Genomic DNA, 288,358 nt, shown 5'->3' on the forward strand with positions numbered 1-288,358 from the left:
CTACCTTAAGCCGCTCTGATGTATAGCCCCCTTGGGCACTAGGGGGGGAGGTCTCTTTTATTAGGGCACCTCACCCCTACCAGCCTAGCTACTGCATGCTCAGACCACAGGGAATGGAGATTACTCCATCCACCTCCAAGCTCCACCAAGCGGAGACCCAGCCAATTGACCAGAAGCTGTGTGCCTAGAACTCCTCCTTGATCCCCACCGACCCTGCACTGCGAAGTGACAGCGGAGTGGAAGTGTGTTCTTGTTTTACGTATTCATAGGCTGAATGAGCTTGTTTCTGTATATATATGCGTAACCCCGTTTGACAGCTATACTGTGAACTGTGCCTCTGTGAATACTGTATGCCTGCATTATTATTGATTGCATGTTGACTATGGCCTACTGATGGTGTATACTATGCCTGCTGATTCCTACTGGTCGCTCATTGCTTATTAACCACTATAATTGATTACTGCTTATTGGTTACTACCTTCGATTATTAATGTAATACTGAATATTAAGGTTTAGCCCTCCTCAGCTGGAGCCCCACCGCTACGGGAATATCCAATCTGACCATGCACCCAATTGTTGTTATGTTGATCTTCCAGGTCTTGGTGCTCTCCGTCCATCCCTTGCGTGTTTTATTACCATTGTTGTTATGAACCATGATAGTTGTGTGTACATTTATGCGCATGGACTGAACCGGTCCCATGGACACTTTGCCTGCCGGACACCGCCCTGAGGCCCTCTTGTGGACTAGGGGGGGGGAGCGTTCCTCTCTACCTCTCGACCCACGATCTGCCTCCAGACGGCCACCTGTGGCTCCACCTCCATGAGGACTAGAAACTGTGTGCCTGACGCCTTGTCTACCAGCCCACGCTCCAGCACTGCAGTTCAACGCAGACGTCTAGGGGAGTGCACAGACACATGGACTAAGTTTGCTTGTCTCTTGTATATATGCAACCCAGTCTCATAGCTGTGCTGTGGACTGCGCCATCTGTGATCTTTTACCTCCCCCGGTACCTATGGACTTATTCCAACGACTTGCCTTCTAGGAAGTGTAGTCCTATGAATTTAGTTCCCCAAGTTGTATGCCTTATGAACTGTTCCCTCAATTCTGTTTTCCTCAACTATAGTGCTTTTAAGGTATTATTGTCATTATCCTTGTGTTTGTTTGTACTGTGAACCACATTATGTTTTGAGTCTATGCATATTTTATCTCGGTATAAAATGTCCTCAGCTCAGCCGATGGCCATACCACCAGTACTCATGTCTCTACTTTGCTTTTGATTTTGGCCATATATGAAATAACCATGGTTCTTATGTATGCATCTGTACCACCGTAAGCCACCTCTGAGTCTAGCCACATGGGAATGATGTCTGTTCATGAATTGTGATGCGATGTCTAGCCTTGTATAATTACTTCCACCCTCTATGAGTGGATAGGTCTATGAATGAATTGTTTTGTGTTTATGAATTGCTCTTTTATGAATTGCTCTGTACCCATGAATTACTATGCATTCATGAATTGCTTTACACCTGTGTCTGGGCTTATGAGTTGCTATGTACCCCTCACCCGGAAATGAGAGATGAATTGTTTCAAACCATGTATGTGCTGCTTCCCGCTTTTACCTGAATGAATTACCTTGTGGTTGTACAGTCACTGATCATTCTGTGAAGTATCTCTGCCCTTAAGTATGTGCATATGAGTTATCTTGCATATTATGAAATTGTGTATTCCTGCTTGTGCTAACGGTTGCATCTTGGATATATGTGTGTATATGTATATATATATATACGAGTATTTATACATACATATATAGGTAGTTTTCCTGAGCTGGACACAGAGATGTGCAGCCCATTGGCTGATCTAAATTTTGTAATCTGGATGTGTGGTTCTCCATACCAAATTTGCAAATGACACCTCCCCTTCCTCCCCCTTCCCTCTCCCACCCCCTGGATGCTCGACCACCAGAGGTGCCACTCTTGCTCAACGGTGAAGACATGTTCGGGGACCGACCCTCCTGGGTCGGGTGGTCCCCGAGGGGGGGAATTGTTACCGAGCAGCCCCCCTCCCTCCAGAGGCCAGCCATGAACTGGGTCTGAGCTCTACACCAAAAGACTGCCGTGCCTGTGTTCCTCTAATACACGTGTCAGTTTCACATCTGATGCTGCAACAGACTGACAGTTCCTGGACAATTGCTCTCAGAACTCTTACATGGCACTGCCCTGCTCAAGCTTATATCTGGACTCTCCTGTGTGATACTGCCCTGTTGCCAACCATGGACTGTGTCTTAAACGCTGCTCCCTTGCCTGCCATGAGAGCTTGCCTCACTCTGGGCTCCAGCTACGCTGCCAGCAGCCAGATGCCAGCCAGGGGAAACCTTCTGCGAGGGTGGCCAGGCGCTCCCTGGCCAGCTCCTGCCGGGAGCCTCCCATGGGCTGATTGTCCTCACTGCCAGACAATCTGCTGGTAAGCCCTAGCCAACAGCCAAGAAGCCGAGGGGAACAGCCTGCTTTGGGAAGCCATTGCGAAGGAGCGAGCGGACCACGTACGCAGCAAGAGAATCCCACTCTCCTTTGCATTTCTTAACACCTATCCTGAATGGAGATTGATCATCAGTCAGCCAGGGCAATCAACAAGCGCACATCAAAGCAACCTTTGCACTCCGGACTTGAAGGCACCAGGATGGGCGCTGGGAACGAGCAAACGTCCCGGTTCCCCTTCCTCCTCCCCTCCCCTCTCCTTAAAGGTGTCATTTATAAATTAATCAGACTTCAAACATGGTCCAATCAAGGCTGTCCCGATGGGCTCAAACCCTTTGATTTAAGTCGTGAGAACCACTGACAGGGGCGCCAGCCCCTGGGTGCTTTGAAAGTATATAAGCTAGCCCCTCAAACCTGAGGGTGCGCGCGCGCCAGCCCCATCCCACTTCCTTGCTGTCTCTCCGTGATTCCAGTGCGGGCGCTGGATCATGTCACCTCTGACATGCCTACTGCTTGTGAGTATGCCCTTGTCATCGTGGGGTTCCTGCTCAGGTCTCTAATTTTCATACTCTGTATTTCTTAGATCTTGTATGTAACCTTGGATGTGTGTGTAATTTCAGGCATATGCCACACAATTAGAAAATACATGTTATTGATTGAACATCTGTAGTCTGCCTCTTTGTCACGGGGATTTCTGAAAATGGACCTTGGTATAGCTGGCTAGATCCGCGCTGTTTTAGTTCTGGACTGCTAAGCTAACTCCCCATCCTATTAATAGAGCAGTTCCAGTAACACCATTAGAGCACAAAAACATTGGAACAAGATGGAGCCACCCTGCCTATTATTTAAACAACTCCCAGATTCACACAAAAAATCTTTTATAAATGAAAAGATGGAAAGGAGACAAAGCAAATAATTTTATTACCCTAAACAATATAGATTAGAAACAATTAGAAGAATAATCCAGGCAATGGGCAATAATAACACAAAATCAATAAACAAGCAAATTTACCTAATCCTTGTGTGTAGTTGTGCTGGATAAGATAGTATGCTATTCTGACAGACCTGAGTTCAGTTGGACTTCAATGGCAAAGCCTGACCACTTTGTATAATAGGATCAAATTTGGCACTTGTGACCCTATTAGACTAGATGAACATTGGGGGTGCTCACTGCTGCACTCTGATTGATGAAAGTGAAGACCTGAGACTTTTTGGTAAGGGTGTCCGGATCCAAGCTGTGAGTGGCTGACTGGGCTGACCTATGAGTGAAAGGGTGCATATTTATGAGAAGACTACCTGGGGCAAGTATTAAGTTTTGACTTAATAGGTTGAAAATTGTTCTACCTGGATTTGCAAATGGTTTTGATTATTTCATCTTACAAGCCTAGGTCATTGTATGAGCCAAAAGATGTGAGGCGCTCCAGGGCCTTTCAGAGGAACCTGTGCTGATGTCTTCCTGTGCCTTCAAAGTGTCAAACAATCTTTCCAATCAGAGATCTTGTTTATCAACTGGTATTTGTGATCTTCAAGATGTTTTTCTCTTCACCTCTTGTGTCAATTGACCATAAGTTATGGGCTGCATCCTGCCTTTTTCTGCATTCCTGCCATCTCTTCAAGTCAAAAGTTCCAGGGCTGAGGCAATGCCAGAGTCTCTTTGAAAGAACAATATTCTCTAGAATGTTTCCCCCCATTCTTGTCTCCATATAGAGGCATACACACATTCCTCATATTTTGCCTTGTTGTATCTTGTTCTTTTCAGTGGTAGCAGCTTTTCCCTGATGGAGGGGATGAAAAAGCTGCAAGGTAGGGTGCTGTACTCTAGTTAACACTTCTAACTTGCTGCCAAGCAAGAGAGCCAGTATAGGCACAAGGAGGCTTCATTACATGTGTTCCATCATTAACAGGATAAAGTGAATCAGCCTTAAGACTCAAATTGACAAAATATTCTGTTTGTTTTATACAGCTCTGATAACATGGCAGAGAAAAAAAACGGAAAGCAAAGGAACAGATAATAAGATATTCAAGAAAACCTATTGCTGGATACAGCAGCTTGCTCACCCCTGTCAACACCCAAACTGTTCTCCACAGGAGCTGTGGCCTCTGATTGTATCTCATCAGTCCTCCATCTCATCTCTGTTTTAAAAAAGGGAGCACTACTTCCAATTCTATCAAAAAAGTAAACACACACATTTCTGATCCGTTAAAACTCCATGCTTTGTTAAACTGGGACCCTTCAATAGTGGAAGAAAAGAAAACTATTTCATGGATAATAAAGCAAGACTGGCAGGGGGAGAAATCTTTGAGCCAAATAACTCACTGTGAAGAGAATCAATGTAGCGTTAACAGACCTCTCAGGCCTGCATTGATTCAGGCCCAAAATCTCTCACCAGCTCTCAGAGGAAATCATACTCCAGACCAGATTAAGAAAGGAGTTTTTTTCTTCCTGTTCTAGATTTTTGGAAGTCTATTTTCCTCTGTCAGATTTTGCTAACATAAACATGCCTAAGGGTTGCTGTGACGGGATAATTGGCAGGAGGAAAGTGTATGCAGGTAAAAGGCTCAGCCATTGTCACTGCAGTTCTATGAAAGATTTCGCTCCAAAATGGTCACGTTCCTCTCAAGGGAGTGATAATGGCTCAGATAGCAGAAGACACTGACCAACTGCTTCACATCCAAAAAGGTGGGATTGGATCCCATGATCCATCATCAGAAAGTACCAATAGTGTTTGATCTTTCCCACAACAGTGTTTTTAGGGTTGATTCTTGGGGTCAGACGACCTTTGTGGACTAATAGCTGCCACAGGGTAAGGAGGCTGCACTGAGGAAGAGGGCAAAAACACTCCTTCCCCTATGCTTTGCTGACACAAGAGGCATGAGGGTGATTTTTCCCTTTCCTCTTCTTAGTACTGATACTCGCTTAGTACTGCTCCTCTCTATATACTGAGGAGAGATCCATTAGGAAAATATGTTTGCTTTGAAACAAATGGAAACAAATATCAGAGTGATATAACAATTAGACTGATAACAGATAGATATAAGTTCTGGACCATAATTAATGGAGCTATTCACTCTGAGATCCCTTATATATCAGCCATTTCCCCCGATACATGGTTTCAGTATTTTCCGGACCTATTTTGTGAGGATCTCCCTAATAGAGATGGGCACGAACAGCAATATGAACTTTAAAAAGCCACGAACAGTCCAATCAGCTGTTCGTGAACAAGCTGTTCGTGATGCCCCATTCTAAACGAACAGGTGGCTGTTGCAAGCCTCGTTGCTGTTCATCAAGCCAGACAATCTGGCACCTGCAATCAATTCCCTTGGCAACCGGAGGCCGGAACTGCCTGAATTCTGTCTGAACTCCTGCTGTTGCCCTGGAAACCCAAATCTAAGCCCAATTTAGGTTGATAGGCAGGTCTTCCTTTCAACTGTGGAGCTCCAAATTTGTTACAAGGAAGCAGAGAGCAGGAGGGAGGGGGGCTCCCAGCTCTGGTTTTGCAGACAGTGAGGGAGAGACAGTTGCTGTTGGCATTTTGAGAGAGAGACAGGGAGAGTGCATTGGAGCTTGAATTTTCTTTGTGTGTGGTAGGACAGGGATCTACCTCTTCAAGTTCCAGGGCTGCTGCCAGGCTCTGGGCCAAGCTATTATTTATTACCGGTACCTTTCCTGCTGCCTGCTCAGGTAAGGTTTCTGGGAGTGGTGTGGTAGGAATCTACCCCTTTAGGTTCCAGGGTTGCTGCCAGGCTCTGGGGTCAAGCTATTATTTATTATTGGTACATTTCCTGCTGCCTGCTCAGGTAGGGTTTCTGGGAGTGGTGCGGTAGGGATCTTGATGGCTGGAGGAGAGCCTGCTGGCCCCCATGAACAATGAACAACGAACATGTTCGTGAACAGGTCATGTTCGTCAATGTTCATTGTTCGTCGATGGCAACGAACAACAAATACCATGTTCGGGGTTTTTTTTCTGTTCGTGCCCATGTCTACTCCCTAATGGAATGCAACTGGTTTATTCTCCCCTGGATGGTCTCCCAGAGTGGCCTCCTGTCACTCCAGAGGAAATAATAATTCTTATAGATCAACTAAAATCAGGTAAAGCTCCTAGTCCAGATGTGATAATCCCAGAGGTGCTGAAAGCTGATCCAGAGTGGTGGGCCCCTCTGCTTGCTTCTGTCTTCACTATGGTAAATAAGACTGGCCAGATGCCTGGACCAATGCGATAATTGTTCCCATTTATAAAAAGAGTTGTCGTCTTAACTCCTCTAACTTCAGACCGATCAGCCTTCTATCCATTATTGGGAAACTATACGCTAAATTCTTGCAAATTAAGCTCAGCACTTGGATGTCATCTAGAAAAATATTAGGTCCAGAACAGGTGGGGTTTTGTCAGGGGAAGTCAGCTTTGGATAATTGCTTAGTCCTCACTCATTTGATTATTAAATACATGAGAAGGAAAAGATCTAAACTGTACATTGCCTTTCTGGACCTTGAGGGAGCCTTTGATTCTGTCTCAAGGGAACTTCTCTGGGCAAAGCTCAAGGGGATGTCACTAGATAAGAGGTTATTATCTCTTATCAAAAGACTTTATACATCAACTGGGTTCTTCCCAGTTCCCGGAAACTTTGTAACTGGATTGTCAATGGTAATAGACTTGAACAAGTTAAGCATTTTAAATACCTGGGTGTCTATTTACAATCTAATGCTACTTGGACCTTCCACCGTAGGATGGCTATTAATGCAGCCAAAGTTAGTGCTGCAGCAATATCTCGCTTTTATTTTTCTGATTGAGGTAACCAATATGTGCCTGCTGCTCTTAAAGCTTTCAATGCTAAAATTGGAGCTCAGTTATTGTACAGGGCCCTGCTCTGGATTGATGCTATTGACAATTCAGTTGAACATGTTCACTCTAACTTTTAGTGTAAGATCATGAGGGTTCCCTATGTGTGTTCTATATGCTGCCTTATGCTTAGAGTGTGATCAGAATCTGTTGGCCACTAAGGCATGGCTTCACACTATCAAATATTGGTTGAGACTCCATTTTAATTTTGACCCCCCTAGTTATACGTATCATTTATTATCTGAATTTGTCAACTCTAGTTGGTCAGCCTGTATTGAAGCTAAAATAAGTTCCTTGAACTTATCTGTAGAATCTTTATCCCTGCTTTCTGAGTCTGAGGCCTTCTCAAAAATAAAATCCAGACTTTTGGGATTAGAGTTACAAACTCTCTATAGTTCTGCTAATAGAGATTGTTCTCCCCTAAACTTGGGGATTGTCCCTAATGTAAGTTTCCCAGAAGTATACCTTTATCAACTCCTGGCTCCCAATTTGAGTAGAGCTTTTTCTCTCACCAGATTTAATGATCTTCCTTCAGCCATTTTATCTGGTAGATTTCATGGGATTCCTTATTCTAGCAGATGTTGTCCTTGTTCGATGGACTGCATTGAAACTGTTTCCCATGTTCTTCTCCAGTTACAAACTGACCTTCTCAATGCCCAATACCCACCAAAGTTGCAGGGGAGATACTCCTCACTGTCCTCTGAAGACCCCCAAGTTTCACAGAAATTTCACCCTGGGAAAGGCATGATCCATGGGTACTTCCCTTTCCTGTCATTTTCTCTTCACAGTGGCAAAAACTGGACTGTCTGCTGGAAGCTACTTTGAGGGGTTACAAACTGACCTTCCCAATGTCCAATACCCACCAATGTTGCAGGGGACAGAGTCCTCACTGTCAGGCTATGGATGACAGGATACAGCAGATATATCTCTGGACCATTGCAACAAGACACAAGTTCTTGGTCAAAATGGCTTTTATTCAGAAATCAGATCATTTCCATATACAGGTCCATAGGACTACTTAGAAGCAAGGCATCTAAGCAGCATGAATAGAAGTTGATAGGAATGACATCATGTGAGAGAAACTTCTCTTTTAACATTCTAGTTTACTCCTTTCTCCTCCCTCCCAACCATAAACAATACTTTGGCGCTCTCTTGGTGTGAGAACGTTTCACATATTTGTGACATCATGTTGAGTTACTAGGAAGCAAGACACAGCACTGTCTGGGAATGAGCACAAGCTCATAAACACTGGAAGCTGTTACAGTCCAACAGATAAACAGCTGTGAAAGCCTGAGAAAGGAATAGTTATGACACTAGCAAAGTGATATTGAGCTATAGCAAGATACATTGTGTTCAGCAGAACAGAATCAAAATTGGCATGGATGGGGCTCAGACATGACATTCACTGTCCTCTGAAGACCCCCCCCCCCAAGTTTCAGAGAGATTGCACCCTGGGAAAGGCATGATCCATGGGTCTCCTCCTTTAATGTCACTTTCTCTTCACAGTGGCAAAAACTAGACTGTCTGCTGGAAGCTACTTTGAGGGGTTACAGACTGACCTTCCCAATGTCCAATACCCACCAATGTTGCAGGGGACATAGTCCTCACTGTCCTCTGAAGACCCACCCACCCCAAGTTTCAGAGAGATTGCACGCTGGGCAAGGCATGATCCATGGGTCCTTCCCTTTCCTGTCATTTTCTCTTCACAGTGGCAAAAACTGGACTGTTTGCTGGAATCTACTTTGAGAGGTTACAAGCCAGAAGGAAAGCCAGAAGAAGTTCAGACAGACCATGCCTATGTTGCCAGGGGAATTGATTGAAAGGTGCCAGACTGTCTGGCTTTACGAAGGGCTGATGAACGCCATGAAGAGAGTTTGGAATGAACACATGTTCACCAGGAACGGGACCTCACGGACAGCTTGCTCGCAAACAGCTGATTGGGGTGTTTGTGGCTTTTGTTTGTTCATATTGCTGTTCATGCCCTCCCCTACTCATGGCTTCCGATGTCTCTACACTAATGCACAGAGTATGGGAAACAAACAGGAGGAACTTGAAGTTCTACAGGAAGGGGACTATGACATAATAGGCATTACTGAAACTTGGTGGAATGACACTCACAATTGGAATACTAGGATTGAGAGATACAAGTTGTTCAAAAGGGATAGACAAATAAGGAAGGGGGAAGGAGTAGCATTATATGTAAAGGATGTATATACTTGTGAGGAAATACATGTAACTGAGCATGGAAATTCAGGTGAGAATCTCTGGGTAAAAATAAAAAGAATAAGAAATAATAGTGATACTATGAGCGAGGGGGTCTGCTATAGACTACCAAGCGAAGCAGAGGATTTGAATGAGAAACTCCTAGAACAAATTACAAAGTTCACAAAGAGATGGGACACAGTGGTCATGGGAGATTTCAATGACCTGTATATCTGCTGGAAGTCTAACTCTGTTAAAAATGAAAAGTAAAATAAATTCCTGACTTATCTTGCTGACAACTTCATTTTTCAAAAAGTAGAGAGGGAAACAATGGGTTCTGCTATCTTGGACTTGATTCTCACCAACGAGGAAGAACTGGTTGACGAGGTGAAAGCAGTGGGCACCCTGGGTAGCAGTTACCATGTAATTTTGGAATTTACAGTCTTGGGGAAGGGAAAAGCTATGTGCAGACATATAGGTTGGACTTCAGGAAAGCAAACTTTAACAAACTGAAAGCTATGCTGAGTAGAATCCCATGGTCAGAAATACTTAAGGAGAAGGGAGTTTCAAGAGAGGTGGATAGGAGTTTCTTAAAAGTGAAATATTGAAAGCACAATCACAAACAATTCCTATGAGAAGGAAAAATGGGAGGAGCTTAAAGAAGCCAAGGTGGCTTCATAAACAGCTTTCTAATTAACTGAGAAATAAGAGAGACTCATTTAGGAAATGGAAGGAGGGTTTTATAACCAAGGATGACTATAGACAAATAATCTATGCTTGTAGAGAGAGTGTTAAAAAAGCTAAAGCTCAGTATGAGCTTAGGCTAGCAAGAGATGCTAAAAACAACAAAAAAGGGTTCTTTGCTGATGTTCAAAGAAGGAAAAAAACAAGGACATGGTAGGCCCATTGTAGGGACAGGGAAGTGAAATAGTAACAGGTGATGAAGAGAGGGCAGAACTGCTCAATTTCTACTTTTCCTCAGACTTCTCCTGCAAGGGAGATGGTGCTCAACAGGGCAATAACGGAACACATGATGGGGAAAGGAAGTTACAGCCTAGGATCAGCATAGAGGTAGTACATAAACATCTAGTTTCTTTAAATGGAACTAAGTCTTCAGGGCCAGATGAATTGCACCCAAGGGTACTAAAAGAACTCACAGATGTAATTTCTGACCCTCTGTCCATTATTTTTGAGAATTCTTGGAGATCAGGCGAGGTACAAGAAGATTGGGGATGGGCGAATGTTGTCCCCATCTTCAAGAAGGGGGAAAAGGAGGATCCACGTAACTACTGACCTGTCAGCTTGACATCTATACCTGGAAAAGTTTTAGAACAAATCATCAGTCAGTCAGTCCCTGCGCATTTAGAAAGGAAGGCTGTGATTACTAAGAGCCAGCATGAGTTTCTCAAGAACAAGTCATGTCAAACTAACCTGATCTCTTTTTTTTAGAAAGTTACTACCTTGCTGGGTCAGGGGAATGCTGTAGACATAGTTTATCTCGATTTCAGTAAGACTTTTGATAAGGTTCCACATAATATCCTTGTCGACAAGTTGGTAAAATGTGGTTTGGATCCTATTACTGTTAGGTGGATCTGTAACTGGTTGACAGATCACACTGAAAGAGTGCTAGTTAATGGTTCCTCATCCTCTTGGAGAAGAGTGACAAGCAGAGTTCCTCAGGGATCAGTTCTGGGACCTGTTCTGTTCAACATTTTTATAAAGGATTTGGATGAAGGAACAGAGGGAATGCTTATTAAATTTGCAGATGATACTAAGTTGGGAGGGGTGGCAAATATAGTCAAAGACACAGTAAGGATACTGGATGATTTTTACAGGCTGGGAAACTGGGCTAAAACAAGTAAAATGAATTTCAACAGAGATAAATGCAAAGTTCTGCATTTAGGAAGGAAAAATCAAAAGCATAATTATAGGATGGGGTAAACTTGTCTTGGCAGTAGTATGTGCGAAAAGGATCTAGGGGTCTTAGTAGACCATATACTGAACATGAGTCAGCAGTGTAATGTGGTAGCTATAAAGGCAAATGTGTTTTGGGGCTGTAAAACAGAAGCATAGTGTCCAGATCATGAGAAGTGATGGTATTGCTCTACTCTGCTCTGGTTAGACTTCACCTGGAGTATTGTGTTCTATTTTGGGCACCACAATTTAAGAAGGATATAAACAAGCTGGAACATGTTCAGAGGAGGGCAATGAAGATGGTGAGGGGTCTGGAGACCAAGTCCGATGAGGAAAGATTGAAGGAGCTCAGACTGTTTAGCCTGGAGACAACTGAGAGGTGATATAACAAGTACTTGAAGGGCTGCAATATAGAGGATGGCACGGAGTTGTTTTCCACTGCCCCAGAAACTTGGATCAGAACCGATGGCTTAAAATTAAAAGAGCATTTGGTTAAACAGTAGGAAGAACTCCCTGACAGTTAGAGCGGTCCCTCAGTGGAACTGGCTTCCTTCGGAGGTGGTGGGCTTTCTTTGGAGGTTTTAAAGCAGAGGCTAGATGGCCATATGACAGCAATGTTGATTCTGTGAACCTGGGCAGAAGGGGTTGCATCAGTGCTTGGTTTTCGTGGCCCCTCTTACATGCTCAGGGTAATGCTGATCACCACCTTGGGGTTGGGTAGCAATTTTCCACAGGCTAGTTTGGCTAGGGATCCTGGAGGTGTTTTGCCATCTTAGCAGGCCAGAACTTACATTCATAGTGGTCTATTGGAAGAAATCTAGCAATTCTGAACAGTGACTCATATCCTCCTAAAAACAGACACCCTTGAGAAGTGCTCAGACACTGGCAGAGCTCATCTGGTTTCTCTCAGTAGATTTCAGTCAAATATCATGCCTGAAGCACCCTCTGCTGGCATACATCTCTACTACACCTTATCTTGTATGAAAGTCTGCTGAAGCCAGAGTTCCACGTTATGGGATGCCCTCAAGTAACAGTATTTCTTAATTCTCAGCATAATGCAGCAGCACAATACTCAGACCATGGTCTGAAAGTGATTATTAAATCCAAGCAGAAGTGAAATCTCAGTATTCACTCAGATGAAATGTTTTCTCAAGCTGAAAAACTGTAACACATTTGAAACAAAAAAGTGTAATGTTCCCATAAAGCTGCCCCTTCCAGAACATCACATTCTTATAAAGGATAGCCTTTATTTTACAGTATGACAACTCCTTAGAGAGAGCACATTTCCAGCACAATACAACTGTTAGAGAAGTGATCCTAAAAGTAAAAATTAAGAAAACCAATGCAGTGAGCCATCCAAGATTTATTTTCAAAAATGAAATAATTTGCCAGCAGTTTTTTGTTCAGAAATTCCAATTATACTGATACCACTACTGTTCAGATATCATTCAGATGTCATTTCCCCAAGTGATTAGTTAAAGAAGTAGGAAATCCAGAAAATGGTTGGGAAAGAGTATAGTCCGCAACTGGAGTGTGACTCACATCTGACCATTCCAGCACTGTGATCTTTGAAGACTTCAACTACTTATTCTTAACATTTTAGAAACACAAGCGATGTTGGGAGAAGCCTTTACACTGCAATCCTCTGAACATTTTTTCTTGAGATTAAGTCCTGTTGAACTCATTACTTTGAAGAAATTTTACACAGAATCAGGATACAAGATACTGAAGTCATGTTAACTGAAGACACATTGACTTGAAAATGTTGACTTTCCTTTGATCTCCAGAGATGTACCAAAATGAGGAAGAAGCTGTAGTTCCTAAACGTCTTCCTAGCATGATTTCCTGGCATGATCCTGTTTAATGGCGTGTTTTCTGACATCATTGCAACATTAAAGGGGATCATGCCAGGAAATCACGCTAGGAAGATGCTTCATGCCGTGAGGTTACGCATGTGTGTGAAAACCCAGGTTAGAATCCCGACTCTGCCACAGAAGCTTGCTGGGTGACATTGGGCCAGTCACACACACTCAGCCTAACTTACCTCATAGGATTGTTGTGAAGATAAAATGAAGGAGGGGAGAACAATGTTGTAAACTGATTTGGAACCCCATTGGGAAGAAAAGCCTTGTATATAAACTAAATAAATAAGTACTAATTGAATGAAAAAGTACCTTCCATTGGCTGACTTTAATCTATTGCCTGTCAACTTCATTAGGTGCATTGCTACATTGGCCATTTTATTTTCAGCCCCTTTCCTAATAATCCCCAGCATAGAGTTTGCCTTTTTCTTTTCCGCCAAACGTTGAGAGTTGACACTTTCCATTGTGCTATCCATTACTAAACCAAGATCCCTTTCCCTCTTATCCACCACCATTTCAGACCCCTTCAGAATATATTTGAAGTTAGAATTATTTTTGCACCATCCTACCCTTTACCTTCATTGAAGTTCATTTGCCATTGTCCACTGTTGTAGTTCTTCATTCACAATCTACCTTTTCCATCATCCTGAATAATTTGGTATCACCTGCAAACTTGGAACATTACACTTTTCACACACACACCATTCCACATTACTTCTGAACAACTTCAAAAATACATCAATAGCACTGGCTTTATTTCAGTAAAGCTTTTGATAAGGTCCCCCATGACATTCTGATGGACAAACTGGAAGACTGTGGAGTAGACTATAGGACAATTCGGTGGATAGGGAACTGGTTGGAGGACCGCACTCAAAGAGTGGTGGTCAATGGTGTTTCATCAGATTGGAGGGAGGTGTCCAGTGGGGTGCCGCAGGGCTCGGTTTTGGGCCCAGTACTTTTCAATATTTTTATCAATGATCTGGATGAAGGAGTGGAAGGGCTGCTCATTAAATTTGCTGATGATACCAAATTGGGAGGGGTAGCAAACACCCAAGAAGATAGAATTAAAATTCAACAAGACCTGAATACTCTGGAGAAGTGGGCAGCTGTGAATAGGATGCAATTCAACAAAGACAAGTGCATAGTATTACCTCTGGGCCACAAAAATGAGAAGCACAAATACTGGATGGGAGATACACTTCTGGGCAGTAGTATATGTGAAAGGGATCTTGGGGTAAGAGTGGACTGTAAACTGAATATGAGCAGTCAGTACGATGTGGTGCCAAAAAAGGCTAATTCAATCCTGGGTTGTATCAAAGGGGCCATAGCATCGAAATCGCAGGAGGTCATAGCCCCTCTCTATACTGCCTTGGTCAGGCCACACCTGGAGTATTGTGTGCAGTTCTGGAGGCCTCACTTCAAAAAGAATGTGGACAAAATCGAGAGGGTGCAGAGGAGAGCGACAAGAATGCTCAGGGGTCTGGAGACTGAGCCCTACGAGGAAAGGCTGAGGGCCTTGGGAATGTTTAGTTTGGAGAAGAGGAGGTTGAGGGGGGACATGATTGCTCTCTTTAAATATTTGAAAGGCTGTCATTTGGAGGAGGGCAAAGAGCTGAGGGTAGGAAGCGAAGCAATGGGCTAAAACTACATGCACAAAGGTACCGACTGGATATTAGGAAAAACTTTTTCACAGAGTAGTTCAAAAGTGGAATCAGCTGCCTAGGGACGTGGTGAGCTACCCTTCACTGGCAGTTTTCAAGAAGAGGCTGGATGAATACTTGTCAGAGATGCTTTAGGCTGATCCTGCACTGGGCAGGGGGTTGGACTAGATGGTCTGTATGGCCCCTTCCAACTCTATGATTGTATGATTCTATGGCTCCAGTCCTAAACCAATCCCTGTGGATACAGAATAGTGGAATAAAAGAGAATTATCAAGTTAAGAATATACACCATTATCTCTAGACATACAAGCAAAATGAAAATGGGGAACAAAATTAGGGTGCAGTCTTATATAAGAAAGCAATCTGAAGGAAAAAGTTTTGTTTAGTCTGTCCTATTACCTCAACAGCCATCCATAGCCCTGACCATCAGCACTGACCAAGAGATGACTTAGATGCTGATATATCTAGGTCTACCATTCTATGAAAAACCTACACTGGCAGCCAAAAGGGAAGACGTGGGGAATGGTGAGAGAATGGAAAGTGTAGATTTGCATGCTAACCTCAAAAGTTGAAAATTTCAGAACACTTCCTCCCCAAAAAATATTTTATAAAGCAGTAAGATGACAAGAACTATAAACCTTTCTCGGGAAATTTACAGCACTGTCCTTAGCAGAATTACAGCATTGTAAATCCTTTGAAGTCAATCAGCTTAGAAGAATGTAACTCAGGAATGCACTTCAAACTGAGCAAAACAGGACAAGGAAAGTTCACAGGCCTAGTCGCAAAGGCAACCAGGCTGAACACCATAGCAGTTGAAGGACCAGATGGGCTAGCAGCAGTAGGAACATATGGGCTGGCAGGGCTAAGCTTTGCCTTCATTTGCAGAGGAGAATGCATTGCACTTGCTCACAGCATAATACATTTGGCCCACAGCCTACTTCAGTGGCAGGCAATTGAGCAAGGAGGTCAGTTGTGAGAACGGAGTTTGCAAAGTATTTTATAGACAGCAGATGATGGCAATATTCAAAGGCAAGCACCAATTTGACAGTCAAAATTCCAAACAGAATTGTTGCCTGTAACGATCTGAGTCATGAGGCACTACTGACAAGAAACAAGCCTACCTTGCACATCGTGCTCTTCATAGTTGATTAAGGAAACACCCGCATGTCTTCAATACTTACACAGACATCCACTCATAATCCTCTAAGGCTGGTAATTGTAAATATGGAACTAGCAAAGCTACCATTTCAGCCTTTGTATTGTCATATATTATCTTCCTCATCAGCTCACCTGGCTACTCTTAGTTGAGTGAAGGGCATATGGAGGAAGTTATGCCATAGAGAACATTAAACATTGAGTTCAGAATAAAGAGGGCACACTGACTACAAAGATAAAAAGAGATTTTACTGTTTTCAGTGTTGTCCCTTCAGTGCCCTACCAATTCTCACTGTCTTTAACTGTGTCCAACTCCTTCAGCAAACATGAACCAAGGTCTGTATAGTGTGCTAGTCAAAAACTGTTGGATCAGTACAAACCCAGCAATCCTCACAATCATCAACCACATCAGTGTGGGAAATGTGTAGAGAAGATGTAGCAATAAATGGCTTTGGTTTAGTATTAAAAGCATTGAGTCTACAGGGAACTGCTGTGATGACATGCTTTATAGTAATAGTTTTCAAAGTTCTAGGGAGGTTCTTCAGAAGTTTATCAGGGATTCCTCAACAAGAAGCCTCAGTAAGAAAAATGAACCTTTATAAATGGAGAGTTCTCTAAAGAAAAACACTTGACTAATTTTCCACCCCACAATTTGGACCACTACAGATCTTTCCATGCAACTCACCGCAGCAGAGGAGTGCTGGTTGCAGAAACAGTCTGGCTAGTAACTCACATGAACTGCACATACATAGTAGAAGAACAAAAGATTCTGCAATACACTGGGGCTAACATGGACAAGCTTTTCAGTAAGCAAGTCAGAAATGGAGAGAATTCTCTAAAGATAATTTGGAAACTACTGGCTTATGGGAATCCAAAGTTAAAAGGAACTTCTCTTAAGATGACAAGCTCCCATGTTAAAAAAAAATTCCAATGCTGCATTAAAAATTTTCCCCATTAAGCTCAAACCTAAGTTATTGAAACTGTTCTTAAATAAAGAGAATGAATTTTGGGAGCTGCCTAGTTCAATTCAAATATCCTCCATTTTGATTTTGTTCCTTTCTTTTGAAAACACTGAGTCTATCTCATACCCTTTTTCCTCATGCTGAATTTTACCCATGAAAAATGTACATTTTTCAAAAAGGTATTTTGCATCATTTGCACACAAATGGCATGGGAACAGCAACAAAAATTAGGCAAACAAACTGGTAACAATGACAACATATGAAATCCAACGGAAACGAAAACAGCCTCTTCAGGTTCTTTGTTCTTATAAGATTTTGAAGATGCTTCTCTCTGTTTAATTTCACTTTTATGTACCAGTAATCATCATGCAAATAACCCTCCCAAACAGTCACCCATCTTTCCAGGAAGGAAGTTTACAAAAGAATACTCCATATGAAAGATTCTTCCTTTTCTAATTTAATAGAAATAACCAAAACAAAGTGGTTTTCAAACAATGTTTTTTAAAATTGTTCTAGTACAACTGCTACACCACATTCCAGAGCATTTAACAAGAAATATTTACAGGCTGCTAAACGTATTAAATAATCACGTAAAAGGGAAAAAATGCCTTTATTACACACCAGCCAAAAACACAGGAACTGAACAATTTTGAACGTTAACTTGTTAAAAAAATTAAATATTATTCAGAGAATACAATACCACAAAAACAGCACTTTTTCTGAAGAATCAGTAAAGTCAACTATGTGCAAAAAGTACCAGTTTTAATTACCAGAAAGAAATTAAGAATGCTGGGAGTTGAACCCTTTGATTTGTATGTTTACATATAAAATTAAAACAGGTTTTTCAATTGCACAAATCTTTATAGACCTGTTATATACATGTTTAATGGCATTTTGAACTGAAGAAATGCCCACATCTGCAGACCTTTAACAAACATGCATCATCTTCCATTTCGAAATTCATGTTCACACTAAGGGGAATGCTGAAACAAATGAAAGACCTAAAAATTCTTTGCATTTCTTTATACAAAGTCACAAATCATGTTAAATGAAAGCAGCAGCTCCTCAACTGCAAAAAGCACTCCAATAAAAAAGGGGCATAAATTTTGTTATTGTAACTCAGCTACCAAAATTAAGAACCAAATTTACTACGTTTCAAAATTATTTCTATTCAGATACATTAAAAAAGGGAGGGGGGACAAGTAGGCGAACACAAACTGCGCTACGACAGATGGAGTTTCTGCGCATGCAATTTGGAAAAAGGAAAATGTGGTGGCCAGATCTGACATCACAAGTCTCATGCGTTAGTCTGAAATAGGTCTATGTAAATTGTGGCATATAAAGTTTTTAGAAAAGTACCTCCGTTATTTACTCAAACACCTACTTTTTAAAAAAATATGTTAACTTTCCCCAATTTTTAAAATAAAATGCCACACTATAACTGCACACTTTATTATTATTTTTTTTAAAAGCTAGACTTGGGTGATACACATAAAACTTTCCTATAAAACCACTATCCAAAAGAAAGGATTCCTGCCATGCTAATAGGCAACAGACAAAGCAGTTTTATTGCTTTTTCCAAGGAAGAGAAGGAAAAAGAAAAAAAGCCTACATCCAGCACATTACACACTCGACTTCAACATACTGTTGCCATTACCTACACTTAAATAGGGCTGGCTAATGAACTAGGTTATACAACAGAATGGCAAATTGGGGTGATTTGTCAAAAATATTCATAGGTTGCAGTGGCTTAACGGAATGTTTATAAAACATTCCATGTTATCTATCAAGTGCTGAATATGCTGTCACTCAATACCACCCCAAACAGTATTAATTGGAATCTTTTCACATGAAAAAAGCTATCTACATTTAACAGCATTTCTACTTAAAAGCTAGGGGGGAAATACCCTTTTTTGGATAGTAACTCAGCCTTAATAGTATATGATAGGACACTTAATTCCAGGGCACAGTTAATTAAGACCTGAACATACTTAGCTGGTTAAACTAACACTAATCACTAGTAATTACATGGCAGGGGACCTGCTGAGGTAATTGAGAAGTCCACAGTCAGCATGCTGCACACTTGTCCTTCCTGTTTCAAAGCGAACTGCCTTTTTCTTCTTTGGATTAACATAAACTTTAGAAACATACACAACTAAGAGATTGGAGGGGGTTTTTTTACAAGAACATTTAAGATCAGAGCTTAAGAGCAACTCAGTATCTTGGAAACATTTTATACATTTGAAGATACATTGTAATTATGCAGCACAGGTAAACCCATGTCACATGCCAGGGAAGCTCCACTTGTATCTACAATGAAGCTCTTCTCTAATATAAGACGTGTTATCAATCCCACTACTGCTGAATTATTGCACAAACATCCTGCTAAATTGGAGGCTGCTCCTGAGTCCTGACTGCGGACATTTTAAACAAAAATTGTGATGAGCTGCCATTGATGGTACAGGCTGGCAGAAGAATTACTTTGGCTGGCAGAATCATCTGTTCTGGGAAAATGCATAAAATCTAGATATACTTATTCATCTAGTTCAGACATGCTTCATGAATAGAATCTGGTAACTATATAGGATTTTCTGATTATCTACTGTCTTTCAAATACCAAATGGAAAAAGCAACAAAAAAACTAACTTGTTTGAGAAGGCTATTTATTTATTTTCTTGTACAAAATAGAAGTATCCTTACAATTTGAGAACACTATCATTTTCTCTTAGTACTAAACTCTGCAAGGTTGCACAAATCAAACCATGTCAAATGCCAAAAGTTGCTTGCAGGAGGGGGATACAGCGGATTTTAAAGTTTAATTAACTCCCCAGAAGAGTAAATCTTCTATTATATGTAGCATGGAGACATGGAATTAGCCTAACAGTACTGAGGATAGCTTAAAACTTGGACGATCAGATAGCAGCTTTCAGATAATATGGAAAACCAGCTTATAAAATATTTTTTAAAGTACAGAAGACAAAATCTCTAGGTGCCAAAGAAACTAGAAAATTTAAGTTTAATGGCACATATTCAAATACAAACTGAGTCACACCAGAAAATATGATGCACAATAGCATTAAACTCTCTCCCAGTGAAGCTATTATGCATTTTGTTCTAGTTTTCCTTACGGCCGATCAGCAATTTCCCAAAATGTCAATTTTAAGTGCACATACAAAACTTTCATAGGACCTGGCTGGAAAGCCAACACAGTAAGAGATCAAGTCTCAGGTCCACACTCATCTTCCCAGAAAAACACATGAAGGGAAACATTAAAACTGGATTGTGCTGAGTTTATTTGGCCATGGAAATTCCCCAACATCATGAACCCATACTTGGGGTGGGAGGGCAGGTGCTTTTCTGAGGTCAGGACAGCCCAGATGTATAATGTAGTCCAGGGTGAATATTGTTTTCTGTGTACTGAAAGGTATAAGGTAGGCATGAGCTGGAGATTCATTTCCATTATTACTATGTTGAATTTCTCTTAGGGAAAGTAATATATGTCTAGGCTATTAAATAGGGCAACTATTAACTACATTCTAATACAGACAATTTTAAATTACTTCATTTGCTAGACAAATGCCTTATGAGTATACTTTGTAAGTTCTAGAATTGTTTCAATTCAATTCTGCTTTAAATCAATTTTAAAGATGGTTAAAGGAACTGAATCAAAAGCCATGCACTTCCTTAAATATTTTCCACATCTTTACCACATACTGTGTTCCACTTTTACTTTGTCTGTATATGGAAAATTAAAACTGACATTTACATTAAAATTCTGCAACGCATAACAGAGTTAACATGTTGTGCAATAATAGCTAGTAATCTTTCCTGTATGGATTAATTAAATTTACATGTCATGATGAATTATGCTCATTACACATGTTAAAAATTTAGCCATTTGCTACCCCCCAAAAACCCAGCAAACTATATTTTGGTCACCTCAATACGGTCTTCATTCATTCAAACTGGCATAACAAAAACTTAAAACTGAATTCCCAGGTGCTGTCCAATCAGGACTAGGCCAAGCATATGTGGGATTTTACCTGTTCAGAGCTAAATTACAAAAATCCAAGGATATTTCTAACCTTAATGTTACCTTTGAGGAAGAACTGAAGAGCCTGCTTACATACACATTATCTCCCACTGGGGCAAGCCAATACCATCTAATCACAGATCACTTGTCTGAGGCACTATATATGCCAGTCTTCTGTTCTAAGTATAGACAAGTAACTGTTTCAGTGGGCTCATTTTCTTTTCCCTTAGATATTTCACTTAAGCTGCTTCTGAAGAAAACTCTGAGTAGCTCTAACAAAACAATATAGAACTTCAAACTATGAACACAGTTTTAGAAATAGACAACGTATTACAAATCTCTTCTTGATTAGGAACAATAGTAAGAATACATATTAGCTTAAAAACAGCACAGCAAATGTTGCTGTCCTGAAAAGATTTACAGTACCACTATTTACAAATAAGACAGAGTGAATACAAGAAATTTTACACATTTGGTAATTGACAAAGTTATTGTTTGCTGATAGTGATCTATCAGAAACTGGTATTAGGGAAGACTGGATAGTCACCAGTTATTAATATCATAGCCTAATTTTTAAAATACTAAAAACTATGTAACCAGTATCACAGCCAACATCCTGCATCTTATGGGGAGAAAAATAGGATTAAATTCCAAGAGGAAACTCACTTAAGTGTTGTGTGCATAGGACTTCCATTCAACACCATGAACCCTCTGAATCCTATTGAAAAACATTAATTTCAACCATACTTAATGTATATGAAGAACTCTCACTCCTGCATTCTCCAATTCAAAATGGTTTAATGATCAAGTTATGGTACTTCTACACAAGGCCAGTAAAGAAAAGCAGAACCTAGCTATTTGATCCAACAGGGAATATGGTATTTGCAATACCATTTAGCTGAGACGATGATTAAACACAATCCAGTTCACAATTAGGGATCGCATGAAGAGGATGTTCAGGAAGTATATTGCAGCTCAAGACTGCTGAACTGCATGAAAAGCGAAACATGACTGCCTTGGTCCAAGTCTTGCAGAAATTACTAAGCAGTGAAAGAGTTCACTTTTCATACAAATATCATATAAAATCTGCATTGTCTTCATCTCACACCTCTGTGTTTGAGAAATGACAGGGTATTCTCAGTGGAAAAGGAAATCCAAACACTAAAAAAAGCAAAAATGGAAAGCTTCCCCCCCTTTTTTGACAAGAACGTTTCTGCACAAATGCTTTTTTGTAATCTAATACTGTCTGAACACTATCAGCTTCATTAAGATGGCCACTGAAGGCATGATAATATTCCAGAAACACTTAAATATGTTTGTTTTTGCTTTTTACAACAGTTTAGGTCCATTTTAATCAGGTTACTTTATATGCACTGGTCTCTCATCTGATTTTAGACGTTTTCTACGTGGCTGTACAAAATCTTCATCAGAGTCATCTGTAATTTCAGCATCATCCTCTTCTTGCTCAAATTCAGGTAGTGGCTGGAAGGTCCTGTCTGGGTAGATCTCTGTAAGTTTATCTTCAAAGTATAATGCAACTGCCTTCCCTGCCTGTGCTACTTCTGAATCAGCCTGCAAAGTAAAAAAACAGTAATATTCATCCATTGGGTAATGCACATCCCTTCAGCAAGTGTGCACGGTCTGAAAAGCTTACCTTCAAATTAATCTCTTGTGTTTCTGCATAAACTTGAACAACTTTCATCATCTAAAAAGGATACCAGAGTCAAAAAAAAGGAAATTATAATCCCTTCTAAAGTTATGCGACTGCATAGGATTGGATGACTATAGTCAGCCATACCAATTTATTTCTAAAATTCAGTGATGTAGAGGTGACTCTCTCCATAAGACTCTGTTACTGAGCTTGCAGTATGCAACACTTAATGAAATTGGTGCAGCTGTGGATCCCGATCACGGGAGCCCAATATTGTTAAACTCACAGCAAACTGATTCAGGCGGCTGAGGTGAGAGTTCATTCATCGGTGCACAGCAGCCACTTGTTTCCTCAGGCTCCTATGTAAATTTCTACTAAAGAAAAGACTAACAACTGTGCTCCTGTTGGCTTTCCCCCCACCTTGATAGTGTTAAATGCAGCATGTTAAACAAATAAAGAGAAAACTGATTTGACAAATGTCTACAAATGCAAACATTCTACACTGTTCCTAGACTTAGCATTAGTGCCCTTAAGAACAACAGAAGTCCTTTCCTTCCACAGTGAATGCTTTTGCTGTTCTTTAATTAAGAAATGCAACTTTTCTATCTCATCAGTTAAGCTCAGTTAGAAAGATCGAGTTACAAATTATAAATGCACAGTCACTTATGGAGGGAAGGTTAAAGCTTTCATTTCTTTATCATCTCATAATAGGAACAGAAAATATAATGTGCAGATTTTAATATATTCTTTTAAATATATTCTTTCCCAAGTGAGTGCTGTCTGAAGTACTTCAAGAGAAAATAAAATTAAGAATACTCTCATGTTTCCTTTCATATTCACAAACAGTTCTAGATCATCTAGAGCAGACGGAAGAATAGATCTGATTTAATGCAAGTGTGAGAAAAGCAAACTTTCTGACATTCCTTCACCTGCTTCAGCCTGCTGTGAATCCCACCCCCCGTCCCAAAACTGTGCCTTTGGAGGGGTTAATGGATTACAGAAACAATAAGAGTAAACAGTGGGAGTCTACAGTTGGAAGGTGCTGTCAGCAGAAAAAGAAACCCTTTTCCACTAATAGATCCAGGACAACTTCTCAAATATTAAACGACTATTCTGTATCTACAATGTCTCAATATATGAACTCTTCTGTAACATTCATACTCACTTCCTCAATATTCATCTCTACTTTTCTTTCAATATTTTGTATTATCTATGCCGTTCATACTATTTCAGTTCACATGATATTTTTTACAGGATGAAAATGGGGAAGTCTGCATCTGAAAGCACACATTCAAAGTGTACATTTGAAGCATTCAGACCTCTTCACAGGGGGTTGGCCCCTGTAACTCTTTTGAACATAGTACTTGCCTGACACAATCATAGATGTTTGGTCTTATGTTAAGGGATCTATGTAAAATGGAGTAACAAGAAAGGCTTCTGAGCCTTGCAAACAGAAAGCTTACCATAGGATCACAACAAGAAACAAAATCCAGTAGGAATGCCTGATTTAATTATTTTCAGGCTATTTTGTGTATTCTTGTTTTAGATATCATGAAGGTTAATAAGCTCTACAGGATCTGACTGAAAATTCATCTAGTCCAGTATCTTGGTCCCAACAGTAGTTGGCCAGATACCCGCGAGAAGCTCAGATGCGGGGCATGAAGTCAGGATCGCTGGTCCTCTGATGTTTGGAAGTATACTAACTTTGAGTGTGAGAGTTAATAGATGTATATTCCATCCATAAATTTTGTCTAACTTTTTAAAAAAGTTATATTCCAATCTATCATTTCTCAGTTTTACAGTTCACTGAGGCATTTAAGCACAAACCTCATATAAGTAGAAAACAGATGCGTGATATACTTTAATCCACAAATAAGGTAACCTGACATTTAACGACTTCATATAGCCGCTCACAGGTTTTAACTGGTCACTCTCACACACCTTGAGTCATTCTGACAAAGAACTTGCTCAGACCACTTTTATCATTTGTCTGATCAGACAAATATCTGTCACATACACAAAAACCAAGCAAGCTTTATACCCAATCACTATTTGCTATATGTTTAGACAACATACACAGATTCTTCCCCAGGCACCAACATCCACAGTCTATCCAATATCATTAACATAAAATACAGGGTGTTTGAATAGAAAGAACCATAATGATTAGGTTTGTATTTGCTAATTGTCTATGGACTGGCATATGGACTGTTATCAGTGGATGCAGGGCTAATTGTTACATGCACCCTCCTTCATTGTGCCCAGCAATCTGAACTGGAACATGAACCTACAGATGCAAGAGGATGGGGGACAACAGATCATATTAGCAGGCATTTGTGTGAATAGGACCCCAGTCCATACTAAAAGTTCTACACTCAACAGAAGAAAGCTCAGTTCTGAGCTTACCACAAGGACAATCTAAATACTGGGACTTCACATAACTTTAAAATTTTTTTTAGCTATTTATACACACTTTTCTCCCCCAGAGGACTCAAAGCCACTTCCAGTATTATTCTCCCCTCTGCTTTTTTAATCTTCACTTCAGTTACCCAATGAGTTAGATTAGACCAGGAAAGCGTGAATGTCTCAAGGTCACCCAGGGAGCCTCTATCCCAGAGTGGAAATTTGAACTCAGGCCTCCCAGATCCTAGTCCAACACTCTAACCATTATACCACTCTGGTTGTCTTATAACCCAGCCATAAGACTGCCATACACGGAGAAAACTTAGAAACAGTCCCAACTAAGATCTCTGTGGAACAGGTACAATATGAAATTCCAGTATTAAACCAATGAATTCTGCTGGTTGGAAGTTAACATACTTCATTAAACCTTTCACAGTTCTTGAAGATCAGCCGCACATCTGCCACGAAGTCTTCAGGTGTCTGGTAGTGCTGGGAATGCTTCTTTTGTAGTTTCTTTTTTACTGTAGATAAATCCATTGGTTTCTTTATTATTTTATAGTAGTTTGGTATCTGTTGAGAAAACATGCACTGAGATCACAAGACAGCAAAATCACAGGGTTTATTATAAAATCTTATCACTCTCATGAAATAGTCACCTTCAAGAAACAAACTCAATTCTACTTTTCTTCTGAAGTTTCTAGAAAATATCACCCTCTGTTTTATTTGAAGACATTGGATTCCGCAGCTCACTTTGGTAGCAACGGCACCTTCCTCTGGCGCTAGAGACTCTCTTGCATCAGGAAAAGCACTCCCTAGTTCAACTGGCTACCCTTATTCAAAGGACACTGAATAGATGAAAGATGCAAAAATGTGGCCATTTTAGCTGTTAACAAGGGCAGCTGACAATTGCTGTTCACTCCAAATCAGAGCAATTGAAAATACAATCTTTATTTTATCATCTTTAAGATAACATGCAATAATTCACTCACCGAGGCTGGGACTGGCTCCTGGAATTCAATGCTTAGCTCATGACAATACAGGTAGAGGAGGAGGCGTTCACATTTCTTAGAGAGGGGGGAAAAACCAATGAATTTTTTTTATTACTGTGTGTGTGTGTGTTTAAGTTTCATACTACTATTGCAATTTTCATAGAAACAAGACTCAACACAGTCTTACTCAGGCCGAAACAAATAAGTTTCTTATTCTGCATAGGCCCTCAGGCTTCAACAAGACAACTTCCAAGTATTTCTATTTGAGGCTTACGGCCAGGATTCAAAGCAGTATGCAGCCTACTATTTGAGGCCAACAGAGATCTGGACTCATGTTTCTCAAAACAGAAGTCGTACATGCCACAGGCCAAACAACCCTTGGAATCAAGGGGAGTTTCAAAAGCAGTCTGAAACTCAGCATAAAGAATCCATTGTTCCAAGTTTTTTTAAAAAATCCCACTGAACTACAGCAAGACCTTGAGCTCACCAAAATAGCTCCTTGAATTCCAGCTGTTGACTTTAGAAGTCACTTTCAGAAAGTGGGTAACAAAGACTATGAACCTGAGCCAATGTCTGTGTGCATGTGTAAGGAGTTCCTTCTCTTATGATTTTAAATTGCTTGTATTTTAAATGCTGTTTCAATGTTTTAGCCGTCTTGGAGACCCTGAGGAGTGTGGAAAGGCAGCAGAGACATGTTTTAAATGAATAAAAGGATCCCTTTAGTGCACGTGGAACGTTTCCTTGCTCTTGAAGGAAACGTCCCTACAACACGGCAGTCAGAAATATAATACCTTTGAACAGGAAGGAACTCTTCCTATCTATCATGACAGACTTATTCTCTGCAATCTTTCTGACAAACTATACGTGTTAGTGGTCATAACATTCTATGGCAACAAATTGTACAAGTCGATATTGGTTGATATTCTTCATCAGTGAAACTGATTAACAAACTACACCATTAACTGTCAAAGCTTTTAGACAGCTAAAAAAAGTTGCTTGCTGGTCCATTCACATACATGCCACGTAACAAGCTAAAATAGTTGTAGAAGATCACTGATGTTAAAAACCCTCTAGAGATCAGCAATAGTCAAAGCTAGCAAAAAAAAATCTTTGGATAGTAAGCACAGTTTACATTCTGGCTGCTGAATGAAATCTCTTTCCCCAATTCATGGCTGGTTCAAGGGTGAACTTTCCACCCTCCAAACGAGAATGCTGTCAGACTTCCCTCATAATCAGGGTATTTTGATTATATGCGCCAAATATTTCATCCACTGGATAAGTAATCTGTTTGAACATTTATGCCAATTCAATCAGGCTATACGTCCCTAAATATAATTGTATTTTAAATACATTTTGGACATTTAGGAGTATTTCTAAAAGTATCTCAAAGCATGGAATATTTTGAACTTCATTAAAATGATAAGGATTAAAATCAACAAGAGTTTTAAACGGGTCACTCTCTAAGAATATTTCCTTTAATAGCCTTTTGCTACAACAGTCAATCTCACATTTATACAACAGGTGGAAATCAGAAGAAACTAAAGACATTTAGGGTGAAGATACTGTTCAAGGGACAAAAGAAAATAGAACTGATGATCACATCAACATGTGCAGGATGTGAAGGGCACAAGACAGAACGGAAATAGAAAACATCTTAAAACCAAGCAGTGCCAGAACAAATAACTGATCTAAGCACATATTAGAAACAAAAACAGAACTTAATATATGCAGTAGATGTATCTATCACATCATCTGCAATCTAGGAGCACTGATGGAATACTATATGGCGCCAGAGTATTTTAATATAAGTTTTTAAATCTGTTTTTAAAGTTGACTATTAATTTATTGTGTTTTAATGTTGATGTGAGCCGCCCTGAGTCCATTCGTAGGGAGGGCAGGATATAAGTCAAAATAAATAAATAAAATAGTTACTCATTTTTTGTAAGTTTTTTAAAAATTAAGAGACTGAGGAGATAGCAGAAGGAGAAACAAGAGAACATACGCTGTTGCTAGGAACTAGGCTTCAGTTGCATTATAGAAAACATACCCTTTGGTCCACAGGACTCAAACCTTGTGCAGTTTTCCCCTTCTTACTGTGCTGCAAATTGTCACAATCATACTCTACTTCAGGTTTCATTAGATCTCGGCAAAATGTACATATCCACTCTCCACTAAAAAGGAAAAAATTCAGATGAGTTCTTAGCATTATGAACTCTTTACAATCAATGCAGCCAGAACAATTAACCAAAACACTGAGATTCCCAGAAGGCTTGAAGGGTACAGATGTAAAATAGGACCTTATGGATGCAAATGAGTCTGGAATAAACAAGTTCCACTCCTTGTCTAATAACTATTTGATTAACCGTCTATTAACATACTGAGGCATTTCTACATCACTACGAGGTCTAGTGAATTTGCTCTTGTAACAATTATATTTGATATTTTTTAACTGCTACCCATTTCTGGAATCAAAGTCTTACTCAACATTATTTTAAGGTAGTCTCTCAGCAATGGCACAGTACTGACCTGAAAGGAGGACAACCCTCAGTGTAAGATTATCCCACACAAAAGAAATTACACAAAAGGGATTTTTTTTAAAAAATGCTGTATATGACTTAACTTGTACATGAATTTAAGATGGGCACCCTCTTTTTCTTGACAGCACAAGTGAAAACACCCAAGTTTTTCTTTCAGATAAATAGTGTAGCTCTTCTCCTTCAGACTTCTTTATATATTGTATGCAATACCTTCTTAATACTCCCCAATAACTAAAACAAACTAAAAATGTGGGGGGTGGGTGTTAAAACATAGAGTCTTTTCTGTTGGATTATAAATGTGGCCACTAAATTCCAGTTCCTATCATGCTACAAGGCAGTGCTTGTCAGTCTCAGCATACAAATAATTGCCTATTGCCCAGGAGCCCCTCTGATGTATCACATACACCCAAGGACACAGTTTACCAAATATACAGAAGGATCAAGATATGTTAGCTTGTTTTTGTGTACTATTTAATTTGGTGCTAGGGGCCTATTAAATCCACACTGAAAAATGTGGCCACTGGCCATCAGAAGAGCAAAATGTAACTGCTATAACATTAATTCTGTGCAGTTGTTTGTGGGCTAATAGAAAATGCTGCTTATAGCCTCATATTCTGAATAACCCCTGGCAAGCCCCTCTGTTGCATAAATAAACAGTTTTTTAAAAGTACCTTGGAAAGCTGAGGAGAGTAGGTACATGACATGTGAGGTGGAAAACTTTGGGGCACTTTTCACAACATAACAAATCTCCTCCATTTTGGCACACAGCACACCAGTCCTCATTGGGATCATCATCTTTGTTGTTGCCTTCTGCTCCAGTCCGAGCTGATCGGTGCATGAGGCTGCGCACTGGAGATTTGCCATTGACAAGACTGTGTCCAGATTGTTTGCAGCTTTCACTCAAGTCTGCTGGTTCAGTTTTAACATGGTTTTCAATACTTCCCAATGCTTCTAACTCGCTTTCAAGATGCAAGTTTGTGGAAAGAGGTGGAGTCAAGCTGCTCTCAGGACTGCTGAGCTGAAATAAAGGCACAAGATGAAAATCTGAGAAGGCTTCCACAGGGTTAGGAGTAGAGATGGGCACGAACAGCAATACGAACCAAAAAAAAAGCCACCAACAGCCCAATCTGCTGTTTGTGAGGCCCCATTCTAAACCAACAGGTGGTCGTTGCAAGCCTCGTTCGTTGCTGTTCTACAAGCCAGACAGTCTGGCACCTACAATCAATTCCCTTGGCAACTTAGGCAGGGATTGTCTGAACTCTTTCTGAACTCCTGCTGTTGCCCTGGAAACCCCAATCTAAGCCCAACTTAGCTTGATAGGCAGGTCTTCCTTTCAAGTGTGGAGATCCACATTTGTTGCAACAAGAGAGCAAAGACCAGGGGGGAGGGGGGCTCCCAGCTCTGACTTCACAGACAGTGGAGAGGGAGAGACAGTTGCTGTTGGCATTTTGAAAGAGAGAGTGCAGTGGAGCTTGAATTTTCTTTGTGTGTGGTGGGATAGGGATCTACCCCTTCAAGTTCCAGGGCTGCTGCCAGGCTCTGGGCCAAGCTATTATTCATTATTGGTACCTTTCCTGGTGCCTGCTCAGGTCAGGTTTCTGCGAGTGGTGCAGTAAGGATCTTGACCAAACTTGGATGATGGCTGGAGGAGAGCCTGCTGGCTCCCACGAACAGCCAACCATGAACATGTTCGTGAACAGGGCCATGTTCATGGTTGTTCGTGAGTCCCTGTTCATGAATGGCAACGAACAATGAACATCATGTTTGGGATTTTTTTCTGTTCGTGCCCATCCCTAGTTAGGAGTTGGATTGAGGCCTCTGACTACTCACTACCTGACTCTTGAACCCATCTTTGCTTTCAATTCCTGCTTCTCTGCTTACTATCTACTTTAACTACTTTACTTTAGCTAACCCGCCTTGAGGCTCCCCCTCCTTTTGTAGCCCTCTTCCCATTCAGTACTGTTTTTATCAAAAAATCAAATAGCTCTTGGTGGTTACTCAGCCATGTATACTCTCTTATCCCTCCCCCAAGTGGACAACTAACTGTTAACAAGGATCCTAGTATAAAATGATCACAGGACTGGACAGCGAGCATTAATTAAGTCTGACGTACTCGCATGCAAGTCAAGACATAGGCAGAAAGCTCCTTTTTCTCCCACCCTTCTTTCTAGGATGCAAGGCAATAAAGGCTTTGACAAAATCCTTCCTTAGACATTCTGCTGCTCACTGCTACATATCAGTGACTTAACTTGTGCACTGGAGTCAATAGCGAAGATGTCTAAGCCTTGGTTTTTATTCATGCTGGGGATGAGGGGTGGGTAGAGAGCCCTTGAAAGTTGGCTGTGGTGCGTGAGTGCAGATATGGATGGAAATCCTTGGAATATGTCATGGGCCAGACACAAAGCCCCTGGAAGCAGGACCAATCCCAGCTAACAACCTGGATATCCAGCTCCAAGCAGAAAGAAGCACAACAATAAATGGAATGCAACTTTACTGCACTGTTTAAGAGGTCATGTTTTAAGACATCTCATTAAGACCCAAAACAGATGAGACCCCTGACACATGGAGGACATGCTTCAGTTTCCTGCAAGGTTCCACGGGAAGTGTAGTGAGAAAGAACCTCTGCTGGGAAGAAGAGGGAGAGAATCCCTCCTCTCCCTGGCAGAGGTTCTTTTTCTAGGCATCTTGTCTAATCCACTCGTTCCCTCTCACCACCGCCGGCTCTCCTTGCTCCCCTAAAAGCACTCCATAGCCAATTGCGCCGGTGGTGGTCAGAGGGAGCTGGCAGCGGTGATAGACTCCTTGTCCCTCTTGCCCTCACCAGTGCACTCCCCTTGCTCCCCTAAATGCACTCGGCAGCCAGAGGGATTCTGTTTTGGCTCTGTGATTCTGTGCAAATCACACAGTGTAAGTCAATGTAATCAATAGGATGAGGTATCTAATAAACAATGGTTTGGTTGTTGTGGGTTTTCCGGGCTGTATTGCCGTGGTCTTGGCATTGTAGTTCCTGACGTTTTGCCAGCAGCTGTGGCTGGCATCTTCAGAGGTGTAGCACCAAAAGACAGAGATCTCTCAGTGTCACAGTGTGGAAAAGATGTTGGCAGGTCATTTGTATCTACTCAGGAGGGGTGGGGTTGAGCTGAGTCATCCTGTAAGAGTTTCCCAGGGTGTGGAATGCTAATGGCGGGAGGCTTCACTGTATCCTGAGGAGGTTCTTTTGGGTATACCCGACAATAGCCCTGCAGAGAAGATTAGCACATCAAGCACCAATCCATATGCAAAAGAACTTCCTCAGGATACAGTGAAGCCTCCCGCCATTAGCATTCCACACCCTGGGAAACTCTTACAGGATGACTCAGCTCAACCCCACCCCTCCTGAGTAGATACAAATGACCTGCCAACATCTTTTCCACACTGTGACACTGAGAGATCTCTGTCTTTTGGTGCTACACCTCTGAAGATGCCAGCCACAGCTGCTGGCGAAACGTCAGGAACTACAATGCCAAGACCACGGCAATACAGCCCGGAAAACCCACAACAACCATTGTTCTCCGGCCGTGAAAGCCTCCGACAATATATCAAACAATGCTTTGTTTCAGATTTCTGCAATCCTATTCCTATAAACATTGCTTATTAGATACCTCATCCTATTGATTACATTGACTTACACTGTGTGATTTGCACTGAGTCTCAATGAGAAAGGCAGGCTATAAATAACAGTAATCAACTCATTCCAGCACCACTAGTTGTGTGAGAGCAGGCTACTGATTCTCGGTAATATTCACCTTTAGACTTAGAAAGCATTCATATGTATTTCCAAGATGGTAGTCTTAATACAACACCTTTCCAGGTGTAAATTAAAGTTATGTGAAAATTTTCCAGGTGCTCCTCATGTGAAGACATGTTAAATGATAATATGCAAACTTGGCCTCCTCAGAAAAACGTACAGACTTGCATCCAGCCTAAATTTTCCTTGGAATGAAGGATTTCCATTCATGGCCCTACATCCCCGCCTCCTCCCTCCTGCTGTGACCCAACATACTACCCATGCTCCTCTTGGGAAATGACAAGCCCCAAGAATACCTTGGGAGAAGTCAGTCAGTGGGGTGGCAGACCTGGCAAACACTGTACCCCTTCCATCTGCAGAACTTTTAAGATGGGATCCAATTCTATAAGTACTCAATTTTTTCCTTATTACATCACATGGCACAACACACAGAACCAAAAATAAGACTTTTACCATGCAGGCACTCCTTCTGCCATCCTCTGATTTTTCTTGCTTTACTGGTCCTGAGAAACTGCATACCTCTTCTTCTGTGCCAGGCTCTTGCTTAACTTTCACATGGTCAGTCTTGAAACTAATATTATTCTTTTCAACTGTTCTGCCTGACGAACCACAGCTGGAGAAGTTAAACACATTTATTTGCAGTTCAAAATACCCAAATGTTAGAATTGTGAAAATTAAGAATTGCCTATAACAGCGATGGTGAACCTATGGCATGTGTGCCACAGCTGGCACGCAGAGCCCTCTCTGTGGGCACGCGAGCCAAGTTGCCGATCGCTAGGTCCAGGGCTCATTTAGAGGGGGAACGCCTGCAACAACGTTCCAGTAGCTCTGAGCAGAGATCACATGGGTTTTGGCCCTGCCCACGTGAATCCTTTTCCTCAAGGCTGCCTCCCTGCTGCCCATCTCTTTAGCAGCAGGAAGTGGAGGCAGCAGTGAGGCTGCTGGGGCTGGCTTTCTAAAGAAGAGTAAGCTGCTTTGATTTAACTTGCTTTACTTTCAGACGTGGCTCTTGATGAGCGAGAAAGAGAGAGAGACTGTGCGTGCTTGCGAGCAGGGCTGCTGGTCTAAAGAAGGGCAAACTACTTTGATTTAACTTGCTTTACTTTCATTCGTGGCTCCTGAGTGCGTGAGTGCATGAGTGAGTGCGTGAGTGAGTGAGAGAGATGTTAATTAGTTGGGACTACTGTATGAGTTGTTTTTCTTAACTAAAACCTCAGTATTCAGGTTTCATTGCAGTGCTGGCACTTTGAAATAAATAAGTTGGTTTTGTGTTGCAGTTTGGGCACTTGGGCTCAAAAAGGTTCGCCATCACTGGCCTATAACATGGGTGCAAAAACTTTCATTACTTCTGTAAATTTCTATTATGTTTCTTATATTTTTTTCAAACCATGAAGCCCCAAATGTCTACTTTTGTAGGAAAGGTACTTCAACCCCTTGATTATTATAGATACATATTTCCCCAGGTCTAGAATATCTGTTTGAAAATGGTTGAATAGAACCAGATTTATAAATTTGGACAAAGATCTTAACTCAGAGATCAGGATCTATTTTAGATGAATACATACAGGAAGATTGAGCTGGCTTTCTCCTAAATAGATGTATAGTACTTAATGTCTACCATTTAACTCATGTATTGAGTAAAATTCAAGGAATACTTTAATTTAATATTTTAAAGACTTGATCAGGTGGAATGTTTCCTCCTCACCTTTGGAGGAAATCTGGTAAATTGGATTCAGCCAATGTATAATTCAGCAAATTGTGTTCATTTATATGCATAGACTTGCTTTTGCTGGAGTTTGGTATATTCTAGAACAACAGGCAAGAATGCCTGATAACACCTGTTATTTGTATTATGGAACCACTGGCCACACCCATGAGAGATCATCTAAGGATCTCTGGGATAAAATCTAGCAAACTTTTACTTCTAACATGCGACTCTGTAAACCATCTTTCCTGCTTATGTAGCACAGAAGATAACACAGGAACCATAACCTTAGATTTACTGGAATGTTTCCGCAGGTGGATTTCTTCCCAGCACCCACTGCAACTCATATGCTGTTGCTAAGAACAGCATTTTAGAGGCATTTTGGGCTGCAGTGGGAGAAAAGAGATGAGGAAGTCACACTTCATGTGCAGAAATCCTTCCACTCAAGGAAATGCTCCAGTCAGCCCAAGCCGTTATTGACAATTTCTATATTCTATGCATGTGCCTAGGTGTTATACTGGATCCAGCGTTATTACTAGAAAAACAAGTTAAGGCAGCAGCAAAAAATGCTTCATAAGTCTCCCATCTAAGTTAACTAGGAGGCTCCAATTAGTGCAAAATGCTGCAGCTCGACTGTTATCAGGAGCGAGCAGGAACACAAACATCACTCCCATCCTACAGTCGTTCCATTGGCTACCCATCAGTTACCGTGCTCAGTTCAAGGTATTAGTTATTACATACAAAGTTCTTCATGGCTTTGGACCGGCATACCTACAGGACCGCCTCCCTCCCTATGTTCCTCCATGGCAGCTTTGCTTATCTGAACAGGGTCTCCCGCAGGTGCCAGGCTGCACACAGGTGAAGTCAGTAGCAGCCTGTACACGGGCTTTCTCTGTGGTGGCCGCTATCCTGTGGAATGACCTGCCTGAGGAAGTCAGAAGAGCCCCCACTCTCCTGGTTTTAAGTAAACAATGTAAAACCGAACTATTCAAAAAGGCTTTTTACTCAAATGGGAGGGCTGTATTGTAGGGAAGGGGTCTCAGATGCTTCGCTAATGAGTTAGGGACCATAGACTTCATCACTATATTGCCTTACATATTATCGGCTGATTTAAAGATGGCTGATTCTGCACACGTTGGATAATGCACTTTCAATGCACTTTATCAATCGTTTGAGGTGGATTTTTTGTTCCACACACACAAAAATCTGTTCCAAATGATCTATAAAGAGGATTGGAAGTGCATTATCCAACATGTGCGGAATCACTCATGTATTCCTACGTACCACCAGTGCTCCATGTTGTCTAATGTTAGTCCTAGAATTGATTATGTTCTGCTTCAGTATTTTTTCTACTCTGTATTGGATTGTTGTTGGGGGTTTTCCGGGCTGTATTGCCGTGGTCTTGGCATTGTAGTTCCTGACGTTTCGCCAGCAGCTGTGGCTGGCATCTTCAGAGGTGTAGCACCAAAAGACAGAGATCTCTCAGTGTCACAGTGTGGAAAAGATGTAGGTCATTTGTATCTACTCAGGAGGGGTGGGGTTGAGCTGAGTCATCCTGTAAGAGTTTCCCAGGGTGTGGAATGCTAATGGCGGGAGGCTTCACTGAATCCTGAGGAGGTTCTTTTGCATATGGATTGGTGCTTGATGTGCTAATCTTCTCTGCAGGGCTATTGTCGGGTGTGGAGTGTTTTGTTGGCCTGGTGTTTTTCAGAACTGGAGCCCATGCTCTGTTCATTCTTAAGGTTTCTTCTTTCCTGTTGAAGTTTTGCTTATGCTTGTGAATTTCAATGGCTTCCCTGTGCAGTCTGACAAAGTAGTTGGAAGTGTTGTCCAGTATTTTGGTGTCCTGGAATAAGATACTGTGCCCTGTTTGAGTTAGGCTATGTTCAGCCACTGCTGATTTTTCAGGCTGTCCAAGTCTGCAGTGTCTGCAGTGAAAGACACTGCAGACTTGGACAGCCTGAAAAATCAGCAGTGGCTGAACATAGCCTAACTCAAACAGGGCACAGTATCTTATTCCAGGACACCAAAATACTGGACAACACTTCCAACTACTTTGTCAGACTGCACAGGGAAGCCATTGAAATTCACAAGCATAAGCAAAACTTCAACAGGAAAGAAGAAACCTTAAGAATGAACAGAGCATGGGCTCCAGTTCTGAAAAACACCAGGCCAACAAAACACTCCACACCCGACAATAGCCCTGCAGAGAAGATTAGCACATCAAGCACCAATCCATATGCAAAAGAACCTCCTCAGGATTCAGTGAAGCCTCCCGCCATTAGCATTCCACACCCTGGGAAACTCTTACAGGATGACTCAGCTCAACCCCACCCCTCCTGAGTAGATACAAATGACCTACATCTTTTCCACACTGTGACACTGAGAGATCTCTGTCTTTTGGTGCTACACCTCTGAAGATGCCAGCCACAGCTGCTGGCGAAACGTCAGGAACTACAATGCCAAGACCACGGCAATACAGCCCGGAAAACCCCCAACAACCATCGTTCTCCAGCCGTGAAAGCCTTCGACAATACATCTGTATTGGATTCTTGCTAATACTATGTCTTTTAAACTTGTTTCTATTCACCCTATGGTATTGTTTATGAAATGTACTTGATACTGTATTGAAATGTACTTGATACTGATTGTACTAATCTTATACTGTGTAATCCACCTTGAGTCTCAGTGAGAAAGGCCGACTATAAATGACATAAACAAACAAACATAGCAAGACCTTAGCCATGTAACTCACCTGCCTCGACTGCCTGTACTGGAAGTACTGGGTGGCCTCACAGGGATGTGAGAATTTGATAAACCTAAAAGGAGGATGAAATTATGTTTATGCCAACTCATGACCAGCATATAACTGCTCATTTATAGCTATAGAGATGACATTCTACATGGTACCACTAAGGATTCCTACAAATCAATTACCTTCAGAAAAGCAAACAGTTTTTTTTCCCTTGCGAGCCATAGCAACTATTTCATTTAGTAGAAGCCAGAACTGGATGGCTACATAATTACTATTTTCTACATCAGTGCAACAATAACAATCATAATAACGTTCGATTAATATACCACCCTTCGGGACAATTTAACAACCACTCAGAGCGATTTACAAAGTATGTTATTATTATCCACACAACAATCACTCTGTGAGGTGGGTGGGGCTGAGAGAGCTCCGAGAAGCTGTGACTGACCCAAGGTCACCCAGCTGGCTTCAAGCGGAGGAGTGGGGAATCAAACCCGGTTCTCCAGATTAGCACAACACCAAACTGGCATGCATGACACATTTACTGACAAGAATAAAAATAAGATGAATAATGGGCAGGTGACATCAAAGTAGGACTGAAAGCTATTTTACAATTACTAGGAATAGTTTTTGAAAGGCACAATGGCAAGCTGAATTCACTGTGACTGTAGCAGTCTTGCTTCTCAAGATGTACATAGAAAGACCTATACACTGAAAGTTCCCTTCCCTTTATTTTTCAGTGTAAGACTGAATTTTTATGGTTTAATCATGGCTATCAAATCTTGGGAAGGTCTACTGTGGAAAGATTATTACATAGTTATAAACTGTATTTCATACAGTAGCACTAGGGTAGACCAGATGCCAAAATAAACATCAGCTCCATGCAAACTATAGTATTTGCACCCTTACCACAATGTGACTGCCACAAGGATTAGAGCCAGAAGTTAGGACTAGGGGTGTGCTAAAAATACTGAATTTTGCCTGATTCAGTAAAATTTGGTATTACCAAACTTAATTCTGTATTGCTAAACAACAACAACTACTGCACTTATATCTCTTCTAGATAGATTAGTGCCTTACTTAGAGTGGTGAACAAGTTAGTGTCATTATTATCCCCACAATTCAGCTGGGGAGCTGGGGCTGAGAGGGAGTGGCTTACCCAAGGCCACCTACTGAGCTCATGGCAGTAGTGGGATTTGAACCAGTAGAGTGCTAATTCGCAGCCAAACCACTTAACCACTGTGCTACAGCAACTCATTAATATTAAATTCAAGTTTACTGAATTTATTTGGTAAAAATGAGTAACAGTTGGACAAGTGACATTAAAGTGGGACTGAAAGCTATTTTATAAATTACAAGGAATAGTTTTTGAAAGAGACAATGGCAAGAATTTATTCGGGTACTTTGGAAATTGCAGCTGGGCTGTTCCTTCGTTAAGAAACAGCAAAGAAACACTGCTTCTCACCTTTTTGAACCAGATGGGAGGGGGGAAATAAAGGGAGAGTGAGGCAGAGGCAGAAGGGGGAAGGAGGTGGAATGTGAGTGGCCAATCCTTGCAGGAGCTCTCCTTGGCCCTTTTCACACTGCTTACCTTGACTCGCAACGACGCAGAACATCGCGTTAAAAACGTGGAAAATCGAGTTTTCTTGCGCAAGATTTGCGTGACATCGTGCAAATCTCACGCGAGAAAACGCGATCTTTCGCATTTTTAGCGCGATGTTCCGCGTCGTTGCGAGTCAAAGTAAGCAGTGTAAAAAGGGCCCTTCTCTAGCCAATGGGATTCTCAAGGAGAAGTGTGCTGGCTGTTGGCTCTCTCACTGTGTGGTCTGGGCTGGGACACTGGCTGCCCTGCTTTGGACTGTGACTGCCTGGATCCTGGAGTGGATTCCTGGAGTTGCCTACTGAGATCTGCACCTGGAGGACTGCTCCTGGAGGACTTCTGCTGCAGCCTGGTTTGAAAGTCATTAGATTCACTTGGTTTTTTTTCTCTTCGGGGTGGGGGGAGGGTGTCTGGGAGGGATAGGGTTGGAAGAGAAGAAACAAGGGTTTTTTTACTTTGCATTTTAAAACCTCCTTTTTTTGCTGCGTGTGTGGGTGCTTTGGTTGGGCTTTTATGTAGTGGGGGCTTTGGTTTCTGGCTTTGTTTACTGCTTGTTCTTCTAAAGGGATTGTTTTATCATCTTGTGGGCAATTCATTGTTTTGAGTTTTATACTTCCTGTTCATTTTATTAAATTCCAAGAGTGTGTGTGCTCATGAGAAGGCTGCAACAGGAGATTGCGTCCCAGCTAGAGATGGGCACGAACCAAAATATGAACCAAAGTTCATGACGAACCAGGCCGGTTTGTGGTTCGCGAATCGGCAGTTTGTCAGAGCCCATTTCTGACGAACTGCCATGAACTTCAGGCTGGTTCATTTAGTTCATTTTTTGGTTTGTCACTGCAGACAGCCTGGGGCTGATCAACCAGTTTCCTAGGCAACAGTGGACAGACTCCCTGCACACCTTCTGCTGACCCAGAAGTGACCTTCTTCTCACCCAGAAGTGACCTTCTGCTGACTCAAAAGTGACGATTTGCTGACTTGGAAGTGACTTTTTCATGAACCAAACCAGTTCGTGAACCGGGGCAGGTTCGTGAAAGTTCGTGGTTCGTGAAATGTGATGAACCATGAACTGCATGGTTCATTTTTTCCCAGTTCGTGCCCATCTCTAGTCCTGGCTGCAGCCTTTCACCAAGGAATCGTATGTGTTGGCAACCATGCACAACTTGTATCAAGGGCCAACCACCTCACCAGTGTGAAAGATGCCCTCTCTGCACGAGTGAGGCATAGGCAGACCAAGAGATGCCTCCTGCCAGCAGAGGGGATGGAGGAGGGGCCCAGCTCTGTTGGTACCCCTCCTACCCCTTCCCAGTAGGCTTCCCCCCACAGCTAACACCAGGATGTCCATGGAGATGCTCCAGCGTGCTCTCAGCCCCTCTGGGAATGTGAGATGCATGAGCCAGGATTCGGTGGAAGAAATAGCCAGGGACTACGTTGTAGAGCCTTGCAAGGGGATTTCCACTGATCTGCTGACCAATGGGTCAAGAAGGAGACGGTCTGGCCAGACCTCTATCTCAAGGCTCAGAAGCTCCTCTCATGCCCTCTGACGAGTGTGGAGAGCAAGTGCATCTTTTCCCATTCAGGTGACATTATCAACTCACATCACACTCGCCTGCTCCCCTGAAGAGTTGAGCAGCTGGTCTTCCTGAAGGTCAACATGCTGTGTTTCAATTTCCAAACCCTGGACTTCCAGAGTGAATGAGGTGAGCCCACCTTGTGGTCTGCATCCTCTGGGACTGACGTGAGGGAAAATGCTCTTCCAAAGACTTAAGTTAGGCAGAAAATCAGCAGGAGAAGGACAGCTGGCACAATAAATGCACACTGCAGTTTGGCTTTCCCCTCCCCTCAGACAGAAAAGAAACCTCCTAAAGATTTTTTTTTCATTTTTTAAGATAAGGAGTAGAAATAGGTTAGAGTCTTCAATAGTATTTCATATTCTTAAAGGTTACGAGTCAATTAGTTCCATTAACAAACATTGTTATTGTTAAAGGAGACGACAATTCTTTATTTATTTATTCAATTTTTAGCCCTCCCTCCCCATGAACAGGCTCAGGGCCGAGTACAATAAAATGCTCAATGAGCATTTAAAATATATATACATATATAAATAGATTTTAAAATGCAGGAAGGATAAATACATAAATACCTAAAACAGCATATCAGATTGCAGCCCCCTCCAGCTTCCACAATCCGAACATAAACAAACCAAGAGGAGGGGCAGGGGCCATAGTTTGATAATATTCTGGTGACAGTGCTTATAGGGGAGCAGACGACTTTTGTCACCCTCCTGGTGAGAGACCGGTAGAGAGGTTTCTAAGCAATCAGAAAGTCAAAGACTGGCCTCAACCATATGCCTGATGCAACAACTCCGTCTTACAGGCCTGCCAAAAGGACATAAGGTCTTGGCGGGCCCAGGTATCCTCTGACAGAGAGTTCCACCAGGTTGGGGCCAGGACTGAAAAAGCCCTGGCCCTGGTTGAGGCCAGTTGGGCCTCCCTGGGACCGGGGACCACCAGCAAGTTCTTATTTGCCAATCTTAATGCTCTCTGGGGTACATATGGGGAGAGATGGTCCTGTTGGTACGCTGGTCTCAGTCCATTTAGGGCTTTAAAGGTTAAAACCAAAACCTTGAACCTAATCCGGAACTCCATGGGGAGCCAGTGCAGCTGCTTCAAGATGGGAGTAATATGTGCCCTGTATGGTGTGCCCATCAGGACATGAGCAGCAGCGTTCTGGACCCACTGTAATTTCCAGGTTAAGCCCAAGGGAAGCCCTGCATACAGTGAGTTACAGTAGTCTATTCTGGAGGCGACCGTTGCATGAATAACTGTAGTTATGTCGTGGGTCGACAGATAGGGCGCAAGATGCCTGGCTTGTCGAAGATGGAAAAATGCAGACTGGACAACTGCCATGACCTGACCCTCCATCAATAAGGAGGAATCCAATATCACTCCAAGACTCCAGACCAATGAGACAGACACTAATGGCGCCCCATCAAAGGTCGGGAGCAGGATCCACAAATCTGTCAATCCCCGGCCCAAGTACAGGACCTCCATCTTTACCGGGTTCAACTTTAGCCGGCTCTGCTTTACCCAACCAGTCACATCCTCCAAAGCTCTCACTAGGACATCAGGGGCATAGTCAGGCTGGCCACCCATCAACAGATACAACTGGGTGTCATTTGCATATCAATGACAACCCAGTCTGAAACTTTGCACCAGCTGGGCAAGGGGACGCATATACAGGTTGAATAGCAAGGAGCAGAGTGTTGCCCCTTGCAAGATGCCACACACCAAAGGCTGGCATGTGGATAAGCTATCGCCAAGTGCCACCCTCAGTCCCCGACTGTGAAGAAAAGAGACAAACCACTGCAAGGCAGTCCCTCAGATCCCCACCTCAGCGAGGCAGTGGGTCAAGAGTTCATAGTCAACTGTGTCGAACGCTACTGGAAAAGATCCAACAAAATCAGCAGCGCCGACCAGCCTCGATCCACATGTCTGTGAAGCTCATCCATGAGGGTGACCAGTACCGTCTCCATCCTGTGTCCTGGAATGGGTCCAGGATGGAAGATTCCTTCAGGAAGACCTGCAGCTGTTCTGCCACCACCCGCTCAATCACCTTCCCCAGAAACAGGAGGTTCGAGACTGGTTGGTAATTGGACAGATTGGTGGGGTCCAAAGATGGTTTTTTTCAGGAGAGGTCTCACCACAGCTTCCTTCAGCGCTCCAGGGAAAACCCTGGAACTCAATGATCAATTAATAATAACCTCCAATTGAACTCCAAACCCGTCTGCACTGGCCTTCACCAGCCACGAAAGGCAAGGGTCTAGGGAGCATGTAGTGGGCTTCACTCACTGCAGGATCCTGTCAACTTCCTCCTGAGAAACCAGACTGATCTAAATAAGGGCCAGAAGACGGCAAAGGGGCCTCCAGTTCTCTTATTGTATGAACTGTAGCTGGCAGGTTGCGGCGGAGAGACAAAATTTTATCTGCAAAAAAAGCTCCCAAAAGACTCGCAGCTAATAGCTGAATTATTAATTGGCGGTCTCCCTGAGAGAGGGAGACCAAGGATCGAACTGCCTGAAACAATTTTACCAGGCGTGAGCTTGCAGACACTATGGAGGCAGCATAGAAATCCTTCTTTGCTGCCTTCACAGCCACCTCATAGGCTTTCATAAATGCTCTGTAAGATGATCTTGTCCATTCACCTTGATTCCGCTGCCACACTTGCTCAAGCCGTCTCAGCTCCCACTTCATCTGACGTAGCTCCTCCATATACCAGGGAGCCAGTCCAGCACGGAAACGGAGAGGGCAACCGGGGGGGGGGCAATTTCGTTGATGGCTTCAGAGCGACTGTCATACCAGTCCCACACCAGCTCATCCAATGAACCACCAGGGGGCATCAGATCTCACAGAGCATTCTGGAAACCGACTGGATCCATTAGTCTCCAATGGTTAGTTACATTAGTTACATTAACAAGCATTGTTATTATTAATAATTGTTGCTAAGAAAAGGAAAGGGTAAGATGGAGCAATAATGAAATAATTAGTTTTTTATTCTATTCTTATTTTTTAAATTACTAAAATAATAAGTAGAAATAGGTTTGAATTTTGTATGTGTTGTTTATTTGGAAAAATATACAATAAATAGATGTAATTATTATTCCAGTTACTATTCTAATATCTATAAAGGTTATGACTTTTGTACTCTGCATTTTAACAATCCTTGTAGCACACAGCTTTATATTTGTATTGCTTGTCCCCTTTTCCCCCCTTTCTTTTTTTGAATTCCCTTTTGTTTCAATAAAATATATTTTAAAAAGAGAGAGAGAGAGAGAGAGAGAAGAGGCCCAAGAAATATTGTCTTGCCACTGGTATGGGAAAAGTCAGAGAGATGTTAGGGAAAGCAGAGAACGACACACACCATGTGTCACAGAGAAAACCCACAGAAAACCCAAATGTAGCTAATGTTAACTAAACTTTCCTTTCCTTTAATCGGATTAAAGTTTGAGCAGTCAAAAAAACTTTCCTCATTGCATGGGTGAGAAGGATGGCTGATGATGAAGGCTACTGCAGAGAGAGAATTACTTGCATTTCCCAAGGGTACCTCCGACATCAGTTTCAACCTGAGGCCAGTGAGTGGGAATGGGATCCATCTTATGCAACTGTGCTTGCCACATGCCATTGTTTTGTGCTTGTGGCTGGGAACTGCTTGGTTCGGTTCTGTAGTGTTTCCCCACCGGCTGAACCCAGTGCCTGGCTGCTGTGAATGACATTGGTTCTGTCAGGCTAAGTTGTAAGAGCATCACTTGCTTCAGTTTGGTTTGGGTGATTCTCTGATGTGATACTGATCCTTATAAGGAACAATGGAGTGTGGCTGATCATCCTGCTCAGGGAGCATTGGGGTTTTGGGGGGGGCAGGCAGGTGTGTGTCAGTTTGCTTCTGTTGGGCTTCCCCAGGGATTAGCTTGTATTTGGGAGTGTGCCTTGGCTGTGGCATCCTTACCCTGTGCGTTTGTGCCTCTGGGAAAAAGCTTGTAAAAGTTCTCATCACTGGGGACAATGGTGAGTGGCTGGTCAGCCTGCTCAGGGGACACAGGGGTTGGAGGGGGGCATCAGCGGGGTTCTGTTGGACTGTCTGGTGTGGAGCTTGTATATGGGAGTGTACCTTGGTGTTGGCAGCCTTGGTCCATGTTTCTGCAATGGGAGTCAGTTTTGGCTTTTTTCTTACAATAGGAACAAATATAGTGGTTAGGGGCACCTTGTTCCTATTGTTCCCCTAGTGTGCTAGGGGCACCACAGAACTGGACCCCGGGTCCATTCTTCCTGAAACTTGGGGATTCTTTAGAGAACAGTCAGTAGTGGGTTTCCTGCAAATTTGGTGGATATTGCTTCCAAATGCCACTACCAAGCCCCTGGATAGCCCCCAGATAGTTTTCCCTATAGGGAATAATGAAGATTGGAGGTGGCTGAGGGCACTTGGGGGGGGGGCTAAAATGGCCCCCTGGGGTCCAATCTTTATGAAACTTGGGGGGGGGGGGTTAAAAGAACTGTTAGGAGTATGCCCCCTGCAAATTTGGTGGAATGTGGTCAAAATGCCCTCCTCTCCAGCTACCAAATTGAGTTTCTCATAGGAAATAATGGGAATTTGTTTGCTATGTATTACTGAACCGAAATGGAGAATGAATTCAATATTTGGGGAATTCCAATCCCCCCCCCCAATTCGGTATTACCAAACCCAAATTTGTTTCCTGTGCACACTCCCAGTTAGGAGGTAATGTTTATCTATACGGGACCAAAGTCAGGATGCTAGTTGGCTTTTTCTGAATGTTTCTGGGCAGGAAACACAGGACCATGATTTATGACACCTAAACACAAGTTTATAACTGAAACTCAGGAAGTAAGTAGTATCAGGAAGAATGACCTTACTTGATTTATTGTCATAGCACAAACAAGCCCACTCTTGGTATCAAGTCCTGTACTAAAATGATATGCTACTTACTGGTTATTTTCAGAAGGGGGAAATTTTTACCTATTCATGCATAAAAACTTTTTATTAAGTTTGACTAAATTCTGACCACGTAAAGCAAACATACACTAAAGTAAGAAAGCTTTATTATGGAAGTTAGTGCAAGTGTGTGTGAGAGAAAGAGATGCCATTGTCACAGCTGATTTATGGTGACAGGCAGGATTTTCAAGGAAAGAAACAGTTTGGCCGTTGCCTGACACTTCATAGAAACCCTGAACTTCCAGGTGGTCAACCATCCAAGCACTAATCAGGGCCGACCCCGGTTAGCGTCCAAGATCAGGCTAACCTGGGCCATCCAGATCAGGGCTTATTACAAGTTGGCGGATGAAATGTACTAACAGGGCTATTCATCTGGTTATAAAGCTGTCTGGAATTTTCTTAAATTCAGTTTTACACTGCAGCTTGAAACATTTATTCTAATTGCTGCTGGTTGTTTTAAACAGATGTTAAAAATACATATTGCCTCTTCCATCTTACCTGATGATCCTGGAGATAGAGCCGATGGCCCAGGGGAAGGATTCATGCTGCTTATAGGCTGGGGGGGCAAGTGGCTGCCTGCAATGTATCTGCTTAATAAAGTATCCAAGTTACTGGAACCGGCATCTTCCAGCTGAAATACAAGACAATCGCATAGTGATTGTGCTAGCTTTAAATGCAGCATGCTAGAAAAGACAAACTGAGACTAGTTTGTAAGTAGACACAGAGGAACAAATAGCTGGATGTTCAATTTGGCATTATTGCTACTGGATAAATTCTAACAACTAAGCAGGATGATCATAAACATTTATACTAGGGATGTGCATTTGGATTTTTTGGGTTCAAGTATTAGCTTGTCAGGTTGGTTTGGCTTGGATTCTCTGGTTTGATATTGCTTCTGTTAGGCTTTCCACATGGGTCTTGGCCTCTGCTTGGTTTCTGTGGTTTGACACTGCTTCTTATAGATCCAGTGGACATTGGCCTGGGGATCTGCAAGGATTGTCTGGTTTGATGTAGGTTCTGCTGGTTTTTTTGTTTCTGTTTGCATTGGAAGGCTTTTGGCTAGTGGTTGCTCTTGTGTGTTTAGCTATTGATTTCTTTGCCTTGGAGAAAGGATGGACCCTTCCCCACCCTGCCCACGGAAAACTGGACATAAATAGGGTGGCTGAGGGCACCTTGTTCAGGAGCCCATAGAACTGGACCCCTTGAAGCTTGGAGGGTCTTTAGTGGACTGGCTGAACTAGGTACCCTATCATTTTGGTTTCAGCTGCTTGAAAAACAGCCACTCCAGCCAGAGGGAAAAATGAATCTGAAAAATTGCAGAATTCCAAAAAAAAGAAAGCCTAAATCCAAATTCCAAAATGGTATTGGAGACCCAAATAATCTGGAATGCTGGTATGGATAACCATCCCAAAATCTGAAAATTCCAAATCTTTTTCAAGAGCACATCCCTAACCTATACTTGGAAGTAAATACCAGTGACTTCAATAGGACTTGGTAAGCATTCTTCGGACTACAGAAGTCCAAGAACTTGCATAGCTGTGATTAAATTGGAACAGAATACTGCAAAATCCTAAAACTCAATGAATTATTAGAAACAGCCAAATTGCAAGCTCTCTCAGTAATAAATGCTGGTGTCTAAGTATGCATCAGAAAAAGATCTACACTCACCAATGTTGCTCGGCCCTGAGGTTCTCATTTTTTTGCCCCCCAGTCCATTACCCACTTAATTGCCCTGATCCATCTTTTGTCAGTTCCAACTTCCCTAACTACAGTGTAAGGAAAACAGGCAAATAGGAAGCAAGCATTTTCATTAATGTTAAAAAAGGGCAGAGGTTTGCCACCAAAAGAAAGCAAACGCTATGCCAACCCAATACATGATTGAAAGAAAAACTTTTTAGCACAGATCATGATGGTGGACAAACATAGTTTAGGCTTTAATCAAGGAGGTGCACATTTTTATGAAAATGCTTTAATTAGGACTGCCAGTATAAGAAAAATAACTGCTGAATTTAAAAGATTTGCTACCATTTTAGCTTCAGGACAGAGTAAGTTCAGAAAGAACATCAGAACAATGTGCTACAGATTCTATAAAGTCAAAGATTAAGAATATTGAAACTTTCATGATTCAGAATACTGAGATTTCCATCTAGTGAATTTTCCCACTTACTTTTTAACAGAAAAAACATTTAACTGTAACAAGCAGCATTTCTGTCTTTCAAGAATCATACAGATTTCTCTTAACTTGTTAGCACTTCAATTCACATGAACACAGAATATAAACATACAAAATAAAGTGCTGGCATCTCTTCCTTCATTGATATAGCCCTGAGTAGTGTGAACAGGATTGTCCCATTTTGTCATCATCATCATCATTATTATTATTATTATTATATTTCAATTTATATACCGCCCATCCCCAGGGGCTCTGGACAGTGAACAGTTAAAATGGATAAAAACAAGAACTAAAATCAATATACAAACAATAAAACAAATTAACAAAATACAGTGGTGGGGAGAACCCTCCCCCACCCCAAAGGTGGGAGGCCAACATGGCACCGCCCCCTTCAATCACCGAATGCCTGGCGGAACAGCTCTGTCTTACAGGCCCGGCGGAACGATAATATGTCCCACTGGGCCCAGGTTTCCATTGACAGAGCGTTCCACCAGGCTGGGGCCAGGACTGAAAAGGCCCTGGCCCTGGTTGAAGCGAGGCGGGCTTCCTTAGGGCCGGGGACCACAAGTAAATATTTATTCGGTGATCGAAGCGATCTCTGGGGAACGTACAGGGAGGGGCGGGTCCCGAAGATATGCCGGTCCCAACCCGCTCAGGGCTTTAAAGGTAAGAAACAACACTTTGAACCTGATTCGGAATTCAACCGGAAGCCAGTGCAGCTGGCGCAGGACAGGTGTGATGTGTGACTGGTAAGGTATACCAGTCAGGACCCGCGCCGCCGCATTCTGGACCAGTTGTAGTTTCCAGATCAGGCCCAGGGGTAGCCCAGTGTAGAATGAGTTACAGTAATCTATCCTGGAGGTGACCTCTGCATGGATCACTGTAGCCAGGTCCTGCAGCGTCAGGTAGGGGGCAAGTTGCCTGATCTGATGAAGATGGAAAAATGCAGACTTGGCAACCGCAGTGACCTGGGCCTCCATCGATAGGGAGGCATCCAGGAGCACACCCAGACTCTTTACCACTGGCAAAGTTGCCAGTGGTGTCCCATCCAGGGCAGGGAGCTGGATCCCAACATCTGGCAGCCCCTGTCCCAGCTGCAGGACCTCCGTCTTCACTGGGTTCAATTTCAGCCTTCTCTGTTTCAACCATGCCATCACAGCCTCTAAAGCTCTGGCCAGATTGTCTGGGGCCGTATCTGGCCAGCCGTCCATCAACAGAAAAAGCTGGGTGTGATCCGCATATTGATGACAACCCAGCCCAAACCTTCGCATCAACTGGTTGAGGGGGCGCATATAGATGTTAAATAACATCGGGGAGAGTATCGCCCCTTGGGGAACCCCGCACACCAAAGGGTGACGGGGCGATAGATCTCCCCCAAGTGCCACCCTCTGTCCCCGACCCTGGAGAAAGGAGATCAGCCACTGTAAGGCTGTCCCCCTAATCCCCACGTCGGCAAGGCGGCTGGCCAACAAATCATAGTCAACCGTGTCAAACGCTGCTGTGAGATCAAGTAACACAAGCAGCGCTGACCCGCCTCAATCCAGATGCCTGCGAAGGTCATCTGTGAGGGCAACCAAGGCTGTCTCCGTCCCATGGTCAGGATGGAAGCCGGACTGGAATGGGTCCAGGGCTAGAGCATCATTCAGGAATTCCTGCAGTTGTACCGCCACCGCCCGCTCAATCACCTTGCCCAGGAATGGGAGGTTCGACACTGGGCGGTAACTGGACGGGTCGGTGGGGTCCAAAGATGTTTTTTTCAGGAGGGGCCGCACTACCACCTCCTTTAACGCTCCTGGAAAAACCCCAGAGCTCAGGGAGATGTTAACAATGGCCTCCAAATGGTCCTGTAGCCCCTCCGAGCTGGCCTTCACCAGCCAGGATGGGCAGGGGTCCAGAGGACAGGTGGTTGGCCTCATCCCCTGCAGGATCCTGTCAACATCATCCTGAGAGAGCAGCCTGAAATGGTCTAATACGGACCCAGAAGACGGCCAAGGGGTCTCCAGTTCCCTTACTGTATCAACAGTGGGTGGCAGGCCACGGCGAAGGGACAAGATTTTGCCCGCAAAATAGCTCACAAAAGCCTCACAGCCAATAGTTGAATTAAGAATTTGGTGGTCTCCCTGAGAGAGGGAGACCAAGAACCAAACTGTTCGAAATAACTGAGCCGGGAGTGAGCTAGCAGACACAATGGAAGCAGCAAAGAAACCCCTCTTTGCTGCTTTCACTGCCACCTCATAGGCTTTCATAAATGTCCTATAAGATGTTCTTGCGTCTTCGTCGCACCCCCGCCTCCACACTCGCTCTAGTCGTCTCAGAGACTGCTTCATCTGGCGAAGCTCCTCGGTAAACCAAGGAGCTACCCGTTTGCGGGCTCGGAGAGGATGGCAGGGGGCAATAGCGTCGATGGCTTCGGAAAGTCGACCATGCCAATCATCCACCAGCTCATCTAACGTATTGCCAGGGGGCATCGGATCCCGAAGAGCCGCCTGGAAACCAATTGAATCCATAAGCCTCTGCAGGCGAGCGTAAATCCGCTCACCGCCCACCCAGGAAAGGAGCGGCATGATCAGACGAGCCTTCAGAACAAAGTGATTTGACCATGGCACTGCATCATAGGCATCCAGGACCACCATCATCTCTGCCCCCCAAATCAAATCCAGCGTGTGACCTGCTTGATGCGTGGGAGCCGAAACAAACTGGGAGAGTCCTAGGGCCGCCATGGAGGACACCAGGTCAATGGCCTGCATGGAGGCATCGTCGTCAGCATGGACATTGAAATCTCTGAGAACCAAACGTTTTGGGAATTCCAAGGCCCAGCTGGCCACCGCCTCCAAGAGACCAGACAGGGAAGATGCAGGTGCAGTAGGCGGTTGGTACACCACGCATATTGCCAACCTCTCCTCGGCGTCCAACGCTAGGCTCACACAATCAATGCCAGTAATTTTTACAACAAGCCAAAGAGGTAGATGAGTCTGGAGATACACATGGTGTTCACTGCACAACGCACTCAGTAGAGATTTGAATGCAATAGCTCCCATCAATCCAACACTCTGGAGGGAGGTATTTTTAAGAGAAGAAATAGGGTTGTAGTTGTAAATGGCATTGTATGAAGCAACAGCTTTGCTCATCTGAGTAGTTACCCAAGCACCCTCTATTATTGCTCCCACCTGGTGGAATGATTTGCCTGGTGAAGTAACGAAGTCTGTCATACTTCAATTGTTGCAATAAATGTACAAAAATGAATAGTTTAAAAGGGCATTTTTGTAACTGAAGAGGTTGTAGTTTTAAAGACTGGAAATTTTTAGTAAATTTTAATTTGATTGTTGAATGATTATCATATTTTCATTACATTGTTTCCTAATTTCATAATTCAGCTTCATTACATTGTTTATTTAAGTACTTTGTAAACTTCTCTGAGTGGGTGTTAAGTCATCCTGAAGGGTGGTATATAAATCAAATGTTATTATTATATTATAATATTATTTATTTCACTATTCTCCAAAGCTTGAATTCATTGAAGTTTTCCTGTGGGCTTTTTTTTGCTTTCTCTAATTTTGTAATCTACTTTCTATGTATTATATTGTATATAATACATCTTGTCCCCTACATCTACTTGAAGCTGCTGGGAGAGGTCAAGAGGTCAACCAGAGATTTATGCCTCCAATATATGGGTAACACTCAGCTCTGTCTTGGACATACAGCAAATCCTGGGAAGGCTGTGGAAACCATCAACAGGTGCCTGGAAGTAATTCTGGGAAGGATGAGACCTAACAAGCTGAAACTTAATCCTGACAAAACTGGTGCTACGGGTGGGGAGAAGGTGTGACCCAGGAATTGGGATGTCTCCTGTTCTGGATAGAGTTGCCCTCCTCCTAAAGAAGCAGGGTCATAGTTGGTGGTGCTGCAGGACCTGGCCTTCCTGCTTGATAAACAGGTTAGCAGTGACAGCCAGGAGTGATTTTCATTGATGGGTCAGCTGCAGCCCTTCTTGTGTAGGAAAGGTCTGGTCACTGTGATGCATGCCCTGGTAACATGTAGATTGGGCACACTACATCGGGCTGCCCCTGAAGACAGTTTGGAAACTACAGTCAGTACAGATTGCTGCAGCCAGAATGTTGACTGGAGTATATCTTAGGAACCTTATCACTACAATTTTGTTCCATCTACACTGGCTTCAAATTTGCTTCTGAGTCCAATTCAACCTTTAAAGCCTATACAGCTTAGGACCAGCATACCCCAGAATCACCTACTCCCATATCAACCTACCTCTGACCATTCCAGTCACTTTCAAAGATCCTGCTTTGGGTGACTCTGCCACCTGCAGCAAGAGGGGTCAGAACTCAAGAAAGGGCCATCTTGGTTGTGGCACCCAACGGAATTTAGTCTGTTTCCCTCTATCGCTGTCTTCCACCAGCAAAATGAAGACTTTTAAAATTTTGCTTGGCATTCCCTCACTAACTCTTTTTAGTCCTCTTACCTGTTTGTGTGTGTTCATATGTTTTTGTATTTATGTTTTATTTGTTTTAAATATTCTCTCTCTATATTTGCCACTTAAACACTGTTTTAATCTTTGCCGTTCTGGGGAACTTGAGTTGGGTGGAAAGGTGGCATATAAATGTTTTAAGTGAATAAATGCACAGTATATTGTGCATTGCATTGCTCTTTGCTAAGTTCCAGGGAGAATGGCAAAATATAAATGAAGTAAATTAATTATATAAAATTGACTCAGTGGTCAGGTATTAAAACCATAGAAGGCAAAACTGACCAACCACACTCAAAAGTGAGTCTGAGATTTTCAAACATATAATGGGAACTCAAAAAGGGAGCTTTGACTCTTGAAAGCTTGCTCCCTGAAAATCTTGTTGGTCTCTAAGGTGCCACTCGACTCCGATCCTGCTGTTCTACTGCATACTAACACAGCTACCTATCCGAAACAAACATGTAATGTTTGTAGAATTTTCAGTATATCAAAATGTCTTATATGAAAGGCAAGCAAGCCAGTGCAGTGCAGTAGGTTAGCATGTTGGACTAGATTCTGAGAGATCCAGGTTCTAATCCCAACTCTACCCCATATCCTTGCTGGGTGATCTTGGCTCCATTCTCTCAGCATAATCTACTTCACAGGGTTATTATGAGAATAAAATGGGACGAAAAAAGAACTATGGAAGCTGCTTTGAGTCCCCACTGGGGGGTAGTGGAGGAAGGGAAGAGGAACAGGTATAAATGAAGTAAATGAATACAAATATTACTGACTTAAATTCATACAGGCAGACTGCCACATTTGGTTTACATACTTCCCAGATATGTTATCAGCACTTAATTGCATTTATTCTGCTGTTATGCTACTATCACAAACAAGAATAAAATTTGTGTATGGTTTTGTTTCTATTAATAATAGTTTTGACACCTTTCAACGCAACAAATAAAGGTGGCAACTAAAGACAGGGCTTTTTCAGTAGTGGCATCAGCACCTTGAGACTCACCTGGTGCAACCTGATTATCCTTTAGGTGCCCAGTTGCCCTGACCTGGATAGCCCAGGCAAGCCTGATCTCATCAGATCTTGGAAGCTAAGCAGGGTCTGCCTCGGTTAGTAATTGGAAGGGAGACCTTCAATGAAGACCAGGGTGGCAGAGGCAAGCAACGGCAAACCACCTCTGTTAATCTCTTGCCATGAAAATCCCACCAGAGGTCACCATAAGTTAGCTATGACTTGACTGCACTCACCAACAACAACAACACTCAGGATTTTAAATGAAAGATTCCATCTTCAGCTGTTTTTACGGTCTCCTTCCAGTCTGAGGGTTGTTTTATGACAATCGTTTTAGGTTGCTTGATGTGTTTATATTAATAATTGTGGTTTTTATTATTTTATTGTGCTGTTTTTACTTTATAAGATGCTTCAAGAAGGTTTCTGGACAGCAGGATAGACAGATAGATAAATATATTATAAATAAATAGATCTGTCAGCATACAGACATACATGGCACTTGATCTTAGCCAAAAGGCCAAGAAGCATACAGGCACACACAGTTCTGAGTGGTAAGCTGCTATGGATCCACAATCATATCTTCTAGGTCAAATTTACAACAACATTTCTCAGGGAATAAAGCTAAAAGAACAGTCTGTTATAGCTGGAGCCAGCAGATGATGACTATGCAAGTGCTAACTGACTAGCTCCCATAACAATCACAAAGCTACTTCCACTTCCAGGCTCAGAGCAGCATTTCAAGGAAGGGAAAAGGAGGAACTAGCTTGGGGGGGGGGGATTGACAGTTCGAGAGAACACATGCATGCTCCTACAACTGGGCAGGTGAGTGAACTAGTCAGGCTTGTTTCTGGCAGCTGTACATGTCTGATGTTGACCAGGGAGTTCTATCTTGTATTTTTCTTTATTTCAAGAAGAATGCACATGGTTCTCCCCTCCTCTGTTTTATTCTAACAAGAAATCTGTAAGGTAAATTGCCATGAAAGCTAATGACTATTCTAAGATTTGCTTCATGGGTAAGTGGGGATTTGAACCCCAACTTCTAGTCCCTCAGCCTAACCATTACACTCCAGAGTCTAAGAATCCCTGAAAAATGTTTGTCAACAGAATGAGGTCCCACAATAGCACCCCTCAGTATCAATCCATTGAAAGAAATGCTTGATTTGCACACAAGGAAAATGTCTGATCTTGTAATTGCCCAGGCCACCTCACCTATTACTTCCACTCACTTTCTCCCTTCTTTTTCCATGCAAAACAGAGAGAATGAATAGGGCCCAAGAAAATAGATCACAACCACAAATCTGGGTCCCAAAAGCAAAAGGAAAAAGCAGGAAGGGGAAAAAAACATAGTAGAAAAGGTTAGAAAACCCTGGAAAGTCTTAGCTTTTTAACAAGGTTAAATTAAACGTAGCTAGCAAAGTTGACAATAAGGAAATTAAAAATGATCAAGATTTTATATTCTATGGCTCAATCATCAACCAAAAGGGAGACTGCAACGAAGAAATCAGAAGAAGTCTGAGACTTGGAAGAACAGCTGTGAGGGAACTAAAAATGATCCTTAAAGATAAGAATGTCTCTCTGGGGACCAAGATCAAAATAATCCAAACTATGGTATTCCCTGTTACTATGTATGGATGTTAAAGTTGGACAATAAGAAAAGATGACAGGAAGAAAATTGATTCATTTGAAATGTGTTGCTGGAGGAGAGTTCTACAGATACCATGGATGGCCAAAAAGACAAATAAGTGGGTACTAGCCTGAATGACGAAACTAAGGCTATCATACTTTGGTCACATCATGAGAAGACAAGACTCTCTAGAAAAGTCAATAATGCGAGGAAAAGTTTATGGCAATAAGACGAAGACCTAAAATAAGATGGCTGGACTCAACGAAAGAAGCCACATCCTCCAGTTTGCAGGATCTGAGCAAGTCTGTTAATGATAAGGACATTTGGGAGGTCTTTCATTCATAGGCTCACCATGAGTTGGAGGCAACTTGATGGCACATAACAACAACAGAAGTCAAGTAAATGACCCTGACATTAGCCACACTGTACCCAGTGAGCCACCTAAGGCTGTGGCACACATACAGCATTTGCAAAGGCATAGCATCTAGGCCTTTTGCAAAGTGAAGGCCCTACATCTGCAGAAGTAGAAGAATAAATTCAGCAAGGTTCTAAAAGGTATCTTACAGTTTTTTCCAAATGATTCACTAAGTTGTTTATTTCCAGTTTCACCTTTCCGTGCTTACATTACAAAATGATGAAACTATCTTATTGGTTAGTTTGGAGTAAAAGTAAACAAGCTTGCCTATTTAGTGTTCTTCTAGCATCAAGATGTTCCTTATTTTCTTCTGTCAGTGGATACTGCAGCTAATGTAAATTGATCATTTTGTATGAAAAGATTCTAGAACACCAAGAAAGCAAAAATCACAAAACAAATTATGGTACTTGGTGAACCTTGGAGAAACGCCTGGGATGTGGCGCTACAGTTTACCAACAACTGCAAGAGAGAATTTAAGGTCAAGAAGCAGTGTGTAAACAACAGAATATTAGATAAGACATTGTTTCTTGGAAAAAGGCCTGATATTCAGTACTGAAACTCAACAAATTGGACATCTGAACAATGGCAACTTTCTTGGGACATGAGTTGATATGACCTCATTCTTGAAGAATGAGGTCACAGGGACATGGCCCTATGACCTCATTCTTGAAGAATGTAGCAGCAGCAGGAGTCTGAAATGATTGATCACTGCTTGAGGTATCAAGAACTGTGAACAAAATGAATTTACAGAATGTTGTGCTGCACATCTGCAGATGGTCATCTGAAAGGAAAGAAATATCCAAACACTATGGTTTAATTGTTGATGCAACTCCAGACTCAACACATTATGAACCAACCATGCTCATTCTATGCTATGTCCACTTGATCAATGAGAAAACTGCTATGAAATTCAGGAAAGGTTCCTGGAATTTGTTGATTGCTACAAGACAACTGGTGAAGCAATTTCTGATTTGATCTGTAATCTCAACATTATCACTACTCAGTGCCAAGAAAAGGGTAATGACAATGGAAGCAACATGGACTTTGTATATATGGTGCTCAAATCCATATTTTAAATGCCAATGCATTAGGAAAGTTGCCACCATGTGCTGGTCATAGTCATCACTTACATGGGGTTCTGCAAAATATGGTAACTTACTTTTTCAAAAGGTGGAGAAAGCTACAAGGGGCTCGGCCATACTAGACTTGATATTAACCAACAGGGAAGAATTGGTAGATGAGATGAAGGTGGTGGGGACCTTAGGGGGAAGTGACCATGTCCTTCTTGAATTCCAGTTGCTGTGGGGAGCCAAGGAAGTTCATAGCCAGACTCGTAGGTTAGATTTTCGTAGGGCCAACTTTGATGAACTCAGAAGCTTGATGAGAGTCATTCCGTGGGGGAGTGTGCTGGAAGGGAAAGGAGCGAGTGAAGGGTGGGCCATTCTCAAACACGAGCTTTTGCAAGCTCAAGCCCTCACTATCCCAGCAAGATGGAAACATGGTAAGGGCTCCAAGAAACCGATGTGGATGCACAGAGAGCTCCAGAATAAGCTAAGGGAGAAAAAGGAAATGTTCAGGAAATGGAGAGAAGGACAGACCTCTAAAGAGGAGTATATGAGGGTTACTAGGTACTGCAGATCAGCCATCAGAGAGGCCAACGCTCAGTATGAGCTGGGTCTGGCCAGGAGGGCTCGCTACAATAAGAAAAACTTCTACAGATATGTGAGAAGCAAACGCAAGGTAAAAGAGGCAAATGGACCACTGTTGGGAGTAGATGGAGAAATTCTGATGCAGGACCGAGAAAAAGCAGACAGGCTTAATGACTTTTTTGCCTCTGTTTTCTCCCTGAAGAACTCAGGCACATCTAGAGATAGTAGAAAATGTGGCAGGACACCTGAGTGGCTAATTGACATTGACAGAGAGGTTGTGGAGAGGCATCTGGCTGCACTGGATGAATACAAATCCCCTGGGCCGGATGGGGTGCACCCAAGAGTGCTGAAAGAACTTTCCAGAGAACTTGCAGAACCCCTATCCATCATCTTCAAGGCCTCCTGGAGGACTGGGGATGTGCTACAAGATTGGAGAAGAGCGAATGTTATCCCAATCTTTAAGAAAGGGAGGAAGGATGACCCGGGAAACTACATGCCGGTCAGTCTGACTTCTGTTGCTGGGAAGATATTAGAACAGATTTTAAAGGGATCAATCTGTAAGCATCTGAAGGACCACTCAGTGATCCGGGGAAGTCAGCATGGTTTTGTTCCTAACAGATCTTGCCAGACCAACCTGGTTTCCTTCTTTGATCGAGTGACCAGCTTACTGGATCGGGGGAACTCTGTTGACGTGATTTATCTGGATTTCAGTAAAGCTTTTGATAAGGTCCCCCATGACATTCTGATGGGCAAACTGGAAGACTGTGGAGTAGACTATAGGACAGTTTGGTGGATAGGGAACTGGTTGGAGGACTGCACTCAAAGAGTGGTGGTCAATGGCATTTCATCAGATTGGAGGGAAGTGTCCAGTGGGGTGCCACAGGGCTCGGTTTTGGGCCCAGTACTTTTCAATATTTTTATCAATGATCTGGATGAAGGAGTGGAAGGGCTGCTCATTAAATTTGCTGATGATACCAAATTGGGAGGGGTAGCAAACACCCAAGAAGATAGAATTAAAATTCAACAAGACCTGAATACTCTGGAGAAGTGGGCAACTGTGAATAGGATGCAATTCAACAAAGACAAGTGCACAGTATTACATCTGGGCCACAAAAATGGGAAGCACAAATACTGGATGGGGGATACACTTCTGGGCAGTAGTATATGTGAAAGGGATCTTGGGGTAAGAGTGGACTGTAAACTGAATATGAGCAGTCAGTGTGATGCGGTGGCAAAAAAGGCTAATTCAATCCAGGGTTGTATCAAAGGGGCCATAGCATCGAAATCGCAGGAGGTCATAGCCCCTCTCTATACTGCCTTGGTCAGGCCACACCTGGAGTATTGTGTGCAGTTCTGGAGGCCTCACTTCAAAAAGAATGTGGACAAAATCGAGAGGGTGCAGAGGAGAGCGACAAGAATGCTCAGGGGTCTGGAGACTGAGCCCTACGAGGAAAGGCAGAGGGTCTTGGGAATGTTTAGTTTGGAGAAGAGGAGGTTGAGGGGGGACATGATTGCTCTCTTTAAATATTTGAAAGGCTGTCATTTGGAGGAGAGCAAAGAGCTGTTCCAGTTGGCAGCAGAGGATAGGACGCGAAGCAATGGGCTAAAACTACATGCACAAAGGTACCGGCTGGATATTAGGAAAAACTTTTTTACGGTCAGAGTAGTTCAAAAGTGGAATTAGCTGCCTAGGGAGGTGGTGAGCTCCCCTTCACTGGCAGTTTTCAAGAAGAGGCTGGATGAATACTTGTCAGAGATGCTTTAGGCTGATCCTGCACTGGGCAGGGGGTTGGACTAGATGGTCTATATGGCCCCTTCCAACTCTATGATTCTATGATTCTATGAAAATGCGATCCAGAACTGCATCATTTGGCACAGTTCAGAATCTGCACTATTTGTTCAGTGGCAGTACACAAAGATGGAAAATTATAAAAGACAGCATTTAAAGATTCTTTTATAGTATGTCTGATACACAACGGTCTGCTTGGTGCTGCCCACTACACCAGTTTGATGTAGTGGTAAAGAGCGGCAGAACTCTAATTTGGAGAACTGGGTTTGATTCCCCACTCCTTTGCTTGAAGCCAGCTGGGTGATCTTGGGTCACAGTCACAGCTCTTCCAGAGCTCTCTCAGCTCCACCCACCTCACAGCGTGATTGTTGTGGGGATAATAATGACATACTTCTTGAACTTGTCATCTGAAACCCAGCCACAACTGCATGTGCACTGTCATGGCCTCCATACAGCTTAAATTTCTGACTGCAATAGACTGTAGGCCAGAAATGCAACTCTGCATGTTGAAGTGAAAAAATCTGATAAATGTTCTAAAGTTGAGGGAAAGCTGGTATTCCAGTTTGGCTGAGCACAATGTTGTTGCAGAGATCTTAAATACTGAAAGAGTGTTTATATTGCCATAAAAAGGAAGAAAAAAGGTTTACAGATGAAACTTCCAAGTGTCAGTAAAGACCTACATGTATCTGACCCAGAGGAACATTTCAAGAGGAAGGTTTTTATATTCTTCTTGACTGTATAACATGAAAAGACATAATGAAACAACAAAAAAGTGGACATACCCAAATTCGGGAAACAATGAAATGTAAAACCTGACCAAAGCATTTTGTGCTGAATACTGCAGTGACATATGTTGGAAGAAATGAAACACCGGAAGGCTGTCCACTCTGCCATCCTCTACTGCCCCCTCTTCAACATTTAAATAAACTTCAGGAACTGCAAATTTACTATACTCTATCACTGTTGCCTGAACTGAACAATCTTTCATTAGTCTTGCATGTGTATTGTGCCAACGTTGTCTGTCAGCACTGGGAACCTTTGTGACAGAGGCAAAGCTTGCTCCAAAATTATTTTCAAACTATGTGCTGGCCAAATAGCTAACAAAGCACTATAAACTACATTTCTTCAACTGGTTGTTATTTGAAGTGGGTGGGATGTAGTTACACCATATCCTATTGCATTGGGCACCATGAAAATCATAAATTAAATAAAATCTGTTCTTTAATAATCCTGTATCTTTTCAATTAATATTTCTTAGCCAATGAACGATTATTATTCTAGTCATGGTAACAGCAAACCACGTGATTGTTTTGTTATGATATATAGTCTGAATCAGAGCAATATGAGGGAGCCCAGATGGACTTTTTGTCTGGGGGCCCAATGTGGCTCTTGGCAGCACTGCTTTCAGATCATATGGAAGGAATGCAGGTTTGGTCCAGATAAGCTATACAAGTTCTTTTCTCAGGAAAGATGAAACTAAGGGCATTGTTGCCAACTGGTAAGCATAACAAAAATAATTTCAGATAAATTTCACAAGAGGATAATTTTCTAAATATGCAAAATATAAGCTTGTTCATAAAATCCAATCTACACATGCTTTAACTACTCAGGGAAATGGCCTCTTTAAGCTGCCAAAATCATATTTTATCTTCCATGAACTTTTTAAAGCAGTCAAAAAAAGATTTGCGCTGAATGTTGAAATATATATGCATGATATTTTAAGGAGCAAATATATTACTTTTTTGTACCTTAGATTATTACTCTCTTTCTCCTGTCATTCCTCTCTAACATAGTGATTAATAAGGAGGTGTCATAGCTATGTGGAAGAGCATTTGCTTGGCATGCAGAAAGTTCAATCTCTGACATCTCCAATTAAAAGAGTCAGGGATTAGTTGATGTTAAAGAACTCTAACAAGGAATCCTGAAGAACTGCTCCTAGTCAGTAAGTAATACTGACTTGATGAATCAAAAGTTTGATTCAGTTTAAGGCAGCCTCAAGTGTGCATGTACCAACATGTGTAGGTAAAGGTGATTTTTATCATTACACTTACAGGATGTCACATGAATGCTTCAAAGTGGTGTACAAGTATCTTCTTCCTATGTCTGAAAGAAATGGCCAGGTGAAAACGGCCCAGATCCATGCACCCATATAAACACCCAAAATTTGCTGCATTATAGGCTTCAACAGGAATGGGGAAATTAGAGCCTATGGGCTACATCTGGCCTACTGTAAGTTTTTTTAATCCGGATCATTTGTTTTTGCAACAGCCCTCAAGCTGGCAGCATCAGGGAGATAAATGTGAACATGGGATAGCAGGAAACAATACAGGGCTGCCTGTTCTGCTAACAGAGAGAAGTGGTATCACGTCAACACAGAAATACACAGAGGAGGGAGGCAAGCCCTTTGTCCATCTTTCATAGCAGGTGAAGCAGATGCAATTGGCTCATACAAGATGCTCCACCACAGTACCAAAGGTGATTGTGTGCCTCACATCAACCCTAAAATCTTTGTCCTGTGTCCAGAATGGAAATATCTGTCCATATCCCAAAAATCCATAAGGCTTCTGCAGCTAACAGGAAGGCATAATGGCAAAACAGATTTATTTATGTATTTAATTTATACCCTGCCCTCCCCACGAATGGGCTCAGGGTGGCTCATAACATTCATAAAATACAATAAATTAATCATAAAAACTATAAAATCAGCAACAATCTTAAGCCAGTCATTAAAATATCCCAGGCGCCTTATCCATAGGCTACTTAAATAAATAGCTGGGAATCCTTATACAGGCCATACATATGGACATGACACATGGCCAAGGCCAGTCCCAGAAAAAGTGATTGTCATAGGTGGAAGAGGGGGGACACCTGCTGATCCTCAGCCAAAGGTCCGGCAGAACATCTCCGTTTTACAGGCCCTGCAAAACTGTAACAGGACCCGCACGGCTCGGATCTCCAGAAAGAGAGTGTTCCACCAGGCTGGGGCCAGAACAAAGAAAGCCCTGGTCAAGGCCAGACAGATGTCCTTCAGGCTGGGGACCACCAGGAGTTGTTTGTCTGCAGAACTCAATTCCCTCCAGGGGACGTTATGGGAGAGATGGTCCTGCACGTATGCAGGTCCCAGTCCGTGAAGGGCTTTAAACACCAAGGTTAACACCTTGAACTGGATCTGGAACTCCACTGGGAGCTAGTGCAGCTGGCACAGCACAGGCTGAATGTGCGCTCGAATCAGCGTTCCAGTAAGGACACATGCCGCTGCATTCTAGACCAGCTGTAACTTCGGGTTCAGGCCCAAGAGCAGCCCAGCGTACAGTGAGTTGCAGTAGTCTAGCTTGAAGGTGACCGTGCATGGATTACTGAAGCCAGGTCCTGGGGTGAAAGATAGGGCGCTAGGTGCCTGGCCTGTGGAAGATGAAAAAAAGGCAGACCTGGCAATAGTCATGACCTGGGCCTCCACTGAAAGCGCGGCATCCAAGATCACGCCCAGGCTCCTCACCGTCAACAAAGGTTTCAGTTGTACCCCGTCAAGCATTGGGAGCTGGGTCCCCAGCTTCATCACTCCAATACCCAGACATAGAAATTCTGTCTTCCAGGGATTCAATTTTAGGCGATTCTGATGTCCTTGGCCAAGGAATCTGGAGTGAGATCAGACTGGCTGTCCATCAACAGACAGAGCTGGGTGTCATCCACATACTGGTGACAACCCAGCCCAAACTTGCAAACTAACTGGGTGAGGGGGCGCATATAGATGTTAAATAGCATCGGGGAAAGAATCGTCCCGAGGGACGCTGCATACCTAAGAATGGCAAGCAGACATCTGTTCCCCGAGTGCCACCCTCTGTCCCCAATCGTGAAGGAAGTTCAGTCATTGTAGGGCTGTCCCATGAATCCCCACGTCAGTGAGGCACTGGGTCAAAAGATTGTGATCGACCATGTCAAACGCTGCTGTAAGTATCAGCAGGGCCAACCCACCCCAATCCAGGTGTTGCCACAGATCATCTGTGAGGGCAACCAGAGCTGTCTCTGTACCAGGGACAGGCCTGAAGCTGGACTGGAATGGATCCGGGACAGAGGCGTCATCCAGGTATGCCTGAAGCTGTTCCGCTACCGCCCTCTCAATTACCTTACCCAGGAAAGGAAGATTTGAAACTGGGCGGTAATTGGCTGGATCAACAGAATCCAGTGATGGTTTCTTTAATAAGAGCCGCACCACCGCCTCCTTCAACGAGTCTGGGAAAATTCCAGAACTCAAGAAAAGATTAAAAATGTCAGCTAATGTGGTTTGAATTCCAGCATCACGTTTTCACCAGCCATGATGGGTACGAGTCCAGTGGGCATGTAGTAGGTTTCACAGCACACAGGATCTTGTCTACCTCCTCCTGGGAGAGTGGCCTGAATTCATCTAATATCAATGCTGAGGACAACCAAGGAGCCTCCACATATTGCATCAACCATGGTGGACAGGTCCTGGAGGAGTGACAAGATCTTATCTGCAAAATAGTCTCCAAAAGCCTCACAGCTTATTACTGAATTTATGTTTTTATTTGTCCCATGTGTGAGGGACATTAAAGATCGAATCACTCTGGAAAGTTGTGCTTGGCGAGAACTAGCAGACTCAATGGAAGCTGCATAGTAGTCTCTCTCTGCAGCTTTCACTGCCAAACATCTATGTTGAAAATTGTGGGATTAGCTAGACCAAAATAACCTACTTGAAATGGAACAGGCCGGCTTCATACCTGGTCGCTCTACTCTTGATCACTGCCTGGTCCTAGACTATCTTATTTTCAAATATGTGAAACATTGGAAGAATCTACTGTATGCGGTCTTTGTGGACCTCAAGGCAGCCTTTAATGTGGTATTTAAGGGGAGGCTTTGGGCTAAATTGGCTGACATGGGTATTGATAGAAGGCTGTTACTTCTGTTAATTAATTTACATAAAAATAACAGCCTTCAGATAAGACTTACACAAAAAGGCAACTTATCAAAAAGAATTCCGGTTCAAAAAGGAGTCAGGCAAGGCTGCCTTTTAGCCTCTTTTTTATTTAACATCTATGTCAACCGCTTAATTACATGTCTTCACACAATTGATACTCACTCTCCAACACTTTCAAGCAGCAGAAAGTTCTCAATCTTAATGTACGCTGATGATGCTGTACTTTTATCCCAAACAAGGGTTGGTCTTAAGCAAGCTTGAGTAAAATTTAGCAAGCAATGTGACACCAAACTACTAACTAGCAATTCCGCTAAAACTAAAATTGTCCGTTTCAGTAATTCATTAGGAAGTACAACTGGAATATCAAAGGAAATGCCATAGAACAAGAACTTCCAATATTTAGGTATCACCTTTTTTTTATAATTCCAAATTTTCAACACATTTGTCTTCATCAGCTATTTTGGCAGAGAGAAGAGCAAATGCTATCCTTAGACTGTTTAGAAGGAAGGGTGCTGTCTTCCTCCGTATGGCCTTAAAAATCTATCAAGCAAAACCATTGGCCCAACTTCTATATGGCTCTCAGATCGATCCCTTTGTCAACTTAAAGTCCCTTGAAATCGTCCAATCTAAATGTCTTAGATCCCTATTTGGTGTACCTAAATGCACTTCCAATGTAATACTCAGGCAAGAGGCCAGTCTACCCAGAGTAGAAACAAAAGTCTGGGAACAAGCAATATCACTCTGGCTAAAAATTCACTACAAGCCGAAGGGCCTAATACCTTTCCTTCTGGCCTCGGACCCCTATCCTATTTGGTCTACACAAATTCTTAATATGATTAAACAGATTGGTTTAGTTCCACAAGATCTCTTTCATGGAAGCCTACAAATGGCAAGAACTTCCATTACACAGAAACTTCTTGATACTGAATTACAAAATGAAGACGCTCTGCTGCCCAAGAACTTCAAATGTTTAAAATCCAGCCCCAATTTTACTGCTGCTCCTTACCTTTCCAACATCACTCATGAGCCTTACAGATGGGCATTCTCCAGAGCCCAATTTGAGGCACTTCCTTCTGCCATATTGCAGGGTAAATTTGCTTGTGTGCCAATGCATGAATGCCTATAGCCATGCATGACCAACATGGTAGAATCGGTCACTCGTGTTCTCTTATTCTGCGAACTATATCAAGAGGAATGGGCTTGCTTTATACTGTCTCTCTTGTCTAAATTCAACCTCTTGCAGCCCTATCTCGACTTTAGACCAAAATTGTGTGCAATTTCCTTTTAGAAGACACTCAGAGTTCAGTGACTTATGCCATGGCCAGATTTTGTTCTTTAGTCATTAGGAAATGCAGACTCCTTTTAGCTGAAAATGTGGTATAATTTCTTTTGCAATTTTTAAAAATCTTTTATCCTCATTGTTTTTATTTTATTAATTTTCCTATCATTAATGTTCTGATCTTATTGTTATGCCCTGATGTAATAACTTATCTTTTATCTCAGATTTGTTTTGTTTTACTAGCTTTTGCTGTAATAATAAATGACTGATTGACATCTCAAAAGCCTTCATGAACATCCTATAAGATGTTCTTGTCACTGTCATGGAGTCGCTGTCACATTCACTCAGTATACCAAGGAGCTACTCTAGTTCAGGGGTGGAGAGGGTGATGGGGAGCAATCTCGTCGATAGCTTCAGAGAGACGGGCATTCCAGTCCTCTATTAGCTCATCCAACAAGCCACCAGGGGGCATCGGATCCTGCAGAGCATTCTGGAATCCAATTGGATCCATTTGACTCCATGGGCGAGCATAAATCAGCTCATCGCCCAAGTGCGCAAAGGGGGAGAGGGTCACGGTGCCCAGATGAGCCCTCAGGACGAGGTGGTCTGACCATGGCAGATGGGCCATCCAGTGCAGAACTGGATAGAAAAACAAATTAGACATGTCTGGGTAAACACATAGCCTTGGCCAGTTAGCAGAAGCAACTTGCAAAAAGTTCTATGACAGCACCTGCAGACTGGCCCCAAAAGACTCACTTGACACTAGGTGACTGGATGAACCTGCCAGTTTTCTACTGATACTACACCAATGGGATAAATGGGCTCTAGAACTCCAGCCACCTATAAAAAGGCCTACCTACCAACTGGCTCTTTGTTGTTCTTGTCTTTGCTGACACAGGAAGTCTGGAGCCTGGTGTTTATACTATTGGCCACAAGGCATTTAGATTATGCTATGGAACATGTTTCACTCATCTGATGTTTCTTTTTGCCTTTGTGTTTTGCCCAAGTCAACCAACTCCCTGATTAGGACTGTATTTATCACAATTCTGCCCATACTTTCCTATTTTTGTCTTTATCTGGAAGAAGTTACGTTTCTTTGAGCATTCATTCCTTAATCTACTCCGTATCTGTATCTCAGAAAAGGAAGGTGGTTTCATCTTTCCTTCAGAGGTTTTTCTCTCAGGGCTCCTCAGACCACAGGAGGCAATTTGTTACCAAAATCACAGTTGACCATCATAACAAGATGAAGAACAGCACCTTTCCCTAAGCTTCTGGTGCCAATGACAGTGAAAATCTCTCTTGTCCTACACTCCCCTAATACTCTGACTGGAGGCATTCACCTTAGGTCACCATAGGCCCACAAGAGTCCCAGCACAGCTACTATCCTGCTACAGCAGCCTTCCTATAGGATCGTGGCCAAGAAGCTGTTTTCCTTCTCTCTTCTACACACATCCCAATAGATGAGCTGGGATCAGCAAGAGGAAAGAACTCCTCAAGACAGTCTACTGAGGACAATGAAATTACATTTATTAATTTAAACCATTTCTTAGCTTTCTTTCTAGCTTTCTACTTAGAGGAACAATATAAATAAAATAATCATAAAATGAATAAAAACACAGTTTAAGGCTGCCAATAAAGTATAGGACTAAAATTAATTAAAAGCAGTCCTAAAAACACTAAAACTAAACTAAAATTAAACTAAACTAAAACACTAAAAACCCCATTATAGTATTGTCATCTTACAGTCAATGCAAGATACTGCCTTCTGTTAAAGAGTTATTGCTACTTGATGAAGGATTTATATGAAATAAAGATTACCTGGAAAACTACAGTAGGAGTATTTCTATGTTAACATACAAAATACTGTGTTGCATTAACTCAGTCATATAATTCAGTATATAGTACAATTATGGGTTTTTTTAACTTAAATATTTTTATTGATAAAAACAGGTAAGTTACAAGATAGTATAACTTTGCAAATAAGATGATAATATACACAACCAAGTATCAAATAACAATTACTATGTACAAATGTACAGTAACCAAGATGAGAATAAACTTTTAAGATCTACATTATAACCATTCAATAAGAGATTTATAAATCTTTGACACAGCCCAGATATTATTGTGTTCCAGATATTCGAAGAATGGAAACCATTTTTCTTGAAAATTAGTACTTTTAGGAAAGTGCTCAGCTTGGTATATTTTATCACTTAATTTCTCCATACTAAAGTGATCCCAAATCTTATTATGCCAATCAAGTATTGATGGAACACTGTTACTTTTCCAATGAGTTGCAATGGCACTCTTTGCAGCTGTTAATAGACTTGCTATAAGACCCTTTCTTATTTTGGGGATGGGAATGTCACCCCATTAATCTAAAAAGATTAATTCTGGCTTTAAAGGAATTGTATAATTAGTTATATCTTTAATCGAGCTAAGAATTTTCTTCCAAAAATTAACAACACGTTGGCATTCTCACCAGCAGTGAGAGAATGTACCAATCTCCCCACCACATTTCCAGCATTTTGGAGATAAAGAAGAGTAGATTTGTGAGAGTTTCTTAGGCATCAAATACCACCTTTTATGATCTTGAAGGTTTGCAATCTGGTAACAACTACAGAAGAATTAAAGGTATTTGATGACCATATTTTATGCCATTGTTCAAATGTCAGATTAGTTTTGCAATTTTGTGACCATTTAATTTGATAATTAACAGTCTTTTGTTTGCATGTATTTAATATAATACTGTAAATTTTGGATATTCGACCTTTACAAGATATTAGTTGTGAATCTAGGATTTCTTCAAAATCAGTTTTACGGGTATTCATTATTTGAATAATGTTGATTTTATCTGTTAAGCAACTCTAGGTTTTTATCCTGCCATAAAAATTTATTTAATATATTTTGCCATTGAGATAAGTATGTGTGTGGTATATAGATGGGCACTACTCTGAATATATATATCAATTTAGGAAGTATAAATGATTTAATAAGAAGAAATCTATCTAGCCATGAAAGATTTGTTCTGTTCCAGTTAGTTATATTGGTCTTAATTTGAGTTATGATCGCTTTATGATTTATTTGTATAATATTACTAATGTTAGCTGGGATATTAACACCTAAATATCTTAATTGGGATGTCAAATTAAATTTAAATAATATGGCTATTAATTTGTTTGTTTTTTCATTGATATTTAGCGACAAAAGATATGATTTACTTTGATTAACTTGCAGGCCAGATATTAGTTCAAAATCAGATAAAATTGGTTGTAGGTGTTGAAGTGACGCCAAAGGATCTGTTAAGTAAAGCAGCATATCATCTGCAAACATACTTATTTTAAAAGTGTTCGTATCTATGCAGATTCCCTTCACTGATTGTCTTTCTCTAATAGCAACTGCCAAAGGTTCTAAGGCAATGGCAAAGGTTCTAAGGCAATGGCAAATGGTATTGGCGAAAGTGGGCACCCTTGTCTAGTTCCTCTGCCTATATTTAACTTCTCCAATGTTTTACCATTAATTCTTATGTTGGCAACAGGATTAGAGTGTATCGATTTTATTGCTATGAGGAATTTGAAGCCAAATTTCATATGTTTTAGTATACTGAGTAGATAAGGAACCTCTAGGGAGTCGAAGGCCTTCTCAATATCTAAAGATAAAAATGCTGCCTCAGTATTACAATGCGTTATTAAATGCAGTGTTTTATGGATACTATCTGTTATGTTGCAAGTGGAGATAAAGCCTGTTTGATCAGAATGTATGTAATTGAAGATGAATGAATTTATACACTTAGCCAAGATGGCAGTAAAGATGTTATAATCCTGATTTAATAAGGACATTGGATGGTATAATGTTGCATTTAGAGGATCTTTATCTTGTTTAGGAATTACTATAATAGTTGCCATTTTCCAAGTAGGGGGTATTTGGCCAGTATCCATAATTAAATTGCAAGTTTCAGTTAGAGGTTTAGAGAGTAGAGTGGCATATTTTTTTATAAAATTCTGACGGATATTCATCCGGTCTGGCTGCTTTGCTGTTTTTTAGTTGTTTTATTGTTTCTATTACATCAGTATTTGTTATAGGATTGTCTAATACCTTGCTGCGATGACATTCCAATTTTTTAAGATCCTTAAGTGAATTAATAAAGAATGATACTTTGTTTGAGTCCGTTTTTTTTTAGGTATAAAGACCTTCATAAAAGTCTTTGAATATTTGAACAATATCTTTCGTTTTGGAGTATAGTATGTTATTCTTATCCCTAATATGAGTAATATAGTTAGTGGATTGCTTGACCCTAACTTGATAGCGAAGAGATTTGGGGCTGTTTTTGCTTTAAATACATAAGATTCTTTTTTATTTTATTAATTTCCAATGTTTCCAATAATTTATGTTGGGCTAGTAGTTTTTGATATTTTTTTTGTGTAGATCCTCAAGATTTTTAATATTTTTTAATATTTCTAACCTTTGAGCTTTCCTTTGCTTATTTATATGGGCTGATAAAGAGATAATATGTCCTCTTGCAACTGTTTTAATTGTATCCCATACAATATTTGCACTTGAGCTATCAGATGAGTTTTCCTTAATTGTCAGTTCTAGGATATTCTCGATTTCTTTAGCTGCATGGGGTGCTGTAAGTAATGTTTTAGGTAAATTCCAAAACTTGTTTTCTTGTATCTCTGTATTACCAGAAATTAATTAAGTTTACCCATGAAAGGTCTGACATTGTAATACTGCCAGTTTCTGATTGAATAGCCCTATTGATTAGGGCATTTGAAATTAGTATGAAATCAATTCTGGTATAAGTGTTGTGTCTGGCAGGAAAGTATGTATAATTCTTTTCATTTGTATGTAGATGCCTCCAAATGTCTATAATATGATTATTTCTTAGTATAGTTGCCAATCTAGTATCATGTTGTTTTTTCATAATATTGCTTTTATCGAAATGTGATTTGTCTAATTTATAATTAATTATGTTGTTGAGATCACCACCTATTATTAGTCCTCCTTCCTGAAAAGCAGAAAGTGTGGCTAGAGTTTCTTGAACAAATTCAAGTTGATTTTTGTTTGGAGCATAAATTGATGCTATTGTGTACATTTGGTTTTCTATCTGCCCTTTGATGAAAATAAATCTGTCTATAGGGTCTTTCAATGTACCATTGTGCTGAAATTGAGTATCCTTATTATAGTACAATTACGTTTGTAAACCACCTGTGCTTTATAAGCACCTGTGTTTTATAAGCACTCTTCATCTTCAGACCCTTTACTTTTGTTTTAATTTTGGAGTTCTGCTTCAACTCTTGTGCAAGAATGCACATAGCACTCTCAGGAGCTAAAATCTATGACGTGGGCTTTGTTGCTGGTGGATGAGCATTAGATGTGGGACTTCAGCTATAGCACTTAAATTTAAATTCCCCAAATTGGTTTACATGGTACCAGAAATATGCCAAGTCAGATAAAAGTTATTTCTCTTCTGCCAATCCTTTATTTATTTCTCTTCTGTCTTAAAGCATTTTCCCCTAAATTGCTGCATGGTCTTCCTTAAGTTTATATGTCTTTTTTACTGGCGTGTACATCTTCTATCAATTTTAAATTAACACTGCTGATGTGATCACATGTTTTCTAATACTGATTCAACATTATTATTGCTACTTAATTATTTTAATGCTGGCTTTAGAAGTTAACTGTTACTGCTTCTTTCAATTGTGCATATCCCTTATTTGCTACTTTTTGTTGAAAGCCATCTTGTAGGCTTATTGCAGACAGGTAAATATCGTAAACAACTGGGGGAAATGATCCAGTTGTTATCTATTATTCTACACACACAGACCCAAAATACCCCTTTCTCCATCCACAGCATCTAACTAAACAGGACTCAGACTCCAAAAATTAAGATAGTTGAGTCCCACCTTAAACTGATCATGCAAAACAGATCTTACCTAACAATTTTTTAACGTTTTATTATACAGTTAATAGTATAAGAAGTGGACTGGATCCTGTTGTAGAAGTTTATTACAGCACAACAATTTAGTGTTTGAAGATGATTTAAAAGCTGTCACCTGAAAAAATATCAGATTTCGGTATCATATGTGCACTGCCAACATTTTAAACCATTCCATGAAAAATCATGCTAAAGTGAAATTAAGCAGCACTACAATGTAAATCATGGACATCAGCAGATGATAGATTCGTTCAGGCTAAATACCAAACGTAAAGTGCCCTTTAAATACACTTTTAAATGGTAGTAAACAGTTAAAACAAGCTCCAAAAGATAATTTTTATATCATTTGAATCATTTTACTAACCTGAATGGGAGGAATATCCGGCAGAGAAGGAAGGTTTTCTGGGTTTGTTACAGAGGGAATAAGCTCTATTGTTGCTACAGATGGACTTGTTGGGCCACGGTTAGCATTGGCCATGGTGGCTGTAGTAGGGCTTGTTGGATTGATAGTATTATTGTGCACCGAAACAACTGGAAAAGGCCCTGCATGTCCTGGGTTTGAATGCTGCTGAGGTAAGAGTGGGGGAGGGGAGAAAGAACAGATGACAGTGACCAAAGGAACAAAGTACTTTTCCAGGTGTAAACTGTAGGCTTTCAAAAGGTATGCTTCTTGTTACTATCATTCAATTCTTTGTCTTTTGTAGCTTCCAGTTGTTCATCACTGTAGTAATAATTTAGCATTTTATTTGATAAGGTTCTGAAGACCTCAAAGGTCATAGTAATTTAAAAAAAAATTAAACTGAGCTTTCTATCCTAATTTGCTACATTCTGTAACCAGATATTGAAACAAATTATTCTCATATCAATGTGATAATGTGTCAACCAACATGAAGTTGCAAACAAATTTTAATTTTAATGTACCATGTAAAATTTCCCATTAACTTGAAACCTGCTGCACACAATACTTAAGATGCATTTTATCATACAGTTCCTTTAAAGAACAAGTGACACAGAAATAGGTATACAAGCTACTCTTTTAAAAAGACATTTCACAATTAAATATACTGATACAGGTCAAATCTCATCTCTAAATGGAAGGTGGGAAAACAAAGTGTGCACACAGCATATACTTGTCTTTGTAAATGTGGCTGCATCATGGAGTACTGGGGCCCGTTGTGCCGTGGTATCCCTGGGAGACGAGCTGCATTCTGAGCCATTCTCATCTGGTGGGCTTGGAAAGCACCGCAATTCATACCCCGCTGCATGGTCTGCATACTTATCAATCTAGGAGGCTACAAAAGATTATGTATTTTAAACTTCTTGTTCAGGATTGAGAAAAAAGTATTCCCTTTCCCCAAGAGAAATAAATGCCATTTTTATTGTACATGACAACCAGATAAGCTGCCTTCAATTTCTATTGACTCACTGCATTTCAAGGAAACAATTTCCTGTATAATCTTTAAATGTATTCAGTGTCTATGTCAGAGGTCCATCTTAGTGTCTATAATGAGTTGAAAACGAAGACAGTCTGAAAACTTGCCTGTTGCTGTAGCATCTGTGGGCCTGCCTGACGGGGAAGCTGCCCTGCTGGCTGCCCCATCCTCATCTGTTGTAACTGCTGGTGTTTTTGTGCGTACACCTGCTGTTGCATATGCTGAAGTCGAAGTTGTGCAAGATTAATTTGCCCTGGAGGTTTGCTGATGTGGTTTGTTCCTGGGGGAACTTGTCCCACTACTACGTTAGGAGTGTAACCTTGGGTTGGTTTATTTTCAATAACAAGATTACCTAAACAACAGGAAAGAGAACTGGTTAACTAAAAATCCTTTATTTTACCTCTGTGAAAATCAAGTTTTATGTTTTCTTTTTCCTGGTTTCACAAAACGCAAACGCATAAACTCCTAAAGGCACATATGCCTCGAAATTTATTTTAAATAAAACATTAAGAAACCTGTAGCGTAAGCTCAATTAGTCATTTTTAATATAGTTTTAAAGGTATTGGCTCTGATATGTCCATCCCTTGCAACAATTTCTGACAAAAAAATTCATTCATGTATTCTCATAATATACATGTAATTTTCTATGAATTGTAAAACTTAAGAAAAAAGTCTTTATCTTAATTTCCTGTGTACAGTTGAATAAACTGATATAATTTTATATTGTTACTTAATTTTAATCTTTCCAGATGTTTATGAAGTAGAACCTGTTTAATTCTGAAGTGAATGATTTTCTGTTTTCTTTCTCTCACTTAAATATAGTTTGTTAATCCTTACATTAAGATATCTATAACCATCATCGAATGGAGGATATTTTGAATTTACACTGCGGTACTTTTTAGCATTTTATAGTTCTATCTATAATCATTAATTGTCAGAAAATAAAATTTGTGTATTAAAACATCTGAACTCCCTTGACATTTTAAGAACATCTAGAATTTCATCAGATCTATCCATTATTGTTCTATCTTTCACTAGAAGTTTTGAAACTATTAATTGATACAGAACAATTTTTGCACAGACACATTTATCTGCTAAATGTGTATCTATTCTCTAAAATGGGTCTTTTTTTCTTTTACCTGGTTTGTATCACACTTTGCGATTTGTTGTTTTCTTGATATTCCATCCTTTACATTTTGAAATCTATTACTGTCAGTTATTTTAAATGGTTGAATGCAGATATTATACCTTGCTTCTTAGCTATTGTTTTCCAACATGGTAAAGATTTCTTGTAACATAATTTAATTTATACTTGTAGCAAGTTTAAAACAGATCCTTTATAAAGACTAGGCTTGGACCCAGAGAACCACAGACCTTTTTATCCTTCTGTTGTTGCTGCACTCCTCTATATCACTACTCCAAATGGCATAGGAAGCACACAGGAGTTGCATTGAAAAGAAAATATCTGCGGAAGTGCCTGATCATTCATGAACAAGCAAGTTTGGATTTATGCCTAGGTGTTATTATGAAACAGTAAAGAAACATTTTTATTGAATGAAAAATGTCTGGCATTCATTATTTCATTAATGAAATAATGGGGGGGGGGTATTTTAAGTGGCATTGGAGTCAAATCAGTACCTACAGTATCACCAGTTATCACAATGGGAAATGTATGGAATTTGACAGTGGCACTTATGGAGAAAGGTCCTTCACATTACAATTCACACAAGTATTTCAAACACTGGGAGTACACTCTGTTTATGAGTTGAAACCCAGCTGCAAACTCATTGCTGGTAGAGAGGAAGGTGAGAGGGGGAAATGAGCCATCAAGCCCCAAGCAGAGTGTACTTACGTATGTCAATGTATCTGGCCTAAGTAGGACAACGGTTTGCCATCTCACAAGAGGAGATTATGAATATCCAGTTCAAGACGCATGGGAAAAGTTCCCTTTTATTTTATGGCTTCTGACCACAGAGGCACGAGCCATGAAGGAATCAATTTTTACCTAGGGACTCAATCTTAACCTCATGGGCGAGGGTCAATGGGGAGACACCTCAATTCTGATAATGGGGGGGGGGGGGTTCTCCCCACCATTGCACTTTAATGTACTTGGTTAATTTATTTTATTATTGCTTATTGTATGTTGATTTTAGAATTATTGTTTTCTTGTTTTTATTGATTTTAACTGTTGTTCATCGCCCAGAACCCCTGAGGATGGGTGGTTTATAAATCGAAATAATAAATAAATAAAATAAAATAATGCTTACCTTTAAACTTTTGCAAATTCAAGAAATAATACCTTGTCCTAACTAAACATTGAGTATAGGTGAGAGACATGCATTTTTTCACATTTTATTTCTAGCCTTGCTTAGCCTAAGGCTTGAATAGACTGTGCATACACTCTTTATTTTTATTAAACTTATCTTCTGAATGCTTGAAGCCTGATCTCTGTAAACACTATACACCTATTCAGTCTTGCTATGTGAAATGTGGTAACGAGGAGGGGCAGCAGGTAAGTTTGCCATTCTTTGAACATAATCGCTAAAAACTGAGGAAGTCCTTATCAATTGTCCCCACACTAGCTTGTAGTAGAAAAGCAGGAGATGTGGTGTGACGGACTCAGCTTCAGATGCTGAGATTTCCAGTCAGTGAGCTGTGATTGACATGTTTCCCCCCTCCCCCAATGTGGCTAGCCTAAAATGGCAGTTGGGGATGGAATGTTGGGGATGCTGTGAGTTGGAGTTGGGGAGAAAAACAAGAAAGTGAAAGGGAGTTGGAGCCTGGCTTTAGACCAGAGAGGGTCAGCCAGAGAATCCTCTGTGAGAGGAAATAATGTTTGTGAAACACTTTTAGTCCTAGGACTAAAGTGGGGAAAACCAGCACTAACTCCTACTTAGACTCAACAGATCTGGGAATTATAGAGGGCCAAGGAAGTGGGTAGAGAGGGGTCTCCCCTTCAGTGCCAGGAACAGGGTTATAGCTCATAGCTATAACATCTGCCCAGTATCTAGTAAGGGTTTGTCTCAGTGGAGCACCCTTAAGTCTGGAGAGGACGGAAAGTTGTGCTGTATCTGTGCTTTAAAAGGGAAACATTTGTGAAGCAGTGTCAACCTCTGAAAGAAGCCAGCAACCTAGTGTTAAACTAAGTGTTTTGTGCCTCACACCAGTGAAGCTGCTGTATAAAAACCTTTCTGTTACTTAAGTTCAAACATCTCCCTACCTGCCTTCTGACATTACCTACTGTAAATAAACCTTCAGTTGCGTTTTGAATCTCCCCAAGCCTTGTGTGCCAGTTTCTGCTAAAGGGAAGCGTAAACCCCTGATCTGTCCCCTACTAAAATTTGGCTGTGTAACCATTTTTAATATTTTTAAGGGTGGGACAGGAAGGAAAGTTGAAGATTAACATCAACCACGCTGCCAGCCCAGTATACAGCTTCATAAGCTTAAATAGGAGAAGTTTTACCTCAGGGTAGGGGAAGGTCAGCCTAAGCCTGAGTTGGACGTGGGTTTGTGGCACAAAAATTTTCTAAATGGCAACACAGGTATAGAAATGTTGGATGTGCAAATCTACCTTGCAAGTGATACTCTCTGATTGGCTGGTGGTGGTTACTAACCAGTTTGATTTTATATATTTTATTTATTTATTAGTTCGACTTTTCGCCCACTTTTCCCACGAATGGGAAAGTGTAATCCCACTGTAATCTCTGAGTTAAGCCCAAGGGATATATATATATAAACACAAATACATGAAAGAGCATATAAGATGGCGGCCTCCTCCAATTTCCCCAATCATAGCATAAAACAAACCAAAGAGAGTGGGTGGGGGCCATAGTTTGATAACATTCTGGAGACTGCGCTTATGGGGGGCAGATGACTTTGTTGCCCCCTGTTGGGAGACCAGTAAGGAGGCTCCTAAAACAATCAGCAAATCAAAGACTGGCCTCAACCATATGCCTGGTGGAATAACTCCATCTTACAGGCCCAGTAAAAGGACATAAGGTCTTGGCGGGCCTGGGTGTCCTCTGACAAAGAGAGTTCCACCAGGTTAGGGCCAGGACTGAAAAGGCCCTGGCCCTGGTCGAGGCCAGCCAGGCCTCCCTGAGGCCGGGAACCACCAGCAAGTTCTTATTTGCTGATCTTAATAATCTCCGGGGTACATATGGGGAGAGACAGTCCCGTAGGTATGCTGGTCGCAGTCTGTTTAGGGCTTTAAAGGTTAAGACCAAAACCCTGAACCTAATCCAGAACTCCATGGGGAGCCAGTGCAGCTGCTTCAAGATGGGAGTAATATGTGCCCTGTATGGTGTGCCCATCAGGACACATGCAGCAGCATTCTGGACCCACTGTAATCTCTGAGTTAAGCCCAAGGGAAGTCCTGCATAGAGCGAGTTAAAGTAGTCTGTTCTGGAGGTGACCATTGCATGGATATCTGTAGTTAGGTCGTGGGTCGACAGATAGGGCGCAAGCTGCCTGGCCTGTCGAAGATGGAAAAATGCAGGCTGGACAACTGTCGTGATCTGGCCCTCCATCGATAAAGAGGAATCCAATATCACTCCAAGACTCCAGACCAATGAGACAGGCACTAATGGCGCGCCATCAAAGGTCGAGAGCCGGATTGCCAATCCCCGGTCCAAGTACAGGACCTCCGTCTTTACTGAGTTCAATTTCAGCCGGCTCTGCTTTACCCATCCAGCCACAGCCTCTAAAGCTCTAATTAGGACATCAGGGGCAGAGTCAGGCCAGCCACCCATCAACAGATACAACTGGGTGTCATCCACATATTGCTGACTTCCCAGTCTGAAACTTTGCACCGGCTGGGCAAGGGGGCACACATACAGATTGAATAGCAAAGGGGAGAGTATTGCCCCTTGCAGGATGCCACACAACAAAGGCTGGCCTGTGGATAAGCTCTCCCCAAGTGCCATCCTCTGTCCCCAACTGTGGAGAAAAGAGATAAACCAAGGCAAGGCAGTCCCTCAGATCCTGCCCTCGGCAAGGCGGTGGGTCAACAGTTCATAGTCAACCGTGTTGAATGCTGCTGAAAAAGATCCATCAAAATCAGCAGCGCTGACCAGCCTCGATCCAGATGTCTGTGAAGCTCGTCTGTGAGGACAACCAGTACCGTCTCCATCCCGTGTCCCAGGTGGAAGCTGGACTGGAATGGATCCAGGATGGAAGAATCCTTCAGGAAGACCAGCAGCTGATCCACCACTGCCTGCTCAATCACGTTCCCCAGAAACAGGAAGCTCGAGACTGGTTAGAAATTGGACTGATTGGTGGGGTCCAACGATTTTTTTTTTCAGGAGAGGCCTCAGCACAACTTCCTTCAGTACTTCAGGAGCTCAGTGATTGATTCATAATAACTTCCAACTGAGCTCCTAACCTGTCTGCACTGGCCTTCACCAGCCACAAAAAGCAGGGGTCTAGGGAGCACGTAGTGGGCCTCACCCGCCACAGGATCCTGTCAACTTCCTCCTGAGAGACCAGACTGAAGTGATCTAAATAAGGACTGCAAGACGGCCAAGGGGCCTCCAGTTCCCTTACTGTGTCAACTGTGGCTGGCAGACTGCAGCGGAGAGACTAAATTTTATCTGCAGAAAAGCTACCAAAAGCCTCGCAGCTAATAGCCGAATTATTAATTTGGCAGCCTCCCTGAGAGAGAGAGACCAAGGATCAAACCACTTGAAACAATTTTGCTGGGCATGAGCTTGCAGACGCTATGGAGGCAGCACAGAAATCCTTCTTTGCCACCTTCACAGCCACCTCATAGGCTTTCATAAACGCTCTATAAGATGATCTTGTCCTTTCACCTCGATTCCGCTGCCACACTCACTCAAGCCAACTCAGTTCCCGCTTCATCTGATGTAGCTCTTCCAAATACCTGGGGGTAAGTGAAAAGGTGGTGGTGGAGCAGACACTGGAGATGGCTATAAGGTTTTCCAACCTCCTGGCAACCTGAGGAAACAGAGGCTTGCAAATCGGCACTCCACTGTTTTCCAAGTTCCAAAGCTCTCCAGGAGTTCTAAAATCTTATTCTAATCATATGCATTTGTTGAAATCTGTCCTCATCACTATTAATTCTTCATAAATGAAAGATTCTTATGTTCTGTGTCCTCCTTTTGACATTTTCTCTCATCTCACATTTTATTTCCATTTCCATATTCAAACAAATTATACTCTATAATAAAATAAAAACTACATATATACATTTAAGTGGAACTTACTTAAACATACTCTTGATATTTCACTTCTATTTAAATATCTTATTCTATCTTTACCATCTGCCTTCATATCTAATAACATTTTATTATAAACATATTATCTAACTTTCCTTCCATCATTCTCTTTGTTAATTTAATTTTGTTCTTAACTTTCATCTATATAATCAAAAAAAGCTTTCATTTATCTTGAAATTCTAAAGTCAGTCTATTACGTGTGAGAGAAATTAATTTTGTCATTGTCACATACTCATTTAATTTAGTGTTCCATTCCTTGAATTCCAGGCATTTCACTGCTTTCCATTTTTATGCATATATTACTCTTGCTGCTGTCTCCATATACTTAAATGGTTCACTGTGTTTTTCAAATTTTACTTGGTAAAATATTTAATAGCATATTTTTGATCCATCAGAAACTTGAATTTTAATATCTTTTGTATTTCTTCATGTATCTTCATCCAACATTTTCTTGCTTCCTTCCATGTCCACCACATGTGATAAAATGTTGCACCTGTATTCTGACATTTCCAACACTTCTCATTATAGTCTTTGTTTTTGTTATAGCTTTATGGGTAATATACCATCTAAAAAACCTTTTGTACCAGTTCTCCCTTTATATTTGACATTCAGTAAACCTAATTTCTTTCATCCATAAAATTTCCCACTGACTTGTGTATATTTTTCCAATTTTGCATCCATTTTATCATACAAGTTTTTCATTTGTTCTGTTTCAGTGTCACATTGCAATAGCATTTTATAATTTTTTCTTAATAGGTTCCTTAAATTTCCAGTGATTATTTATTCAAAGGTGGTTTTCTTTCTTAGTTGTCCCTCCTTAACTACTTGTTCTTTCAGTTTAGAGACCATTTGATGATATAACAACCATGAAATATTTTTTCCTTCTTCTTGGACCACTTGCCAAGATTTTATTTTTCCTGATTTGTCCCTCATATACTCATAAGTAATATGGGCAAATTTCTTTCTTGTTCTATCGTCAGGGGATGTCAATGGTGAGGCTGGTGGAGTTATTCTATTTCTGCACTGAAACTATATTCTTAATAGGCCATCTCTTAATATGCCATCAGATATCAGATGAAGCGGGAACTGAGTCGGCTTGAGTGAGTGTGGCAGCGGAATCGAGGTGAAAGGACAAGATCATCTTATAGAGCGTTTATGAAAGCCTATGAGGTGGCTGTGAAGGCAGCAAAGAAGGATTTCTGTGCTGCCTCCATAGCGTCTGCAAGCTCATGCCCAGCAAAATTGTTTCAAGTGGTTTGATCCTTGGTCTCCCTCTCTCAGGGAGGCTGCCAAATTGATCCATTATATATCTCAGGGAAATATTTGGTTTTATTACAGATATAACATTATCCACGTAACTTTTCATCTTATATTCTTTACCTTCTTTTATTCCAAAAACCCTGTTATCTTGCCTAATCTTTATAGCCAATATTTCCATTGCCAAAATAAATAACAGTGATATTGGACAAAGGAAAGGAAAGTGATATTGGACAAGCCTGTTTCCATTTGCTATTTCAATGTTTTCCATTAAAGAGCCACTTATTAAGATTCTAGCTTGTTGGTTTATATGAACACTTTGTATGCAGTTTAAAAATTCTGTTCCACAATTCATATTTTGTAGAACTTTCACTAAAAACAACCAAGATACGTTGTCAAAAGCTTTCTCTGCATGCAAAAACATAAATGCTGTTTTTTCTCCTTGAAATTTGCAAATTTGCAAATTCAATTCAATTGAAATTCAATTGCATTTAACAAATATCTGATATTATCTTTCATATATCTTCTTGGAACAAATCTCATTTGATCTTCATGGATTATTTTATAGTTCACATTTAATAATGAAATTGACCTATAGGGTTGTGGTAATAGTGGGTCATTCCCTTCTTTATGTAGTACAATTATATTCACTTCTTGCCAAGTACGTGGTATATACTTTCTCTCTTGTATTTCATTCATTACTCTTTGCAATGGTATTACCAATGTTTCTTCAAAACGTTTATGATAAGCTGCTGTTATGCCCTCTGGTCCAGGTGATTTATCCTTCTATTTTTCATAGCATAATTAATTTCTTGTATTGTTATTGATTGATTCAAAATTTGTTATGCTCTGATGTAAATCTTTTAATTGGTACCTCTGATAGGTATTTCTCCATTCCTTCTTCTTTATAAAGATTCCAAAAAAAGTTATTTGTTCATGTAGTTCTTGCTCTGTGTAGACTACTTACTTTCCTTTCCTGATCCCAGGTATCCTTCTTTTTTCTCTTTCTTTTCTTAAACAATGTGCTAGATATATTCCAGGTTTGTTTGCACATTCAAAATGTCTTTGCTTTAAATATTTTAACATTTTCTGCATTTCTTCTACTTCTAACAAGTCCAACTGATTCTTTGTTTTAGTTCCTTCAGTTTCTTTTTGTTGTCAATAGTTTTATGATCTTGCTCTAATATATTCACTTTATCTGTTATTCTCTTTATAGAATCTTGTTTCTCTTTTTTCTCCTTTGCAGATATTGGCAACAGAGTTCATCTAATAAAAGCCTTACTAGCCTCCCATATTGTTGTCACAGCAGTTTCAATTGTATTGTTAATACTAAAGTATTCCATCAAGTCTCTCCTACATTTTTATATTACCTTTGCTTGTAATAATAATTTATCATTTAATCTCCAGTTTTCTTTCTTACTTCTATTCCTCCAGATTAGTTCTATTGGATTATGGTCTGCTAAGATCTTTGGCAAAATCTTTGCTTTCTCAACTTTTGTGATTAAAGTTTTTGATATCCAACACGTCTTGATTATGATTGATGCCTGTCAGAAAAATATGTAAAATATCTTTCATCTAGGTGAAACATTTGCCAAACATCTTTCAATTTAAAAATTCCCATATATCTAAATACATTTTGGGGGAGTTTTCCTTGAACGTTCTTAGATGTCTTTTTTAGAGTCCAAGACCCCATTCATATCTCCAAAAATTAAAATCTTTTCTTCTTGTAAGTCTAATAATGTTTGATAGTGTTGTTTGGAAAAACAGGTTTCACTTACCGTAACTGTTGTTCATCTAGGTCTTCCGTGCAGGCACACATGGGACTGCGCACGCACAGGCCTGCCGATACTGGAGATTTCTTTAGCTCAATAACACCAGGGGGTGCTCTCGCCTCCCAGCGAACATGCGCAACCGTTTTCCTGCCTAAACGGCCTATAGGAGGTGGAGCGCCCCACACATACCCTCAGTTCCCCTTTCGCCTCCGTAACCAAACCAACAACAACTTACAGCGGGGAAGGAGGGAGGGCATGTGTGCCTGCACGGAAGACCTAGATGAACAACAGTTATGGTAAGCGAAACCTGTTTTTCATCCACGGTCTTCCTGTGCAGTCCCACATGGGAAGATTACAAAGCTTAATACCTGGGTGGAGGCGCCACAGACATGTCACTCAAAGATAGAGTGTAACACTGCCGTGCCCACTTCTGTCTCCTTTCAATCTAGGACATCCTGCACATAATGCTTTATGAAGGTATCCGCTGAGGCCCACGTCACTGCTCTGCAGATGTCATGAAGAGGAACATTTCTCATAAAAGTCGCTGAAGACGCCAAGGACCTAGTGGAATGGGCATGCACCTCCAAAGGACAGGGTAAGTTAACAGAATCATAACATGCTAAAACAGTCTGGACCACCCATCTCGCAATGGTCTGAGATGTCGCCTTTCTACCCTTAAAACAAACAAACAAATTAGGATCTAGCCGAAAAGACTTGGTACAATCCAAATAAAACAGTACAGCCCTGCGGACATCCAGAGAGCGAAGGGCCCTCTCCACATCAGAAGACTGTATAGGGAAAAAAACAGGTAAAACAAGTTCCTGTGACAAATGAAACTGAGACACTACCTTAGGTAAAAACTCAATCTTGGTCCTCAAAACAACCTTATCTGCATGAATCTTTAAATAAGGGGGTTCTGAAGACAGTGCAGCCAACTCCCCCACCCTCCTAGCCGATGTAATAGCTATAAGGAAGGCCACTTTCAAAGAAAGGCAGCATAACGGACAAGTAGCCAAAGGCTCAAAAGGCCTGGACATCAGTCTAGTCAAAACTAAAGGCAAGGACCACTGAGGGACAATGGCACGGACCGGGGGATACAAATTATTTAACCCCCTCAAGAACAACTTAGAAGTATAGTGGGAAAAAACAGACTTTTTGTCTATAGGAGGGTGGAAAGCAGAAATTGCTGCCAAATAAACTTTGACCGAACTATTGGCCAGACCCCGTTGCTTAACCTCCCAGAGGAATTCAAGAATCTCAGACAAGGAGGAATAAAAAGGGTCTAGATTCCAGCATCGACACCACACAGAAAAACATTCCCACTTGACTGCATAGGATTGCCTAGTGGAAAAGCGTCTAGCGTTTAATAAGACATGAGTCACAGCATCAGAGAAACCCGTCCCGGCTTGATCAGCCAAGCTGTCAGTTTGAGTCGCTGAATGTCGTGGTGCAGAACTCCCCTCCAGGACAGAAGGTCTGGAGCCAGTGGAAACCTGATCGACTGTGTCTGTAACTGAAGGAGAGTGTGAAACCAAGGTTGTCTTGGCCAAAAAGGGGCTACCAATGTAACCACCGCCCCGTCCCTCTGAATCTTGCTGAGGACCCTGGCCAAGAGAGGGAATGGGGGAAATGCATAACACAGAAGACCTGACCACTCGACTTCAAATGCGTCCCCATATGACCCGAGGCCTACACCCCCTCTGGAGCAATAGTGATGCATCTTGCGATTGTCCTCCGAAGCAAAGAGGTCCAGATCTGGATACCCCCATGCCGAGAAGATTGGAAGCAGGTACTTGACTTGAAGGGACCACTCGTGAACATCCCCGTGTAGCCTGCTCAGCTGGTCCGCCTGGAGGTTCTCCACCCTGATGATATGCACCGCTCGCAGCCACACCGAGTGCTCTATGGCCCAAGTCCACAGCCTCATCGCCTTAGTACAAAGGGTCACAGACGCCATGCCACCCTGTCTGTTGACATAAAACATTGCAGTCGTGTTTTCCGTCAGAATTTGTACGGATTTGTTCCGCACGGTATCTGAAAAGATCAGCGCATTTGAAATGGCCCTTAATTCAAGAAGGTTAATGTGGTCTGAACACTCAGCATACGACCACGTCCCATGAGCATACGCACCCTCATAGTGAGCACCCCAGCCCAAAAGGGAAGCATCCGTAGTCACTGACAGTTGAGTTCGGCGATAGCCAAACTCAACTCCTTTAAATAAGTTAGCATCCTCTAACCACCAATTCAAAGAGGCCACCACCCGTCTAGGGACCGAAAGCCTCCTGTTCTGACAATCATAGTTAGGTGAAAAAGAGGCATTAAACCACAACTGCAAGGGCCTCATAAACAGCCTAGCAAACGGAACCACGGCCGTAGTAGAAGCTAGGCATCCCAGAAGAGTTTGAATAAAACGGGCTGATTGAAAACGGCACCGCTTAAGTCTGAGAATAAGGTCTTTAATTCTAGAAGCACTTTCTGAGGGCAAGAAACCAGCATTCCTGACCCCATCCAAAACGATCCCTATAAACTGAACAGATCGAGCAGGGGTCAGCTTCGATTTCTTTTGATTCATGAACAGTCCCAGTTTAAGACTCTAAAGTAAGGGACACCTGTTTAAAAACATCCTCAGCTGAACTGCCCACTAGAAGCCAGTCATCCAGATATGGAAATACCCGACAGCCTTGTAGTCGTAAGTGAGCAACCACCATGGCTATACATTTAGTAAATACCCTCGGGGCCGTAGCCAATCCAAATGGCAAAAACCTATATTGGAAAACCTTGTGGTAATAAGTAAACTGTAGGTACTTTTTGTGTTCAGGGAAAATAGAAATATGGAAATAAGCAACCTTCAAATCAAGGACAGCAAACCAAGAGTACATAGGTAACAGGGTCAAAACCATCTGCAAGGTGACCATTTTGAATTTCCGCACTCTAATCAACTTATTAAGGGCTCGCAAGTCCAAAATGAGACCACCGTCTGAGACCACCATCTTTCTTTTCAACCATGAACAAATTAGAGTAAAACCCCAAAGGAGCGGACTCGTGGGGCACCTCTTCAATTGCGCCCTTCTGAAGCAGGGTGGCCAATTCAGCCAGGATCTCCGCATGCGGAGGCCCCGAAGAAAAGACAGGGAGATGCAAGTAAGGTAAATTCACAAACTCAATTTTATAACCAAACTGAACAATATCAGAAACCCAAACATTGGAACCAATGGAACGCCACTCCCTCCAGTATGCACTAAGCCTGAAACCAAACATGGGTTCACGCCCCTGTAATTGTCAGAATTGCTTGTGCAACTGGGGGGCTACCTTAGTCTGTTGTTGTTGAGAACCAGACTTGGAACGGTGACCTTGTCTGCGTCTCGAAAAGGCCTGCTGTGGGCTTTGATAACTTCTTTGAAATTGGTATGAATACCCATGATAAGGCTGATACCAATATGGTCTGCCTCGCTGGGAAGACCTAAAGTAAGGTCTAGAAGACTGCTGAGGGCTCTGGTGCAGGACACCATAGGACTGCGCTGTAAGCCGATCTGTTCTCTTCTTCGACAGATACTCATCCGTCTTCACAGAGAAGAGTGAGACCCCTTCAAAGGGCAAGTCCTCTACTCTATTTCTTGTCTCCAGCGGGAGAGCGGTCATGCGGAGCCAGGCAAACCGGCACAACACCACTGCGGAGAGTAAGGAACAAGCGGATGTGTCAGACAAACGTCTGCTCGCGTTTATCTGATGTCGAGAAAGGCGGATCGTCTCCTCCTGAATGACTCGAAGGAAGGTCCGCTGGTCTTCAGGGAGCTTCGGGAGAAAGGCAGCTACTTTTTCCACAGAAAGAGCTGATAAGCTGACATCATAGCCACAGTTGGCTACTTTAATGACAAAGGCGGCCGAAGTATACAGCTTCCTCCCCATCGTATCGATCTTTCTACTGTCCTTGTCAGTAGGGGCTGACAAAGAACCTTGTTTAGACCTCGCCTGCATCTCCTCTGTTACTAACGAGGAGGGGGGCGGGTGGGTTGTCCAAAAAGGGTGAGCATCATCTTTGGTGCGGTACAGACCCTCTACCTTCCGATTAGTGGCTGGTGTAGATGCTGGTCTCAAATTCAGCTTCTTCCACAAGTCAACAAAGCCGTCGATCAATGGGAAAGCCACAGAAGGCGTAGACCCAGAATAAATGTGTTGGTAAATTTTATCTGTGAACTTAGACTCTGTTGATGTCACTTCCAAATCCAATGCTTTGGCCATACGCTGAAGTAATTCGTTATAGGCCCTGAAGTCATCCGTGGGTGACGGTTCTTTCACCGGGCCGATCTAAGCATCACGTAAATCTGAGAGAGGGGACTCACTGTATCTTGGCCGACTCCGATGGTAGTCGACTTCAGATAAACGTGGAGTTCTACGGGAGTCGTCGTATGATCGAGTCCGGAACGAAGGTGAGATTCCCTTCTATACGAACGATCCAAGTGAAGTGGGCTGTCCCCCAAATAGTATGAGGTAGGCCGCCCTTCGCTGCCATGACGCTCCCTCGATCGACTCCAAGTAGGGTATGGACTATACCGACAACCTGATCCACTCCGGGAACTGCGTTCAGACCGAATCGATTCCGATTCATGAGAGGTCGATCGAGGTCGTCCCGACGGAGTAGGGGGATTCTCGATCGGCACCAAGTCCTCCTGTTGAGAGGTAGTTACAGGAGTCGGAGCTTGAGTGTCAGAGTCCTTGTATCTCTTCTCGGGCGGATCGGAACCGATCGCGCCCAAAGGGGCTGACAGCGGAGATGAAATCAACTTCTCCAAAACCGCCTTGTCTCGCTTAGAAGAAAGTTTTCTTTTCTTCTTTTTCTTCTCCAGCTCCGAAGCCATCGGATCCGAGGAAGTCGCACCTTGTGAGGGTGGAGGTGTTGGTCTTGAAACCGATGGTGTTCGACTCCGAGAGCCAGCCTGGTCTGAAGTCGGAGCGGCGGATGACGTCGAAGGAGGTCAGCTCTGAGGGGTCTTCGGAACCGACGGAGGTGGCTCCGATGCACTCCAAACTGAGGAGGCGGAATGATCTCTTGGTCTCGACTCTGAGTGACTCGGAGAAGGTAAGGAGCGAGGAGTTTTGCAGCTCGCAGCTTCAGCGGGACGAGGGGTAGAGCCGGACGCAGCAGATGGTGGTGCCTTCACCGGAGGATCCGCAACCGCCATAGCACGCTGCCAAAGCGAGGCATGCAAACAACCCGCTCGCTCTGCCCTAGCCTTAGACGTAAAGGCACGGCAATGTTTACATGCTTGGGTATTATGGGTTTCCCCAAGGCAATAAAGACAGTTGGAATGGCCGTCTGACCTGGTCATCTTGCGATTACAGGTGACGCACCGTTTGAACAAAGCAGTATCTGACATCGCGAACAAGTAGAAGAGCCAGAAAACCTCATCTATCGGCGGCGAAAAGGAAACTGAGGGTATGTGTGGGGCGCTCCGCCTCCTATAGGCCGTTTAGACAGGAAAATGGCTGCGCATGCGTGCTGGGAGGCGAGAGCACCCCCTGGTGTTATTGAGCTAAAGAAATCTCTGGTATCGGCAGGCCTGCGCGTGTGCAGTCCCATGTGAGACTGCACAGGAAGACCGTGGATGAACATATATTGATGCTAATGTCCATACCTATCCTTCTGGTTACCTACTCTTCAAAATCAAATATCTTCCATTTTGATCTTTTAGTTGTTCAAGAACTTCCAGACTTTAGTTATTGATATACATACATTTTCTAAGTCTCTACTAATTTCTAATACTCTGCTTAGTTTCTAATGCACACTCCCAGTACAAAGTACAAAGCAAGTTCTGCACATATAACAGTATACTTTATTTTCAGAATCAACCCCTCACAGTGGCTCAACAAGCTATTATGAAGCTTGAGGAACCTCAAAAGTGCCCTCTAACATAAAGAGACAGGTTGGGGCTGGGAAAGATCATAGGAGAAACCTGGCTTGCACATATAAGCCCCTGCATATACCTAAAGGCTCTTTATTTTGTTCAGGACTCTGTATTAAATTATTAGTCTCTCATCATTTTATTCTATTCCTTTATATTTGTTACTATGAAGTATATAAATTCATCACATACAGAGGCTTTATTACAAAAATATTAAGCCAAATTGATGGAATATGTTTGATATTGTCAGACTTCTCATTTTCCCTAGACTACCATCTCTGCTTTGGTGCTAGAGCTTCTCTAGTCCAAGGAGCTCACACACCTTGTTTATCCATTGCGTCACTGAAGGAATCTTCTGATTTCCATGTTTTTGCTAATTTTAAATTTGCTGCTGTAAGAAAGGATAGTAAATATAAACTAAAAGCTCATTGCGCCCATATACAGAATTAGTGACATTATTTTGGGACCATTTGGAATCTAGCACCCAATTATTCGTTTTGTGAAAATGTCTAGTACTTATTTACTAAAGACATGTAAAATTTTCAAATCCATTTAAGGAGGCACCTACATTGCTATGTATATAGGACAAATATTAAGCTATGTTTTCCATTTATTCCCGCTGCTTTCCACTTTCTCCACAGATTAAAAACAGATGTATCACATGAACTGTAGTCTGACTTAGAGAGATATTTGGAACCATCTCCAAATTATTTTTCTTCTCAAGTAAACTTAATGATTAATGACCATCACTTTCCAATTTCCTTACTACCAGACAAGCAAGAGAACATTAATGACCATTAGTATGTGGGAACTCCACTTATTTACACAGGTCAGCTTTAAAAATCAGCCCCCATCCTCCATTCTACTCTCACTGTCATGATTATCACTCTTCTGTTTATCAACCTGCCATCACAATACTTTCCCAAAAGCCTGTGCCAACAGTTTAAAGCCCCTCCCCCCAATCCACACAGTCCAGGACTAGAAATGCTATCTTCAAGCAGGAAATGCCAGCGCACTGCCACCTATTAAGAAGGACCAGTTTCCAAGTGAACAGTTACGTACAAACAGTAAATGGAACTACTTTAAGGATAACATGAAACGTACAATCAAGAGAAAGGCATCTGTGTAGTAGCTGCATATTAATCAAAGCTCTTACCCTGAATCCAAGTCCTCCATGTGCAAGTGGAAGGCACTTTCATGTGCACATGGCAAGCCATTCTCCCCTACCCCATGAAGGTCCCTTGAAAAAACTACTCTGGATAGTAGCTGGAGGGGCATCACTGGCAGCGTGCAGCAGAAAACTCATTCTAAAAAAGTATTCTGACATTTTTTAGGCCTCATCAGTATCACCAAATTTGGAGAAAAATTGTTTTCTTTTCAAATATCTGATCATAGAAAAAAATTTACATATTAAATTCAGCTTTCAGAGAAATAGAGCACCCTCTCACCTAAGTTGACTACATTCTTTGCCCAGAAAGTGGGATCACAATGGAAGCGTATTGCTCCATTAGCAGCTGGTACGGGATCACATCGTGCTTTTAAAATATGTCGCAATTGGAACGTGATCTGTGAGAAGACAAACACTCTAAGATTAGTGATGACATGGTATAAAAAGTTAACAAGCCAAAACTGACAAATCATGAACTGAGTGGTTTTGGGCAACTCAATCTACCTTTCATCCTAACCCATCTCACAAGATTTGGCATAAAACTAATGCCCCAGTCTGAAACCCCTGAAGGAACAACAGGAAACAAAGGTCAGTAAAAACATAATAAAGGCATATGTTAATATTCTTCCTAAAATATAAGGAAAGGTCGCTTCTAAAACAAAACCTTATTTTAGAACTATTAACTTGTAATTTTACATATAGCATACAATAACTGTACATATTGTACATACTTTCAAATGATTACATTAAAAAAATTCAGTTTAACTACTCTATGTCAAAAGAAAGCAAACCACACAATCTGAAAAAGTTTATCTCAAGGAAAAGATTCTGAACTCAACTCAAACTTTGATTTGATTACAATAATGAAGGAATACACCACAAGCAAAGAAGATACCTTGAGAAACGAAGTGATTTATAACTTTATCACACTGGATTATACAATTATGAAGATTCAAATGCCCTAGCAATTTTAAAGTTATTGAAATTTCATGCAGAAAGAGGTGGTATTTCCCTTGCTAACCAGAAAACCTTGCTATTAACTGGAGAACATTTAGACTATTAAATCATTTCCTTACTAGAAAAACTCAAGCTCAAAGAAGTTTTCTGGGTTTTCTGCAACATGACAGAAGTGCTATTGCTGCAACCTCCAACTTCTGTGCTAAAAAGTTTGTAAAATTCTGCACTTCTTGCCTGTCACAACATATACTGAAAAAAAATAACAACAACAATATATACCACCCTTCAGGACAACCGAACGCCCACTCAGAGCAGTTTAGAAAGTATGTTATCATCATCCCCAAAACAATCACCCTGTGAGGTGGGTGGGGCTGAGAGAGCTCTGGAGGAGCTGTGACTGACCCATGGTCAAGTGGAGGAGTGGGGAATCAAATGCGGTTTTGTCTTGTTTAAGGGGGTTAAACACACTTAGAAATTATGGAACATGCACATATGGATACACATGGACTCAGTACCTTCCTGACCTCCTCTTTCCCACAGCAGACCCAAGACCTCTAGACACTGGTGGTGGAGGTTGCAGGATTCATGGACAGTTATGCAGCTTGGGGGAGAAGGGCTGCAGTGAGGAGAAAGTCAGGCTACCATAGCTCCTGTGCCAATGGAATTTCTTGCATTCATGGAAGTACTGCTGACAGAAGGGGAGGGTTATCAGAAACGCTGACCTGCAGTGTGAACTCTCCCCTTTCTTGGATGGGGTTACAGTCCCCCTGAAAATTCAGGTTCACAGCTTAGGAGTACTGCTTGACACAGCAGTAGAAAGCCAGATGGCTGCAGTGGCTCAGAGTGCATTCGCCCAGTTTCAGCCGGTGCATCAGCTGTGTCCGTTCCTGGTTCACTCAGATCTTGCCAGAGTGATCTATACCTTAGTTACAAACTGACTAGACTACTGCAAGGCACTCTACTGGGGGCTTCCATTGAAGATGATTCAGAAGCTCAGCTAATGCAGAATGCTGTAACTATACTGCTAATTGGGGGCCAACTATCAGGGGGCCAACTAGCTACCAATCTGCTTCCAAGCCAATAAAAGATGGTCAGTCTACCCTTTAAAGCCCTACATGGCTTGTGACCAGGATTATCTGAAGGATGGTCTTTTCCAATACGTTCCTGCCTGGAAGTTAAGTTCACAGGGAGAGGCCCTCTTGACTTCTCCATCAACCAAAGAAGTTTGGTTGGTGGGTACACGGGAGAGGGCCTTTTGGTGGCAGTCTCATGACTGTGAAAAATCTCCTTGGAGGGTGCGCCTAGCCCCTTTATTCTCTTGCTTCAGGAGACTGTTGAAGACTGTTTTATTTAGGACAGCATTTTAACTGTATTTTAACTGTTTTAACTCTTTTAACTGCTGTTTTCTGATATTTTACACTGTAAGCCTCCTTGAGCACCTTTATAGGAAAGGCAGCTAAACATTTTTACATAAATACATTTTGTAGGGTTACTTCTCCTCAATGCAGCTGCTCCATGAAATGTGACTTTTATTCAGCAAATCTCCCAATCTCTAGCATTAATATCTGAGGTCTCAGTGGACTACTGGGCAAAGACAAGAAATAGGCACATTGAGAAAATCCTTATATGCGTTCTTCATACCAACCCAAACAGTTCACAGCAACTGCTAATAGTGCCCTAATGTAGCATGCAAAGAGAGTGGGAACAGGACCTTCAGTTTCAGCACATGCATACACAAGAGGAATTCAGTATTCCAAATAACCTCTAAATCCATGAAATGCTTTAAAGACACTAACAATTTGTAGCTCAACTGACTAATAGCCTAATTCACTCCTCAGGAAACCTATATAACAACCACAACAATAACAATAACATTCGATTTATATACCATACTTCATGACGACTTAATGCCACACTCAGAGCGGTTTACAAAGTGTGTTATTATTATCCTCACGACAATCACTCTGTGTAGAGATGAGCATGAACCAAAATACCAACTAAAGTTCATCATGAACCAGGCCAGTTCGTGGTTCGCAAACTGGCGGTTCGTCAGAGCCCATTTCTAACGAACTGCCATGAACTTTAGGCTGGTTCATTTGGTTCATTTTTCAGTTCGTCATTGCAGACAGCTTGGCGCTGATCAGTTTCCTAGGCAACTGGCGGTGGGCTTTCTGCAGACTTTCTGCTGACCTGGAAGTGGTGATTTGCTGGCCTGGAAGTGACGTTTTCATGAACCAAACAAGCCAGTTTGCGAACTGGGGCAGGTTCATGCAAGTTCGTGGCTCGTGGAAATGTGACAAACCTCAAAACGCATGGTTTGATGTTTTTTTCTGGTTTGTGCCCATCTCTAACCCTGTGAGGTGGGTGGGGCTGAAAGAGCTGAGTGACCCAAGATCACCCAGCTGGCTTCAAGAAGAGGAGTAGGGAACCAAACCTGGTTCTCCAGATTAGAATACTGCTGCTCTTAACCACTACACCAAACTGGCTACAACATCAACTCCTGTATAAACATGAAAATAAGTTAGAGATCAAGACCCACAACCACTGCCAGAAAGGCGGGGGAAGCAGGCCACCAAAGCATTGTATTTCAAAAGCTGAAACTTCAAGTATATGTATTTTTGGCAATGTAAATGTGTTGGACTACCCCACCTGCAAAAGGATGTCAAATTTTAGCATAACTCAAATTCTACAATAACTCAAGTATCAACTTCATAATAAAACATGGAAAACATGTATTTTTTCTGCATCTTGCTGCACTCATAAAATCCATGGTTTATTAAATAGTCTGAACATTTCTTACCAGTCGCTTGCTATAAAGCAAAGCAGTGCTACTGCCACTTGCAATAGCCCAATTGGTAAAGTTCATCACATGTTTCACTTGCCGTGACAGACCATTGATATCATTCTGCTGTTGTATTAGTTTCATCTGTCTCTCTTTTGTCACAGTCTGAAAAGAAAAGGCATACATTGGATAAATTTTAAAAACATCCAACATAATTGCATTTCTAGCTATACAATAAAGTCTGAGTTAGGATAGAGACATAAGAGTTCCTGTAATAATACATACAATTACTATTTTTGAAAAACCTCAAGTAAATGATATTTTTGAATGATCTGTTGAATGCTGGGGTTATTTATTTATTTATTTATTTCATTTTATAGCCCACCCTCCCCGCAAACAGGTTCAGGGCAGGTTACAATATAATGCTCAATAGGCATTAAAACATATAAATACAGTTAAAAACAAAAAAAAACCCATAAATACATGCAAAACAGCATTTCGGATGGTGCCCCCCTCCAATTCCCCAATCATTATGTAAACAAGCAGAACAGAACAGAAGGGGTGGGGGCACAGTTTATAATAATCTGGTGACTGTACTTAAAGGGGGTAGATGATTTTGTGGGAGACCAGTAGGGAGGCTCCTGGTGATAATGTATCTCATAGGTTCAGGTTCATTATTATAGTCTGAGACCAGCACATATAAAACCATTTGCAAATCAGTTTAAAAACAGTTAAGACTGGATACAGGAGAAGAGCAATACATAAATATAAGAGTAAAAGAAAAATAAAATTATCATAAATTAGTTGTTTAAAAGGTTAAAATACATTCAGTCTGCCTTATGCGATTTGCGTTGCTTGTAGACGTAGGCACAGAATCTTGCTACTTGACGTGTTGGACAAAAAATAATCAAGTTTGATTTTATTTGAACTTCCAGGGAATCTTTCTACTAACGGACTGATGGTTTCCGCTCTAATTTTACTGTGACTTGAGCAGTTGAAGAAGATGTGCTCCACTGAGTCAATTTCTCTTAGGAGGCAGGAGCAAAGCCTAAGAGAGTAAGGGACTGCTTTAAACTTTCCTTCCAGAACGGCAGAGGGTAGAGTTGAACTTCTAGCCAAAGCAAATGCCCTTCTGGAGCTGCTGGATTCAAGAAAGTAAAAATAAGCTGCAGGAGTGGCATTATATTTAGTCGTATCTGAAGAAAGAGGAGGATGGCGGCCCCAAGAATGATCCATATACTAATTGGACCAATGGTTTGGCTTTAAACAATCTGAGTGCAGCCGTTACATAATGCCCCCCTTGTGATCGATAGAATTTCAGTATACTGTTTGCTGTCTTTTCTCCCACATCAGCAACAAAGCTGCTGTGTGTTGTTTCGGTACCTGAGGCTTGCAAAACTACACCCAAATATTTGAAGCTGGTAACTTGTTCTAACTGATGACCCTGAAGCTCCCATCGTCTGATCTTTGGATTTTTACCAAAAGCCAGGATCTTAGTTTTTTGGTAATTAATTAGAAGATGTTCAGTGTCACAGAATTGGGAGAATTTTTTTAGAGCTTGTTTATCCCATAGTGATAAATGGGAAGCTAGAGATAGTATATTCTTAAACAAATTTATCCGCAAGACTGAAGTTTGCAAACGTTTTCGAATAAAAATCTGACAGTTCTGAATATGCTTTTTAATGTTCTACTCCAATCTCTTCTATTTAAAAACAATAATGGGATCCAGAGAATCATTTTGAGTGTGCCCAACAGCAAACCCACCACATATCAAACTGCTTTTGAATGCCTCTGCTGTTTCAAAAGCAATTTTCCATGTGGCATGGGGCATTGCCATGTACATACAATAGGGTTTAGTTGTCTGATCTCAAAAGCCTGACAGCTATTCTTGAAAGACTAAGACCCAGCTTTGGAAGTCAACAGCTTAAACCAAGACAGCATTCTTCAAGTACCTAATAATAGAAACAGGCTAATTTTTCTTGGTAATAATAAATATTTGCCTTTCACTTCTCAATCATTCTATAAAATACATTACCAACCTAACTATTTTGTTTAAAGTGTGCGTGCGCACACTGTATCTCAATCACTGACTTCAGCTGTTGGAAGGGTGTAGCTCTACTATGGAAATTAATCACACTCATAAATATTACCCTAGCTGCTACTTACATATTTAGAACTTAAGAACCTATTTCAATGAGGCCAACTGGGGGCGGGGGAGAAAACTTTATCAATGGATTCCCGGACACTTATCAGAAACTGACCCCTAAACAAAAAGGAGAAAGGATAATCTGGCTTTTACAGCACTAGAAGATACTTAATCTGAAGAACAAAAGAACTGCCAATAAGAAACAAAAACATCTTGCATTCAACAGAAATTTTAATGCAATGTCAGGAAGAAAGCAGTATACTAAGCTAAAAATCCTGTTTTCTTAGCACTCAGTTGGGTTAACCTTGCTATTGCTATTTGTATTTTTATTGCATGAATTTTTAAAATCCATTTGTAATTAGGTAAGAACAAGAATACTGATAAAAGGAGCAGCAAATTCATGACTGAGAACACCAAGCCTTAGGTGGGCATCCAAAATAGAAAAGCCAAAAACATGCAAAGTTCACAGTAGGGTTCATTCTTTTGATTTTAGCTGTACCTCAAGCTGCTGTAAGAGAGATTTCCCCTTTTTATTGATTTCATTAATGAGGGTAAAAATAGCAACTTTGATTTCCTGTTCTACTCGCTTGTTAGTTTCATTTACTTCTTTTATCCTGAAAAAGAGAAATGTGTTGTCAAACATTAATATTACATCTCCTATGTTATTTTTCATGGAAGTGAAAATTCAACATACCGTATAGTAGATGAGCATAAGCTATGTAATTCTACAACTAAAACAAAAATCAAACCATAACATCCACTCATTCTTTTTAAAAGCATTTGACATTGTTTTCTTTTACAATATATCCTAATGTCCTGAAGGTCTTAAATGTTTGGCATATGTTGATTTTTGATCCACAACTTATTTGTTTTCATTGCTTTTTAAAAAAGGAATCAGAATAGAGGCAAATTAATCCAAGAAAAACTGTTTAACCAAAGTGACAACTTGTTATTTCAGCCAAGCATTTTGCAGCTCATCTACCTGATTGAAACAAGGAGCAATTGTACTTTAATATCTGTTAGTGAATTTTGCGGTAGCCCAATTTCCAGTTAAAACTCATTGATCTGGCCTGCATAAAGCCTGTGAGGAAATCATTCTCATACCTCATGTTCTGCATTTCTATTCCTGCAATTATTACTATAACATTATAATTATAACATGGAGGCCTGAGAAAGGCATATCAAGTTTATTTCCACTATATACTGAAGGTTAAGAACTGTTTACATATGCAGATATTCAGCCCCATCCTTGGGCATTCTTTCCTATTTATGTTATGAAATTAATGGTGCCATCCAGGAATGTTATTTTTTTAACTGATTCCTTTTAAATGCTGGCTATGACCTGTCAACTCATGTACCACAACTTGATTGTTTGTAAGACCTGGCTGTTTGTTTGTAGAACTGTATGAGATCTTTGACTGAAAGGTGTAAAATACAGGTGTTGATATGATCCCCGGTCATATAATTTCCAATAAAACAAGGCTACACTGGTTTTTATCTGATAAAAAATGTCATGATTACATGTCAAGTTGCTAAATTCTGTGCTTTAATTCTTAAACTATGGGAGTTGCAGTTTAAAAGCTCTTAAACTGATTTTTTTAAATCTTTTAATTGTATTTTCCTTTTGTATAATTGTATTTTATCTTTTAATAGTATTTTTCCCTTTTGTATAATTTGTATGCTGGTCTTATGACCACAATAAACAATGATACAAGTGCTGATGCTTTCCTGCATGCATTCAGTTATGTAACTGACTGCATCAGGCTTCTTGCTAAATAAACCTTTTATTTCTATGATCACCAAGTTTAAATGCCTTGAATTGTTTCTCAGACTAGAAATGAAGTGGGAAATCTACTATTGGCTAAGGGTGTTGGTTTCTTTTCCCCAATAATATCCTTTCACAGCAATGTGTTACTAGAGCGTCAAAACAGAATGCAGAATCATGGTTTCACCACTCATGCTTCCCTCCATCTCTGTCTTTAATTTCAGGCAGCCAATGAAGCCACCTGGAAATCGAAGTATTTCTTTAGAAATAAGAACAGCACCCCCTGCCAAAGCTGCCCTCACTTCTCTTCTTAAAGTGTACAAGATATCGGTACCTCTTGTCAGTGTAAGGGCATAATGCCTAAACGTTGTACCAGCTGAGTTGCCATGGCCACAGTATTCTGTTACAGTATTGGAGGAGGAGGAGGAGGGAAAGAGTGAAGACTCAGGGTGAATGAAGCAGGACATGTATATGGAAGACTATGTTATACATAGACAGATGAGAGTGTATGTTTCTCTTTCCCCCCCTCAGGAATGTTTCATTATACCTAATCCACAGAACAACCAGAGCAGTAGCAGACTGCCTGCATGCAAATAAGTACCACTTAATACAGAGGTTCCAAACTTTTGCAAGCCTTCAGGTAACAGTTCCAAGTCAAGGAACTGGGTGCCACCACAAACCGTCAGCCCAAGATAAGTGAAAGTGTTGGGTGATTCCCAGTCAAATATAGTTCAAGGATGAAGGGGTCTACTTCCAAATGGAAGCTTCTTGCATACAAAGCAGTGATGACCCCAGGCTCTTCGACATAATGATCTATATTGTGCAGAACATTGCAGCTATCCATGCATTTCCACAGAACTGGATGCATTCTGTTGCCACTCACACAGTAGGTTTTTGTTCATATGGTACAGCTAATCCATACCCAGAAACCCGTGTCTGCATGCAAATTTTGCCTGCCGGAAAATCAGGGTGACTGGCTACCACTGACACATGGTACTCTACCTGCAAAGGATGGAATCTGAGTAGCTCTACAGACTGACTTGTCTTAAAATAAACATTATTATGGAAAATTGACCATCACCTACCTATTTTGCACCTGAGTAGCTGCAAAGTTAACATAATTCTTCTTTTCAAGGAGTTTGGCTAACAGATTTTCAATAGCACCTTTTTGATTCTGAAATGCTTCTTCCAAAAACTGATACCTTTCCAAAGGAGAAGACAAAATACAATATAGCCACACTGCAGCAAGAAAATTCAATTTAAACTTAAGTGTTAATGATAAAGTGGTAGTACACAAAAGCACTAGTAAGGCATGCTTTTAAAACGGATTTGCTATAAGTGACATCTGAGCTATGACATCTGAGTCATAGCTCATCATTATACTTTTTTATGAAATGCCTACCCTACAGATATCATACAATAACTTTTAACAACTATTTCCTCAACATAGACAACAGTTTGTGAGTTTCTCCAGTAAATAGTCATTCGCAAAATCTACGCCATTTTTCCAATCTCATGTCTCCAGAAGTTTGAAGTAGAGTTCAGATGATAGTGCGTGAACCCAGCATTTGCATATCTACATGCAGACACAAAAAAACGCCCTTGCATGGTGACAGTCAATTACTTACTTCTGCTGTAGTGCAAGTTACAGTTCGTCTTTACATACAATAGTGGGTCAGTAAAGCTGATTTTGCTTACCCCAATTGAGAAAAACTACCATCTGCAGATCAGGTAAAGACGTGGGGTTACTTTTGGACCCAGTCTTATTGTTGGAAAAGCAGATTAGTACCATTGTTAGTAGATTATATTTTGTTTGTCAGCTCTCCTCCCTGTCAAATTCAGCTGACCTATCCACACCAGTCTGTGATTCTGTAACCATACAATTGTGCTACTATACTAGGATCTACCTGGGGATGCCTTTAAAGATAATCCAGAAACTTCAATTTACGCACAAGTGTCTTCTCAATTATTTGGAGTTAGTCAGCAAACTAACCAACTTCCATTGATTACCTACTTTAAGGTTCTTGTTCTTACCTTTACATCCCTTCATGACATGGCACCTACATACTGAAGGACTCTCTCCCCCTACAAAAAGCCATGTCAGTTACATTCCTTTGAGTGGCTACTGCTTGCAGTTGTTCCCTCCCCACAAGGGTGGACAACTGTGATCCTCTATGTCCAAGCCAGTACTTTTTCACAGTTGTAGCGCCACTGCGGTATGGTCAACTACAGCAGGTAAGAAAAAAATCCTTCACTGCTCAAAAAGATGCAAGGTAGTATTATTTGGTAAGCATCTGAAGAAACGGAGTATTTGATATAAGGAAGAGTTCCGAATTTTCACGGCAGATTGATACTGTTATGGATATCAATGTTCTTTTCAGCCCCCCTTAAGCCCCTGGCCAGAAGGGTGAAATAATTTTTAAAAACTGGCCAAGAATGGTTTGCTTTTACCCTGCAGACAGTTTGCTCATGGCATACAATCCTGGTTTCGAAAGAAACCACAAACAGTCTGTCAGTTCAAAGGTAATGACAAACTGTAGTTTGTACTGAAAATAAGTCACTTCCTAACTCCAATCACATACAGAGTGAGGAAGTGGTAATGCACAAGCATACAGCTCATGACAAACCATGGTTTAGTGTTAAGTCAGTACCATCCCTAAGAACTTTAGCTACACAGGAAATCTGAAAAGCACTGATTTGCATTGTACACAAGGACTTTATCCACACTCTCCTGAACAGAAGCTACTGTGTGGACAATGGGGTAGACAAACTTCTGCATAGTGATCTATGTATTGAACTCCTGCCTATTTTTGCAGTAGATATTCTGATACACAGTTGAGAATGATGCATAAGAATATAGAAGAAACTTAGGCACTTCAATGATCTATTAAAAACAGAAAGACTATGTAATTGTTGTCATTTTAACAAAACAAACCCCAACAGACTAAGTAGTAATGAGGAAGCACCTAACCTTTGACTCAGCTAGATCATTCAAGACAGTATGCCTCAGCTATCCACACTCTTGCTAGCATCTAGACCACTGATGTTTCTAAATTTACAAAATGCTATTTAAAAATCAGTAACAGAGGGGTCTTAACTACAAGAGCATCATGCGTTAGAATCACAGCAACACTGAAGCTCTCCCTAAAGAATCTGAATATTTAAACTCAGAAAATATCTTCACAACACGTGCCCCCCAAAGGCACAAACTTAACAGTTAGAATGCAAAGAGCCCTAATTTCCCCTCCCATCTACAATCTCTTGCATACCTAGAAGTTCCCTTACTCTCTGAAGCCTGTTTTTAGGTGGCTATGGGTGAGGAAGGGTGAGGCAGAGATGTAATCACAACACCATTGAGAGGAAGCGCCTTTTGGTCTAAGTCAATGTTGCCAAGTGCTTACATTATGAAACTAGAAGTGACAAAGGTAAAGGTCTTCTTAAAGCTATATTAATGTTTTTGGAACACTGTGCATATATAGCTACCAGGTTCTTGAAAACACTGGTCAGAGAAACTATAGCAAATATTTTTGCTCCAATGCAGCCTAAAGATTTCCTAAAGCAAGAAGTTCTGTAATGATATACTAAAAGATCTCAATGTGCATATTTTTCATTTCCATCACTAAAAAGCTTAAATAAACTTGCATATTAGAATGTTTACACTACTGCACTAGTCACCCAGTTTTCAAATGTACTGTTCACATCTCTGCTTAGCCTCAGATTTTAAGACCCCATGCTCTTTATTTCCTTCACTGCAACAAAAGTTCTTCTCAAAACCAATACAAATAAAAGGAACACTCTTATTTTTTGCAATATTATTTTCAGCAGTGACCACTTCACATCAGACAAATTTCTTACATGCCTATGATTTCTGGGTAAGAAAAAGGGCAGTCTCCATTATTCCTATGTATCTCTTTTGCTCATGAACAAGCAACAGAACGACATGGCAAAAAATGATACCCCTTTCAGAAAATCTTCACGTGCAAAGAGGCTTCCAAATACAGATAAGTGCCTCAAACACAGACCCTTCCATGATTTTCGTACATGTTTATCTATACATTTGCCTACAAGGAAGTTAGAGCAACATGTTTCATTTGTTCTATGGAATTTAAGACAAAAGTAATCCAAGCTATCACAAAAAATGCTCTTATTTCAGAAACTTTGCTACTTCACAACTATTTGGCATTATATCAGTCTATGGACTAAACTAGAGTAATAGCCCAATTCTTACTAATATTACAGCACTAGCACTGATTCCATCAGTTGATTTAGTTCAGCGTGTTCCAGAGATGTTATTAATTTACCAAAAGACCATACAAGTGTTTTGATGATTTGCCATAATCTGTTGTTACTCATATTTCTCTCTGTTTATCAGATCTGGCCAACTAGGCACCACTAGAAATACAATAATATACCATAAGCATATCTCACTTTTAGTGCTGCAACATTTTAGTCAACTAATTGGTTAATTTACTAAAAACGTTTTGATCTATTAGCGCTATCTCTCATTAGGCAACACACACAGGAAAGAATGATTCCATGATATATCATAAAAAATACAACATTTCTTTAAGTTAATTTATAATTCAATAATCAACTGAAACTTATGATTTGCTTAATTAGGAGACAGCACTATTCATTTTTCTTACCACTTAACCTTATCTAGAATGAGCACTGAAAAAGAACCCCCAACGTACAATCTCCAAGTCTTTTTGACTGCTAGAGTAGTAAAACATTAAGGGATTTCTTTTTTAAAATCCATCTGCTCTGAGAAAAGAAAGCATGGAAGACAAATATATGTATACCTATGCTCTTTATGCTCCAATAACTGACAGTCTCTGCATGTCAATCTGTCACAGGTTTCACAAAAAAGTTTTAACTGTTCTTGCTTGTGGACAGGACAAAACACAGGACGTTGCCCGGATGCTCCAACAGCCTCTGCATTAGGGGGGAAAAAAGAGTTTGCATTACCACTGCTACAACAGAGTCAAAAGCTCAAGGAAGACCATTTTTATGATACAGTTGCCAGGGCAGGGGCACAGACAGCTGGCTGGAAGCAAGAGAAATTCTTTCATTCAGCCTTCACAGTCTTCCCCCCCTCTTAATCCTTCCTGAAATTTACCATCATAAAAACTCAACTCCCCCTCTCCCCAACACTGCCTCCACTGTTGCCTCTCCATTACAGGTCTCTCCCCCTGCTATACAGCCTGCAATGGTGGTGGTGATGTACCATTACTAAATTTTACCAGTTCTAGCCACTGCCCACTGCTTCTTACACTTTTAAAATCATTCTGACAATGCTACTCACATTTATATCTCAAGTGCTGCTTTCCTACCTTGCCCCCCTGACCTCCTTTCAACTTTCACCTCAAATTCTGATGCCTGCTTTTTCTTTCTTGACTACGTTCCCATCTCGCTCCTTGATCACAAGGCTCATTTAATAATCTATTTTAGCGAGCTGCCTGCCTTTTACTTCTCAAATCCAACCATCTCAGGTACTTTACCTTTTCTTCAGCAAGAACTGTTACATTAATTTTATCTCCTTCAATGCCACACCTACCCATAATCTGCTTCCAATTCCTAGTACAGTATCGCTCATAGAAATATCCACGCCTCTCTTCAGCCTACTCCCTGCAGTTTTCACTCACCCCAATCCACAATTCCACACTTATTTCCCCTACTTTCCCCCAACCTTCCCCCCTCCACCTCACACCCTACACTTAATATCTCTGTTCATGCTCTCGTACAGCTACCTGACTCTAGAAGTTGTTAGCAGGTGGCCAGTTTTGCCTGTTATTTACTTAAATATTTCCTGCAATCTCCAGAATTTGCCTAAGGTAGGTAAGTTCACCTTTTCTTCTTCCCCCTTAGACCTTGCTGATCTACACCTGCTCTAGAAATCCTCACGGTTTTCTCTGCCACTTTGTCTTGATTCCCAACAACATGGCTTGCACCCACTGTACTTTACTGAATTTGTCCTGATCAAATGACAATCTCCTCACTGCCAAATCCAAAAGGTTTCCACAAAGTCCTCATCCTACTTGACCTTTGATACAGTAGATCACCTTCTCCTATTAGACTTCCTTCATCACCCAGGTTTCTGTGACTGTTTAGCAATTACCAGGGGAGGGCATCTTACTTTCACATGCATGTCAGCACTCGCGTGCTTTGGCAACATGACGACATTTCTGGTAATGACATCATCATGCCTGTACCACTTGGGTATTTGGGCAAATACTCTATGGTTTTTGCCCAAATATCACAGCTTCACCCAGCGATGTGATGACATCACTTCCACAAAGTGATATCACCACATCACCAGCGACAACATAACATCGCCTGGAAGTGGTTGCTGTGACGGGTAATGTTCTCTATTTATTCCCCCATCAGCCAGCTGAGCACAAGATAGGGGATTCCCCACCTCTCATAGGAAGCAGGAAACCCTAGTTGGTTCCTATTTAATTGTCCATTCAACAGAGTATAGGGAAGTAGCCAGCGATATCTGTGTCACTGCAAAGTCCTTATATGGCACAAAAGCGACATGAGGATTTTTCTAAGATTTGTTCTATCGTCATCCCCTTGAACCCAAAAGAATGGCTCAGCAGCACTCAATGTATTAAGCAGCAGTTTCATTTATCAGCAAGTATGTCAGAGCTATACAACAAGGTGTACAAGCTGTGCCAAAAATAGCTATACTAAGAATAAAATGAGTTGATCAACTATCAAGATCTTTATATTTTTGTGTCGTCTTATCTAAACATGACGTTAGTCTGAATAGAATAAAATCTGCAATTACAGTCTTGTCTTGTCTGAAATGAAGCACTCAGTTTTGTGGCTTTGTCAGAAAGTAGAATGCAAGCAGTTCGTCTTTTCACCGAAGCACAGAAGTGACTTAGCAGCATCAACTTTCAATATTGAGTTATTTATTACAACTTTACTGCAGCAGATAGTAGCTCCAAAGGTAGTAGAAATTTTACCTGAAGAAACATCTTCCTTCTTTCTGATCATGTGATCTTTAGTAAATTTTACTCGCTGGTGGGCTTCTATGCATGTTTTGCACAGCCATTCACCACATTCTACACAGAATCCAACAGCACTGGAATTATCATCACAGCTGGTACACACCTGAAAGCAGGAAAAAGTAATTACAAAGACTTTTCAAATGCTGAAACTGGTATGAAACATCAGTCTAGAGATTACAAAAATCCATGATCTATGCAATCTACACCAAGAAAAAAATAATGTTAAGTCATACCTGTTCAGATTTCTCATCAGAGCTGCTCGGTACTTCAGATGTGTCTTTCACAAAGTAATTATCTACCAAATCTATTTGTCTGCATTCCTGGCGACAGATCGGACACCTGATTACACCAACTGCAACCAAAAGAAGAAATTCCTTATACTTCTCTGGACTATCAGCTTGAATTTTAAACAACTTAAGTTCAGTCATAAGTGTTTATTAAAAACAACAGTTCCTTCATCTAAACCTTTTAGCAATGTCAGACAGGCAATAGCATTAGAGCACTTTCCACTCCAGATAAAATACTTTTGTTAGCAGTCAAAACTAGAAAATCGTATTTTAATTTTCTTTTGAGCCCCAAAATGTTGTATATACAAAGTACAATATATAAAATATATTAGTCTAAAATATTATTATGAGGCATGCAAGTTACATAATATGGTAAGATAGTCTTTGCCTGAAAAGAATTTGAAAGCTACTGAAAACTGCATGGGTAAAAAAATATCTGCTCTTTTCTGGTTTCAGCAACGTAGATGGAAGCATGATTTTGACTGCGTGGATGCCTGTTTAACTGTACTGAAGAAATTAAAACCATTGTTGAGATCCAGTTTCTGCCCATTAACATCCATTTTTTATAATGAAGAGATGGGCGATTCTAAATTGGGGAGGAAGATACTATTATGAGAAAAGGCTAACCTGACAACATTTTAAAGCTTTGACAAAGGTATATTATCTTTTGAACAGGTAATAGATAAGATGGAAGGAATAAGACCAAAATGTTATCAATTCCTTCCGACAAGACATGATGTATTGGCACTTCATAATAAATATCAGCAGCTTCATTTAAAGATGCCTTATGAAAAAAATTATATTAGGAGTGGCACTTGGAAAGATTTCAAATTTGCATTCATTAATTTTGAATCAGCTACTGCTACAGAGCAATTATTTGTTTAAATGTGAAAGGATATTGGGATAAGATAACTTTATTGATGAATAGTGATTGGTTTGGGAAACAGTACCCAAGAAAATAATTTCAATAGACTGTAGAAAATTTTCTTCCAAAATACTATTTGGTTAGTATCTAACTCCATACATACCAATTGATACATGTGGATGCTGTCAATCTGCTTGTGCAGATTGACATATTTTTGTAACTGTGTTAAGATTTAGAGGTTCTGGGGTTCAGTACTAGATCTAATCCATGATTTCACTGGATATATTATTCCTCAAAATCTGAAAACGATTTTATTAGGCCTACTCAAAAATATAGTTCATGATGTGGATCTTGATAATATCTTGAATACTTAAATTTCTGTAGGTATATGTATAGCATCTTATTGGAAATATATAAATACACCTACAATATCAAAATGGCTGCATAAAATTTGGAATATTGCATATTTGACCAAAAAGACTTATTATAAATGCTCTCTAAGCAATAAGAGTTTAGAATTTCTTGAAAAATTGAGTTTTTTCATTATGTTTTGGAAGTGTAAACACAAAGAGGGAGTTCAAACGTATTCATTTTGAGCATGTATAGATGCTTATGTTTGCATGCTTCTCCCTCCCCGACAATTTTTTTTACTATATGTACTCTCTTTAAATGGTGTGCAATTATATAGTTGGGAAAAATAAATACATTTCCCATGCATTTGTGGTGGTGGAGGGAGAAGTCTAGAATTTGTTATGTTTACTGAAGCTATCACAATACATATATTTATAGTTCACTTGACTAATTGATCTCCGAAGTACTTTTTGTTTGTGGTTATTTGATTTATTGATTTTTGAGATGCTTGTTGCCTATATTTCTTGGTTCTCTGATTATGGTGATAAAAAAATTAAGACGGTAAATCGCCAGTGAATTCTAAAAAAAAACTAAAAAGAGCTACTACTTTCTTACAACAGTAACTACACATGCTCTAAATTTACAGGGCTGAAATAAATTTATCAAAAGCATAAAAAATTGTATGTATTAGGTAGCCAGGCTTCTTTCCGATCCTGCTAACTGTTACATATGCTTTCAGAAATACAAGGAATTTGTTTTATGTAACGTAAGTTTTCAGACAAAGAGCAGGCTAAAGAACTAAAAATAGTAAGGGGAATTCCAAGACAAATCAACAAACAAATTAGACGTGGATTTTGTTGAAATGTTGTAGAGTCATTATATATGCTGGAATCGATACCAAAATTCAGGGCTTTTTTTCTGGGAAAAGAGGTGGTGGAACTCAAGACCGCACAATGAAGTCACTTTGGGTCAGCTGGAACAAGGGGGTAGTTTTTAAAAGTTTAAATCGCCCTTGGCAAAAATGGTCACATGGCCGGTGGCTCCACCCCTGATCTCCAGAGGGGAGTTTAGATTGCCCTCCGTGCCACACGGCGCGGAGGGCAATCTAAACTCCCCTCTGTCTGGAGATTAGGGGGCGGGGCCACCGGCCATGTGACCATTTTCAAGAGGTGCCAGAACTCCGTTCCACCACATTCCAGCTGAAAAAAAGCCCTGCCAAAATTTAAAATGAATTCTTCCATTGGGGGAAAAGCTATATTTTCAAGTTTGTGCTCCTTCTTATTGCTATAGAATGAAATGCATTCTACTTCGAAAACCACTGAGGCATTATTTTGATGCTCTAAAATCACTTAAAAATTGTAAAGGGCAGAATGCCAAAAATTAGCAGAAACAACCAATTGCATAAATAAGAAATATCCAATCATATTATACTTCTTTTAAATGCATAGAAATAGATTTTTACACTGTTAAATATAAACACATTTTGGCCACTGTAGGTTTTGGACAAGTCCTCACATAGGCCCATATGTATTCTAAGGAAAAGCCTAGCAGTTGTTAAAACTTCTAAACTTTAGTTTTTATTCCCACCATGCTTAGTTTCCCTGAAGACTGAAGCAAGCAAGGACAACGTTGGAATCTGGAGAGGATCCATTAAGCATGTGTGAAATGGGAGCTGCAGCCGGGCCAAGCAACCAGGATTGGAGCCAGATGCCACAGCTACCCGTGTCACAGGAGATGGCAGCACAATCGGTGCTTGTGGATGTACAAATATAGGAGGACCCTGGATTACCTCCTGGCAATGGGCAAAACTTTGTGGATCTTACCCTTGAGGATGAAACCGACACCTCGGATATAAGTGAACTAGGAACTACGGCTGGGCCAGTAAACCCAAATGGGAGCCAGACGCCGCAGCCAACAGGGTCAGAGGAGAGACCCACACCAAGTTTATTTACATGGTACCCTCCGCTGGGCAGCACACAAGTTCTGCAAGCGGCATATGAGTTGGAGAATTATCGATCCTTGGAAGAACAAGACCAGGCAATTAGGATACAGCAAGACTGGGAACAAGACGTCCAAATAGTGCAAGCAGTGAGGATCATGCCGGTGGACTCGGCTGGAGAACCGCGCGAAGAGCACTGGGAGTCAAAGCCAACCACTCTCCTGCAGCAGCCGCTGCTAGAGGAGCAAGGGAAAGCCCCACAGATTGGCCAGGGACCAATAAATAACATAGGGCTAGCGCCTTCGCGAAGGGGAAGGGCATGTTTAATGACTTCCACACAGTTCACGAGAGACCAAGTAATTCCCCCAACTACTCACTTTCCTACAGTGACGGGAGCGGGGAGAGGAAGGCCTGTACTGCCCCCCCCATTAGTGACTGGGTTGAACATACCACCCTGAGGAGCGGGGATCGGTCCGGCCGGGGGGGGTCACAGCCTTTAATTGTTCACACGGCCACAAGTGGTGCAGAGGCACAACTTGGCACCATGGGAGAGAGATCCATTCCGCCTCCCACAATTATGACTGCCTCTAACATACCCTTCCGGGGAGTGGGAATGGGTCCATCTGGGGGAGCACAGCCTTTGATGGTTTCTCCGGTCGTGAGCAGTGCGGGGGCACCAACTGCTACGACAGGGATGAGAGTGTCAAGGAACCTACAAGTTCAAGCTCCCCCAACAGTAATGACAGCTCCCATCTTACCACCTCACGGGGGAGTGGGGCCCCAGCAAGGGGGTCACAGCCAATGAGGGTACCGCCTGCTGTAACCAGCACAGGGGCATCGGTTGCTGCCATAGGGATAAGGGTGCCCCAAACCAGCCAACCACAAGGGACCCCTATCGTAGTCCCAATGGGGACAGGATTACAAATGGGCCATCCGTTCCCAGGTGGCCCCATAGTATACCCCCCTCAAAGAGTATTGGGAGGTCACGCACAAGCCTTTCAAGCACCCTACAGGGGGGTGCCTCAAACTGCCCCTATAATGTATGGAGCAAACCGGACACATCAAATACCCTACATGGCACAGGGACCTTCCCAGCCCCCCCCCCGAGTGGCCCCAATCCAACAGTCAGAAGGGCATCAGGGAATCTAAGACCCTGGCTCAGGACTGCCGTAGGGATGGTTTAAATTGGAAGCCAGATTTGATGGGAAACCCGAGGAAACAGGGTTGACATACCTGTAACTTATGTTCATCGAGTTCTTCTGTGCTGACACACATGGGGACTGCGCAGGCGCAGGCCAGCCGCCGGAGAATTTTCCATAGCTTCTATAGCTCCGAAGGGGCCGTTTGTCGCGCGCCTCAGCGACCGTTTTCCCGCCCAAACGGTCACGTGCTCCTCCAGCGACCAACGGCCCCTTCCCTCAGTTCTCCTTGCCGCCGCTGAACCAATACACATAACCACAACCTGCATAGACATCAATATTTGTTATAGCCCACACAGCATTGTGCATTGGAATTCACAGCGGGGTAGGAGGGAGGGTTGTGTGTCAGCACAGAAGAACTCGATGAACATAAGTTACAGGTATGTCAACCCTGTTTTCATCTTCGTTCTTCTGTGCCTCCACACATGGGAGTGTACCAAGCTTCACACAATAAGGAAGGTGGGGTGAAGTCCAACACAATTTTATTGTATCACACAAGAACCATCAACAAGTGTAAACAACATATAACTATACACAAATATACATACAAAAAATAACACATATATACAATATACTCCCATATATACACACTTGTATAAGGATATATTCAATAAATATATATAAGCATATATTCATATAAAACATACAACTACAAAATTGTAGCATGATAGCGTAGCATCCCAGAACCCCTTAGGAAAAAAGGGAATGCAATACAGCCCTGGCCACAGCCACATCTCGCCCTGTATCCACATCTACAGCATAATGCCTGACAAAGGTGTCAGCCGTGGACCAGGTGGCTGCCCTACAGATGCTGGCCAACGGAACCCCCCGGAGGAGAGCCGAAGAGGCAGCCTGGGACCGCGTGGAATGGGCCCTAACCTGCAGCGGGCAGCTCGCCCCAGCCAGGGAATAGGCCTTACTAATGGCCGTCACAATCCACCTGGACAGAGTCTGCGAGGAAGCCCTATTGCCCTTGTCCTTGGCCCCAAAACACACGAACAGGTGAGGACACTTTCTGAAGCCCTTTGTCCTGTCCAGATAGAAAGCTAGCGCCCTCTTCAAATCCAGAGTGTGCAGCGCCTTTTCCCCCTTGGAAGAGGGGTGAGGAAAGAATGCAGGAAGCGATATCTCCTGCGACAGATGAAAAGTGGACACTACCTTAGGCAGGAAGCCCAGGCAGGGACGCAATACCACCCTATTGGGATGGAATAAAAGGAAGGGGGGATCAGACCGTAGCGCAGAGAGCTCACTGACCCTCCTGGCAGAGGTTATAGCCACTAGGAATGCCACCTTGTACGATAGCATGTCCAAGGGGCAGGTCGCCAAAGGCTCGAAGGGAGGCAACATTAGCCGTGCCAGCACCAATGACAGTGACCATTGTGGTACAGGAGGCGACACTGGTGGGTAGAGGTTGAACATTCCCTTAAGGAACTGGCGGGACTTCGGGTGGGAAAAAACCGTGCTACCCTCAACACGAGAGTGGGTAGCAGAGATAGCTGCCAGGTGAACCTTGAGGGAGGTAACCCTTAATCCCTGGTCCCTCAGGAGGCACAAATAGTCAAAAATCAGCCCTAGGGAGCTATCCGTAGGCACCACCCCCTTTTTTACGTGCCCAGGTCTCAAACCTCCGCCACTTGGCCTCGTAAGAGCGCCGGGTAGATGGCTTGTGGGCATTCAAGAGGACCCGTTCCACCTGCGTAGAAAAACTCAATGAGGAGGGACGATCCGCCAAGCTGCCAGATGCAGCTTCCCGGGGTCGTGGTGAAGAATGTCCCCGTTCCTCAAAAGATCCTGCCAAGGGGGCAGCCTCACATAGGTCCGCTGAGATAGCTGCAGGAGCCTTGGGAACCAGACTTGCCTCGGCCAAAAAGGAGCCACTAAGATGCAGTCTGTCCTGTCCTCCTCTATTTTGCACAGGACCTTGGCTATCAAGGGGAAGGGCGGAAACATGTAATGCAATCCCTGGTTCCACGTAAACAGGAAGGCATCCCCAATAGAGAGCGGATCGCTCCCTGCTCGGGAACAGAACGTCTGGGCTTTGGCGTTCGCCGCCGTAGCGAACACATCTATAACCGGGTGTCCCCACATCTGGAAGATCAGCCCACTGCACCCGTCGTTGAGCTCCCATTCGTGGTCTAACAACAGAACCCTGCTCAGGGCGTCCGCCCGAGCGTTGTCTGACCCAGCCACATGTATGGCTCGCAGAGTGACGCCATTCTTGACCGCCCACTGCCAGGTGAGCGTGGCTTCCCGGCAGAGAGTCATGGACGCTGTGCCCCCTTGCCGGTTCACGTAGTACATGGCAGTGGTGTTGTCTGTCTGTACCAACACGTGACGATTTCGCAGCAGAGCTGTAAGGGACACAAGCGCAAAACGAATGGCTCTTAGTTCCAAAACATTGATATGGAGCGCCCTTTCACCTTCAGTCCAGACGTCCTGGACACAGACATCCCCACAGTAAGCCCCCCATCCCACCAGAGAGGCATCAGTGGTCACCGTGATGTCAGGATGTTGATAACCGAAAGGGAAACCTCCAAATAAATTGCCCTCAGACAGCCACCAATCCAACGAGGACAGTATGCTCCTAGGAACGGAGAGCTTGAGGGACGGAGGGTGCTGAAAAGCATCATACCTTCGTACAAACCAGTTCTGGAGAGGCCGCAAATGCAGCCTGGCGAGGGGGATTACAGAAGTAGCAGCAGCCATATGGCCCAGCAAGCACTGGATAGTGCGTACCGGTTGAAAACGGTTCCTCTTAAACATGGACACAAGACCCTTTAGGGACCTAGCCCTCTCCTGGGGGAGCAGAGCCTTACCCTTCACAGAGTCCAGGAGTGCACCAATGTAGGAGACCGTACGACTGGGAACCAATTTAGATTTTTCTAGATTAACCACGAGGCCCAATCGGTCGCATGTGGTAAGCACCAGATCAAGGTCCTGGGCTAATCTGGGCTCAGACTCAGCCACGATGAGCCAGTCATCAAGGTACGGAAAAATTGAACAACCCTGCTCCCGAAGGAAGGAGACCACAGGAGCAACACACTTAGTGAACACCCGTGGGGCAGTGGACAGGCCAAAGGGGAGCACCTTGTATCGAAAAACCCTTTGCCGGTAGACAAAACTCAGGTATTTCCTATGTTCCTCACGTATCCCCACATGAAAATATGCGTCCTTCAAATCCAGGACCGCAAACCAGTCCCCCTTCCTGAGCAGGGCAAGCACAGTTGCCAACGTTACCATTTTAAACTTAGTCACCCTCAAATAGGCATTAAGGCCTCGCAAGTCCAGAATGGGACGCAACCCCCCGTCCTTTTTGGGGACTAGGAAGAACCTGGAGAAGAACCCCTTCACAGAGCCTTCATAGGGCACCTCCTCTATAGCTCCCTTGGCCAAGAGCGATGTTATTTCAGTGTCCAGCTCGGCCATAGTGTTATTGACAGCGGTCAGCGGTGAACAGCATCTCGGCAGTTCAATGAATTCCAGCCCGTACCCCTTCTCAACAATAGTTAAGACCCATGAGTCAGATGTTATTGACTCCCACTCCGAGAGGAATGGCCTCAGTCTGTCCGAGAAGTTCGGTGGTACGGCTGGGTTGACCCGTCAGTACTGCCTCCCCGGGCCCTGCTGCTCCTTCTGTTGGGACGGAGGCTGCGAGGAACGAGGTTTGAACGGCCTACGCCTCTTGGGCTGTTGCTGAGGAGGGTAGTGCCGCTGTTGATAAGCCGGGAACGGTTGGTAACTCGGCCGCTGCTGCTGGTACCTGCCCTGGTAGTGGTAAGGGCCGTACCTGGGAGTGTATCGTGGCTTGTAGGCGGGTTTGTCAGTGGGAGCTAGGCCCAAGGACCGTGCCGTCTGTCTGTCCTCCTTCTTTTTCTTTAAGGCCTCATCGGTGGACGCGGAGAATAGTGATTCCCCCTCGAAAGGAAGGCCTTCCACCCGGGACCTCACTTCCTGGGAAAGTGCCGTAGACCGCAGCCATGAATGGCGTCGGAGGACGATGGCGGAAGTCATCCCACGAGCTGCCGTGTCGGCCGCATGGCTCCCTGCATTTAGCTGTTGTTTCGACAGGCGGACAGCTTCTGTCTGCAGGAGCGACACCACTGCCTTCTGTTCAGGGGGGAGGATGCCAACATAGGATGCCAACTTTTCCCAAAGGTAGAGTTGGTACCCAGCCATAATCGTCTGGTAGTTGGCAATCCTCAACCCTAGGGACGCGATGGAATACTGCCGTCTACCTAGGGCATCTAGCTTCCTCCCCTCCTTGTCAGGTGGCGCTGAGGGTGCTCCAGAGCGGCGAGACTGGAACTCCTCCGTGACGAGCGATGAAGGCGGAGGGTGCTTCAACAATGATGGCCAGGTGCCCTGTTTAATCTTATAAAGCTGCTCAATCCTCCTCGAGGTGGCAGGTTGGTCACAGGGCACCTTCCACACCTTCTCGACAATTTCCTCTATCCCCTCAAGCATAGGGAAGCCAACGGTTGCAGGATTGTCAGCATAGACCCTCCTGAGCAGCTTGTCCTTGGTTTGGGGAACAGCTGAGGAGATATCCATTTCCAAAGCTTGAGCCATCCGAGCCATCTGATCTGCGTAGATTCTCAAATCTTCATATGGAGAACTACTGCTCGGCGCCACGTTGTCGTCTGGCGAAGGTTCGGAACAGGACTCGGAACCGTACTCTCCGACGCTGCCGACGTCCTCCCCTTCGGAACTGTGCGATTCCTCTCCCCGGGCCGGCGGAGGGAACCATGCCTGCCTAGAGGTCGAGGGCCTCGGTTCCGAGTATGCGAAACCAGGAGCCCCTTCCCATTGGCAATGGAAAGCGGGAGGCAGATCCGAAGCTTGACGATGACGGGAGGCCAACGATCGCCCGGAACCGACACTCCCCTCCTCGGACCGACGTCGCTCACGACTGGAAGCAGCTGCTGGTGAGCGGTGACCAGAAGACGACCGATCCCGCCGACTCGGAGGCGGGCCTGGATCAGCTACTGGGGAAGGTGCCGATGGTACAACCTCGAACGCGCCCGGGTCCGGCACATCCTCCGGAACCGGAGAGCCCAGGTGAGGAGACGGAGTGTGTGGAATCAGGATGACCTCCTCCGTCGGAACCGAGCGTGGAGAGCGATGACGGTGTTTGGTCTTCTTCTTCTTTGCAGGTGGCTCTGAAGAAGATCTCGGTACCGACGCAGCCCTGGATGATGACGAGCGCGGCTTAGCCACCGGAATCGACCCAGTCGTCGGTTCCGACCGAGGGCTCGGAACCACGATCTTCGGTCCCGAGGCGGCAGCTCTCGGATCCGACGCGGTGGAAGAAGCGCTTCGGGGCGGCCGCGCCGAACCCTGCGCTGGAGAGGTTGTCTTCGACGCTGCGGCACTTGCGGGGCGTGCAGACCGAGCGGAGGACACAGAACCCGCCCTCGAGCGCCCTCCGACAGAGGGGCTTGGGCCAGCCTTGGGGGAGGGCAGCGGTGTTGCCGTTGACATGACCGCTTTCCAGAGGGAGGAATTCAGCCGGGCCTGCCGATCCTGACGGGCCTTATTCGTGAACCCCTGACAGATCTTACAGGCGGTCACATTGTGGGTCTCCCCCAGACAAAAAAGGCACTGGTCGTGGCCATCGGTCTGTGCCATTTTAGTATGGCACTTCAGGCAACGCTTGAAGAGCGCCTTTGAGGCCATCTTCAGGGGCGCGCAAATAAGAGAGGTCAACCAGTCCGAGTCAGAAACCGTCCGTTAATTACCGTCCAAATCAGTATCCAAAAGCGAAGTCCGAAGTCCAAACCGATGTCCAAATAAACCAGAAGATCAATCACAAGTAATAAGCGCAGAGCAACGAAGCTAACGTTCTCTCCCAGCGGCGGCAAGAAGAGAACTGAGGGAAGGGGCCGTTGGTCGCTGGAGGAGCACGTGACCGTTTGGGCGGGAAAACGGTCGCTGAGGCGCGCGACAAACGGCCCCTTCGGAGCTATAGAAGCTATGGAAAATTCTCCGGCGGCTGGCCTGCGCCTGCGCAGTCCCCATGTGTGGAGGCACAGAAGAACGAAGATGAACTTGGGGTTTTTCATAGTACAAGCCATGGAATTTTTTCAGGATTCGGGACATTTGTTTCCAACAGAACACAGTTAGGTGGCCCACTTAGGATCTCGATTACGGGGCCCAGCAGCCACATGGTATGTGACCTTATATGCAATGGGAGCACCTGAATTATATGACTTAAATGCTTTTGTGTATGCATTGAAAGCCCAATTTGAAGACTTGCTGGAAGAGGAAAAGGCTCGAACAAAGCTGAGAACCATATGACAGGGGTATAGATCTGTATGAGAGTACGCAGTCAAATTCAGGCAATTAGCCACAAAAATTTATGACTATCATGAAGGAGTTAAAATTGAACTCTTCTGAAATGGACTAAATGCTGATCTGCTAGATAGAGCACTTATGCAAGACGACCCCCAGACTCTGTTGGGATGGATCCAATTAACATGTGAGGTCGAAAATAGAACCCAAGTTGTGAAACTTGTGCGAATTCAGAAACATTCGGGGCTGAGGAGACCAACCACCGAAGGAAGGGGACACACCCAACTGGGGCCAAGGCACCCCCTCCCAGGAGCGGGAAGAGAATTACTTTGGAGACAAGGACTATATTTGAAATGTGGGAGCGTTGGACATTTTGCAGCCCAATGCCCTGTACGATCAGCACCAGGGGGAAGGGGCCAAGGCACACCGAAACCCGTGACCCTTCCTAAACTGCCTGGCCGAAGATTGCCACCAAAACATAGGATGCTTGAAACTGGGTTAGACTCCAAAGAGAATCCCGGAGGATGCCAGGAACCCACACAGAATGAGGCGGAGGAGAGCCTCTCACCCCCGTCAGGAAACGAGACAGACCTGCCGTGAAAAGTTCCCAACAGCAGGTCCCAAAAGAACCCAAGCTGCCAGAGGTGAGAGAAAAAGGGGCCCTACTGTTTATGCCAGTAACTTTACTGAACCTGAAAAAGGGGACACATGTGCTAGTGCAAGCGTTAATGGATTCAGGATGCACTCAAGACTTGATATCACCAGCCCTAGTCACAGGATTGGGGCTGGAGGTGGTGGAACTCAAAGACCCTATAGTATTTGAACAAATGGACAGGTCCAGCATGACTCCAGCCCCTTACAGAACTAAACCCACCCCGACGGGCATAGAAACTCACTCGGAGAATAGAACATATGTGGTCAGTGATGTGGCCAAATATCCCCTAGTACTGGGAAGCTGCTGGCTTTGGGACCATGACCCGCATATCAAAGGGTCCACTGGAGAATTTGCAAAGGAGATCGGTGTGTGAGACATGTATGGACTAAAGTGTGGCGACGAGAAGCACCCTCCCCGTTAGCAACTGTATTATTAACCACCGAGGAGGAAAAATCCATTCCCCTCGCATACCGGGATTTAAAATAAGTGTTTGATGAAAAAGAAGATGATGAACTTCTCCCTCATAGAGACACAGACTGTGCTACTGAATTAATCCCAGGGGGAAAGTTCCCTAAAGGGAAATTGTACTCTATGAGCACAGCAGAAAGAAAGGAGCTAAGGGAGTTCACTGATAAAGACCTGGAGCGAGGATTCATCCACCCTGCCAGTTCCCCTCATGCTGTGCCTGTGCTATTCCGCAAAAAGGAGGACAGGGGCCTGAGACTTTATACTGATTATTGTGGAACAAATGCTGTGTCTATATCAAATGCGTACCCCCTCCCTTTAATGAGAGACTTGCTCAGTGTGGTGGCACAAGGAAAAATCTTCTCAAAACTGGACTTAAAAAATGCTTGCTTCTGAGTAAGAACAAGGGAGGGGGATGAATGGAAAACTGCCTTTAATGCCCCCCTGGGGCAGTTCAAATACCTTGTAATGCCTTTCGGCCTGCAGGGGGCCCCAGGTGTGTTTATGAATTTGATTAATGAAGTGCTACATGAATACCTGTACAAAGGTGTGGTTGTTTATCTAGATGACGTGTTGATTTATTCTGCTGATAAATAATCCCATGTGGAATTGGTCAGAAAGGTGCTGACTGCTTTAAAGAAACACAAACTTCCAGTAAAATTGTCTAAATGCGAGTTCCATAAAGAGGAACTGGATATTTAGGGTACTGAGTCTCTCATCAAGGACTAAAAATGGACCCGGCAAAAATCCAAGTGGTAGTAGGGTGGGAACCCCCCAAAACAAGAAGGCAGCAGCAGTCGTTCCTAGGGTACGCTAACTTTTACCAACCCTTCATAAAGAACTTTGCTCAAATTGCTCTCCCCTTAACGGACTTACCACAAACAAAGGGGAGGACACTGCAAGGGGAAACCCCCAGTGCTAAGCTGAATTGGTCTACAAAATGCCAGGAGGCTTTTGAAAACATTTAAAAAGCTGTTTATTTCTGAACCAGTTCTACAGCACCCTCACGAAAACTGGAAATTTGCTACACTGACGTAGGAGGGGCGCTCCTACAACTCAATTAAGAAGGAAAACTGTATCCCTGCGCATATATTTCTAAAAAATTCTCTGAATCAGAACGTAAGGGAAAAAGAGGCTTTTGCGGTAAAAATTGCACTTACCACCTGGTGGCACTGGTTAGAAGGGGCTAAATTGCCTTTTGAAGTATGGACTGATCATAAAAACTTAGAAGCATTACACACACCCCGTAAGCTGAACACCAAACACTTAAGGTGGGTGGAATTCTTTTCCAAGTTCAACTTCATGTTGAAGTACCTCCCTGGCCAATCATATTTCCTAGCAGACGCACTTTTGCACATGCCTCAACACAACAGCCAGAAGGAGGAGATAATTGATACAGTTTTCTCACCAGCTCAACTGGGAGGAGCAGTGATGACACGCAGCCAAGCTGCGAAAACACAAAGCAGCGCAAAACCTGATCTCTCAGAATGGGGAGAAAAGATAAAAGCTGAAACAGAAAGGGAGTGGGGAAATGTGCCCAAAGTCGATCTAAAACAGGAGGGAGATGGCCACTGGTACAGAATGGGCAAATTATACATCCCAGTCAGCTTAAGAAAAAATTTTTTACAACAATGTCATGATGCCAAAACAGCTGGACATTTTGAGTATCTAAAAACCCTACACTTAGTGCAAAGACAGTTTTTGTGGCCAGCAATGAGAAAAGATGTTTCTCAATATGTATTCTCATGCCCAGTGTGTATAATGGATAAAGCTAGGAGGGAAAAAACCCTGGACTATTACAACCCTTAGAAACCCTTCCTAGACCGTGGGCTGTGATCTCAATGGACTTTATCACAGATCTTCCCCCCTCAAAAGGACATAGTCATTTTAGTAGTAGTGGATTTGTTTTCAAAACAAGCTCATTTTATTCCATGTACTACGATCCCTACAGCCAAAAAAACTAGCCAGCCTGTTCATCAAAGATGTAGTCTAGACACTGAGAAAGCAGGAGATCAAAGTTGTAACATAGCAGTGCATGGGACTGAGCGGGGTACAAGGTCAGAAGCACTGAGAGTTTCTACAGTCTGTAGAAGCTGCAGCTGCAGGCTTATCTAACTGACTGTAGAAACTCTCAGTGCTTCTGACCTTGTACCCCGCTCAGTCCCATGCACTGCTATGTTACAACTTTGATCTCCTGCTTTCTCAGTGTCTAGACTTGATAGTGCAAATATGTGAGATGTTCTCAGGACGCCTACGCGCCAAAAGTCCTGTTTGGCAGATAGGAGGGGGAAGGAGTAAATGTGTGGGTTAAGAGAAAGGGTTTTCTCACAAGTTGCCATTCCTGTCAAATTAATCCTTACTGCTTAGTAGCTTACCTTGCTTCTGAGTAACCCTATGGCCATATCTGTGGAAATGATTTGATTTCTGAATAAAACCATTCCACCAAGAATCGGGATTCTTGCAGCAATGGTACAGGGATCTATCTGCCAAAGCCTGTCATCCATAGCCTGACAAAGAGCTGGCAGGGCAACGGTAGACCATTGCCTGACAATGCAACACCTTGTAGAGAAATACACCATGGGAAGCCAAACATTGCTTTACATGACATTTGTTGATCTAAAAGCAGCTTTTGACACAGTCTCTAGAATTAGACTTTGGGAAAAACTGCAGGCCTCCTCTATTGACAGATGACTGTCGTTTCTTATCCGGGCCATGCATGAGTAAACTGCCCTTAGAGTATGGTGCAGTCAAACTGGGCATTTGACTGACCCCATTCAAACTTACAAGGGAGTCAGACAGGGGTGCCTTTTAGTCCCCTTTCTGTTTATCTTCTACATCAATCGTTTGGTAAATTTTTTAAATGACCTTAGATTGCACCCTCCCAAATTAGCAAATCAGCACATTCACGTATTTTTATATGCAGATAACAACAACAACATTCGATTTATATACTGCCCTTCAGGATGACTTAACATCCACTCAGAGCGGTTTACAAAGTATGTCATTATTATACCCACAACAAAACACCCTGTGAGGTGGGTGGAGCCTAGAGAGCTAGAAGCTGTGACTGACCCAAGGTCACCCAGCTGGCTTCAAGTGGAGGACTGAGGAATCAAACCTGGTTCTCCAGATTAGAGTCCCGTGCTCTTAACCACTACACCAAACTGATGCTGTATTGCTTTCTAGAACCCCCATAGGGCTGAAGCAAGCCCTAAAAAAATTCTCCCAATACTGTGATACTGAACATTTTCTAATCAATTACCAGAAAACTAAGATCCTGGCTTTCGGAAAAAACCCAAAGATACAATGATGGGAGCTTCAGGGGCACCAGCTAGAACAAGTTACCAGCTTTAAATACCTGGGTGTAGTGCTGCAAGCCTTGGTCACCAAAACAACACATAACAGCTCTGTTGCCAATGTAGGAGAAAAACCAACAAACAGTATACTGAAATTCTATCGATCACAAGGGGGGCATTACGTACTGGCCACGTTCAGACTGTTTAAAGCCAAATCATTGGCCCAATTATTATACAGATCATTCTTGGAGCCGCCATCCTCTTCTTTCTCTCCACTTGAGAGAGTGCAGTCCATATTCCTTAGAGCTGCCCAAATGTGTACCAAACTCGTGGGTCAGACTGGAAACTGGAATGTTATGGAGAGAGGCCGGAATGTGTATCCTTTCACTTTTCAAATGGCTGATAGGAAGCGTAAGGTCTGTTCCTTCTAATACTCCAAGACCAATTTCAATCTAGTTGGCAAAAGGCAGCTTTGAAATCCCTGGAAAAATTGGGTCTTTCCCCACAAAGTTTGATATCCATTGGGATAGACCAGGCAAAATCATTCATTAAGGAGAGAGTGACAGATATTGAAAGACAAATGGATTTATTTAGAGGTTTTATTTCCTTGGAAAATACCAGATATATTGCTGCCCCTGCAGCTTACTTCTACTTTCTTAAATCCAGTAACTCCAGAAGGGCATTTACTCTAGCTAGAAGCTCAACTCTGCCCTCTGCAGTTCTGGAAGGAAAGTTTAAAGCAGTCCCTTATTCTCTTAGGCTTTGCTCATGCCCCCTAAGAGAAATTGATTCAATGGAATGTATATTCTTCAACTATCCAAATCACAATAAAATCAGAGTGAAAACCATCAGTCTATTAGTAGAAAGGTTTCCTGATAGTTTGAATAAAATCAAATGTGACTATCTTCTGTTTGATTGGAACCACCAGACAACACGTCAAGTAGCGAGATTCTGTGCCCAGGTCTGTAAGCAGCGTAAATTGCACATGGCAGTCTGAATGTATTTTAACTTTTTAAACAACTAATTTACTTTTCAACTTTCATATTTACTTATTGTTCTCCTTCTGAATTCAATCCTAATTGTTTTTAAACTGATTTATGTAGATTTATGTACTTGTGCTGGTTGCAGACTGTAACAATAAACCTGAACCCGAAGTGTATTATTTGGGCAGAAACAGTCACAGATGGACTAGAAGATATAGTCAGTGGAAACAATGAGTAGTGCATTACACTACTATAGCAAATTAATTGTGAACATGATAAGTCACATTTAAACAATAATAATGTGCTCTTAGGTACCTTATTTTGGGTGGAAAGACAGCATATAAATGTTTTAAATAAAATAAATATTATATATACAGAGAGGTAGATTGTCTTATGAAGATTTTATATTTTGAGTAAAACTTCATCTTAAGAACTTCATCTAAAGAGAAAATATTTTATTTTTTTTTCAATGCACCCCAATTTTTCTAGTCATTGGAGGAAGAGGAATTTTCCCCATTTCCCCCCCCCCACATGCATAATGGATTCAATTAACTACTCAGTCAGCAGCCAATTTTGTTGAAGGGCCATTCTAATGAGGGACATGGTGGCAGGCCAAGATATGCGTCATTCCCTGCCCTCAGAAGACTGCTTCCAAGTTCTACTATTTCAAAGGCAAGTAAAGGGGGAGGTGGCATCCCTCCATGGTCTGGATTTTCCCAATAAATTCCACTTTACCCCACAACATGATTTTCTTCCAGAATGTTAGGCTCACAGCTAATTCACAGACAAATCATACGACCTCAGTATGTTATTATGTGAAATATAGCCGTTGAAAAGTATCACATTTGAAACAATATCAAATGACCTAAAAGTTAAGTCAGGCTTGAAATAAGCCATTTTTAAAAAGCTACTGACTTTGACTGCAATCCTAAGGACACTTTCCTGGGAATAAGCCCCACTGAATAATACAGGGCTTATCTCTGAATAGGCTTCATTAGCATTCACCCATTGATATTACCCACGCTCTAAGCAAACCTAACATCTTCATAGGGCTGAAAAACCTGTGTTCAAAGCCACCCATTGGAATAATGGGATATTTATGTCTCTGAATTAAATTGGCATATTTAGTGTAAGGAGTCTGATTTTCCTGGCCTCAAGTGCAAGAGAAATGTTTTGCATCTGCCCATGGCTCCACAATCATGAGCATGTGCCCTGCTCTAATTTTAAAATCTGTGAGTAGGCTGGTCTAGTCACCTTGACTTCAAACTACTACAGTGAACTACATTAACTGTAGATTTAGAAGTCATTCTACTCCCATAATTAACCCCTGTGGAAGCTCATATAGAGGTGAAGAGGAGACAATTAACTCGAAAACATTTCAACTAATAAACGCTCTGGCTGCCAAGTTAGATGCTATGACTAATCACACATTAAAAACAAAACACAAACTAAAGAAATATCAAAAAATGTTCTCACAGGAAGACTCAATTATAAGCAAAGGAGATCATTAAAGATAATGATAGTCACAGTGGTTCCAGCAAATACTACAAAACAACTAAAGTATTATTTTTAAGAGGGCCAAATTGTTGAAGCAGGTAACCTTTTGACTTATGTAAAACCACTGTCCAGGCAAAAAAGAAAGAACGGTCAAATCTTAAAAACACAATGTAATGCAAGTTACAATGTTTGCAGAGGGGAAAGAGACATATGAAACCAGGACCAGCCATAGCATAGTACTGGACTTTCCCAGTTAAGAAAACAAAGCATTGTTGAGGACTGAAGCCCGGGGCCAAGTTGAACAACAGGTTAGTGTTTGTCCCTGAAAACATACTTGATGGCTAAATTTGTGATTTACTTTATCAAAGCCATGGAAGTCAGTCCACCTCCAGAGCTTAGGATAAAGATCTTTCATCATCCTGCACCATACTTCAAAGAAGAAGTGAGAGGAAAAAACAGTGCAAGGGATGCACGCCACTTTATCTCTTCCTATGAAGGCCAACAAGAAGGATCTGAGCACATCTAAAACTATGCCTAAGGCCAGGCTGTGTGTGAACATGTGGATTAATAAGTAAATTAAAGATACAGTTGTGTAAGGGAGCAGGGGGAAACAGCCCAAATAGCTCAGCTTAGTCCAAGCTTGTCAGAGCTTGGGAGCTAAGCAGAGTTAGCCATGGTCAGTACTTGGATGGGAAACCATTAAGGAAGACTGGGGTTGCTATGCAGAGGAAGGTGGTAGCAGTGGTAAGCTACTACCTCAGCTCCATTCTCTTGCCAGGAACATCTCATGGATGAGGTTGTCCTGAGGTGGTTGCGACTAGATGGTACATTCCTTCTTCTTCTGGGGGCAGGAAAATGTAAGTTCACCAGCAACCAACTGTGGCAGCCAACCCTGTTTGCAACTGGACTACAGCCATGTCCAAGGTATTAAACGCCCGTACTTATTTAGTAAAACTGTGATACTTAGTGGTTCAGGAGCCACATGTAGCTCTTTGAATGCTATGTGCGGCACTTCTGAACACCATTCCCCAACGCAACACCCCTTCAACATCCTAGGAAACTGAGTAAGGCTATTGTCCAATAGGGCTTGGGTAAGCAGGTGGTCTGCACCTTGAAACAGCTGCTGCTGGATGGAGAAAAGGATGAGTAAGCTGTAAGTCTCATGCCAGCAATTAAAGTAAAGGGGCCAATTTCTCCAATACCCCCTTAGCATTCTCCAAAACCTCTACACTCTTGTTCCAGGACTCAGGCAGCTGCCAGGAGAAGAGCAAGCTGGCTGTAGAGATTAGTGCAACCCCCAACCCCACTACAGCAGTGGCCCAGGAAAAAAGCAAGCTTTTCATAAGCCTTCACACTCATTCCAGATACTGGCTAGCTAAGGTTCAACAGCAATGGGGACAGACAACCCTACATGCACAGACAGACTCTGATAATTTAAAACATTATGAAGTTGTATAGTTAATATTCATAGTTATACTTTATATTACTGTATGTATATTTGGTGGGGTAGCACAAGGGCATACAGTAAACGTGACTGTTTTAGGTTGATGGTAAATGTGAATGTGGCTCTCTGGAAGCTATGGAGTGGGTACCAATGCAGTAGACTATTCATGTACTACCCCATCTCCATTGACACATTGCTTTAACAATTGTCTATGGAGCTGGGAAGCAAACAGAGTGACAAGGAGTATAGTTGTGAGGCGCAAAGACATTCTGGCTCCTTTCTAGAAGCACTACAACTTCCCCTCAGGCAATGCTACTTACAGCTCTCATGCCACAGTCTGGCAGATGCTACTGCAGCAAGGCTTGCTAAACTTAAGAGATCAATTCTAGAAAATGTACATGTACAAGAGCAAACAGAGAGGCACAGTTTTTAAAACGGAAAACCCAATAGTATACCGACAAAGGTAGTGTATAGGGAGGACTAACATTCATCATATCCTTGAGGAATCTCTGGATAATTGGCTGTAAAATGAGTGGCTTCTATGCTAAGTAACAGTAAGCTGATAATGAGGCTAAGTGGTTCATAACTGGTATGACAGAAAAGGTGATTTCTTTTAAGGGAAAGATTACACCATTCTGCAAAGACCATTTCAGTTTGCCCAGATTCAGAATTTTACATAGCAGAAGAGAAATTTAGCCTGTAACAAGTGAAGCTGCTCCTCCTGCCTTCTCTCTCCTTCCCCCATTCCACCTAAAGTTGGGAAAGAACTGCAATGTTAATACATTTTGCTTTTTTCAAAGCTATTTTAAGAGCTTTTTAAGCTTTAAAAAGTAACTAATAAAAGAAAAAATAAAACAATTCTCAATTGTTATAGGCTGGATCCAGTATATTTCCACAGGTGCCAGGACTTCCACCTGAGGAATATGACTTTCCTGATGTTGATCCCTAAAAAAAGGACAAGCTTTGACATTAGCAAAAAACTATACACCTATATCACTGTTGAATAATGATTATAAATTATTTAGCTTGATCTTAGCAGAAAGACTTAAGTATGTACTTAAAGACACTATCCACGAGGATCAAAGCGGCTTTCTATCCAAAAGACAGTTGAAAGACAATGTCAGAAATGTGTTGGATATAGTGGAGCATCATATTTTTTTGGATTCTGAAAAGGCCTTTGTAGAGTTAAGATTTTAATATTCCTTTTCCTTACGGAAGGGTTGTATAGAATTTTATACTTTTAATCCATATATTCTTAGAATGAATTAATAGTGCAGAGAGCTATATTTTTGCACAAAAAAACAACACCTCCCCCTTTACTCTCACTGTTCAACTTTTGCTGAAAGCTGTTTTCAGAGAAGACAAGGTAAAACCAAGGCTGAAATGTTTCTCTTTGGTAGTTGTCTAGGGAACTGAGATAAGACCACATTCTTTAGGCTACTGTCTCATGAGAAGAGAGAAATAGATATAAGAAGAGCACATTCACTCCCTGTGTCTATAAGTTTCAATTCTACCGTTTGGAAGTCAGCAAAAAGTGAGAAACTCAAAGTAAGCAAAAGGATAGTGACCAAATAAGGGAAATAGAAAGTTACATTGATAGATGCACTATTGTGAGACTAGCTAAGAGAACTGAGTAGTAGCCAGTTAAAATAACTATAGAGATCAGATGTATGTAAAGGACCAATTGCAAATTGTTTAGCAGGTAGTTCCTTTTGTACTAGAAAAATTTCTTTAAAACTGCTTGTAAGCTTTATGTTCTCTGGTACACTTAGCTCCTTTTTAAGCTGTACCCAATATTGCAATATTAAATAAAAATCCTTCAAGCATGCCCTTGTCTGTCTCTGCCTCTGCTCTGAAGAATCTGGGTAACGTCAGAAGGGCACTTAATTAGTGTAACACCTTTGACAATTTGAACTGGGTTTTCCTGTTTGAAGTCTTAGAAAAGATGGATTTTGGGGAGAACTTTATAAAATGGGTAAAATCAATTTATATTTCACAGAACACCAAAATTCTTGTAAATGGATAATTAGCTAAACCATGTGAAATTCAGAAAGGAACAAGTTAAGGTTGTCCATTGTCACCGCTCCTTTTTATTTTGGTGTTGGAGGATTTGAATAGAGATATTAGACAGGATGAAGGATCAAGGGTGTTAAAATTGAAAAAGAGTCATATAAATTAAGAGCCTTCACAGATGACTTGGTTTTGTTTCTGGAGGACCCGTTAGATGGAACTGAAATACTGATAGAGAAATTGAGAGAGTTTGGTGCCCTGGCAGATTTTTAAAAAAATGATCAGAAAAAAAAATGTTGACAAAAAATATGGATATTAAATATCAGGAAGAACTGATGAAAATAACAGGTTTTAAGGCTGAAAAAAAGGTAAAATATTTAGGTATTATGCTATCAGAAATGAACTGTATGTTATTTCGAAACAATTATGTTAAGACATGGAAAGACATTTTTAAAAGATATGTTAAGATGGGATGGAGTGCAGTTATCCTTATTGGGAAGAATATCAGTTATCAAGATTAATGTTTTACCTAGAATGTTATTCCTCTTCCAGACATTACCTGTGTTAATTTCAGATGTACCATTTAAACAGTGGCAAAAGGATATTTCAACATTCATATGGCAAGGGGAAAAAACCAAGGGTCAAATATAAAATTCTACAGGATGCAAAGGAGAGAGATGGACTTGGTTTACCGGACTTGAAAGTGTATTATGCCTCTGCATGTCTAACGTGGATGAAGGAATGGATGCTTTTGAGAAACGAGAGACTCTTGACGTTGGAAAGATATGACTTGAGATTTGGATGGCATGCCTATTTGTGGTATGACAAAGTAAAAGTCAATGCAGACTTCAAAAATCATTATATTAGGAGAGATATTTTGAAAATTTGGAATAAATATAAATTGAGACTAACACAGAAGACAACACTTTGGATTTCAAACAGGAAGTGTTCTACAGAAGGGATGTAACTTTCAAACAGGGATGGTTGACTTACGGAGATTTAATAGAATTTTCATAAGAAGATTGCAAATTGAAGGCAAGGGATGAGTAGGTAGCTAAGGGTTATAAATGTCAATCATTTGCATATGCTCAGCTTTTAGAAAGGTTTAAATTAGATAAAAAAACTATGGAGCTTTGAGCAGGAAAAGACAGTTTGAAAAAGAGCTTTGTTCAAATGACAAACATGTTATATCCAAAATGTGTAAGTTGTTACTGAAATTTGAAATGGAAGAAGAGCCTGTGAAAAACTATGGTAAAATGGGCAAAAATTTTGGGTATAATATAATGATGGACCAATGGGAAAATATGTGGGTAAAGGGGCTGAAATTTACGTTGAGTGTTAGACTTAAAGAAAAATTGTATAAAATGGTGTATCGGTGGTATCTGTCTCCTGACAGATTAGCCAAAATGAGTAAAGGTATGTCAAATAAGTGTTGGAAATGTGAGAAACAAGAAGGAACATTTTATCATCTCTGGTGGACTTGCCGTAAGGCTAAAAAAATTTGGACCCAGATTCATACGGTCATACAAAAAATTCTAAAGACTACCGTGCAGTTTAAACCAGAGACCTTTTTGTTGGGATTAAAGGACAAACAGTTGGAAAATCGGCATGGGATTTTATTTCTATATATGATTACTGCAGCTAGGTTGTTGTATGCACAGAAATGGAAAAATACGGAATTACCTTCAATAGAGGAATGGACTATGAAAATGACAGCTGAGATGGTGAAACTTACAGCTTTGATCAGAGACAAAACATTATCTATCTTTTTGGCTAACTGGAAACCCTTTATTGACTTTCTGCGCGAAATGAGGAATAGTAACTTAACGATTTGTGGTTTTGATCAGGTAATCTACCTTCTTCTGCTTTGACCACCTGATGAAGGCTTTCCACGCAGTGTTACCTCCTCGTTCTGTTCCACAATCATCCGTAGCAGTCGGCGGAAAATGGGAATCGGCGGAAAGGCATAAAGCAGACCCTTGGGCCATGGAGAGGTGAGTGCATCAATGCTCTCTGCCCAAGAATGTCTGTAGTAGCAAAATAGTAAAGAGTCCAGTAGCACCTTTAAGACTAACCAACTTTACTATAGCATAATGTATGCATCTGACGAAGAGAACTGTGGTTCTCGAAAGCTTATGCTACAATAAAGTTGGTTAGTCTTAAAGGTGCCAACATAGGTTAGTCTTAAAGGTTCCAACTAAGGTGCCCTTGTAGATCTATGGAGAACAAGAAATTTGAATTCAACTAACTATACTTTCTACTCAGATAGACACAAATCCTGGTCATGAATAGATATGTGCTGGGCCTCAACATCGTTAGTGGCAGATTTGGAGGAAATAGATACTCTACCACAAGTAATTGGAGACCATAATCCCCTGATAATGAAGATAAAAGAGGAAAGAAGACAATTTAGGTGGAGACTAAAAGATAAAAAATTTAAAGAAATGGTCTCCAAAGAAATGGAATGGTTTTTCAAACAAAACCTAAATAATGAAACAACCGTGGAAATAGCATGGGATGCAAGTAAAGCCTTCTTCAGAGGATTGGCAATTAGACATGCAGCAAATAAGAAGAAAGGAACAAAGACTACCAGAAATTGGAAAGGAATCTAAAAGAAGAGGAAGACAACTTAAAAGACACCCCTGAAAACAATACAGCAAAACTGAAGATAAAGGTACTCCAACACAAACTTAACTTGATGCTGACGGAGGAGATGGAGAATAAAATCAAATTTGCAAAATTAAATTACTTTAAAAATGCAAATAAACCTACAAGATGGCTTGCCTATAAATTAAGAAAGGAAAACTCTAAAAGACAAATAATGTTGCAGAGGGATGAAAAAGGCGAGGAAAAAATGCTTCAGGAGGAAATAAAGAAGATGGTAGAACTTTTTTATAAGAAGCTTTATGGGAAAAAGACTGTCCAGCCAGAGCAGCAAGAAGCCTATTTGAAGAAAATGGGATTGAAGAAATTTAACGAAGAACAGAGAAAAATTTTAAACGGTCCAATTACTATGAATGAAATATCGCAGGCATCTAAAAACAAAATAAGGGAACATCTCCAGGACCAGATGGCATCCCAGCTGAATTTTATCAGTGTTTTGAAGAGACCTTAATGCTTCCATTTAAGTACTTGATGGAAAAATATGGGATACAGAATCCTTACCAGAATCCTGGAAAGAAGCCACGATTTCTTTAATACCAAAGGAAGGAACTGATTTGAAAGAAATTAAAAACTATAGACCAATCTCACTGTTGAATGTAGACTACAAAATTTTTGCAACTATATTTTCATAGAGAATAAGGAAAATAATGGATCATATGATTCACCAAGATCAAGCTGGCTTTTTAACAGGAAGACAGACTAGCCGCAATATAAGAAAAATATTAAATATCCTGGAATATTATGAGGCTCATCCAGAAAAGCAGCTAGCTCTAATGTTTCTTGACGCGGAGAAAGCTTTTGACAATCTTAATTGGCAGTTCATGTATAAACAACTTGGAGAGATGCAGTGTGGGGAAAACATCCTCAAAATAATTCAAAAAATTTATGATAAACAGAAAACTAGAATCTTAGTTAATGGCCAACTAACAGAGCCAATAGAAATTAGAAAAGGAACTAGACAAGGCTGCCCATTATCACCCCTTTTGTTTATATTAACACTGGAAACACTTATGGATAGGATCCGAAACTTAGATGAAATTAGAGGAGCTAAAATTAGGAAGCAAGAATATAAAGTGCAAGCATTTGCAGATGACCTAGTCTTTATCTTAGAAGACCCCTTAACATCAATACAGAAGCTCCTGCAGGAAATTAAGGAATATGGTGTCTTGGCAGGTCTAAAAATAAATACTCAAAAGTCAAAGCTGATTACAAAAAATATCCAGAAGCAGCAGATGGAAGAATTAACCCAAAAATCGCAACTTGTAATTGAAAAGAAGATAAAATATCTAGGAATTTGGATGACTAATAGATGCAGCTCTTTGTATGAAGATAATTATATGACACTAATAAAAGCAATTTAAAAAGATTTGGAAAGATGGAAGGATTTGCAGGTAATCATTGTTGGGAAGATTTGCAGGTAATCATTGTTGGGAAGAATGGCCTGAGGACTGAATAGCTGCAACCAGAGTGTTGATCCTTGGAACCTGCAATAACTCATTAGCATACACAGGTAATGCGTATAACTTTTTAACGGATGCTGAGTAAGGTTTACTGGCTGCCGCAGTAGCCCATTTGGCCTTCAATTGCCTTTCAAAGTACTCTGGGAATGGGAAGACTCTCCAGGATGTCAGAACTGGGAAAAAATTCTTTACAACCTTTGAGTCTAGAGGTCTTGCCCGTCTTAGAGTCATTCTCTTTCCCTGGAGATTCAGGGCAGCCGGGGAATTGATCAGCAAATATTGATAATCCTCCACTTTGAACAATGTCTGGTTGGTCAGGTATAATAACCTTCACATCCTCTTCCTCTTCGGAAAGGAACTCACACTCTTCCCTATCCTCGCTATCAGAGGACATCTTCCCCCCCTCCCCAAACTCCACTCCTGTTCCCAAACCTACTGGGTGACGGTATCTGGGCTGCCTTGGTAGGCCATTTTCCTTCTGTACAGCGTTGTCTAGTAGGGGGGATGAGGGGGCAGATGTTGTCTCACTTACAGCCATGGCCTGAGATTTGCAAAATCTGAGGATTTCCTCCCTCATGGTCTGCCTTAAGAGAGACATGAAGTCGCCCTGAGAAGGGGCTCCAAGCTCGCCAAGTATGTTACCAGCCATGGAGGGGTCTGAATCCGCAGCCTGCAGGGTCCAATTCTCTCCGGAAGGGCCTGCTGTGAGATCTCCCACCAGGAGGGTGGCAAGCACGTCGTTCCTGGCTGTGCATGTTTTAGCAAGAGTTCCACTGCCGTTTCCTGCCAATCTGGCTGCCTCCGTTTCAGTACGTTTTTCTGCCTCCAGGCAGGGACGCACTGCCGATTCCTGTCATGGCGGCTTCTTTCGGCTCTGTTTGCTGGCAGTACATGGCTCCAGTGTCGGGAAGTTGCCAGGATTCCGTTCCTGCTGTGAGGGCAGGACGGTATCAGAGGAACCGGTGCCTCTCCTCACCCTCCATGAAACTCCTGTCGGAGTCTGCGTGCTCCATAGTCTTCTTGGTTTGCCAAGAAAAGGCAGGTAGAAAGACAGAAGAAAGGGGAGACAGACAGAAACTATGAGGAGTGAAGAAAAAGGGAACAATAAGTAGAAGGGAAAGAGAAGATGACAGTACTAAGGAATAGAAAATTGAAGCACTAGGGGAGCAGAGATCCAGAGTAGTTAGCCGTGTTAGTCTGTAGTAGCAAAATCGAAAAGAGTCCAGTAGCACCTTTAAGACTAACCAACTTTACTGTAGCATCAGCTTTCGAGAATCACAGTTCTCTTCGTCAGATGCAGAGCAATTTGTCTCTGTGACTGCTCTCCCTGGAGGTAGGAAAGAACTGAAGGAAGAGGTGTTCCAGGCACCAACAGGAGAGAGGAAGAAGCTTTAACTTCCTGCCTCCCTGACTGGGCAAAGGGAATCACCCAAGATGTCCTCCGCCTCAGAGGAAGAAGCTCCACAATGAGCTGAGTTTAGTCAGTGGATAAAGTCCAAAGTATTCTCAAGACTAAAATGCCAGTCAAATGAGCCAGTGCAGTGTAGTAGTTAGCATGTCAAACTATGATCTGGGAGACCCAGGTCTGAATCCTCACTCAGCTAATGAAACTTGCTGGGCAACCATGACCCAGTTGCACACATACTACCTAATGTATCTGTTAGGAAATTTTGGGGGTGTTCTATTTTTTCTAGATATGACTCTTGTGGTCTAAACTGACTATAGAACTTGTGAATAAAACCTCTCTCTCTATGTGCTTATGAACCCTCATCCCATCCTGTATTTTGGTTGTAATAACACACAGGCCTTGCTGTGTACAGTCAGTTTGCACTCAGACAACAAATGAAGGCTACATATGTTTCCTTCCTGCCCTGTTCTCAGCCTTGGATATGTTCTTCCTCAGCAATGTAGAGATAACCAGAGACTTTTTTATTTATTTATTTATTTATTTATTTATTTATTTATTTATTTATTTATTTATTTATTTATTTATTTTATTCAATTTATACCCCGCCCTCCCCAGAGATGGGCTCAGGGCAGCTAACAAAATTTAAAAATACATTAAAATCACAAAAACACAAAATCAATAATATTTTTTTAAATCATCAAAATAGTCCAGGAGCAGGCTATTTAAACAAATATTGGGAGTCCGTATATGGGCATAGCAGATAGCCGAGGGCAGCCCCAGAAGAAATGGAGGTCTTAGATGGAAGAAGGAGGACACCCGCTGGCACTCAGCCGAAGGCCCAGCAGAACATCTCCATTTTACAGGCCGGGAGAAACTGTAACAGGTCCCGCAAGGCCCGGATCTCCAGCGGGAGAGCGTTCCACCAGGCTGGGGCCAGGGCAGAAAAAGCCCTGGCCCCGGTTGAGGCCAGACGGATGTCCTTCGGGCCGGGGACCACCAGGAGTTGCTTGTCTGCAGAGCGCAACACCCTGCAGGGGATGTAATGGAAGAGGCGGTCCCGCAGGTATGCAGGTCCCAGTCTGTGAAGGGCTTTAAACACCAAGGTTAACACCTTGAACCAGATCCAGAACTCCACTGGGAGCCAGTGCAGCTGGCACAGCACAGGATGAATATGCGCTCGGATTGGCGTTCTGGTAAGGACACGTGCCACTGCATTCTGGACCAGCTGTAACTTCTGGGTCAGGCCTAAGAGCAGCCCAGTGTAAAGTGAGTTGCAGTAGTCTAGTCTGGAGGTGACCGTTGCATGGATTACTATGGCCAGGTCCTGGGGCAAAAGACAGGGTGCCAGTTGCCTGGCTTGTCAAAGATGAAAAAAGGCAGACCTGGCAATGGTCGTGACCTGGGCCTCCACTGAAGGTGTGGCATCCAAGTTCACACCCAGGCTCCTCACCATCGGCGAAGGTTTCAACTGTACCCCGTCAAGGGCTGGGAGCTGGATCCCCAGCTCGATTGCCCCACGACCCAGACACAGAACCTCCGTCTTCAGGGGATTCAATTTCAGGCGACTCTGATGTAACCATACTGTCACAGCTTCAAGACCCTTGGTCAAGGAATCCAGAGCGAGATCAGACTGGACGTCCATCAGCAGATAGAGCTGAGTGTCATCCACATAAGGGTGACAACCCAGCCCAAAGCTGCGGGCTAACTGGGCGAGGGGGCGCATATAGATGTTAAATAGCATTGGGGAAAGAATCGCCCCCTGAGGGACGCCGCATACCAAAGAATGGTGAGCAAACATCTGTTCCCCGAGTGCCACCCTCTGTCCCCGATTGTGAAGGAAGAAGTTCAGCCATTGCAGGGCTGTTCCACGAATCTCCACATCGGCAAGGCAGTGGGTCAGAAGATTATGATTGACCGTGTCAAACGCTGCTGTAAGATCTAAAAGTATCAGCAGTGCCGCCCTGCCCCGGTCCAGGTGTCGCCGCAGATCATCTGTGAGGGCAACCAGAGCCGCCTCTGTACCATGGCCAGGCCTGAAGCTGGACTGGAATGGATCCAGGATAAAGGCATCATCCAGGTATACCTGCAGCTGTTCCGCTACCCGCCCTCTCAATTACCTTACCCAGGAATGGAAAATTCGAAACTGGGCGGTAATTGGTTGGATCAACAGGATCCAGTGATGGTTTCTTTAATAAGGGCAGCACCACTGCCTCCTTCAGTGAGTCTGGAAAAAAACCAGAATTCAGAGAAAGATTAACGACGTCAGCTAATGGTGCTCAAATCCCATCACCACCAGTTTTCACCAGCCATGATGGGTACGGGTCCAGTGGGCATGTGGTAGGTTTCACAGCATGCAGGACCCTGCCTACCTCCTCCTGGGAGAGTGGCCTGGATTAATCTAATATCAACCCTGAGGACAACCAAGGGGCCTTCAGTACACACACTGCATCAACTTATTACCGAATTTACATTTTTATTTGTTCCATGTGTGAGGGACGTTAAAGATCGAATCACTCTGGAAAGTTGTACTGGGCGAGAACTAACGGATGCAATGAAAGCTGCATAATAGTCTCTCTTTGCAGCTTTCACTGCTATCTCATAAGTCTTCATAAACATCCTATAAGATGTTCTTGTCACTTCGTCACAGAATCACCGCCACACTTGGTCTAGTCGTCTCAGCTCCCGTTTCATTTGTCATAGCTTATCAGTATACCAAGGAGCTACTCTAGTTTGGGGGCGGAGAGGGCGACGGAGAGCGATCTCGTCGATAGCTTCAGAGAGGCAGGCATTCCAGTCCTCTATCAGCTCATCCAATGAGCCACCAGAGGGCATTGGATCCCGCAGAGCATTCTGGAATTCAATTGGATCCATTTGACTCCACAGGCAAGCAAAAATCAGCTCGTTGCCCAAGCAGGGGGGGGGGTCATGGTGCCCAGACAAGCCCTCAGGATGAGGTGGTCTGGCACTGCTATAGGTTCATCCAGATCCACCTGTATCCCCACCCCAAAGATCAAAACCAGTGTGTGTCCTGCTCAATGTGTGGGCATCGATACAAACTGGGAGAGTCCTAATGCCACCATGGAGGCTATCAGGTCCATGTCCCATGAGGAGGTAGCATCATCGGCATGGACACTGAAGTCCCCCAAGACCAGAAGCCTGGGGTACTCCAAGGCCCAGCCTGCCACCGCCTCCAATAGGCCAGGCACAGCATCTGCTGGTGCATTGGGCGATCAGTACACCAGACAGATGGCTATACTCTCCTCGGCATCCCACACCAGGCCCACACAATCAATGCCGGCAATCTTTGGCATGGGGAGTAGCCTGATGGAGAAAGACTCTTGAATGAGCACCGCCACCCCACCCCACCCCCGGCCACTGTTCCGTGACTGGTGAAGGACCGAGAAACCTGGGGGAGGGGGCAGCTCTTTCAGGCTGACAGTTTCACCTTCCTGTACCCAGGTCTCAGTCACACATGCCACGTCTACCTCTTCCATTGCAAAATATTGCTGAAGGGTTGTGGTCTTGTTATTAATGGACCTGGCGTTGCACAGCAGCAGTGACAGGAGAGGGCATTGAGTCCTAGCCCCAATACCAGCATCCCTTGGGATGGGGCAAAGGTTGGAAGGAACTCAAGTATAACCATATCTCTGGCTTCTTCCCTTATAATACCTAGCCCCTCCGCCATACCTCCCTCGTCCCATAACCACTGGGATCCCCGACCTCATATCGACCACCAATTCAAATGACTGCCGCCCTCAGCCACTAATCCCACAACACCTATTGCATAGCACTGCGAGTCTACCTAGACAACAGTTTTATCCCTAATAACATTAATGCTATTAATAATGTTAAGAATTCAGTTCTAAATTTCCCACCCCCTTTAAATTATTAATTTCCCAGCTTCTCTGCTAACTTCCTATTAGAGTAGGTTTAGTTTAAACAATCCAGCAAAGGGCTATACCTAGTGCAGTCTGCCATTCAGACATGCAGTACAAACGGAATTCCCACTACCCAAACCACCCACCCCAATAACAGTAACAATCATAGGGAGGAGAAGACAACAATCGGGTAAGATAGGGAAAATAAACATAAGACAATCAACCCTACTTCCTCCCAATAGCCCCGTACAACCTGGCCACAACAGTCACAATCGGCAGTCAATTAAAATTCAACAGCAGAACCACCCCATCCATTCAATAGAATGTACAACAATTCCAAGCCATAGCAGTCTGAGGAGTGGGACTGAGCAGCTGAAAAAGCTCACCCCAGGTGGAACAGCCTCCCCAGCAGCAGCAGCAGCACAGGTAATCACCCTGCAGTCCCAGGGCCAGGCTGTTGAATGTGAATTGACTGCCGATCGTGACTGTTGTGGCCAGGTTGTACTGGGCTATTTCTGTTAATGTTACATGACCTGAAAGGAAACATAATCTCGACCTGTCAATCTATCATGTTCCAAACATCACGAGACATTCACTTGATTGTTTATACATTCTTGTAATAATCCTCTGTACTGTAAGCAATTGTTGATTACTTGCATCATGCTTGTGTGATGGTATAAACGTAGGCAGGGCCTGTTCGTTGGCATGCATCCTGCTGTGACAGGGTATGTCTCAGGCTTATTTGAGAACTTCTCATAATAAACCTTTTCTGTTTCTAAGATCACCAAGTTTGAAGCCTTGATTTATTATTCAAACAAGGAGAGGAGGAGGACCTCGTAACTGGCAAACAGAGGTAACCAAAATTTTTCCCTACAGTATCTCACAGGGTTGTTGAGAGGATAAAACAGTAAAAATCCCAAATAACAGAAACAGTACCAGTAACTTTAAAAAACAAATGCCCTCTCAATGGCGGTTGCTAGGTAGCCACACAGTATCACCAGTCTTCAAGGCTTGGTTTCTCTCAGTAAATGGAAATGGGAGGGGCTGTTTTAGCCTTACAAAGAGGACTAACTGGGGGCCAGACCCATCAGCAACCACTGGGTGACTTGATACCACATGACTTTCATGACTCGTCCAGGCCCAGCTGCTTGCTACTGTTCCAAGAGCAGCCACCACACACAAGCCAGTGTGGTGTAGTGATTAGAGTTTCAGATTAGGCTCTCGGAGACCCTGTTTGAATCTCCACTCTGCCACAGAAGCTCACGAAGAGCCAGTTGTGCATTCTCAGCCTAAACTACCCCACAGGTTTATAGTGAGAAATAAATGGAGGAGATGAGAATAATGTAAGCAGCTCTGGGTCCCCATTGAAGAGGAAGGCCACGTATAAATGAAGTATAAATAAATTCAATAGAAGATGGTGGGAAGATAAAAGGTAGATGGGTGGGTGGAAAGGAGAAAAGGAAGCAGGGAAAGGTAAGAATATGGGGGTTACCAAGAAGAAGAAAAGAGAAAATACTGTGAGAAGGAGTTACTGGGGAAAGTGAGGTACCTCCTGCAAGTCCTTGCAGGCTCACCAATGGGAGAGAAAGAGAGCAAGATGAAGACAGGGGGCAGAAAAAGGGTGGCTGGTGGGTAAGAAGGAGAAAAGGAAGAAAGAAAAGAGGAGAGGCTATGAAAGCAGCTAGCATGAAAGGGAAAGAGGAAATAGTGTGGTGGGGAAAATGTCCTCCACAAGTCTTGTAATCCCCACCCCCCTTGCAACATCTGAACTGACAAATCAGAATCCATGGTTTGTGCAGAGTTTTATGTTTGGCAATGAGAAGATACTGACAAGTTGCTTGGAGAGGAGCTCCCTACCACTATGTTCGATCTTTCCCATTCTGCCTTCTTACATCATAGTAAAGGAAAAAATCAGCTAGGTGTGGGTTTCTTTGATGGAGGAAATGGCTCTGACTACCTTGAAAGCCCTTCCTGAAGATGCTCTACTTGAAACCAAGTGAGGCTAGCTTCCAGTCAGTTGTGAATATACCTTTTTCTGGCAAAGTGATTGACCTTTTCATGGATTAAACAGGTTATTTATACTCCTTTTAATCCAATTTCCAATCAGGTTTTGGAATTGAAAATACCTTGGTTGTGCTGATGAACCAGAAGAAAGATACACGAATGCTTTCCTGATATTCCCAGATTTCTCAAAATCCTTCAACTATGATATCCTTCTGGACTAGCTATCAGAGATGGGAATTGGGCCATTCTGCTATGCTTTTATTCCCACATCATCAGATCAGCTGGACAGGAAATTACTGTTCCATGGAGCATTCTATCTTTTTTCTTTTTATTTACATGAATTGCTGGGAAAGGGGGTATGAAGATTTGAAGTAAACTTTCAATCTGCTGATTATATTTTAGCAAAATCAAAGCAGTCTGGAGTTGTACGCAGTACGCAAAGTTGCTCCCATTCCATTACTGGTGAGCTCTGCTGGGGGGAGGTTGCCTGCAGAGAAAGGCAAGAGAGGTTTTGGCTTTTATTAGCTGGATACCCAAGCTTGAAGCACAGCTGAGTGCACTCTCTTTCTCTGCTAGCCAAGCCCAAAAGTATGAAGGAAGAGAGGCCAGCCTCTCCATCAGCTGGAGAGGAGACTGAAAGCAGCCCTCATGACCCAGTGCCTCACATATGGAGAGGTGATAGGGTGTACGGGAAGGAGAAAGGGAGGAAAGGAAGCTGACCTGCGCTGAGAACAGCAGAGACAAGGAAAGGGCCCATGGGGCTGCAGGCATAGAGGAAATGGGCAGGGGTAAGAATAAAATGCTATTGCCTAGTACCCAACCAGAAACCCCTGCGGTAGCAGTATGAGCATTAGCAGCTACAAGCGCCAAGGCCTGCAAAGGCTACCATGGCAGCTGTTGCAGGGCACTGTATTGAGCTGAGGAGTTGCGTACTCAGTTCATTAGACAGCAGAGGAACTGCAGCAGCTGTTGCATGGCCTGCTTTTCTCAGGTCTGTACTGTAAATTGCAGTGAGAGAGAGGAAGAAGAAGCAGTGTTACAGCACAGTGCCCATATTGATAAAAATATGCCAATGCATTGAGTTAAATATCACCATCTGGAGCAAGTGCTTTACCACAGGGAAGCTGATACGCGGACGGCGACCTCATCTCCTTCTACTCTGGGTTTCGAGGTACACAGTATATGGTACAACCGCTCCAAAGGGTTAAATGCAGCCTGGATTCACAGACCAGAACTTCAGAACCAAGGGGCTGCAGAGGAATTCAGTGCTCTGGAAGCACAGCTTGATATGTCCCCTGTCCCATGAAATGGGGAAAATGTCCAGGCTTGGGAACAAATGGATTCTGCTGGTCTCACTATCTCTCACTCCCCATTTTATGTGCACTGGAATTATACCTGCTTTTCAATGTACTTAGTTCAATCACTTTTAAGTCACATCAATAAGATATTCTCATGCAAAATTTCAAACAGACCAATAAATCTCCTAGCCTGATAAAAGATAACAGTTCCTAGCAACTTATATGGATGTTATATGATAATGCTCTGGTCCACTTCATGTATCAAAATTACAAAGATAGTAGTATCTCCCTTAGAATCCACTGTGAACTGCACATCAAACACTGTGTTTTAGCAGACCCTTGTTATTAGCCATTAGGGATGGTCACAAACCGAAATACGAACCAATGCTCATCATGAATCAGGCCAGTTCACGGTTCGCGAACCAACGGTTCATAAGTGCGCATTTCTAATGAACTGCGACGAACCGCTATGATTTTTAGGGTGGTTCCTTTACTTCGTTTTTCATTTTTTCACTGCAGACAGCATAGCGCTGATCAATCTATTCCCTAGGCAACCGGGGGGGACTTCTGCAGACCTTTTACATCCCTGGGAAACCAATGTCAGCCCTCTAAAGCTTGATAGGCAGCTCTGGCAGCCAACCAGAGAGCTCCCATTCTGGTCTATGAGAGCAGAAGGAGTATATAACCCCCAGCTCTCAGGCGAGTGGTTTCAGTTTCCAGCAAGCAGTTAGACAGGGAGGAACTGCTGCTGGATTTTCAGTCACAGAGGGAGGCATTTGAAGCTTGTGCTTGAGATTCAGGGCTCTGAAGCACCTGATTCTGTTCCATAGCCAGGCTTAGGGGCTAAGCCTAGTGGGTTACTCATCTGAGGAGTTTTTTATTATTATTTTGAGCACCTCTCCTGATGCCAGCCTCAAGAACCAAGCCTAGTGGGTTCCTGTGAGGATTCACAGAATACTTTTATATATTATACTTATTAACAGTATCATTATTATTTAGAGCACCTGTCCCAGCTGGGAAGGTGCCTGGGTGGTAGGTCAGAGCTCTGACCTCACCCCGGTCTCTATGCCACTGCCAGCCTTAGGGGCCAAGCCTAGTAGGTTCCTTGCCTGAGGGCCAACACAGTGCTGCCTTACCAACCACAATGCCCATTAGCACCCTGAAGGTTAGAGTGGAAAGCAACGGTGGTTGTGGAGGGGGGAAGGTCCCAAGCCCGTCCTGCTGGCCCACCAGTGTCCAGCACTAGTGAGGAGGTCTCAGAGGCAGAGCCTCTTTTTCCAGATCCGCTTATGGGGATCGAAGAGGCAGCAGAGTTGCTAGCATTGACAGAGGAAGAGTAGCTGCTAAAAAAAAATTTGAGGCGGGATCTTAGGGTGCTGATGAAATCGGGGTGTGTGTGGAGAAACATCCAGCTCCTCCACATCCCAACCACTTGGGGCTGCCTTTGCCTGTAGTCCACCCCTCACTCAGTCTTCCCAGCCCAGCCACACACTACAGCAGTTAAGACTCTGTCCTGACCCACCAACTCCCAGTCCCCGTTTCAGGTGCACAATTTGGTAGCACTTCCAAACCCTCCCCAATGAACCCTGTATGGCGCGTTGCCAGGTCTGTAATTACCTGGAGCATAGGGGCTTGGACCTCAAGAACCTTTCATCCACTACCCTCCGCAGGCATCTGCAGAGGCACCACCTGAGTATGTTGCCTCTGGAGTAATGCGAACCATCCAGTGGGGGGACGAAGAGGGCTTCTGAGCAGGGAGAAAGGGGAGGGGAATGGGAGTCCAGCCCAAGGAATAAGACTTGCATCGAGGGTGCTGTGGGTGGAAGTGGAACAGAGGACATCTTGGGTATTTCCTAACATTCAATCACCCCTTTTCTCAGTTCGGATGACTCCATGCAGCAGTAATTCCCTTTTTTTTTGTCGCTAGTTTTCTGTTTAGTTTCTGAGCAATTTGTCCTGAAAAACAGATTGATTAGTCTCTATGAGTTAGGAGAGGTAGGACAGAATGAACAAGCAGCACTAAGGAGGAAGAGGTAAGATAGTAAAGGAGACCTGTTATTTCTGGAGCCAAAGGTTGTTCACTTGAAGGTATGCCTATTGTTGTTGCAGAAGGATTGTCTGGAGTCTTGGTGCGGTCTTGCCAAAGAATGGTGGGAACGAAAGGGCTGAATCTTATCCTTGGTTTCCACCAGGACCTTATCTAACATGTCTCCAAAGAGTCTGTCACCCTGGAATGACATAAACCCCAATGAATTTCCCCAAAATGTGCATTAAGGTCTATTAAAACTGGGTCTGTACTCTACAGAGACTCAGAGGTTACATCTCGAGGAGGTTGATGGGGAGGTGGGATTCCTCCGCGGACCACTGTTTCTGAACCGGGCAACCCTTCAAGGACACTCATCTGGTTAGGCTGGCATATATGAAGAGTTGAATCATTTGAGGCATTAGGAAGCTCTTACCCTGGCGAAGGTTGTTGTTGTAGCACATAGGAGACTCTCCTTGACTTTCTGGGGAACTTTCACCATGGTGTTCACCTTGGTCATGAGGAATTGGTAGGGGTGGAGAAAGGACAGTAGGACCTGGATGTGAAGGCACTCCCAATAGATGGCATCGCAGTTTGCCACCAGCATCTCCATTAGTTTGGAGAGTGTCAGTAGAGGAACAGATCTGTTCCATTGACTGCACTGACCAAGGTTCTGGTCTTTTGTACGTTCTCCTGAGGAAGGAACAGGTGGCATCTCTTGTTGTCCAGAATCATTCCGAGATGAGGTATAATCTGAGAGGGTTGGGTGGAGCACTTTTCCAAGTTTATCTAGAAGCCATGTTGTAAGAAGCCTATTGTCATCCAGGTGTCCCGACGGGCCTTCTCCTGGGAATTGGCACATACAAGGATGTCGTCCAGATATGGATGTATATGAATTCCCCTCTCTGTGAGTCGAACAATTGGGTTGATGAGGACCTTGGTGAAGACTCTTAGAGCCATGGCTAGGCCAAAGGGCAGGGCTCTGAACTGATAATGCCTATTGTTCACGTGGAACCGCAGGAAATGTCGGTGTGATACATTGATGGAAGCATGAAGATAGGCCTTGGTAAGGTCTATGGAGGTGAGGAACTCCCTGGACTGTAGTGTTTTGGCTATAGAGTGTAGAGTTTCCATACGGAAGCATTTTAGCTTTATGAATCTGTTTACAAACCTCAGGTCTAGAATTGCCCTCCAGTCCCTGTTTCTCTTTGGAACTGTAAAGAAGAGGGAGTAAACCCCTTGGCCTCTTTCTTTGTGGGGTACCAGTTGCTTGAAAGTCTAGCAGATGGCTGAGCGCCCTCTGCATGATGAGTCTTCTTTGGTTTTTTTCCCCAAAGGGATGAGGTCACGAATCGATCCAGTGGGTAAGAGTCTAACTCTACTGAGTAGCCTTTGGAGACTACTTTGAGGGTCCAGGCATCCACCCTTGACTCAACTCATGCTTGGTAGAAATGGAGTAGACTCTCCCCCACTGGGACCTGAAGCAAGTCAGGATTTGAAGGCCTTGTTAAAGTCATGCCTGTCTCCTTGGACTTGGTGATGTCTGTTGTTCTTGGTTCTGAAGGGGCCCCTTTTTAAGCTCTGTCTAGGAAATTTCAGGATGAATGCTTTGAGTCTTGCCGTGGTCTGGCCAGGGAGTGATAGGAACAAAAGGACTGTGAGCCAAAGGAATGTCTATCCAATCTCCTGAGAGTTCTGGGCACCGCCTTTTTCTTATCCCTTGTTTCCACCAGAATCTTTTCGCGTGCATCCCCATAGAGCTTATCACCCTGGAAGGGGTAAGACATGAGAATGAACTTAGAGTGGAGGTCGGCCGGCCAGGCTTGAAGCCACAATAATCTTCAGGCCACCATGGCTCGGGATGAAAAGGATATGGCATCCAATGTGCAAAGATGCTGGCTTTGAGGATTCTGTTGGCCCCTTCCAAGACACATCGGCTGTTTCCCGGAAGCAGTTGCGGTAACTTACGTACCCACACCACGGAATCTCTGGTTATGATGGAGGCCGTGGCAGAGGCTCTAATGGCCAAGGCTGAGGATTCGTGGGCTCTCCTGAGGGCGATCTCCGCTTTCCTGTACAGGCTGTCTTTCACAGATCCCTGGAAGCCCGAAGACTGCAGAGTGACCACCGGGGCGTCAATCCTCGGCACCTGAGATAACTCACTGGCAAAAGATGGTAAAGCATACAATTTCTTTGCTGTATTAGAACACTGCTTGTGGGTCTATGGCACTTCCCATTCAGCCTTCATTTGTCTCAAAATACTCAGGGAATGGGAAGACCTTTTCTGGTGCATATGTCCTAGAGAAGAATTCTCTGCACTCTTTGGGCCTTGCGGCTGCTTTGTCCAATTTCGGATCCTTCCCCTCCTCCTCCCCTTTTGATACTTCTTGCAAGTCCAGGGCTGCCAGAGACTTTGAGATGAGATATTGATAGTCCTCCATTTTAAACAGCCTGTCTGGTTACTCCAGAATGGTGAACTCTCCCTCCTCCTCCTCCTCCTCCAAGAGGAACTCGCCCTCCTCCCTGTCATCACTGTCAGAGAACATTCCTCCAGCCCAGGAGAGCCCCTTGTCCTTATCCTTGAATAGGGTGGACTTTCGGGCTGCCTTGGTGGGCAATTAGGCTGCCATCTTTCTGGGTTTCTCTTGGGGTCTGGTGAATGGAGGGGGGAGGGAGGGGAGGACAATTCACTGCTGGCCCTGGAAAGAGGTTGGCACAGCTTAGAGAGCTCATCTCTCATGGTCTGCTTAAATAAGGAGAAAAGATCAGCTGAAAACGTGGGGCCAAAATTGCCAGGTACGTTACCCATCATGGTAGAGCCACTTTCATTCAAAGGCAGGTGCCGGTCCAAGCAGGAAGGGCCTGCAGAGGTGACTCTCAGGCCAACGCTGCACTCAGCCTCCAGGCAGAGGTGCACAGAAGATTCAGTCTTTGTCTGTTGCCGCCAGGCCCATTTGGTGGGGATACATGGCTCTAAGGCCGGAAAGTTGCCCAGAGCTCGCTCTAACCACAAAGGCAGGACGGCACCGGGAGGCTCGGAATCTGACGCTGCCACCGTGGGGAAGCCTGCTTCCTCGTCTTCCTCTCCCGTGAAGCTTCCATTGGAGTCTACCGGCTCCATAGCAGGGTTGCATGCACTCTGTAGACTAGATCGCCAAAGGCAAGTATAGAGGGAAAAGGAGAAATGATACGAATAAAGACTAAGGGGGGAAGGCCATACAGAGAAGAAGAATAGGAAGCAGATAGGCTAAAGTGAAAGTGGAATAAAGGCCTAAGAAACAGTAGAGATATCTGCTGCTGCTACTGCTCTCCCTGGAGGCAGGAAAGAACTGGGAGAGGGGTGGTCCACACGTCAACAGGAAAGAGGAAGAAAATTAATTTCCTGCCTCCCTGATTGGACGGTGAGAAACACCCAAGATGGCCTCTGCCTCAGAGGGAGAACTTTCAGGCAGGCTACCCTTTAGGACGTTGTTCCCTCGGGGTTGGTGGCACTGCCAAACAAAAGGAATAGGGGGAGGGCTCAGGAGGCGGGCACTCATGTATTGGGTGAGATGATTGTCCATTGTGGAGGGTGTAGGCTTTTGCCAACTGCTGCGTCATTTCACCCCCTGGTATACCTGTTGACATAATGATCCAAGAAGCATGTGTGCATCTTGCTGTTTAGGTCTGTCTGTCATAACTGATGTAACAGATCTATTTGACAGGTCCTTGGATGATGCAAGAGCGAAGAAACAGCTTAGTCACCTCACCTGATGTGCTGGGATTGGACACTGGGGGGTGCTAAAGATGTATATAAGCCAGCTGTGTCTGGTGTAAGTGTGGAGCTTGTTCCAGTAAGTGCTTGGCGAAGCACTTTGACACTGAGAACAAAGTCTTGTATATAAGTCACTGTAAAATAAACTGTACATACACTTTTACTACTATAAGTGTGTGGAAGCCTTATTTATAGCTCAGCTACAGTTCAAACCATGCTGTGCCAACAGGGTTATGGGCCCAGAACCGCGTGGCAGGCGTTGAAGGTTCGAGGAACTGTGAGCGGTGAAGTCCTGAGAGGCTTGGAGCTGAAGGCTGTGGACGGTGAAGTCCAGGAGTAATTGTCCTGCACTGGTGAGGAAAAACAGCAGCTGGCAAGCTGTCCTCGCAGGGAAGCAGTGCGGAGGAGGAGGAGAAGGAAGACATTCTCCCGGGGCCAGTCCAGATACCAGAGATGGCTCAAATCCAAACAGCCCTGCCGGTGGAGAAACTCACAAATGAGAACTACCAGGTATGGTCCCTCCGAATGCAGCATTACCTTAAGAGGGAAAGTCTGTGGGTCTGTGTTGATAACCCTCCAGACGACCCCACGCCGGCAGAGGAAGCGAGAGATGAAAGAGCACTGGCTGTAATTGTGTTAAGCATAGCCGACAGCCAGTTAAACTATGTAGCTAACGAAAACACAGCTCAGGCAGCTTGGAAGGCACTCAAGGCCGTGCACCTACGTGAGTCAGCAGGAGTCTTGATAGCCTTAATGAGAACCCTGTACCGAAGGGTTCAGAAGCCTGGAGAACCAGTGCAAGACCACATAGCCACATTGACGCAGAGCTTCAGGGACCTGGAGCTGAGAGGAAAGACATTCTCAGAGCCGGACCGGGTGTATATCTTGCTCTCCAGTCTAGCACCTGAGTATGAAATTCTCCTGACAACATTGGAAATGGTGCAAGCAGACGAGCTAACGTGGAGCTACGTCGTAGCTAAACTGCTGGATTATGAAAGGAGGCAAAAAGACAAGCTGTTATCTGAGTCTGGGCATGCAGCCAAGTCTGGGCATGCAGCCAAGTCTGGGAATGCAGCCAAGTCTACAGCGTGTTCTGAAGGGACCGACGGCAAACTACAGAGAGACAACAGGCAAGAAGTTCCAATGTCTCCAGTTGTGCTGGCAACCAGAAAGTGCTGGACCTGCAGAAGCACATCCCATTTTCGTAGAGAGTGCCCACATCGAAGGAAAGGAAGGAGGCCGGAGTCCAAAACCAGCCGAGGTGATTCCAGGAGCAGAGAAGCAAGGCTAGTGGTGTCAGCTGGCGCTGGGAGCTCTTGGATCATTGATTCGGGCGCTTCGAGAATAATTTGCCAGGAGGAGTCCGTGCTGGAGGATGTCCACGAGTCAACACTGCCTCACGTCAGGCTAGCTGACAGGAGGTGTGCAAAGGTGACTTGCCAGGGCAAATTAACTTTTCCTTCCTTAGGACACACCTTCAGGGATGTATTATGTGTACCCTCGGTAGAAAGCAACCTGTTAAGTGTGTGTGCTCTAACCAGAGTAGGGTTTAACGTATCTTTTTCCCAGAGTGGGTGCACGATCTCTAAAGAGGGAAAGCCTCTGATGCAAGGTGAATTGCGTAATGATGTCTATTCCATTGAGGATGTGAAAGGAAGGACATAGGTTGTATCCAACAGGTGTGACCATGAAGGGTGTGTTCATATTTTACACTGCAGGCTTGGTCATATTGGGTATGAAGCACTAAGGAAAACACTGGCTCTGCTACCAGGGGAAAGTGTAAAACCATGTAAGTATTTTCTAGACTGCCAGGTCTGCAAGCAGGTAAAGAGTCATGCTTATCCTGTGGCTAAGTTCAGTAGCCGTGTGTCAAATAAGCCCTTGGAGCTGGTCCACATGGATCTGATAGGGCCGTACCCTCAAAGCCATTCAGGGAAACAATATGCTTTAATTATCTGTGATGATAAGAGTCGTTATCTGTGGGCGTATGTGCTGACACACAAGTCAGAAACGTTTCAAGCAGTGAAGTACTGGCACAAAAGAGCTGAGTTGCAGCTGGGTGAAAAGCTTCGTGCCATTCAAACAGACATGGGTGGAGAGTTCCAGACAAATGAATTCTCCAAATGGTTGAATAAAAAGGGAATTGTTCATAGAATGGCAAACCCAGGGGTTCCAAGTGAAAATGGCGTGGTAGAACGCAGTGGTGGTAAAATCCAAACAATAATGAAGGCCATGCTGACAGATGCAGACTTGCCGGTATCTTATTGGGCTGAGGCATTGGGAGCAGCCTGTTATGTCATCAACAGGGTTTGGAGTAGGGCAATAAATGATATTCCCTACAGAGTTTTGTATAAAAAGGACCCAAAGCTCGGGTATCTCAGAGTGTTTGGGGTGAAAGCATGGGTGAATGTGCCTCTGAAACAGAGAAGAAAGGGGTCTGTCAGGGCAATTCAACATGTGTTTGTAGGATATCAAACTGGCATGAAATCCTACAGGTTTGTCACAGCAGACAGAAAGGTTTGCTTTAGCAGATCCGCAAGCTTTAATGAACACAGTAGCTGGGAAAGACTCCATGGTAAGGAGGAGAAATCACAGGTGTTTCTGCCGTTAACAGAGCACAAAGAAGCTCAGAGTGGCAAAAGTCAGCCACAGAGTGTGATACATGAGCAGGAGGTTAAAAGGGAAGAGAAATCTCCTACACAGTCTCAGAGTCCTGGTATGAATATTCCAAGAGTGTCACAACGCTCCACAAAAGGAGTGCCTCCTGTGAGATATGGCTTTGAGCCAGATCTGCCGCAAGTAAATTTTGTCTGGGTGCCAGAACCGGCTGACTATCAAGAGGTTTTGCGACTAGATGGGTCTGAAAGAGAGGCTTGGTTCGCTGCTATGCGACAGGAATATGAGTCCCTCGTAGATCACAAAGTGTTCTCTCTGTCTGAAATGCCAGAAGGGAAAAGCCCAGTGGGCTGTAAGTGGTTGTATAAAGTGAAATATGACCCTAACGGAGGTTTAAGCGCAAGGCTCGCCTTGTGGCAAAGGGATACTCCCAAATACAGGGGCAGGATTATGATTTAGTGTTTTCACCTACTATGAGGGGGGAAACCTTCAGAGCTGCTCTGTGCAAAGCAAGTGCAGAGGGCTTAGCTGTTTATCACTTTGATGTAGAAACTGCCTTTCTGAATGCAAACTTGGAAGAAGAGGTATATATGAAACAGATTCCAGGTTTTGAATCTGAACAAAAATGTTGTGTATTAAAACTGCACAAGTCCATCTATGGGTTGAAACAGGCAGCACGGTGCTGGAATTTGTGTTTATCAAAGGCACTAGCTAGCCTTGGGTTTAGGCAAGCAGAGGCTGATCCATGTTTATACACAAAGAAGAGTGGTAAGAAGCAATGTTACCTACTGTGCTATGTGGATGATCTCTATTTTCTATGTAAGTCAACCGAGGAATTGGATGAATTCCGACAAGCAATAACTGGTGTATTTAAAACAAGGTTTTTGGGACCTATATCCAACTACTTAGGAATGCAAATCACCAGAAACAGCTCAGGGTGTTTTGAGCTGAGTCAAAGCAATAAAATAAAACAGTTGCTGAAGCAGCATGGAATGTCAGAGGCAAAAGAAGTGCAAACTCCCATGACTGCTGGGTGTCTTAAGGAGCCAAAGAATACTCCTTTAGAAAATAAAACAAAATACCAATCATTAGTTAGGTCACTGCTACATTTGTCCTGCTAGAGCCGCCCTGATCTGGGTTATGTGGTGCAGTGGCTGTGTAGGCAGTGTGCAGATCCCTGTGACAGGGACTAGCAAGCAGCAAAAAGGGTACTGCGTTATTTGAAGGGAACTTCTGAACACAGGCTTGTATTAAACACTACAAAAAGTACTGAAGTGGTAGCCTTTAGTGATGCACCATGGGGTAATGATGAAGGAAGGTCTACTTCTGGGTATCTTCTACAAGTTCTGGGAGCGCTAGTATGTTGGAAATCACAAAGACAAACATTAGTGGCGACTAGCTCATGTGAGGTGGAATTTGCCTCATTAAGTGATTGTATTCTGCAACTGGAATGGGTAATAAAGTTATTGGGGGATCTGAATATCCAATGTCCATTGCCAGTGAAAATAAAGTGTGACAGTTCTGCTGCAGAGCAATTGGCACAACACCAAACAATACGTGCCAGAAGTAAACATATTATAATCCGTTACCAAAATGTATGTGATGCCATTCACAGAGGTATATGTTTGAGTCATTGTAGGTCAAATGAAAATTATTCAGATCTGTTGACAAAGGGACAAAACCAGGAAATGTTGGCTAAATGCAAAGAAATGCTGGGTGTCATGCCTCTTGTCTCAAGGAGGAGTGTTGACATAATGAGCCAAGAAGCATGTGTGCATCTTGCTGTTTAGGTCTGTCTGTCATAACTGATGTAATAGATCTATTTGACAGGTCCTTGGATGATGCAAGATACAAAGTCTTGTATATAAGTCACTGTAAAATAAACTGTACATACACTTTTACTACTATGAGTGTGTGGAAGCCTTATTTATAGCTCAGCTACAGTTCAAACCACGCTGTGCCAACAATACCATCCCCTCACGGTGGACCATTAGCCCACGAGTCTTGTCTTTTATCTACCACTCTGTGGCAGAACTGGTCAGGATCGGACCTTTGGATACTTACCATGAAGGGTCCTTCTCCTCTGAGATTAGGAGGACATCTTGGGGTGATTCCCACCATCCAATCGGGGAGGCAGGAAGTTGATTTTTCTTCCTCTTCCTGTGGAGTGTGGGACCACCCACTCTCTTCTCAGTTTGGGTTACTCCCCTCAGCAATGTATTCCTTATATGTGAACTCAATCGATAACTACAAGATAAACCCTTAAACAGAAGAAAACGATACAGAGCAGACAGGGTTAGATTAAGACATTCAGTATAAGAAGGAAAAGAGGCAGCTGGATCTCTGCAGGAGATTCTGTTCTTGTATGGCAAAGATCTTGGGAGGACAAGACGTCCTCCTAACCTCAGAGGAGAAGGACCCTCTGAGGTCTGTTCTCCCTCTGAGGAGGTGGTTGCCGCACTTCTGGCAGTGTGTGCCATAATTCTGTTTGGGATTTCCAGCTTGAGGGCTTTATACACTTCCCTAATGCAGGACTTGATGCTATATGCAATTGCCGCTGCTGATATATGTTGACCCAATTTTGGCTGGGTGACATTGATGAAAAGAGAGTCTGTCTGGCGAATCAACTCCATTCTGATTATGTATGTCTTGAGGGTTCTCTACACATCTAAGTTGTGCCATTCCCGTTCTCATGGGTGTTTTGGGTCTGAGAAAAATGAAGGCAGATTAAGTTCTTGAGAGCGATAGAATTTTGAGTATGCCTGAAGTAAGAATGTTGGATCTGTCTGTAGGACCACCTTTTCTTTACGAAATATGCACAGGTCTGGAAGTATGGAAAGTGTGCCCATCTCCAAAATGTGGTGTGCTGATGTTATGGCCACTAAGAAGATAGTCTTCAGTTTCGGCCACCTCAGAGAGATCTCTCTCATCGGTTCAAAAGGAGGCTTTGTAAGAGCCGACAGGACCACATTTAGATGCTAGGTAGGAAAACAGTGTGCCATGGGCAGATTCAACAAGGACGCTCCATGGAGCAATCTCATAACATGTGTATGAGAGTCGAGGGGTATCTTTCCCACTGTGGGAATGACTGTGCTGGTAGCTGCTATTTGCTTTTTCAGAGTTGCCAGTTTCAGGCCTCTATTCAGACCTTCTTGCAAGAAATCCAGTATATTACTCAGAGAAGGTTTGAGAAGATCTATCCTCTTTCGTCTGCACCAACGGGCAAAAGCTTTCCAGATTGAGTTGTAGATCGTAATGGTGGACTTTTTCCTGGAAGCACGCAGAGTATCTACAACCTCTGGTGTGTAGCTCTCCCGATGGAGGGATTCCCACTCAATTTCCATCCGGTCAGAGACCACCACTCCGGGTGTGGGTGCCATACTGGGCCCTGCAGTAGAAGATCCGGTTGTACTGGAAGCCAAAATGGAGGCGCAACTGACATGAGTTGTAAGGTTGATAACTAGGGTCTCCTTGGCCAGCATGGTGCAATCAAGATCATGCTCGCCCTCTGTTCTCTTATTTTCCTCAGAAGTTTTGGGAGTATCGGAAGAGGTGGAAAGGCATACAGCAATTCTCGGCCATTGAGGGGTCAAAGCATCCTTGCCCTCTGCTTTCAGATGAAAATACCTTGAAAGGAATCTTGGAACTTGATGGTTCAGATGCGAGGCAAATAGGTCCACTATTGGTTTCCCAAAGTGGGCTGAAATGAAACCGAATTCCTCTGTTCAGTGACGATTCTCCCAGATGGAGTGACGTTCGACTTAACCAGTCTGCTTGGACGTTGTGTATCCCTCTGATGTTCTCTGCTTGAATTGACAGGAGGAGATTGTCCTCCACTCAGCCAATGATTTTGTTTGCTTCCCTCTGTAGCCGTGAGGATCTGGTTCCCCCATTTGCTGATGAAAGGCTTTACAGCAACATTGTCTGTGCGTATCAGAACATGGTTGTGAGTTATTTGGTTGCTGAAGTGGGTTAGGGCCAGGTAGATAGCCCTCATTTCTTGGATGTTGATAGGTAGTGCTTTTTCCTGCTCGGACCAGCGGCCTTGTACAGGTGAGCCATTTAGTGTGGTTCCCCAACCAACCAGACTGGCATCCGTAAATATCTGGATGAAACGTAGCGTGAGGAAGTTCTTGCCTTGTTGGAAATTGGCGTTGATGGTCCACCACCGCAGACTGATCTTGACTGCCCATGGAATCTGTACGTTGATAACTTTCCTCTGTGCTATTTGAAGTTGACAGGGTCTCAGTAGGTCCTGCAATGGTCTGGTGTGAAAATGTCCCCAATAGCTCACTTCTGCATCTGCTACAAGGAGACCAAGTAGTTTGGACAGTTCCATAAGGAGAGAAGACAGTTGTTTGATTATGTGGAATGCAAGGAATTTGGTTTTGATTATCTTCTCCTTGGGATGGGTGAAGAGTCCTTCCTGAGTGTTTATCACTAGACCCAGGTGTTCCAGGCTCTGTGAAGGTTGTAGGGAACACTTGGATAGATTTATCAGGAAACCATGTCTCTCCAGGAATCAAATAATGAATGCCATGTCTCTGAGAGATGTTTCTCTTGAGCTCCATCTTATTAATATGTCATCAAAATATGGATGTAGATGAAGACCCAATTCCTGAAGTCTGACTATCGGAATAATGAGGAGTTTAGCAAACACCCTCGGAGCTGTTGCCAGTCCGAAGGACATTGCTCGGAACTGAAGATGTATGTTTTCCACGCAGAACCTCAGGAACTGTCAATGGGCTGGAGCAATGGGTACATGTAGGTATGCCTCTGTCAAATCTATGGACGTTAGGAATTCTCCCTGTTGTAGAGCCTCTGCGGTAGACCGGTCTCCATCCTGACGTGATGGAGCTTGATGAAACAGTTCACGTACTTCAGATCTAGTATGGATCTCCAATCCCTGTTCCTTTTGGGGACAGTGAAGAAGACTGAGTATATGCCCTCTCCTCTCTCGCTGTGGGGAACCGATTCAACCGCTCCGATGTCTAACAGATGACAGATGGCCCGGATGGTAATCGCACGTCCGTTCGGGTCCTTTCTGAGAGGAGATACTAGGATTCGCTCTGGTGGAAGGGAGACGAATTCTATGTAATAACCAGTAGAGACCACTTCCATGGCCCAGGCGCCCGCCTTGGATTCTGATCATGCCTGTCAGAAGAGAAGCAGTCTCCCCCCCACCCACCCCGCCACCGGAGTGTCCTGCAAGTCAGGGCTTCTGCCCTTTATCCTCCGGATCGTGCCTGTAGCCATGATTTCCTTGTTGTCTGTTAGGCGTTGTCTGGAAGTTACCTTTGTGGGACTGCGATTGTGGAAGGTTCCATGTTGGTCTAGTGTCCCGACGACTTCTGGGCAGCATGTGGTGTGACCTGAAGGGCTGAAACCCAAACATACTTCTCTCAGTTCTTTCTTTGGTTTCTACTAAGATTTTTTCTAGGTGGTCACCAAAGAGTTTTCCATCTTGGTAAGGGTAGGACATCAGAATAACCTTGGACTGAAGATCCACTGGCCAGGCCCTGAGCCACAGGAGAAGTCTCACCACTGCTGCAGAAGCCATCACTCTGGAGGAAAAGGATAGAACATCAAGGATGGCATTCACTGTGAAAATGCTGGCTTTGAGAATTCTATTCACCTCTTCCAGGAGGCGTTCGTTGTTTCCTGGTAGGAGTTGGATCAGCCTCTTGATCCACACGACTGAAGCTCTTGAGACTGTCGATGCTATGGCTAAAGCCTTGATTGCCATGGCCATTGCCTCATGAGCTCTCTTTAGTGCTACATCACCCTTCTTATCTAGACTGTCCCTTATTGTACCTTGCCCATCTTCAGAGACTAAACCTTGAGACTGCAAGGCTGCTATTGGGGCGTCGATGGCTGGTACCTGCAATAACTCATTAGCAAAGTTAGGCAGTGTATATAACTTTTTAAGAGTATTAGGAAAATGCTTACATGCCACCAGCATGGACCATTCCACCTTCAATTGGCGCTCGAAGTACTCAGGGAAAGGAAATACTTTGACCTTGTCCTCCAGTCTGCAGAAGAATTCTGTTACCCTTGGGTCTAGCTTTGGAACCCTCTAATTTGGGTTCCTCCTCCTCCCCACATTGCTTCTCCTGCACCTCCAGAGCCGACAGGGTTTTTGCTAAAAGGTATTGGTAATATTCAGCTTGGAAAAGTCTATTGGACTGCTCAGGGGTAGAGGGCTCTTCCTCCTCCTCTTCCTTGGGCAGAAATTCTCCCTCATCTGAGTCCTCCTTAGGTGAGGGTTCCTCCTCTAGCCGTCTGGCCATCTTATCCAGAGTCTTGCCCTGAGAGTTCTTCCTGGCCACTTGTGTGAGCCATGGGCCGCCCTGAACTCGATTCCCCTGTAAGGTCTCAGGAAACGTGATGGAGGAGGTATGAGCAGACCGTGGTAACTCAGCATTACTGAGAGATAGGATTTCCTCCCTCATTGTCTGCCGGATCGCAGAGAGGAATTCCGGAGACAAAATAGTGGATCACTTACTTGACTCTCCTGGGCATCTCGGCAGCAGCTCTGAGTGTCCACGTGGTGTTTTTGCCACATTTCTCCCGCTGGGAGATTGGCAAGCATGTCTTTTAGACTAGGCAGGAAATCATCTGCCATGTCTCTGTTTCTCACTGAAAAGGAGCTCCGCCGGGTGGCACTGCTCTCAGCCTGCTGGCTGTGGCACATGGTGTTCACAAGTTCCCTCTGAGTCAGATGGGGCCGTTTTCTGGAAGGCTGGCTCTCCTCCGCAGTTGTCTCCTCATCAGGGAACCATGCAAGCTTGTGCGGCATGCTGGTGCTGGATGAGTTTGTCCCCGCCACCAGAAGGATGGCTCTTGGGAACAACCCATCACCACCTCCATGAAACTGTCCTCCGAGTACGATTGCTCTCTGGAAGCCATCTGTCCCCTTTTTATAATTCCCTAACAATAGATGAGAAAGGGGAGGAGGAAATGGAGAAGGAAAGAGATAAGAGTCGAAAGGAGTGTTAAGAAAATATGAAGATGTAGGTAGGAAATAGCAAGAAAGAAGAAGGCAGCAGAGCTACCCTACAGAAGAACTGCTCTCCCCGGAGGCAGAAACAGAACTGAGGAGAGGGTGGTCCCACACAGCACAGGAAGAGGAAGAAAAATCAACTTCCTGCCTCCCCAATTGGATGGTGGGAATCACCCCAAGGTGTCCTCCACCTCAAAGGGAGAACCAGATGTCCAGAGCACAAGGGTGGGCTGTGCACTTCACAGTGGTCTTGTGGAGCAGCCTTCAGCATGAATACCTCACCCTCACTGCCCACTGGTGGCAACCGGAGGGACTCTGGACCACCGGGGTACAATCAGGGCCCCTGAAGGAGGGGACAGCCCTGCTGCTGGGCTGTATGCGGACCACATGAGAAGGAACATTTCCACCACGTTCAAGGCTGGACTGAGTGGTGGAGCAAAAAAAACATGATACAACGTATCATGTCTTCTGTGCCTATTTTGCAGGGAGAGAAGGAGCTCAACATTAGCTCTACAGACTGGCTAGCTTTCTCCCAAATGGTCTGTGTCCTGAAGCTGTTTCAGGACACAACCGACCTCTTCTGCTTTTACGCAGCCATCCTGCCATCCCCCTGATACGCGGGCTGGACCGGGTGCTGGCCAAAGAACTGGAGCAGGAGGAAGCTCTTCTCTCCAGGATCAGGGACTTGGTGAGGAGGCTGCAGGCAGGTGTGGCCACCCACTTGCATCCTCTCTGCCAAGAGGAGGTGTACAGACTGGCCTGCATCTGTGACCCTCGTATAAAGGGCAGCATCTCCATGCGCAATGCTGAGGTCCAGCAATGGAAGCTGGACCTCCAAGAGGTCCGGAAGTTGCAGGTGAAATGATGTGACCAGAGGGAAGACAGCAAAGAAGAGGGGTTGTTGGCGGAAGTAGAGGAGCAGGAGGAGGCGGCGGCGGCGGATGAGCCCAGTGTCCCAGGCCAATACGGACCCACACCGCCACTACTGGTCCTCAGTGGTGAGCTGAGAGGTTATCATCTGTGGGCATGAACCTCCTCTCCTGCCTCCCCCACCAGTGTCCAGAACGAGTGGGTATTCTCCCACCTGGGAGATCTCCTCCATGCCCGCCATTCATGCCTGGACCTGACCCTGGTGGCTCAGTTGGCCTTCATAAAGGTCAACCTCCCCCTGCTGGGCTACCCCTCCCTGTACCTTGGGAACTGAAGATCCAGGATCCCACCCCCCATTGGAAGTTAACCTTCCCTCCCACCAACAGCTGTCTGGGGGTGTCAGGGCACTGAGCCACTGTCAGTCTATGTTCCACAGCTGGGCACATGGGAAAAACCGAGTGTGTTCCTCGCCTGAGGACCCACATTTTATTTATTACTATTTATTATTTGGCGTACGTCTGGGGTCTCGGGGCTGTGGCCCACCTTCTGTCCATACCAGATGCAGACGCTCTCCCCCACGAGGGGAATCCTAATCCCCCATCCCCACCAACACAGAGCCAGTGGGTCTCGAGGCTTGGGGCAATAGACTTTCCATGCCAGATGTTGACGCTCTCCCCCATGAGGGGAATCCTTAACACCCTCCCAGAAAAGACTACTTTCGAATAACTGTGGCCAAATTGGGGAGAGACAAGCTTGTTGTTGGAGACCTGTCAGCCCCTGGCCGCACACCTTGAGTTGAGTGTACATGAAATCATGCCCCCACACACCCGTTATCCCTCCTAACCCCCCCCCAGACCCTCCCCTGGGCCTCCTCCCACTCATCACATTATGGAAATGGATTCTGGCTCTCACCTCGGGGGGATGGGCTTCCTCTTTGTCCCTTTCTGCCTCCTCCCCCAGCAGAGAGCCTCAGTCACCCAGAGCCAGGCCCCAACCCCACCCCCACCCCAGTTTCTGTGCCACTGCCAGCCTCAGGGGCTAAGTCTAGTGGGTTCCTGTAACTCACCGAATACATTTATATATTATACTTATTATCAGTATCATTATTATTTAGAGCACCTGTCCTGGATGGGAAGGTGTCTGGGTGGGTCAGGGCTCTGGACCACCCCCTGTCCTTGCCAAGTGCAAATTCACCCCTCCAGGGGTATTTTAACCTTCTTCCCCATGGGTCCTCCCATCCCCTAGTCCACCAATGCCTGCCGCTCCCTGGCTGCAACCCAGCAGAGGGACTCAGTTGTCCATAGCTGGGTTCATTTCAGGAGGATCTAACCCACCCCCCTTTGGGAATTCTTCGCCACTAGACCATCCAGGGCCTCGACATCCCAAACGTTTCCTGATGGAGCCACCCACATTACCCTCCACACCCCATTCCCTATTTAACCCCCTCCTTATGAGTCCCCTCAAGAACCGCCCACCCTGTTGCAGAGATGGATTCTGCTGGTGGAAGGCTTCCCTCTTGGCCACCCTGTTAGGGAGATGGACTCTGGTCACCACAGCTCTCACCCAAGACTCTGTCTCCCCAAGAACTTTCTTTTTTTGTCATTTCTTTCCGTCCTTTCAAAGAACATTTCTCCTCAAAGACTGTCTTTTCCCCCAGATTTCTGTTCCCCCAAGGTCTCCTTCCCCCCCAAGATTGACCTTCCCTCATGGGTCACCTCTTTCTTTTCCTGTACAAGAATATTCCTGTCTCCCCAAAGAACATCTACTTCCCCACCAAGATTAACCTCATCTCATAGATTGTCTCTGTCCTCCTGTCCTTTAAAAGAATATTCTAGTCTTCCCAAGAACATCTCCTTGACTGTCCCCTCAAAGAATGCTTCTGTCCCCATTCCAGCCCCAGAGCAGTTTTTCTGCTCCCAGGAACTGTCATTCCACTCTGGGGGCCATCATTCTGTTCTCAGAAGAAGATTCTCTAACTCCATTCCACATTTTCATTGCAACTTTTTGGTACTGCAATGTATTTCAATTGAGCCAATGGAAGTCAATTGGCATTTGTGGCTCCCATTATATGTAATGGGCCTTCAAGCCTCTCCCATTGTTTTCAATGGACATTCTTGTCATTTGTTTTAGTATGTCCCCCCCAGGGGCTCTCATTCCACTCTGGACGCTGTTATTCCAGTCCCAGAACACTTCTGGCTATGGCTAGGATCTTTCATTCCACTCTGGGGGCTGTCATTCTAATCTCAGAACACTTCAGCTACTCCCAGGCACTGTCATTGTACTCAGGGGACTGTCATTCCAGTCCCAACTCACTTCTGCTACTCCCAAGGGCTATCATTCTACTCTGCAACCTGTCATTCCAGTACCAGAGCACAGATTCTGTTCTGAGGGGCTGTCTTTGCACTCGGGGGAGGGGCTTTCAATTCAGTCCCAGAGTCCTCCTGCTACTCTCAGGGGCTGTCATTCCATTCTGGGGCCTGTCATTCCAGTCTCAGAAGACTTCTGCTACGGACAGCAGCTCTCATTCCACTCTAGCAGCTTTTATTCCAATCCCAGAATGCTTCTGCTATGGCCAGAGGTAGTCATTCCACTCTGAGGGCTGTCATTCTAGTCCCAGAACATTTCTGCTACTCCCAGAGGCTGTCGTTGCACTTGGGAGGTGGTCATTCCAGTCCAAGAATACATCTGCTACTCCAAGAGGGTGTCATTCCACTCTGGGGGTTGTTATTCCATTCCCAAAACACTTCTGCTACTCCCAGAGGCTCTCATTCTACTATCTGTCATTCCAGTACCAGAGCAAAGCTTCTGTTCCGAGGGGCTATCATCCCAGTCACAGAACAGTTTTTCTGCTCTCAGAAACCATTATTCCACTTTGGGGGCCTTCATTTCAGGCCCAGAGCAGTTTAGCTGATCCCAGGGACCATCATTCCACTCTGGGGGCCATCATTCCGTTCTCAGAAGAAGATTCTCTAACTCCATCTCATGTTTTCATTGCAACTTTTTGGTACTGCAATGTATTTCAACGGAGCCAATGCAAGTCAATTGACATTCGTAGCTCCCATTATGTTGAAAGGAACTTTCCTTGGGGCACCCACTTTGTGGGGGGGGGGGTCTGAAATCCAATCTTCACCAAACTTGGAGGGTGGCTGGAGGACAGCCTGCTGAAGACTCCCTGTGAGGTTGGGATCTCTGACTGTAAAGGGGCCTTCAGAAGTGATGAACCACACAAACCAAACGAATCCATTTATGAACCAGGCAAGTTCATGAAAGTTCGTGGTTCGTGAAACACAACTAACCATGAACCACCACAAACTGCCATTTTTTCAAAACTGCCTCTAAGGTGTCTCTAGCACCCTACATGCCTGCACATCAGGCACCTTTTTTGGCTTGGAAATATATTTAACATGTGACCCCGTGTTTACTGTTCTGGAGTTATGTGGGGGGGAATCATCCATCTTGGACCCATTACTCTTCAGGACAGGACATGTTTTATTATTGTACTCACATTTACACATACACTAGCACATTTAGGAACATCTAAAATACCTTACCAACTAGAAAATCTGTGGTATCTTGTAGGATATGGCTGTGTATAATTTATAACTGTTTACCATACGGAGTGTGAACAAGTGAATATCCTTGTGTTTTGCTATGTGTTTTCAATGTATTCTTTTTAGTTTGTGCCTTCTCAGCTATTCCACTGTTTGTTTATTTATTAGTAGTAAAACCCCATTACCAAACTTGAGTGTTGAGCCTTTAATTCTCCAGAACCGCATTAGAATAACAGCAAGACAGCCTAGTGTCGGTCTTCCTTTCCTCGTCACCGTGTTGCAGTGAGGATTAATACGGTGAGAATTAATTATATACCAGAGACCCTGGTATATATACGAATAGACCCTGGGGTTATACATTAACCCTTTTTGTGCTGCTCTGCACTCTGGACGTGCTCAGAGGGACATCTAGGAATAGACAGACACTGGTAGCCATTCGGATACTAGCAAATGGGGTAAGGACACTTCATAGCAGCTGACTAACTGGTTCACATCTTTTGGGAGGAGAGTTTTAAATTCATGGTCATCTGCTTTTAGATATTAGCATCTCTTTTTAGGGGGCAGTCTTATATTCAAAGTCATCTTCCTTTCCAGGAAATACAGTGCTACAATGTGTTTATGTAGGCTCACCTTTGAAGGCTTTTAGAAACTTCAACCGGTTTAGAATGCAGGTGCTACAGAGCAGGCTGGTAGTCCACTGGTAACATCTCAATAGTTCCACAAAAACTTCACTCTCTGCCATTTTGCCACCAGGCACCACTTAGAATGCTGATTTTTATCTGTAAAGCTTTGAAAAGCTCCAATATGAGTCTTAACCTGCCATTTACAGAGGGCCAGCTTTGTATACACATATTCAATAATGATATTGGTGGCTACCAGATACAAGCCTTTTCCTGTTGTAATATCTCAATTATGGAACTCTCTCCCCACACCTCTTTGCCTTATGCCTACACTTTTGCATATTAGAAACTAGATGATGATATTTTTATGTTCAAGTCTCTTTTTCAGGCTCTGACTTTTATTATTACTGCTGATTAATGGTCTTATTGCAACTGTTTTATCACTGTCTTGCTGCAAAATATATTTATTGTTGATACTTAATTATGCTTCTTGCTTCCTTTATGGGTTTTTAATGGTTTGTAGGACGCCTCAATTATAAGTAGTACAAGGTAAAATATTTAATCATCAAGTAACTACAGCTTGACAAATCATAGTTACAGCCATAATCCCAGCTCCAAACACCACCACATCTAGAAATTCTGAAGTGTAAAAACACACAATATATTCTAAACCATGGTACCCCTACAGCATGGTCCATCCACCTATACAGAGCCCAATACGGATAGATTTCTGTTCTTGCAGGACACCAAAGTTTGTGGTCATATCTGAACCACACAATGGTTTCTTCCCTTCCAAACCTGAGAGGAGGGTGATGGGAGTATACTGCAAGGCCGAATATGACTCTTGTATTCTCTGGTGGCTGGAAACAGAATGCTGCTCAATAAAGGCATGAAATTCACTAGCCAAGGCCCTGCATATTTATTTATTTATTTCATTTCATTTATAGTTCACCTTTCTCACTGAGACTCAAGGCCGATTACACAGTGAGATATTAGTACAGTCAATTTCAAGGACATTTCCATAAACAGTGCAATAGGGTAAATAAACACAATTTTACAAAGACATGGCATTAGTAAGAATCCAATATAGAGTTGAAGAAATGCTGAAACACAAATAAACAATTCTAGGGCTGACATTAGACCACATGAAGCATAGGTAGCTCATAGGAGCATATATTTAAGACAGCAGGTAGTATGTAAGGCAACATAGGGGATGAAGTCTATGGTCCTTAACTCATTAGCAAAGCATCATAGCATATATAGCAACCATACATAGCATACTTAGCAACCAGCTTACTTCAGGAAAAGCCTGTAAAAGGTAATGAAGCCTACCTGCGCCAACTCCTGTGTGCATCTACCACCGTACTGTTAAATACACCTTCTGCCTCTTTGAGATAAAAGTTAAGCTATCCCAATACTCCTGGGGGAACAGTGGCAGCATTGTGGGTTCCTCCCACAAAATGAGAAGCTTCCTCACAAACAGCATCCTGTATCTCCTCTTCCCCAGTGCTGAGCTGATGTCTGCCTCTGAACCATGTACTCCATTTCCACAGCCCACACTGCCTACCAGGACTCTGAATAGTCACTGCATCTGCTTCCTTATGAAATGGGTTTCCTTCAGCTGTCTCCTTGCTACAGGAAGCAATATCAGGCCCTGTTCCTCTGCAGAGGAGAGTCATCAGAGGCTTGAGATGGTCTTGCTATAGCTTCAGTCACAGAAGTACAAAGACTCGGGCTTCTTTTTATTCTCTGCCTCTGAGAGGGAAAAGCTGAAATGGTAGTATATGGAAAAGTGAAAATAAGTTAAGAAAACTGTAACACAGAAAGTAAGAACTGAAGAAGGGTCATGGCTATCTTAGAGAGCTCCTCAGACAGCCTGCATGCCTTCCCTAGGCAGGAAATGAATGGAGGAGGGTGATCCCCACAAACAGGAAGCTGACAGTTAAGCCCTGCCTCCCTCCTTGACTAAATGATGGGAATCAGCATACTAAGATGCCCTCTCCTCCAGGATGAGAGTATCATGAATGCCTACCTGCAAAACATGCCATGAGTATGTTGTGGGTGGTCTATTAATCCTCTGACACTATGAAGAGTTCTGATTACCTCTCCTAGCCTGTTATTTGGAAATTAAGTGTGTTATCTCTACTTTGAATGTAAACACTTTCCCGAAGAAGCAGAAGACTTTGTCTTTTGAAGCAATCAGCCTTGAGACCAGCTGCACCTAACACAAACGAGGCTTCCCCTGAGAACAGGGAAGATTTCATGCTTACTCTGTAGATGTAGTCTAAACTGTGATATTTTTTGTCTCTGGTGTTCGCACCAGAATTTCAATAAACTTCTAACCTGGGGGTGGGACATTACACTATATCTAACTATGCTTTTCCTTAACATGTCACTTCTGCCAATTTCACTGTCTTGAGAAATATCTTTTCTCATGCCAGACCACCAAAACTGTCTCTGTATTAGGTGCAGTGTTTTCAAATATCCAAAATGCCCGGCTAATTTGGAATTGTGACATTGCTTCAGCACTTCCCCCCTTAAACTGGCTGGAATGTACAATTTCCCCTGCTTGTACCAGCCTCCCAATTCACTTCTTCGCAGTACATCTTTGGGAAGGACGTTCCACCTCTTTCTCGGTCTCCTTGGAGACTCTCTCTTCCCAGCCTATGAGAATGGTACCTGGTTTCATTGTCTGGGATTGGCTTCTGGTGATTACAGCCCCTCCCAACTGGGTTGGTGAAAACATAGTGTTTATTACTTCCTCCCTTTAACTCTAGTGTTGGGGCATGTGTGATAAAGCATCCTCCAGGAAGTTAGATTTGCCGGGGAGGTGCTTCAGTGTGAAACTGAATTTGGAGAAGAACTCCACCCACCTTAGATGCTTGGAGCCGAGCTTGCACGGCGTTTTTAATGCTTCTAGGTTTTATGATCCGTCCACACTTCAAAAGGTATTTTGGCCCCCTCTAGCCAATGATTTTTGTTAATTAAATATTTAAGTTGAAATGCTTTCAGCTATCAGAAAAAAATCTTTGATTTACATAGCACTTAAAATTAGCATGGCAGACCTTTCTAAATTTTCTTATTAATGAACATGCTAATCAGAAACAATCTTATTTGCATCAGAAAGTTTTCCAGCAAACCCACCACTGTTAACATTGAGGGAAAGCACAACTTCTGTACAATTCTCACATGTTTGTACACTGTATTGAAGTGTATGAATACAATATGAATACTGTAACAACTCTGCACAGGATTTCATAATATAAGTTGGAAATTTTGAAAAATCCTGCAGCAGACAAAGTATAGACAAGTTACTCGCATAGTATGAGCTGTTCTCCAAGACCATTCCATTTACATCTCACATCTTAAGCACCCCAGAGCTGCGTAGATGGGGTGGGGTGCCAAATGGCAGCATACAAGTCAGTTAATAAACAAACTTTGCATAAAGATTCTCATTGATTCTATGTGTATTATTACTTGATAACTTTATTTCTATATCAAATTATTCCTACCTTGTCAAATTCCTATTGAAAAAGCACCCTAAGATCAGTGCTAAAAAATTAAAAAGTACCAGGAATGCAAGATTAACAGTGTAAGCTTAAGGATACTTTCCTCACTGAACAGACCTGAACAGGATTCAAGGTGACCTGCTTAGGATGTCTGTCTCAAGTGTACATCTGACCACAAAACGCCACACAATTTTATTAGTTCAAAATTTACTTTCATTACAAAACAGTGCTTCAAATTTTATCTGAACACAACATTTCATTTAAATGATAGACTTCCCAAGTTCTAATGATGCTGAGCTGCTTGTGGGATCAATTTAAAGTGCTGTGAGACCCACTGATACTGCCTAATTTGGTGCTTCCAGCTGATATTGCTGTTTTATTACAATCAAATGTATTGTGCAGATCTTCCAAAACATGATCAAAGAGGGAAAAATTCTATCAAGCAAAATGCTCATTGCATTATGCATGATTCTGCACAGTAAAGAATAGTCACTACGAGTTTTGTTTATTTTTATCATTTACTACTTCATTTATAGTCTGCCTTTCTCACAAAGATTTAAGTCACTCCCAAAAGCAGAAATAGTGCAAAACAATACTATTTATACATAGAAGCAGTACACAATCTTAAAAAGTATTCTGCCCAATGAATAAGTCTTTGTAACTCAAAATCCAATAGCATGTTAGTGCATTCTTCCCACTGATTGTACACTTTTTCCAGACAAGAGAGTAGAGAGCCATGGGGGGCTGCTGCTAGTCTAAGCGGATAATACTGTCCCTGACAGACAATGGCCTGCCTCAGTATAAGGCATGTTTGTGTATATTTGGCCAAAAAGGACATTAATACAAACTGAATCACACATTATTTATTGCAAATACAGTTCATTAGAATGTTGCAGGTATGTTCAACAAAAGTCTAGGCTTTCAGGGGGAAACTATTCCACATGCTCGGTTCAACACAGAGTAAGTTTTAATATCCATATATGAACAACTAAGCTATATTGGGGTCTGGATTACCTGGGCTCAGCTCTGTCACTGAAGACAAGTTCTGAGACTGAGGTAAATTAAGGGGGGAGGAGAAAAAGATGCTCCTTGAACCTAAAGTTCTGCTATTCTGGATGACTCTAGACAGGCTTAATTCAGATACAGGTATACACTTAAGAAATACTAGGCATCTGGAGAGCTTTTATATATCAGATAATTTAATTCCTGGAAAGAGTTACACCTCAACATTTTAGGTTTGTTGTGGCTCTAGTATACAAGTGATGCTATTAGAAAACATTTGTTTCCATTTTAATCTTTTACTGCAACATAACTATCTTTGCTTCCATTTTAATGTTTTATTGCAGCATAATTTTTTGCATTGTTACATTGACTAACACCACAGAAAATTATACCATCCACTACTGCTACACAAATAATTAAAAGGCAGGAGCTCTGGAGTGTTGCTCCTGGCCACTCAAGCTAGAATGACCTTCAGCTGGCTGGGGAGGGGGGAGTGGTGTAGGCTCCCTGTTACGACCCCTTTTCTTTTTCAGTTAGATTTTTCCTTTAACCCTCTTCTTACACTCTCTGAGTAGATTGCTGCCACTAAGAAATATATTCCAAAATATTTAATTTAAATTTCCCCTTTAATAACATGCTCAAGTGTCAGGTTCCTTCATTGGACTATGTGGCCCTGAGGAAAGAAATGGGATATAGGAATGACATATACTCTGGGATGAACAAAAAACCCACAAAATAAACATTTATTTTTACAAGAAGCGTATCGGTTTCACACTATTATTTAAGCTTGATAGTTTCAAAGATAGTTCTCAGTTCTTAACGTTCTTTACATAGCCATAGTCACACAGATGTTCCTAAATTTCTCTCTCAGGCCCACACACATTTTGCCTCCTTCAGATAGATCACTCACTCACTCAGATATCCACAGACTCTCATCTCAGGTGCGCACACACAGTTTGCATTGCTTTAGACAGAATGAATGTTCTCTCACAGACACACAAAGTTCAGGTTTCCACACAGGTTGCTTACTTTGCCCAGACTGAATGTTCTCTCTCTGCTCAGTAACTAAAAATAGCAGTTCATTCCACCCAGACTCTCAGCCATCAACCAATCATCTCACTCACTCACTCATCCCTCTCTTTCACCCCCATTCTTCATCTGTACCACCAAGCATTTAACGACACACACACACTTAAAATCATTACACTCCTCTTTGGTCCACCACTTGAGCTCTAGAGTAAGCCTGAAAGGAGGTTGTGCAGAGACGATGGGGGTGAGGACACCTCAGGATGGAAGTGGGAGTTTGCTTCCTTGCAGACAGGGAAAGAACGTGGGGCTCACTCCTGAGGTGACCCCCCCCCCAGACCAAGCTTCTTCTACCCTCCCAATGCCACCTCTGAGGCAAGAGTAGGCCTCTGTTCCCTCCACCTCAGCTCCTCCACTAGCTACCAGTCAGGGGGAGGTGGCAGTTGTGGTGCCCAACTCTGGCTGGCCACTGCACAGCTTCACTAAACATCCTCCAGGTTCATCACTGCTAGTGTGATGTGTCACTCGGGAGGTGCATCACTGATAGGCTGGGAGGCAGCCTATGACCCAGAGGCAGCTGCAGGTACTCAGGTGGAGGGGGGACCATGGTGAGCCTGGCTAGCTCCAGGCAAGAAGGTGAGAAGGGAAGCTTCTCCTCTGCTGTCCCAATTGTGGCTCAGCTAGGGGGGCAGACGGGCTCCAAACAACCTTTTCCCACCTCAGCCTCCTTGGGGAAGCAATGTCATCATAAATATTCCAGCATAAAAATCATACATAAGCCACAAATGACAACTACAGAATGAGACAAATAGTAGAATTACAAGATTTCCAACACATGCACAACAGAGAACAATATGAATGCATTGGACCTACATCCAGAAATGCGTGAACCAGGAGAAAACTTCAGAAGATTAGTAATATTTGAAAATTTTGGTACAACAGGTTAGGATTAATAAAATGTGGATTTAAATCAACAGATTGTTGCAATGCTATTAACACATTGCTACACACTGCAGACAACTGCACATGGTCATGACAATGCACAAGACTATGACTTCTACTGTTATTACCAATCCATGTGCCATTCCCAGCTGTGCTTTCCCAAGGTGAACACACACAGCAATACATTCTAGCTGTTGGCAGTTTTTCTCCCCCTAACAAGCAAGGCTGGCATGGGGGTAAACACATGGAGGATAACAGTGCCCTTGCCATCACTGTATTTCCTAGGTCAGACAAAAACAGAGGGACTCTTCAGCTATGCTTTCTCTCTCCCTCATTCCTGCCAGAAAGGGGGGCACATGTGATGGCATAAGAAAGAAAGCCAAGAGAACTGCATGAGGCTTGAAAACTACAAATAAAATAATAATATAATGAAAATAACATTTGATTTACATAGATCCAAAGAAGTTAGCCATGTTAGTCTGTAGTAGCAAAATGGTAAAGAGTCCAGTAGCACCTTTAAGACTAACCAACTTTACTGTAGCATAAGCTTTCGAGATCCACAGTTCTCTGACGAAGAGAACTGTGGTTCTCAAAAGCTTATGCTCTGACAAAGAGAACTGTGCTCTGACGAACTATGCTCTGATGAACTATGCTCTGTCACGAAGAGAACTGTGGTTTTCAAAAGCTTATGCTACAGAAAAGGTGGTTAGTCTTAAAAGTGCTACTGGACTCATTACCATTCAATTTATCTACCATCCTTCAGGACAACTTAATGCCCACTCAGAGCAGTTTACAAAGTATGCTATTATTATCCCCACAACAATCACCCAGTGAGGTGGGTGGAGCTGAGAGAGAGTTGAGACTAACCCAAGGTCACCCAGCTGGCTTCAAGCGGAAGAGTGGGGAATCAATCCCAGTTCTCCAGATAAGAGTTGTTCCACTCTTAACCACTATACCAAACTGGCATGCAACAACACATTAAAAAAAAGGTCTATAAAACATCAAGATGTGAACCAAGAATAGCAAAGTTCTGCTGTTTTGCTTCTATGAAAACAACAAAACCAAGAAGCAAGCCACCCACAAAAACAAAAAATTTGTAAACCACATAGAATATGTAATGAAATAAAAGAGTCAGCTATAAATATTGCATTTGTTATTCCATCCGTATTAGAATCATGTTAAGGACAACATAAGCATGAAGTTTTAGATACCTCAATGAAAAGTTGATTAGGTATGGAAGAGACAAGATTACAACACTCTTTGCATAACTTGCAAAAAAAATCACAACAGAAAAAATGGCCAAATTCAACAGTGAGGCTCATGGCAGAAATGTTTTTTTACCTCCTTGCCGTAATTTTTTTAAAAGAGAATACAAACTTGGGGGTGAAGAAAGAGACAACAAAGAATATAATAAAAAAGCTTTTACAAAGTTATAAACTAGTTGAGTTGGGGAGTTTCCCAGAGTCAGTCAGACAAGCGCAGAGATTGTATACTTTTTTTAAACCAAAGCGCTGGAGCTTTCTGGGTGTGCCCTCTTACTGGTGGAGCTACATTTATTTAGCTCTGAGCTGAGATGGGACAAAAAAGTTAAACTGTAAGCACATTCTACATGTATGTAGAATGACACTGTTAGCAGTCAGATCCCTCCACACTGCTATGGAATGGAATATCATAAACACCCCTTCCTCATATATCATAAGTCCAAGGAACGGCCTGGTCCAGAGTGGATGACAGCCAGCAGGAGCCTGGAAAATTACCAGAGAGTGAGTCAGAGTAGCTGACTGACTGGGGCCCTCCCCACCCCGGAGAGAGGTGCATAACCTAGAACAATAAGGCTCCCAGGAAGCTCTTGACTTATCTTGTCAATACCTGATCTCATTTCACCTCACCCACTTGCCCTAATCAAGTTATTCAGCAAGTCTGATTGCTTTTCCCATCCAGTGCTTAAAGGGTCATCAAACACTCTTTCACCTATAGTCTACCTCAGATAGGAACCATCAAACCTGTCCCAACTTATTGCCCAACCTCCAGACAACCCAATAAGTTATTGATTTGGGGGCAAAGATGTCAGTTTGCCTGTAGGTATATTTTGCCCTGTAACTGGGCTCTCTGGTCACCAGTGAGTATGTGTGTATTCTGGATCCGTCCATGCACCTCCAATCCATTTGGACTTGTCCTCTTTTCTTTGTTGTGAAACGCTGGTCATTTTGCTGCTGTCTTCATAGACCCCTATCTTCAAGACTGGTAATTATCACCCTATCTAAGCTGCGTTCTCCCCCTTTCTTCCTGATTTTCTTAGCTAGCCTTGTATGTTGCTGTGTGTGATTTTTGTGTGTTTGCCCTTTTATTTCTTAATAAAAAACCTTTCCAGTTCAATATTCAATTCATTGAATGTGGACTTGGCTTGTGTGACCGAGACCTGGGTGAGGGAGGGCAAGACAGTTGCTCTGAAAGAACTAGCCCCCCCCCCCAGGTTATACAGTCCTCCACCAGTCCCGGACAAGTGGTGAGGGGGGAGGTGTGGCTTTGCTCATTCGGGAGCCTTTCTCCTTCAGACCACTCCCCACCCCAAAAATCACTGGCATTGTGTGGGCCTAGCGTTGGACGCTGAGGAGAGGTTGGCAATATGCGTGTTGTACCAACCACCTACTCCACCTGCATCTTCCCTGTCTGGTCTGTTGGAGGTGGTGGCCGGCTGGGCCTTGGAATTCCCGAGACTTTTGGTTCTCGGGGATTTCAACGTCCATGCTGATGATGATGCCTCCACGCAGGCCATGGACCTGGTGTCCTCCATGGTGGCCCTAGGACTCTCCCAGTTTGTTTCGGCTCCCATGCATCAAGCAGGTCACACGCTGGATTTGATTTTGGGGGCGGGGATGATGGTGGTCCTGGATGCCTATGATGCAGTGCCATGGTCAGATCACTTTGTTCTGAAGGCTCGTCTGAGCATGCCACTCCTTTCGCAGGTCTGCAGTGAGCGGATTTACGCTCGTCCGCGGAGACTTATGGATCCAATTGGTTTCCAGGTGGCTCTGCGGGATCTGATGCCCCCTGGCAACACATTCGATGAGCTGGTGGATGATTGGCATGGTCGACTTTCCGAAGCTATCGACGTTATTGCCCCTTGCCATCCTCTCCAAGCCCGCAAATGGGTAGCTCCTTGGTTCACTGAGCAGCTTCTCCAGATGAAGCGGTCTCTGAAACGACTAGAGAGAGTGTGGAGGCGGGGGCACGACAAAGAGGCAAGAACATCTTATAGGACATTTATGAAAGCCTATGAGGTGGCAGTGAAAGCAGCAAAGAGGGATTTCTTTGCTGCTTCCATTGTGTCCACTAGCTCACGCCCTGCTCAATTATTTCAAAGAGTTTGCTCCTTGGTCTCCCTCTCTCAGGGAGACCGCGAAATTCTTAATTCGACTATTGGCTGTGAGGCTTTTGCAAGCTATTTTGCAGGCAAAATCTTGTCCCTTCGCTGTGGCCTGCCACCCACTGTTGATACAGTAAGGGAACTGGAGACCCCATGGCTGTCTTCTGAGTCTGTATTAGATCATTTCAGGCTGCTCTCTCAGGACGAAGTTGACAGGATCCTGCAGGGGATGAGGCCAACCACCTGTCCTCTGGACCTCTGCCCATCCTGGCTGGTGAAAGCCAACTCAGAGGGGCTACAGGACCATTTGGAGGCCATTGTTAACATCTCCCTAAGCGCTGGGGTTTTTCCCGGAGCATTAAAGGAGGCAGTGGTGCAGCCCCTCCTAAAAAAAACATCTTTGGACCCCACCAACCCGTCCAGTTACCGCCCAGAGTTGAACCTCCTGTTCCTGGGCAAGGTGATCAAGCAGTCGGTGGCGGTACAACTGCAGGAATTCCTGAACGATGCTGTAGTCCTGGACCCATTCCAGTCCGGCTTCCGTCCTGGCCAGGGGATGGAGACGGCCTTGGTTGCCCTCACAGGCATCTGGATCGAGGCAGGTCGGCACTGCTTGTGTTACTCAATCTCACAGCAGCGTTTGACATGGTCGACTATGACTTGTTGGCCAGCCGCCTCGCCGACATGGGGATTAGGGGACCAGCCTTACAGTGGCTGGTCTCCTTTCTCCAGGGTTGGGGACAGAGGGTGGCACTCGGGGGAGATCTCTCGCCCCATCACCCTTTGGTGTGCGGAGTTCCACAAGGGCCGATACTCTCCCCGATATTATTTAACATCTACATGCGCCCCCTCGCCCAGTTGGTGCAGAGGTTTGGGCTGGGCTGTCATCAATACGCGGATGACACCCAGCTTTTTCTGTTGATGGACAGCCGGCCAGACACAGCCCTGAACAATCTGGCCAGAGCTCTGGAGGCTGTGACGGCATGGTTGAAACAGAGCAGGCTGAAACTGAACCAGGTGAAGGTAGAGGTCCTGCAGCTGGGACGGGGGCTGCCAGATGTTGGGATCCAGCTCCCTGCCCTGGATGGGACACCACTGGCAACTTTGCCAGTGATGATGAGTCTGGGCGTGCTCCTGGATGCCTCCCTGTCAATGGAGGCCAGGTCATGGCGGTTGCCAAGTCTGCATTTTTCCATCTCCGTCAGATCAGGCAACTTGCCCCTTACCTGATGCCCCAGGACCTGGCTACAGTGATCCATGCAATGATCACCTCCAGGACAGATTACTGTAACACACTCTACGCTGGACTACCCCTGGGCCTGATCCAGAAACTACAACTGGTCCAGAATGCGGCGGCGTGGATCCTGACCGGTATATCCTACCAGTCACATATCACACCTGTCCTGCGCCAGCTACACTGGCTTCTGGTTGAATTCCGAATCAGGTTCAAGGTGTTGGTTCTTACCTTTAAAGCCCTGAGCAGGTTGGGACTGGCATATCTTCAGGACTGCCTCTCCCTGTACGTTCACCAGAGACCACTTCGATCAGCGGATAAATGTTTACTGGTGGTCGCCGGGCCTAAGGAAGCCAACCTCGCTTCAACCAGGGCCAGGGCCTTTTCTGTCCTGGCCCAGCCTGGTGGAACGCTCTGTCAATGGAGACCCAGGCCCAGCAGGACATATTATCATTCCGCCAGGCCTGTAAGACAGAGCTGTTCCACCAGGCGTTTGGTGATTGAAGGGGGCGGTGCCATGTCGGCCTCCCACCTTTGGGGTGGGGGGGGTTCTTTATTATTGTTCATTGTATACTGACTTTAGAATTATTGTTTTCTTGTTTTTGTTGATTTTAAGTGTTGTTCACCACCCAGAGCCCCTGAGGATGGGTAGTTTATAAATCGAAATAATAAATAAAATAATAAATATCTGCCTGATTTATTTGAGAGTTTTCTAAGGGAATAATCCATGCAAACATATGTGGAGAATCCCAGTTACCCCCTCTCATTTGTCTCCTTTATGCTAGTTCCCCCAACCAATTAGGAGACCACCTATTTGGGTAAAAACACCATGTTTTGAGCTGTAAGAGCTGTAGCAAATTAACACCGGATTTACAAATTTATATTGCACATTTCAGCATCACTACCAGTTATTGGTATAGACAGACTTCATTTGGGACTAGCTTCACTGCAACTGCTTAAATAGTAGCATCAAAATGGGACACAAGAAGCTAGCCTTAATGAACTCTCGATTCCTGCAAGTAGAACTCCTTTACTTCACGTACACACATTGCAGAACACTATATATTACTCTTGAAGCAATTGACCATCTTGACTTCTTTCTGAAATGTTTTCCACTCTACGTTTTTACTAAATGCTGCTAAATCGGCCTCAAAGCTAAACCATAGATTCCTAAGAAGTAGATTTTTGCAGAGTTACTAGAGCTTTAATGACAATCTTATGACAAGGCCTGTCTTATACATTCTTGTGAACACAAGAACAGAACAATCAGGTTTGCTACTTCTACACTGGATTTATTCTAGTCTATTCTAGAAAAATTTGCTGTCAACACAAATTTGTGCAAAACAAGTTGGATAACCTGGTCAGAAAATATACTGTGTCTTTCTTCAAGTTTCAGACTCCTCTGATCAAAGTATTTCCTCAGTCACTTGTCTAGAACAAGTATGTTTCAGTAACAGCAAATCCTGAGCTTTACCAAAATTTGTTTGCATCTTAGAATTAATCATACCCAATTCCATAACAAGAGACTGTACTTTACGATTTCAAAACCACAAAGAACACAAGGAAAAATCTCCAATAATTTCTGCATAAAGGTGAGTCAAAACACCTGTTACTCCACAAACTGACAGTAGGGCAGCTTCATGTCCACAAGTAGGCAAGTATTCCTATCCCATTCGTAGAAATTTCCTTCCTCCAAGTAAAGAGTTTGCAACATTGTAGCTAGAACATACAAATCATTATTGATCTGTCAGACTGGTTATTATAAAAAGTGTTCCAACAGCTGACTTTATCAGAACCCTAATCACAGAAGAGGAAGCCTTGTTCTCATCCTTTCCAAATGCTTGCATTTGGCTTCCATGTCATAGCACACCAACTGCAAGAACTACAAACAGTAAGTAATAGCAGTGCTTAAAATACTATGTTAAAACTGGCATCTTTTTCCTTATAGTAACTGTTGAGTTTCTGCCCACTGGGGGACACAAATCCAATGGCTGGCAAGAGAAAAGGTAGCAACCTTATATTCCGTACCAGTTCTACATTTCAGTTCAGACAAATCACTGGTCTAGCTCCGAACCTATGTGCTTAACCATATACTCTGAGACATACATTCTCCTTTGAAACAAACTTGTGATGTAACAGATATTAGATCTCATCGTATCAAGCCACAGGCACTGGCTCAAGTACATACAGCATATTTGTCTGGCTACTAGACACAATGGAATTCGTTTACAGGGAATCCCAAATGCACTGGTTGAAAGCTCTGAACACATACTATAAATCTCAGCTTTCCACTTCTTTAGAGATGCACATAGTTACAATATGGTAACATGATCATATCAAAACATTTAACATACACAAAGCATGCTCATATCAGCACTTATCATCAACATAATGGCTGGGGAAGTGACTGACAAATTAAGTTCCAAGTTCAAATCTCATTTCTGCCTTAAGCAACACTCTCTCTCAGCTTCCATCTGCAATAGGTGGATAATACTAGCCTACCATACAGGGTTATTGCAGGGATACACTTGGAAAATGCTTTCAATAACATAGCACGTCCTTATCATAGAAACATTTAATGTTTTACACTTCTAATGCTAAATATCATCAATATGCTTCATAAAAGATTATACTAGTATCCATTTTGGCTTATTTGGATAACAGCAAAACTTGGATCAAATGAATGACTAGATTACTCAGCAAATAGGGACCAGTTCACTTGATGAAAAAAGTAAATATATCTAGGCTCAAAATCTTGGATGAAATGACCATGTGACTTATGGGTAAGACTGCATGAAAGATGTTTCATGTGAAAAATTTCATTCATGACAAGCACTGTAGGAAAACACATGAAAGTTCCACGCAGATAATTTGTATCCAAAGAGGAACTTAGAAAAGTCAGGGTAATGGCTAGGAGCGCTTTCTTTTGTCTACATCAAGTGCAACAACTGGCTACCTACCTTCATCGTATAGTCCTTACCACACTGATCCATACCACTGTAACTCTGAGCTTAGATTATTGTAATATGTTATATGAGGGGCTGCCCTTGAATATTGTTCAGAAACTTCAGCTAGTACAGAATGCTACCAATAGATTATTGAGCAGTTTGCATAGGTATGATCGCATTAAACCTGTACTTTAGCAGCTTCAATGACTGCCTGTTTTTTTCCCAGCACAATTCAAGGTGCTGGCTGTTACCTTTAAAGCCCTTCATGGCTTGGGGCCCACATATCTAGCAAACTGCTCTTCCCCATATGATCGCATGCACCATCTAAGATATTCGAGCACTTTTGGAGGTCCCCTTTAATCAGGAGGACATCTCCTCTATGGTCTGTGCAAGCTTATTTTCAGTGGCTGTATTTGGTACAGAAAATTTGCATATTCTCGCTTCTATCAATTCCAACACACCTCTGATGTAAAAAATTAATGAATATCTCTGGCAGTTTGTGGTGAAACTTGTTGCAGGAGTTGCAGTTTTAAGTTAGATGAGCAAAATTTGAGTCCAGTAGCACTTCAAAGACCAAGCAGATTCCCTGGGTATGAGTTTTTATTTTATTTATATCATTTATAGTCCACCTTTCTCAATATCAAAGACATTTCCATAAACAATGCCACAGGGTGAATAAACACAAGTGTACAAAGATGTAGCATTAAAAAGAATCAATACAGAGTTGAAGAAATGCTGAAACAGAGCATAAGCAATTCTAGTTCTAACATTAGACAACATATAACTACTAGCAGAATTCTGAAGCACAGGTAGCACATAGGAGCACTTACTTAAAGCAACAGATAGGACATAAGGCAACACAGACAGGTGAAGTCTATGGCCCTAACTCAGTACTGAAGCATCTGAGACCCGCCCCCTACAATACAGCCCTCTTATCTGAGTAAAAAACCCTTTTGAATAATTCAGTTTTGCATCGTTTGCAGAACTAGAGTCAAGGCTTCCTTCTTCATAAGGGCATATGAAAAAGGGAGCTTTGACTCTTGAAAGCTCATACCCTGGAAATCTGGTTGGTCTCTAAGATACCACTGGACTTGTATCTTGCTCTTCTACTGCGGACCAACACAGCTACTAACCTAAAGCAGTTTTAAGATGTTATACTTTTAACTTTGTTTCAACTATTTTGAACTGCATATGATATTTTCTAATCTATTTTAGACATTGTGGAAATATGGGATATATTTTTTTTAAAAAAAAAATTAAAAACCAATTCCTCAATAATATTTCCAGTTACAGAACAGAACCCTTCTAGCTCCTCAACCTCATTTTGGTGTTAGAACAATTTGTCTCAAGCAGTATCCATCAGAGGAAAGGTGACAGCAAGCAGAAACTTTACAGTCCCAGCCAGGCTTTCCCACATTATGCATCACACTAAAAATGCCCTATCTTCCCCCTGTAGGGCAGATGATCTCTTCCGGCAAATAAACTTCTATTATTTTAGCATCAGAGCAACTCCCATTCCTAACAACTGTAACATCCACAACCTTTGCCTCCAACACTTGTGAGAGCAAGCAACTGCAATGCTTAGTTTCTGCATCACTAGATCAATTAATAAAACACAAAATGTAGATGATCACCATCATTCAAAATCTACCCACTGCATTTTCTCCATGCTTCCAATCCTCAGCAGGTGATACATTACTTTCATTCCTAAACTCTACTGTGTTTGGCTTACTCCAGGGTGGATTTGAAAAAAATAACGAAGCCAGGGGCTGCAAACAGGAAAACGAGCAGTAGAGCAAGCCAGAACCGTTCATTCAAGCATCTCCCAAGAACAAACTGCACTGAAGTAGAAGTGGACTTGCATTGAAACATACAATCGAAATTATATAGGCATCTAGCAAAGATAAACATTCCTCCTTCACAGGTTAGTTACTGAGAATTAATTAAGTTCCTAATGCAGACATTGCTACTGTTCCTCTAGCATGGTTACAGGCCAATCTCCTAGCCTTTCTACTTTTCCTGCAGAATTCCCAGATTTTTTTCACCCGATTTTTTTTCACCCCATTTCTAACATGATACTTTTACAACTGGCTACTCATGCAAAACAGCCTTCACAGCATGCTCATAAGTTGCAGATGGTTACTATTTTAACTAAGGCTTTGGAACCAACCAAGTTTATCTTTAACAAGTCACTGATCGTAAATAAATTCTTATTGAATAATCTAGTCGTTCATGGTGATCCAAGATCTACGAAATCTCCAATCCTAGGGATACAGTCTTTGGGCTGCATGCCTAGCAACACAGCAAACGCTACACAGACCGACTGTCCAAGGTAAACTCCGCTGCCTCACCCACCATTCTCCAACGCTGTCCAAGCACTTCAGAGATGCAACGCGTCCAGCCCTATACTGCCCCTCCGCATCAACCTTCTACAGAGCACCTTCGACTCCACTGCAGCCAACGATCCCAAGCAACCTGCCTGCTTCCCTTCACCCAGCTCGCTCAGAGCCCTCCTCACAGCCTCCCCTGCAAGAGCCGCGGCCCCTATCTGGAGTCGCCCCACTCACCCTGCTGGATGTCCCCGTTGGCGCCACCGGGCACGGGCACGTTGAGCTGGCGCTCAGGCTCCGGCAAGCAGCGGCGGCAAAAGGAGTGCAGGCAAGGCAGAAGCTTGGGCTCGGCCTCCCGGCTCTGCAGGCTCTGGGCGCAGACCGCGCAGGTGTCCAGCAGCGACAGCGGGCCCGGCGCGGCGCTGGACAGTGCAGGAGGCGCGGGGCTAGGGCCCAGCGGCGCCGGGCCAGAGCCCGTGCCTCCGCTCACCACCACCAGCGCCGCGGCCTCGGCCTCCCCCGGGCCCTTGTCCGCCGCCGCAGCCAGGACCACCGCGGCGGGGCTCTCCCTCTCCTCAGAAGGGGCGGGAGCCGGAGGGGGCGGGGACGCCGCGGCCGCCACAGAGGTGACAACGACAGTGGCCGTAGCGGCGGGCTCGGGACCACCCCCGGCCGGCGCGGCCTCCACGGCCCCCTCCCCGCCACCGCCGCCTCCTCCTCCTTTGTTTTCCGCCATATTTCCTCCTTTGAACCCGACTCCCCGCTTGGCTCACGTACAGGTCCGCGCATGCGTCCGCACGCACGGCATCAGCCTGCGCGCGCGCCGCCGACGCGTTTCTGGCGCGAGGGGCGGGGCCGGGCCAGGCGTGCGCGTACCTCAAGCTTAAGGAAAGAGAATGTGAAGGGGGGAGAGGGGGGGCGGAACGGAATCGCGGGGCAGTGAAGGGGCGCGCACGGTCTGCAGGCGGCGCGCACGTAAGCATCCAGGCTCGGTCGGGAAGCCACGCAGGCGCAATAGCGGAGCGGCGTTCTAAGCGTAGGAGGCGTAACAGCAGTTGGCGGTTGTGGAGCTGAGGGAAAGTTCGGTTGTGCGCGTGCCCGCTGGCGGAGAAACGTGGAAAAATAATCGTTAAGGAAAGAGAGTCTCAGGTGTGGGTGGGAAACAGCCAGTGGCAAATTTCCGCTTAGAAGGGACTCGCTTCAGAACAGTCGCTGTCTTCTTTGGTACTCTCGGGAAGAAACAGTGAGGATCGGGGATGCGGGAAAGCACGTTGCTCGATGTGTGACCCAAGAGGAGCCTTCGTTATGGTATCTGATCCAGGACGCTATTCCTGAAAGCGCCCGAGGTAACAGTAGGGCTGGCATCATCTGGATAGACTCTAAGAAGACTGACGAAGCGTTTTTGAAAAGGACAAGTGCAACATTCGGTCCAGCACCTTGAAGACCAACTAGTTTCTTTGGGAGCTTTGACTTTCAAAAACTCATACCCTGGAAAACTAGTTGGTCTTTAAGGTGCTGCTGGACCCGAATCTTGCTCTTCTACTGTAGACCAACACGGCTACCCACTTGAGAAGGACAAGATATTTTTAGAAAAATATATATGCCACCTTTCTGACTAGTCTAGAAACTCTGTTAGGAGGCTCTCTTAGGGTATCAGTGTGGCTCTAGTAGATCTCCTCAAAGCCCAGGCATCTTACACACACATGGCTGGATAATGCCATTCACATCCTCCTTGTTCACTTTGAATCCAGTTGTGGGTGATCTCTGAATGTAATGAACGTGCATTATTCACTGGTGTGTGTGAATGCAGTTCATTTTCTCTAGGACAATTTCCTATAAATGCACTTATTTACAAAGAGTGGTATATGGGAGAAAAGCTGTTAAATTTCTTTAAAAACTTTTGTTGTAGTACGCTAGGTCCAAATACCAGAAGGACAAATTGTGTTTAAATGAATTCAAATGTCCAGAGTCAACTGGGATCCATAGGACTAAAATGGGAAGTTCTGATTTCTAGACAGTCTTGTTAAACACTTGGATGGAATGAAGTTGATCCTGATCAAAAATGGCTGAATACCATGAGAAAACAGAAATGGTAAGAATTACAAAAACATTTTGGTATTTAAGAGGCAGCTTCTTTCATTTGATTTATGGGGCTACAATGTGGCCCAAACAAGAGCAATGTTTGTACTTGAACTTCTTGATCAGTTGACCCACAATGAGTGGATTCTGCAAGAAAACTGGGATAATTGTGATGAAAGTTAAATACTGCAGAATGTTTCCAAAAATATTCAATATACTGCCTCCTGCTTCATCCATTGACACTGTTCATGTAATTGCAAACATCTGAATGGCTACAGAGGTGATACAGGAGTTTCTAGTTAACACTGAACAACTACATCAGAAGCAGTTGGTTGTTTTTGTTTGGGAAGGACTCGTGGTTCCAACAGGAAATATCATGCTTTATTAAAGAAATTAAAGGCTTCAACATTTTCATCTTTTAAGGCAATCAGAATCTTTTGTGTCACTTAATCACAGCCTATGAAGCTGGAAGGGTAGTAGAACAAAAAACACTATATCAAATGATGTCAGGGGCACTTGCACTTGCAGAGCTGAATGAAACCTCAAAGCATAAAATAAATCAGCCCTTATAGATATCTTCACAAGCAATATCCTTTGACCTACTCAGGTGACTCTACACAGTATGTCATGCCTTGTGACTGACGGCCAATTATGTGTAGTTTCACTATGGAAACCCTCTAGCAGCAGCACTTTTGGGTGGCCTTGCTTACAATTTTGTGAAATCTGTTTTTCACAATAGACACCATCATTGTTTCTAGAGGACTCAAGATGAAGTCTTCCAGTCCTACTGCAGATATACTGATAAGCAATCATGAGGAAGCTTATACAAGAACTGTTTTGCAGCACGTACATGTTAATGCCATCACTGTTGTGTAAAGAGAGTAGAAAAATGGCGGTTCCCGTAATAAACCAGCGGAGGAGCAAGGGAGGGGAAAAAACCCCACGGGAAACTGAAGACTCACAGTTCAACACGTTATTTTATATACCAAAGTGAAAAATTTTAAAGTGCAAGTGCTACTGATACCATTTAACACCTATACATCAACCATTATATACAACTTCATGAAATATAGAAAATTCAGCATAAATAGCTCTACGGATTATAAAATATACATTGTTTGAAATGACTGCCGGGTACAACGAAGTCCTCTGAAGGTAAAAGTCCTTTTAAATGTATCTTCCGTGTTCTTTCAATTCATGAGGTTCCTTCAATATATTAAATTCCTCCAACGAGGTGGATAGGGGTGTGCAGGCAGCTTGAAAAAGCCCTCCGTCGTCACGCTCAATCTGGGGCCGGCTACGAACATCAGATTTCGTGCCCACTTCTTCAGGAGTGTGCTTTCTGTCATAAGTATAAATCCATCAGCTATTCTATCCTCAATAGTGCATATATTCAATATTTCAAAATTTCAATTCCTATACTTACACATCCCATCAGAGGAATAAGTTCACACACTCGTTACATAACTCTCAGCCCGGACCAAGGCGGCGATACATTCTCTCACGCGCCCAACAATCAAGGCAATTCCCTTCAAATCCTTGCCGGCTAATTAGAAACCATCCGTGTTAAAGCTACAGTACCTAATTACTCAATCCCTGCTGCGGTACCGTCAATCTCCCAGATAACAACTTATCACTAGTTCATTATTTAATCCTTTTGGTCTAACGGAGTCAAGCTTAAAGATCCAATATGCCTCACGGCGGAGGAGCCAAGTCTGTACCCACTCGCGATCATTTTTATTAGCTACTTCCAGAACCACTACCTTAAAGCTATTCTCCGGATGTTTCTGTTCCTTAAAATGTTGGGTTAAGGGTGCCTCCTGAACGTTATTACGAATACGTGAAATATGCTTGAGCACTCGCACTTTGATAGGTCTAAGGGTACATCCAATGTATAACAAATTACATGGGCATTCCAAGGCATAAATAACTCCTTTAGTCTGGCAGTTTGCAAAGTGGCCAATGGTATGCTTATATCCCTTAATGGAGATTTCCTTTCCTTCCCAGAATATTTTACATATTTGACATTGGCCACATCTAAAGTTCCCCTGTGGTAAGTGCTGTAAACTAACCTCACCACAAATGTCAGATCTTATCAATATGTCTTTAAGACTCTTAGTCCTCCAAAAGCCAAATTTGGGTCTCATTTCACATCCTTTTATACCCTCCACAAGGTTCCAGTGCTGAGAAATTATCTTCTTAATTTGGTTAGCTCTGGGGGTGAAATCCAGTGCCCATACTATCCTATTGTTCTGATCTTTCCTTTTAGGCTCAAAAGGGGACTTCCTGTCCACTGATCTTGCTCTATGCCAGGCAGTTTGTACGACTCTTTGCGGATAATTTCTTCTAATAAATTGTTCACATAAAGTCCTACCATCTTTTTCAAAATCCGCTACAGATGAAGAGTTACGTTTAATTCTTAACAGTTGACTGAAAGGGATGTTTTCCCGTAAGTGCCGGGGATGAAAGGATTGAAAATCTAAGTATGAATTTCTGTCTGTCTCTTTGTTGTAAGTTTTAACCCTAATCAAACTTTCCTTGCTCCTATATGTGATAACGTCTAGGTAATTAATTTCTTGCTTACTATGTTGCCAGGTGAATTTTACATTAGGGTCCCTGCTATTTAACCAACTGCAAAAATCCTCCACCTTCTCCATTTCCTTATACACAAAGTAAAGATCATCAATATATCGGAAGTATTGAATGATACATGTCCTAAATGGATTAGATGGGTGTAAGATGAACTGGTTCTCCCATCTACTCATAAATAAATTTGCTATATTGGGTGCTGCAGAGCTCCCCATGGCAACACCCCTAAGTTGATAATAAAAATCCTCCTCAAATCGGAAATAATTTTTCTCAAGCACCAAATCTAATAATTGGAGCAAACAATCTCTGGAAAGCTGACTCCCTGGGCCCATAGTTAGAGCCTCCTCCACCACCATCCTAGCGGATTCATGTGGAATGATGGTATATAAGGAGGATACATCCATAGTAAGAAATCCTGTCCCTTCCTCCATATGAACTCCTTCTATCTGTCTAATAAAGTCTCTGGTGTCCTGTAATAAAGGTCGTATGTTTGCCACTGCTGGTCGTAGGGCGGAGTCAATTAGGATCGCTAGTGGCTCCAAAATGGAGCCACAGCCTGAAATGACAGGGCGGCCTGGAGGAGGGAAAATCTTTTTATGTATTTTAGGTAGAACGTAAAATAAAGGGGTCCATGGTCTCCTAGTCTGTAGGGATTTATATAGTTGATCATCTATTTCTCCTGACTCTCTCGCCTCTACCCACTCTCTCGTGGGTAGACTTGGGACTTTACTCCTGGACTTGGGATTTTACTCCTGGACTTTATTGTACTTGGGTCATTTCGAAAATGTATTACTAGAGACTGTTGCTTTAAAAGTTGTTTCTAAAGGATGTTGCTTTAGAGAATATGATATATCTGTTAGGAAGTAACAAAGCGCACTTTGAATTAATCTGAATACAGTATAAAGTTTTCATACTTATTTTGTTCTCCCGTGAGGGTTCTCTGTTATTTTTGCAACTGTAATTATACAGGAGAAGCCATTTCTATTTGCAAAACTTGGAACTATGGCATTTAAATACAGATTGAAGAGCAAAGAGGCCCAAACACCTAATTGTGATCTCCGGTGTTAAAGAGCTTGTGGAGCCTACCTTAACTCTAGCAGATATATTGGAATGTAACTCCCGAATCAGGAACAACATACATTTATTGATATTAGTGCCTATTAGTATCACCCACAGTTGGTTCTTATCTACTGAGTCAAAGCCATAGAATTACTTATTTACTTTATATATAACCTACTTTTCTCTCTGAGATTCAAGGCAGATAACATGATATAAAACAGTGTAACTAAATAACAAACAATGTTACCAGGATTACAACGTTAGAAAAAACAATGCAAAAAGAAAAAGGTATCAGACGTCATAAACTATGCAGAAAATGGAATTACAAAAGTAGAAGGGAATGCAGTAAAAACAGGATATACACATAACAAAAATTGTAATTGCTAAAATCTGTTCCTTCTTAAAGATAAATATTAATATATGTCACTTAACAAAGAAATCAAATGCAGTCAATAAATTTTGTTTTAAAAGTAGATGAACACTAAAAGTCATCTCTCTTTAATCTGGATTTTGATCAATATAAAATACGTTAACCAACTATTATGATGGGACTGTTCTCTACACTGCAAGAAACCTACTGTGATGGACAGGCCTGGTTCCAGCTCTGCCTCTCCTCAGTAACAGCCAATGAGAGCTGGCGAAATGCTGGGCCAGTGACCATGGGAGTCCATTGGAAGGCAGTTACTGGGACAAAGGTTTTGAGGCTGCTAAGAGGAACAGCTGAGAAATAACTGGCTGTTAACTCCTGTTCTGTTACATAGTAATCTTTCACTGTTTAAACCCAATATACATACGTTTGGAAATCATTCAGCCCTATGTTATAAATAAGTTATTCTTCACTCTGCTTTAACCTTGACTGGTGTGAAGTTGTTGACTGAGGGGACATGCACGAAACTTAAAACACTCTGGTCACAACAAATGAGCAAAATTTAAATAAATGGTGGCACAGGAAAACTCCAAGTTCCTTTCCCCAATAGTCCTGGGCAATAGCCAAGTGAAGGGATGTAAATATATGTGGCTGCCTGTCTGATGGAGCCTCTGCAAGATAGCAGAGACCCAGTATGGATTTGGGTCAGGGCTCTCTGCCTGAAAATCAGAGGTTATAAAAGTGACAGGTTGTGACAATCCTTAACTGCCAAGGAAACCCCAAACCTGTATAGGGAGGTGTATGGTAGGTGACGGTGTGTAAAGGGGAGGGGTCACACCTACATATTCCAATGCCTACTAAAATGCAATTAGCTTCCATCCAAGGCATAATGAATTCATCATATAGTAAGTTTCTAGGAGTGTAGTTGTTCTGACTCTTTGGATTTCATGGTGAGAATCAGTAGATTATATAACAATTGAAAAGACCGCGGCACCGGGAACCGCGCGGGAATCGGCGCGGGCGCCATCTTTGTTTCCCGCCAAAACCGCGGCTGTGTCCAACGGGCTGCTGATGGCATGCTCGGCTGGCTCCGACGCCTGGGGGTCCTGCTGCTTGCGTCGCGATTTTTTAGACGAAGTACGCGACTTTGCAGCCGGAAAGGTGCCGGGATGCCGTTCAAGCCTGGGCGGCAAGACGGTACCGGGTACAGCCGCCAATTCTGCCGCCAATGCGGCCGTCGGTGAGCTTTCCTCCTCACCCTCCATAAAACTATCTTCAGAGTCCCTGGACTCCATCATCTAGGTAGACTTGGGCCCAGAGAAAAAGATGTGAAGAAGGGGGAGGAATAGGGATAAGAAAAATAGAGTAGAATAAAAGAGGAAGAGGGAAGGATAGAGCTGGAGCAAAGAAGACAAAAAGACAAAACTGTGGGCTGACAGAGAAAACTGTAGCCACAACTGCTCTCCCTGGAGGCAGGAAAGAACTGGGACAAAGGGGCGTTCCTAGTCTCCAAGAGGAAGAGGAAGAGCTATTTTTTTAACTTCCTGCCTCCCTGATTGGGTAAAAGGAAACAACCCAAGATGTCCTCCGCCTCAGAGGGAGAACATTTAAGAACCCTTTCAAAAAGAAAGGCAGGAAAATCTCTTTGTAAACCCTGTATGTTTATGTAGTCAAAAGGGTTGGGGAGTAAAAAGCCAAAGGATAGGGCTATTGAGAAGCCAAAAGGATTTTTTAAAAAATATGTATAGATTTAACAGAGAGCTTTACTTCATGCCACTATTGTAAAAATAGCTAGATTGCCCAATTGCAGATGTTCCTGGTTCTGATACGTATGTAATAGCTCTTTGTCAAGGTATTGTATATGTTAGAATTTTGTCTGCTATGGTACCCATGTTTCGAAATTTGTGGTTGGCTGTTAATAAGTAAATGATTATTGTTTTCTCCTTCTAAATCTTGAATATAGTTTTTGTACATAAATAATTTTAACGTAATGAAATTATGCCAGTTGCATTGTAGTGTTCTTGTTCATTTGGCAAGTACAAAACAGCAGCAGAGATTATGCAACATGGCACTGCAAGATCTTTGTGTTATGTTGTAATTAAAAAAAACTCATGTTTTTCTTTTATTCTGCAAACCTGGGTTTTCTCCCATGTTTGTAGAAAAATCTCCTCCCCCAGCCCTTTTTTTGATACACAGCATGGGTAGAGAAAGGACACATTCAGCATTAGATCTATTATTCTCAACCCCGATAGTCTTGTCCTAGAATAGAACATACCCACATTAGCATCTGGAATGGGGAACAGGCTACCCTTTTAATTATAGTCACTTGAAATCTGAATTGCACCCTAGAGTGTAATTATTTATTTTTAGAACACATGCATTCTTTTTCTTCAGAAAACAACTGTTATAATCACAGTCAGGTTGTGGTGGATCTCAAAGGAAAACATTAAGTGGTATTATAAACATCTTTCACAAAGGAATCTGTGAAGCCGTAACTTTTCCTGAAATCCATGATTATGTGACTCTATCCCAGTACAAGTATTAGCACATGCAACGGAGTAACAAAAAGCTCTTCTGCTTACATTCCATCAAAGTTTCAAGCTCAGCCTTTAACTGGTAAATTACTGAAACAGAGAAAAGAGTGTTGTTTGTGCTTGGTTGCATGTAGCCTTAAAAAACATCAATCTCACATTCTCACACTTGCCTAACACCTTTTCTGGATCTTGCTGGGATTTGTGTTGGCAACTTCAGCAAATTAAAAGTCTAGAGCAACTTTAGTAAGTGAAAAACCAGGCAATACTCCCTCTCCCCATAAGGGAGACTGGGCAATATTGTACCATCCATAGACAGAAGGCATACACAGTTTCCCCACATTTCTTTACAGCGCTGCAGCTCTGACACCTGGAAACATTCCTGAGCTTTTGGGGAAACAACTGAGAGCAGGCAGGCTGTAGTGAGGAGAAATAAGAAAATGAAATCCTCCCTACCCCAGGCAATGCCGCACTTGTGAAAGAGGAAGGGGCAATTTCAGCTCCTTGTTCTTATTAATTCTAGCACCCCATCCCATTCCACACAGATCCCATCAACCTGGAACTGATTTTTTGAGAGATCAGAAAGAGCCGCAACAATGAGAGTGTGGTATGGTTCACTGTGTAGAAATAGATCCATTAACAGCACCATCAGTTGCAGTTACTCCAGTTTAAGAACTGATAAATCAATTGACTTAGACTGGAGTAATTCTGTGTGATAATCAACAAAGCACAAAATTATATAAGTAGAAAGCTTAGCCCAAATAGGAAGAACCTAAGGAAGAACAAGGCTACAGTCAAATGACAAGAAGAGGGAGATTAACAGGGCTACAACACAACTGGTCATCCTACTTGATTCAGTGGCTACAATATAAGCCTGACCTCTCTTGCATTTGGGTCCATTATTGATAGAGACTGATACAGTTGTTCTACAAGAAATATAACATGCTTTATGTTATCAAATGCTGCTATATTGCCTTTTTATCTTAGTTACAAAAGCTGTAAGAAAATCAGTCTCAGATAATACTATGAGTATTCTATCCACTTTGAGTTCCAAGACTGTTCAGTTCAAGGCCCAGAATAAGTTTATTAGAGTCTTTTGGGAGGGGGAAATTGAATGTGCACAAGGATTTTAATAAGGGATTTTTATTTGCAACCTGGAAGTATAAATACGTAGAAAGAGAACCTAGACTAATGCAAAGTGGCATTAATAACAGAGTGCTTATATACCGCCCTGTGGACAGATTAATGCCGCACTCAGAGCAGTGAACAAAGTCAGTGTTATTATCTCCACAGTACAGCTGGTGAGCTGCGGCTGAGAGGAGTGGCTTACCCCAAGGCCACCTGCAGAGTTCATGGTAGTAATGAGAGCTGAACTAGCAGAGTGTTGATTCACAATCCAGCCACTTAACCACTATGCTACAACAGCACTACACAAGTAGGGACAAAAATAGTAGCGGTGTTGGAAATACACAAGACAGAAGAATGCTGGCTCCTAATTGATTCACATGGACTCCCTATGGTTCCCAGTTATTATATTTCACCCTGCATCTTCGGAATACTGAAAGTTATTCATGAACAATCCTGAGTTCTGGGAAACTTCATTTTGCTTGTCATGGGACATGCAAAGACCTCTACAATGTACTATTCTACTTAAAGAAGAAAGTGTGGTTGGAAGCTTGGATAGCGGAAGCAATAGCCCTAAGAGGGCTAAATCCAGATCTCCCGTTGACGCAGATAGTGCATATGGAGAATTAAAAATCCTCAGGCCCTTAAGAAAGCTCTGAAAAAGGAACTGTGAAAAGATGGTTTGTCCTGATTAGTCGCTAATCTGCTAATGAGACAAAGTGGATTTGAATGGATGAAGTAAGACCTTTTAAGTATAACAGAGCAACAAGGATCCCGTGAAGAAGGGACAAGCAAGCCAAGCATTCCAACTCATTTCCTTTTCCACCTCCTCCTTTGTCTGATCCTGACAGAACCACACACCCCTCACTGCTTCTACCTCTTCTACAATTCTGCTCCTGCTGTTTAGAGTTTTTTCCATTATTTCAACTGATACTTTTATGATCTTTTAGTCCCTTCTCAAGACCCACTTCAGTAGCAAAACATTGCCTAAACCCACTCAATCAATTGACCCTCCTTCATGCCAACTTAATCTATCCCTTCCCAGCCCATTTTTGCCAATACAGCTGCTACCAGCAAAGACTACAGAGTTAATGTAAGTTTAATTATTTAAGATAATTATTGAAGAAAATCCTACAGGCTCCATGACAAGATTTTAGTGGTAGCTGTTAGGCTACACAAAGCAGTTGGGAGGGAAGTTTGTTTCTTTCTATCTTACCATTCTTGAAATGGGAGAATGAGCTTATTAAATAGTAATTGAGCAAACATCTTACCTGCTAATAAATGAAATTTCTCTTTTCTGCACCTTGTCCTGAAGTAACAACAATAGCTCTCACAGAGACAGCTGTTTTCATGCAATATACACACTTGTTTATAAGACCATTGCATTATGCTTAGTGGTTGGTAGCCTGACACTTTAAGGATTCCACCAAATTTTCATACTGGTTTCCAATGATTTTTTTTGGCTTGTGACATTCTGAACATTTGCATTGTATTATATTCCCAGGGAAACAGGCCAAAGAGTTCTAATTCCAAACCATCTTAAGTACATGCAGTAATGTGCAGCACATTATGAACGCCTCAACACTACAGGGTCATGCTACAAATCAATGCATAATTCCACATACTCATCAATTCCCAATAAGAGAAATGCTTCTTACAGTTGCTTATGAGTAGGGAATGAAGCAGCTGACATGCAAGAAGGATCATGAAAATAGGCTGTCCGGTTTATAAATATCCTGTATTCCAGAACCCAAAGCAAGGACCCTTCATTCTCTGAAGGATACATGAAGGATCACTAGATTATTTTCAGTGAACTATTATTTCCTGCAGCTACCCAGACACCAGTATTTGCTCAAGTGATTTGCATATTTATGCAAAAACAAATTACAATCAAGTTTACCATATTGACTAAATGTCAAGATAGTAAATTAAGTTTATCATCTTGAGAGCTAGTGTGATGTAGTGGTTAGTGTCAAGTTAGGATCTGGGATACCCAGGTTCAAATCCCCACTCTACAGTGGAATCTTGCTGGGTTACTTTAGGCCAGTCACACATTCAACCTAACCTACATCACAGGATTGTTGTGCAGATAAAACAGAGGAAAGAATGATATAAGACACTTTGAATCTGAACTGGGGAGACAGGTAGGTATAAATGAAGTAAATTTTAAAAAGTTAGAAGTCATACTTTTGTTCTTACCAGAAGCTGAAATTACAAAATGTTTATTTTCAGATTTTTTAAAAAATCCAACAAGTAAACAAGGCTCTTCCAAAAAAACTTGACTTGTTCATGCCAGAAGATGGAGAAACTAAGTCCAGTTTTAACTCTTCCAGGGAATAATTCTCTTCCTATAGTCAGTTTTGTAAAGACCAAGGAACAGCTAACACAGAGATTTACCTTCATTAGAGACATTTAATATCTAAAGCATGTATTTATTTCAAGCAGGTTTTCTCTGTTGGCAACAAAACACCAACCAAAGTCTCAGAAGTCCTGTTGAATATTTTCTTTGTTTGCTTCTCCATGTTGTTGCTTAATCTGAGAGATTTCATTTTCCAGCTGCACAATGGTTCGTTCAATCTCATAATTTTTACTGACCAGAGACACCCACCTGGAAAGAAAACAAAATCCTAGTTTAAAGATCTATTTAAAATTCCTTAGGTCTAAAATATTAAATAAGGAAACAATGAAAAGGAGGGTCCAGGTGGTGCTATACAACACCACAAGCTCAATAAGACTAGTTCTAGCTCTCTATGGATGCACTATTGACCCAGCAAAAACCAGAAGTGAAAGCTTAGACAAATGGGTGGAGGAGATTGGTCTGGGCAGCAAACCAGAGCAAAAAAACAGCTTCTGGTCACAACACATAGGACCTGTTTCAATTTGCTCACCTGTTTCAAATCCAAATTCTCACCTGCTTCAATTTGCTGCCCTCTATTCATGTGTACACACACAAACATACACTCACCCCTCTATTTCTTAACATGTTACTTCTGTAAGGTAACTGGTGGAATACAACCCAAGCTTGGGACCAGACATACTTTACTTGAATGGGAAGGGCAAAATAGATATAACTCATGTTTTCTGCTAACTATTTATACTGGGCAATTTGAACACTAATTAATTACATATACTTTGGGGATTTGAGCGTTCTCCCTAAGAATTTTCCAGCTACAACGTGTCATCAGTTCACACTCTGCAAGTGGTTCTCAAACTTCAGCAATCCAGGGACCTAGTTAAATGTAAAGGTAGTCCCCTGTGCAAGCACTGAGCCATTACTGACCCATGGGGGGATGTTGCATCACGTTTTCTTGGCAGACTTTTTGTTATGGGGTGGTTTGCCATTGCCTTCCCCAGTCATCTACACTTTACCCCCAGGAAACTGGATACTCATTTTACCGACCTTGGAAGGATGGAAGGCTGAGTCAATCTTGAGCTGGCTAGCTGAACCCAGCTTCCGCCAGGATCGAACTCAGGTCATGAGCAGAGCTTGGGCTGCAGTACTGCAGCTTACCACTCTGCACCACGGGGCTCTTATATACCTGTAGTTATGACACCTGTATTAAAAGTCTACATTCTTGATGTCACTCAGTCAACTAGAGCATCTAGGGCTGAGTTACTGGAAGCTAGCAATCAATGAGCATACTTTCTAGCTAATGCTCTGAAGTTATCTAAAAATTAGGTGACCAGAGGACAGAGGCTGTACAAGTTCCCACCACTCACAAAAGAAGTAAGGCAGCTCTTGTTTTCTTCTCCTGTATTGGACAGCCTCTGGCCCAATTCCAAAAAACCTGTCTGTTTTCATGTTATGTGGATGGGCATTAGAGGGGATCTAGATCCTAGTTTAAGAAAAACAGCATTATACTACATTGAATTAAATTTGCCTGATCCATACAGTGCACAACATATGCGTTTTTTTAAAACTCCTTTAGTCAAGAACTCTAGTCACTTCTGATAGCACCAATAAGAATTTTTGAATTAGATCAGTATAGTTTTTCAATCTGCATCAGTGACCACCTTCACCGAAAAATAACACACCACAAAGTATATCTCAGCTGTATCTTTTCTGTAGTAATGTACACAAAAGTTAAGTGTTCTGGAACTGCACTTTGTACCTTTTGTACAATGGAAAAGTATTAAAGAATACACAGTTCAAGGACAGAGAAGACACAAGAAAAAGTTCTAGATACTTACGTAGATTCCATCTCCCGAAGTTTAGCACCAGCAGTGAGCTGCATATTCTTCCGCTGCCAGTTGAGGTCCTGAATGTATTTCCTGAAAGAAAGGGAGGAGCATACTGAATCACTTGCAGGCATCTCCTCTGTTACCTGGGACACAGTTCAATGGTATGAAAAGGATCTTAGACAACCACAAACTTAATCCCCAAAGTAGAAGCCTGGCAGCCATTTTGATCAATCAGCGGTTCCCGGTTCAGCACAAACCATACTTTGTCATTATATCTGAAACTACAAAGATTTATGTATCTCCTTCAAACTCAGATTGCAAAGCACAGGAAGGGGGACACAGGGTTAGGGTTCAGTCACACAGCACTAGACCATGGTTTAATAGAACCTCTGAACCATTCCTAAATGGCATATCATGCACAAACATACCATCAGGAAGAAACTCACTACATGATCTTGCAAGTAAAGCCATGGTTTAACTCACTCTCAACATTTTTAGTTCATTGCGAATATAGTAGCACCAATAATACTATTAGAGAATCTTTGCTTCCATCTTATTATTGTATTGCAACACAGCTATATATGCATCTTTAACACTAATTCAACAGAAAATTACTCACAAAGGGTGCACATTCTTGACCAGCTAATTATCTTATAACATCAAACACCATATGAAGGTATCTATACTTGAATATTTTCTTAAAGTATATAAAAACTGTTAGCTTATTCTTGCTACTTTTTATCATAACAAAGTCTACTTAAAAATAGTGACTTCAAGTTTATCATGCATATGAATCTTTTCACCCCTCAGCCAATACACCCCCGCATCTTTAAACTCTATTTTCACTTCTGTGAAGTTGGACATTCTTGCCATTCTCAGACGCTTCTGCACCTGGGCCTCAACACACAGAATCCATTACATGGGTTAGACTGTTTCTAATCTACAGAAGGCAATGTTATAGTGTTACTTTTTTGTTTCCTATCCCTCTCTAAGGCTATTCTATTCTGGGTATCTAGACTCCCTATTTGGCATGTTTAGTTAAGATACCAGGCCAACTTTGTTTCAGGTGTACAGAAATACCCATCATGATCTTTCTGGTCAAGGCCAGCAATGGTTTCCCTATATTCCTGGTCACATCCATGACAGGCTGTATCTCTGTGGGGAGAGTCTGGCTTTCCAGACCCTGCAGTGCCACCCACCAATTATAAACAATAATACTCATCAGAGGGTGTTGCAATGCAAAGTGAGATAGAAACTGGGTCTTTGCATAAAAGATGTGGGAAAGGAAGGAAGAATTTTCAACTAGAATTTGTCAAGACACATCAGGATTGAAAGATTGTCTGCAAGCCTCATTCTAGTTTCACAAAATAACTGCAGTTGAATTATATGCATATTTCTTTTATTTTTTCCCCAACGGCAACCAAAAACAGCTTATACCATCACCCCTCCTCCATTGCACCCTTACAAACAGCCATACAGTGAGATAGAGATTAATCATAATAACTGCACTTATATATCACTATTCTGGACAAATTAAAGCCCCACTCAGAGTGGTGAACAAAATCAGTATTGTTATTATCCCCACAATACAGCTGGGAAACTGGGGCTGAGAGCACTGGCTTATCCAAGGCCACCTAATAAGCTCATGGCAGTAGAGGGATTCAAACCAGCAGAGTGCTGATTTGCAACCCAACCACTTAACTACTATGCTACAGCAGCTGACACACCATGATGGGCCCTTGGTCACCCTGCAAGCTTCCATGGCAGAGTGGGGATTTGAACCTGAGTCTCCCAGGTTCTAGTCCAATACTAGTCCTAGTTTTGAGTGATGTGGCTATTGCTCAGTTCAAGCATACTTCGATAAAAGAGAAGGACAAAGTTTACTGTCAACCAAACACTGTTATCAAGAGCTGGTTTCCTTATATGATATAATTATATTGGATGTATCTTCATTTTTAGGGGGGAAATGGTTGTAGCAAAAATTAAGACAGTCCCCCCCACCCAAATTTACCAGCCTGTGCTAACACATTATTTAAAATACAAAAGGACTTTTTGATCCTATAGTTGATCTTTAAATTCAGTAAAATGTGAAAAACCTACCTGTTCTGAAAAGCCTTTAAAATGGAAAATGCAGAGTTTTAATTGCTTGATAGCATCTTATATGCTAATGGCCAAGCAGTGCCCTCCCCCGCCCCCGCCATGGATAAAGCCTATGGATTGGGGCCACTAGGCTACAAAGCAGATGCTTCTCCAACCTTGGGGAACCCCCTAGGCTTGTAGAAAAACTTACACTTACACACACAAACATATTTAGATCTCCCCCAAACCACTTATCTGACTACTGTTCTTGCATGCTCTTCCAACACAAACAGGTCAAAGTGGCATGCAGTGGAGAGAGAAGTGGGACCCTGCCTGCCTGCCAGGCCTCACCTTCCCTGGGCCTGAACAACAAGACAGCCAACTGTCCCAACAAGCACCATGTTCAGCCAGCACTGGGACACACAGAGCCCTGCCAGCCCTGGGGTTGTGGTAAGTGTCGGCATGCTCAGCCAGCAATAGGCTGCAACTAGGCTTCCAAATTTCCAGCCAATCAATCTCCTAGGGGTTTACCCCATTGCCTGCCAATTGCTAGCAATTGGCAGGTGACAACCCTTGTGATCGCCCGCTACCAGCAGGCAACCTGGCAAAGCTTGCACTGGGTGCATTCCCAGCAGGACACAATGATATCACTTCCCAAAGTGATGTCATCACACCTCTCCAGAAGCATGTGTGCAAAGAGAGCATACCAGTAAGTCCTGGGTTCCCTCCACCTTCCACTGGGAGGGTATAGGGATTGGGGAACCCTAGCTGCAATGCACTGTAAGGAAGTTGCTAACCTGAGACTAGGTCTTTGGAAGAAAATGGCTGAACTTAAGTTCAGAATTGTAAGTATTGTCAGGTTATGGCCTAGCTGAGATATGTAGTTGCAGAGCTGATTAGTGACATCTGTGAAGCAGTCTCTGTGTTCTCCAGAGATTTGAATTTGGAGAGACTGTTCTCAGAAAGCTCTGTGTTAACTCCCTAGTTTTTCACACAGCTGAAAATGCTAATTAACAGCATAGCCCCGATTGGCTCTTGAGTTGCTGGGTGATTCACTGAGTCCTGAAAAGATGGCTTCTCAGCTTACCCAGTTAGCTTTCTTTGATCAAGCTTTGACCATGATGCAAGTACACCAGGGAGAAGCTGAAAGCTGCATGCTATTCATTACCTCAGCATGTCCCTATATGCAGAACCAACCAGGCATGGGAGAGGGCTCACATTCTAAAGGATGGTGGGATAAGTAACAATGAATGCCATACAGTGATGCTTAAGTAGCTAGCGCTTGAGAGCTACCTAAGAGGTAGTTTTATTATTTAGCAACAATAAGGTGCTGGAGGAGAGTTCTGCAAATACCACGGAAAGCCAAAAAGTGGGTACTAGATCAAATCAAACCTGAATTCTCCCTAGAAGCTAAAATGACAAGAATAAGGCTATTGAACTTTGGTCACATCATGAGAAGACAAGATTCTCTGGAAAAGTCAATAATGGTAGGGAAAGTGGAAGGCAGTAGGAAAAGAGAAAAACCTAAAACGAGACGGCTTGACTCAATAAAAGAAGCCACGTCCTCCAGTTTGCAGGATCTGAGTAAGTCTGTTAATGATAGGACGTTTTAGAGGTCTTTCATTCATAGGGTCACCATAGGTCAGAGGTGATTTGACAGCACATAACATATACACACACACACACAAGGTTTTCTTATTTTAATTTTTTTGCCTGTGTAAGAGTGCTTCATGCTTTCTGCAAACACTCCTTAACGAATAGACTTATTTTATTTAAGCCGAGTCTGGTATTTATGACTTGTGCATGAGTATACCCCAGAAACAAACCTTGAGATTGAAAGCCTGGCCTTTGGGAAAGGAAGACCTTTCAATCTCACAGAACCAAAAGAGAACACATCCCACCTGCTTGATTGCTGAAGTGGCTGTGATGAACACTCAGAATTGGGAGGAGAGGTGCTGGGACACAGGGAGCCCCAACCACAGCCAGCCAACACTGCAGCACAACAAGATCTTGCAGGCCCAGGAAGGGCCATCACCTCAGGTAGGAAGGTAGAAGAGGAAAGGCAAAGGATATTCTGGGGAGGGGGGGGGGTACGGTCATTTGACTGAGAGGGAAAGCGTATTTGCTAGGGAGGGGGGACAGGGTAAGGGTGTTTGGGAGAAAGTCAAGAAAGGAGGTGCGGTTACAGTATTTGCCAGTGAGGCTGTGGGAGGTAAGGGGGGAGAAATGGGGAAGCATCTTTAGAAAGGAGATGGAAGAGGGAAGGATCCTTTGGAGAGAAAAAAAAAACAAAGGAAGGGGAAATGGGTTTGCCATCCCTGCAACTGTCCTGCAGGCCCACAATTGTTAACTATAGCCACCTTGCTTAAGCTTCTGAAAGCACAAGTTTGGAATATTAATAACTAAACCCATTATATATGTAGTTGTGTGTCTACTACATGAAGAACTAGAAACGCCTGAAAATCTTGTTAGCATCAAAAAATTCTGTACCAGCACTCTGCAAAGACTATATCCTCATATGCTTAGCCTCTATGTTTAGAACTCTTTTCAATTTAAAGGAAATAGAAGCAGGACTTACCTCAAGCTCTGCAGCTCCTTTTGTGCCTGTTCAATCATATGAACTAGATGCCTAGAAGCAACGGAACTATGTTTAACAAATTATACAACAGTGAGAAAGTAAAAAAAAAAAGCAAAGCATGAGGCCGCATTTTAATATTCTTGACTAAAATAAACATGTGAACACATTTATAATATGCATAAAAGTACACTACACTTCAAATCAGCAGGGACAGTTCCACATTTCAGTCTGCATATCATAACAGTTGTCAGGGGTCTGGGGCACATCCCCCAGACTTACCGGGAGGAAGAGACGGGAGACAGCCAGGAGACAGCCGCCCAGTCACCCCAGCTGGCACCCTCGGCCAGAACCAACCTGCACAGGAGGGAGGGAAAATAACACCCAAGCCTCAGAGGATTAGAAGGGGCAGATGGAGGTCAGCTAGTCCCACCCTCCAGTGGGAGCCCAGGGTGCCAGGCAGGGAGGGGGAGGGCAAAGGCAGTGGGGACAGGCAACCAGCAGCCAGGCAAACTGAAGCCTTACCAGCCAGGGAGGAGAAGCAGCCTCAGCAACCCAGAGCCACGCCCCAGCCTGCAGCCCAGCTTGAAAGCAATAACCTAGCCCAGGGGATGCCAGAAGCGAAGCAACACCAGGTGGAGCTGCCTGAGGCAATCTGGGGGAGAAGATGGGCAGTCAGCCAAGGAGGCTCAGCTGGATCTGCTTTCAGCAGTCAGCCCAGCCAGAGAGGCTGGATAGCCAGCCAACGAGGCACAGGTGGCCCGGCCCAGTGCTTCCAGCCAAACGAGCACAGGTACAGCTGCCTAGGCCAGCTAGGGCCATGGTTAGAAGGCAGCAGAAGGGCATGGTTGGCAGGTGAAGCGTGGCAAGGCTGAGGGGATAAAAGGGAAGCCCTCCCACAGGGCGTGGTGGGTTGAGTAGGAGTGATGGAGTGGAGTTGGAGCGGAGCAGAGTGAGAGAGTGAGTGAGAAGAGGCAAGGAGGAAGGTGGATGAAGGAGATCAAGGGGGAGGACTGGATCAGGTTAAGCAGGCCAGCGAGTGGACTGAGAGGGAGTCTGGGTGATGTATACCACCCCTCCTTCCACAGAGCAGGGTCCTGCATTATCCCTGACACCTCTTTGACGTCAGGGCCAGGCATGCCGGTGCCCCGACCAGCAGTGGCCGCAGCAAGCCCTGACAACAGTAAAACAATTTATTAGGATTATAACTATTCCCTTTTGAGCACCAAACTTGGAAAACAAATCTGCACTTTCTGAACAGTAGCTCAGTAGCATATGATTTTTAGCTGTTTTTTTTTTAAATCGATGATATGGTGGGTCAAGGGGAGAGGTAAGTCCAAGTCTCAGTGTTTCACATCCCATAGCATGACCAATGTAGACAGGGTAAAGAGCACCACCGTGTACAAAGCAGCACAGAATGCCTTGATCATTTGTCTAATTTATCTGTAAGACATTTCACTACTATGAAGGAAATATAAACATTCGGACACTGAAAACTCAAATCCTTCCAACTAAGCCTTTTCAGTGGAATGGCTGGAGGCAGAGAAAACTACTTACTCATTATATACTTTCCAGGCATTGCAGCCATACTGAGACATCAACTCCAAGTTTTCAATTCGAACTGCCTGATGCTCCAGCTGAGCCATTGAATTATTAACACATTCCTGCCAGGCTGTGATATCATTCTTCTGCCCAGAAGAGGGAGCAGGCAGTTCATACCTGTCAAAACATCGGAAAACATTGCTGTTAAGCAGTAAGACAGGTGATGTTCAACTAATTTTTGGTGAAAGGTTCAAACATAAGATTTTAGCAAATATTTTTGAAAGCACAATGCTGGTTCATTGCTACAGTGCCAGATACTTGCAGCACGAACTGCAATAGTCTTAGCAAGCATCTATTTCCCAATAGCTATCACCATGATGAATCTGTTTTTTAAAAAAATCTGAATTAAAATTGCATAAATAGATTAAAACATTCCTCGAAATCCCAAGTATTAAAGACTGTTGCAGTAAGATGCTCTACTAAGATACATTGCAGATGCTGGAAACACGTAAGATCTGGAGCATCACCTTTTAATACTTTTAGAAGCCATTCAACCAAGCCTTGATTTTTTTCTAAACATTTCTTCAGCATAAATGTTGTGTACTCTATCAACTAAGTCCCCTTGATTTACCTTTTCATGCTCAGCAGTTCTAAAGGCTGTCGGGCTGCTAGGCGTTCAAACTCATTCCGCATTATTTCAGTCTAAAATCAAGCAGAATTAGTCATTAAAAGCAACTTTTGGTCTTGATTATTATATCTGTATAGTGCTTTTCAATTTTAATTTGTTTTCAAAGTAATTTACCACTTAAAAACTACATTAAATTGGAACATGAAAATACTATCACAAACCTTACAATAATAACCCTCCAGCCTGATCTGAAAGCAGACATCTTGCTTAAAAAACTAGTAGAACATTTTATACGTTTCCTAAAAGAAGCAAGGGATGAGCCATATATTCTGATGAAGAACATTCTGTAGCAGCAAGGTAACTACTGAAATGCCGAGTGGATGCTAACTACATCCATAATATACAGTACCCTGAATAAAACCTTACTGGCAGATCTTCAAGCACAGGAGATGGACAAGATATTATATGAGAAAAGATACGTGCCAAGATACTCTGAACCTTTATAGACTTAAAAATTAGCCCCTACGAACATTTTAAAGGAAGCAAGGATGATTTTTTAAAATGTTTTTATATACTTTGGCATTAAAGTGAGAACAGATTGCTTTTACTGTATGTTCGTTTGAAAAGGCTTCATAACATCTATTTTCATTTATTTACAGCCTGCATTTCTCACTGTGGCTCAAGAGAGATTACACAGTATAAAACAGTATCATCAAACAACATGAGAAATACAATTATAATAATAATGGTTACAATATCCATACTTTAACTATTACAAACAATTGAAGGAAATGAGCACAGGAAGAATAAGTGTGTCCACAACAGTTCTATGTATCTGTGGGAGTTAGATTACTGTAATGCACTCTACACAGAGCTTCCCCTGAACCTGATCCAGCGGTTACAGCTGGTACAGAATGCGGCAGCGTGTGTCATCACAGGACTGCCGATGCATGAGCATATAATGCCGGCACTGTGTCAGCTGCACTGGTTACCGGTGGAGCACCGAATCAGGTTCAAGATTTGGTACTAACCTATAAAGCTCTATGCGGACTGGGACTGGCGTATCTGCGGTACCCATATGAACCCCAGAGGACTCTTCACTCTTTTCGGTCCTGGCCCCATCCTGGTGGAACGTTCTGTTTAATGAGACTAAGGCCCAGCAGGATTTGTTATCTTTCCACCGGGCCTGCAAAACAGAGCTGTTCCGCCAGGCATATGGGCAGTGCTAGGCAGAGCCTCCCTGGCTGGTTGATGGTGGAATAGGCCCTCCCTACTACCAATACCCCCATTTAGTAATCTCCTTTACTGCTAAGATGCTCTGGAGATGGTTACGGTTTGTTTGGTTGGATTTTCTGCTGCTATGCTCATGTTTATATGTATTTTAAATTGTGTAATTTTGGATGTTTTTATGGTTTTTAACACATTAATTGTCTTGTGTATTTTAACTTGTATGAGTTTGTAATTAGCCCTGAGCCTGCTGGTGTAGGGAGGGCGGAATATAAATCGAAAATAAATAAAAGTAAATAAAAATAAAAATAAGTATCTGGAAAAGCCAAAACTTAGAACTATTGTTTTAATACAGGACAAAACCAGAAGTTTGTAGAAGCAGCAATTAATGAAGCAATCAATTCTGCGAAAGTCCAGCTCAAGGCTGACTTCCATCCTTCTGAGGTTGGTAAAATGAGTACCCAGTTTCCTAGGCATAAAGTGTAGACGACTGGGGAAGGCATAGCAAACCATCCCGTAACAAAAGTCTGCCAAGAAAAGTCGTGATGCAACATTCCCCTCCCCCCCCCACACACACACATGGGTCAGTAATGACTCGGTGCTTGCACCTTTATCTTTTTTCCAGAGTAAAGAAGCTGAGCATTTAGAGAATGAGCCACATAATCAGTATGTGTACTGGTTTGGTCTGCAAATCTAAGTATATTTACCTGGAAGAAAGTACTACTTATTTCTAACCAAATGCATATTGCATTGAAGTTAGTAAGTTACTATTTTGCATTCATTTAGAAATCAAAATCAACAACTCTGAATTATACATTTTCATAGAATTATAGGGTTGGAAGGGACCTCTAGGGCCATCCAGTCCAACCCCCTACACAATGCAGGAAATTCACAGGTACCTCCCCACCCCCCCAGATGCATCCAGTGACCCTTACTGCATCCTCAGATGACGGCAAAACACCATCAGGATCCCCAGTCAAACTGACCTCAGGAAAATTGCTACCTGACCCCAGGGTTGCGACTGGCCGTACACTTGTACGGCATGTAAGAAGGGGCCACAAGAACTAAGCACTGATGTAACCCTTCATGCTCTCCCTGTCATGATCTGTCTAGGTTCACAGAATAAGCATTGCTGTCAGATGGCCATCTAGCCTCTGTTTAAAAACCTTCAAAGAGCCCACTATCTCCCGAGGAAGCCTGTTCCACTGAGGGACTGCTCTGTCAGGAAATTCTTCCTAACGTTCAGCCAAAAACTCTTTGGATTTAATTTAAACCCACTCATTCTGGTCTGACCTTCTGTGGCAGCAGAAAACAACTCCACACCATCCTCTATATGACAGGCCTTCAAGTAGTTGAAGATGATTATCATATCACCTCTCAGTCATCACCTCTCCAGGCTAAACTTTCCGAGCTCCTTCAACCTTTGCTCATAGGACTTGGTCTCCTCACCATCTTCATTGCCCTCCTCTGAACACATTCCAGTTTGTCTATATCCTTCTGAAAATGTGGTGCCCAAAACTGAACACAATACTCTAGGGTGAGGTCTAACCAAAGCAGAGTAGAGCTTTACAGAGCTGGTTTAATACTGTGGTGAATATTATGAACCAGAAAGTTCCCAGTTAAAATCTCACCTCAGTCATGTGCTCATAAGGCCATTTTAAGCAAGCATATATATTCTCTAAAGCCCATAAATACTTTGTTGTCTCATAGTTATGTTTCCTGAATACTTTGAATACTATAAAAACTACATAAACAATATTTTTGAAAAAAAGTTCTGTTCACTTCTACATTAGCATTCAGTTACGATAAGACTGTCATACACTTCCCAAGACAAACTTCCTTTATACCTTTGGGGGAAGCTGCTTTTCCCTGTACTCCTTCAGATTCCCAGTATCTATTATGAAAAGGTAACAATGGAAATACAACAAGCACTCTAGTTCTACTATTTAAGTTCTTCCCATATATATGTTCTTATTTTTATTAATGCCAATTACTAAGACTTTAAAATAAAATTAACAGAAATTAAGGAGTTACATTCATTTCTATAATGGACTTCAAGTTAATAATTCTCTGTTTACTGTTCCCTCAATGTAGCTAATTTTAGGTCTCTGGCTACAGATAACACAAACAACAGTAGACAGATGCCTTTAGTAGCTCTCAAAACTTAATTTCTAAAACTAAAAAGTTACTTTAGCAGAGAACCCATTTTTGAAGTTGGCTCTCATCTCCAAAAACTTCACCCTGCTCATTCATTCATTCATTGACCCTGCTCATATACATCGGATGTAATTACTCTGTAGACAGAAATGGGCATTTTGAACATACCTGGGGCACTTCACATATTCTTAGGGTTCAGCCCAGCACTGAAAAATTTATTACATTTTCATACATGCTTTCTTAGAAAAGAACCCTTCATTTTCTCCTCACCACTATTCTGCAAGGCAGGCTACACTGAGATAGAGCAACCGGCCCAAGATTCCCCGAACAACACTTGCTGAGGCCTGATCTACATATGCAGCAGAAAGAAACTGTAGCAGTGGGGTAGAATACTTCATTTATACTCCACCTTTGTTCCCAACAAAATGATTTACATTGGTCTCCCTCCTCCTTTAATCCTCACAACTAGGGTTGCCAGCTCTCCTTATCCTCCCAGCTGGAGGAGACTTGGCACTTACCGTATGCATTCTGTGTGCTTGGTTTCTCGTGCTCCCAGAGCTTGCATGAAGATGTCACTTCCAGGAAGCGATATCATCAAGCCAGCAATGGAAGTGCTTCTGTGCTCCATGCGGGGCAGATTATTTAAGAATTGGTCCCAAACGAAGCACAGGAGCATTACTGCAGCCAAGGAAACAACATCACTTCCAGAAGTGACATAGTTGTGTCTACTGGGAGCACCAGTTGTGTCTACTGGCGGGCAATCCAAAACCTCAAGCAGGTAAACCGCCAGAAGATTGCCCATCACTGGCGAGCACCTGGCATCACTACTTACAACAGCCCTGTGAGACATGTTCGGCTGAGAGAGTGTGACAAGCCCAAGGTTACTCAGCAAGCTTCCATGACAATGTGAGAATTGATACCTGGGTCTCCCAGATCCTAGTCCAACACTGTAGCCACTACAGAACACCAAACTACTAACAGAAGAATCCGTTCTGAACCACCACCTCCCACACACACGGCAAAAGTCAGCCACAAGTAAAAAGCAGAACAAAATGTTCTAGAACCGCCTATTCCCTGAGTTGCTACTTTTCCTACTTAGGAACCAACTTTAAAAGATCCATTCTAACTCTACATGCGCCTAGACCAGGCCACGCCAGCTCGATTGCAACCACTACGCCACGCTCTTCCTCCGTCAAAACCGAAGCGTTTGTTAGCCGAATACTGACCCTTCCTCACCTCGAACGCGCTGTAGTCCGGCGCAGGCAGGTAACTCAAGTAGTTCTTGGTGGGCCGGTAACGCCGCGTCTCCTCTTCCACCAGCGCCGCGGCCTGGACGGAAAAACAAGCAGATATTATTAGATCAGCTTCTCTGACGGACTCGGGACAGCCTCAGCTCGCTGCGCCACTCACCGCTTCCCGCACGCCTGGCGCCTCATAGCCTTGGTCGAAATACGGCAGAGCGTCTACGGCTACCTCGCCGGCCACCAGACCCGGCCCGGACATCTTGCACCACCCGCCTCGCGCACGTTAACTACGCCACACATGCGCCGTCGCCCCAGCAACGCGTCTTCTGCGCGTGTGCAGCCTTTGGGCGAAAACAACGCTTACAGCTCCTACCCCTACATAGATTTGACCTTCCAACAAAATAGGCAGCGCCCCCTGTAGGTTAGTCTTCTTTATAGCCGGTACCTTCAAAAATACTGCAGAGTTCCGGTAGAGATTGGGTTTAATTCTCTGTAGTCGAGTCCTGCGCTCGAGAGAAAAGCGACTCAAAAATGTTTTGAATAAATAAGTACTTGTTTAAGTAATTGCCTCGCGTCCAGACAGCATTCTGCAAATACTGCGGACTTGAATGGGACCCTTAGGACGCTGAAGAAAATGGATTATGAATTGCCAGCCAAGAGATACAGGGCCAGAGATACAGTGTCAGGAAAAAGATGGAGGTCTGACATGAGGGATTAGATTTTGGGGGAAAGGCATCAGGTTGCCAAAAAAAAAAACCTTACATAAATTAAAACCTTTTTAAGCAGTTGGGAAAATACACATTTCCATTGTAAGCCACATTTCCCCCCAAAATTGACTTTTCCCTAAGTTGGATAGTTAAATATATGTACGTCTTTAACTGGCTGGTGCCAAGTGTTAAAGAACAAGGTAAAAACCGTGTTATTTATTTCATTTAAAACCCACTGGACCCAAAGTGGCTTGGAACGTTCCATTTTATCCTCACAACCTGGTGAAATAGATTTGGCTGAAAGTATTGGGACTGGCCTAAGGTCAGATCACCCCATCAATTTCCACAGCACAGTGGGGATATGAACTTGGGTCTCTAAGATCCTAATATGCCAATAACAGTATCACAATGGCAAACAATGCTTGCTATACAGAGGTCATTTCCATAGAGAAAGCTGAAGAACACCACCTGTATTTTATTACTATGTGACAATTGCCTCAACCTTGATAGCCTACACAAGCCCAATCTTGACACATCTTGGAACCTAAGAGGGGTTTGACCTTGCTTAGTAATTGAATAGAAGATCTCCAAGGATCTATGGTCATTATGCAGAGGCAGGCAATGACAAACCATCTGTTAGTCTCTTGCCTTGAAAACGCAAGTATGAGTCGCCATAAGTAAGCCATGACTTGAAGATAGTTGTAGGTGGGTAGCCACGGTCTGCAGTAAAACAGCAGGATTTGCGTCCAGTGGCACCAACAAGATTTTCTGGATATGAACTTGCAAGAGTTAGAGCTTCCTTCTTCAGATACAACTTGCAGGCACTTTCCACCACCACCATGTAACAAATACCAAAGTGCCTACCATTTCCCCCATGAACACATACAGAAAGCCATAGATCTTCAGAATGACAAAGACTCCTGTGGCACCTGATGGTAGACTCTGGCTTGCAAAAGTTTATTATGCAATACATATATTAAATGTTTAAGATGTCACAAAACTGTTATTTTGGCTACAAAATAATGTTAATGTTTTCTAATGACTTGCTTTCCCTCTGAATCCACAATTCATCTTCAGGCATGGAGCCTGAGAAAAGAGGTATTCTGGGTTTGCATATGTGCAGGAGAAAGCAAGTTTTCATAATAGAAGAGAGTTTATAATTTGATTTATGTAAAATTAAGGTCTGATAAAATAGCACATCAAAGGTGGATACTGCACAGGTGAAATAATTGGGCATGTATAGATGCTTTGAGTGGGTAGCAGCTCAGTTTAAACAAAGTGCAAAACCCCAAAGAAAAAACGGTTTGGCCTATCAGTGTCATGTTTAAATTGAGGCTTAGGCCTATCAGTGTCATGTTTAAATTGAGGCTTAGGCCTATCAGTGTCATGTTTAAATTGAGACTTAGGCCTAACCTCCACATGTAGAAGAATGAAGAGGTAAGGAGGTACAAAATAAACTGTATTACATCAGACTGCAGGTCAGCAGTTACATTCTTCAAAGTACCCCATTACACTGAAAATGAGCAGAGTATGCTAAGGTTAGGCTACAACTTTTCTCCCCAATGTGCTAATTTTGTATTTGCCAGGAGATTTTATGTTAGGAAGCATTAAAAATCTCAGGAACTCTCCTTTTAGGGATAACTAGAGGCATAAGGGACAGCAACCATGAAGCCTTCCTAACCATCAGAAATATATATACATACATACAACTCAGTACAAAAAAAACAACACTTTATTTGAACCATGTTCCCAAAGGAACTTGGTTTATTACAGCTGTGTTACTGTACACACAGTTTTGGTTTTATTTATACATCACAGAATATGGCTTTGTCCAGAATGAGCAACATAGGCTGCAAAACATGGAAGCACCACACTGAAGAGAGACCAGCAATGGCAGGTTCTGTTTCCATGGAGATGAAGGAAGGGAGCCTATTTCCCTTATACAAGCATGCAGTGGTGTGGTTGAAATTATAAAGGAGGGTGATACATCCTACAGGATTACATTAACCAGACTATGTCCCACAAGTGGATGAGAATGGAACTGCAGGAGCTTTAAGCAGCTTCTTCCTGCTCTTCCAACCAAGTGCAATCATTTTTAAGTGCTGAGACATATTAGAAATGAATGTCACTCTCTGCTTCCTCTTATCAAACCTCTAGTTCAGCAATATGCTACAGAGTATAACATTCACAACAGAACTGCAACAGCAAACTGAGTCAGTCCATGGTTCTCAAATATTCCTCAAAGGGAACCAAAGAAAAATTATTTCCTTTACTTGTGTTTTGAACCCATTTGTCACCACATGATCCTTTGCATGTTTATTCAGAAATAAATCCCCGTAACTCCAACTGACCTTTCCATTTAAGGCTGAAATTCTATGCACATTTAACTGAGAGTAAGCACCCATGAACACAATGGGACTTAGTTCTGTTCAAGCAAGCATAGGTTTGGGCTGCAACAGTACAAAGAACCACAGCCTTGCAACTGGATCCTAATATATTTTTTCAGAAGTAAGTAGTATAGAGTTCAAAGGCACTTTTTCCTCAAGAAGAGTATACTCAAGATTGCTGCCTAAAGCTGAAAACCTAAATACACTTTCTATTAGGTAAATACTACTGAATTCAGTGAGGTTTAATTCTGAGTAAGCATGCATAGAAAGGGGCTTTGGAAATCTGGATCTGGCAAACAGATATTCTCCAGGCTTCCTGACACTCCATCAGTGGAGAATCAGTGAATGAAAACTTAAAATATCTGGCAGTACAAAGCAAATGCAGAACCCTCAAGTTAGAGTGCAAATTCTGAAATAAAATGTTAACATGTTCTTCAGTGTTGTTCCACAGATTTTTTTTTCCTCTTCTTGGTCTGGTACTTTGTGAGGAAGGAAATATTCAGGCTCTTGTGTGGGCCCATCAACCCATGCAGAACCCAAGTCCAATATTTCATCCAAACCCAGAGGTTAATTTGGCTATGTGGCAGAGACTGCTCAACCCACTTCACCAGCTTCCAAGACTTAAATGTTTCAAAAGAAATGTCTCTTTGTCTGTGCCACTGTTCACTCCAAGGCTGCACAGACCTAAGTATTAAACATGAGCCCATTTTTATACATACAATAAAGCTCCATTAAAAAGTGGTCTTTGACTACAGTCAAGGCAAGAGTAGCTGATGTAATCCAATGAATAAATTTCATTGTTTGTTGTATTTGGTTAAAGGTGACACAGATATTGGTCACTATACATCTTGGCAGTTATTGTGTAAGGTGTGCAAACCCATGAGGGAAAGGACTATACAGCACACTGCAAAGGTCTCTTCCCTCTAGTACTGGATACAAAAGGAATCAATATTTCTAAAAGCAGACCACAACAGACCCAGGTTTAAGGAATGAAAGATAACATTTGTGATGATGTTCAACAGCAGCAAAGGAGAATTATGCATTCAAAGATGAACCCATTTCTATTTGACTCCACACTCATGGGAAAATATAGTTTGTAAGAAACTCTCTTACCTTTTGAGCTAGCTCCATACCAAATCAAAAGGAGTTCATTTTAATTCTACCACGTGAGATAGAAAAAGTATCTCTATGCTCCCAACTGGGATCAAATGGTATTTTCTTAGCATGTGTGCCATTCTTACATGAGGCATATCTCCCCACCCTCACCCTCTATAGTAGAGATGAACTTGTAAAAAGGCTAAAACCATGTATTTTACATCATCAAAGAAAGCCTGACGCCTTTGATATAAAACCAAAATAGCAAACAAGAAGCAGAAGTTCTCATTTTGCTTACAACAGCTTAAAAATATAAAGCTTTGCAATATATAAAATCAACAATGAGCATGAGAACATGGATGAATCCAGGCTGATACTAGAGAATCTGACAGGCTGGTTTGACAGATGAGGATAGATTAAAAGGATTTTCCATTACAGTTTTAAAAAGAGCTTCCTTGTGCAGAGAAAGCATCCGTAGTGCAGTACTGGCACAGACCACTTCCTGGATTCGTTTCTCTTTCCTGGATCATGCATCCTTTTAAAAGGTATCAATTTAGCCTTTGAATTGCTTTAGGCCAACGTCTTTTATGAACCGGCCAAGCAGCATAAACAGGGATACCTCACACAGTTGTCTCAGTTTCCCCTTCACAGATGAGAGAAGCCCATTCTCTCTTAGCAATACTTCCATTGGACCGGGCAGAGTAAAGATCAAGAATTCCACTGAGATTTGTTTCAGTTTCTTCCAGTTTCTTGAAGCTCATCTGAGTCAAGTTCCAGTGATCCCATCTGTCCTACAGCAACAGGCAATGGAGTGACACCTCGTTATGACCAACCGAGAACTTAGAGCAACTTTTAGCAGCAATTCTGCAACTTCTCACTTCTTTTGTAGAAACTTCATTTTACTACCTAGAAGAAAAATATTTATAAAACAATAAGTTAACAGGTTAATTTATGTATATCTTGTCTTATCATTATGAAGCAGGCTGCATGCAAATAAACAAAATGCAACTTAAGCCAGGATCCAAAGAGCCATGGCTAGTTCTGCAGGTCCAGAGGAATATGGGCCTTGTGTTTCTCTGCATGACAGCACTTCTGAAATGTAGGGAGCTTTAAAAAGAAATTGGTGTAGTGGTGGAATGTCTGTTATTAAAAAGGAAAATAAATCCCACTGAGTGAGCCCAAGCCCTCGGGCATACCTGGTCCTTTTGGATCCTAGTCTTAAATCTCAAAGAGAAATATAGTGACAGTGCCATCCTATACCTTTGTAAGTCCCTTGATGTCACTGGGTGGAACAGAGTATGACCTTTCTTAGGATAGCACTATAGCAAGACTAAGCTGCATGTAATGGTTTGCTTGTAAGTTTGTGTACATAAAGTGAGGTTTTTTTAATATTGTGGGTTTAAATGCAGGCCTCTGAAGTAAGAATGGATGGGTGTATGGAATGTACCATGATTGGATGGTAGCTGTACCCTAGGGGATGGAGTGAACTGCAGTGTTTGGTCAGACTGCTGAGAAAATGTGGGCATTCTGTGAAGTTCACTCTGTGTGAAGAAATTCTGTGGCGTCTATCTCAGACCTCTGCCCACGCTCTTTTGCTTTGCTTCTGGCTCTATTTGATGAAAATGACTGAAGCTCCATCTTTTGCCTTGCTGTTTTGTGGGACTTTTGCTTGCTACAACTGAGAAACCAACTTGCTTTGCCTCCTAAGAATTTAATGTGGTATGTAGAGCTTACTGCTGTAGGTTTTTGTTTGTTTGTGCTCACTTTGTGTCTTATGTATAATAACCTTGCACTTTGATTTAATAAACCTTTATATTTTTACCTTGTGTGGGTTATTAAGACTCTGAAGCCTCACTGTTATAAAACCTTTGTTGAACTCACCCTATGTGTGCTTGAGATCCACCTACCAAACAACTATTCCTTTGCTGTGAAATCTGCCTGCAAGCTTACCCTTGCAAGGTAGACTTTGCTTTGGCTAAATTCCCTAATAGGCTCTGGAGCTTTGCTCCCTAACTCCTTAGCCTAGGGATAGACTGGGGAGCTGGTGGCAGCTTATCTGGTTTGCTATTTGCAACAGGACCTTCCAGGCAGTCTGTGTCCCTTCCCCTTAGCTGGGCTGGGCCCCAGGGGTCTGGAACTCCTTGACAGGCCTATGGTTTATTCCTTTAAAAAAACAATCATAGAGGGAGGGTCATATGGATGGGGCTGCTACTGCAGTACAGGGAATGAGGACTTAATGTTGTACTGTTTCTGTGACCAAAAATGCACACATACAAACTCTTGAGCATTAAGTCCAGGAAAAGGAAAAATGAAAGGTGCAACACAGTAGGGATGTATATTAGGGGGGGGGTATTTTTTTGGATTCTAGTATTGGGAAGGCCACAAATATCAGTATTCCTCTATATTCAGGACCTTTCATACAATTTTGGTATTCAGATCTGGGTTTTTTTCTGGATTCTGAAATTAACTGGGTCCAATATTCCCTAAGGGGGAGATTTTTCTGAGGAGATGGAATGGCTGTTTTTCATAAAAATTACACCAACGTTTCCATGGAATAGCTCCTGTTTGTCCCTTAAAGACTTCCCCCTAAGTAGATTGGGTCAGGCAGTTCAGTTCTATGGGCCCCTGAACAAGGTGCCCCAAGCTACTCTCCACTGTTTCCTATTGGGGAGGGGATCCAATGCTTTCTCCAGGGCAAAGAAGCCTTAGCCAATCACACCACCACCGGCCAAAAGCCTCCCAATGCAAATTGCACCAACAAATCCCAACATAACTAGAGAATTCCAATCTCACAGTAGGCAGCTGAAGTAAGGCACAGACAGACCAGCACAGCCAAAAGCACCACTCCAAAAAAATCTTGCCCTGAAGCTGCCTGCAGCCAGGTCAGCATTTTCTGTGGTCTATGAGAAAATTGCCATGATAGCACAGACAACTGAGCTCTCCCCTAATGTGAGATGTCATTTTTTACCTGTGAGAATTGTCGCTCTTGCCCCTCCTTTTTTTCTCAAGAAACTTCCCAAAGCAAGAAAAATAAGCTACTGTGACCTTTGAAATGCCAGCCCTAGTTATTTCTGAATAATTCCGGGAATAATCAAGATCAGAATACCAGTATATCTGAGAATCTCACATATAGACTGAGATTCCTAAATATACCTAGAAAATATCAATAAGGTATTTTTCAGGTATTTTTAGCCTGGAAATACCAAAGCACACATTCCCTCCAATACAGCTACCCTTAAAGTAACTGAGAGAGACATTTTTATTGAAAAACAGCACCAAAGGGAGAATTAATCCCCCAACTTCCCCAGCACAATGGTTCTAATCCATATGGGCCACTGTTTTTTATGGTGGAACAACACATTTAGAGTTCTAGTCACAGAGCTCTAATGTCATAGACAGTTTAGCTTTTAGTGAGCAAATCATTCTGCAAAATGGAAACTACTTATTAAACTATGTCAACTATTTTGAGCAGATATAGTATTTGCTCGTCAATGTTACCTAGTTATCTAGCAAGGTAACCAATTCCATTTGCCACACAATCACTCTGCTGATGATGGCAAGTGTTACAAAATAATGTGACTAAGAAAGAATTTATGGAACTTCCAGAGTCAGAGATAAACAGAACAAAATATAAAAGTGTATTGGTGGGTCTCTTTGCAAAAATACTATTGGAAGCAAGGCATTATTGTAAGCATTTCCTGAAACAAAGCAACTAACACAAGAAAAAACAAAGGACTGGAACTCAAATGGAAAGACAGGCTAGAACTCAGAAAGAGTAAGATATGAGAAAGGCAGATTTGCAAAGGAAAGACACAGAACCTATTCTGTATCCAGTAACTATTTATTTATTTTATTTATTTTAGACTTTTATTCTGCCCTCCTCACAAGCGGGCTCAGGGCAGATTTCCAGAACTTATTCTGTTTCCAGTAACTGAGGACTACTGTCATGACAGAAATTACTTCTTGAGTAGCCAGTTATGCAAATGACAAACAACCAAGACAGCCAAGAACAAAGCTGAGCATTTTTTTACCCAGACTGCGAAGGATTTTGTTCATCCCACTTGGTTCAGACTCTGGAATGGTCTCCAAATATTCCAAGGCCCGGACTTCAAACAAACCTAGAAAAACGAAGTATCATTCATATATTCATTTTGCAGCATGTAGTCTGAAATGAGCAAAATCAGATTTTTTAAGACCCTAGCCTAATAGCCACAGGATATTTCAGACTCCACTGCCAGACCTATACACAAGACCCTTAAAACCGTATAGTAGGCGGTGCTTAGCTAGCTGTTTAATAAAATTAAAGCTAAATTTCTTCTATGTGGCTTTAAATACATCTGAATTTCAGTCTAAACTTGATTTAAATTTACAGATAAGTTATCTACAATAATGTAGATGTTCTTGCTGCAGGTGAAAGCTGTATCTTTGAAAAGTCTGTTGACACTTGCTTTCTGGGTGAAAGTTGCCTTAAAGGCAACAGCAACCTAGCCATTTTACTGAAACGATTAAACCACTTATGTGTTTCAGTTTTCGAGAAGTGATTAATCAAGAATGCTTTTGGGGCTGGTGGCATGCACCATAAAGATTTCCAGGCCCAGGACCTGTAAGGGCTTGCAACAAAATCACCTTCCAGATCCTGGCAGGAATTCAGACAGTTTGCAGGCATAAAAATGTTCTGGACTTGTACCAAGTTTTATACTACACAAGAAAAGCCAATGCATCAAGAAAGCAGGGGTGGATTTAGCAGCTCTCACCTTTAACCCCACTCTTACGAAGCTCTCGATCCTGTATGAAGCCAGCAAACATTTGTGTCTCCATGAAGATGTCTAGAAAATGGCGGACATTGCGAGAGGTGTGTGATTTACGGAAAGGCTCCCGCTGGAATACTCGTTCCCCTTTCTCTGTGATGTGCATGTGCAAGGAGTAATGGCCCACAATCTCCACGAAGAAACGAACAAAAGCTTCTGACACTAAGGAGGCCAGAGTCACATCACCTATCAGAAAGCAAATGCAACAGTCATATCTCCCCTCTGGAGAGACTAGCCTCTTTTCCCAGTTCCTGTGTAGAGTCCACCTATGCCGCTGGATAGGTCACAATCAACATGTCATCTGACACAGAGCTCAGTTATTATAGCTGATGCTGAAGCTGCATTCTGAAGACACAAGGAAAGGGCAAGTATCCAGACACTAGATCATTCTTGGTAAATACAGGTTTGAGAACACAGGCACTGCTTCTCTGATTCCAAGCAGCAAAATGTGTGTGCAATTTGCAAGGAAGAAGCAACAAGCTGTGCATATGTTTGCTGCTTTACCCTTTGCCCACCTGCTATTTTCCCCCCAAATTTCCCCAGCAGTCTGCCAGGATTCCCAAATAGATATAATCAAACGAAAGGCCCCTTCTTCTCTACCAACCACTTCTCCACCACTACCACTTAAAATGGGGAAGAGGCAGCTTAGATTTCTAGGCCACCTGTTTGTCCCAGAACATTCTATTTCATCCTGAGGGATTTCCATCTACTTTACTCATGGATGATCTTAAACTGGTCCCCATGACTGTCACAAGCCAGAGCAAGTATCAGAGGCCAGCTTTCCCTCAAGGATGACTCAAAATGGAAAGAGTGACCTGCGTTTTCCAGGGTCATTTTCAGCTATGCCCTGCAGCCCCAAACTAGTACCTCCAGAACACGTTTCAAAAAGCACATGTCCATAAGAAGTTCTGCTTCTTTTATTTTAAAGTATTTGAGCCTATTTAGGCCCTCAGTTTAGAGAGTTCCTGTCACAAAGCCATGTCTCAGGTTTGGGCTGACCTTCTTCTACCCTGAGGTGAAATGTCTCCTCTCTAAGCCTATGAAGTTGAATACTGGGCTGGGAAGCCTTTAGTAGCATGGTGGATGTTTAGCATCAACTTTCTTTCTTGTCCCACCCTTAGGAACATATAAGTGGAATGGTTACCCAGACAAGTCCAAGTAGGGGAAAGATCAGAGGTTTGCACTTCCCATAAACAGAAACTGGCACACAAGGCTTGGGGAGATTCAACTTGGCCATCTGGAAAAATCAGCAGTGGCTGAACATAGTCTAACTCAAACAGGACACAGTATCCTATTCCAGGACACTAAAATACTGGACAACACTTCCAACTTCTTCGTCAGATTGCACAGGGAAGCCATTGAAATTCATAAGCATAAGCACAATTTCAACAGGAAAGAAGAGACTTTAAGAATGAATAGAGCATGGTTTCCAGTCCTGAAAAACACCAGGCTAACAAAATATTCTATACCCTACAATAGCCCTGCAGAGAAGATTAGCATATCAAGCATCAATCCAAATGCAAAAGAACCCCCTCAGGATACAGTGAAGCCTCCCTCCATTAGCATTCCACACCCTGGGAAACTCTTACAGGATGACTCAGCCCAAACCCACCATCCTAAATTACCTGCCAACATCTTTTCCACACTATGACACTGAGGGATCTCTGTCTTTTGGTGCTACACCTCTGAAGATGCCAGGCACAGCTGCTGGCAAAATGTCAGGAACTACAATGCCAAGACCACGGCTATACAGCCTGGAAAATCCACAACAACCATTGTTCTCCGGCCGTGAAAGCCTTCGACAATACATGCTTCACAAATGTTCCACCTTTAACACACAGACACAGTCTTCCCTTCCTCTCCAGACCTTAAGGTACTCCACTGAGTCAAACCCTTACAAGATACTGGGCAGGCGTTATAGTTTATGAGCTATAACCCTGTTCCTGGTGCCGAAGAGGAGACTCATTTCTACCCACTTCCTTGGCCCACTATAATTCCCAGATCTCTTGAGTCTACACAGGAGTTTGTGCTGTCCTTCCCACTTTAGTCAAAGGACTACAAGTGCTTCAGGAACGTACTGATTTCACTTTTAAAGGTACACCTTCCCTTCCTTCCTCACACAGAGGACTCTCTGGCTGACCCTCTCTGGTCAAAATCCAGACTCCAACTCCCCTCACTCTTTTGTTTACTCTGTCAACCCCTCAACATTCCAACCCCAACTGCCATTTCAGGCTAGCCACATTATGGGGTGGGGGGAACATGTCAATCATCCTCTTTACTGTCTGGCAATCTCAGAATTTGAAGCTGAGTCCATCACAGTTCCAATCCCTCATTCTAGAGTCCAAGGGTTGAGGGTGTAACTACATATCACAGAGTCCTTGCATTGTGTCCAGATCCACCACAAGGCCTTTCTATCAGTTGTGTGCTGCAAGTTTCCCACTGGGGCTCAATTTGGATTGTAACCAATTTGTGGGGAGTGCAGACCTAGACCTTCCCCCTGTGCTGTTTTTCTGACATGAAAAGGCCCTGGAAATTTACTGTTTGCTCTGTTGGGGGCTTCATTTGCACTGATGGGGTTCGTGTAGGTTTACCCAATGGAGGAAGTAGTAGCCCTTTGGGTGCCAATTCAGGTCAAAAAATGGCATGGAGAGGAAAGTCTAAGCCCCCACTTCTTACATACCAATCTGAATTGGGCCCCCATGTGACTGGGAACTGAGCTCCCAGTGGGAAACATGCTGCTTACATCTGATAAAAAGTCTTCACGGCAGACCTAGACCTGATGTTAAAACCATGTAATATACAGCTAGTCTCCAAGGCACAGGATTCTCAGTTCTGACTTTCACCTTGTGTGTAATTCCGCTCCTGAGATAAGATTTCATTTCTTTCCTCCAATATCTGTACAAGGGCAGCCTGGAGTTTGTGAGGTAGAATCTCATTCTCATCTGAAACCTATAAAAACACAACAAAGGGATAGCTGACTTATGTTCAGAAACTGAAGAGAGCAATGTTACCAAAATACTGCATTAAGTCACTGTTCCAGCCTCCATGTGTAATATTATCAATGTGGTATGAAAGCGCATGTGCTTTATGACCATGCAGCATTAACATGTGAAAGAAATTAAACACCGTTGTTTAAAACAAATTCCACATATAGACCATCAACATAAAAATAAGATCACACAACCACTGTACACTCCAGCCTCAAAGCATGCTAGTCTGAAAGGAAAAATGCAAAATAATCTCTCTGAAAGCCAGAGCAGTTACTAAGGGTGAGATGGATAAAAGACTGATCCTTTTAATACCTTTGGCTACTGATTCCATGTGCTGGCTGCAAAGCAAAACAAACGGGCAGAGAGGGAAGAATGCTTGAGAGGACAGACATTTAACAGCATCACGTAAGTGTTGCTAAATATACTGATTGCCTTTTGAGGTTATTTATAACTTCCACAAGATTTTACAACATGACATCTTAAAAGAGTACACTCTACCCCCTATGCAGTTTCCCTGACTGGAAATCCACCTGTGCCCCAGAGGATGCTTTAAGCCCTGCAGGTAGAAAAAGGCAGGTGCCTATCCTGAGATAAGGTACCTATCCTGTGCTTATATTTTTTTCATCTACCGGAGTTTAAGGCAGCCTCTATTTTGCCATTTCCAACTGGAGAAACAACATGTGTTTTGGGGCGGGGGGAATTAAAAAAAAAACCTCCTGAGTGCCACAGCCCCAGTCAATATCAGCTCCTTCCATCCACTCTCGTACCCAAGGATTAGTTTGTGCAACTACATTACGCATCTGGGTATATCTGATCACCAAATCCCTGGTATCACACGTTGTTTGGCCATTAGCCAAGCTTAGCCTCAATTTAGCGTGTAAGCTTATCAATACAGAGACCTTCTTTGTTTACTCTTGTCTTGATATACATTGTCTATTACTCTGTAAAGTGCCATGTATCTGGATGCACATCCAGATGACATCAATGTAGGGTTAGCAATTTTCCTCCTGCATTCAGTTGGTTAGCTGATACACTGAAGTCCTATATATTGGAAAAGGAAACTGTCTTCCAAGCAGCTGAGTTGGGAACACATACTACATAGGTAGGGACACAGATTACAACCACTAAACACCATTTTTTTACTTCTACTTAGGGGAATGATAATTTCTACACGTTTTTCTCTGTAAGAGCCCTTTCAGTCAATAGGGAACAATGAAGACCAGCAACAAATTACATTGTGAGAGTTTATTTTAAGAACAGTTGTCCACAGGAAACACTGTCTAGACAACAAGTAATCTTGAGAAGAGAAAATGAAAAGAACAGAGAAGGAGTGATGTAGAAGGTTCCTTATAATGCCTCTCTCTGTTTCGGCTGGCTTTAGGAGAAGCACCACTTCAACCAGAAGGCACCTGTGGACCCCTAAGTCAGTCAAATGCATAGACAAAACAAGGGGCCCCTGAAGAGTCCTCTCTCCCATGCAAGCCTGACCTTATCAAACCATTTACCCACCAGCCTATGCAATCCTCCACCCAGTCTTCAATCACATAAATGACAAAAGATACTGATTTCTTTCTTGTATTTATTCCTTCCCACAAAAGTTCGTTCTTAAAGCCCTCTGATCTGCTTGCTTAGTGAACTGGCTAGCAGGCAGGCAAACAATTTTACTCACCTGCTGCAAAAATTCATCAGCACAGAGATCAACAATCAGTACCTAGGGAAAGGAAGAAAGATACTTTTATGTTGCATGTACTCCATAGTGCTGATAATCTCTGGGCTTCTCTTTATGCTAATTTATAAGATCAAGGGTTTTTTCATGTAATAAACAAATGGATGACATCCTGACACTGATCTTATCACACCTAGCTCCAGTACAGTCTACCTTATCAAATAAACACAATTCTCATCAATAGATGGCAATCTGATACATTTGTTTCAGATCAATGAGCTCACTGTGCATGAACAGGGCTTTAGTTGGACAATGGTGTTGCATCCACATATCACTGGACAGCATACTATTGTTGCACTACAGTAACCATTTGCGAACTGTGTGGACAAGCCCATCCAAATGATTGCTTTAGCACAATAACAGTGAAATATCCAACAATGCATGGATGCATGATTCTGATGAGTGACTGACAATTCACAGATGGACAACCACATGTGTGTGCACACACGCATGCACAAAAAAAACCCTTGCCTTGTATTTCTCCCTTGCTTTCCCAAATCTTACCTCTTCTATAGGCAGGTCCTGGAGTTGTGTTAAGGAGCAGGAAAGGATGCCAATCAGGAAGGGGGTGGGAGAGCAGACAATGTCTATCATGGAATCGGGCAGGACTGGGATATAGGTGTGTTGCCAGGTAAACGGGTACAGTGTTGCAACCACAGCATGGCCACATTTAGACAAGATGCTATGTGGAAAAAAGATGCTGGTCAGTTTATCCCTAGATAACAAACAGCATCTCTAACACAGAGAAAGTAATTCAGGCAAAGTACCAAATAGAAAAGAGCTCCTCATTTTCTACTTTTGTACATGCCTCTTCCTTCATAGGAACAAGAACAGCAATGGAATGTACAAATATCTTGCTCAGAAGAACAGTTCACCTCCTAAGCAAAAGTAAAAGGTGGTGGTGACTGCAGCAACAGCCAAACTTTCAAACAGATTAAGATTCAAACCTCACTTTAAATTCTAATGGAACCAAAACAACTGCAGATTCTCTTAATGTGGATATATGCCATAAGAAGTCACAGATAATATGACGCTCCCTGTAGAGTTTACATATATCAAACACATGCCTTGAAATACGTTTTTAGCATATACAGCAGAACTCCGTGTGCCGCAGCTGTAAAAAAGGCCAACTCTACGCTGGGGATTATTAGGAAAGGGATGAAAATAAAATAGCCAATTTTATGATCCCCGTCTATAGTGCAGCCTCATTTGGAATACTGTGCGCCATTCTGGCCACCATATTTCAAAAAGAACATTGCAGAACTGGAAAGGGTACAGAAGAGAGAAACCTGGATGATTAAGGGAATGAAGCACCTTTCGTATGAGAAAAATTTGAAGAGTCTGGGATTTTCTGTTTAGAAAAGAGACAAGGAAGGACATGAGATTTATAAAATTATGAACATGGCAGATTTATAAAATTATGAACAAGTGGACACCACTTATACCCCTCTCCTAAAAAATGAGAACTTGAAAGCATCCCATGAAACTGATGGGCAGTAGATTCAGGACAGAAAAAAGGGGGGGACTTCTTTACCTAACAAGTGATAAAAATGTGGAATTCACTGTGAGAGGATGTAGTGATGGCCACAAGCACAGACAGCTTTAAAAATGGATCAGACAGATTCATGGAAGATAGGTCTATTAGTGGCTACTAGCTATGGTAATTCAAGGGAACCGCCACATTCACAGGCAGTAGACCTCTGAATACCAGCAATGGGGCAACTTCAGGGGAAGGCCTGGGCCCCTATGAACTATTGTAGGCCTTCCAGATTATCTGGAAGTGTGAGATAGGATGCTGGATTAGATGGACCACTGGTCTGATCCAGCAAGGCTCATCTTATGATCTTATATGGATTGATTTATGCATTCTGAAAGAACATATGGTGTAACTTCCTTGCAACTTACAATACATAATGAATGTAAGGGACTGCAAGAACGAATCCTTCATGCCAAGGAATATCTGACCATGGAAAGCTCGCATGTCAAGGAGAAGATTGTTTCCACATGGATGTTTTCCTCTACCTTTGTTTGTTTTTGGGAGCATCCACATATCATCCTCTTAATCATCCACTTTCCAGGTTTTCCCTTTCATCAGTAAGCTCTTTTCTTAAACCTTTTATTACAATCTTTTCTGAACAAAATGCAGTCCAAATGCATTAGCAAGGTATCTATATAGGAAAGTGCACATTTTCAAAGGTCCTGCTCACATCAGCATCGTTTTCCCTCAGTCAGCTCCTCCCAGATGCCATTTTCCCTCTCACATTTCCAGAGGCCTTTTTGAGGGCTTAAAAACCCCTGATAATTGCCATAGCACTATAACACCGTGGTAACTATTAAACACTTGAAAAAGCCCTTTGGTAGAGCAGAGGGGGAAAATGCAAAGGAAATGGCAGCTCTGCATTGACAGTGGCAATTCAAGCAAAATAGAGAATCCTCAGCATGTGGAAGCAGCACAATTTTTTTCCTAACTTGCTAGCCTTTTAGGTGCAGTTTAGTTTATATGAAAGAGCATTCAAGAATGTTATCTCACACCAGCATTATGAAGAGCCACCTGTGTCACAATAGCCCAGTTGCCAAGGATTTTTGACAAATCAGAGAGGACTGTCAGATCTATCTCACCTTAGATTGTCAGCAACAAAGATCACCCTCCTTTCCAGCAGGAGAGAAGCACAGACTTGGATCAAGTGAGAGACACTCAGGCATTTAAACAGACATTCAAAGTCAACATGCTCCAGCCGGGAGTCCAGTGGACGGCAAAGTTCAATCACCTAAGAACAAAGAGATGAAAAAGAGTCAATAACAAGTACTGCCTTATTTTAGACAGAGAGAGAGAGAGAGAGAGAGAGAGAGAGAGAGAGAGAGAGAGAGAGAGAGAAAGAGAGTGGTGTGGGTGGGTGGGTGGGAAGGGGAGAGAGAGAGGGAGAGTGTGTGTTGAGAACAAAACATTTGGTAGATGCTCCAAAAGAGACTTGGCAAATTCAAATCTGTGTTCCAAAAGACAGATTAAAAAAGTACCACCACCACCTGCTGTGATGCAAACAAATCATGCCTTGGCTATTACCTCATTTCCTGCCCCTGGTAGGAAGCTCTTCACAGTGATAGTGCGCCCAGGTGCAGGAAATGGTGCCTCCATGACACTGCGCATGAACGGGTGTACCAGGGCTGGGGACATCTCACGCCGTTTCTCTACTTCATCCAAGATCTACATGTAAAGAGGTCACTGTTACTGAACTGATATCTCTTGGCTAAAATGGAAGGAGGCAGAGGGAACTGAAACAGAACTTCTGCACACCATCCTTCACACATGTGTAGGTTGCGAATATCCAAGGAAAGGCCAGAGAGAGGCCAACCTTAAAAATGAAAATTGCCCACATGAAGGCTGCTACGTGAGCAAGAATAGCAAGGCACACCTCTCACAGACATTCAAGAATTCATATTTAATCAGTTTCTTAATGGAACAGGCCTCTATGGGCACCTCCAGCAGGCAAGCCCCAGGAGATACATGGGCTGTGTGGAAGCTCCCCAACAATGCAGGAGCAAGCTGCTCTCCATTTGAGGGAAAATCCATAGAGGGGAAGCAGCCAGCAACTGCAACATTGCACACTATGGATCTCCTTGGTCACAAGTAGCAAATGCTTAACTGACACACACTGAGCAGATTTCATGCATCAGTTTGGCAGTTGGAGCTAAACGTATTTACAAGAAGGGATGTGAGACCTCGTAGATATACTTTTCCTACAACTACATGTATATGAACCTTCTGAGGGGCTGTTGAGTCATGCAGTCACTTTGGAATAAACTACAACATTACAGCAAAATGATTCTCAATTTCCAATCTGCAAATAGACAGGAGCCAAGACAGTGGTCCCTGCAACCTTCCTCACAGTACTACTTCTTTCTTCTATAAAGGGAAGTGAAAGCAAGTTTTAAAAATACTTCTAATCAGGTCACAGTTTACACTGGTTCTCTGCACAGTGGAGAGTAAAGTCAGCCCTCAGTGAACTTCTGCTGATTTTTCTTGTCAGTGGAAATGTGTCAGCCCTACTTTATGCATTCCTGAGACTGTCAACAAATCAAAGGTGAACTTTAAGACTAAAGGAGTTAAATTTAGTATGAAGTGGAGGACAATTCACTCACCTTAGAGAAAAGGTTGAAGCATCCTAGGCGGCTCACCATGCAGTACACCTCAGGTAGCCGTTTGCCTTTTCCTTCAGGCTAAAGAAGAAATAACACTCATGCACCAGGCAACAGCTCACCACATAGATCAAACAGGATGACCAAACTGCTAGGGAGGTGGTACGTTATTGTAGCCAGAATTCCTCTGGCAACATATCTTCCCATACTAGATCTTTTGCTGCCTTTGATTTGCCAGACTGAAGCACTGTTTGAAACTGCATTTTGGTTAATGTTGGTCTAGGGTCTGGGAGACCCTGACTTAGATAGCCCAGGTGAACCTGATCGTGTCAGATCTCAGAAGCTAAGCAGGGTCAGCCTTGGTTAGTAATTGGATGGGAGACCTCCAACGAAGACCAGGGCTGCAGAGGCAGGCAATGGCAAACCACCTGTTAGACTCTTGCCATGAAAACCTCGCCTGGGGTCACCATGAATCAGCTATGTCTTGAGGGCATTTTCCACCACACGATTTGGGATACCCAGGTTGGAATCCCCACTCTGCTATGGAGAGTTTCAGGGTGACCTTGGACCAGTCACACACTCTCAGCCAAACCTATCTCACAGGGTTGTTGTTTTTAGGATAAAAAGGAAAGGGGGGAGAACAATGTTGTAAGATATTTTGGGTCCCCACTTGGAAGAAAAGCTGGATATAAATATCCAAATAAACAATTAAGTTGCTGTATTGTCGAAGGCTTTCACGGCCGGAGAACGATGGTTGTTGGGGGTTTTCCGGGCTGTATTGCCGTGGTCTTGGCATTGTAGTTCCTGACGTTTCGCCAGCAGCTGTGGCTGGCATCTTCAGAGGTGTAGCACCAAAAGACAGAGATCTCTCAGTGTCACAGTGTGGAAAAGATGTAGGTCATTTGTATCTACTCAGGAGGGGTGGGGTTGAGCTGAGTCATTCTGTAAGAGTTTCCCAGGGTGTGGAATGCTAATGGCGGGAGGCTTCACTGTAACCTGAGGAGGTTCTTTTGCATATGGATTGGTGCTTGATGTGCTAATCTTCTCTGCAGGGCTATTGTCGGGTGTGGAGTGTTTTGTTGGCCTGGTGTTTTTCAGAACTGGAGCCCATGCTTTTCCACACTCACCTCTGCAGGAGTATACCGTATACCCTGCAGCTGTGGACAAGTTTACATCGGGACCACAAAGCGTAGCATCCAGACAAGAATAAAAGAACATGAAAGACACTGCAGACTTGGACAGCCTGAAAAATCAGCAGTGGCTGAACATAGCCTAACTCAAACAGGGCACAGTATCTTATTCCAGGACACCAAAATACTGGACAACACTTCCAACTACTTTGTCAGACTGCACAGGGAAGCCATTGAAATTCACAAGCATAAGCAAAACTTCAACAGGAAAGAAGAAACCTCAAGAATGAACAGAGCATGGGCTCCAGTTCTGAAAAACACCAGGCCAACAAAACACTCCACACCCGACAATAGCCCTGCAGAGAAGATTAGCACATCAAGCACCAATCCATATGCAAAAGAACCTCCTCAGGTTACAGTGAAGCCTCCCGCCATTAGCATTCCACACCCTGGGAAACTCTTACAGAATGACTCAGCTCAACCCCACCCCTCCTGAGTAGATACAAATGACCTACATCTTTTCCACACTGTGACACTGAGAGATCTCTGTCTTTTGGTGCTACACCTCTGAAGATGCCAGCCACAGCTGCTGGCGAAACGTCAGGAACTACAATGCCAAGACCACGGCAATACAGCCCGGAAAACCCCCAACAACCACCAATTAAGTTGCTAATCATCATTTCAGCATTCCAAGCCACTCATCCCACAGGGCAAGGAGGCAGGTATCCTGCACCCACAACTGTACAAATTCCACATTAACAAAAGATAAAGATGGTACCTACCAAAAACTTCTTACAATATCCAAACCAGCGGCTGCCATCTTCTCCCGTCAGCACAAAGGAAAAGGTTTCACTGGACACCAAGAACAATTTGTTAGATTAGCTGAGCAGGTAAAGCAGGAGTCAACCTATCTTGCAGGGGGCACTATCCTCATGACATTGACAAAGCTGGGCACAAACAACTCGGCTCTTCTCCAATTCCCACACAGGGATTTTTTTCCAGAGGTCTTTATGTTTACAGCAGATATTTCATCAGCTTGCTGCCTTACAAGCTTCTCCACCCTGCCATAAATTATAACCACTGGCAGCCAAGAAATGACCTTCTTACCGCACCCTGTCAGAGGGTCCCACTGGGGGAGGAGGCAGGATGGGGAGTTTATGGCACAGCCACTCATAAGTCATGGTGACGTAATAGCACACAAGGAACAGAAAGACAAAAAGTAAAAGCAAATTTAAAAGATCAAACCTGAGGGGGGGGCAGGGAGCTTCAGCAAAGTTACAAAAAATAAATTTTTCAGACTAGACCAAACTGCCCCCAACTTCTATTCAGCTCGTGCTACCTAATCAGATTTTTTAGATTAGTTTGTCATTCAGATTTTTTGGAGTAGTTTGTCATTCATGGAGTAGTTTGTCAAAAGGCAGACAGGCAATTTCTTTCTTAGGCAGGTATAAAAATAGCTCCTTAAGTAGATACAGAAGAACTGGTCTTTTCTCCTTCCCCTTCTCATATTGAAATAAATGTTGTTAGTTTTTAAGGTGGCATTACATTTTTGTTTTATTTTCATATGACAGACTAATACAGCTATCCCTCGGCCACTTCACCTGCAGCCTCCTGCCTCTCTGCTTGTTTTCCCTACCCACAGTTTCAGCATTACCCTTGTGATGGACTGCACTTTTTAAAAGCTTAGAAGTGCTGTACATACAGCTGAAGGACTGTGAAGGGTTAATTCTTCACAGAAACAAAGAGCCTTGGACTACTCCCAAAAATCTGATTGAGTAGCACAAGCTGAATAGAAAAAGACTTCTGAACTGGATGCTGGGGAGAATGGAGTCTGATTTCAGTCCTAGCGGAGAGGATTCGAGTACTGACAATTTCAAAATTCAGCCCTGACTGAGAGCAGTTTAACACAGACAGGAGAACTGGGGGAAAGTTGGCAAGGAAGTTTGGGAAGTAGGTGAAGACTTCCATTCAGGCCAAAGAAAGGGGATAGATCTTCTAGTGAGAGAAAAAATTCCCTGCCCAGTCTAATGGGGAGTTAGCTCTGAAAAGTGAAAAGATCCCTGGTCTGGTGTGGTTAGAAACTGCCTTCGGAGACCTTAAGAGTCAGTTAAAAACTGAAGATGAGTACTGGTGTTTCAAGGGAAGGGGTTTGGGTACTGGAAAGAGAGTACCAGCCTTCTGAAAACCAAGGAGAGTAAGAGAATACTCAAAGGAAGTGTACTAGAGTGTTTGCGAAAACACTGGAACAAAAGCGTCTCAACATAAAGATTAAAGTAACTGAAGAGCTTAAGAAACTCTTATTAGTCTAAAACATTAGCTCTTAAGTCTGTTCATATACTGATATACCTCAGGGTTATCTACAACGAGCTCCCTCAGAAATTTTCAACCTTGATTTCACCTGACCTTTCCCATCTATATTAAATATTTTGTTATTTTTTAATTTAAAAATACCTCTAGTGCCATTTAAATTGTTTAAGTAAAAAAGGAGGGGTGTTGTAGCCCTCAAGAGAAGATTAGCTCTTAGCAGCTGCCCAGGCATCCAATTTTTAACTTATATCATCTCAGAATACAGAGAAAGTCACCTACCTCTTTGACTCTGATGTTGGACACCAGTCCTTGGGGTCAGGGAAACAGAATTTGGGGATGACCTTCAGCCTCTCTTCAGCATCCTTAGGCTGGCGAAAGGGGTGGTCCGGCTACAAACGGAACACATGCCATGGTCACTGTACAGGTGGAGGCAGAGAAACATCTCTCTGTGCTCAACTAGCCAGGTAAGATACAAGATGGTAGATCATTCTAGCTATATTATAATCTCATCCCCAATCCCTGCATCAGTTTCACTCTGCTCTTTCCTCCATTAGGGTTCTTTTATGCATTTGTCAGGATCTTGTTTTCACATGAAGATAACTTATACTGAAATCAGATCCATGGTCCATCAAGGTCAGTACTGTCAACTCAGACTGGCAGCAGCTCTCCAGGGTCTCAGGCAGAGACTCTTCACATCACGTACAATTAGACCTTTCAAAGTCAAGATCTGTGATCTATCCTAGCAGAAAACTGCTCCGCAGGGCATTCATTCAGTCCCAAATGATTGCTGCTTTGAAAAAGACTCACTTTCCACCACCAAAAACCTTGCAGTCTATTCAGAGCCAGGAAAGCAACGGCCTTTCTGGACTATGGCTCCTACAAAACTGCATTGCAAAGGAAAGGCTGTGAACCCCTCTTCCTTAAGCATCTAGTAAACCTAGGCCGGGGACACTAATAATAATAATAATATTCGATTTATATACCGCCCTTTAGGACAACTTAATGCCCACTCAGAGCGGTTTACAAATTATGTCATTATTATCCCCAGAACAAAATACCCTATGAGGTAGGAAGGACTGAGAGAGCTCCTAGAAGCTGTGACTGACCCAAGGTCACCCAGCTGGCATCAAGTGGAGGAGTGGGGAATCAAACCCAGTTCTCCAGATTAGAGTCCTGCGCTCTTAACCACTACACCAAACTGGCACTGAAGGAGATCCATCCGGTGGAAGCCCTGGAGGGTCACAGAGGCAAGCAGGCCAAGCACATTGTCAGAGAGCATCTTTTTCCAAAGCAGTAGCAACTATTTGCGCTGGAAAGGATGCCCTGTAAGGCAATTCAATGCAATTTTCTCAGAACTTGGATGGATCATGGTTTTTGCCAACTAAAAAGGTATAATCAGATTAAGTGTGCAGTTATGAGTTTGTATAAATGTACACATGGAAAATGTCACATCTGAACCATAGTTTTCACGTACGATAATATCAGTTTCACCATAAGGGTATGCACATCTGCTGTGGCTTACTGTTCGATGCTGAATTTCTATCATAGTCTTAAGGATGGAACACACTGCCTGGTCCCATCTAGCCTGACTTGCTGGAAGAGGTTTCACAGGAGTTGGACTTCACTGCAGTGTCCACACAAGGAAGTGACTGACAGATTGTTTTGAAACAGCACTATTTTGGGAGTTGGTAAAAGTCTGTAATCACTGTGGTTGTGGTATAATCATTGCTCCATAATTACTGGGGTACTGTTTCCTGCTGGAAGACCCTCCTGTGCAAATCCTGTTAGCATCCAGCACAACATTCCCAGGCAGGGAGAGGAGGCAAACCAACTGGCAGACTGCCATTCACTTGGTCAGCAATGATACAAAGAGCACATAGTCACGTGAGGCATTGCTCATGGTGTTTCCTGCGCAATGCAGGCCAACACATTCCCCTCCCTGTTTTTGTTATCAACAGCAGCCCGATGAAGTCAGCAGAGCTCTGGGATTACAGTTAACTTAGCTGCACTTCCTCTCTTCCACCCCCAGCCATGCAGCACTAGAAACTAGCACATATTTTCCTAAAATAAATCCAAGGTTCTGTCCTGGCCCTGACTATGCTATCATTCAGCAGCAGTTGCTTCAGTCTGTGGACAGAATTACACATAAATGTGTATAAACCAAAGGCTGATAGCTGCTTTTTCTTGAGAAATCCTTGATGCAGAAATAAGAACATCTATGCTCACACACAGCGGTCTTTCTTTGTTGAATAAGAATTTTTCATTAGAACCTACAAGGAAAGAAGTATTGAACTGGATACAGGAAGATTTGGACTCCGTAATTTTTATTGGCATTAGGTATTTTTAAAGTATTTATATAAATATTTGTGTAATGTTTTGTTACATAAATAAAGGGATTAGACAGATGGATAGATAGTTAAGCATGTGAACAAACATCTTTCTTTCAAAACTAGAAATGCAGCTACTGAGCTTTTGTTATGCATATTTGTATTTGAGGATGCTCAAGCTCTTACAAGGTGTGGACAAATTCAATCCCAACCCTTCATCCCACCCACACAAGGGGCCCCAGGTATCAGTCCTACTAAATGTCAATCTCTTATGTATCACTGAGAGGGCGCAAAACAGAAAATCAACGAAGGATCAGATGGTACTCCTACTCTAATGTGAAGAAGTGATCAGTATTTTAGGGTTGAGGAAAGCTGAATTCAAATCTGTGCTCTGTTCACTGAGAGACCTTGGGCCAGACACTCTCCCTCAGCTTAACCTACCTCAGGTTTGTTGTGAAAGTAAAATGGAGGAGGGAAGAACCAAGTTCAGTGCCCTGAACTCAAGGGAGCAACAGAATTACATGGTTGTAATACAGGGATCTCCAGCCTTTTTGAGATTGTTGGCACTTCTGGAATTTTCAGAGGGAGTGGGGACTGCTACACCAAAATAGCTGCTGCAGAAAGCAGAACCAAAATAATAATGGCTGCCACAGAAGGCAGAGCCAATTGCAATACCACCACCCGCTTCTTGGTCTGCAAAAGAACTGCAGAATGAGAATAAAAAGAAATGAAGGAAAGGCTGAGGGAGGGAAAAGAGTGAATTAAAGAAAGGATATAAATTCTGGAGAGCAGGAGTAGAAAAGAGAAGAGGGAATTTTAAAAAGGAAAGCCTGAAGGAGGCATGGAACTGTTACCGGAAATGGTCTCCTTGCAATAAAATGATGTATGTGTGTGCGGGGGGGAGGGGGGGCAGGAATTAGCAAGCAAGGAGAATGGCTATGCGAGAGGCCGGTAACCGTAGGGATCTATCACCAACTTCTATGGAGTCCCTTCCCAGAACAGCAAACAAGGCTGGTTCTTAAAGTCAAACAATAATTTTTATTAAGAACAAAATGCATGCATACACTCACAATTATGGGGTAAAAATAATTACACACACACAGAGAGCCCTAGGAAGCTTAGCCGGAAACTGGGAATAGAGAGCGAGGGAGCAAATATATCTACCTATCCTGAAAAGGGGTCCAGTCCGCGGGAGAAGAGAGTAGCTTCAAACATCCAGCATCCTCGGCCAGGAGAATAAGAGGCTTAGGGCAAACCTCAGGGGAACAGCGCTTGTGGATCCAGAAGTGTGTACAATGAGAGAGTGGCTTAGGGAAGTGACCCTAAGGGAGTAGTGCTTGGACTCAGGAAGCGTACACGATTTGAATGGGGCCAGGGCTCTACCTTTATAGGTAAAATGTGCCCGGGGTGAAAGAGCCCACCTAGCCGTTAGAAAGGCTCCAATGGTCAGTTCCTGTGTTTGACAAAAGGTCTAATAGCCTTGATCGGTAGCTGCCGGGGTGTGTGAAAGCAAATGCAAAACATGTTACAGCGCTGCACAAAGGGATAATTTGTTAGTTAATTCCACCAGAGCTAAGTCGATGGATTTTAGGTGGGGACTGTACTTTCCCAGGAACAACTGTACATACTTGTGAATGTTGTTTGATTAGCTCCTCAATCATGGACAGGAGATCTCATCACGGAATCAGGGAAAGGAATGTGTTAAGTGAGGACGACTCTGCGAGACCTTTGTTGCACTGGATTCCTTTGGAGCTGGAGAGACTGCAAATCCAATCACCTCTTAATCACTCTGCATTCCTGTGCAGCGTTCCATGCATGCCATGTTCTCCCTGGCGGGATTCAGCAACTGTTGGAGGTCCTCTGGTGGCAATACAACTGCCATTTTAAATCCAGAGGCCTGGTGATTTTTAATATCACAAGCAGCCATATTAAAAATGGCTATTAAAATGGCGGAGGCCGGGCTGACTGCTTACAGAGCCACACACTGACTAAGGCAAACCCAGGTGCTTAAACTCTTTCATTTGATTGAGCGTAGCCAATAATAAGTGCACAGGTACCACCCAGGTGACCCCTGTTCTAATTGGTTCTGTCTCCCAAGAGTTCTTCAAACCTGTAAGAGTTGTTAGGCTCTTACAGCCCAATTTTTGGATGGTTTCAGCTGTAACCAATAGGCAATGTAGTCTCTGTACTCCACACAGATATTCATAGCTTTCAAGCTCCACACAGATATTAACAGCTTTGAAACCGAACAAGAACAAAGAAAATACAGTTTACAACTCTGGAAACTGTAACTGATTATTCAAAGTGGACTGGAAGGATTGGACGCTTGATGAATATTTATGATTATTTATGAATATTTATTAGTTGTAGATTTTAGATATTTATTATAGAATATTTATCACATTTGAGCACTTGCACTTTTGTATGAATTAAAATATAAAAATTGACAAAATATATTAAATATATAAATATAACCTTCAAGGTTTGTAATTTGTTTGAGAGTGTTCTACACTTGGAGGACCCCTCTTATTTGGCTCCCTAGAGTTCAGAGCAAAGCTGGATGATTTCAGTTCAGATTTTCAACTTAATACTAAATCTGTAACAAATTCCCAATTTCCCAAAAGTTAGACATTTCATCTCTATAGAACTGAAAGAATCAGAAACAAACCTCAGAAGCCACGGCAAGATCCAAGTAAAGACGAGATGTTCAGCAATGTTTCTTATTTGCTCATTACGAGATAGAATTCCATTAAAATCTACCTTCTCTCCTCATGTCCCATGTCACACCAAACCACACACCACACCATACACAATGGAGAATTTAACAGATCCAAGCAACACACCTTGCTGGGAAACTGCTGTATAATCTGTGGGGTGTACGTTGCTTCTGATGGCTTCTTCTGCAGTGACACCACAACGAAGAGCTCAAAAAGCTGCTGCTCCTGGAATTCTATGAGGTCTCGCTCCAGCGTCTGGTAATGTGGGTTCCTCTTGGACTGAGCCTGCACTTGTAGCAGGCGCTTATGACGACCTATAGAAGACAAACAACTCTGTGAGGGTTTTAACTAGAGGTGGGCACGAACAGGAAAAAAATGAACATGATGTTCGTTGTTCGTTGCCATCCACGAACAGGGAATCACGAACAACCACAAACATTACCCAGTTCACGAACATGTTCATGGTTGGCTGTTCGTGGGAGGGAGTGGGGAGACTTGGAAGGGAAGAAAGTTCCCTGCGCCGTTTGCAAATGGTATGGGGAACCTCCTTCCCTTCCAAGTATCCCTCCTTCCAACTGGCTGGTGGGGGGAAGACTCTGAAGGGAAGAAGGTTCCCCATGCCGTTTGTAAATGGCATGGCGAACCTCTTTCACTTCAAAGTCTCCCTCCTTCCAGCCAGCTGGAGGGAGGGGGGGCGACTTGGAAGGAAAATCCCTGGCATGGGGAACCACCTTCCCTTCAAAGTTTCCCTCCTTCCAGCTGGCTAGAGGGAGGGAGAGGAGACTCTGAAGGAAATGAACACCACGAACAAGGCTTGGAACCAACACATGTTCGTCGGGAACGGGGCCTCATGAACAGCTTGCTCGCAAACAGCTAATTGGGCTGTTCGTGGCTTTTTTTTGTTCATATTGCTGTTCGCACCCACCTCTAGTTTTAACACTGCATCTTAAACCAAGTCACAGGAAACAGCATGGTCTGCATTTAACAGAAGATACTTGAAAGGTTAGGTCAGTGTTTCCCAACCAGGGTTCCATGGAACCCTGGAGTTCCTCAGGACATCAGCAGGGGTTCCACAAGAAATCCGGTTTGTCCACCATATGGACAGGAAAGTGTGGATTTCCACATCTGCCCACTCTCATTAGCACGATTTCCCCTCGTGCCTGCCACTGTCTCCCCCACACACCACATGTTATTACTGATTCAAAAAAAGGCCAAAAGCCATACAGCAGAAATAGAGGGCATGAGGGAAAGTGGAGAAAAGAATGGAATCGTCTCCATGTGGAAACAGCCACAGATTTAGCAATACAACCTAACTCTAGACAAACATATTAGCACCAGCAAGCTGGATTATCTAGAACTGGGACACAGCTGGTCTCCTCCCTGCCACTCTAGTGAATCAGCACATTCTGAACGCGCACAGTGCTGCAAAAGAATAGCAACAATATTGTGGTGACTACAATGACATAGGCTTAGTGTGCTTATACCAAGTAATGTACGTCCATAGTTTTATATTAGGCTGGACTGCACCATCTCATCTCCAACCTCTAGCACCAAGAGAAGGTGCTTATCTAACTGTCTGTATAACATTGTCTGCAGAAAGGAAAAAGTACGGCTGGCCATATGCTAATGGGCACTGCCAGCATGTTGCTGCAAAAGATTACAAGCAAAGCTTTACTCTGTCAGGTTCCAGACATGGAAAGCAGGAAATGCTGGTGTGTCCAGAGCCCTGGCTGCCAACTAGAGCAGATGAGTCATGACACAAAGCCAGTTTGGAGCCTGTTACTCTCGTTGATCCTCCAGTGTTTATATGCAAGACTAGGATAAAAGGCCAAACTTGTTATGTATAATCTCATTCTAGTTTCTCCTTTTCCCAGCAAAGGGTGTTTCATAATCTTGCAGGAGTTTACAAAGTACAGAAGTGACTGGGCTGCAGCCTCAGCAGGCCATTCTCAGTGGGCAACACTGGAAATAGTCTAAGCAGGAATGTGACCAGGAACAAAAAAAGGGGCAGATTTCACATGTTTTGTTGCAAGAATAAGATTGCCAACTGGCTGGTGTGTGTGTGGGAGGAGAAATGCCTTGTCCTTTTACTAGTGGTTTAATGAGTGGAAATGGGCAGTGGAAGTTGTTCATGGCATAGAGTAAAATAACATCACCTTATAATTGTGTGCATATCAAACTGATATTAAAGAGACAATTTAAAAGTTGGCAATCCTATGCAAGACCTCATAAGTTATTTCACAGAGTCATGGAGCTGGAGCAAACATCCTCTATTCCAATTTCAAAGATTTCCTAGCTCTAACCCTTTTCTGCTTGAACAGATGTTCATCCAGTTTAGCCTTCAGAGAAGGAGCTCCACAGCTGGCTTGAACAATTGATTCCATTGTTCTTGCAGTTAAAACACACACACACACACCATTGCCAATGCTAAATCCAAGTACTCAAGCTCATTCCTTCTCATTTTTCCTTCAGCAATCTGGTAAAACTCTTGTTGATTCTCTTATAGGAACATACTTTGCCATTCCCAGCTACCTCTGCCAAGCTGTGGCCAAGCAGAGGGGGAGAGTTGATGTGCATGCAGGCTAGCACTGCCAAAAACACCAGGCAGGAATGAAAGGGTAGGCCTAATTTATGCACTGCATGTGCTGTCTTGCCATGCCTACACAGAGGACCATAGTAGCTGGCGCAGGCTGAAAATGTCAAAGGCACATTGCAACACCACCTGAACTAGCCACACTAGGCCAGCAACCTCTCCTTGGACCCCACTTGGCAGAAGCAGACAAGTTCTGCATGGTCTCACATTACTTATTTATTTATTTTACTAATACCCCCACCTTTGTAAGCCACCTACAACGCCTATAAGCCTATAATTCTCCTCTACTCCATTTTATCCCCACAACACTCCTGTGAGGTAAGTTTTATGCCATCTTTTCAATTCTCTGAAACATGTCACCATGTATTCTAAGAGAGTAGCTTTCAAACTTCTTGCCCTCAGGAAACTTTTTCCAAATCGATCTGTTTGCCATGAAACCCATGCTTGTCTACCACAGAACTCCTAAGTATTCCAGAATCCAGAATATTCTGTAATGTAGGGATTCCCAACCTTTTTGAGCCTGTGGCACCCTGGAATTCTGAGAGTGGATAGTGAGCACCACCCCAAAATGGCTGCCAGAGCAGGTGGAGCCAACCCCCAAATAGCTTCTGCAGGAGGCAGAATCAAACCAAACATCTCCCTCCTCACTTTGCAAAGGAATTGAGAAAGGGAATTGAAAGAAATGAAGGGAAACCTGAAAGGATAAGAAAGGAGAAAGAGAAGTAGAGAATAAAAAGAAGAAAGTTCCTCTTGATCTTCCAGTGGCTGTGGCTGCTATTGCAGCAGAAAACAATTCCATTTGAATTAGGGCAGCCAGTAATAATCCCTGTAATCTACTTTCTGTTGGACCAGGACTGAAAAGACCCTGGTTCAAACCCCTGCTTTCCACAGAACTTATTGGGTGATCTTGGACCAGTCATTCTTTCAGCCTAACCCATCCCACAGGGCTGTTCTGATGATAAAATGGAAACGAAGAGAACCATGTAAACTACCCTGAGTTCAATATACTGTCGAAGGCTTTCACGGCCGGAGAACGATGGTTGTGGATTTTCCGGGCTGTATTGCCATGGTCTTGGCATTGTAGTTCCTGACGTTTCGCCAGCAGCTGTGACTGGCATCTTCAGAGATGTAGCATCGATGCTACACCTCTGAAGATGCCAGTCACAGCTGCTGGCGAAACGTCAGGAACTACAAAGCCAAGACCATGGCAATACAGCCCGGAAAATCCACAACAACCATTACCCTGAGTTCCTTGGAAGAATGTTAAAACTACATCAAAATAAACATTACATCCTGCAGGGCAAAATAAACAACAGTAGATACATAAGTGTTCAGAAAAACTTGTCTACGTTTACTGATCTTCTCCTCAAGGAGAAGCTATTATGCTTCTGAGAAATTTCAACTTTCTTAGGAACACAGGCTGAAAACCATTACCCTAAGCTAAAGATGCCCAGTTCCTTCAGTCTTTATTTCTGGCAGACACCCCAATACTGTATTATCTTCACTGGGATCCTAGGAATGCAATCCTCACACCAAAATTTTAGCACATGTAGCCAAACATATTATACCATCCTAAGTACTGAAAACAGACCCTAAATAGTAAATGAGCATCCACAAGCAAATGGCAGATGTGCCAATTAGTCAAATGGTTCAGCACTCCCAAAAATCCCCACATAGTGTCAGGTGCCAAAGCTGCATCTAGCCCAACCATTCCCAGCATTAATTATACCAGCAATTGGACACCTGTAATTATGTCCCAGGAACTGGCTCAGCCCCTATGACTCACTCGCTCACTCACTCACTCACTTTTCGGCAGATTCTCTGGTTCACTGTCATACCCATTGGTTTCACCTGAAACAATAGAAAGTTTCCGTCAGCATTTGACACCTGGGTGGAAAGAGGGTGTGCTAGAAGGCAGCTGATGAACCACCATGAGTCTCTGACACTATTCGCTGGTCATAACTGCACAGAGCAGTTGGTTACAAAACATGCATACTCTCTAGTTGGTCAATAAAACATGTAACATTCACTTTATAATTCCAGTGAGGCATCTGTATAATTGTGTAATACAAAGGACTGAGGAAGGAAGTATGACTGTAATTGTTTAATCCCATTAGGTAAATCAACAACCCTGATTTGCAGAATCCAGGCTAACTCAACTGCAGACAAGTTTTAAGTACATGAAACTTCATTTTTCCACAATCATCCTTCCTTCCCTTAATCTCTCCTATTATTTCCCTATGGTCTGTTGTTGATCGCTAGCAACTTGGGGACTGAGACTCTGTCTAGTTTTGCCTCTGCAAAATGTCATATACACTGATAGCATTAAATAAGAACAATGCATACATTTTAAGAAAATGTTTTTTCAGTCCACATGTGAAAAGTAGTACTGAGGCAGCATCCTCCATCCCATTTTAAAAACCCAAATATTCAGGGGCTATTTTTTACTTCTGCAGTTTTATTAAACATAAGTCCACGGCACTTCTAGGACAAAGGTCTAAGTACATGTTACAAAATCCTCATGTCCCCTGCACATCTGCCCCAGTCCTGTGAGCCAAATGAACTTAGAGTTCCTTGCTCAAAACTTAATTCCCAGGCCTGAATTTGGATTGGGACCACAGCATGTGGGGAGATTGTCTTAACCCATGCCACTTCCTGCCTTGAAATAGCACCAGGGATCTGCTATTTGCCACATTGGGGAAACTTATGTACAGTCCATCAATATACGAAAGGTTCCCTAGTGGATCCACAGGGACATTTCAGGTCAGGAAAATCGGGTCTGGGGGAAAGGTTAAAGCCACTCTCCCCCAGTCTGACTCAAGCCCACTCATGCCTGGGAATTAAATTCTGAGCATGGTCCTCCCAGAAGACCCCTGCTCAACAGGAATGGCATGGAAACTCAAGGGACATTAAGGGCCTTGTAACATGTAGGACCAAATTAAACAAATTATACATGATAGCAAATGCATGATCACTGTCTCCATTTTAAAGTGTTTTTAAAATCCCATGTGGCCCCAATTCAGATCAGGCCCGCTGCATAAAGCAGTTTCTCCCCCAACCTGTGCCTTTTAAAGTACTGAAACAGCCATGGGGGAGGGGGGTGTCTGCACACACCAGGGTAGGGCAGAAAGAACTCCACGCCTGTACGGCATTTTAAAAACACTTTTAAATGGTGGCAGCGAATGCATGGCTGCCATGCATTTGCTGTCATGTTCAGGTAGGCTCACAGTTAGGCCCTCAGAGTTGCAAGATGTCTGTGTCAGACATTTTATAATAGACATCAGCTATCCTGCAAAGAGGACTGCACAGAGCCAAGCATCTATACCTCTTGCTGGAGATGTTTCTTTTCCTGCATGAGCCACCAACTTCACTTTCTTCTTTCCTCGTTTGGAATCAAAGATCTCCTGTATCTTCAACACAAGCTGAAACCCAAATGACAAAGTGGAAATCAATAAAGCCTCACAAGTGTGTAAAAAAAAAGCCTGCCGTGCAATTAACAGACCTATTACATGAAGAGCTATGGCTAAGAAATATGGTTATCATCAACACCATGGTATAGATACACCAACTGATCCAAAGAGCAAACAGAAAATAAACTGGCTTCTGGAAGCAGCATGCAAAAGCACACTTTTTAAGGAAGTGGGCGCTCTGGACATAGGCTCCAAGCATAAGTCACATTTCAGTGCAAGAAGTGAGACTCATGAACTAAAAAACTGGAGACAGAGAATTCCTCCAAGTATTATGGAAGATAATGTGATGGTTGCATATACAGAGACTTACCCAAAGGCACCATAACACTTAGTATGCAGAGATACTCTTACCTACTCCTTAGGACCCAAGTAGAGCTTCACAGCAGAACTTGGCGTAGCCCTCTAATTGGGCACTGGGCAAATCTGTGCAAATTTAAGGGTTCAGAGAATTGCCAGTGATGTAATCATCCACAGGACAAAACGTATTCACTATTCCAAAACTGAGTTGCTCTAAAAAAAATCCACATTTCCCATGGGAAAGCAAAAATTAAGCCACTACTTGACAGCTTCACAATTCTTATCATTTTCACAACAACCCGGTGAGATAGCCGTAAGACACAATAGGTTGTTGAAGCTATCATAGAAAACCTACAAGCAAAAAGATATAAACCTAAGTCTCCCACGTCTACAATACCAAAATATTGCTGGCCTGTGCCACATGAGGTTTACTATGGGTGTCTTCAACTTCCCCGATGTGTACTGGGAGACAGGCTCAGCAAAGCGTCATGAATCATGCAATTTCCTGACCTGCCTGGCCAATAACTTCCTTTTTCAAAAGGTGGAGGAAGCTACAAGGGGCTCGGCCATACTAGACTTGATATTAACCAACAGGGAAGAATTAGTAGATGAGGTGAAGGTGGTGGGGACCTTAGGGGGAAGTGACCATGTCCTCCTTGAATTCCAGTTGCTGTGGGGGGCCAAGGAAGTTCGTAGCCAGACTCGTAGGTTAGATTTTCGTAGGGCCAACTTCGATGAACTCAGAGCCTTGATGAGAGTCATTCCGTGGGGGAGTATGCTGGAAGGGAAAGGAGCGAGTGAAGGGTGAGCCCTTCCCAAACATGAGCTTTTGCAAGTTCAAGCCCTCACTATCCCAGCAAGACGGAAACATGGTAAGGGCTCCAAGAAACCTATGTGGATGTACAGAGAACTCCAGAATAAGCTAAGGGAGAAAAAGGAAATGTTCAGGAAATGGAGAGAAAAACAGACCTCTAAAGAGGAGTATATGAGGGTTACTAGGTACTACAGATCAGCCATCAGAGAGGCCAAAGCTCAGTATGAGCTGGGTCTGGCCAGGAGGGCTCGCTACAATAAGAAAAACTTCTACAGATATGTGAGAAGCAAACGCAAGGTAAAAGAGGCAATTGGACTGCTGTTGGGAGTAGATGGAGAAACTCTGATGCAGGACAGAGAAAAAGCAGACAGGCTTAATGACTTTTTTGCGTCTCTTTTCTCCTTGAAGAACTCAGGCACATCTAGAGATAGAAAATGTGGCAGGACACCTGAGTGGCTAATTGTCATTGACAGAGAGGTTGTGGAGAGGCATCTGGCTGCATTGGATGAATACAAATCCCCTGGGCCGGATGGGGTGCACCCAAGAGTGCTGAAAGAACTTTCTAGAGAACTTGCAGAACCCCTGTCCATCATCTTCAAGGCCTCCTGGAGGACTGGGGATGTGCCACAAGATTGGAGAAGAGCAAATGTTATCCCAATCTTTAAGAAAGGGAAGAAGGATGACCCGGGAAACTACAGGCCGGTCAGTCTGACTTCTGTTGCTGGGAAGATATTAGAACAGATTTTAAAGGGATCAATCGGTAAGCATCTGAAGGACCGCTCAGTGATCTGGGGAAGTCAGCATGGTTTTGTCCCTAACAGATCTTGCCAGACCAACCTGGTTTCCTTCTTTGATCGAGTGACCAGCTTACTGGATCAAGGGAACTCTGTTGACGTGATTTATCTGGATTTCAGTAAAGCTTTTGATAAGGTCCCCCATGACATTCTGGTGGGCAAACTGGAAGACTGTGGACTGGACTATAGGTCAGTTCAGTGGATAGGGAACTGGTTAGAGGAACGCATCTAAAGAGTGGTGATCAACGGCGTTTCATCAGATTGGAGGGAGGTGTCCAGTGGGGTGCCGCAGGGCTCAGTTTTGGGCCCAGTACTTTTCAATATTTTTATCAATGATCTGGATGAAGGAGTGGAAGGGCTGCTCATTAAATTTGCTGATGATACCAAATTGGGAGGAGTACCAAACACCCAAGAAGATAGAATTAAAATTCAACAAGACCTGAATACTCTGGAGAAGTGGGCAGCTGTGAATAGGATGTAATTCAACAAAGTCAAGTGCACAGTATTACATCTGGGCCACAAAAATGGGAAGCACAAATACTGGATGGGGGATACACTTCTGGGCAGTAATATTTGTGAAAGAGATATTGGGGTAAGAGTGGACTGTAAACTGAATATGAGCAGTCAGTGTGATGCAGTGGCAAAAAAGGCCAATTCAATCCTGGGTTGTATCAAAGGGGACATAGCATCGAAATCGCAGGAGGTCATAGCCCCTCTCTATACTGCCTTGGTCAGGCTGCACCTGGAGTATTGTGTGCAGTTCTGGAGGCCTCAATTCAAAAAGGATGTGGACAAAATCGAGAGGGTGCAGAGGCGAGTGACGAGGATGATCAGGGGTTTGGAGACTGAGCCCTATGAGGAAAGGCAGAGGGCCTTGGGAATGTTTAGTTTGGAGGAGGTTGAGGGGGGACATGATTGCTCTCTTTAAGTATCTGAAAGGCTGTCATTTGGAGGAGGGCAGGGAGCTGTTCCAGTTGGCAGCCGAGGGTAGGACCCGAAACAATGGGCTTAAATTACATGCACAAAGGTACCGGCTGGATATTAGGAAGAATTTTTTCACGGTCAGAGTAGTTCAAAAGTGGAATCAGCTGCCTAGGGAGGTGGTGAGCTCCCCTTCACTGACAGTTTTCAAGAATAGGCTGGATGAATATTTGTCAGAGATGCTTTAGGCTGATCCTGCACTGGGCAGGGGTTTGGACTAGATGATCTGTATGGCCCCTTCCAACTCTATGATTCTATGATAATTTCCCTGAGGTTTTTTTAGTTGTTCCAACTTGAGATTCTATGAGCTCCCACCCCCCTCCAGAAGTGGTGCATATATCTGCCAGAACAGAAGGGAAAGGACCCTGGTATTCTGCAGCGGAAAGCGACCCTTACTTGGGGAACAGAGTATCACTGAATGGGACTAACATAAACAAATTGCTTAAGCAAACAGGCATTGATCCTGTGAGGAAAAGACATCTTCTGGAAAGGCCCTTAGAAATTAAAGAAAGACTTCAGGCAAATACACCCAATGGTCCATGTCAGGACTTATGTGTAGTTTTGCCAACTTCCAGGTGGAGTCTGATGATCTTCCAGAATTACAACTCATCTCCAGACTACAGAAGTCAGTTCCCCTGGAGAAAATGGCTGCTTTGGAGGGTCGACTGTGTGGCATTATATCTCACTGAGGTCCTGCCCCTCCTAAACCGTGAACTGCCCCTCTCCAGGTTCTACCCCCACCCCACCCCCCGCAACCCAAGAATTTCCCTACCCAGCACTGGCAACCCTACTTTTGTGTCACTCCAAGGCTTTAAACTTCATCCAGTTGAGTAGTTGCCATACCATCTCTCCTTTTTCTATCTTTTCAATCTATGCCAAAATACTCCAGTTGCTTTGGAAGCCTAAATATGACAAAGCATTTATGCAAACTAGTTCTTTTGTGATTCAGAATATTGTTATTCATTTCTTTAGGACAAATCTGGACTTGCTTTGAGTGAGTTTGGTGTAGGTATAAGCCAAGGCATGGATTGTTTGAGTACCCAGATGTCGTGACAACTGCTTGATTCCATCTCTGCTAATGAAAAGGGTTTCTTTTTTTGTGTTCTCAGCAACACATGATATTCATTAGGCCAATCATGAGCCATTTTGCACAGAAGTCTGCAGCAAGAGGTGCTCAAGTGTCGCACACAGTTGATTTTCACATTTGCAAGAGCTGTGAAAGGGCGAGCTCTCACATCTTCCCTGCAGAACCTGAAGAATGGTTTTTTCTCACAGATCTAGAACGAAGTAAAGTACCAATGCTTAGAGCTGAATGGGCAGAGCAAAAGGAAGGACAATAGAGTACCAGGTTCCTGGTCCAGTGGGCACTCAGCTACTGGATACTCCTTGCTTTGGCTGACTTCTGTCATTTCCAAAGAAACAACCAAGTGCTAAAAGTGAGCAGCCCAACCCACCAGGGTGTCAGGCAGCTCAAGCCACAGGCAGACTGACAGCTCTTTGCCTCAACATGTCAAGTTCCAGCCTGCTGACACTCTGGTCTCCAGCAGAACTGCTTTACTATTCTAGACACGGCATGCAGGCCAAGTTCCCTCTTGCCCCAAGCTTTAAGAATGCATTCAACATTCCAAGCAAAGGCAACAGGGTGGGGTCTGCTTGTTCCCATAACCACAAGTAATGCAGAAAAGCAAACGACAGCCACCAGGTAAATCTGTTCACAGTCCCGACCCATTCTCTGACCTCAGCAAACCCAGCAAAGAGAGGCTCACAAAGGAAGAAGGGGTTGCAAAGATCCAATCTGCTGACCTGGGGTCAGGCAGAAACACACGGGACTGCAGCTTGACCTTAGGCCACAACTGCTCTTATGCAGGAAGAACTGGATTTCCTGCATGAGCTTCCTCCTGCCTGCCTTCTGCACCCCCAGTTTTCCAAACCCAGGACATACTTCTACCGAATTGAGAGTAGCTTTGCACTTTAAATAGCAACCCAGCTATATCAGTGTTTGCGGAGATAAATATGTCACAACACGGTCCCCAACCATCCAGGGACACACATCAAGGAGCTTCTTGGAAAATGTCTAGGGTGAGTCTGAAGATGTGCATCTTCTCTTCCCACTTTAACATTGTAAATTACAAAAAATGGTATTGGTACTCAGCCATTGCACAAAGTGTGAAGTGGCTCCAAGGCTCCAGAAAAAGTCACTGAGAGTTGTCGATGCTGGAGAGCAGGGCCGGCGCGCCCATTGAGGTCAGGTAGGCGGTGGCCTCAGCCGCGGGGTGCTGGAGGGAGCGCTGGAAAAGGCGCAGGGGGTGGAAGTGTGCGCCACAGAGCTGCAGCCTCCTATCCCTCCTGCCCTGCGCCGCTGCCACCACCAGCTGGGCGCAGCAGCCACGGGCAGGCGTCTGCGGCGGCGCAGGCAACCGAGCGGGAAAGCTCAGAGGCCACCCGCGCACCGTCACAGCCGCCCGCCGCTGCGATCGGGCTGGCGGCGGCACACGCGCTCCTGTGATGATGTCACGTGTGACGTCATCACGCATGCCAGTGCGTGCACGCATATGCGCGCACGTGAGGGCGCCCAGCCGGCCGGCCGTGAGCACCAAAAACCCTGGCGCCGCCCCTGCTGGAGAGCACATGCTTTTCAGCTAGCATTGACAAAGATATTTTCCTGCCTTGTTTAGGCCTCACTCCAGCAATCGTAGCCAAATTTTAGGAGTGGAAGGCGAGAGAATAACATGAGCTTCCTCTGTCTGTAAATTACTCCCATATTTTTGAAGGTGCTTTGGGGGTCTTGACTTGAGGTAGGATCCATTTGTCTAAGGAATGACATTCAGAGTGGGATATCTCATCATTCCTCCTCGCTGGGTGGGTGTTTACGATCATCTCTGAACACTTTTGAGAAATGCTGATGTGTAAAACTCGGAGAGACAGCCTGGGCTGACCAATAAGCTAGTATTCCCCTCCGTACACACATACACACAATTAATTCCCTTTGCAGCAGCAGAATGAATCCTTATGAAGCACTAGCCAATTAGCTGACAGAACTGGGAACTCGTAATTGCTTAAATTTTTAGCTAGACAACAATGCATCTTACAGTATAAATTGTGGTTACTGTTTTCTTACAGTAGGATTGCTTCAAGAAATTATGTGAATGCGTGTATTTGTATATGTAGTGTTAGATATTCATCTGAGCATGCAGAAATTGACACAAAGACACACGGAGTTCAATTCCTTCAATACACGGACAGCAAAAAGCCAGTTCTTGCTTCTCTTACTACCCCATGCATGTCTCCATTACTCATGCACCCATGGGAAGGAGTGTCAGGAAATACATGAAAAATATATTCAAGTTTTAAGAAACAGGCTCGTTCTTAATGAGCTGTTCAGCAACATTAAGCACAAAACAGTTTGGAAGTTAAACGTTAACTCAAGAATCAGCAGGGAGACTAGATCAACTCAGGATTTCGAGTCTCTGCAAATATGATTACGGTGCCTTCTTGCCAAAGGCAGAGGTTAATTTCCAGGGTGAAGGAGGATTAACCATGTACTAATTACTTCTTGCTACACATTGCCTGCTTGCTAATAAGTATGAGTGGTTGTAAATCTATATTTAATACTATGTAAAAGGATTTAATATACTTTTTCTACAATTCAAGAGCTTTTAAAAGTAGGAAATTGAGGTTTTAAAAACAACAGATTAGGGGACTAACTGGAATTTTGTTTAAGCTTGAATTAAATCCACTCTTTTGTTAATCTGAATGTTACATACTCTCTTTGATTTCACTGATCATGAAAAGCTAAACTGTAGAACTGCTGCATGTATGAAGTACAGCACAAACCTGGCTTCCCCCAAATATAGCTTGGTGACTTGAAATTATAAAATCTACTGGCACCTCAAGCAAACTTAATTTACCCTTTTAGGTCTACATAATCCATATGTTGCTGGATTTTTTCTGAGTAATGGCACGGTTTTTCTGATATGTCATAACCCACATGTATGCCCCCACCCCCAGCTACCATCACTACCTACACTAATGCCAGACCAGTATCAAAATCCAATCGCAGTAGGAAAATCTTCTGCTGCCAAAGTAAGGAGGGAACACCCATAATAATGTTTGTTTGGAAAAAAATCTGGGCAGAGGTACACTACAAAGGAACACAGCAGCCAAGCTTTCAAAGAACTAGAAAAATGAAATAAAAGACCAGGTGCATTGATGTACTGGATACAGTGTTGGTCTTAAGGTAGAAGCCCCTTATTTGCCAAGCAGCTCACTTCAGGCCATTCTCTCAAGGCCTAACTATAAAACATTCTCCTCTCATCCTCCCCAGGTCCTCCATGAGGACTTTCAGTTATACATACTTTATAAATTTATTTTTATTCTATGCATGGAACTCAATTCAGATTGGGACTGTAGCACGGGGGAAGAGGAGAATTCCTCTGGAGCTGCTCTTCTGATCTGAAATTGCCCTGAGGAACCGCTATTTGTCCCACTGAGGACTGATGGCTATATACAGGGCTTTTTTTCTGGGAAAAGAGGTGGTGGAACTCAGTGGTGTAGCGTGGGTTACCAGCACCCGGGGCAACTCCCGGCAGGTGGTGGTGCCCCTGGCACCACATGCACAAGCTTTGTGCATGCGTACTCCCAGGACCATGTGATGACATCACTTCCAGGAACTGACATCGTCGTGGAGGGTGTGACCGCCTCCAGGAACGCTCCTGCAATTTGGGCCCGCTCACCTCTCCGGCCCTTACCTGGCAGCAATGTTCCCTCTAACCAGTGCAGTGTTGTGAGCTAGGAATTTACTTTGTGAGCAGCAACTTGCAAGTTTTGTGCATGCCTTTTCCAAAATCAGAATCCATTAGATTAAAAGACTTTTGAATTAGATTGTCTGAGGCACTGGTATAGGGGCAGTATACCACCTGAGCCCAGACCAGGACAATCCAGGCTAGCCTGATCTTAGATCTTGGAAGCTAAGTAGGTGATTCCTCCAGGGTTATTTCGCAGAGGCAGGCAATGGCAAATCACGTCTGCACATCTGTTGCCTTAAAAACCTTGCAGGGTTGCTATTTATTTTATTTTGTTTGAACTATTTATAGTCAACAGAATGGGGCATTCAATAAACAATACAACAGGGGGTTGCAGAAATTTGAAAACCATGTTAAGAATGAAAAAACCTAACTTCCTTAACATTTATACCAGGGTAATAATGTGGGGCAAGCTTGATGGGGCGGGGGATTCAGCTTGAGTTTCAGGAGCTGGAAGTAGACACCCTCAACCTCGACCCTCTCCAGGTGCCAGCCCCCAAATCTTCAGGAATTTCCCTACCTGGAGCTGGTAACCCTAGACAAGTGTGAAGCACACAAGTCAGCTGAGGCCAGGGCGCACCATGTAGCTGACTGCTTGCCCATGCTCAGCCGCCTGCCCACCACTGCTGCTGCCTCCAGCTCCCGGCACTGGGACAGAGAGGCTGCTCGGCAGTCCCGGCGGAGAGGCCACGCAGACACCTGCCCACCCACCACCGGCGCCACCTCCAGCTCCTGGTGCCAAGAGGTGCCGGAAGTGCATTCCACCCATTCTGGCAGGAAAAAAGCCCTGCTATATATAAACCCCCTCTCTACCTGCACCATGGTGATGATTTGAATGGACTTCACCTTGGAATTGAGTTCTGAGGGGAGAAATCACAAGGCACATCTGACTGAAATTCCCAACAGCAGGCCCCCAGACAGGGCTTTTTTTCAGCAGGAAAGTGGTGGAACGGAGTTCCAGCACCTCTTGAAAATGGTCACATGGCCGGTGGCCCTGCCCCCTGATCTCCAGACAGAGGGGAGTTTAGATCGCGCTCCGTGCAGTGGCGCTCCGGCCCTGTGACCATTTTCGCCAAGGGCAATTTAAATTTTAAAAAACTCCCCCCTTGTTCCAGCTGACCCAAAGTGACATCATTGTGCGGTCCTGAGTTCCATCACTGAGTTCCACCACCTCTTTTTCCAGAAAAAAAGCCCTGCCCCCAGAGATGTGAGGATAATGTTACAGATTGTTATGCCCACAGCCTAGCCTACTACAGAAATGTTATGAAGATAATAGGAAGGAAGGAACCCACATACACTGTACTGAGGTGTATGAAAGATGGATGGGATACAAGCTCGATAAATAAATAAAAAGTATATGAAATGGCAAAGCAGAAGGAGGGTATAGATTTACTGGCGTTTTCAAGAGCTGTGGAATTTGAGCGATTCTCTGACAGAACATCCATCTTCCAGAGCAGAAAGTAAATTAAAAAAACATGAAAAATAAAATACTTTTTTAAAAAGTTTGTAAAATGACTACCTAGAATGGGAATGTTTTGTATCACTTGCTACAGGTACAATCCAATAGGGATCATTGGGGGTAGTGGTGGACTGACTGGGAGAAAAGAGGACCTTAATTTTCCCATCAACAAGAACACTAATGTGTTGAATCCTTCCTCACCCGTGGAAGATTTTTCCTCTTCCTGCTGCCAGCCTCGCCTGCTTTAAAGAACTTCCATTCGGTCAGTGTAACAGGTAAAGTTGTGTCTTTCGCCAGCTTCCCACGCAAGCAAATCCGAGCGCTCTTTAGCTCCAGGGTTTTGCGATGAAGGAAATGTGGTTTGGGGGGAAGCTAAACAAAACAAAATGAAGACAAAGAATGAAAGTTTTACTATGAAATTGATTCCAACACACCTCATCAAGACACCCAAATCAAAGAGTTTTGCTAAAGGGGGGCAATTACTACAAATTATATAAAAGATCTGTGCTATATTTGGAAAAGTATATGCTGCCTCCCCAGAGACCTGCTTGATGTGCTCAAAGTGATCAGATCTCCCACCATATACTTGAGAACCTTAAAAAAGCATCCACCTGGAGAGGGGTCTTGACCTGCATTGGCACCATGGTGCTGGGGCAGCATGGTTAAACGTCTCTCCCACGCCATTTCCTTGATAAACAACCACCTTCCTGAGCCCAGCTACTATAAGCCCTGTAGGGAAAAAGATTATACAATATGGGTGCCTGTCTTTTTTCCCTACTGGGTTTAATCACAGCTTAGATAAGGAGGGATTTGTATCAGAGAAGGGCATGGCGGGGGCGGAGATATCATCCACACACCTCACACCATGTCCTAATACAAATCCCCATGGTGGCTTTTTAAAGCTGAAGTACAATCTGAGCTATCTGATCACAGATCCCTATGTAACATGTAGTTTGGTCATGAGTTGTCACACACATGCAACATCAAGGGATGACTTGCACATGTGAAATCACTGCCACAGATCAAGTACCACGGACTGACTCTTCATATCTCTGCATCATTTTTCACCTAAAGCAGTTCACATATTCAGCTGAATGTATATGCATGTGGTGAACGTATCCCCTCTGACGGAGATTTCTGTAGGACAAAACCTGATCCCTGTAAAGCAGGCCCTGAGCTCAGTACTAGGAGAGGATGTTGGGTAGAGAGAGAGAGACCGTGCCCTCACTTTGGGTGGCTTGTAGGTGTTTCGGGAGGGAGGCAGCTTCCAAGCAGATGGGATCCTCCACAGTGGCTTCACTTTAATATCTTCATATAGATTCTCCTTAGCAGGATCTAGAGGAAAGAAGTTTTGTGAAAGAGAAGGTCGGAACAACCACCTAACCACACACATTTGCAAAGAAAAGCCCAAATTAGGGTAGCATCTACCCAACTTTAAATGAGGAAGCAAAATATCAGTGTGCACTGAATATCCCCACACTCTTCCTCTCAATCACCTGCTTCCCAGAAAAAAATAGCATTTGCTCACCAGAGACTCAGTTCACCAGAAATGACTATAAAGTTAGTATGGATGACTTCCAGAGCTAGAAAGATGGCAGAGCAACTTCATCCGAGTGACTAGCATCATTCTTTTTCTCTAAACGTACCAATAATGTCCTCATAGAGGTTGTCCTCTGACTGTGTGCAATACAGGTGGACCCCTGTGGTGCCATTCAATTCTTCGTGGAGTTTTTGGTACTCCATGGCAGCTATCCTGTTTCGGTAGCCTTGAATGTCTTCAAATTCAAAGGACTTTCTGAAAAGGAAACAGAAGGTTGTCTCAGTATCAGAGATATCTTACATACAGAGGAAGAACATGGCACAGTCTATCTATTCACTGCCTAGTGTTCACTAGCTGAAACTTTCAAAGATCTTCTCTCCGACCCACCCTATTTTTGCAACCTTTAAGAAAAGGTTACATTATAGATAGGTTCTGCCTTTGATTTTCACCAACCTGGTAGTGCAAAGACAAAGTAAGAAAATTAACCACCCCAAATTGTTAAAGCTCATTTCACTTTGATCTATTTTCCCCCTAATGTAAGGCATAAAAAACAATTTTTAAATTCCACAGCATGAATATGGAGAACAGAAGTCGAAGTTCCAGCTCCTTTCATTCTCATACCCTTAACTCAAAGCCCACATTCCAAGGCTAAACTACATACAGGAGTTCACATCTAAAACAGAAAGGGAGAGGAAGAAGGTCTACTTTGTAATAAAAATGGGGTACCCAGCTGAGGAGATATAAATTTTGGCTCCTCCCCTCACTCCCTTCTGTCACTTTATGTATTTTCCTCCTAGCCTGGCTCTGATATGAGAAGTGCGCTGGATTGGAGGAATAATGCTGGAGACAACAAAGCAATGAGATGGAGGTGGGTGGGCAACTTTTGCCCTTGAACTCAGTTTTTTCTTTTAAAGAATCAGGTTCCTCCTCTGGTTTTAGATATAGAAAGATGGATACATATTTAAATTCACATGGATCACTTCCCACACTTCTAGTTCACCAGGCATCTGTGCATATCAGGTGCATTATGGGCAACATTGGGTAAAAAAAAAAATCTACAAGCAGTCCATGCATTTCCTTTGCTTTCAGGGTTTCCAGACCACTCAAGTTCTGTGTTTACCTGGGTTTTCAATTCACAGCTAGAAGATCTTCACACTCTATTGCTTTCTTCCACCAGCAGGTGAAGACTTTTTTATTTTATTTATTTATATTATTTACTTCATTTGTACCATGCCTTTCTCCCCAGTGGGGCCCTAAACTGGCTTACATCATTCCTCCATTTTGTTCTCACAACAACCCTGTTAGGTAAATTAGGCAGAGAGTGCGTAACTGGCCCAAAATCAGCCAGCAAGTTTCCACAGCAGAGTAGAGATTTGTAGCTGGGTCTCTCAGATCCTAGTCTGAAATGTTAACCACAACATTATGGCATACCCCCAAGAACTTTTACTTGCCCTCTTTCCTCTTCTCGTTGTTGTGTGTTTATTGATTTTATACTATTTTGAATGTCTTAATTTAAATTGTTTTAAAATGTTGCTTTAATTTTTTTAACGTTTTCCACTTTGGAGACAATTTGGATAAAAAGATGGCATAGAAATGTTTTAAATAAATATATAAATAAATACAGGGGAAGCAACTGTTCACCCATTCAGCAGAAACTTCACATTACTCTCATTCTGCAGACACTCCTATCACTTAGTATTGGCTAATATGTATAAAACTCTTCATGGCCTTGTTCCATCATATCCATGGGGCCATCCATCTCCTTGTGCTCCACCAGAGTAACTTCGCTCACCTGAAAAGGGGCCTTCTGCAGGTGCCACCTTGCACATGGGCAAAATCAACAGCTGCCCAGACATATGCATTCTCTGTGGTGGGTGACCCCCAATTTATGGAATGGCCTACCTGAAGAGATTAGAATATCTCCCACTCTCCTGGCTTTCTGTAAACAATGCAAAACTGAATTATTCAAGAGGGCTTTTACTTGGGAGGGCTGTAGTATAAGGAAGGGGTCTCAAAGAGATGTACTAGTAAAAGATACGAGTAACTATTGACTTTACTATTATTGCTGTAAGTATGAGCCTATTGGGTAGTTCCTATGTTGTTTAATGTTAGCCTTAGAATTGCTTATACTCTGTTTCAGCATTTCTTCAACTCTGTATTAGATTTCTGCTGGTTTTAAAGATTTGCAAGTTTGCATTGTGTATTCACAATCTGTCTTGAGTCTCAGTGAGAAAGGCAGACTATAAATAAATAAATAACCTCCAACAAGTGCTCAAATGGCTAAAGTTGTAACAAAATCACCAGGTCTCATAAACCCACACTTCCTGGGAAGAGGGGTGGGTCCTGACTCTGACATCATAGGCAGCTTCAAAGGCACTTGGAGTGTCACCCAAACTGAGCTGGATTACAAGAGTGAGCTCAAGGGTGTCTGGGGTTGGGGCTTGTTCCTACTGCACTCCTCTTAGGAGGTTCTGCATGACTAGAGGTTGAAGCTTAACATCTTCATGATAATTTTCACTCAGAGGGAGAACACCACTTGGCACACTGTTGAGTAATGTGTGGACCTCTGGTTAGGAAGATCTGATGCCTGCATTTACCAACAAATCAGATTATTTGTGCTTTTTAAAAATTAAAAAAATGCAACATTATAACCCAAATAAGGAAGTAAAATCTGAATTCTGCAAGCGAGAGACATTATACAAATTAGTTCATTTTGCAAACACTTTCATAATAATAATAACAATAATAACATTCGATTTATATACTGCCCTCCAGGACAACTTATATACTGCCCTTCATACCTATCTTTACAACAAATATGATGTTCCTTTAAAATATAATAAAGTACAAGGAAGTCTACCTTTTCAAAGAGCTGAATTCTATTTCAATATCAAATTTATACAGAATTATAGAGCACAGGCACTTTGCCCACAGCATTGCAGTGACCAAAAGGCAGGAAAACAAAGATGATACAGGACAAAACTTTCTTTATTCTCATACTCTAGGTTATTTATTTAGTCAAAAATGACTAAGTTAATGAAAAAAGGTGGCATTTTCTGTGCAGTCTTTCAGATAGCCTGACAAAGTTTGAATGGGGAAAGACTGAGACAACTCTATAATTATCTATCATAGGAAAATGTAGCAGATTTCCATATACCAAATCTTTCTCCAAGGCAGACATACGTAGAGAGAAATCACACTGGCACTCACCTTTTGGATCTGGCCCGGAGGCCTCTGCTGGCCACTTTCTGTTCAGGGTTATGGGAGGTTGTTGCGGGGCAGCCACCATTACACTGGTGTTCAGGTGGCTTCTGTTCAACATGGCTTCCATTAGGGCAGTCTGCATGGTAACGGAAAGTCCTTCGTGGTTTGGGTACTGGGTTAATGGCTGGTGACTGCCCCTCCTGGCCTTCAGCGTCACAGTATATATTCTCCAAGCTCTTTGTTGGCACACCATTCAGCTCTTTCTCTGTTGAGCCACAACTTTCCCTTTTCCTTTTCAAGTCCAGTGCTCCTTTGCCAGGGGTAAGGGCTTCTATCTCTTTCCACAAGTCCCGGGAGGTGTAGAAGTTCCCGGGGGGTAGCCTCTCACCTTCCCAGTCCTCATTGTCCTCTTCTTCACTTATCACACCATTGGAGAGTGGCTTAGCCACAAGGCTGTCTGAAACATCACCCTCTTGGAGTCTCTCCTCCTCCTCCTCAGTCACAGAGCAAAGATGAGAGTTTTCCCGGAAATCTAAGCCAAGACTCTTAACATTTAGTAAACCTTCTACCTTCCTGCCATGCTCAAGACCAACTGGCTGATCCTTGCAGTCATGGCCATACTTGACCCCAAAGTCTTTGGGTTTTTGCCTTTGCTCCTGGCAATTACCTTTTGTCCGACCCTCCCATTGAGAGATCTTCTGTTTTATGTTCCGACAGTGACTACGAGACAGAGTTTGCACAGCTGAACGGGAAAAGCTGGCATCTACACTCCCTGTGGGGTGCATGGCAGGCAAACTTTATCCACTACAGCTCCATCACAGCCTGCTGCCCAACCACTTACAGAGTGTCTGTGATTTGAAATTCCAAATCAATTGCTGGTTGATCTCCAATCAAATCTGGTTTGTAGAATGAACCAACTCCTGTTCTGAAAAGTGAAATGCATCCTGATGCCAACCTGAAAAAGAAGAAATATAAACCATGTATCAGAAAGGGTGCAAGACATCAAAATCTACAATTTAAAAAACCCAGATACTCTGACGGAATGTTACGTTTTGATGGACTGCCATCAAATGTGGCAGTGAAATTACTTGTGAAATTATTTTTATTTTGTGAACTGCCTCAAACATTCTGGTGGAGAGGTAGTATAAAAATATTTAAACAAACAGTTTGGGACCAGGATTCTCACAGGACTCCCTCCTACCATTTGAACCTACACAGGAACTGAGAGGTTCTGTGGAGACCCTGCTTCAAGTTTCCTCACTTTCAAAGCAGAGGGCCCTTGAAGGTGAGGTGGCCTATGACAGGGTTTTCTCAATACTCAATGCTCGGAATTTTAGACTCCAGGCCCAAACCATTCAGTTTTCCCCATGTTTTTAGATAATTTTTTGGTAATTATTATATGTTTGTTTTGTTATATGTTGATCGGTTTGAGATGTTATAGGCTGGTTTTATTGATTTTACCCATTACGCTGTACAGTGGTTTGTTTTATTTTTTAACTGTTTCTGAATTTATTGTTATTGTGCTTTTATGTGGATATTGTCTGGAATATTGTCTATTGTCTCAGAAGTCCATGGCTGAGAGGAGAGGGTAGAAATCTTATAACTAAATAAATAAATAAATGAATGAATCTAACTACTCTAACAAGAATGAGAAAGAGCAGACAGTATACTCAAGCTTGTACCAGAGACTGGCTTTGTGTGAGTCACCTCTCATTTCCACTTCTTCAAACACAGAAACTTAGCACTCAGGTGAAACAAAATCATATACAGCACCATTCATATTCATAATACTTAACACTGAAGTAGGCCATGATTATTCATATTTTAGAGGTAGGAGAAAATAGTGAAACATATATTCCCCTCAGGGAGTCTATGGCTGAGTAGAGATTTAAATCCAGGGATCCTATGACCAAGTCCACCATTCTCTCTGTTGGACCACAATGTCTCCTTTAATAAACGCCACATAAACAAAGTCACTTTAGAAAATTTAGTTATTCGGTTAACAAAAGCAAGTGGTATCCTGCTAAGCCAACACAGATATTTACAAGGTGGGGGGAAAGTAGATGAAATAGTTTTACAAGTGCTACCACCATTAGATTTTGGAAATTCCAACAGAACCAACAAACTCTTCAACTACTGCCAATGGGCCACTAGTCTCAAAATTGATTGTGCTAGAAGCAAGAAGTGCTATGCAGTGGATATGGAATGCTCTTACTGTTAAAATGCCACCACAATGACAGTTCTAGAGGCTCTTTTGTTGAGTAACATTCAGAACATTTATTGAAAACAATTAGCAATAGCAAGGTCCCCCAAGGCCATGCTTGGAGCTGATACTGCCTTCATTTCACAAACAGGAAAACAGGGTGAGACAATGATGCAAGCCACCCACAGCCACTGCAGGCAGAGGTAATGGAGACAAAGCTTGAACCCAAATGGGATGTCTCAAGTACTTATGTTCACCCCACACCCTACTCTGTGCAATGCTGTGCTTTCCCATTAGTGGGACATCTGGGTGCAAGTATCTTCCCAAACCCGGCATCCCTTCAGAGTCCACCACAGCTACAAGGGCAGTTATTCTGCACATTGTCAAAGATGCTTTGAGGCTCCTTCAGGTAGGGAATCTTCAGAAAGAACAAGTTTTCTACAGCTCACCTACTGGCACCAACACCTTTGTCACTGCCTCCAGGACTGCCCTACCATTACTGCTGGGAAAAAACTGTCTGCCCCACAACAACCACAACAGGCAGATCTTTCTAACACCATCAGACAGCTCAGGTTCAGGATGCTACAATGGTTCATGCTAAGCAAAATTACTGCCATGTACAGAAACAATAAGCAATTGCAGCATTCACAAGCTGCACAAACTAGGAACAAACATATTCATGCTGCCAGTCACAAAAGATGTCAGACTTTTAGGATTGAAAAGGGACTTGTAAGGGGAATAAGCAAAGGCTGAAGTGAGACACTTCCGAACTTTCTTCTGCAATCACTAGGGTTAGAAAATAGTATAAATGCAAGCTGAGATAAAGATCTTAAAACAAGACCCCTGAATAGCTGATTAAGGACACTCCAGGGTTAATTTAGTCTTGACCAAGCACAGCAGCATCAGAGTGGGAACCCTCCAGTCAGTGTAAACATTCTTTGCCCTGTAATTTACTTATAGTTTCCTATATGCACCCGCATTATTTACTTCCCCTGCACACATCCCAGTGTAACTAGCATTACACTCCACAGCCGCCTCACATCGTTCAGGAGGCAGAGCCTCTCTCTGTCACACTGCTATGTTTCCTGATACAGATGGGGTTCCCTTCCTGCCAGGGCTTTCTGGGACTCCTCCTCAGCTCTATTTTTTTATTTTATTTTATTTATTTCACATTTCTATTCCGCCCTCCCCACGACTGGGCTCAGGGCAGATCACAACCCATTAAAATACAATAAAATTCCATTTCCATAAAACATTTAAAAACATCATTAAAATAAAAACACAATCCCATAAATAGGCCTGCCTTAAAACATTCCATCACCACCACCCCGTCTACACAGTCTTGATTAGCAGCAGCAGCAGGGCCCCTCCTCAAAGTAACAGGCTGGCATGGAGTGATAATGCACCCATGAGAGCAGCTGTTGACATCCCTGAAGGCTATGAAGGCTGGGCGGCTATGACATAGAGGAATTAGGACAACCTTTAGCTCACTCGTGAATGCTACAAACATTCTCCCATGCCCGCCATAGACATTGAGCAGACCCTGTACCCCTTTCATTTGCTGCTATGATACTGCACATCTTTTTCTATCCTTTCAAACCTAGATGGTGTCACCTTTACACCAAAGACATAAAAGTTGTTGGCTAAGTCACACACTCAGCAAAACCATATGGTCTTCCTGTTACCGTATAGAGGTGGGCACAAATCCAATTACGACCCAAAAAACCACACGAGCCAGGCCAGTTCGTGGTTTGTGAGCCACGGATTGTGGAAGCTCCTTTCTATGAACTTCCCCGAACTTGTTACTGGTTTGGGTTCGTTTAGGTCATATTGGGAAACGGACAGTTTAAATGGCCATTTCCCCAAGGAATGGCCATTTCTCCGCCCCTGCGCAGGCCCTGCCACCGGCAAGTCCCTTTAAACTATCAGCTGGCAGGCAGCGAGGGGGGATCCCCCTGCCACCTGCCAGCTGATAGTTTAAAGGGACCTGCTGCTTGCAAGGCAGGAAAGGGCCCTTTAAACTGTTAAATGCCCCTTTCCCTGCCACTGCTAAGCAGCTGGAAAGGGATATTTAAACCCCACGAACTGGTTCGTAACTGGCCCCAGTTCTGTGCCAGTTCGTGGTTTTTTGGTTCGTCAAAATCCACGAACCACAAACCTCATGGTTCGTTTTTTTTTTAATTTGTGCCCATATCTATCACTGCACAGAGCAAAGAGGGGATGTCATATGAATGAGTGTTTCCCTCTATAAACTGCATGTCAAAAACTAGTAGACCAGGGACAATATAAACTCTTCTTGACTGCTAGTTTCTTCTTATTTTTTTGGAGGATACTTTTTTAAAAAATCATACTCCAGAGTCTGAAATTGTACAGTACAGAAAAAACTCTATTGTGGTTTGGCTTTACAAACAAGAACAGCCCTGCTGGATCAATCAGACCAGGGGTCCTCCTAGTCCAGGATCCTGTCTCACACATTGGCCAACCAGTTACTCTGGAGAGCCAGTAATAGGGCATAGAAACCGAGGACTACCCATGATGTTGCCCCCTGGCACTGGCATTTGGAGGTTTACTGCCTCTGAATGTGGAGGTATCTTTTAGTCACCATGGCCAGTAGCCACCGATACACCTATCCTTCATGAATATGGCAAGTCCCCTTTTAAAGCCATTTATTTCTGTAGCCATCACTACATCCTCTGACAGTGAATTCCACATTTTAATCACTTGTTCAATAAAGAATTGTTTCCCTTTGTCCGTCCTGAATCTACTACTCATGAATATCATTAGAAGTACTTCCGTTCTAGGATTTTGGGAAAGAAAGTTTCTTCTGCCTACTCTCTCTATCTTGTGCATAATTTTATAAATCTCTATCAAGGTCCCCTTTAAGTGATCTCTTTTCTGTACTGAAAAGTCCCAAACTCTTCAGTCTTTTCTCAAAGGAAAGGTACTCTAGCCCTTTAATCACCTTGAGTGCTCTCTTCTGTACTTTTCCCAGCTCTGCAAGTCCTTTTAGAGATACAGTGACCAGAACTGCGCACAGAATTCCAAATGAGGCCACACCAGGGGTATTATAATATTGGCTACCTTATTTACATCCCTTTCCTAATAATCCCCAGCACAGAGTTAGCATTTTTCATTGCTACAGCATGCTGCTGCAGCACACATAGAACATAATGCCTGAATTTTATGAACAGTAGAATGTTCAGGCATGGGTAGAATATTGCTGTTTCTCTGTGACCCGCTATAATAAAGTTGCTGATAGAACTAGTAGAGTGTAGTGGTTAGAGTAACTCCCTCCCCAACTTTGTTGAGATGGGGGGATACTTTGAAATTTTGAGAAAGGGTATCAGGTGCCACCACAAAACAGGAGAGGGAGGGGGAAACGCTCTCTCATTGAAACTGGAGGGGGATCCAATGTGCATCATCTTACGCTTATCTACACTGAACATTTGCCACATGGTTGCCCTCTCACTCAATTGATGAAGATCCTCCTGGAGCTCTTCATAGTCAACCTCAGTTTTCACCATTCTGAATAACTGTGTGTCATCTGCAAACTTGGACATTACACTACTCACCCCCCGTTCCAGATCATTTATGAAAAAAATTAATCACATCAGCCCCAATACCAATCCTTGAGGTATTCCACTGCTTTACATTTCTCCATCAAGAGAACTGTACATTTATTCCTTTCTGTTTTCTTTTGTTTAACCAATTTTTAATCCATAATCCTCTCATTCCATGATTGCTAAGCTTACCCAGGAGTCCTGATTCCCCTCTGAACCTTTTTTTAATAGAAGCGGTGTTACATTTGCTAGTGTCCAGTCCTATGGTACCATGGCTGATTTTGGCAACAAGTTACATATACTGCTCAACAATTTCACCTCTGAGTTCCCTAAGAACCTTTGGGTGTACGTGATTAGAACCTGGAGGCTTGCTGGTTTTAATTCCTCAGTCAGTCTAGACTTTCTCTCTTTACCTTAATTTGACTCAATTTTTCAGACTCCCTCCCTGAAAATTGTGGCTATGGTCTAGGCACATGCCCCACACTTTCTACAGTGCAAACAGACGCAACGAATTCATTTAAATTTTCTGCCATTTCCCCATCTTCCTTTAGCAATCCTTTTATTCCTTGGTCATCCAAGGAATAAAGCCCAACTGCCTCCGTAGACAGTTTCTTTCTCTGGATTTATTTAAAGAAATTCTTACTGTATGTCCTGATGCTTTTAGCAATCTGGTCTTCAAATTCTCTTTTTGCTTGAATTATGATTAACTTACACATCTTTTACTAGACCCCCTTCTGTTCACTTCACTGGGGCAGACCTTCCACTTTTAAAAAGAAGCCTTTTTGCCTTTTATGGCTTCCTTGATTTGAGTTGTTAACCATGCAGGCATCCTGTTAGACTTGACAGTACTTTGCCTAACGTGAGGCATGCATTGTACCTGGGTTTCAGTTAGTGGGGTTTAAAATAGCTTCCAAGCATCCTCTAGGTGTTTAACTCTCTTGTGTTTCTCTTTCAGCTTCCTTCTAACTAGTCCCCTCATTTTTCTAAAGTTCCCTCTTTTGAAATCAAATGTTACTCTTTTGGACTTCAGGGGTAACTTTCTATTGACACGAATGCTTTACATGTAACCTCTCTGTCCCCATCCCCTCATGTCAGCCTCTTCTACCTTCTCCTCTTCTATCTTCCCCAATGGCACCTGTTTTCTGCTGTAGAGGATAGAAGCATCTCCAAGATACCACAATAGACACAGACAGCCTGGAATAATTCCCACTACCATTCTTCCTCCATTGCACCACCACTGCCAGAGGCTGGAACCAGTAGGAAGAAGTGGGACATGTTGCCCAAAGCAAGCAAAAACTGAAACTGAAATTAATACACTTGGAAAACCACAAACAGCTCCAAAAACACACACAAGCCTCCCACCATTGCCATCCAATGGCTACCGACTTACATCCATTTAAGTCTGATGCTTCCTTCAAGAAATCCTGCAAATTGAGATCTGTGCTCTGAGTTCACTGTTAGGGTAAAGACCGACATAACAGAAAAACAAGGGCTCAGTTCACAGCACTGTGCACTTCTGTTATGTTGCATACAGACATATATTGAGAACTGGTTCAGAGCACTGTGAACATGCTTTGAGCTCTGTTTTTTGAGTCAGCTTGCAGAGGATGCCAGGACATATATGCCTTCAATAATTATGTATGACTATAGCAGACGAATGAATCAAATGCTGAAATAAGATGCAGCCCACTGGCCATTCCACTGCAGTCACTTCCTCTTCCCCACCCCACGGCTGGGGAACAAGCCACCCAGGAGTCTTTACCAGACAACTGTGTGCGAGCAGCCACAGCCAGAGGAATGGAACTGAAGGGAAAATAACACATCACCATGCAATATCCTTAGCAAGTTATACAGTTACATGTGCATTCGTTCATCGGAAGTGTCATGCGCTGATCATGATCCTTCCCTGGGTCATACCAGTCTTTTGGCATGGATAAGGCTACATAAAGCAGGCAATCAACATGAGGCTGCTTCCCAAGCAGGTAGTCAAATCTTTCCTGAATGACTCAGCATCTTAATACTATACCTTTAACTTCACAGATGAGGCGCATAGTGATTAATTTCTGAAAAAAGAACCGCCAGGACTCATGCAGGCCTGGAAGCCCTATCATCTGCCCTGGAAACCCAGCTCTGTAGTAGTAATTTTGTAGAATTAGGAGTTCAGCTTTCCTTCCCTCCCTTTCCTCTGGTTGCGCACAGTCAGCCACTTGAACTATTCCTTTGAAAGGCAAGATACATATTATGTAGGCAGTTGGGTGGGTAGTATGGGTGGGAAGACAGGCTAACTGGTGAGAGAAAGACACTCTGGACATGCACACTTTCCAGAACTGTTTTGACAAACACTGTGGCTTAAATTAGATCCTACATGGGCAGTTTTGGCATGTTAGCAAGGGTGCTCACACCTCACCCTTGATGTCCCATTCCTCCCCCTACACACAGTCATCTTCCTCTTTTGGCACTCAGCAATGATGGGGAAAAGCTTCCAGGGTATCTTCAGACATGCCCATCCTGCATAGGCTTAATAGAGTAGCTCCTCTAGGACTCAAAGAGTGATTCTGCACATGTTGGATAATGCACTTCCAATCCTCTTTATAATTTGGAATGGATTTTTTTGTGTGCGGAACAAAAAATCCACCTCAAATGATTGATAAAGTGCATTGAAAGTGCATTATCCAACGTGTCCGGAATCAGCCAAAGACAGCATTACCCTGGAATAAACACTCTAGGAAACTTGCACACAATACACACAACCAGTACCACCTTGGATATTATTTCACATTCCACCACTACCAATGGCCGTTTCCACACTTCTTACCTGCCTGCGGAACATCGTGCGAAAAACTCGGAAGACAGCATCTTCTCGTGCGAAATCGCAACAGGAAGACACTGTTATCCGGGAGTTTTGCGCAGAATCGCGCAAAACTCCCAGATAACAACGTCTTCCTGGCACAATTTTGCGCAAGAAGACGCTGTCTTCTGGGTCTTTCGTGTGATGTTCCGCAGGCAGGTAAGACATGTGGAAACAGCCTTTGTCTCTAGCGGCTTCTTTTTTTTTTATCTTCCCCATTTCATTGACACCATCATATGCTGTGAGGATGTGTGTTCATGCCTGAACACATGAAACTGCCCAAACTGATTCAGACCAAGGGGCTATCAAGGTTGATAGGGAGACTGGCAGCAGATCTTCACATGACCTACTATGGGATCCTTTTAACTGGAACTGACAATACTGACAAAGGCCACCATGTCACTTGAAAAGATGTGGGGAGGGAAAACAAGCCTGCCTGCCGCCCCTCCTCCCCAACACTGTGGACCCAATCAGGCTCAGGCCCTCACAGCATTTTAAATAGCTGGGTTCAGTTCTAAAACAACATCAAATCCATGAGTGCCCTAACGTCTAGTTTGGCCCAGGGACTGAGCCTGGAGTCTTCTGCAAGCAAAGCAGATGCTCTGCACTGAGCCACGGTCCGTTTTGATTCCCCAACCCCAAAAAACTTCCTTCATTGCTTTCTCAGTGCAAACTTATCCCCTGGTCTTTAACAGGTTACTCTTGAAACCTGGTCTCATAAAAATACAGTTGGATTCTCTTCTATCACTTAAAAATAATCCAGTGAACTAGCTGGCTATTCCTCTTGTTTGAGGAGGCACAGCCCTGCCTTAGGTGTCTATTAAGCCTCCACACCCAATGGGAAGACATGAGCATGTCAATTTTTTAACTTGCATGGGCTTGCAGACCAGATGGCTGTGACTGCGATCAAGACTTAGCTCCGGCAAAATTTGTCTTTCAAAATCTGTCTTTCTGTAAGTGCTTAGTAGAGAGTTGGCACTGGACTGTTGGAGCAATCTTTATTTTTTAAGGAGAACTGCTGTGGTCAAACACACTGGCAGACAACCTCCGCAAAAGAATGTAATTCAGACTCTCCCAAATACCATCTGAAATACAGTTCACTGAAACATCCCCGGCATTATTAATGTTTTTTGGAGCAACTCAGCACCCTGGAGGCGTCCACAGATCTTTAGTCAAAACTACAACTTTTATCTGAGAAGCTAGCAAGGCTTTTTCAGTCTTGGACAAAGCTGAATCTGACCATTTAGGCTCATGCAGGGTTTAAGATGAAAGAAGCAAGGCATACAAGTATCAGCATTCTGACTCTTTCCTAGTAAATGGAGAGCTTTTCTCACCATACATTTCCTAGATTTGCTTCCATGGGGGAAAGCTCCAGCCATAATTGCACAGTTCTTTCAACTATGAGGAAAAACAACTTGTCCAGTTTCAGAACAAGCCAGAGTGTAAGAAGCACAGTGTCAGTTATGACCTTCCAAGCGAAGATTGTGCCAGCAGCAAGCTCTGCTGATCTAGAATTGGCTTCTCCAGTCACAAAGGACAAAGAACTCAAATTAATCCAAGGTGTCCAAATAAACACTCCACGTCCACTGTCTTATTATGATGGCCTGTTGCCATGCATAACCTTCCCTTAGTCCTACTGCTCAGTCAGTCAGCAAGAGCATTCTCATTCTGTACAGTCAGACAGCAACGAGCAGTTCTTGTTCAAATTTTATTACAGCCTTGGTTTTAATCTCATCTGCATCTTTTAAATGTTGCAATTTTCGATACAGCTTGTCTACTGAAACACTACAAAAGAACTTCTGTAGCCTGCCTCCCAGGTACTTTCAGGCTAGAGCTGTTTGACATCTTTGGTGTTATAGCATAATCTCTAACCAAGAAAATTTCAGCACCAGAGAACACACCCTTAATTTCAGAACACTGTAGTTACAGGGAATCCAATGAATGAATAGGACAGTTCTGATGGGTCTTTCATTTTTGGAAATTTGATCTGGCAGAGAAAGCACACCCACACAAAACCATTTCTTACCCTCCCCCCTCTCTATTTATTTTTCATTCACTCCCAGTTGTATTTTCACATGATGAACCAGTCTGATGAATGCTTCCTGAAAGCAAATCGATCAACAATTTTAACCCACATTCACAAAGCTGTGACTGAAGTGCACAGTGAGGCATTTCACAACTGCTTCCTATACACACAAATTTTATCTAAATTTCATACCATTCTCAAAGTTGTATGAATGGGGGTGGCAATGCTCAATATTTCTATGACATGCAAAAGCAAATATTTTAGCCCCTGGATTATTTATCTGATTTTCATATTTAAGTTCTTTAAGAACCTGTCTCTCCATCAGCAAAGCTAACAAAATCAACATTGTACAATGCCATTATGGTAAATAAATATCAAGTATTCATTTACTTTATGTATAGTCCACCTTTCTCACTGAGACTCAAAGCAGATTACAACATTAGACAGTGCAATTTTTAAAAGTATAAAATATTCCATAATATAAGGCAAAAACTGCAATGCAATAATTAGAAGACAGTACAGTAAAAACAAGATAAAGACATACAGTAAATAGTGCAATAAACTACAATACTCTGCTCCTCTACAGAAAAGCCTGTTCCAATAGCAGCCCCATCAATGGATTCAGTTGACTTTTCAAGAACAGGGTCAGCCAATTCTTGACAATGCGGGATCACTCCAAACTGACACACACCCCTGCCAAAGGTCCCCTCCTAATTGATTGCTGGAGGTGACAACCCTGTGACAAGATGGCTCTACATAGGAGAAGTGCCTTGCATGCAGCCCTTGCTCATGCCATCAAATAAGACTGCTACCCCTCCACCCATAATTCTTCGCAGGATTAAAGCTAAACTAACAGTTTGCAAGATGAGGTCTCAGAGACAACATATCGGAAGTTCAGATGAGCATCTTATTTCAAAAGCCACCTTTTTAAGCCTCCATCTTGGATGGGAATCCTTGCTAGTCCAACCACTTTGACTAAATCACCTTGAAAATGCTGTTGCTTTCTATAATCTCTGCTCTAGCTTTCAGTAGGGTTGCCAAGTCCCTATACTCTCCTGGTGGGAGGGGGGACCTGGCACCTACCTGTCACATCCCAAAAGTGTTCTCCTTGCACATGCACTCCCAGAGCTGCCGCAATGATGTCACTTCTGGGAAGTTATTTGATCATGCTGGATGCTGGTGTGCTCCTGCGCTTTGCTGGGCCAATTGAGCCCATTTGGGGCCAAAGTTGGCCCCAGCGAAGCATGGGAGCATCCTGAAGTGATGTCATCACGCTCCACTATGGGTGCACCACCGATCAGCAGGCAACTAGGAAGCCTAGCACTCAGACACACATAAAGCTGCCTGATGCTGCATCAGACCGTCTGTACATCAAGGTCAGCACTGTCTCTTCAGACCAGAAGCGGCTCTCCAGTCTTATATGGAAGTCTTTCACATTCCCTACTTCCTGATCTTTTAAACTGGAGTTGCCCAGGACTGGACCTAGGACTTTCTACATGCCAAGCAGAGGTTCTTCCACTGAGCCACAGCTCCTCCCCTACAGACTGTTATCTGAGTCCTGTCCAAGAGGCAGCCCCACTGCAGAGCACAGAGTCAGCCTGTCATCCCAGATACTGCCTGGTTTCTGCTCATGAGGAGCCTTTTTCCTGCTCCAGCCTCTTGGTGCCGTAGTACAGAAGAGCAGCAGGAATGATGGCAAATGAGAGCTGGTCTGGCTCCTTCCTTCTGCTACAAACAGGTGGTATTACTGGCAACAGCAGTCAGGAGTGGCAAACATGTCAAGTATAATGAATTTTTCAGAGAGCTTCAAGAAAACAGCACTTTGGAGGAGGACTGCCTCACATTGTTGGATTTTGAGCAGCAGTAATGACAAATGGACAAAGCAATGAAAAAATATCCCAAGGGGCACATCTGGAGATGGGTCAGCAATATATTTAAAGGGGGGGAATCCTGCATACCGCGATGCAGGACTCAAAAAGAGAGCACCTAAAATCTTTGGCCTGAATCAGGGTAGCTAAGAAGGGGTTTCACCACATGACAGGCAGTTTTAACATCTTTCCAGCAATGAAAGCCAGAACATATTTTAAGCTTTTTCCATGAAAGATTCCCAACAGGATTCAATTTCCTGAAGCCAAGAGTTCCAAAATGAGAGTGCTGCCAGCATTATTGGATATCACAGCTTTCTTCATTGTTGAGGTCGAGCCCACCCAATGAAAGTACTCCTGCATCTACATTAACCTCTCTTGCAGCAATCCTGCTATTGCAAAGGACTTCTGGAACAAAGGCATTCACACACGTACACATCATCTCACATGACCAGGCTGCAACTGCAGAAGCCAGCAGAATGCACACAAATTGATTCCTTGTGACCATGTCAGCTTTCCAAGTCCCCCTTTCCATTGGAATCTGGATGCTTTATTTTGATAGTCTGCCTTCTCCTATCTCCTGAAGAAAACAATAAAAAGGAGGCAATACTGTGACAAACAGCCCCACCACAACACAGCAGAAGTTCACATCTGTGTAAGCCCTCATCCTGCCCTGCCCTGAAAGCTGCCTATCCACACCACCTGTTCATACCTGTTGCATTCCTCAACATCACAAACATCTGAAACCTCACTTCAGAAAATCCTGTTCTAGGGGAGACTAATAACATAACTTATCATCAGGAAGAACCCTGCAGTGGTCTTATCTAGTTCAGCATTCTGTTGAACACAGAGGCCAACCAGGTGCCTTGGAGGGCAAACAGGGCATGAATGCCAAGGCTGCTGCATCCCAACACTGGAATTCAAAGGTTTCCTGCCTCTGGAAATGGAGGCTTCCTTTATTCATCATGGCTTGTAGCTACTGATGGAGCTCTCCTCCTTTTTAAAGCTATCTATGCTCGTGGCCATCGCTTCCAATTTTGATGTAGTGTTTATGAGTGGCAGGACTCTACTCTGGAGAACTAGGTTTGATTCCCCACTCCTCCTTTTGAAGCCAGCTGGGTGACCTTAGGTAAGTCACAGCTCTCGCAGAGCTCTCTCAGCCCCACTTACCTCACAGGGTGTATGTTGTGGGGAGAGGAAGAGAAAGTGATTGTAAACCACTTTAAGACTCCTTCCAATAGTGAAGGGCAGGGTATAAAACCAACTCTTCTTCTTCTACCAGCCCTTGCATTAAATTCCACAGCTTAATTACTTGTTGAGTAAAAAAAATTCCTTTTGACTATCCCAAACCTAGTTCCCAACAATTTCCTTGGGTGCCCCTGAGTTCAACTACAGTGGGGGGGGGGGAGTTCCCTCTGTTCACTTTCTTCACCCCATACATATTTTTATAAACCTCTTTTATGCCTCCCCTTAGCCAACCCCCAACCCTCCAATCATCTTGGATGCCCTCTGTACTTTTTTAAATTCTGCAGTGTTCTTTTTGATATACAGAACTGCACACAGTATTCCAAACCAGGCCATAACATAGCTTGATACAAGAGTGTAACAATATTTGACAATTTTCTATCCCTTTCCTCAATTCCGAGTATAGAGTTTTCTCTTTTCACAACTGCTGCACACTGGCTTGACATTTTCATCAGGGTTTTTAGCTCAACCTCAAGATCTCTTTCAGTCTGTTTCAGCCAGTTCAGACCCCATTTTTATGTATATTATATATTTAAAATTAGGGCTTTTTTGTTCCAATATGCATCACTTTACACTTACCCACGCTGAACTTCATTGCCACATAGTTGCCCACTCATCCAATCTAAAGAGATCCTTCTGTAGCTCTTCACAATCAGTCTTAGTTTTCACTATCCCAAATAATTTGGTATCATTCCCAACACCAATCCTTCAGAACCTACTACTCACTTCCATCCATTGCTAAATCTGTCATTTATTCTTATACTCTGTTTCCTACTGTTTAACCAACTTTTAATGCATGAGAGGATCGGTCCTCTTTTCCCAGGAGTGCTAAGCTTACTCAGGAGTTTTTGGTGAGTGACCTTGTCAACAGCCTTTTTGAAGTCCAAGTCTATTAGGTCTACTGGATTGCTCTTACCCAAAATCTGTTCAAAGAACCCCAACAGGTTCATGAGGCAGAACTTGCCTCTACAGAAGCCATGTTGATTTTCCCTCAGTAGACTTTGTTCCTCCGTGTATTTAATAATAACAATTTCTGCTAGGCTTACCTGGTTTGTAATTTCCTGGATTCCCTCTGGACCCCTTTTTAAAAACTATTTTCCAGTCATCTTACAGAGGCAGATTTTAGTGACAAGTTACATGTACTTGTTAGTAGATCAAGAATTTCATATCTGAATTCTTTAAGAACCCTCAGATGTATGTCACTTGGACCTGCAGACTGAGAGGCTTTCAGTTTGCCTTAGTAGTCATAGAACATCTCTTGTCACTTCAATTTGACTCAGTTCTTCAGACACCTTCCCCCAAACAATTGCTCCAGCATATGCCCTCACATTTTCCACAGTGAAAACAGATTCAAAGAATTCATTTTGTTCCTCTGACATCTCCCCATCTTCCTTAAGCAATATACTTTTATTCCTTTCTTATCCAAAGGCCCAACTGACACCCTAGCTGATGTTCTGCTCCTGATATATTTGAATAAATTCTTATAGTTTGTCCATCCACTCCTCAAATTCTCTTTTTTCTCACCTTATTGTATTTTTGTGGAGGTTTTGGGCAGAACCTATGCTTCTTTCGGTTCACCTCAATCAATGAAACCTTCCACTTTTTAAAAGAAGCCTCCCTGCCTTTTATGGATTCCTTGACTTGAGTCATTAACACAAAGGCATCTTTTCAGACTTGGTGGTACCTTTCCTGATTTCAGGTATGAATTCTATCTGGGCCTTAATCAGCACAGTTTCAATTGGTTTCTAGGCATCCTTGAGGGAACTGGTGCTCTTAATTTTCTATTTTAACTTCCTTCTGACTAGCTCCCTCATTTTAACAAAGTTCCCTCCTTTGAAATCAAAAGTGATTTATTGAACTTTGGGGACAAATTTGTACTGGCATGAATGCTGTTTCCAGTTGATGCAACAACAAGAATCACTGCTCTCCTAGTTCACATCAACTAAGAGCCAATGATCTGTTTTTCTGTGTGAAGATGTGCCATAAAGACATGAAGCTACCTTATACCAAGTCACACCATTGGTCTACCAAGGTCAGTAATGCTCATCATACTCTAACTGGCAGTGCTCTCCAGGGTTTCTGAGAGAGGCCTTTCACATCACCAACTATCTGATCCTTTTAACTGGAGATGCTGGGAACTGAACCCGGGACCTTCCACATGCAGAGCAGATGCTCTACTGCTGAGTCATGGTTCCTCCCTATATGAAATGTCCATGAGGTTTAAGATAAACTTTTCAGAAAGGCTTCTTTCAGCCAATTAACTTACTTGCCAATCTCCCAAACCCCAATATTTTCTCCAAAGTCAGATAAAGTTAAAAGAAATGGCGGAGTAGAGACCACAGGCAATAACAGATTAGCAATAAGAGTAGTGTTTTTCACTCCTCTCTGTACCTGACAAGGAACTTGTGTGTTTCAGTCAGTAATGGGCAGAAATGTGATTAACTGATGGCTTTCAAGTTCTCAAATGGACTTCCCTGTATGTTGTTTGCTTCCTTGTATGGTGGGGGAGGAGAGTTTTATGGATACCACAGACTGCCAAAAAGATAAATAAGTGGGTTCTAGATCAAATCACGATTGAATTCACCCTAGAAACTAAAATGAGGAAACTGAGGCCATTGTACTATAGTCACATCATGAGAAGACGAGACTCACTGAAAAAGACAGTGCTAGGAGAGGTGGAAGACAGCAGGAAAAGAGGAAGACCTGACATGATTTAATAAAGAAAGCCACGGCCTTCAATTTGCAAGATGTGAGCAATGCTGTCAATAAAAGGACATTTTGGAGGTCATTAATTCGTAGGGCTGCCATTAAGTCAGAAGCAACATGACAGTATGTAACACGCACAGACACACCCCTTTGGTGTATCTTGGTGCCTGTTTCTACCCACCTGCATTCACATCCTGCATTCCTGATTCATACTTTCTTGAGCATAGGTTGCGTCTGGATCCCGAGCCCATGTAAAAATGACATGAGTTACACGTTCTCAATTCCCCTGTGTGCGGTGCCTCAGATGGAGTGCAACTGCGGAGAAATGTCCTCAGCCTTTGCCTCTGTGTCACTTTCCTAGTGGATTGCAATTCCCACTACGGAAACTAATGTGTGCACACTTGGGGTTTACAAAAGTGAAAAGAGCATGCACACACTGTTTCAGGTCAAGAAAACAACGTGAATTGGACTCTGCAAAGTGCAAACTCCTCTCATCATGTCCTGAAACTCAATTTTCTCTCTCCATTCCGAAAACACCTTTTTTCCCTCAAATAATTCAGCCTGATTAAGAGTTCTGGGGTACTCAAAAGCTAAATCACTGTTGTGATGTTTTAGATGGATTAACTTTTAAAAGGACTGCACAGCTGTTTTTTTTCCAATCACCTGTAGATTACCTTCAAGGTAATCTGAAGATACCTTCAAGGACCCCCTCCTACACAGTGGAAGCTCAGAGACAAGGTGTGAAATGGTTTCAGCCAATCCTTCATAGCCAGGCCATTAGCCTCAGGAGAGGAAGTCACACACTAAGATGTAGCATTTGTCAGCAAAACAGTGAGAGAGAATGTCAAAGTGCCTCACTAAGATCAAAGCTCTACTTCAACTGAAAGGTATGTTCAGGAAATGGATATTCCACAAGAGATTTGCCTCACCAGAGTTCTTCAGCACCCTTTATCTCCCTTCCAATAGGATTTTCCTCTCACATGCAAACAATCAAGTGCTAGCTATGAACCAAATGGTGCTTAGATAAGTAGCAAGCATGCAGAGTACCAACAGGCTATTCTCAGCCACCAAGATCACAAACATTGCTGAAGGATTCATCTCCATGTCACCCAGTTTAGACTCAGGTTTTTCCATGCCATTGTGTACCCAAGGATTGTAGGCATGAGGGGAAAACATGCCACAGCTCAGTGTCACCACAGGTACCATGCCATGCCACAGGTACCATGCCATGCCACAGGTACCATGCCAACTGTATACAAGCACCCCTAATTCACACAAAACATCTCTCCCAATGATGAAATCCCCGAGTAAAGCAGAAATGTTTGCATGCAGGAGAGAAGTACAATCTGAAGTGGTTCCACATTTTATTCACTTGAAGTCAATTAGAAAGAAGCTGAACGTTTACTCTTCCCACTTCACTTCCTGTCACCACCAGCAACCTCAAGCTAGTTCCTCAATGGTTTATATGATTGCTTAGAGAAGAGTACAGCTACCTGGAAGTATTCACTAGCCATTTTCTCATCACCAGAGCTTATCTCTGTAAGGAGTCTTCCAGGATTCCTTCTAAAGAACTATCAGCCAGAAAAATTCAGGAAATACAGATTCTAGATGTCAGACTCTGCAAGAGGTAAGATACTAGAGTGTAAGAATAATGAACAGGATTGTATTCCCAAGTTCCAAAAAGCTCCACTCTCAGGAAATCCAGTGATTCTTCCCAGTGTTATCTGGCTTCCAAGTTAGGACTGGGTCTTTCTCAGGGCAAGAGCCAGACTCCAACTTTGCTATGTAGCTCCCAACCTTTGTTCAAGTTCCACATTCCCTGTCTGCTGTTTTCTTACATCCTCATTGCACCCCCCATTTCTGGGCCTTCTCTGTTTAGCCCCTGGCCTGCAATTGACTCAGCCACTGAACTGATCCTTCAGTGCAGCTGTCCATTCCCACACCTGCATCAGTTCCACCTTCACAATCATCATGCCCAGAACTGACACCAGTAAAGTCTCATGGACTTTAACTTCATGTATGCAACAGCGAGTGCAAAGAAGCACAACAGCTAAACTTTACTATTTTGCACAACATCAGAAAAATATTTAGAGATTTCCTTGTGACATATACAGCCCAGTTTGGAGCGCAGCATGACAGGAAAGAGGACATTGAAAACTGCTGCTGCTACTGCACACCCTAGAATACTTAACACACCAGTCCACAGCAGAGTAGAAGAGAGGATAACCACAGGGAGAGGGCATCAGTGACCCTAATGATGCTGTCTTTGAGATCCCATTCTATTTCACTGAAAACAAAACCAATTAGAAGAGGCAGATAGCTATGAGATGGCCAGTGTCCTCTGGCAAAATCACAGGTAAGCTGGGCAACTCTGTCAGTCAAGATTCGCAGAGGCTGTTTGTTGGCTGGGCTCTGTATGGAGAGAAAGACCAGCTAATCTCACCCCCTTCCTCCCCCCACCCCCCCCCCCACACACACATGGCACCTATCCCAACCAGCTAATCGGACCCTGATGTTTCCCTTCAGGCTGTAAGCTCTGCTATAGCCCCAGGAGTACATTGCAAAATTTAGTTTTACCAGAATGAGTCATATGTACATGGACACTGCTCGCACTCTGTCTGTCTGGCCAGGGATTTCAGAGTCCCACTCCAACAAAACACACCAAGCAGAAATGTTGACTCAGCAGTCAGAAATACAGCTCCAACTTCTCTAGTCTCCTACATGAAGCAGAAGGCATCTCCTTTATTTATTTATTTATTTAACTTATATATTTCTCATTCTTTATTTAATCACGGAGTGGTTTACTTGGGACTCCCAATGATCTCTCATCTAGACACAAATCAGGTCCACACTAGCTCACAATAGCTTACTTTCAGCAATAGTACAGCACTGGGTATTCCCACAACATTGACTAGGCCATAGGCCAAGGAGGGGGAGGGGTATCATGTAATATTTTTAATCATCACATTGACCCACAGTGCAATCCTAAGGAGTAGAGATGGGCACGAACTGAAATACGAACCAAAGTTCAGAACGAACCAGGCCAGTTCATGGTTCATGAACTGGCGGTTCATCAGAGCCCATTTCTGACAAACCACCACGAACTTTAGGCTGGTTCGTTTGGTTCATTTTTTGGTTCATCGCTGCAGACAGCCTGGCGCCAATCAATCAGTTTCCTAGACAACAGGGGATGGGCTTTCTGCAGACCTTCTACTGACCCGGAAGTGGCCTTCTGCTGACCCAGAAGTGGCATTTTCACAAACCAGATGAACTGGTTCATGAACTGGGAAAGGTTCATGAAAGTTCGTGGATCATGAAACATGACGAACCACGAACTGCACGGTTCATTTTTTCCCCGGTTTGTGCCCATCTCTACTAAGGAGAGTTATACCCTTCTAAGTCCATTAAAGTAAATGGTCTTAGAAGGGTGTAACTCTGCTTACAATTGCACTGCTACATAAGCAAATTTCATCAGATTCCAGCACATCAGAGACATCTGACAGTCAATGTATTCTCCAGAGATGTAGGGGCCTATTTTCCTTGCCTAAGTCAATTCAGTTTGCTTCTTCAAGGAACAAACTTCCCATTTTCTTACTCTGAATTTTAGTATAAAAACCTCAGCTCAGCTGGTATGACTCCAGAAGACCTTGTTGTGCATATGGTCACAAAAGAGTGACCTCAAATGCTAAATATGACTGCCAGTGGTTGAATCAGGGAAAAGAAATGCTGTCTCTTGGCTGACTCCAGAAGTACTTGTTCAACTCTGCCAGCCTAGGTAAGGACATGAACCAAACAACACTTCCTGTGATGAATCTTCAAAGTTGCAAGTAGTAAAAATTGCTTAATGAACAAGAGGTGTAGTGAAGCATCACAGGTGTAGTGAAATGATCATACAGATCACTCAGTGCATGATTTGAGTACAACAGCACAGCCTGAGATTCACTGACTGTCTGCCCGCAAGAAAACACTATCAAATCTCATCAATTAGGAAGACTGGACTGGAGTAGCCACAGGAAACAGAGTTACTTGGTTATCAATCAAGTTCCCTCACAACAGGCTCCTCTCAGAAATGCAAGAAAGCACGTGCCTGTCATGACATCATAGGAGGACTGGATGAAACCCACTGGCAAATTTCAGGCAGGGCTCTCCATTTGGAAAATCCTTCTGATACATCCATGCCCCATTTGAATGCTAATTACGTACATACACATAATATACGGATGCCTATACTATGCACTTGAAGAGCTGGGTAGGGTTAAAAAAACTAGAAAAAACAAAACCAAGACTCTGTTAAATGTATCAGAATCTAAAAAATTTTCCCCAAGAGCAAGGAACTGGGTCACAGAGAAGTTAAAAGAGAGAAGCAGTCAGCAAATCCTGACATGGCAAATGAAAGCCCAGCCACATTCCTGTTACCTTAAAGGTTTTGCATGTGTTCAAAATGCTTGGAAATACAGCAACACTCTTGCTCTGCTCTCTTCTCTGGAAAGAATGCAGGAATCTTTTCCTAATGAGAACTAAACTTTTGCATAGGGGATAAATTTACAAAAAGTCCAGACATTTCAGCTCTTTTGAAATCACCCAATTCAAGTTATAACTGGCGTAGTATCTGGGATTGCTTACACAGAGTACTGTCACCCTGCACACATGCATGCACGCACACACACACTGTAACTGCAGTGGTTTTAAATTGGCCTTCTGCACTTCACCATGCAGTTGCCCACTTTCTGGGTTTTCCGCAGCTTCGCTCTGCAGTTTCGCATACCTGCTTTGGTATGAGGGTCCTTGGAAGACTGAACACAAAGAAGGTTTGGTAAGTTCTGGACATACCTCCCCACCTCCATGTCCACATATGCACCTGACATTCCCCTTTTTAATCAATGGCGGGCTTTTTGCCAGTTTTTTAAATTGGCAGTAGCTATATCACTACAGTCTTTTAACACTATAGTGAGAATCCTATCACCATTTTTTTTAAAGGCCAAAAGCCAATAGAAGTGTGGAGTGGGTGGGCATTATACAGAAGCACAAAGGAAATCCCTATGCAGAGACTGCTGCTGTTACTTCTACAAATGCCTTTACAGCAGCAAAACCAGGGAATCACCCCCATGCAGAAGCAACCTGGGATTCTCTATACTCAAGTATCTTCTTGCAAGAACAATTCTGAGGGGCTCAAATCCCACAGATGTTTAACTAATGGTGGTGCATTCTTGCAGTACAAGGAACCTTCTGCTGTTTTGTTCCCTATTTGGTTATTAACATCTCCTCCTGAGCCCATGTAGCACTGTGCTTCTTATTTGTCCCTGGTCTTTATGACTTTATTTTCTCCTTTAACTTCAACAAAGAAACTTGCTGCATTAAAACAAGCGTTATTTATTTTATTTGGAGACCCAAAGTGGCTTACATCGCCTCCATTTTATTCTAGCAACAACCCTGTGGGTAGGTTAGGCTGAGAGTATATAACTGGCCCACAGACATACAGCGAGCTTGAACTTGGGTCTCCCAGGTCCTAGCCTGACACTCCTACCACTACAACATACTGGTTCCCCAAGTTCTGCTAATACCTAAGTGAACATACGTTGTTACTGAAAAATACCAGCTCCTAGAATGCAGACAGCAATGTTCTTCGAAGTCTGTCTATGCTGCCAGTTAGTTGCAAGGTGCAATTTAGAATAATCCAGAGCATTGTGCATTGCTTGGGACAGTTGGGAATTGCCTCTTTCCCTGTGCACACTCATAGAACAAAGATCAGCTAGATCTCTCTTCAAGAAAGCCAGTGTGGTATAGAAGTTGGGAAACCCAGATTTAAATCGCCACTTTGCCTTGGAAGCTTGCTGGGTGGACCTTGAGCCAGTCACACTCTCAGCCTAACTACTTCACAGGGTTGTTGCAAGGGTGAAACAGAGGAGAGGAGAATGATGTAAGTTGTTTTGGGTCCCCACTGGCGAGAAAAGCAAGGTACAAATGAAGTAAATAAACTGATAAACATCTCAAAACTACTTTTTATCCCCATCCCAGTTGTTATTTGCTATCTCTTTATTATGCTTAGAGGATTTATCTTGACTACAGAACCAAAACACATTAGACAGTCAGATATTTACATCATTTGGAGCAATACAGATTCTCAATGAAGGAATGGAGCATTTCCCCCACACACACACTAGACATCACCCATCAAAGTTCTGGGATTTCCCCTCACAAGTGGTGGCAATACATACAGGAATATGGTCTTCCTGCTCCTCCCAGTTCCCTCAGGAGAATTTTCACAGCAGTGGATTCCTTCTTCTACTGACTGTCTTGAGTTGTTTCCTCTTTCATGATGACAAAGAGGATGGTAAGCAATGCAAAACATCATTGTTAAGTTATAAACATCTCTAGGAGCTGCCCTTCCTGACCAACCCACCTTTTTTGCTTTAGGCAGTGGAATATAAGAATGAGGGGGGAAGCCCTCCCATTGCAAGAGTTCCCTTTGTGACCCCAGATACACAGAAGAAGTTATCAAGAAACTCAGAGCCAAACTGGAGGTTATATACAGGCATGTATAACAGTTGGAATTGTATTTTATTAAAAGAAATCAAAAGCAATCAGTACAGTAGATGCCATGGAAAGGTAGGGATCTTAATCAATCACTTTTTGTCCTGCTAGATACTTGCTGATGATCTAAAAAAAACAATTAAGTACTTGATACTGCTTGATCATATATTTATTTTATTTATAGTCCACCTTTCTCACTGAGGTTCAAGGCAGATTACACAGTGTGAGATTAGTACAGTCAATATCAGGAACATTTCCATAAACAATGCCATAGGGTAAATACATACAAGTTCACAAAGATGTAGCATTAGTAGGAATCCAATACAACATAGTGGTGATGTCTACAGTTCCTAACTCATTAGTGGATCATCTGAGATCTCCTCCCTACAATACAGCCCTCCTATCTAAGTAAAAAACCTTTTTGAATAATTTGGTTTTCCATCATTTCTAGAAAGCCAGGAGAGTGGGGGCTCTCCTGACCTCCTCAGGCAGGCCATTCCACAGGTTGGGGGCCACCACAGAGACAGCCCATGTACAGGCTACTATCAATTTCGCCAATGTACAGGGTGGCACCTGCAGGAGACCCTGTTCAGATGAGCGAAGCTGCCGTGGAGGAGCGTAGGGAGGGAGGCCATAGGTATGCCGGACCAAGGCCATGAAGAGCTTTGTAAGTTATCACAGTAACTAATGGATAGGCAATGGAGTGACTGCAGAATAGGAGAGATGGTCATGCTCCTGCTCGCTCCTGATAACAGGTGAGGCCATACACATAACACATAGAGGCCACAAACATCTGACTCTGCATAACTGATTGTGACTGGTAATGTGTCTTTGATTTCCTGTCCTGAAATGGTCCCCGGGAGCTGAAGGGAAACAGTACAGCAATAGACTGAAGCACATTCTTCAGCCCCAATCCAAATCAGGCCCTCACTTACCTGGAAACTAAATGCAATCCTAGACAAAATTACACCCTTCTAAGCCTGTTGACTTCTATGGACTTAGAAGTATATGATTCTACTTAGAACACCAATGAGTTCCTAACATGGAAATGTAGGCATACATCTCACCGAAAGTACTTGCAGGGGTCACATGGGCTCTGTAATGTGTAAGTCAGCACTAAAAATATCCAGCTGGAGATGCCAAAGGTTGAACTTGGAACCTTCTACATGTAAAATACATGCTCTTCCACTATGTCCCATCCTTACAACATATCTTGTTTAAAGGAGTTACCTTTAAGTAGTAACTGCTTAGCATGTTTACTACCTCTTTTCTTCATTCACACCAATACACAAGAGATCAAAGATGGACCTTCCATACTGTTCTAAGAAACATTCAAATCAGAGGTCCTCAGAGGGAATGGAGGCCACCATAAAATGTCTGCCATGGATCCAATCATAAAACACTGGAACATTCTACAAAATGGTTGGGGTTCCAAACCAAGCATATTCTTATGGTGAAGGCAGATGTTTTCAAATGGCTGCTCCCTCCATACACCAAGGTGATATTTCCCAGGCTCTTCTGAAGCACCTCACACCATGTTCCAATGAAGTGGGGGGAAAGACAGGATAGGTTTTTGCTTTGGGGAAGAAGCAAGTGGGTGCCAGAAAATATTTTGGTGCCGCCATGGTGCCCATAGGCACCACATTAAAGAATCACTGATTTAAAGTAAGAGATTCTAATCCACATTATTGATCCCATTCCAGGTTAATTTGCCCAAAGCAAAAGATACTTCAAGAAAGGGGTGGGGGGCGTGAAGACATTTGCTCTTTAACTTGCTGTCAGCACTTTGAGTGTGAGAAAACAGGAGACTGAGGATTTGAAGAGTGCATCCATCTGTGCCAACTGCTCTTCAGAATGTAGCCAAAGAAAATACGTAAACTTTTCAATAACATTCCAATCTTTCATTAAAATTCAGACCAACTAAAGATGCCAAGAGCTCTGAGACTCCTCATTCTCACAGATGATTTGCCCAGGGGAATAAAAGTTTTAACTTTATCTAAAAATATCATTCACTGTTGGTAAATAGTCAGCCCTTAAGAAACGCCCTGTTTCACTCATCCCCTGAAAAGGTGTGGGCGCAGGAAGAGTGATTCATCTAGGGCATCAATTTGGGCTGGAACTGGTTTCGACTCCAATCCTGCTGTTCCTTCCCCAGGAATCATCACTTGTCAGTTCCCCCTTCTGCAGTTTGGCTTTTATTTTTACTTGTGTGAGAAAGCCAGAGATGCAGTAGATTCAGCACATAGAATGGCCCCATTATAATCATTTTCGCTGAAAATTCCAGTGAGCCTCTGATGGGGCAACCAGAAGGCACATTTTATTTTTACTTTTCCCTGATGTTCAACCCTTTCTTTAAAACAAGCCCAATAATCAAAGTTTAAGTGAACACTTGTCCTATGGAAATCAATGAAACATAAGTTCTTAAATGGTAAAGTTTCAGCTTCACTGATTTCAAAAAGGCATAAGTATTTCACTTTCTCATACTGCATCCAACATTCTTACTGCAAGGGCCCTGCTCTCTCCACTTTTGTTGCTTCCTCCACTATGAGTCATTCTGCACACATTGGATAATGCACTTCCAATCCTCTTTATAGATCATTTGGAATGGATTTTTTCATGTGCAGAACAAAAAATCCACCTCAAACGATTGATAAAATGCATTGAAAGTGCATTAACCAACATGTGCGGAATCACTCAAAGTCTAGCAAGCAACTGCCCATTGGGAAGTATTCTAAAATTCCCAAAGATAATGCAAAATGCATAGATGCATTTAATCTGCACAATAAACTCGGCATGCAAAATTAGGTCTCTTATGGCAGAAAGCAGGATACTTTGGTGCAGAGTTCTATCTGCCCAACACATGCATTTTTAAAAATTTTATTTCATTTATACTGTACCTCAGAGTGGGGATTTGAACCTGGGTCTCCCAGAGTCTAGACCAACACTACAACCAGTACATCAAATTGACTCTTTTCATTTCTCACAACTCCTTAGAGGGGAGTAAAAGTGATTTTTTTTTTGGTATCTCAGAGACATGAAAATGCAGCTAGGATTGATGCCTTTTTATTCCAGACAAAATCAGTATGCCTTTTAAAACACCACAACAGACTAGAGCTACAGACCTCGAGATGAAGCCTGGAGTTCTCCACAAAAAAGTGACTTTTCTCCAGACTACCGCTCTCTGTTCCCCTGGGGGAAATGGTAGCTTTGGAGAGTGGACTGTATGGTATCACATCCCTACTGAGCTCCCATCCCTCCCCAAACTCCACCCTCCCCAGGTATCTCCCCAAGATCTCCAGGAATTTCCCAAGCCAGATTTGGCAACCTTAAAACAGAAACAAAATCAACATTTAAAACTTTTCCGAACCAGGAAAGGCAGAACTGAGGAAAGAAGTCCATGCTGAGATTTTGGCATAGTTAAAGCAATACCCCCCCCCCATTTCAGAAACTGAATTGTTTCCAGTGGTCAGAAGACAAGAGTTCATATTGACATCTTCATCTTCCTCCCAGTAACTACCAGTTAATGCCTTTATGCATCTCCCTCTCTCCCTCTTTATCCCATCTCCCCCTCTCCCTTTCTCAAACCCTGCCCACATGTATCTCTTCCTTCCATTCACTACACCCATTGAATCTGAGTTAGAATATCACTGAAAGGAGTGCACCTATAGTTTTAACTGTTCTGCAGGAAAGGGAATAATTTCAGCAGATGCTTTTTGTCATGTCCCAGTGGGAGAAAAAATGCTGAAAGTGCCACAAAAAATTGGATCCAGCCAGGTAAAGCACAGAAGAGGGCAGGTTTAACTTCCTTCACCCACACCTTCCATGTTTGTTGAAAAACAGAATTGCCCCACCTCAGCTTTAGATATGCAAAAGGATGTGATTATCTCTGTAATGAGGAGGCATGTTCTCAACTGAAATGTGACATGCTGAAATCCCTTGGCTGAGGGGTACAATTTCATCCCAAATGGATGAAGAAGAACTGAGGTACAGCCAGAAGTGCATTTCACATTGAACCCTATGGAAACATAAAACATACTGAATAATTAAGACTAATAGCTTCAATTGGGAGGGGCTGCGGATTGGTGGTAGAGCATATGCTTATCATGCAGACGGACCCAGCTTCAGTCTCTAGCATTTCCAGTGAAAAGGCTCATGTAGCAGGTGATGGGAAAGACCCCAGAGAGCTGCTGTCAATCTAAGTAGATCTTGACGGACGAAGGGTCTGATTTGTTATAAGATTCATGGTATGACAAATTTAACAAAAACCAAATAAAATGTTTTTTTTTAAATTAACCAAAAGCAACAAACAGAAATATTTTGATGTACATTCTCACTCATGAGTAGTTAGAGAGAAAATTGTGGATTTCCAGCAGATAAAGCAACTTCCCTCAGTCCTCACAGAGAAGTCGTGAATCCAATGCCAGTTTCCTGTCCCTAATAACTACATGGATACAACACAAATCCTTCAGCTGAGGCTCCCTGATCTTAAACATGAAATCAGCAACTTTAATGATTAGGAGTGGGTACTACTTATCTGGTTTTCTTCTCTCTTCTGAGGGAACAGAAAACACATGCAGCTTTCCTGGTCTATAAAGTAGGTCACTGGCTCAGAGGCAGGAACTGTAAGCCTAACCTTTGCCTGACTGAAGCCAGAGATGAAGGGACACCTGCCTGCAGCTGCCATGGAGAGAGGAAAAGAAACCTGTGTCCTCCACACTGGCTTATACATGAAATTCCAACATTTCCCCAGCCTCAGGACAAAGCCAGGCGCTGTTTGTTGAAACACCACATGTCTCACAGGTAACCATGGAGCCACAGTTGCAAGACCAACAAGTGGCCTCTTCCATGGCCTCAGCAATTGAACAAAATAAACTGTGCTGTAGGTATGTTCTGAATTTCTGTTTCTAATGCATAGCAAGTATGGAACTAACACAACAAGAAAAGAAGTTTGATTCTAGGGCACAAACCATTCTAATTCAGGAAGAAGCTTAAAGAAATTCCAGAGAAGCATCACAGAGAAATCTGTCATTTCTATGCACTTTCTTAAAAACTGACCATTTTAACAAAGCTAAATGCATACAGAAAATATATTTTTCTGAGAAACAGCAACTTACCTAAGCAAGAGAGGTTTCATTTCCCAAGTCACAACATTGAGCACCTTCTGGAAGTTCCTAACATGCAGAGAGTTGGCTTCCAACTGCTCTGCAGTCTGCAGCCATGAAGAATCTACAACAGGCCCAGTTTTCTCCCTTGCCAGTAGGTCACGGCAAATTCAGGTTAAGGCTCTGGCAAACAGCCCAGAGATTGACAGTTGATATGGATCAGCAGAAAGGAAGTACATTGTTGGAGAAATGTTCACTATCTACACTGGACAGGTATAGACTTCAAGCGACGGGCTCCACAGAAAACAGTAAGATGGCTTAGGATATTCTGAAAGCATTTTATACATGCCAAACTTCTCATTTTCTGAGCACTAGACATCAATGCTACCAACCCTCATCTTCAGGTATTCAGTGTGAACAGAAAGAAAGCACAAGGGGGATCATGGCCGCAAATTCCATTTTTGGCATATGTGCATTCATTGGAACATACATATAGAGCCTGTGTGTGTACACATACATGTGTATGGCTCACTGTACATGGTCAGAAACCCTGCTCTTTCCCCAGAATTCTCAATCATGCAGCAAAATCCATACATGTATGTACACATGTGTACATAGGCTTCATAGATATGTTGCAATAAATGCATGCAGATCAGGGTCAGAGCTTGTTGCTTCCCCCACATTCATTCCACTTGCACCAAATGTCTGAAAAGGTCTTGTTAGGCTCGCAGGAGGTGGGAAGAGTACATGTTTTGCATGTAGACAGTCTTGGGTTCAGTCCCTGGCATCTCTTGTTAAAATGATCACAGGCAACAAGCCTGAAGTGAGGGGGAAGCCTCCACCTGCGATCCTGGAGACCCAGGGCCAAAGAGAAGAGACAGTACTGGGATACATAGATCAATAGTCTGATAAAATAGCTTTAAAGATGAGCTGCAAGGAAATTTGAAGATAGGCTTTAAAGAACACAAATCAAATAACATTTCCCATTTTATAATTCAGACAATTTTTGAACAAACGTGGATTCTATTTGATTGCTGTAGCAACTGATCAAGCCTTTATACTACTTTGCAGCACAATCCAAAACCTTTGGCTATTAAGACTGCATGCCTTTTGCTCTACAGAATTATATTTCCTAAGAAATAAGGAGGGGGTAGCTGTGCTAATGGATTTCTGTACAGCTCTCTCTGCACACATGCAAGAACTCTAAGCAAGATCCCTACTTGAAGACATGCAATCCTATGCACAGTTACTTGCGTGTAAATCCCAATGAATTCAGGAGTACTTATTTCCCAACCAGATCAAGCAGTAAGTACTCGGAAATTTCCAGCAGCGAGGAATAACTGTTATTGGGCAGAACACCTGTTTTTCCATGACACAAGGAAGTCAATGTACATGTTATTTGGTGGGCAGAGTATAAGTTGTCTCTCCTATTTTTAAATGCTAAGGATATCATGCACTGGTTCACCCTAAAAGCATCTGTGAACACTCATATTAGAGCAAATGTATCTCAAATAAGATGACAGCTGCATCAGCCAGAAAAGCAAAAGTGATCCTATCCAGCTTTAGTCATTGATCAACCTAACAGATGTGGTGGCATGCGTCACCATGCAGCCAGGAAAAAAATACCAAAAGAAATGCAATCTTCAAAACAGAGTTTCCCAAGATCAAACCAGAAAGACAAAAGAGTTGAACGAAGAGAGATCAACACAAGCCAGCATGATGTAGAGGCTGGAGTGCCTGTCTAGATTCTGGGAGACCCAGGTTCAAATCCCTATTTTGCCATGGAAGCTTGCTGGGTGACCTTGGGCCAGTCAGATACTATCAGCTTCACCAGTCTCACAATCTGGTTGTAAAGATAAAATGGAGTAGAGGAAAACATTGTAAGCCACTTTTTGTCCCCACTGGTGAGAAAAGTGAAATAATCAATAAAGTAAATAAATGTTGGCTTGGTATTCAAAGGGCTTTTGAGTGGTTCAATACCAGCAGTATACATACTTTAATTCCCAAACAGCAGGTTGGTATAGAAGGGGCCCAAATTTCCAACGACTTTCTTGAGAGAAAAGGTCAGTAATTCCTACGTAAAAAAAGGGTAGGTGCTAATCCCCCCATCACAGAGCTGCAGCTGTTAAAAAACAGAAGCCTTCTTCAGATCAGCATCAGTCAACCCTAACAAGGAACACAATTAATAAAAACAACCATTAGCCCCCCAATGGCATATGGCCATTCCCTTTCACAAAAACATACACAGACACACAAAATCAATGACTTATCCTGAAGATTTATATACAACAGGAATAAAAATTGGTGAAATACATCATTACCCTCCACTTTGATAATCAAAGGAATGACTCAGCTGCGGCTTGGTATTCAAAGTGGTCCAAAACCAGCAATGTATATATTTTAATTCCACAAATGGGCAGCAGGTTGGTACAGAAGCGGCCCATCATAGCAAACAGTGAGCAGCAAGTCTTGAGGATGACGTGCAGTGACAGAAGAACCCACAACAATCTCTGCCAGCTTCCAAGGTGGGGAAGGTACAGAACACTGAGGTTGTGGCAGATAAAAAGAACTTAAGCCAGTGATAGAAAGGGGGCTTCAAATTTGCTAAAAAGGAGTTTTTTTGGCTCAGATTCACCCTTTGAAAACCAGTCTGTCCAGACCAGGTGCTGCCAACCTCTGCTTCCTTTGTTCCCAACGAAAGGAGAAACTTCAGCCACTCAACTGGAAAATGCTACCCAGACTTGGAGGTGTAATCAAATGGCTGTTCACATACATTTTAAATAGTAAACAGCCTTGCCATTCCAGTGTCCTCCTCAGATGACAGAAATAAGTCCTCATGTGGGAGAGACAAAACCAGCTATGCAGGCATCACCCACAGCAGAAATACAATATTGCCAAAGCTGCAATCAACTGGTAATGATGAAGTATGTTCCATGGGCTGTTTCAAAAGCATGCACAGATAGGGAACCAACTTGTACTGGGGCTTTGGTAGAAGTGCTGGACTTGGGAGAATAACTTCAAATCTCAAATGTCTTACAAACTCACTGCGTAACCTTGCACAAGTTGTCCTGTGTCATTTCTCATGTCTGGAATTAACAATGATATTGGCCTCTCTCTCAACAGGGAAATAAATTTTAATACTGTAAAGTACTTTATACATTTGCAGAGCCCACACATGTTTACTAGGAATTAAGTCCTGTTCATCTTTGGGACTTACAGTCAAGCAAATGTTCATAAGACTGTGGTATAAATGATAAATAAATATACTTGGGCCAGATGTGGACACAAATCACATCTGTGTTATAATATTACCTCATTCCCAATAGAAGAGAGAATGAATATTCAACATGTCAAGGGAATTATGGGAGGGGGGCATCTGACAGTCCTAGTGAAGAAAATGGGAAAACCTCCAAGTGTTTCCTCCAGATATTTCATAATTTCTCTATTGCCAAACATATACTAGATTGTATCCAATCAGGTTTTCTACTGGAGAAAAAGGGAGAAGGGATCCCATTTGTGCTGGAGATCATGGACAAAAGCCATGTGGGCAGAGGCTGTAGTAAGGAAGGGGATTGGGCAAGTTGGAGAAGAAAAGCTGACTGGATCCAACCCATTATATCAGTAAGTTTTTAAAAACTTTCACAACTTTTCCTGCAAAAAATATTATTGCCAAGAAAACCAGCAATGATACTTGGGTTGTTTAAGGATTCCTCAAAATATAGCAATATTTTCTATTCTCCACATGTCCAAATTGAGAGCTGCTATGGCTTCCATTTGTTTCCTTATCATCCTTACTGGGATTTAAGACAGCTGTAGGCCTGGGTGCAGGCCTACAGCTAGCTACCCTCTCAGCAAGCAGAGGAACCTGATAACTCAAAAGTCTCGTCCCTTTTGACCCCAGCCAGGCTGCTGTGGCATTATTCAAAAACTCTTATCCAACATTTTCCCTTTGTTTGTCTATTAGGAAAAGTACTATTGTCATTCTTTCCTAAATATAATAAAAGGTCACAGGACACCATTACTCCATTTCCTGGTTTTGCTGTGAAACTGCTTCAAAACAGAGAGAGGGAAAATCTTCAGTATAGGCAGTCTGACTTTCCTCCAACCCCAATCTTTTCCAGGCAGCTGAGTATGCACACTACTGTCCCCATATTTACTCTAAAAGCTGCCACCCACCTCCATCTAGGGTGACATGCATGCCCCATGCGCCACAAGCAACTATGCAGGGGACAATTTGAGCATCACCACATTCATGTCACCATTTGTTCACTGGATCTCATTACAAACCAAACAGCAACTGTATCTTGTCTCCATATCCTAAAATGTTAAGACTTTACAGATAATACATTTCATCATTATCATCATCATGTGATCAGACTGCAGGGTTCTTTCCAGAATAGCCAGATCCCTCCCCCAAGTTTACAATATCAAATGGAGATCTGGTAGTGTATGCAATTTCAGTTTTAGCAATCTCTGAAACAGGAACAAGTTCTACTGCAGACCAACATGGCTATCCACCTAACTAGGAACAAGTAAAGGCTCACACAGCAACAAAAAGAAACTAGCAACTGGTATGAATGAGTCTCTATTCATTTGGCACTTTGGGGATAAACATCTGCCTGGATTACAGAATACAATCAGAAGTACAGACAGAAGTCCTGAACAAATCAGATACCTTTTCCACCACAGATGCTGACTTGGACTGACAGCAAGCATCACTTGTCAGATCATGTGTTGAAGGACGCAGGCCTAACATATTCCCCAAATTTAAGGATTCAAGTGAAAAACACAAACGGATAGAACCTATGAAATTAGCAGATGACCATTGGAGTCAATCACAATACACTACAAAACAGTATCATTTTTTAAAAACAACACAAAGTTTGGAGGCCCAATTTAGCAATCTTATCAATCTGAGCTATTCCAAATAATGATTAGAATCATTAGCAGTAGCCTTGCTATTCATAAATCAACCACGCACCACATTACACAGGTTATTTAACAAGAGAGAATTAAACTGGCTCATAAAATACTTGTCATGTGCCCAGCAACAGGTTATCTGGATATACCAGCCCTGGAAGCTACACTCTGAATCGGAAAAATTGTGTTTAGGGACAGGCATTCTGCACATGCTCAGGCACACTTTTTATTATTACTTCACCTGCACCACAGCACTTAAAAAAAAATAAACCCCGGGGGCAGAGTAATTTTTGCCAAGAAAAAGAAGATGCGCAAGCCCCTCCACACTTCAGCAGAACTACCAGGAGGTACAACGGCTCCGCAGAAGGCGATTCTTCGCAGGCTTGCGTGTCGCCAGAGCTGCGCCCCGGCCCAGAGCCCAGCTCAGCCCCTTTCTCCGCAAGGCAACGTGCCCCCAGCCCACGCGCGCAAGCAGAGAAAGCGCTCCGCAGCTGGCGGGGGGGGGGGGGGCGGAGAACCGGCAGGAGAAGCCCCGCCGCGTCCCTAGCTCGCTCACCCGCTTCCATGGCTGCGACGCTCCCCGCCGAAATTCCACCTCTCGCTCGGTCTGCTCGGTCGCTACTCCACAAACTCTCGGCTAGGCAAGAGCAGACCCGCTCTCCCGAGTTGACACATTTGAGCCGAGCCCCATTGGCTAGTGGCGCCGTCGCTCCCTCACCAGGCCCCGCCCTCGCCCTGCCCACTCTCCCCCTGTGGTACACGTGGGCGCTCGCCCCAGTCCACCACCCGGCGGGAGGCTCCCGCAGGCTGCTGGGGCCCGGTGTCGCCTGGCGCCGTGCGGCGATTTGCGATCCGCCGGCTCGTCCACCCCTCGGGAATCTCCGGAGGCAGATGCATCTGAAACGCAGGCTGCCACAGTCATCGGAAGAGACTCCAGGCTTCTTCCCGCATAGCTGCTTCAGCTCGCTCTCCTGCTGGGTACTTTGGCTCCCCGTCTTAATCGTACGGGCGATTTGGAAGTTAATGTCTGAAGCTCTGCAGTCCTTAATACAGTGTATATGAAATGCCTTCCCCCCCCCCCGCCCCAGCATAATCATATATGAGTTTTAGATTCAAAGCAAGAATACGTGCGGTGGGTGGGTGGCGGGGATCTCCGTTCCACTCCTCGAGAGGCTCACACGTTGCAGGATAGAAGCCTTGTTCGGTCGTGCAGGAATAGCATCTGCCTTCTCCACGCTTGATGGCTCCCAGCCAAATGGACTCAGTTGGGAAGCGTTGCATTTAAGGTACAATACATGTAGGGATTCTGTCTGGTGTTTTATGTGCGAAGGGGCCGTCGCATTCCAAGGAGATTAATACACATGGGATGGAAGGGGGGTTGCTTCTGTTGTTTTCTTCAGTCGTTTTCAGACATTACAACCACTTGTACTGATAGCCCAGCAACAGGGGTATGGTATAGTGGTTAGAACGGGGCTGCTCAATATGGTGCCCATGGGTGCCATAGCAACTGCCACCTTTGCTGATGCTTGCCAAACCTTTTTAGAAACAGGTGGGGCTTCTGATTGGCCATTGGAGGTCTAACTGACTGCAGATTTTTTAAAGTTGGCTTTTTAAAAGTTTCACTACTGTGTATGTATGCAAGCAAATATTTTTAAATAATAATTTTAAATAGATCTGTATTACTGTTAGAGTTATGCATAACCTCACTCTCTCCTCTGGAGGCAGCCATTTTGTAGTTGCGCCCACCGTCCTGGCTGTGTCAGAATTCCAAAGGGGCCCGCAGGCTCAAAAACAGTGGGGAAGCCTGGGTTAGAGTGTTGATTTGGCAGGGGGGGGGGGTTCAAAGTCTCAGCAGAGTTCTGGCAACCCCGTAGTGTTTCCAAGGCAAGAGACATTCAGAAGTAGTTTGCCATTGCCTGCTTCTGCAAAGCAACCCTGGACTTCCTTGGTGGTCTCCCATCCAACTACTAGCCAGGGTTGATGCTGCTTAACTTACAAGATTGTCTTAACCTGAGCTATTAGAATCTAGGAAATCTTCATTCAAACCCCTTCTATGCCATTGAAGCATAACCTTGGACCAGTCACACACACACTGTCTAGCCAACCTCACAGGGTTCTAGTGAGGGTAAAATGGAGGAGAATAGAAGCATGTAAGCTGCTTTAGGGTTGGGTATAAATGAGGCAAATAAACATGGACACCATTGGGGAGAGAAAGGTTGGGTATAAATGAGGCAAATAAACATGGACACCATTTTGTGCGAACAGGACAACATAAGTTCTGGGTTTATGTACACACTACTCCAAACCATTGGAGTTTATTGTACCGCAGTGGTAGCATGCAAATTCTGCATTTTGCTCAACTAAAAAAAACCAAAAAAAACTCAGCACATTTCAGGAGCATCAGAGGTACCACAGACCCTTGAATGTTTTCCTGGTACACTTTTAGATGAGTGGCCATTTTGGTCTGCAGTAGAACAGCGGGGTTTGAGTCCAGTGGCACCTTAGAGATCAGGTAGACTTCCAGGGTGTAAGCTTTTGAGAGTCAGAGCTCCCTTCTTCAGACACAAGTAGGAATGGAGATCCCTGAGAGCTCTGACTCTCAAAAGCTTACACCTTGAAAATCTTGTTGCTCTCTAAAGTGCCACTGGAATCAAATCGTCCTGTTCCTGGTACACACGGTTGTAACATCTGAAAAGGACTTCACTACATTCACATAAAGGTCCTACACATGTGAGTTGCTCTTCCTGCAATCAGGCACTCTTCTTTTTCAACTTCCCTGATAGTGAACATATGCAAATCTGGGGTGGTGCCAGATAGTGTGAGGGTGTCTTCCCTCTCTGTGGCACATGTGTTCGGTCTTCCCAGATCGTTATCTGAAAAAAAATACAGGTATAAGTCCTCATTGGATGACAATGATGTGGTCACGGTATAATGAAGTAAATATAGTATATAGTGCTTTGATGAGAATGAGCCCGGAATTTCCTATTACACTAGTCTCAGCTGGCAAATAGTACCAACAAATGTAAGCATTTTATTGCAGTTTTCACAAATAGACAATTTCCTGAAGGCTCAGGAGGATCACCTGCATGGGCTCATATTTTACAAATTTATTATTGGTGTAATGGTTCAACAATATGAAAATATGGCTGCATATTTTAAAAACAGTGTTAAGGGACAAGTCCAGAGGAGAAACAGACTTAAAATCTACAGATACTAGCCATGGTGCCTTATATTATCATCTCATACATGATAAATTTAAATGACTGCAGTTCCAAGAGAGGTGAGACAAGGTGGATTTTGCATTTGTTGCCAAAGCTGGGATTGTCTAGCTAAACTTCTACTGACAGAAACAGCCTGGAATCTCATTCCCCACACCCACAGGTGACGCATCCGATGGACTCACCCATTGCAGACTCATCCTCAGGTACTGAAATGGCATGGTTACCACCTACAAATATCAGACTGGTTTATTTAGTGGGAATCAAGCGCCCACACTTAAGTGTGTGTAGATAGATACAGCAGTATTCACTGGGACTGGCAAAGACTTCCATATTCATACTCTTCTTAACACTGAAGTTAATGAGTTAACACTGAAGTGTTAAGAGTTGATCAGGGAAGTGAGAGAGAGGGTGTAATTTTGACTTGGAGATTAAGTTAGCAAATGGAAAATCCACTTAGAAGCAAATGGCTCCAAACTATTGTAATACTGTGGATGTTGTGAAAAGAGAATGGCTATTTAGAGCAAGGGTGTGAGAAATCGCAGTGCAACACAAAACATATGACTAACTAGCAAGACTACTCATTCCTTAGAATAATAGTTCTCCAAGTTGCTTGTGGTTTATTGGGGCACTAGCAATAAGGCCCGTTGTTTGGGAAAATACAATGGGCCCTAGCAGCGCTTCCTCCCGCGCCTCCCCGTGGCATTAGTCGGGGTGGGATCGGGGAAGAGATTGGGGGCTCACTCCTCCTCCGGCTGCTTGGTTTGTGTGTGGTCCTCCCAAGGCCCCACGGAGATGGCGGGGAGTAGGGTTGCCAGCCTCCAGGTGGCTGAAGAAACGCTCAGCTACAGCAGGCTGAAGAAACGCTCAGTTACAGCACCTACGCTGGATCTTTGGATTTGGAGGCCACTGCTTTGGCATTTGTGCAATATACTGGGAATTTTTTTCCTTATATGCTCATGGACTGTTGAACTTTACCAGTTGGACTTACATGTATATGGTTGCACAATACCAGTTGGATTGGTTTGCATGTTGATTGTTCTTAATTGTATTATTTATTGTATGCACAATATTAGAACTTTGCACTTTAAAATACTAAAAAATATTTTAAAAGTTTTTCTAGAGATTGTGGAACCTTGTAGTTCCTGTACACCGGAATTGTTTGTAGTTTCTAGCCTCCAGGTGGTAGCTGGAGATCTCCCGGAATTACAACTGATCTCCAGGCAACCGAGACCAGTTTCCCTGGAGAAAATGGCTGCTCTGAAGTATGAATTCTATGGCATCATACCCCACTGAGGCTCCTCCCCTTCCTCAAACCACACCCTCTCCAGGCTCCACCCCCAAATCTCCAAGAATTTCCCAACTTGGACCTGGCAACCCTAGCGTGGGGCTCTGCGCTCCTGGCTGCTGCAGGATCTTGGGAGGGCCTCACCGCTGTGCTGACTCAGCCTTCCCACAATGGCAGTGAGCTCCTTGGGCATGGTGACGGTGGCGGGCTCTTCCAAAGCAGCAGCAGCGAACTCCTCGGAAGCCCCAAGGCAGCAGGAAGGCCCGGCGCTGGGTCTTTCCAGGCCTCTGAAGGCCCTGAGAAGGCAGCAGGGAGGCAAACCAGTTTGCCCCCAACTCACTTCTTATCCCTGCATACTGCGCCTGTGGGGAGATAAGAAGTGAGTAATTGGCAACACGGTTTGCCTTTTATATAGTAGGATGAGTTTCCATGAGCACCAGCACAAGGGGAGAGGAGGAAATCACAAAATTCATCTTCTAATGCCAGGTTTTTAGACCTACCTAAAATAAAAGCCCATGCCATATAAGCCAGTCAAGTTTCTGAGGTGTTTCTGAAATTTAGGTCCTCTCTGCTCTGGATTTGCTCTGTCTAAACCAGTTTTAGTTTGTTTTTGAATTGGCTTTAAAAGTGACTTGCTCATTTGCTTCCTTCCAAGTAATACATGACTGGGGTGTGTGCCAGGGATTTGGCATAATGATTTTCAGAACTTGTGCCAACAGGGCAACCACCTGTGTTGGTTGCACTACTGTTTTGCTTCTTTGGATTACATCTTCCATGGACTTTAGAGGCAACTGGCACAACATGTGACCTCCTGAGCAGAATGCAGCTCCCTAATCATATGTGGTAGCACACAAGGGGCTTGAAAAACTCCTGCCTTTGCCACCTACTGTAAAAATGGGGAGGTGTTGAGCACCTGACACACCTCATTGTATTCAGTGAGGTGAGCCACCAGATGTGTAGACCTGTTTTAAGGTATGATGTTGGTCCATTGGATCCAATTCTGAACCCTTTGCTTTTGATCTCATTAAATTGGACCTTGTTTTGTTTTAGTGACACACACAGAAGCTCAAACAGGTTTTGATTAATTGCATAGTGACAAAGCGGCTTAAAATGGTAGTTAGAAGACAGGAATATCTTCATGCACCTGCAGTGAAAAAAAGTCCCTCTCCTGAAGTCTTCCTCTTTTTTATTGTCACCTGAAGTAATTAATAATACAACTGTGAGTTTCAGAGGTGTTTTTTTCCAGCATTTGCTAATCTTGGATTTCCACACTATTTGAAATGCCAACATTTTTAGCAAGTGAATGTAGAATCTTCTTTGTGAGTAACTGCAACAACAGTCAGTAGGTGGCAATATGTAACTGTGCAATCATCATAGCTGCCTGCTTCTCATCAAACTTCACATCAGGAAACTAACAGGCACAAAAGCATTCTTTCAAAGTGACAATATACACCTTTGATATACTTTCTTCTCCTGAAGAAAAAGATCAAAGTTTTAAAAAATGGTCTTTTGCAAACCAATCTTCCTTTTTTAAACTAGGTTGTTTTTATCATGGTCACCTCTTCATAATTTCAAGGCATCATGTATTTACTTACTTATTTACTTCACTTTACCCCTCTTTTCTCCCCAATGGAGATCCAAATCAGTTTAAATTGCCAATTACTTAGCAATGTTTTTGATTAAAAAAAACAATTCTAAACAACAAAGGGGATACAGAGAGAAAAAATAAGGAAAAACAGAAATACCCCTTACACTAAGGGAACATTAGGATATCCGTTACACAGATTAGCTAGAGCACAATCACCATGCATCATTTGAGTATCATGTTCAAGCCCACAACAACCATTCTCAGAGACATTTCCTCTCTCTTCTACTATGTCTCACCATTAAACCAAACACCAAACATATTATTATGATTCAGTATTTAACAGTATTTGCTGCTGTACCCCTCCTACTTCCAAACCAATAGCATAGAATACTTCATGATGTGTACATTTCAATTCTAGCAATACTATCCTACAATGCACCAAACTATGCTAACAATACTATACTAATCAAATTAAATAATATGTTTCCATTTTGGAAACTTTGAGACTTAAACGATATTTCAATAACCTCTGTCAACCTGAGTTCCTATCCAAATTTACATTATTTACATTATTTATTCCTATCTTTTATTTCTCATCTTTATCTACAATAGGCAAAGTAATTTTCCCATTTCTTTTTGAATTCTCTGATAGGTTTTCTATTTATATAATTTGTTAATTTTGCCAATGCCACATATTCTGTCACTTTATCTTTCCAGTTCTCTCTGGTTGGGCATTCTTCGTCTTTCCATTTACTTGCCATTGCTGCTGTTAGCATATACCTCAAAGATTCATGTAGTATTTTCTCAATATTATCTGGCATTATTCTCAACAGCATAATCTCTGGTTTCATTGCAAAATCCGTTTTTAAGATCTTTTGAATCTCCACATGTATTTCTTTCCATTAAAAAAAAATTTTTTTTTGCACACCCACCACGTGGTAAAAGGTGCCTTCTATTTCTTTACACTTCCAACACAACCCTCTGTATTTCTTATCCATTTTTGCTATATCTTTTGTAGTTATATACCATCGATAGAACATCTTGTACCAGTTTTCTCATAATGTTTGGTTTGCAATAAATTTTATACCCCTCATCCATAAATTTTCCCACTTTTGGAATGTTATCACTTCTCCAAAATTCCAAATCCCTTTTGACATACACATGTTAACTTGTTCTGTTTCTGTATCATATTGAAGTGGAAGTTTATAAACTTGCCCCAACATGTAGTCTTTCCACTGAATGATTATCTTTTCAAAATCTGTTAGATCTCTTAATCGGCCTCCGTGATCTTTAACCACTTCCTTTAGTCTGGAAATTGCCTGAAGATATATCAGCCATTGTATCTTCTTACTTTCTTCTTCTTTTTTTAATTTAAACAAAATTTTATTAATAAAATGCATACTTCTTACCTTCTTCATTAATTGATTGCCATGCTTTTATTTTTCTTTGAGAGTTTATCATATCTTTATAGATTATGAAATCATTAGCTTTCCTCGTATGTTTAGCAAAGAAGGCATCTATTGGTGACAGTACTGGTGATATCGGTGGGCTAATCCTTATTCTCACAGAATCCCAAATTTTAAGCAGACTGTCTCTAATTACATGACTTGTGTGTTGTATTCTTGGCCTTTTCTTAAGCCAAAGGTAATTATGTAACCCCTCTGTCAGGTCTGCTGCTTCTAGCTTTATTAACCTATCATTTGGATTCTGGATCCAATCTGTAATCCAGACCAGGTCTGCAGTTTGATAATGTAACTTAATATTTGGTATGCCTAGGCCACCTCTTCTTTTTTCGTCTTGTAACACCTTAAATCTGACTCTTGGTTTTTTGCCATTCCAGATGAATTTACTTATTTGTTTTTGCCAATTTCTCAATGTCTTTTCTTGTATGTTAATTGGAATCATTTGAAATAAAAAATTAAATTTTGGCAAAATGTTCATTTTTATTGTGGAAATTCTTCCTAGCCAAGATAATTTTAATTTAGACCATCTTTCAAGATCTCCCTCTATTCTCTTCCAGAGTACTTCATAGTTGTCTTTAAATAATGTGTCTTTTAGTCCTGTCAAATTAATGCCCAAGTATTTCACTTGATCTGTTGCTATCTCACATCCTGTCATTTCCTTAATTTTTTCCTCTTCTTGTTTTATTAAATATTTAGAAATTATTTGGGGTTTTTTTCTTATTGAATATAGATTACCAACTCTTTACTTCAATATTGGCAGAAAGGCTAAGAAAATGTATAGCAAAAATAATACATCTAGATCAGACGGGATTTGTACCTAAGAGATTAATGAGGGATAACGTTAGATTTGTAGTAGATGCAATGAAATTTATGGAGAAGAAAGATACAAAGTGGCATGTATGTTTTCAGATGCTAAAAAGACATTTTATAATCTTTCTTGGACTTTCTTACAAAAAGTACTAGGAAATTTAAATTGTGGTCCCAAATTTGAGAACTGGATACAAGGAATCTATACAAAGCAAAATGCAAAAAAAAAGATTAATGGAGTGACAACAGAAGGTCTTCAAACTGAAGAGGGGACCAGACAAGGGTGTCCACTATCACCACAACTATTTATTTTAGCTATGGAAGTTTTTGCATCAAGGGTGGAACAAGATTCTAAAATTAAAGGTTTAACACGTGTTGATGGCGAAGAATTCAAATTGAAAAGTTACGCTGGTGATGTGGTCCTGACAATTATGAATCCACATGAGTCACTACACTGTGTCATAAAACATCTTACAAAATTCGGATCTTTTTCGGGATTTAATGTTTTTGATTTTTAAGATGCGTTTTATTTTCTGAGATCCAGTGTGGTGTTATGGTATTGAAGCAGAGTCTAGAAGACCTGGGTTTAGCTCACATGAAGCTAGGTGACCTAGAGCCAGTCAGTCTGCCTCTTACAGGGCAGTTGTGAGATTAACATTTAAAATTAGCACAATTAAAAACTCAAAATACTACCCCCCCCAAAAAAAAGGATACCTGCAGTTTATATCCCATGGCAAATAAGATGGTCTTGCAGCACCTCTTAAAAAATTCTAAAGATAGCACCCTCCTCCACCTCCTCAGGAAGCCCTTTCCACAAAGGGAGAGTTACAGTGGAGAAAGCACAGGCTCTGACTGGTGCCAGGTGGGCTAATTTACATCAGAAATAGCCAGGAAGCTGGTCCACAGGAATGAAGAAATGAAATATGCCACTCAGAAAACCTTGGAGGATGGGTAGCATAAAAATGTGATAGAGATCTCAAAGGAGCTATTGCTATTGCATCATGACAATGGAAATATCTAATGGTAGAAATTAGGCTAAACATTAGGAAGAACTTCCTGACAGAGCGGTCCCTCAGTGGAACAGGCTTCCTCAGGAGGTGGTGGTTTTTAAGCAGAGGCTAGATGGCCATGTGACAGGGCAGGAAGGGTTACATCAGTGCTTAGTTCTCATGGCCCCTTCTTACACGCCCAGAGTAATGCCGATCACCACTTTGGGGTCAGGAAGCAATTTTTCCCAGGCCACTTTGGCTGGGGATCGTGACGGTGTTTTGCCATCTTCTGAGCATGGAGCAGGGGTCACTGGGTGTGTGTGTGGGTAGTTGTAAATTTCTTACAGGGGGTTGGACTAGATGGCCCTGAAGGTACCTTCCAACCCTATGATTCTATGATTCGAATTGCACCAACTCACAACAGCATCACAGTGTCAGTTTCAAAAATGGCAAGCAGTTCAGAGGTTGAGAATCAGAACGATGCTTTCAGCACACAGCAAAACACACATCTTCTTGAGAATATAGCAAAATAGTAGTGCAAAGACCACCTATGAACCACTGGGATTGCACTTCCATTCTGCACAATGATAGTAACTGCACTACATTCAAGTATTGTAGAACCAGTTTCCACCAAATATCACTTTAAGCATTTTATTAGAAAAGCAACTTTTTCATTAAGCTTCCTATTCAGAGAACAGCGAATATAAATACAGGCATCTGAGGCAACAGGTGATACTTAGCCTACTTGTGGGGATGACATCTCAGAAGGAAGGCAGCAGCTGCCTGAACA

General features: G+C 43.0%; 3 protein-coding genes across 6 annotated transcripts; all 3 read right to left on the reverse strand.

Moving 5' to 3' along the window:
* Positions 1 to 17,502: 17,502 nt before the first annotated feature.
* Positions 17,503 to 174,279, reverse strand: TRIM33 (tripartite motif containing 33). Of its 4 annotated transcripts, none has more exons than XM_054979501.1 (20): positions 173,781 to 174,279; positions 102,988 to 103,106; positions 102,710 to 102,857; positions 100,538 to 100,670; positions 96,821 to 96,937; positions 94,470 to 94,584; positions 91,843 to 91,989; positions 88,366 to 88,483; positions 71,860 to 72,104; positions 71,450 to 71,611; positions 70,684 to 70,884; positions 45,529 to 45,661; positions 36,927 to 36,990; positions 32,920 to 33,079; positions 29,351 to 29,697; positions 28,190 to 28,313; positions 26,143 to 26,217; positions 25,571 to 25,723; positions 22,754 to 22,804; positions 17,503 to 22,671 (listed from the first exon to the last, which is right to left on the reverse strand). In XM_054979501.1, exons 1-20 carry the CDS (start codon positions 174,277 to 174,279, stop codon positions 22,459 to 22,461), a joined length of 3,324 nt encoding a protein of 1,107 aa, XP_054835476.1. In that variant the 3' UTR covers positions 17,503 to 22,458. The 4 variants fall into 4 exon arrangements, with proteins under 4 accessions (XP_054835476.1, XP_054835475.1, XP_054835480.1 ...); XM_054979500.1 differs by having other exon boundaries at positions 71,441 to 71,611; XM_054979505.1 differs by lacking the exon at positions 22,754 to 22,804.
* Positions 174,280 to 185,499: 11,220 nt separating this feature from the next.
* Positions 185,500 to 199,230, reverse strand: BCAS2 (BCAS2 pre-mRNA processing factor). The gene is made up of 7 exons (XM_054980511.1): positions 199,094 to 199,230; positions 198,920 to 199,012; positions 194,303 to 194,373; positions 193,687 to 193,848; positions 192,133 to 192,183; positions 187,485 to 187,565; positions 185,500 to 185,901 (listed from the first exon to the last, which is right to left on the reverse strand). The coding sequence occupies exons 1-7, from the start codon at positions 199,184 to 199,186 to the stop codon at positions 185,775 to 185,777; spliced, it is 678 nt and encodes a 225-aa protein (XP_054836486.1). The 5' UTR covers positions 199,187 to 199,230; the 3' UTR covers positions 185,500 to 185,774.
* Positions 199,231 to 201,324: 2,094 nt separating this feature from the next.
* DENND2C (DENN domain containing 2C) lies at positions 201,325 to 278,857 on the reverse strand. The gene is made up of 19 exons (XM_054981468.1): positions 278,772 to 278,857; positions 245,216 to 246,164; positions 242,112 to 242,260; positions 241,694 to 241,800; positions 240,667 to 240,837; positions 231,174 to 231,270; positions 229,655 to 229,699; positions 225,382 to 225,569; positions 220,491 to 220,600; positions 218,687 to 218,756; positions 216,778 to 216,855; positions 215,702 to 215,842; positions 215,260 to 215,408; positions 213,145 to 213,322; positions 212,584 to 212,625; positions 210,768 to 210,873; positions 207,871 to 208,110; positions 207,148 to 207,234; positions 201,325 to 204,022 (listed from the first exon to the last, which is right to left on the reverse strand). Exons 2-19 carry the CDS (start codon positions 245,992 to 245,994, stop codon positions 203,991 to 203,993), a joined length of 2,769 nt encoding a protein of 922 aa, XP_054837443.1. The 5' UTR covers positions 245,995 to 246,164; positions 278,772 to 278,857; the 3' UTR covers positions 201,325 to 203,990.
* Between the last annotated feature and the right edge of the window lie 9,501 nt (positions 278,858 to 288,358).

The sequence above is a fragment of the Eublepharis macularius genome, chromosome 5 (genome assembly GCF_028583425.1).
Source record: "Eublepharis macularius isolate TG4126 chromosome 5, MPM_Emac_v1.0, whole genome shotgun sequence".
NCBI lineage: Eukaryota > Metazoa > Chordata > Lepidosauria > Squamata > Eublepharidae > Eublepharis > Eublepharis macularius.

Coding starts and splice junctions, on each gene's coding strand:
- TRIM33 (XM_054979500.1), bottom strand. CDS start 174,279: ATGGCGGAAAACAAAGGAGGAGGAGGCGGCGGTGGCGGGGAGGGGGCC. Junction 91,990..94,469: donor CTCTCTTACAGCAGCTTGAG/GTACAGCTAAAA, acceptor TTTTCTTTTCAG/ACTGTGACAAAAGAGAGACA. Junction 29,698..32,919: donor GCAGAAGGAGTGCCTGCATG/GTAAAAGTCTTA, acceptor CCTTTATTTCAG/CTCAGCAGTCCTGAGAGCAG.
- BCAS2 (XM_054980511.1), bottom strand. CDS start 199,186: ATGTCCGGGCCGGGTCTGGTGGCCGGCGAGGTAGCCGTAGACGCTCTG. Junction 193,849..194,302: donor GAACTGCTGAGCATGAAAAG/GTAAATCAAGGG, acceptor ATGTTTTGACAG/GTATGAACTGCCTGCTCCCT. Junction 192,184..193,686: donor GCCTGGAAAGTATATAATGA/GTAAGTAGTTTT, acceptor CGTTGCTTCTAG/GCATCTAGTTCATATGATTG.
- DENND2C (XM_054981468.1), bottom strand. CDS start 245,994: ATGCACCCCACAGGGAGTGTAGATGCCAGCTTTTCCCGTTCAGCTGTG. Junction 220,601..225,381: donor TACAGCAGTTTCCCAGCAAG/GTGTGTTGCTTG, acceptor TTCCGTTTGTAG/CCGGACCACCCCTTTCGCCA. Junction 212,626..213,144: donor AGGACCTGCCTATAGAAGAG/GTAAGATTTGGG, acceptor TCCTTTCCCTAG/GTACTGATTGTTGATCTCTG.